This window comes from Lepus europaeus, chromosome 7 (assembly GCF_033115175.1).
Source record: "Lepus europaeus isolate LE1 chromosome 7, mLepTim1.pri, whole genome shotgun sequence".
In the NCBI taxonomy this organism is placed as follows: domain Eukaryota; kingdom Metazoa; phylum Chordata; class Mammalia; order Lagomorpha; family Leporidae; genus Lepus; species Lepus europaeus.
This window is the reverse complement of record NC_084833.1, coordinates 96,502,774-96,762,615: the sequence shown is the minus strand read 5'-3', so window position 1 is coordinate 96,762,615 and position 259,842 is coordinate 96,502,774. Positions and strand designations below refer to the sequence as shown.

General features: G+C 40.6%; 3 protein-coding genes and 1 pseudogene across 3 annotated transcripts; 1 reads left to right on the top strand and 3 right to left on the bottom strand.

Annotated features, from left to right (window-relative positions):
• Positions 1-16,349: 16,349 nt before the first annotated feature.
• ATM (ATM serine/threonine kinase) lies at positions 16,350-172,994 on the bottom strand. The gene is given in 64 exon segments (XM_062196965.1): positions 16,350-19,826; positions 19,920-20,056; positions 21,534-21,597; positions 27,206-27,320; positions 34,949-35,035; positions 36,662-36,827; positions 39,317-39,466; positions 44,196-44,312; positions 45,024-45,164; positions 46,581-46,663; positions 47,876-48,014; positions 50,916-51,074; positions 51,594-51,707; positions 53,334-53,541; positions 54,481-54,698; positions 55,396-55,509; positions 56,643-56,810; positions 57,244-57,478; positions 59,112-59,231; positions 60,763-60,796; positions 60,799-60,866; positions 63,196-63,344; positions 64,317-64,419; positions 64,516-64,604; positions 68,536-68,623; positions 71,810-71,965; positions 72,714-72,801; positions 77,124-77,301; positions 79,851-80,027; positions 80,849-80,990; positions 86,248-86,419; positions 88,325-88,420; positions 91,025-91,157; positions 92,276-92,440; positions 93,185-93,359; positions 97,412-97,611; positions 98,401-98,527; positions 99,591-99,706; positions 104,220-104,466; positions 106,617-106,786; positions 108,469-108,642; positions 112,200-112,320; positions 118,922-119,052; positions 119,174-119,249; positions 120,051-120,206; positions 120,300-120,382; positions 122,415-122,614; positions 125,565-125,736; positions 128,611-128,700; positions 129,626-129,751; positions 130,522-130,647; positions 135,594-135,816; positions 137,925-138,020; positions 139,077-139,271; positions 140,106-140,477; positions 142,579-142,748; positions 151,732-151,895; positions 153,397-153,635; positions 155,944-156,109; positions 162,943-163,107; positions 164,262-164,407; positions 166,064-166,176; positions 166,277-166,378; positions 172,819-172,994. Coding segments are annotated over 63 exon segments (9,168 nt in total). The 5' UTR covers positions 166,349-166,378; positions 172,819-172,994; the 3' UTR covers positions 16,350-19,642.
• LOC133764880 (pyruvate kinase PKM-like) lies at positions 22,300-25,219 on the bottom strand (annotated as a pseudogene).
• Positions 172,995-173,315: 321 nt separating the features above from the next.
• Positions 173,316-241,415, top strand: LOC133763391 (protein NPAT). The gene is made up of 21 exons (XM_062196963.1): positions 173,316-173,475; positions 189,598-189,716; positions 194,278-194,338; positions 195,699-195,771; positions 198,836-198,876; positions 199,714-199,938; positions 201,048-201,129; positions 201,988-202,075; positions 203,114-203,205; positions 203,286-203,373; positions 208,119-208,215; positions 209,694-209,858; positions 212,188-213,834; positions 215,844-215,959; positions 216,034-216,142; positions 221,777-221,837; positions 221,956-223,093; positions 225,330-229,473; positions 235,067-235,134; positions 237,711-237,792; positions 241,207-241,415. The coding sequence occupies exons 1-18, from the start codon at positions 173,439-173,441 to the stop codon at positions 225,405-225,407; spliced, it is 4,317 nt and encodes a 1,438-aa protein (XP_062052947.1). The 5' UTR covers positions 173,316-173,438; the 3' UTR covers positions 225,408-229,473; positions 235,067-235,134; positions 237,711-237,792; positions 241,207-241,415.
• Positions 236,094-259,000, bottom strand: ACAT1 (acetyl-CoA acetyltransferase 1). The gene is made up of 12 exons (XM_062196964.1): positions 258,834-259,000; positions 248,729-248,776; positions 246,702-246,819; positions 246,297-246,392; positions 245,978-246,078; positions 242,619-242,762; positions 241,839-241,989; positions 240,830-240,925; positions 239,909-240,022; positions 238,452-238,516; positions 237,293-237,450; positions 236,094-236,375 (listed from the first exon to the last, which is right to left on the bottom strand). The coding sequence occupies exons 1-12, from the start codon at positions 258,903-258,905 to the stop codon at positions 236,255-236,257; spliced, it is 1,284 nt and encodes a 427-aa protein (XP_062052948.1). The 5' UTR covers positions 258,906-259,000; the 3' UTR covers positions 236,094-236,254.
• Positions 259,001-259,842: the final 842 nt, after the last annotated feature.

Genomic DNA, 259,842 nt, shown 5'->3' with positions numbered 1-259,842 from the left:
TCCTTTCATTTCTCCACTATGCTTTTATACTTTCTCCCTCTTGATTCTGTGCCTACTCACTCGTCCTAATTGTCTTTACCTTTCTTAATTCATCTGTCACTCTTACTACCTATTTTATGTAACACCTGTATCTTTGTTCTTTTATGATTTTTATCTTCCTTGTTTACATGCTTTCATCATTGTTGTTCATTCCTTTTTTAAAATTTTCTCTGTACCCTTCCCCTAATCTTGGTTCTTTGTAGGACCCACACTTTGCCCTCACTATTCTGCATGCAATCCAACTCACTGGATTCTTACTCTTTCAGGTCATCACACTGACTTAGTTACCTGTTGCTATGTAATAAACTATCAAAAGGCTTAACAGTTCAAAAGAAACATTTTTTAAAAGATTTATTTATTTGGGGGCTGGCGCCGTGGCATAACAGGTAAAGCCGCCTGGGCATCCCATATGAGGCCTAGTTTGAGTCCCAGCTGCTCTACTTCCAATCCAGCTCTTTGCTATGGCCTGGGAAAGCAATGGAAGATGGTCCAAGTGCTTGCTCCCCTGCACCCGTGTGGGAGACCTGGAAGAAGCTCCTGGCTTTGGATCAGCCCAGCTCCAGCCCTTGTGGCCATCTGGGGAGTGAACCAGCGGATGGAAGAACTCTCTCTCTCTCTTTCTGCGACTTTGCCTTTCAAATACACAAATTGGAGGACAGAATTGGAGAGAGACAATAACTTCCATCTTCTCATTCACTTCGCGGTTGCCACAATGAACATTTATTACCTCGCAGTCTGAGGATCAGGAATCTGGGGGTGGTTTAGCTGGGTGCCTCTGGCTCAGGGTCTCTAATGAGTTTGCAGTAAAGATTTTGGCCAGGGTTACAGTCATATGAAGGCGTGACTGGAGTGGAGACTGCTTCCAAGATGGCTCAGAAAGAGGGAGGCTGTCAGGAACCCTAAGTTCCTTGCCTCAGGGACCTCTTTGTGGGATGGCTTAAGTGTCCTCAACATGGCTGAGAGAGAGGCTGTCAAAACTCTACGTGTGGCCATAACATGCAGAAAAGGGACAGCATAGCAATATCTCCTTTTATCAGGAAAGCAAAAGCCTTCTTACAAGCTTTAGCCTGGGGCTGGCACTGTGGTGTAGTGGGTAAAGCCGCCACCTGCGGTGCCGACATCCCATATGGGTGCCAGTTTGAGAACCGGCTACTCCTAGAAGATGGCCCAAGTCCTTGGGCCCCTGCACCCACGTGGGAGACCCAGAAGAAGCTCCTTGCTCCTGGCTTCAGATCGGCACAGCTCCGGCTGTTGCTGCCATCTGGGGAGTGAACCAGTGGAAGGAAGACCTCTCTCTCTTTCTCTGTCTCTGTGTGTGTGTAACTCTTTCAAGGAAAATAAATAAATCTTTTTATAAAAAATTTAACCCATCACCAGAGCACTCTTGAATAAAACTAGATCACAGGGGTCCCTTAGGTTAGAAAAGCTAGGGAAGCAAAAATCAGTTTTTAAGCTTCCACTGTGGGAGGAACAAAGGATTGGAGAAGACCATTTGGTCAAAAGTCTACCATACTCTCCAGTCTGAATTACTTTGTTTCTGAAGCATCCTGTAATTTTACCCATTATTACAGTTTCTTTTTTTTTTTAAGATTTATTTGAAAGGCAGAGTTAAAGAAGAGATTAATCTTCCATTGGTTTCTTGAGTCACTCTTCAAATGACCAAAACAGCCAGGGCTGGGCTAAGGTGAAGTCCCAGGTCTCCCACGTGGATGGCAGGGATCTAAGTACTTGGGCCATCTTCTGCTTTCCCAGGTGCATTAACAAAGAGCTGGATTGGAAGTGGAGCAGCCAGGACACGAAATTTAACCCACAACACCACAATGCTGGCCCCCATTATCACATTCTCCATATTGTATCTTTGAAAAACTTGTCAGTAATTCTAATAGACCAATTATACCCTAAGAATTTTGGAAAAAATTGTTAAAAGGTCTAATGATTTAAGGCTAATAAGTCATATTTATTGATATGTTACATATAAAATACACCAATTTTGAGCATTCAGCTCAATTTTTTTGTTAAATAATTTTTTTATTTAAGTTATATAAGTTTCATGTATTTCATATATGTATATTTAGGTACAAAATGGGGCTTCCCCTCCCTCATGCCCACATTCCAACCCTTCCCCCGCCCTTAGTTTCCCATTCTTAATTTTTACAATGATCTATTATCAGTTTATTTAGTGGTCATATAGTTAAACCTACTCTATGTAAAGGAGTTCATCAAATAGTATGAAGAGAAAGGAAACAAAATTAAACAAGATTGTTCTTCAATGGAAGAGACAAGGGCTATAAACAATCATCCATTCTCCAAATGTCTGTTTCTCTCTACTACATTACATTTCAGGTATTCTACTAGTTGCGTTGGATCAGGGAAAACATAAGATATTTGTCTTTTTGGGATTGGCTTATTTCACTAAGTATAATGGTCTCCAGTTGTGACCATCTTGTTGCAAAGGACAGAATTTCACCTTTTTTTTTTTTTTTACAGCTGAATAGTACTCCATAGTGTATATATACCATAATTTCCTTATCTAGTCAATAGTTGATAATAAGCTGGGTTGATATCACATCTTGGCTATTGTGAATTGTGCTGCAGTGAACATGAGGAGATAGAGGTAACTCTTTTATATACTGATTTCTTTTGGTTTGGGTAAATTCCCAGGAGTGGGATGGCTGGATCATACGGTGGGTCTATATTCAGATTTCTGAGGTGTTTCCATGCTGCCTTCCACAATGGTTGCACCAGTTTACATTCCCACTGATCCCAATGGATCAGATTACCTGTTGTTGATTTCTGTGTATGAGCCATTCTAACTGGAGTGAGATGAAATCTCATTGTGGTTTTGATTTTGATTTCCCTGATGGCTAATGATCCTGAGCATTTTCCCAAGTGTCTGTTGGCCATTTGAATTTCCTCTCTTGAAAAATGCCTGTTTTAAGTATTTTGCTCATTTCTTTACTGGATTGTTTGTTTTGTTGTTGAATTTCTTAAGCTCTTTATAGATTCTGGATGTTAACCTGTTATCAGTTGCATAGTTTACAAATATTTTCTCCCGTTCTGTCAGTTGCCTCTTCACTTTGCTGAGTGTTTCTTTTGCAGTGCATAAGCTTCTCAGCTTGATGTAATCCCATTTGTCAATTTTGGCTTTGATTGTCTGTACTTCTGGGGTCTTTTCAAAGAACTCTTCGACTATATTAATGTCTTGTATAGTTTTCCCCATGTTCGCTAATAATTTGATGGTATTGGATCATAGATTTAGGTCCTTGATCCATTTTGAGTGGATTTTTGTGTGGAGTATAAGGTAGGGGTCTAATTTCATACTTCTGCATGTGGAGATCCAGTTTTTCCAGCACCATTTGTTAAAGAGACTATCTCTGTTCCACAGATTGATTTTAGCTCCTTTATCAAATATAAGTTGGCTGACGATGTATGGATTGATGTCTGGAGTTTCTATTCTGTTCCATTGGTCTATAAGTCTGTTTTTGTGCAGTACCAATCTGTTTTGATTATAACTGCCCTGTTGTATGTCTTGAAATCTGGTATTGTGATGCTTCCAGCTGTTTTTGTTGTATAATATTGCTTTAGCTATTTGGGGTCTCTTATACTTCGATATGAATTTCAGCATAGTTTTCTCTAGATCTGCAAAGAATGTCATTGGTATTTTGATTGGGATCACATTGAATTTGTAAATTGCTTTTGGTAGTATGGACATTTTGATGATGTTGATTCTTCAAATCCATGAACGTGGAAGATTTTTCCATTTTTTAATGTCTTCTATTTCTTTCTTTAGTGTTTTGTAATTTTCATCGTAGAGATCTTCCTTGGTTAAATTTATACCAAGGTATTTGATTCTTTTTGGAGCTATTATGAATGGTACTGATCTTAAGTTCTTTCTCAGCTGTGACATTGTCTGTGTATACAAAGGGTAATGATTTTTCTGTGTTGATTTTATATCCTGTCACTTTACCAAACTTTTTATGAGTTTCAGTAGTCTCTGTTCAATGTTTTGACCATAATCACAAAACATTTTCATGACTTACCAAATTGTGCACCTTTGCAGTTTATTTATTCATGTCACTTAATTTGCTGGCATGCTTTGCCCTTTGTGCAATTTCATCTACATAGAATCATACAACATGTAGTGTCTCTCTACAAGGATACATTTGCATTCTATTTCCACAAAAAACTACAATTTGCCAGTTTCTTAAAAACCAGGAGAAAATTTAAAAATGTTTTCATTAACATATAATACTTGTAATTTTGGAGGTTCAGTGTAGTATTTCAATAAGTATATATAACATAAACAGATCAAATCAGGCAATAGCATTTCTATTTCTTGATTATGTTTGGAGAATATTAGCATCTCATCCAGTTATTTATACAGTAAATAATTGAGTATTATGAACTACAGTCACTTCACTGTGCTGTGGAACACTAGTACTTACTACTTCTATGTATAAGTGGTTTGGTACTAATGTTTTTAATTTATCATTTGGAAGGAGGAATGACAGGGAGGGAGAGAGAGATCTTTTATGGTTCACTCCCCAGAAATCACTGGAACAAATTACTCCCTCCCATGATACCCCCCACCAATGGCTCCCGGGCCAGATGAAAGTTACTTGAGCCATCCTCTGCTGCCTACCCAGGTGCATTAGCAGGAAGCTGGATTGGAATTGAAGCAGCTGACTCAAGCCAGCACTCAGATATGGGATCTGGGCATTGCAAGCGGAGGCTTTACCCACTGTAACACAATGCTGGTCCCTTGGTACTTACCCTGTCTATCCCTCCTTTCCTTCACTCTTTTCTCAGCTTCTACTAATCACTATCATTGGATCCACTTGAACTTCTACATATGAGAACATGGTATTTGTTTTACTGTGTCTGCCTTATTTCACTTCACATAATGATCTCCAGTTCCATTTTATTCCAGTTCTCAGGATCTCTTTTTTATGGCTGAAACAAAATTCCATTGTTCATATGTGTTTGTGTATGTGTGTAAATATTTTTTTTTTTTTTTGGACAGGCAGAGTGGACAGTGAGAGAGAGAGACAGAGAGAAAGGTCTTCTTTTTTCTGTTGGTTCACCCCCCAATGGCCGCTTGCGGCCAGCACGCTGTGGCCAGCGCACTGCGCAGATCCGAAGCCAGGAGCCAGGTGCTTCTCCTGGTCTCCCATGCGGGTGCAGGGCCCAAGCACTTGGGCCATCCTCCACTGCCTTCCCAGGCTACACCAGAGAGCTGGCCTGGAAGAGGAGCAACCAGGACAGAATCCAGCACCCTGACCGGGACTAGAACCTGGGGTGCTGGCGCCACAGGTGGAGAATTAGCCTATTGAGCCGCGGCGCTGGCCGTATGTGTGTAAATATTCATACATACATATATACACAAACATGTTTTCTTTAGCCAGTCATCTGCTGATGGACATTGCTTTCTAAAAAAAAAATTTAATTTTGATTGATTTTATTTGAAAGACAGAGACAGACATTTTTCACCTGCAATAGCTAAGGCTAAGCCAGGAGAGAGAAACTCAATCCAGGTCTCAGACGGGTGGCAGGGACCCAAGTATTTGTGCCATCATCTGCTGCCTCACAGGGTGTGCCTTAGCAGGAAGCTGGACTAGAAGCAGTGTGGCAGGACAGGAACTAGGCCCTCTGATACACTTTGTGTCACTTTGCGTCTGCTAACACCATTCTTTCCCACTAGACTGCTGATGACTCACTGTGCTTTTGATTTGTGATTTCCTTGATGGCTAATGATACTCAGAATATTTTCATTTGAGCATTTGTATTTTAAGAAATATCTATTCAATTCATTTACCTATTTCTTAATGGGATTGTTGTTGTTTCTTTTTCAGATTTTTTTCAATTTTGTTAAAATTTGTATATCCAAAAGGTGGAGAGACAGATCTTCCACTCCATCCACTCATTCACCCCAAGTGTCTGCAACAGCTGGGTCTGGGTCAGGCCAATACCAGGAGCCAGAAACTCCATCCAGGTTTCCCACATAGCTGGCAGGGGGTCAGAGCACTTGGGACCATCATCCTCTGCCTTCCCAGGCACACTGGCAGGAAATTGGATCATAAACAGAGCAGGCAGGGCTCAAACCAGTGCTCTGATACGGGATGCCAGCATCACAGCAGTGGCTTAACACTTCACCAGAACACTGTCCTGTTTGTTCAGTTTTTTGAGTTCCTTATATATTCTGGATATTAATTTTTGTCAGGTGATTAACTTGTAAATATTTCTCCTATTCTATCAGTTGTCTTTCACTGTTTTCTTTACTGCATGGAAGCTTCCTAGTTCAACCTAATCCCATTTGTCTACTTCTTTTGTCCCTTGTGTTTTGAAGTCTTATCCTAAGTATTGTTGCCTATGCAAATATCCTTTTTTTAAAAATAGTTATTTGAAAGTCAGAGTTATACAGAGAGGCAGAGAGAGAGAGAGAGAGAGAGAGATTGAGATTGATTGATCCAGATCTTCCATCTACTAGTTCACTCCCCAATTGGCTGCAACAGCCAGAGCTGCGCCAACCTGAAGCTGGGAGCCAGGAGCTTTTTCCAGGTCTCCCATGTGGGTACAGGGACCCAAAGACTTAAGCCATCTTCTTTTTTTTTGACAGAGTGGACAGTGAGAGAGAGACAGAGAGAAAGGTCTTCCTTTTGCCGTTGGTTCACCCTCCAATGGCCGCCGCGGTAGGTGCACTGCGGCCGGCGCACCGCTCTGATCTGAAGGCAGGAGCCAGGTGCTTCTCCTGGTCTCCCATGGGGTGCAGGGCCCAAGCACTTGGGCCATCCTCCACTGCACTTCCTGGCCACAGCAGAGAGCTGGTCTGGAAGAGGGGCAACCGGGACAGGATCGGTGCCCTGACCGGGACTAGAACCCGGTGTGCCGGCGCCGCAAGGCGGAGGATTAGCCTAGTGAGCCGCGGCGCCGGCTTAAGCCATCTTCTACTGCTTTCCCAGGCCATAGCAGAGAGCTGGATCAGAAGTAGAACAGCTGGGACTCGAACCGGCACCCATATGGGATGCCAGCATTGCAGGCAATGGCTTTACCCGCTACACCACAACACCAGCCCCAAATGTCTTTGTTTTTTAAAGATTTATTTATTTATTTGAAAGAGTTACACACAGGGAGAGGGAGATAGAGAAGGAGAGGTAGGTCTTCCATCTGCTGGTTCACTCCCCAGTTGGCCGCAGTGGCTGGAGCTGTACCGATCCGAAGCCAGGAACCAAGAGCCTCTTCCGGGTCTCACACCTGGGTTCAGGGGCCCAAGGACTTGGGCCATAGAAGAATGCTGGATTAGAAGTGGAGCAGCCAGGACTCGAACCGGTGCCCATATGGGATGCTGGCACTGTAGGCGGTGGCTTTAACTGCTGCGCCACAGAGCTGGCCACAAGCAAATGTCTTAAAGCTTCACTATGCTGTCTTCCGGTACTTTAATTGCTTCAGGTATTACATCTAGGGCTTTGAGTCATTATCAATTGAGTCTTCTTTATGGTGAGAAGTAGGGGTCAAGATTCAGTCATTGGTATATGGCTATATTGTATTCCCAGCTTCATGAAGAGATTGCCCTTCTCCAGGATATCTTTTTGGTGCCTTTGTCAAGAATCAGTTGGCTGTAGGTATGTGGGTTCACTTCTGGGATCTCTCTTCTGTTCCATTGGTCTGTGTGTTTATTCTAGTAAGACACTGTTTTGTTTATTTAGACCTGTAATGTGTCTGGTAATTAGATATTGTTATGCCTCCAATTTTATTTTTGTTGAAGGTTGCTTTGGCTATTTGGGCTCTTTTCTGCTTCCATGTGAATTTTTTTTTTAAGATTTATTTTATTTATTGAAAGAGTTATAGAGAGAAGTAGAGGCAGAGAGAGAGAGAGAGAGAGAGAGGTCTTCGATCAGCTGGTTCACTCCCCAAATAGCCATAATGGCCTGAGCTGAGCCAATCTGAAGTCAAGAGCCAAGAGCCTTTTCTGGGTCTCCCATATGAGTGCAGGGGCCCCAAAACTTGGGCCTTTCTCCGCTGTTTTCCCAAGTGCATTAGCAGAGAGCTGGATTGGAAGTGCAACAGCTGGGACTTGAACCAGTGCCCATATGGGATGCCAGCACTACAAGCTGGGGCTTTAACCACCTATGCCACAGTGCCAGCCCCTCCATGTGAATTTTAGGGCTGATCTTTTTAGTTCTGTGAAGAATGTCAGTAGTATTTTAATGGAGACTGCATGGAATCTGTAAATCACATTGGATAGTATTGTTATGGGAACAGGTATCTTAATTGTCATTTAAGTTCTTGTCCCCACAGAGATAAGAATTCAAAGCAACAGTATAAGTAAGGTACCCAAGTGAGAGCAGAATTTATTTAAAGTGAGAGAGTGAATATACATCATGCACTGTGTGGACAACCCCACATACAGAAATACCGTCACCAGCGGGCCAGAGAGTTCCCTGGGAGAAGAGAATCTATGAGGAGGCCAGAGGGAAGGACCAAGAACCAGAAGCCAAAAAGCCAAAAAGGCTGCTCCCACGTGTTAACAGTTCCCTTTATGGGGAAGAGGGTGGTGTCCTAATTGAATATACCAACAGTGTGGTGTTTGCATGGGGTCACATGAGGCAATCTGGGAGTTTCATGGTGCCTCCATGTGGAGCTTATCTTACATGTGGTCGTAACAGTGTCTCTTCCTTCCTAGACCTGGATGAGACACTGTTGCATCATGGGAAAATAGGCATACTGGATTGACAGGTAAGGAGTAGAATTACAATGAAGTCCTAGAGGCAGATATCTTGAGAAAAATCTTCCAGATCACATATTCTACCTAATCTCCCTGCCTATTCCTCCCATATCATTTGGGCATCTTATTAATCCATGAACATGGGAGATCTTTCCATTTTTTTTTTCTTCAATTTCCTTCATTAGTGTTTTGTAATTTTCATAGTGGTCTCTCATAATTTTGTTTAAATTTATCCCAAAATATTTTATTTTTAGTAGCTATTATGAATAAGATTATTCTGATTTTTTGTTTTTTTTTTTATTAAAAATGCTCATTTTTGTGTATTGCTTTTGTGTCCTTCAACTTTGCTATATTTGTTCATCAGTTCTAATAGTCTTTTGTTGGACTCTTTAGGTTTTTCTGAAGATGGTGCTATGAATATAACACAAATTGCCTACCCAAAATTTATGCAGATGTTTAATTCAAGTGTCTTAATGTTAATGACTATGGATTAAGAGTAGAGACTTGATCCAGTTATGGCAGCTAGGAGGCAGGGCAAGTGGGAGGTCTTTGGATCACTGGAGAGGTATGTCCTTGGAGGGTGGTTCTAATGAAAGGATTGATTTTTATTTGAGTTTCAGTTCCGCTTAGGTTCTCTGCTTCCTAGCTTAACTTGTGATTGTGCTTCCACACTCACCATGACCAGCTCTCCACAAATATCAGACTATGGAGCCACCCAATCCCGAACTATAATCTCTAAACTGTAAGCTGATAGAGTGTTTCCCAAAGGAAAGTTTCAAGTATTTTAGTTAAAGTAACAAAAACCAGAATAATAAAGAAGATTGGCACCAGGAGTGGTGCTGATACTATTAACCGTTTCTGAAGATGTGGGGGAGTCTCTGGAGTTAGTTTACTGGGAAACTTTGGAGGAGGAAATTCGAGAAAGCCTATCGTGTTTTAAGCTGAGTGTAACAGGCAATTCTGATAAGAGCTCAGAAGACCAGGCTACTGGTAGAAATGTGAAAAAGGCTATGCTGATGAGGATTCAGATGGAAATGAGGATCTGATTGGGAAGCAGAACTAAAAATAGTCATCTGGGTTGTTTGGTAGAGATTTCAGGTGTTCAGGCTGTGGCATGCATGTTGATGGATAGTCTTGGTGTGCTTTATACTGGAGAGTTGGGAGCAGAGGGGAACACAGCACAAAGATTTAGAAAACTTGCAGCTTGGTCAGAGGAAGAGTAAAAAGAAAACCATGTGTTTAGGACAGGAAAACACCATAAATTGCTCACTAGAGAGTAAGTTTAGGTAATGGGAAGCAATGCATCCATGGTAAAAAGAAAAGTCATTTCGGAGATCTTGAAGGCACAGAGGTATAGAAGTACAAATTTGTTTCAAAGATTTCCCAGAGTGGAGTCCCATCAGGAAGGAGCCCCAGGGCACCTTGCTTGCCCTGCTAGCTCGTCTGTGGAGCAATGTATAGTGGAGCTGTGACAGTGGAGCTGATCATGGATAAGGTAGCTAGCTGAACTCCAGGTCACAAATTCCAAGTCTCCTGCCCCATGTAATTCTATCCTACTTGTCAATCAGCCCTCCCCCACCTTTCCAGGGATGCTTTGTTTCATCAAGGATCTGGGGAAAAGCTGCCACCTAAGTGTGTGTATTAAGCCCTGCCACGGTGGATTTATGGCGGTACCACAAAGCTCCCAGGAGACTACACTACCTCATAAAAAAGGTGCTGGAGATGCTTGTCCCTGTTTCATTGGAGACCAAGACTAAAGGAGGTGCTGAGCTGCTTTCCTTCTCTTTGCTTCCCCCCCTCCACACCTTTTCTCCCTCTCCACTCAACTATGCCTGCCCACACATGTGTTGTTATCTTGCCTTTTAAAAGACTTTAGTAGTTTGTGCACCATGTATGTGCCTGTACTTAGAATGCTTCTGTAAGTAGAAGGCCGGGACCTGGAATAATAACACCCCCCACACACACTTCAGAACTGCAGAGGAAACCCCAAAATAGTAGTGGTGCCAGTGATGTGAGACCCTTGCCAAGAAAAGCCACAAGCAAGTGTGGCAGGTCAGCTGGGGATGGCCACAGACCTTAGTGTGCAGCCAGCCACAGTGGCCAAGAACACGGCCATGGAGGTATGAAGGCTTCCTCGATTTCACAGGATGTTTTGGACAAACTGGGGGCAAAGACAGAGATAAGTTCCAGGGCAGAGCCAGTACAAGCAACTTCTACCAGGGCAATGCTTAATGGAGCTGTAGAGATGAAGTGTGGGCTGCGACCCACAAAGCTGTAAGGACGGGTTGCCTAAGCTGTTGGGAGCTCAGGCCCCAACATGGTGTCCAGGATATCTGACATACAACTTTAAGACTGACTTTTTGTCCTGTGGGTTTTGGTTGTGTTGGTCCCACTAATCCTTTCTATTTCCTTGTCTTGCCCATTTAGAATACAAATGTATACTACCTTTGCTTCATCATTGTTATCTTGGAAGTAAGTAATTTGTCTTTGATTACAGAGGTTCACAGCTAAGGCGGCATGCTTTGAGCCTCAGATGAGACTATAGATCTTTAATGTTGAACTGAGTTAAGACTTTGGGAAATGGAGTTGATTGGTTGTTATACAGGTGGACATGAATTTTAGGGAGCCAGGGGTAGACTGTTATGGGTGAAAGGAAAGGCCACCATGTAACACAACAAACACTGGAGTAAGGGAAAAGGCTTATTGTTGGGTGGGGGAAACCTGCAGGCTGCCTCCCCCTGCATGAGAGAACAGCAGCCTGTACTGGGAGAACAGGACCTGTATAGCTATGCAGAGGTAAGGAGGTGGGAGCAGCAAATCCTGTTAGGGTGGGGGTGGAGCTGATGCATGTGATTGGGCCATTTGGTCACCTGACTTCTAGTAAGCCAAGCTGGGCTTAGGAAGATGGCACCATTTCATTAACAATGGGCACACTAGGACTTGTCCTCACAAAACCCATGCAGATGTTTTAACATTAATGTCATAATGGTAATGGCTGGATTAAGGGTGGAAATTTGATTAGTTATGTGGTTAGGAGGCAGGGCGAGCGGGAGATCTTTGGGTTATTGAGGGTATGTCCTCAGAGGGCGGATCTAGGGAGAGGGCTGATTATTACTTGAGTTCAGGTCTGGCCTGGGTTCTCTGCTCTTTGGTTCACCGTGTGATCATGTCTATGCACCCACCAGGATCAGCCTTTCACAGAAGCTGGACTAATGGGCTAGGCAGAGTTAGCGAAGCAAAGAGCTGAGGGGTTTCTCAGGCTGTGCCTTAGTCCTGTCTTAGTAAAATTAACACCACTTCCTCAGATGCCAGTGTAGCACACCCACTTTCCCATGATGCATGCGTTGCCTCCATCATGAAGAAAATGCCATGATGTGCACATATATGCCGAGTTCCTCATGGAGAAGCCAGAAATCCTTCCCAGAGATGACGAGGCATACTAAGCCTCACCCAAACACCACCACCCCATTTGTTTATTCAATAAGGGCACCACCCCCTACCTTATAAAGGCGGTGACTGAACTGAGGTGAGGTGTTTATCCTCATGAGGCTACCTGCAGTCATGGTTGAAGGTGTGCTCTTTAATCTTTTAAAATAAACACTGTTCTCATACTTGCACTTTTGAATTGATCTCTTAACTTGGAATAAGTCCAGTTGGGAACACTACCCTATAACCCATAACAAACAGGGCTGCCTGATCCTGAACTGTAGTCTTCCAAGGATAAGCTGAAATAAACCTTTTCTTTCCCAAAGAAGTTCTCTCATTTTAAAAGCAATGAAGGCTGGCGCCGCGGCTCAATAGGCTAATCCTCCACCTGCGGCGCCGGCACCCTGGGTTCTAGTCCCAGTTGGGGCGCCGGATTCTGTCCCGGTTGCTCCTCTTCCTGTCCAGCTCTCTGCTGTGGCCTGGGAGTGCAGTGGAGGATGGCCCAAGTGTTTGGGCCCTGTACCCCATGGGAGACCAGGAGAAACACCTGGCTCTTGGCTTCGGATCAGCGCGGTACGCTGGCCGCGGCGGCCATTGGGGGGTGAACCAACGGTAAAGGAAGACCTTTCTCTCTCTCTCTCACTGTCCACTCTGTCAAAAAAAAAAAAAAAATTTACCTGGCTACCAGAGGCCCCGGTAAGTTGCTTACGTATGTTATCTTTTGTGCCTTTTTGTTCTACAGCTGGTTATGTATAAATACCACCACCGAGACATTGGAATAAACGAGTCTTGATCAGCCTTGTTTTCTTGGCTCCATTCTCTGCGATCGCTTGTCTCTCTTTTAGGTCCCTCTCCCTCTGTTAGGTTCCATTCGACTGGTGTGGCTGGCCCGCACACTCTAGCTAAAACTAATGGTACTATATCGAACCCCAGTATTGTTCTAGATTTTAGAGGAAATGCTTTATCTTTTCAATATGATAGTGGTATGGGTTTGTCATTAAAAAAAACCTTCATGATGTTGAGGTATATTCCTTCTAGTGTGTTGAGGGTCCATGTGGATACTGATTGTTATTTTCTGTGTCTACTCAGGTGATCACTATTTTTATTCAGTTTGTTGATGAATCACATTTACTGATGTGCATATGCTGTACCATACTGGGGATGAATCCTATTTGATCATAGTGAATTCTATTTTTTGATCTGTTGTTGGGTTTGACTAATATTTTGAATTATTTTGCATCTATATTCATCAGGCATATTGATCTACAATTTTTGTTTTGTAATTAAAGTAATATCAAAACTGGAAATTTTTGTTAGGATTGATTGATTCCATACATACATACATGCCAATTCAGGGACAACTGCTGTCTTAACATTGAGTCTTTCACTTGATAAATGTAGTACATATTTGTAAATGTAGGCTTTTCTCAACAGTGCTTTAGGCAAAGGCAGAGAGGTCTTCCACCTGCTGGTTCACTCCCCAGATGGCTGCAACGCCCGGAGCTGAGCCGATCCAAAGCCAGGAGCCAGGAGCTTCTTACAAGTCTCCCACGTGGGTGCATGGGCTGAAGGACTTGGGCTATCTTCTACTGCTTTCCCAGGCCATAGCAGAGAGCTGGTTCAGAAGCGGAGCAGCTGGGACTCTAACTGGCATCCTTATGGGATGCCAGCATGGCAGGCGGTGGCTTTACCCGCTAAGCCATAGAGCTGGCCCCTATAATTTTCAGAGTACTGGTAATGCAGCTACTTTACAAGAATTGTGCCCCAGGGCTGGTGCTGTGGTATAACAGGTAAAACTGCCACCTGCAGTGCCAGCATCCCATATGGGCACCAGTTCGAGTCCCAGCTGCTCCACTTCCAATACAGCTCTCTGCTTTGTCCTGGGGAAGCAGTAGATGGCCCAAGTCCTTAGGCCCCTGCACCCGCATGACTCCTGGCTCCTGGTTTGTGATCGTGCAGCTCTGGCCATTGCAGCCATCTGGGGAATGAACCAGCAGATGGAAGACCTCTCTGTGTCTTCTCCCTCTGTGTAACTGTTTCAGATAAGTAAGTAAATCTTTAAAAATTATGCCCAACTATTTCACATTTTTGTTTTTAAACTTGTCTCCAATTGCTCATTGCTAGTATACAGAAATAATGTTGATGCTGTGTATTTTGCCTTTTACCACTGGACCTTAAAGGATTTTAAAAAAAATCTCTATTAGGAGCTTAAGTGATCATATCATCTACAACTGAAGATAAAATTTTTTTTTCCCCAAAAGGTATGTCATTTATTACTTTCTCTTTGTCTCACTTCAAAACTGAAAACTCTGTAAAGTGTGGAATAGAAGTGGTGGGAGTGGCATCTTTGTTGTCTCTGATCTTAGGGGAAAAAACAATTAGTCTTTCATCAGTAAGTATGACATGAGCTGTAAGGTTTTCAAAGATGTACTTTGAGTTGAAGCTATTCCTTTTACTCCTGGTTTGATAAATGTTATCATGAATGAATGTTGAATTGCATCATAATTTTTTTTAAAGGTATACTTATTTATTTGAAAGGCAGAGAGAACAAAGGGAGGGAGAGCTTTCCATCCATTGGTTCACTCCCCAAATGGCTGGGGCTGCGCCAATCTCAAGTCAGTAGCCAGGAGCTTCTTCTGGGTCTTGCAGGTGGGTACAAGGGTCCAAACACTTGGGCCATCTTCCACTGCTTCTCCAGGCACATTAGCAGGGAGCTGTATTGGAAGTGGAGCCGTCTGGAATTGAACTGGTACCCATATGGGATGCTTTACCACAAAACCACAGTGCTATCCTCCTCTGTCATAATCTTTCTTAGCATCTACTGACATGATTATATGGCTTGACTCTGTTAGCTTATTTAAATTGATTTTCAAATAACAAGTCAACCTTGCATTCTTGGAAAACCATTTGGTCATAATGTATTTTTATATTGATGAAACTGATTTACCAATATTTCCTAAGGATTTTTGCTTTTTTATTCATGAAGTACATAACGATCTTACACTATCAAAACAGCAAATTTTAGTTTACATGATAATTGAAAAATAAAGCAAAATCACCCTTGTTTGGGAATTATGGTTTCCGATTCATATACCACGAAAGTACATACTTATACATACTGCTGCACATAAAACTATGTATGCTGTGCTTTACTAAGTTTTTTCTTTTTTTTAACTATTTAATGAATATAAATTTCCAAAGTACAGCTTATGGATTACAATGGCTCTTTCCCCCCCCATAACCTCCCTCCCACCCACAACCCTCCCCTCTCCCCTTCCATTCACATCAAGATTCATTTTCAATTATCTTTATATACAGAATATCAATTTAGTATAAATTAAGTAAAGATTTCAACAGTTTGCACCCACACAGAAACACAAAGTGTAAAATACTGTTTGAGTACTAGTTATAGCATTAAATCACAATGTACAGCACATTAAGGACAGAGATCCTACATGAGGAGTAAGTGCACAGTGACTCCTGTTGTTGACTTAGTAAGTTGACACTCTTGTTTATGGCGTCAGTAATCACCCTAGGCTCTTGTCATGAGTTGCCAAGGCTATGGAAGCCTTTTGAGTTCGCCGACTCTGATCATATTTAGACAAGGTCATAGTCAAAGTGGAAGTTCTCTCCTCCCTTCAGAGAAAGGTACCTCCTTCTTTGATGACCTGTTCTTTCCACTACTAAGTTTTTTCAAGAGATAATTCCTATTATATGTGATCTTTACCTTACTAAGTTCTGAATCCAATTTTTGTGAAAATTTTGACTTTATAAATATAAAATTCACTTTTTCAGAAACTAGACCAAACAGCTTGAAACTATGAAAGGGGTTGCATTTAGTTATTTTAAAAATGTTAAACTGATGGAAAGTAAACATCCCATTTAGGAACCAGAATCTCTGTAACTATTATATTCTTCTAGACCTTAGAAATGTGAACTGTAACACTTTTGAAGCCCCCAAAAATAATAGTCATCTGCCTTTGAGGCAAGTAGGAAAAACAACTAGAATATTGAGACTGTGAAGCAGCAAACCTACTGGCCCTAAGTAGTGGGCTCCCAGTTCACACTGCATTATCTTTAAAAAAAAAAAATTATATAAATATATATATATACACACACATATATATATACACACACACACACATATATATTTGAAAGAGTTACACAGAGGAGAGGCAGAGTGAGAGGTCTTCTATCCACTGGTTCACTCCCCAACTGGCCGCAATGGCCAGAGCTGTGCTGATCAGAAGCTAAGAGCCAGGAGCTTCTTCCGGGTCTCCCACGTGGGTGCCGGGGCCCAAGGACGTGGGCCATCTTCTACTGCTTTTCCAGGCTACAGCAGAGAGCTGGATCAGAAATGGAGCAGCTGAGACTTGCAGTGCCAGCAGCCCATGTGGGTGCCAGTTCAAGCGGCGACTTTACCTGCTATGCCACGGCGCCAGCCCCACACTGCATTATCTTACCCAGAAAGTGAACTCTACACAGGCAGACCATGCCTGACCACTCACTGTTGTCTCCTTGGGAATGAGCCTCATGCCTGGCCCAAGGAACACTCAATAAAACAGGTGAGTCCTACCACACTTTTAGAATTTTTATTCATAAAAGTTCTTAACAGATTAACAGTGTAGTAATAACATACATTCAATGATGATAAATTGACAATTTCATTAAGGTATAGTCAAAACACTTGAAATAGTATGTATCTCCGTATTTTGAAAAGACTAGCCCCTTGTATTCTTTACAAAGTCCAAGACTTTTCCTCTTTGCTTTAGGCCATAAACATGTGTAAGTGCATACACTATTAAATCCATGGTCATGATAGTATGTACTTATGTACCTATATATAAGTACTTTCAGGAGCTCTGACAAGCACAGAGCAAGGTAGGAGGGCTGTCAGTCAAGTAATATGTAACTTATTAGCTTTTCTAGAAGCTTCTCTGACTTTCCACTGACCTTGTGTGAAATCTGTATTCTTTTCACCTGAATTTTTTTAAGTCCATATACTTTTTATGTCCATATTTTACTTGCAATTTACTCTGTTCTGATCACATATTTCCTTATTTCTACAGACTTCACTTCCTCCAGGTATAAATTGGGTAACATCACTAAAGTTAATCACTTTTGTTGTAAGGAATAGAGATGTTTCATTTATGTCAGGTGTTCAGTTTACAAATTACTCCTCACTTGTTCTCAGTAATATTGCTTTCTCAGTTACTTCTTTTATAATCTGAAATTCATTTATGATATCTGCAATTTTGGTGAATTTTTCAAATCCACTGAAAAGAATATCAGTGTGCTGGAAGACTCCTTTCCTATTCTATTTAAGACTGAAGAGAAAATGAATGACATCCAAAGCTCTTTGAATGCATTAACCAGCAAGAACTTACCACCTAGGTGATAATTTCTTATTTCATCCATGAAGGTTTCAAGGTTTGTTAAATACATTCTAAACTTATTACATTCCCTTGATTCTCTACAGTAATAAAACTACCAATTAATACAAGCTATTCATTTAGGCGGCTTAAGAAGGTAAGTGAAGTTTGTCATTTGAATGCAAAGTAATTTTTAGAATGATTCTTTAGAAACCAAACCAAGATAATCATAGTCCAGAAAGTTGTGGAGATTGGATACAAGTGTTTGCCACTGACAGTTAAAAATAAAAAAAAAGCCAACTCTTCATAAGAAATGTGTTTATATAACAAAGAACAAGTTCATCCATTACAGTTACCTAAGGGTGAAGGATAGATTTATACTAAGTTCATGGAAAATGGACTTAAAAGTTTATTTTGATAAACAACTTTTTTTTTTTGGAATACTCTACGCCAAGATAATAGTATGGAAGATAGGAAAGCGTTCCACTTCTAGCTATGTATCAGAATAGACCCCTTATTGTTCCCTACCAAAAAAACACAGAAATGTTAAAGTATAAGAAACATTCTCTTAAATACAAAGTTAGGGGTACTTTGAGTCTAAAATGAAGCTAACTGAACACCAGAGAAGAAAATACCTAAGCTGATGCTGTTCCTGTCCTGGCACAATTTACCAATCTCAATGCCCTGCAAGTTTCAGCTTTAGCATCTATATGGAGAACACTGAACTTGCAAAGGCAGAGAGTGTAGACACTATATGCTCTTCCCTCACCATGAAGCTCAGAGACACACACAGGGTTCTACCTTTAGTGAAAAAGGTATCAAGAAAATATGCTGTCCACCAGGACAGGGATATAATGCGTGAAGTGCATCTGCTCTGGCACAAGACAGTCATCTCTCAGTACTCTACTCCTGACATCTAGAAACCAAAATGCTGAAGCCAAGAAATTAAAGTAAGATTGGTCTTCCATTACCAGTTTGTATCCTGGATGCTCCTCTTCCAATCCAGCTCTCCGTTTCCAGCCTGGGAAAGCAGTGGAAGATGGTCCAAGTGCTTAGGCTCCTGCAGCCATCTGGAAGTCTCAGAAGAGGCTTCTGGCTTCAGATCAGCCAGCTCTGGCGTTGCAGCCATTTGGGGGGTGAACCAATGCATGGAAGACCTTTTTCTCTGTCTCTCCCTCCCTCTGTCTGTAACTCTACCTCTCAAAAAAGATGTAAACAGACATCAAATTCATCTGGAAGGCATTGCTCTTCTTCCAGTTCACTCAAAATTCCATAAGAAAATTCCTACTGAATAACAAAAGTAGGTAAACAGCAGACATTTGAGTTAATGAAACTATACAATATCTGTGACATAAAAGGAATTGAAGTTTAAAAAAAACGATTATGAGAAAATTCATGATCTAGAAGATATAGAAAGTCATCACAGAAAGAACCTGCTGCCATAGAGGACCTTAAATAGGTTATGTTCAGTCCAATATACATTCAAAAATATTGACACTGTGTCTTTGAAAGCTGTAAATCCAGCATTTAGTAACACTGGGTGATCTTCCTAACTATTGAAAATCTGTTTCACAGACCCGTTTTCAAATTGTTTTTAATGTAGTTTTACTATGGTACAGTTACAAATATAAAGTCCTTTTTTATACTGGCAATTAAGTTTTTATACATAATATCTGGAGAACAAGTTTCAAAATGGACCTCACAGTTACAGCATATACACTTGTTCTAATTTATACTAAAGGAGAAACTGTCACTCTCACTTCCATTGCTTTCAAACTAATGCAAATGTCAATGATTCGACTGTAAAGGATACAAATACATACTTGAGAAGAAACAAGTGTTTAGCTTACCAGTAAAGCATGAAGGCAGAACAATAGTATCTGCCATATAGCAGTAGAGAGATTACTTGGGACAAGCTAACCATCTTTGGATGGTCTTTGAATCAAGGATTAAAATAAACACTGCAAAAATGTTCATTTAAAAATACGTATCCTTATGCAAATTCTGTGGGCAGACTAAAAATAAAGTCCAAATATGACTTCTACAAGTTGAATGCCAGGATAATTCATAATCTGAAGGTCAGTCACACCCAAGCTTTCCAACCTGGGAAAAGCCGGCTGAGATTTTTGGGGTCCATGGCCTGCTGGATAAGCAAATTCACCTGTCCACTCACACTGAGCACAGTGCCTTCCTCCACTCCTTTCAGTTTCTCCTGAAGTCTCATCAAGACACGTTCAGCCACTTTGTTCAAACTTTGGTCAATGTCACTAATGAGAAAAACAAAGGTTTCAATGAGGGGAAACAGTTTAAAGGACCTTGAAAATAAAATGTAAACAACTTCCTTCCTAAATACTGCTCACCTCAGATTTCGTTTGCATTCTTGGTCATCTGTATTGGGAGTGGACTGGAACTCAGTTTCATCTTCGGGCCTCTGTTGTAAATACAAAGCTTTCAAAGGATTCATGGTCCAGTCAAAGAGTGGATCATACAGCAGGACCTAAACACAACATAGATAATTAAAAAGTGCATTTTAATCATTTATTTAGAAATAGCACCAGTGTCATGGTAATTGATGGGAGAGGCATAGCTGCTTATTATACACACTTTATGTTTCTCTGTGGAGGAAGCCACAACATTAACTTTAATATTCCAGGCTTCTCATCCCATCCTGAATTCATTCCCTAAGGTGGGGAGTGACATCCCTTGATCCATGTTTCCTGACTGAGTGAAATCCATCTATTGACAGGAGGTAAGCACCATCTACTCTTGACCAGGGTAGTCAAGGGTAAGGGCATTTGTAGGCTCCAATTCTCCATTTACTGTGCTATGCCAAGAAATAGAGGAGGTGTTAGCACTTGGAGAAGAGCACTAGCAATAATCAGGCCTCACCCCTAAGTCATGTTCTCCAATAAAACTTGTTTCAGCAATAACAAACTCAACTCTCTGACCTCTACCTTACTCCTATGGCTCTTTTAATTAGTCCCAAATTTGTGTAGAGAAAAAAGGAGTATAATTTACCAGAATCTCCACACCAAAATCTGAGGCCATCGTTGGGATCTTGAGATATATGTGCAGAGTACAATTGGGATTCCAAAAAAATTGACATGGATAGAGCAAGTGACTTTAGGTCAAATTATAGAAAATGAGGTTATGAGGGAATTTTGATTTTGGATGTTCAGAACAACTAACTGCTCTGGTGTTTAAGAGCAAAAGAATTTTGTTTACTAGTTAGGCTTAAGGTGAGCTGTCCCATAGTTAAGACAGCAGAGAGACAGTGAGGGAGCATTAGGACTAAGCCAGCATGGCCCTCACTTGTAAGCCTTGTTCCTCTAATAATGTTGCTGACACTCTGATCTCCATCTGAACCTACGCAGGGAAAGAGAAGATAAAGACTAATTTCTGATGAAAACCATTCTGAAAATATCATGAGATTTTTAGGGTGTTAAAGTATAGATTTATGTATTAAAGACTAGAAAATACTTACCATGCTGTAACATTCAAGAAATTTGAGGGAAATGGAGGAATTCTCAAACTAATTACTTTAAAAAAAAAATTTGAAAGGGTATACTCTCATCCACTGGTTTACACCTAAAATGTCTACAAAAGCCTGTGCTGGGACAGGCTGAAGATGTGCGCTGGGAACTTAATGTGGGTCTTCCTTTTGGGTGGCCGAAACTCAGCTAACTGGGCCATCATATGCTGCCTTCCAGGGTACACCTCAGCAGAAAGCTAGAATTGGGAGGTGAGCTGGAATTTGAACCTGTTATACTACAAAAGAAGTGGCATCTTAACCGCAAGGCCAAACATGCACCCTTAAAACCAGTATTTTTTCGTGTGTGAAAATGCTTAGTGTGCACCTTATCCCTCTGCTGCAGAGCACCATTCCACATTAAAATGAAGCTGTGCTCTTCACATCAGTGAGTTCCTAGCAAGAAAGTCTGGATAACAAAATCCAAAAATTGCTTATACTTTACCTCCACAATGGTTAACAGAGTTTCCTGAGAATTTCTCATTACTTCCATTGTTTTCTCACAGCATCTGCAGAGTAAAACACAATATAAATATTGATTTTGTTACACACCAATATTATTAATTTAAATATTTAATAATATTAGAATTTAATATTTTGACACTCAAGTGTGGTATGCTGAGACTATTCATAATAATTCCCAAATATGTATCTCAAAAGGCAGAACACTAGGCAGGATGGACTCTCTTCTGAAATGAACACACACACGTAAATATTTCATAAGCCTAGCATTTATAATGATACTACTATGAAACATCTGTTCTTAATTCATACAGGCAAGCTGTAGAGCAACAGGTCTGGAAACAGCTTATGGGGAAAAATGGAAGGTGGAAGTGATGTTTGTTGGCAGACAACTGAGTGGAGCGGGGAACATGTGCAAGCACACATCAGAGTTAGACCAGATTCTAAGTCTGCTTCAAATGGACCCACTGCCCAATCCTAAGGTGCAGTGTCTTACGACCCCAGATGGAGTCAGGAGTTCTCTGGGTATCTGTATTTTATAGGAACTGAACACAGAGCACCTAGGAGTGTGCTCTGACCTCTGGATATAAGCTCTGGGGCTTTGGGCAATGCATTCCTGCTCTGTCCCGGCTTCCATGGGAACACAGCATGGGCAGCAGGCTATTGGTAGAACTACTTGTGCCTTCTTTCGGAACAGCTACGTTTCATGGGGGCTGATGTCATATTTTCTAGTGTCTTGGCATACCTACCTACACTACAGTCCTAAGGGGGCACTGCAAGCACTGCTGCCCTAATGAATGGTTTTGAGAAGGGAATGGGATGCTGGCCATCACGATACAGGCACCACACGCACTGGTGATAGTGAAGCTGGAGCCATGCTGTCACCCAGTCAGCATCACCACAACTCTTCTTGAAGATGCCTTGGGCCTTGCCAACACTCATAGCCAAGTTCACCCAAAGGTTCACATCCTCATCCCAGGTCTCCAGGATGGAGTCCTTACCTACAACAGCAAAGATGTCTTAATAAAGATAGGCCTGCAATGCTGTTTGGTGATTCGGTGACACAGCAATGATGGGGGGAGGCTCAAGGGTGGTAACTGGCCATATGGTGAGCAGACCTGTCAGACTTGGCCAGTATGGCTGCCCAACTGTAGCACATGAGGTAGGCCTCCAAAGCACCCATGGCAGTGGCTTCTGTGGGGTTGCTGATAATGGATGCTAGGTGATAGAACTCCTTAAGTAACTGCAAATGGTAGAATGCAACTGTTACATTCCAGGTAACCAGGTACAGCATGCAGAAAACCTCCACGGGCTGGTAGTCACTTCTGTCTCTCCAGGCAGCATGATGCAGTCCACTCCATCCAGGACCACGCTGGCCACAATCAAGCCCTCAGTACAGTGGGCCTTCTCAATCATGCTTTCCAGCATTTGTATAGCAGACAACAGGCTTCCCAGCCTGGGTATACTGCCAATTCTTCATCAACATCTCAAAACCAAGTTTACCACAGGCCAACCTGATACCATCAGTGGCCTCCAGAATTTCTTCAATCTTCAGAATTTCCTTATTATTGCCAATTTTGCAGATTATCTTTTTCCTTCCTTTCTCTCCAGGACCTTCCTAACTTCATGGATATCAGCTGCCTTGTAGATGAAACAGGCAAACACTGCATCTACATAGTGCTGTACCCCAAAGCTCAGATCCTGAATGTCCCTCTCTGATATGGTGTGCAGGTCCCCAACAGCCCTGGGAAGGTTCAGACCCCTCTTGCTGCCTAGGAAGCCACCGTTCTCCACCTCCATCACCAAGAAGTCAGCATCTTTCTGTTTCATCTTCAAAGACATCCAAGTCCTTTATCAACACAGATCCTGTTGCCCACTTCTACCACCTTGTAGATGTTCTTGTAGTCCAGCCACAGGATGTTTTTGGCACATTTCTCCATTTCCCAGAGTGATCTTGAGAGTGTCTCTCGTCTTCAACTCCACCTCCGCAGGGCTCCTGCACTAGATGAGCCCATATGGATCTCAGGTCCCTTCATGTCCACAGCAACAGCAACAGGTTGATTATAGAGAATGGGGTTAGAAGCAAAGCTGCCTGGGTGCACATTCTTGTGGTACTCCCGAGTTCTAGCAGAGAAGTTCATATGAGCTACATTCATTCCAGACTTAATCACCTCCAGAGACCGGAAGGCAGGGCCAATAGCTCAGATGATGCCAGTGTTCTAGGGCATGACAGGCAGCGAGTCAATGTGCTGGCAGCACACGTGCACCAGCAAGATGTTAATCACAGTCGTACGCAGCTGCTGGGTCCAAATGAATGCAGTGCTGGCTTCATTGTAGGGCTTATGAGGTCCTTGGCTCCAGCTGGACCACTGAGCAGGTGGATCTTGGGCTTGGCCATGCCATTCTGTGCAGGATGCAGTATAGCAGTCTCAAGGTGACCTGCAGCTGATTCCTCTGCCAATACTCTTTGTTTTTGGTTACTGTAGTAATTATTAGCTTACTTTGATGGGGAATCTGCCTCAATAGAAGTTGAGTATATAGACCTATGCTGGGAAAGCTACAAGGAGCTGAAGTTACTTTTTAGCAGGAAGTTATACTAGAACATAAGTTCCTTTTAAACAAAAATGTAGTGTCTATCCCCAACAATGAGCACCTAATAGTTCTCATCAACAAAGAGCTAAAATATCAGTAGTAATCAAATGCAATCAAAACAAAAGTGATCATACAGAAATCAGCAAACAAATGCTGGTAAGGATGTGGGGGAAAAGATACCCTAAGTCCACTGTTGGTGAGAATGTAAACTGGTAGAGCCACTGTGGAATACAGCATGGAGATACCTCAGAAATCTGAATATAGACCTACCATGTGACCCAGCCACCCCACTCCTGGGAATTTACCCAAGGGAAATGAAATTAACATATCAAAGAGTTAGCTATACCTCCATGTTTATTGCAGTGAAGATACAGAATCAATGCAAACGTCTGTCAACTGAAGACTGGATAAAGAAATTATGGGATATGTACACCATGGAATACTACACAGCAGTAAAAAAAATGAAATCCTGTTGTTTGCAACAAAAGGGATGAAACTGGAAAACACCATACTTAGTGAAATAAGTCAATCTCAAAAGAACAAATACCTTATGTTCTCCCTGATCTATGGTAACTAACAGAGTACATAAAAGGCATTCTACTGAAGTAAAATAGGCACTTCGAGATGCAGCGACTTTGAACAGCCCTTGTCTCAACTGCTGAGGAAGGTTTTTTCTTCATACTATTTGTTGAACTCTATAGAGTTAATCGTATATGTATAAAATTAATTTAAAATAGGTCTTAGTAAAAAATAAGAATGGGGGTGCAATATTGTGGTGTAGTAGGTAAAAACCACTGCTTGCAGTGCTGGAAACCCATATGGGTGCCAGTTCTAGTCCTGGCTGCTTCACTTCTGATCCAGCTCTTTGCTATGGCCTGAGAAAGCAGTAGAAGATGGCCCAAGCCCTTGAGCCCCTGCACCCACATGGGAGACCCAGAAAGAACTCCTGGCTTCGGATTGGCCCAGCTCTGGTTGTTGCGCCCACTTGGGTGATAAATCAGTGGATCGAAGACCTCTTTCTGTCTCTGCCTCTCTGTACCTCTGCCTTTCAAATAATAAATCTTAAAAAAAAATAAAAATGGGGGGGGGGGGCGGCGCTGTGGCGCAGCAGGTTAACACCCTGGCCTGAAGTGCCAGCATCCCATATGGGCGGCAGTTCAAGACCCAGCCGTTCCACTTCTCATCCAGCTCTCTGCTGTGGCCGGGGAAAGCAGTAGAATATGACCCAAGTCCTTGGGGCCCTGCACCTGTGTGGGAGACCCAGAAGAAGCTACTGACTCCTGGCTTTGGATCAGCGCAGCTCTGGCTGTTGTGGCCATCAGGGAAGTGAACCAGAGGATGGAGGACCTCTCTCTCTCTCTCTCTCTCTGCCTCTCCTTATCTCTGTGTGTAACTTTTTCAAATAAATAAAATAAATCTTAAAAAAAAAAATGGGAATAGGCGAGGGAGAAGAAAGAAGGGTGGGAGTACAGGTGGAAGGGTAGGTATGGTAGGAAAATCACTATGTTCCTAAAGTTGTATTTATGAAACGCATGAAGTTTTTATACCTTCAAATAAAAAGTTTCTGGGGAAACAAAGAAACAAAAAAACCACAATAAGCTATCTAATCTTACTCCAGTTGGAATGGCTCGTATATTAAAAAAAGTAACAAATGCTAGTAAGCATGTGGAGTAATGAGATACCTTATACACTGTTGGTGGAAATGCAAATTCGTATAGCTGTTATGGAGAACAGAAAGGAAGTTCTTCAGAAAATAATATTTTTTAAAAAGATTTACTTATTTATTTAAAAGGCAGAGTTACAGAGAGGAGATAGAGGACAACAGATTTACCATGTGACCTAGCTATTCTACTTCTGGACATATATATATCAAAGAAGAATAAAATCAACATATGAAAAAGATACCTGCATTTCCATGTTCACTGCAGCTGCATACATATTAGCTAAGATATGGAATCAACCTAGGTTTCCACTAATAGATAAATGATAAAGACATATAAAAACAATGGAATACTATCTGGTGATAAAAAGCAATGAAATCTTGACATATGCAGCAAAGTGGATGGAACTAATGGTCATTATGTTAAGTGAAATAAGTCAGACACAGAAAGACAAATACCACATGATCTTTTCACATATGCAAGTTTTAAAAAGTGGCTCTCAACTGAGAATAGTGATTACTAAAGTATGGGAAATATTAGTAAAGAGGACATAGAAGGAGGTTGTCTAAATAGGCACCAAAATTCATTTAGAAGCAATGAGATCTAGTGTTTTAAAGCATAGTGGGGAGCCCACAGCTAAGGAAGTAGATAATGCAACTGCCTCCCTTGATCAGTTTATGCTGTATAAATGTTTTAAAATAGTTTGCTATACCCCATTAAAATTTAAGTATTATATATTCATCAAAAAGTCTTAAAAAATTTGGACTGGAAAAGAGAGTAGCCAGCACGAGGTGTTAAAGGTAAAGGTGGGCCACTGCCAGAGCCAGAGCAGGTTGAAATAACAGTATGAATGTCATATTAGGTTAAGTCCATTATGGCTGGAAGGATGTCGTATCTATTATTGCTTTTCTTTTTTCAAAGATTTATTTTTATTGATTTGAAAGGCAGAGTTAAGGGAGGGGGGCAGTGAGGAGGGGAAAGAGAGGGAGAGAAGGAGAATATATTCCATCCACTGGTTCACTCCCCAAATGGTCCCAACAGCCATGTCAAAACCAGGAGTCAGAAGCTTCATCCAAGTGTCCAACGTGGATGAAGGGCCCAAACACTTGAGCCATCTTCTGCTGCTGCTTTTCCCAGGTGCATTAGCATGGAGCTGGACCAGAAGTGGAGCAGCTGGGACCTGCACTAGTGCCCATTTGAATTGCCAGCATTGGAGGCAGTGGCTTAACCCACTATGCCACAATACCAGCTCCTCAATCATTCACGTTAACCAGGGTCTTTTCTTTAGTACTGGTAAAGCATGGACATGTAATTCTAGTATTGAGATCTATCTGTACAAATCTATAATCCAAATAATTTTGACCCCAGAAATTTTCTTCCCTCCCTTACGTTTATCACTTACCTTCTGAAAACACCTTCAACACCAGTAATGCCCATGCCATCCACAATATCTCTGGTGAGTCTAAAGGGAACTGTTTCAGGAGTAGGAAGTATTTTACCCTGTTCAAACGCAACCCCTAAAGTAAAAAACATAAGGACATTAGGAAGTTTGACAACTAATTTACCTTCTTCCCAATGACATGTGGATTTTGCAAAGGCAACAAATAATTCAACCCTGAAATTGTTAGTGCCATAATAACTCATTTTTAAAAAGAACCCTTTAGTTTATATTTTACTAATTAATTATATCACGAAATTATTACCTCTGGATTTGAGGTAGATTTCACAGACACTGCTGGATAGGAGAAATGCAGGCAGAACGAAGAGTGGTACACTTTAAAATGCAGCAGATTCATTCTGACAAGATGTTGACTAGAAGCTCTAGATATGCTTCCCCCAGAACAGAGGAGGATCAGACATGAAGAACAAACAGCTATTAAATGGCTAGAATACTCGGGAGAGTGCTGGAATACAGTGTGTGTAATTCTGGGGAGAGAGACCATAGATGGTCTGGCAAACGGGCAAGGGGGAACAACATCAACAGCCCCATCACCCCAGCCCAAATCAATCTGAACCTAGGCTAGCCTTCCTCAAGTGGGGAAAGCTAAAGGAAAAGGCCCTCGAAAGCCCACATTGGCACCAGACACCTGAAACGTCTGCTGCTGGGGAATGCTCCAGACCCCACAGGATCCAGGCCCAGTTGAGGAATTCTTGGGAGGGTGTGCCACTGCATTGCTCCAGAGGGGAAACTTGTATCATGTAGTACCCTCTTCCACCCAGGAGGCTGCAGCATGGCGCCCTTCTGAAAACAATCCCAACCTGCTGTGACTCCACCGCTATCCGTGGGCAATCACCCTCCCAAGCCACTGGAGCAGCTCCCTGCCCGCAGTCCCGAGACAGGAATGCTCTCTGCTGTGGAGGTGCCCTGCCCCCACTGTCAAACAAACCATACTACCTTACTCCCATGGAGGTACTCCATCCCCATTAAGTAAGTCTCCACAATGGAATATTTTGGTCATGAAAAAGAATGAAATCCTGTCTTTTTTAACAAAAAAGATGGAACTGGAGGCCAGTATGCATGTTGAAATAAGACAAATATCGTTTGTTTTTTCTGATTTGTAGTAGTTAATATACAGAGTGCAAACAAGATTTTATATATTTGAGTGAAACTGACATCTTGGGATTTCATTATTATTTACAACCCTTGTATATACTCCTGTAAAACAGTAGTCTTTCTACTTTTTACCTGCTGAACTCTTTAGTGCAGGATTAAGCCTGTGATTATAAAGTAAATTAAAAATATACTACTGCAAACATTAAAAGAAAAAAATAAAGGAAGGAGGGAAGGACTGATGTTCTTAGAATTGTTACCTATGAGTTACACTAAATGTTTACATTAATAAAAATAAATGAAAAATAGTTACAAGCCTCACTAATAGATTAGATCAAGGAAAAATAAAAAGAGGTCATGAACTGAAAGGCAGGTCTTTTGGAATAACTTGGTCAGATAAAAAAATGAAGAAAGCCTTTTAGACTTATCAGACACTAATTATGTGAAAAAAAATTGAATTATGAGGGTTCTAGGAGGTGACAAGAATAGAAGAAGTAACAGCTGAAAATCAATCTTGGGAAAGACATGACACCCATGTCCAGGAAGGTTTCCAAACAGATGTGCTTAATAAAGGTCCTTTTTAGGTATATTATAGTAAAACTGTAAAAAGTTCAAGACAAAGAATTCTATAATAAAACAGCAAAAGAATAGCACCAAGTCATGTATAAAGGAAGCTCCATTAGATGAAAACCAGACTTCTTAGCAGAAATCATAAAGGCTAAAACATCTTAATGACAAACTCAAAGTTCACTGCCAGCCAAGAATATTCTACCCAACAGATGCTAGCTATCAAGGGGCCAGCACTATGGCGAAACAGGTAAAGCCGCTGCCTGAAATGCCAGCATCCCACATGGGCACCGGTTTGAGTACCAGTTGCTCTACTTCCGATCCAGCTCTCTACATGGCCTGGGAAAGCAGTAGAAGATGGCCCAAGTCCTTGAGCACCTGCTCCCACGTGGGAGACCCGGAAGCAGCTCCAGCCTCCTGGCTTTGGACTGGCTCAGCTCTGGCCATTGCAGCCATTTGGAGAGTTAACCATCGGATGGAAGACCTCTCTCTCTCTCTCCGCTTCTTTCTAACTCTGCCTTTCAAATAAATAAATTTAATGACAACAAAAAAAGCTATCAACAATGACCTCAAATGTAAATGGATTAAACTTCCTAAGCATGTAAGAAATTCAGACACACACAGACTGAAGTGATGAAAAAGGATATTCAACACAAATAGAAACCCAAAGTAAGCAGATAAAATGCACTTTAAGTCAAAAATAGTTTTTAAAGAGAGAGAGAGAGACAAACGTCACTAGATAATGATTTAGGGAGCAATTCAACAAAAAGACGTATAACTGTAAATATATATGCATCTATCATGGAACCATTCATTTTTATAGAGGAAATATTAAATCTAGAACAAGGAAAAGGCTTCACTACAACAATAGCGGTAGGCTTCAACCACTTTTACATGGACAGATCAAGCAGACAAAAAAAAATCAATAGGGCCTGGCATTGTGGCACACTGGGTTAAGTCACTACCTGTGATGCTGGGATCCTATATTGGAGCTCTGATCAGTCTTTTTTTAAAACATTTATTTACTTGAAAGGTAGAGTTACAGAGAGGCAGAGGCAGAGGCAAAGGCAGAGGCAGAGAGAGAGAGAGAGAGAATATCTTCCATCTGCTGTTTCACTCCACAAATGGCTGCAATGGCTGGAGCTGTGCTGATCCAAAGTCAGGATCCAGGAGCTACTTCTGGGTCTCCCATGTGGGTACAGGGGCCCAAAGCTTTGGGCCATCTTCAACTGTTTTCCTAGGCCATAGCAGAGAGCTGGATTGAAAGTGGAACAGCCGGGACTCAAACCAGGGCCCATACAGGATGCTGGCACTGCAGGCTGAGGCCTTACCCACTACGCCACTGTGCTGGCCCCTCTGATCAGTCTTGGCTCCAGTCTAACTCCCTGCTAGTGTACTTGGGCAAGCAGCCGAAGACGGCCCAAAAACTTGGACAGCTGTCACACACGTGGCAGACTTGGATGGAATTCCAGGCTCCTAGCATCGACCCAGCCCAGCTCTGACTATTGCAGCCATTTGGGGAGTGAAACAGCATATGGAAGATCTCTCTTTTTCTCTGTCTCTTCCTGTCACTCTGCCTTTCAAATAAATAAAACAACTTTTAAAAAAGAAACCAACAAAGAAACACCGATGTTAAATATATCATATAGAAATGGTCCTAAAAGAGATTAAAGAACACTTTGTCCAATAGCTACAGAATATGTGCTCTTTTCATCAGCACATGGAACTTTCTTCATGGCAAACCCTATGTTAGGTAACAAACCAGGTCTCAAAAATAATAATAAAAATTGAAATTGAATGATGTATCTTCTCTGACTACAATAAAATAAATCATGCTATTGAATGTACAATGGATCAAGGATATCAATGAGGAAAAAAATTCTTCAAACAAATGAAAATACAAATATAATATACTCAAACTAAATTTAGAATATGTGATTAACAGAAGCTGGGAAGGGTGGGGGGAGACAGGTATAGACAAGGAGGTTAGATAAGAGGTACCAAAACCCAGTTGGATAGAAGGAATAAATCCTAGTGTTCTATAGCATAGTAGAGTGACTGCAGTTTACCATAAGCTATTAAGTATTTTATGAAGAACCAGGAGAGAGGAGCTAAAACACTTCAAATATAAAGATATGACAAGGCAATGTTAAATACTCTGATTTAGGCAGAACACACAGTGTACACGTACAGAAGCATCATACTGTGACCACATAAACCTATAAGCATCACATAAAACCTCTAATAATGTCTTAATTACAAAGAAAAAAATAGGGGTGGGTGCTGAGGTACAGTAGGTTAAGCCATGGCTTGGGATGCCCACAACCCATATCACAGTGTTGGTTGAAGTATAGGATACTCCACTTCTGTTTCAGCTTGCTGCTAGAGCATCTGGGAAGGTTGTGGATGATGGCCCAAGTACTTGGGTCCCTGCCACCCACAAGGGAGATCAAGATGGAATTCTGGCTCCTGGCTTTAACCTGGTCCAGCCACAGCTGTTGCAGGAACCTGGAGAGTGAACTACCTGATGGATCTCACTCTATCTCATCCCCTCTGTTATTGTATGTTAAAAATATATAAATAAAACTTTCTTAAAAATAAAAATTTACCTCCTCCTTTGATGGCCCATTCTTTCCACTGGGATCTCACTCACAGAGATCTTTCATTTAGGTCTTTTATTTATTTATTTTTTTTACCAGAGTGTCTTGGCTTTCCATGCCTAAATTACTCTCTTGGGCTCTTCAGCCAGATCTGAATGCCTTAAGGGCTAATTCTGAGGCCAGAGTGCTGTTTAGAGCACCTGCTATTCTATGAGTCTGCTGTGTATCCCACTTCCCATGTTGGATAGTTCTCTCCTTCTTAATTCTATCAGATAGTATTAGCAGACACTAGTCTTGTTTATGTGATCTCTTTGACTCTTAGACCTATCATTATGATCAATTGTGAACTGAAATTGATCACTTGGACTAGTGAGATGGCATTGGTACATGCCACCTTGATGGGATTGTATTGGAATCCCCTGGCACCTTTCTCTGAAGGGAGGAGAGAACTTCCACTTTGACTATGACCTCGTTTAAATAAGACTGGAGTTGGCGAACTCAAAATGCTTCCATAGCCTTGGCAGTTCATGACAAGAGCCTCGGGTGATTACTGACTCCATAAACGAGAGTGTCAATTTGCTAAGTCAACAACAGGAGTCACTGTGCACTTACTCCTCATGTAGGATCTCTGTCCTTAATGTGTTGTACAATGTGAATGAACGCTATAACTAGTACTGAAACAGCATTTTATACTTTGTGTTTCGGTGTGGGTGCAAACTGTTGAAATCTTTATTTAATTTATACTAAATTGATATTCTGTATATAAAGATAATTGAAAATGAATCTTGATGCGAATGGAATGGGAGAGGGAGCGGGAGATGTGAGGGGCACGAGTGGGAGGGACACACAACAAGGTTGATTACTGTCACCAACACCTCAGATCTTGTTCTCCACCAGATCTGCCATTTTAAACTGCAATTTTTTTTTTATTTTTTTTATTTTTATTTTTTATTTTTGACAGGCAGAGTGGACAGTGAGAGAGAGAGACAGAGAGAAAGGTCTTCCTTTTTGCCGCTGGTTCACCCTCCAATGGCCGCCGCGGTAGCGCGCTGCGGCCGGCGCACCGCGCTGCTCCGATGGCAGGAGCCAGGTGCTTCTCCTGGTCTCCCATGGGGTGCAGAGCCCAAGGACTTGAGCCATCCTCCACTGCACTCCCTGGCCACAGCAGAGAGCTGGCCTGGAAGAGGGGCAACCGGGACAGGATTGGTGCCCCGACCGGGACTAGAACCCGGTGTGCCGGCGCCGCAAGGCGGAGGATTAGCCTGTTGAGCCACGGCGCCGGCTTAAACTGCAATTTTAAACTCCAGAGATGTTGATGACTGTGAGAAAAATCACAGGATGACACTATTGGTTCTCTACTATAACAGGATTGTCATCACAGGACAATCCCAAATTGCTTGGCATGTCTTTTTCCCTTTCTAGTAAGGGTGATCTCATGTCCCTGGTACCAGTTTGGGAATTTCATTGTTCTTTTAGGGCCAATTGCCATGTCTCCAATTCTTATTAAATTAGTATGCTTTCTATTTCTCAGCAAAAAGAAGGAAGAAAATGTTAACTTCCTTTCAATTCTTTCCTCTCTAGCTTCAGGCTTCTTTTTAGCACTCACGTTGTCTGCCTTTCTCAGCAGAAAAACTAAGCAGGCCACACTCTAAAGTCAATGCTACCAGACCCTCATATACTTTATAATTTCCCTTGCTATTTCAATTATCCTTTGTTTCTCGCCTGTGTCTTCATTATCTAACACATTCATGCTTCTCTCAGCAAAAAAGCAAGAACCTTCCCTTCTAAACTTCTTGCAGAAAAATTCCACATTCTTACTCTATACTGTATACCAGTAAGTTGTTTACCTCTTATCTTTTTACAATCTGGCTTCCTCCCTTCTTTCCCAGTCCAATGTCCTAGTCCTATAAGATTGATTAACTGTTAAATTCAAAGGCCTGGGGCCAGCCCCATGGTGCAGTAGGTTAATCCTCTGTCTGTGGTGCCAGCATCCCATATGGGTTCGAGTCCCGGCTGCTCCTCTTCTAATCCAGCTCTCTGCTGTGGCCCGGGAAGGCAGTGGAGGATGGCCCAAGTGCTTGGGTCCCTGCACCCGCACGGGAGACCAGGAAGAAGCTTCAGACTCCTGGCTTCAGATCAGAACAGCTCCAGCCGTTGCAGCCATTTGGGGAGTGAACCAATAGAAGGAAGTCCTTTCTCTCTGTCTCTTTCACAATCTGTAACTCTACTTCTCAAATAAATAAATAAAATCTTTAAAAAAAAAAATTCAAAGGCCTATTTTCAGCATTCTAGTGGACCTTCAACTTTCTCTATTAGATAGTATTGAACATGATGTCCTTCACCAAATATTATCATCCCTTGGCTTCCAAAATATCCCTGCTTCCTAGTTTCCATGATTTGTATTATCCCTCATGTTTTTGTGTGACTTGGTATTTTCAGTGCTAACATTCCTTATGATTCAATCTTTAGTCTTCTTTATAAAAGATGTCTAAATAAGATCAGAATCTCCTCCAGAAATCTAGCTGTTAAAGATACTGAAACAGTGTCATTATACTCAAATTCTTTTCTTTCTCATATATCAAACTGTCTAATCCACCTTTAAGTCTTATTAATATTTCAAAATAATGTTCCAAACTCATTACTCATTTTATACAAAACTCCTTTAGTCTATTCCTTAGCTAGAAGTTTTAGCTATCCTCTTTCCCCACTTAGTATCACCAGTGCAGTTTACTACAAAAACAATGCCCCTAAAATCCAATCTCCAATCCAATCTCTACATTAGGCCACATCTACATAATTTCTTATCTGAACTATTATAATAACCCCTAACTTACTTTCCTGCTGCCAGTACTTCTCAAACTGCTACTAAAACTATCTTTCCAAAACATAATGATGTCCTCCTTAAATAATCTTCATTTACTATTCATTTCACAAGTTAAAGTTTGAAGTCTTCAGCCTGACTTTTAAAATACTAATATCATTATATTTCCCAAATTAATCAACTACATGCAAACTTCACTCCAGCCACATATAATGCCTTACCATTCCTACCACATCCTACAACTTAGTTATTCTATCTTTTAAATCTGCTATCTTCAGTCTGGATTATCCTTCATTCTTTTCCTGAAGACCTAATTCAAACGTCACCTCTTCTGGTACATTCCATCCACTTCAGACAGTCAGCTGTTCCTTCTAGCACTACTGTGTTACAGTTCTTTAAAAAAGACCTCTGTGTGTGTGTGTGTGTGTAAGAGAGAAAGAGAGCGAGACAGAGACAGAAACAATGAACATACACATATAAACACACACAGGTTTGATGTGTCTGCCTCATGTGTGTCATGCTTGTAATATCTTGGTAGGCAAACAATATTCCTTGATTAACAAATATTTATTAATAGAATAAAGGTATATATCTTTTATTACTTACCTAAATCTATATGTACAAGTTCTGCTGACTGCTCATTTATCAAGATATTCTGTATATGTCTATCACCAAGACCAAGTATGTACCCAACTGAAAAAAAAAATACCTGAAATCATAAATTTCATCTAGTCTAACACACACTTAGCCATAATTTAAATTTTATTACTGACTTTATATAATTTTTGAATAGTTTTGGTTTTTTAGTTTACTCAAAGGAAATTATGTATATAACTGAACATTTGGAGTTTAACTCAAATCCTGCTATTTAAATTCATGATGTATTTTAAAAATCATAGATGGATTGCTAACATTTTCTCTTTATTAACACGCACACATTTAAAAATATTAGCATTTTGAAATTTAGTGTGATTGAAGTTGAGACCTGAACTAAAACAATATATTACATGCATTCAGATTTTAGTTTCTTCAGTAAAACCTTCTGCTTAATGACTTCTATTCAACTCAAATTAATTATTAATTTGTAATATATGTATACCTCCAGGAAAAACTGCATTTCGGCTTTTTAGACAAATATTGACATGATAATTTGCTTTTTAACACAAGGAGAGACCTTATAGAGTTACAGAAAAAATATTTAGGTAGTCAGGATACCTGGGGGTCTGGCTTCTTATGTCATCAACTAGAACTACTTGCTTGTTTATAAACTAAACTGGCTGAATCACAATAGTAATTTCTCAGTGTGGAAGAGAGTTTCATAATTACTTGGAAACTTTTACAAAACATACATGCCCTCCCTCTCTGAGACATGATATGTAAGAGGTGGAGGGCATGGTCTTTAGTTAAAAATCAATAAATTGGATGATCTCTGATGTTCCTTCATATTAGTTCTCAAAACTGTAAGTTTGCTAATTGCTCTGTCTAGCTTTCCAATTTCTTGGAAATTACAAATCCAAGTCAAAATATATGCTGTGCACTCAGTATTTACATATAGATATCAAGTTTCTATTCTGAAAGCAAATGCTATAAAACAGAATCACTCATTGAATTATAGAGGTTCTGTATAAAGGAATAATAACTAGGGGCTGGTGCTGTAGTGTAGTGGGTAAAGCTACTGCCTGCAGTGCCAGCATCCTATATGGGCTCTGTTCAAGTCCCAGATGCTCTACTTCCAAACCACTCTCTGCTATGGCCTGGGAAAGCACTAGAAGATGGCGCAAATCCTTGGGCCCCTGCATCTGCTTGGGAGACCTGGAGGAAGCTCCTGGCTCCTGGCTTTGGATCTGTGCAGCTCCGGCCATTGTGGCCAATTGGGGAGTGAATCAGCAGATGAAAGACCTCTCTCTCTCTGCCTCTCCTTCTCTCTCTATGTAACTCTGCCTTTCAAATAAATAAATATTTAAAAAATAATAAGAACTAAAGGAAATAAATCAAATAGAATTATCAGAGAATTTATCTTCCAAAGAAAGACTCAGAAAGTAATGCATTTAAGGAAGAGAAAATAATCTATATTGACTATAAAACAAGGAAGAAGAAAAACCAGTCTTATTTCCCTACCTTGGAGTACAAGTCTCTTTAGCAGAAGCTATAGAAAACTATGGTTAGAGTTAGGAATCAGGATAAAACACCACCACCACAATGACCTCATGATTTAGGATAGTTTGGTTCACCACCACCACCACCACCACCACCACCACCACCACCCCTCCCTGAAACTCAGAATGTAAGAAAGCACTGAATGAGATATACAAAGATTACCAATAGAAGAAGTGGCCACACTGCGAGTATAAGCCAATCGTTTCTCAAACCAAACAGCTGGATCCAAGAATTTTTCCATGCAGAAGTAACGGAAAACTGGTTGAAAATGTTGGCAGATATTCATGAAGGTTTTGTATTTCTCTTCAAAAGACTTCTTTTGTATTTCCTTTAAATAGAGCACATAAAAAATTATTTTCTTAATACTGTGTTCAACTAATTCATGTCCACTATATTTCTACATGAAGAAATGATTGCTACAGAGGCAATGAAGAGATGAACAGACTATTTTACCCATAAAAAACTCATTACAAATGATAATCTGTTTAGGATTTTTGTATTACTCTTAAGGGAGGGAGTCACAGCAACAGTGACTATTATTTGTTTTAATTAAATTCTGTGAATGTGACTTAGGTGGAAGGAAACAGCAAAATGCCAAATATAGCTCCAGAGAATCCCATGTGGCATCCTAGCACTAGGGGTGCAAAAAGAAACAGAACTGAGGAGGTACTGATGGAAGGCAAAGCAGCTGACACAGATCTCTGTTCTCCAAAATCTTCTAATACTTTCCCGAGGCTACATTTGGCTATTTCAGTGAACTCCACTGCCACATACACACTGATGACCTCTACACCTGTCTCTGACCCAGATACCACTGTCAAGTTCCAGTTTAGGTGCTTCTTCAACAGCCTACTCAAAATCTTCCCCGAGATCATTTCCAAAGACAAACAAATATTTCTTTTATCTTTGACAAACCTCAGCTACTTGCTCCTTCTTCAATTTAGTAAAGAGCCTCACCATTCACCACCCAGACAACTGGGAAGCACTGACTTCTCCTTTTCCTCCATCTCACTTCTAATCAAACCCTACACAGCTGCCTCCTTAATATTTCTGGCATTTATTCATAAGTCTCCATTCCTTCTATTATTAGTCTTAGTCATATTTCATTTTATCTCATGTCTCTAGTCTTCTTTCTAAAAAATATAACCCCCAGTGCTGTCAGTTAGGCTTCTAAAATCCAAGTCCGTTTTACCATTACTCTTAAAGGTCGTCTATTGCCTATAACATAAAGCCCAAATTACTTAGCATGTCATAAGCAACCTTCTATTTTTTGACTGAAAACTACTACTCTAACCCCATCTATCCACCCTTCCTCAAAGGCCATACTTTGTTCCTTTTGCTTTTTTGCTCCTTCTGCCTGCAAAAGCAATTCATTTACAAAGTTAGCTGAAACACCTTCCTTCTATGAATCTAAATTTCTCTACTACTATTCACAGCAGGCAGAACTAACCAATTCCTCCTCCATGCCTACAATATATCCTTTGTATCCCATACAGACCTCTATCACACTGCCTACAGGACTTAGCATATATTTTTCAAAAAAATCCAACAGAGACTGGCGCCGCGGCTCACTAGGCTAATCCTCCGCCTGTGGCGCCGGCACACCGGGTTCTAGTCCTGGTTGGGGTGCCGGACTCTGTCCCGTTGCTCCTCTTCCAGTCCAGCTCTCTGCTGTGGCCCAGGAAGACAGTGGAGGATGGCCCAAGTGCTTGGGCCCTGCACCCGCATGGGAGACCAGGAGGAAGCACCTGGCTCCTGGCTTTGGATTGGTGCAGCGCCGGCCGCAGCGGCCATTTGGGTGGTGAACCAATGGAAAAGGAAGACCTTTCTCTCTGCCTGTCAAAAAAAAAAAAAAAAAAAAAAAAAAGCAACAGAAACCACAATAAAATGAAAAGTAAGTGGATTTGGAAGCTGTAAAGACAAGTTTTAAATCCTTGTTCCACTGCTTATTAGCTCACTGAGTAGGGGCAACTTAAATTCTTTGAACTTCTTTTAATTTTACAATAAAGGCAGAAGAACGAGGGGAAGTCTCAGCATAATGCCTGGTATATAGGAGGCATTTGATATATGTTGCTGATGTGGCTAATGAACTTTAGATCAGATGGTCAGAATAATAGGGCAAATGTCTTGGAAGTCTCTAGATCAGTTAAATACAAAAAGGTTGTAATTTTTGTTTTAGCTAGTGTTTTTGTTTGTTGTTATTAAAATGAGCTTACTCCAAAGTGAACACAAATCAACAAATATGGAATAATATTTAAATTTCTCATCTGACAAGGATTGACAATTTACATAGTTTTTTTTTTTTTTTTTGGACAGGCAGAGTGGATAGTGAGAGAGAGAGAGAGAGAGAGGAAGGTCTTCCTTTTTGCCGTTGGTTCACCCTCCAATGGCCGCTGTGGCCGGCGCATCGCGCTGATCCGAAGCCAGGAGCCAGGTGTTTCTCCTGGTCTCCCATGCGGGTGCAGGGCACAAGCACTTGGGCCATCCTCCACTGCACTCCCGGGCCATAGCAGAGAGCTGGACTGGAAGAGGGGCAACTGGGATAGAATCCGGCGCCCCGACCGCGACTAGAACCCGGGGTGCCAGCACCGCAAGGCGGAGGATTAGCCTGTTAAGCCACAGCGCTGGCCGATTTACAGTTTTAAAACCTTTCTTTTTCACTCACACTTTCATTCTGGAAAGTTTACTTTGTTTTACTTAGTATCTTTAAGAATTATCTCACGAAACTGATACTTTCTTTATAATATTTGCTAGCTATGACCTTTATTGAGCTATTAAATAATCCTGCATTAATTTTTAATTCTGAGTGCCACTCACCATCATTTTCTTTTGGCATTGAAAGGAACTGAAATCTGTTGGCCTGTATCTTTTATGAGCACCACCTTCACTGTCAATAAGAAATTCACCAATAGGGACAGTTCCTGTGCACCATTCAAGAACACCACTTCGCTGAGACAGAGGAACCACCTGAAGGTAAAGATTAAATAACTTAATTTAATGGAAAGCCATTAAAGAGCATCTAATGATTATTCCTCTATCAGAGTCAGGATGAAGTATTTTTTCAAGTTCTATTAGTAATTTTCTGTCCATGACAAAGTTTCTTGGAGGAAAGCAACTAAAAATAGACTTCAGCTCTTAGAATGTGGTTTTTTTTAACCCTGCTCCTTAGACTTCAAGGGGTTTGACCACAATTCTCTGGAAGGTCACGCTTGTTAATAATACTCATTATCTCAGTGATTTACCCATACTTTGATCTTTCAGCACAGAAGTTTAACTGTTTTCCTTATACTTTCAGTGTCAATTAAATTTGAGGAATTTCACTTTAGGAAAAACTACCCATGCATGTGGTCTCAATTTTGATTTAAGTTAATGACATTATGTATATTCTTACCTTATAGTTTTATTATTTTCACCAACAGAAAATATATTCATAAACAGAAAATGACTAATTTTATTAAAATTATGACATACTATTAACATAGAGTGTAGAAAATCATATTACCAAATGCCATTTTACCCATTAAACACCTTCATCAAATCTAAGATTTTCTCATGTTTTCTTGGATAGAAATGAAACTCCCTTTGTACCCTTTGCTGATTCCATGCTCCTCCCCATCATCCAGGTAGTTCTAACCGGTTTATCAGGTTCATGGATATTAGGCATATTTTATTTTCAAAGCTACATAAACATAAAACAGTTGTAAGCTTTAAGTAGGGTTATTGTACTATATGTATAATTCTACATTTTGCTTTTTTCGTAATACTGTTTTATATTAAGCTGACAGTACATTTAAGTCATTCCTTTTAATAACTTTATTGTGTAAACACTCAATTATCCAATTTGTTGTTTATATCTTAACATTTACAGTGTCTCCAGATTACTCTGATACACTCTCAAATTTCTCTGATACACTCTGAAATTTCTCCATAACACTGTTAAAGTGTAAACAGTCTATTGCTAACATACTTCAGTTTCTCAGGGTATATACCTAGCAGTGAAATAGCTAAATCATGAGGGACTTAAATCTTCAACTTAGCTAACCATATGTTACCAAGTAACTTTGTAAAGTGATTGTAGCAATTTGCATACATACTGGTAGCTATTCCATAGCTTTCTCAACATTTTATATTTTTTCAATGAGGTGCATTGTTTCATCTCAAGGTGGTTTTGATTTGTATTTTCTAGGTTATCAGTAGAATATTATTTGATAGATTTACTGGTCATTCAAATATTTTCTTCTTATATATTGCCTGGTTGTGTTTGTGCTCCTTATTCTTTTTCCTATTTGTTTGACTATTTACTGCTGGTATCTAAGAGTTCTTTATATATTCTTAATATAAACTCCCTATTGTTATTATTTGTTTTTTTGACAGGCAGAGTTAGACAGTGACAGAGAGAAAGGTCTTCCTTCCGTTGGTTCACCCCCAAAATGGTGCCACGGCCGGCGCGCTGTGCTGATCTGAAGCCAGGTGCTTCCTCCTGGTCTCCCATGAGGGTGCAGGGCCCAAGCACTTGGGCCATCCTCCCTTGCCTTCCTGCGCCACAGCAGAGAGCTGCACTGGAAGAGGAGCAACCGGGACAGAATCCGGCACCCCAAGCCGGCGCCGTGGCTCAACAGGCTAATCCTCCGCCTTGCGGCGCCGGCACACCGGGTTCTAGTCCCGGTTGGGGCACCGATCCTGTCCCGGTTGCCCCTCTTCCAGGCCAGCTCTCTGCTGTGGCCAGGGAGTGCAGTGGAGGATGGCCCAAGTGTCTGGGCTCTGCACCCCATGGGAGACCAGGATAAGCACCTGGCTCCTGCCATCGGATCAGCGCGGTGCGCCGGCCGCAGCGCGCTACCGCGGCGGCCATTAGAGGGTGAACCAACGGCAAAAAGGAAGACCTTTCTCTCTGTCTCTCTCTCTCTCACTGTCCACTCTGCCTGTCAAAAAAAAAAAAAAAAAAAAAAAAAGAATCCAGCACCCCAACCAGGACTAGAACCCGGTGTGCCGGCGCTGCAGGCGGAGGATTAACCAAGTGAGCCAAGGCGCTGGCTACTCCCTGTTGTTATTAATACCAACCTTATTAACATTTTATTTTCTTAGTTGGTCATTTACCTTTACTGTATCTAGTCTATACATTTTTAAAATTTATTTTGATTTTATTTGAAAGGTAGACAGAGACACATATATACATACACATATAAACAAATGGAGAGAAACAGGCATCATCTGTTGGTTCACTCCCAAAATGCCTGCCAACAGACAGGATCTGGAATTCAATCCAGGTTTCTCAGGTGGGTGGCCAAGTTAATCGAGCTATCATCTGCTAGCCAAAATATGCAATAGCAGAAGCTGAACTGGAAGCACAGTAAGCAGGACTGAAACCAGGTACTTTTATATGGGATTTAGGAGTCTGAGCAGTGACTAACTGTTGTACCACTTATCCCTACACAGTTTTTTATTTTAACATATTCATGTTGAACTGTTTTATGTTTTAAGGATGTCTTTGATTTATGAACATGTATTTGTTGACAGTCAACTGATATTTTTGAATGTCTTCCTATTTAAGACATGGTATCTCCCTCATTTTAGTTTTGTATTTATTATTTTTTGTTTATTTCTCTTTTTTATTTGTCAATTTTGCTTTCATTTTTTTAAAAGATTTATTTATTTATTTGAAAGGCAGAGATGCGGAGAGAGTCAGTCATCTCCCATCTGCTGGTTCACTCCCCAGATGGCCGCAATGGCTGGAGCTGTTCTGATCTGAAGCCAGGTGCTTCTTCCTGGTCTTCTACACGGGTGCAGGGGCCCAAGGACTTGGGCCATCTTCTACTGCTTTCCCAGGCCACAGCAGAGAGCTGGATGGGAAGTGGAGCAGCCGGGACTCAAACCAGCACCCATATGGGACACCGGCACTGCAGGCGGCAGCGTTACTTGCTACGCTGCACTGCTGGCCCCAGTATACTTTATTTTTGTAATATTTTCATGTGCAATCCACTATGTTTCTAGTTACTACTAATTTGAGGCAGTTTATTCATACTATATAGTTTTCATCATTTAAAGGGACTTTTTTCCATTCCATTGTTTATATTAGTCTGAATTGTTAGGATAGCTCTATGTTTAAAGTAAACCTGCTAGGGAAAATAATCACTTGTTACATGTATTATTTTGAGAGTATAGGAAAGAAGCGAGATTAGAGTCTCTGAAAGACTGCTTCTCTACTAAATAATGAGTTGTATTCAAACCTTTCCTTAATTTTGATAGCAAAAATTAGGACTTATTGTTATTTCTGAAAATATACATAAGCTAAATGGATTATCAATACAAGCCAAAAATGATTGGCTAAAACAATTACGTAACTTGAGAATTAATTTCTCAGGCAAATTGCTGGAGTAAACAGAAATGAGTATGCCTTACTGAGGCTAATGAGGCAACGCCTACCAAATTATAGGTAAATATAATCTCTAACCAACTATCCCACAGATTCATTTCATGTATGTATGCAATTTCTACATTCAAGGCTAGTCAGATTACAACACTGAGTACACTGGCAAAAGATGAGAAACATTCCAAAAAACCATAAGATTGTGTATAAAAAACGATGTACATATACACAGTCCAGCTGCTAAAAAAATCAAAGACTTCTATAACGCACTGTTGAGTGGGAAAAAAAAGATGGGAAAATAGTCAACTCTAAGAAGAACACTTAACTGTAGTTAACAATAATAAATATCTTTTAAAAAGAAAATCAAACATAAAGAAAAAAAATACTGAATTATGTAAATCAGAGGTTAGCAACTGATATGGCTGTTGGACCAGACTAAGCATCAGCATGATTTTATAGAGCCTGTGAAAAAAGAATGGTTAAAGCGTCATAAACTTTTGTTTTTAAGATTTATTTATTTATTTATTTATTTGAAAGGCAGAGTTTAGAGAGAGAAGGAGAGAAAAAGAAAGAGGGAGACCTTCCACTCCCCAAATAGCTGCCACAGCCAGGGCTATGCCAGGCCAAATCCAGGAGCCAAGTGTGCTTCCTCCCAGTTTCCCAAGTGGGTGCAGGGGCCCAAGGACTCCGACCATCCTCTGCTGCTTGCCCAGGTGCATTAGCAGGGAGATGGATTGGAAGTGGAGCAGCCAGGACTCAAACCAACCCCCATATGGGATGCCGGCACTGGAGGCTGTGGCTTAATCCACTGCGTGACAGCGCTGGCCCCTAAAGCATTGTAAAAGAAAAACCAGAGTATGTGACAGAGATCTATGTGGCCCACAAAGCCTAAAATGTTTACAGTTTGGCCTTTCACAGAAACATTTACTGACTCCTGGTCCTAATAATGGTTTCTTTTATAGTTTCTTGGTGAAGCCAACCAAAGTACAAAATAGGGAGAGATGTCTGGCCTAGTGGTTAAGACATCACTTTGGGTGCCTGCATCACATATCAGAATGCCTGGGTTCAAGTCCTGACTTGGACCACAACTCAGTTTCCTGCCTGTGCATATCCTGGGAGACAGCATGTGATGACTCCAGTAGTTGGTCCCTGCCACCCGTATGGGAGAGTTGGATTGGGTTTCTGGCTCTTAGCTTGGACCTGTCCTATCCCTAGCTGTTGTGGGCATTAGGGGAATGGAACAGAAGATGGGGTTTCTCTATATTTCTCTGTCACTCTGTCTCTCAAATGAATAAAATAAGTAAATTTTAAACCGTACTAAGTAGTTACCTTATATGTGCAGATAGTCAGCTTCCTCTTCCTAGTTTCAGTGTTTCTTTGCAGTAACATATTACACAACTGGAAAACCTGCTGCATGACAGCATCTTGTCTCAGGTCATCACGTCCCTTCAGGATAATGAAAGGTAAATAACTAAACACAGTCCATTTTATTATAAAGACATACAAAATGATCTGAGAATGGCAAAAGGCACTTAGATATCAAACTGGTTTTTAACCCCTTCGTGTCTGTACATGCTATTTTTTAACCTGGATCAATATGACTATCCAATAAATACAATAATGATAGTCTTATACACACACACACAGGAAAAGAATTCTGGTTTGAGAAAATGATGCATTTCTATTTTACAAGTTTTCCTCACTTATAATTATTCAGAATAAAGACAAAGACCCACATGAAGCAGGAAAGAAATTTAAATTAGAGTTTATCATTGACATCATTAGCTCTCTAAGGACTACACCAGAGGGGCTGGTGCTATGGTGCAGTGGGTTAACGCCCTGGCCTAAAGTATCAGCATCTCATATGGGCACCGGTTCTAGTCCCAGCTGCTCCTCTTCCAATTCAGCTCTCTGCTATGGCCTGGGAAAGCAGTAGAAGGTGGCCCAAGTCCTTGGGCCCCTGCACCCATGTGGGAGACCCAGAAGAAACTCCTGGCTCCTAGCTTCGGATCAGCGCAGCTCCAGCCATTGCGGCCAATTAGGGAGTGAACCATTGGATGGAAGACCTTTCTCTGTTTTCTCTCTGTGTAACTCTGACTTTCAAATAAATAAATCTTTAAAAAAAAAAAAAAGGACTACAGGGAAGGGAAATCTCACCTTAACAAGCTGTCTCCTTTCCCTGCCATCAGAGCCTACACAATCTATTATTTTTGGTAAGTTTATACCTCCTGCTAAACGAAATTCTGCTTTAAATGACTGTATAGTCACCAAATTTTCATATTCTCCTGTGGGATCCACCTAAAAAAGTATAATTAGGATATTAATTCAGATATATTATTTGCATTTAAATAAAAATAAATTATGAATCACAATTTTCATTCTATACTAAAAGATAAAAAACAATGTGCTATTGGTTGAGAACTGGAGCTATAACTCTTCTCTTTAATGAAAGAGATTATCTGACATTGGAAAGGCTTTAAAAATGACACATAAATAATACAATTAACCTTCCTAAATATCTCAATGAAACCAGGGTATATCAAGTTAGAATGCTGCTGCTGAAAAACTACTTAAAAACCAGAATTCATGTACTGTCACACAAGTTCTCTCAGAAATGAAACTCTCAAAACGATAACGAGGTAAATATTTAAAAAGGTGGAGAGAAGTTTTCTAAGTTGTAAGTGCTAAGTCTGGCATTAACAGAAAACATTCAGCTAAAATAGCTGATGTATCTTAGTTAATTTTTAAGATGCAGTTACATTTCAAAGTGAATAACTACAGATGTTAAGCAATGAACTACAAACTTGAAGGAGAGACTTACAGTGTATTCAATATGATGATTTTCTAAACCATAACCTTTATTACTGACACTTTGGCCTGAAAGGTACTTCAGGCAATAAAAGATTATGACAAAACTAAAATTTACCATTTCTATCTAGTCAGTGCAATACTATAATACATATTATGCTGCTTATTCAATACTGTTGTAATACATACAGTCAGTACATTCTGCATTCAGAATTGTAAAAAGCCAAAACAAAACAATTGGGAATTTTTTTGATGGGTCAAGAATTAATCTTGGTGGCGGCACTGTGGCACAGTGGGTAAAGCCGCTGCCTGTAGTGCCGGCATCCCATATGGGTGCCGGTTCGAGTCCCAGCTGCTCCACTTCCAATCAGCTCTCTGCTATGGCCTGGGAAAGCAGTAGAAAATGACCCAAGTCCTTCGGCTCCTGTGCCCATGTGGGAGACCCAGAGGAAGCTCCTGGCTCTTGGCTTTGGATTGGCGTAGCTCTGGCTGTTACAGCCAGTTGGGGAGTGAACCAGTGGATGGAAGACCTCTCTCTCTCTCTCTGCCTCTCCTTCTCTGTGTAACTTTGACTTTCAAATAAATAAATAAATCTTAAAAAAAAAAAAAGAATCTGGCATAAGCATATATAAATTTTTCTTTATCTGATCAGTGAAAATTTTTAACAGTCTATTGATCTTGATCAGAAAGAGGTATAATACTAAGTGCAAAGGAAAACAAAGTGAAAGAAACCTTTGAGTAATTTAAAGCTTGGGTAAAAGGAATCTAACAGAAAAACTCTAGGTTGCAATACATGAAACTTCCAATATTTAACCAATTTTGACTGAATAAAAAAATCTTACCAAATGGTTCAATCACTTAAAATGTTATTTAATTTAAAAACCAAAACAGTTCATGGTAAATTACCTTAATTTCCATAGTAGGGACAACAACAGCTTCTAAATTCTTAAGCTTAGTAATTGGCTGGTCTGCAGGAATGATGATGCCTTCTGTATTTAAAAGTAAAGACATTTAGTGACACCTGCGAACTGGGAAGACATGCAGATTAGGCTGCAACGCATCTCAGGGTAAAAGCTTGGCAACAGATGACATGGCTTGGGGCTGGCATTGTGGCACAAGCAGTTGAGCCACCACCTGCAACAGTAGCCTATGTCAGGCTAAGTCACCAGGAAAGGCAGCCAATATGGCCCAAATGCTTGGGTCCCTGCCACCCAGGTCAGAGACCAGAATAGAGTTTCTGATTCCTGAATTCAAGATCTGATAGCTACAGAAATTTGGGGAGTGAATCAGAAGATATAAGCTCTCACATGTGCATATACTTTTTCTTTCTCTTGCTCCCTCTCCTTCTGACACTCTTCCTTTCAAATAAATAAATATATCTTAAAACAAAAAAAGACATGGCTTTAAAATGGACCTGCAGGTTTTATGGAACTAATAATCAGACCAGAATCCATTGGAAGGACCATCTTGAAATAATTACAACAGGTTTTATAGCACACAGATACATACCCTTATCTCATTACTGTGAGTAGTAAGTACAAAAAAGACATGACAATATTCTTTGTTAGTTAGAAACAATATTTGAAGTCTCAATCTTATTCTAAAGTAATAGAAATTTAAACTTGAAGACATGATTCTAACTAGAAAAAATATGATTATTAAAGTATGGGGAACACATTTAGAGATGAGTCACAAAATCAAGTATTACAGAAGCTTTTAATTATTTGAACTACACACAGCAAGAGGAGTGACTGAATAAAGACATTCTAGAACATGTGGAGGAGATGAAATGCTTAAGAACTTTCAACCTGTTCGTCCTAAGGGTATAGTGAGTAACCACTAGCATTTAAAAGTAACCTTTAAATCAAGGAAACAATCAGTTGTTCAGTTATTTTAATATTCTTGCCTTTCTATGTAATTCCCTGTAACAGTATTTACTCCAAAGCTTATTAACAAAAATCAAGTAATTAATTTAGTGTAGTCACCTATTCCCAGTTCTAACCAAAGATATCAAGTGAATAGTGACTGTGGGATGTTTAAACTATTAGATAAAAAATTACATTGTTGGATCATGTGTGAACTGAAACCATTAGGACTTTTATATGTATAATCGCAGCAATATTTGCGATTTTAAGGAACTTACATATTCTTACAGAGAATTGCACAGCAAGAGAATGATACTCATTCTTTCAAACACATACTTCTCTGGGTCTTCCACTGAGTGGCATCCAAGTTTGCTAACAAAATATAAGCATCACAAAGTGCTTCAACACTCCGGACCATCTGAGGCCTCTTGCTTCTGATGGTACTTATTATATTGTTTGCAGCCTCCATCCTATCCTATTAATGAGAAACAAAAAACATTATGCAGGAAATAATCAGCACAGTTTCTCAGAGTCATAAACATAAAAGAAAAAGAGAATTTGGCCGGTGCCGCGGCTCACTAAACTAATCCTCCACCTTGCGGCGCCGGCACACCGGGTTCTAGTCCCGGTCGGGGCACCGATCCTGTCCCGGTTACCCCTCTTCCAGGCCAGCTCTCTGCTGTGGCCAGGGAGTGCAGTGGAGGATGGCCCAAGTCCTTGGGCCCTGCACCCGCATGGGAGACCAGGAGAAGCACCTGGCTCCTGCCATCAGATCAGCGCGGTGCGCTGGCCGCAGCGCGCCTACCGCGGTGGCCATTGGAGGGTGAAACAACGGCAAAAGGAAGACCTTTCTCTCTGTCTCTCTCTCACTGTCCACTCTGCCTGTCAAAAAAAAAAAGAAAAGAAAAAAGCAAAAAAAAAAAGAAGAGAATTTAATATAGATCAAGATGATAAAAATATTTTAATTCTTCAGATACAAAATAGCCACCTATGTAGGAGAAATACTCAAAGGTATGATAAACTCAAGTGACAATGACTGGGGATGGCACTATGGTATAGCGGGTAAAGCTGCAGTGCCAGGATCCCATATGGGAGCCGGTTCAAGTCCTGGCTGCTTCACTTCTGATCCAGCTCTCTGCTATGGCCTGGAAAAACAGCAGAAGATGGTCCAAGCGTTTGGGCCCCTGCAACCGCGTGGAAGACCCAGAAGAAGCTCCTGGCTCCTAGTTTTGGGTTGGCACAGCTCCGGCCTTTGTGGCCATCTGGGGAATGAACCAACAGATGGAAAATCTCTCTTTCTGCCTCTCTATAACTCTGCCTTTCAAATAAATCAATCTTTTTTCTTTAAAGATTTCTTATTTCCAAGTCAGAGTTACACAGAGAGAGGAGAGGCAGAGAGAGAGACAGAGACAGAGAGAGAGAGAGAGAGAGAGAGAGAGAGAGAGAGAGGTCTTCCATCTGATGGTTCACTCCCCAGTTGGCCACAACAGCTAGAGCTGCACCAATCTGAAGCTAGGAGCCAGGACCTCCTCTGGGTCTCCCACGTGGGTGTAGGGGCCCAATGACTTGGGCCATCTTCCACTGTTCTCCCAGGTCATAGCAGAGAGCTGAATAAGAAGTGGAACAGGGGGCCAGCGCCACGGCTCAATAGGATAATCGTCCGCCTGTGGCACCGGCACACCAGGTTCTAGTCCCGGTTGGGGCGCCGGATTCTGTCCCAGTTGCCCCTCTTCCAGGTCAGCTCTCTGCTATGGTCAGGGAGTGCAGTGGAGGATGGCCCAAGTCCTTGGGCCCTGCACCCCATGGGAGACCAGGAGAAGCACCTGGCTCCTGCCTTCGGATCAGCGCAGTGCGCTGGCCGCAGCGAGCCGGCTGCAGCGGCCATTGGAGGGTGAACCAACGGAAAAGGAAGACCTTTCTCTCTGTCTCTCTCTTTCACTGTACACTCTGTCAAAAAAAAAGAAAAAAGAAGTGGAACAGGGGGCCAGCACTGTGGTACAGCAGGTTAATGCCCTGGCCAGAAGCCCCGGCATCCCATATGGGCACCGGTTCGAGACCTGGCTGCTCCACTTCCAAACCAGCTCTCTGCTATGGCCTGGGAAGGCAGCGGAAGATGGCCCAGGACCATGGGCCCCTGCACCCATGTGGGAGACCTGGAGGAAGCTCCTGGCTTTGAAACGGCACAGTTCCAGCTGTTGCGGCCAACCGGGGAGTGAATCATCAGATGGAGGACCTCTCTCTCTCTCTCCGTGACTCTGATTTTCAAATAAATAAAAAATATTAAAAAAAAAAAAAAAAAAGAAGTGGAACAGCCAGGTCTTGAACCAGTGCCCATAGGGGATGCTGGTGTTTCAGGCTAGGATGTTAACCTGCTGCGCCACAGCGCCAGCCCCTCAAATAAATCAATCTTTAAAAAAAAAAACAGTCAATAACTGGGGCTGGCGCTGTGGCACAGGAGCCGGTATCCCATATGGGCACCGGTTCTAGTCTCAGCTGCTCCTCTTCTTATCCAGCTCCCTGCTATGGCCTGGGAAAGCAGTGGAAAATAGCCTAAGCACTTGGGCCCCTGCACCCACTTGGGAGACCCAGAGAAGCTCCTGATTCTTGGATCCTGGCTTTGGATCAGCTCAGCTCCTACCATTGTGGCAATTTGGGGAGTGAACCAGTGGACAGAAGACCTTTCTGTCTCTCCCTCTCACTGTCTATAATTCTACCTCTCAAATAAATAAATAAATAAAAATCTTTAAAAAAAATCAATGACTTAGGTACCTTTCAAAAATCTATTTTCCCACTGCCTACTGCCAAGAGAAAACTAAGTACGACTCTACTGGCATCTTGTATGCTTTGAAAAATATTTAGGAATTTTTAACCAACTTTAGGAGGCTCCAAATTGGATATTAGTTTAGGTATCCTTCAAAGGCCCATGTGTTAAAGATGTCGTCTCTATAGTCTTACGTTAATCACACCCAATTATGGTATTTAGACATGTGGCCTTTAGGAAGTGATCAGATTGGATTAGGTTGTTAGGGTGGAGACCCCATCCCATGGTGACCATATAAAAAGAGGCAGAAACAGACAAAAGTGCTCCCTCTTGCTACATGATGCCCCCTCAGAACTGCCAGCAAAAACACCATGCCATACAGGGCCACCAGATTTTGGACAATGAAGCTCCTGTTAACCTTTTCAATTATAAAGTTAGCTTATTTTGGTTATTTTGTTATAGCAACAAAAAGCTGACTAATCAAAGTGGCATCATAAAACAGAGGATTAGGTACTGCCAGCAACAACATTTTAAAATCCTCAAGACTTAAAAAAGGAAAACCTAAAGAATAAGTATCACAATTCATAAAGATTAATGTATGTTTAATCCAGATACCTCATCAAGCTGAGAGCTTTGTTTAGGTGCATTTTTAGTTATTCTACTCCTCCTTGCTGCTTCTGGTTTGGTCAAAAATTCATCTTTGTTTGCATTTGCTAAAGCCAATATAATAAATAAAGTATGATGGGGGTGATCCATTGAAACTCTAGAGATGAGCTGTCAGGAAATTAGGAACTATTAGTTTTATGTACATCAACAATAGAAAAATTCACATTCTGCATTTTGCACATTAAAATGTGTTATTGTCTAGATACTACAGTGAGTTAAGTGTGTATCTGTGTATACGTGTATGTATATTTGTGTTGTGTGAGAGAGCCAGAGAGGTACACAAAGATTGAGAGAAACTGAATAGCGTACATATGAGAGGAGGTAAAATACAGAATTTCATATTTCCCAGAGAGGAAGAGTTGTGTGCACGTATATGTGTGTGTGTGTGTGTGCGTATACATAACAGTATAACACAATATATATTTATATATTTATATATATTATTATATTATAATACATTATATTATATAGTATATAATATAATATATTATTATATTATTATATATTATATTATAATATAATATATTATATATTTATATATTTAACACAATATAATATATAACAATATAACACAATATATATAAATAACAATATAGTCACTATGATTTAGTTTTCAGGTTTACTTACATTACTGAGGACTTCATGAAATCCCACTCCTCCCATCATTTTGGTTCCCATTCTAGCAGCCAGTTGGTACATTAGAGGCAGAAATTTGTATGATAGAATCTTCATTCCAGGTCCCTTTTGTTTATAAAAGGGTATAACATTAATAAACAATACATTTCAAATATTTTCACAACTAAACAAATAAACTATCCTAAGTTATTGATCCTCTACTAGCAAAACCAACTGGTTATCAACAAAACTTCACTATGAATTTCCTTGTTACTTCTTCTGAAAGGCTTTATCATAAGTATTCTAGATAGGTTCGAAGGTAAGTCAAGGGCCTGCACTGTGGTGTAGCGGCTAAAGCCACTGCCTGCAGTGCAGGAATCCCATATGGGTGCCAGTTTGAGACCTGGCTGCTCCACTTCCAATCCAGCTCTCTGCTATGGCCTGGGAAAGCAGTAGAAGCTGGCCCAGTTTCTTGGGCCCCTGCACCCGCTTGGGAGACCTGGAAGAATGTCCAGGCTCCTAGCCTCAGATCGGCGCAGCTCCTGCATTGCAGCCAATTGAGGAGTGAACCAATGGCTGGAAGACCTCTTTCGCTCTGCCTCTCCTTCTCTCTGTGTGTCAACTCTTTCAAATAAACAAATAAATCTTAAAAAAAAAAAAAAAAGAAAGAAATAGAAAGTTCGGCAAACTTTAAAAAAAGAAAAAGAAAAGAAGAAGGTAAGCTGAAGTATTTCTTTCTAATTTAAATTGTATTCAGAACTGGAGGGCCTGTGCTATGGCATAGCGGGTAAAGCCACCGCCTGCAGTGCCGGAATCCCATATGGGCGCCAGTTTGAGTCCCGGCTGTTCCACTTCCAAACCAGCTCTCTGCTGTAGCCTGGGAAAGCAGAAGATGGCCCAAGTCCTTGTGCCCGTGCACCCACATGGGAGCCCCAGAGGAATCTCCTGGCTTTGGATTGGTGCAGCTCCAGCCAAAGCGGCCATCTGGGGAGTGGGCCAGTGGATGGAAGACCTATCTCTTTCTCTCCCTCTCCTCTTTGAATTTGAAATAAATAAAAAAAAAAAAAAAAAAAAAAAAGAACTGGAGTATCTGGTACTGCTTATATTCCATTGAATCTAAGGAGCATGATTATAGACATGAGTACTACCGTAACACGGAATCCTGAGAAATCAGTGTACAATTAAATCCTTATACACCCTGGCCTATAGCATTTAATATACACTATGGCAGAGATAGGGCCTGTGTATTATGAGTCTTATTATTCCTTTCATCCAGGGGCATTATTTTACTTTTAACCTTCAAATTCACTGACAAAATCTACCTTGTCAATATAAACTTTACCATTAGGTGTTACCATTAAAATCAAAGATTTTTAAATAAAAAATTCTGAAATATTGACATCTTGATTTTTCTTTAAAATATGTTTCCATTTATAAAAATAATTAACTCTAGTAGTCCCAGACAAGCAGGAACCCACTAGTGACTGATTACATTATCTTTAACTTCTTTCCAAACCCCTGCATTTAGTGCCCTCCTCTGGGCACTACTCTCCAGTGGTAACTGCAAAGATATAGGAAAAGACCTATATTTTTTCATCTCCACAGAAACCTGCATCATTTAGAATTTAAGTGCTTCTGTAAAGAGACCCAATCTAATGCTCAAGATACAAAAGGATTTACAAAGTCCCTGAATCAAAGGGCTTATGTCAGTTTTTAAAGCGCAAGTTAGAATGTTGGGTTGAATAGACTTGCCTTCATCATGCCATTGACTTCAGGAACTCCAGAATTTTCAAGCCAGAGAGAACAAAGTCGAAAAACCCACATATCATGTTCTTCTCCACTTAATAAGCAGTTGATGTAATTTTCAACTGCTTTACATAGGAAGCGTTTGCGATCCTCTTTCAGTGCACGAAGTGCACATTCATCCAACTCCAGCTCTCGCTGAACCTTTACTGTGTATCTTGCATTAAAAGTAAAATACAAAAGCCATTAAATTTTACATTACTACAAAATCATATATGATATATACATAAGTGGGAAATCAAGGGTCCTTACAGGAGAAAAAGCAAAATTCTAAGAATTATAAAGTAAACAAACTTACTTTTGCTTTCATTGTGCAATTTATAAGCTTTCCTAAGCAAAGGAGTGCAGAGTGAACTCTATTCAAGCTATTTAGTTAACTTATCCTCTACTTATGCTAAATACATAGACCGAAGACCAGCTTAAATAAAGGGATTTAATTACATCAAAATGGTATTTTTTTCTGTATTTCTTAATGTTTTCACTGAAAGAGACAGTCATACACACAAAGACACACACACATACACAAAGACAGACACAAAGAGAGATCTTCCATCTGCTGGATCACTCTCCAAATGCCTGCAACATCAGGGCTGGGCCAGGCTAAAGCCAGAAGTCAGTATCTTCTAATGCGGATGATAGGGACTCAAGTACTCGAGTCGTCATCTGCTGCCTCTTGTATGTATCAGCAGGCAACTAGATTAGAGTTGGCACTTAAACCAGACACTCTGCTATGGGATGTGAGCATCCCAAGTAGTGGCATAACCCACTGCACCACAATTCCTGCCCTAAGTCTTCTGTTTTTAATTTCCTATCTATCTCCTTTTCAGCTGATACCAACTAACAAATTAAAAATCAAAACAAAAAAGCTAACACCTAAACACTACATGAGTTTAGAACCAGACTATGAACACCTCCTCAAAGAATACATGTCAGCATCTTACATGCTCATTTGAGATAACCACTGTGAGGCCAAGACAATCTATATGTATGCTGAAAATTACAAATCAGATAAAAAAAAATCACATCACATTTTTCACATAGATTCATTCAGTTAACTTGTGAACATAAACTTAATCACCTGTTGACATCTACTTACCTGTTAGTCTGAATCTTATGTTCCCTCAGAAGGCCCACTTCCTCTTTGGCCCTTTTTAGGAGGGCTTGCTTGTTTTCAAATTCTGATGATTTCATGTAGTTTTCAATTCTCTGGTACTGAGTATCTGAGAACCGTGCTAATGAGAGAAATGCCTTCATTTTCCCATTTCTGAGCTCATCATTATTTTCTCCATCACAACTTCCAGCAACTTCTACTGCCTTTAAGAACACACAATCCATTTAATTTACAAATACTAAACACATCTGAAGAATTACTCAAAGTAATCTCATCCTAAAGTTTATATATGTAAAAGCTACATTACATGAAATCTATTATTTTCTTAGCCTTTCAAAACAACTTTGACAGTGAAGAAATAACCAAGACAGTATTTACAAAACGCAAATTGTGCAAAAACAAAGAGCATCATAAAATTTAAAGTTAATTACATCATTCTTTTCAAGTTATACTTATTTAAGTTAGGTAACTATTTCCAAAATCAGCTAACTTAAGGAATAAGAAGGAGAAACAGGAAAGTCAAAGGGGGCTGAAGTACTGAAGTCCTAGCCTTTACTTGTGTGTGGTTGTACTACAAATGAATAGTAAGGGCCAGCTTGCATGTTCCTTAATCAGCTATTTTTGTAGGTGACTACATGGAGAAACCATCAGAAACAACTTACGAAAGAGCAGCTAGTGGTGGGAAGACTGAGGAAGGGGAAGCCATACTTGGGATTACTTTCAACATATGTTCCTTTGGTAAAATTCTGCTTAATTCTTGCCCTAAATATTATACAGAGTTCTAATAGTGATAACATATGGGAAAAACTCATGTCTTTATTTGCTTTTAAAATATATTTGGACCTGATGCAAAAAAAATCAAGTGTATTCATTAACTTAAGGGTTACTCTAAAAGCTTACCTTTTCTAGATAGGTCTGCATGATGACTGTAGGATTTTCTAAGCAAGTTTCTGCTAACCAGTTACCACAAACTCTCAGACATTCTGTGTGTATAAGCTTTAGCCTGGAATCATTCTGTTGAAGAAATTCAAAGTCTTAAAATATAATTCATTATCATGAATGTAAAAAAAAAATGTCCTCCACGTAGGGAAAACAGACTATGAAAGTTTCTAGGGGCTAGCGCTGTGGTACAGTGGGTAGAGAGACACTGTCTACAATGCAGGCATTGCATATGGGCAAGTGTTCACATGTCCCGGACGCTCCACTTCCAATCCAGCTCCCTGCTAACGGCTTGCGAAAAGCAGCAGAAGATGGCTCAAATGGTCGGGCCCCTGTTACCCACATGGAAGACCAGGAAGAAGCTCCTGGCTTTGGCCTGGCCCAGCCCTGGCCCGAGCCGCTATCTGGGGAGAGAACCAGCAAATGGAAAAATCACTCTATTTCTCCCTGTCTCTCTCTGCAACTCTGAATTTCAAATAAATAAATCTTTTAAAAGAAGTTTCTGAACTCTTTACAAATATTAATTTGTATAATATTATTTATTTGAAAGGCAGAGGTAGAGAGAGACCAACAGAGATATCTGGTTCTCTCTCCAGATGGCTGCAATGACCACGGCTGGGCCTAAAGGTAAGAAAGTTCTTCCAGGTCTCCAATGTGGGATGCCAGTAATATAGGCAGTGGCTTATCCCACTATAACACAATGACAACCTCAGAAATACTGATTTTCAAGAATCCTTTCTGCATCTTGCTCATTAATTAGTAATTTCAAAGCTTAAATTGTTATTAAAAATATCTGAAAGCACAGCAATGCTTTTTTCTTTTTTTGAAGATTTATTTATTTATTTTAAAGTCAGAGTTACAGAGAAGCAAGAGGCAGAGAAAGAGAGACAAAGAGAGGTCTTTCATCCACTGGTTCACTCCCCAGATAGCCATAATGGCTGGAACTGCACCAATGCCAAGCAAGGAGCCAGGAGCTTCTTTCAGGCCCTCCATAAAGGTGCAGGGGCCCAAGGTGCAGGGGCCATCTTCTCCTTTCCCAGGCTATAACAGAAAGCTGGATCAGAAATGGAGCAACTGGGACTCGAACTGGCACTCAAATGGTATGCCGGCACTGCAGGTGGCAACTTTAGCAGCTACACCAAAGCACTGGCCCCAGCAATACAATAACAATAGTAAAACATTAATTCAGATAATAAAAATAAATAAACCTCTCTACAGCTGGTGTCCAACTTCTTGATCATTTGCTTGAGAATACTCAGGGCAAGACTTTGTTCTTTTTTTGCCCAGAACACTTGTGCTTCCTCCAGCTGCCATTCAGAGACTTCATGACTCACTGAATTATACTGTTTAATTTGAAATACTGCCCTTTCAGGGAGCTGAAATGAAAATGACATTTGGAAATAAATATTTCCTTTATTATTATTGTAACTAATAACAACAATGAAAGCAGTAATACCACTCACTGTGGACTTGACTGTTTGCCAGGGTCTGTCTCAAGTACCTGCCTGCCTGCCTCCCACCCCCACCCCCACATCTGTCTGTCTTGTCTATGCATATTTATATACATGCGTCAGTCTTAAGTTAGCCATCTTCTCATTGTTTAGCTATGATACTGAAGTTGACAGAAGACACTACCTTGTCCAAGGCTTAAACTGATGTCTAATTCCAAAATGGGAAATCTTAAGCTTCTCTATACGATTTTAATAAGAATCGTTATTTCTCAATGACAATTCCTTTTCACTAATGCTTTCTGTTTTCTGATAAAAAGAAAGGTCGAAGAGGTAAGTTGATGTTTTAAATCCTATTTACCTGAGTGTTCTTGAAAGTCCGGGCCAGTATAGAGAATTCTGTAAGGTGCTTGGTGAGAATGTCCTTAAAACACTCTCGTTGGGAGCTATTCATTTCTTTTTCCATCAGGATCTCAAGAATGACTGTGCGTAGAGCCATGATAGGCTCCTGAAAATTAAAATCACTGTCCTTGAGAAGCTGGGAGTGTTTCTGCCATTTAACGTACACTTCAGAGAACTGTTTATCCATGACTGATCTGAAAGCCAAATCAATGAGTTCACATAAGCAGAAAAACTAAGAAAAAAAATTGTGAGATTTCTGAAACTTATGTTACAATATAAAGAAACTTTTAGATAACAAGACTGAAGCTTATAAAGAAAGAATCCTAAATACGAACCAAGGTTTTAAAAGCTATAAGAATGTTATATGGTAAGACTTCTAAGAGGTCAACAGAGAGGCTATAGATAATGAACATTTTAGGAAGAATTTCTAAAAACTATTCTTTGACATCACAAAAGAGAGTCCTTATAAACAAGTACCTTTCTGAAATGAAAGTACACTTATCAGACCTATCATAAATCATGCCTGTACTTTAACTGTCCAGTGTTCCTTGTGGTAAAGGTCACGTCAGCAAGGAAATGAGGTAAACCCATTCATTACCTAAGGACAGTGACTACTGCCAACTGCCAAAGAAATCATAATGCCGGAAGGAAAACTATCTGGCAAATAGTCCATCTACCAATATTACTAACTAAAGGAACAGAAAATGCATACTGTATAGTTTTACATGAATTACTGGTTTATATGAATAATGTCCTTGGATAACTAGGCTAAGCAATACTGTCTAATCCTTCAGGCCTATGGTGTTGAGACAAATTAAAAAGATTAATCAGGGGGATTAAGAAGATGATGAGGTGGTGAGGATATTAAAGCTCTTTCAGCTGCCTCATATAAAAGAAAATATTAAGACAAACCCATAAAAACTGAAACTTTTTCTCCCAAAATTCCCCTAGAGCAGCAGATCTCGAACTTCTAAGTTGCAGGAACCCTTTTTATATGCTTATAAATTACCAAGAACTACAAAGAACTTTCAAACTTTGGGTAACAGCTACTGATATTTACCGTATCAAAAAGTAAAACTGAGGGGCTGGTGTTGTGGCAATCAGGTTAAGCCATTGCCTGCAACATCAGCATCCACTATGTGCACAAGTTCAAGTCCCAGCTGCTCTACTTCTGATTCAGCTCCCTGCTAATGCACCTGTGAAAGCAGTGGAGGACGGCCCTAGTCCTTGGAACCCCTCATCCACTTGGCTTCAGATTGGTCCAGCTCTGGCTGTTGGCAGTCATTTGAGGAATGAACCAGTGGATGGAAAATCTCCCTCTGTCTCTCTAACTCTGCCTTTCAAACAAATAAAATAAATCTCTAAATCTCTTAAAAAAAAAAAAAAAAAAGGTGATGGGGCGGTGCTATGGCCTGAAGTGCCAGCATCCCATATGGGCACCAGTTCTAGTCCTTGCTGCTCCACTTCCGATCCAGCTCTCTGTTATGGCCTGGGAAAACAGCAGAAGATGGTCTAAGTCCTTGGGCCCCTGCATCCACATGGGAGACCCAAAAGAAGCTCCTGGCTCCTGGCTTTGGATGGGTGCAGCTCCGGCCATTGCTGCCATATGGGGAGTGAGCCATCGGATGGAAGACCTCTCTCTGTCTCTACCTCTCTCTGCAACTCTTTCAAATAAATAAAAAATAAATCTAAAAAAAAAAAAAAGGTGAAACAGAAAAATCTAAAATAATTAATTCAAAAATGCTAAGTTTATATCTATTGTAAGTCACTACTGATAACAGAAAAGCTGCACTTTAGGAGGAATATGAAGTCATATGAATCACATACCTTGAGAAAAGCTCCCCAATGTTTTCTAGTTCTCCAATGGCCTGCAATCTGCTAAGTGTGGGGTAGAGTGAATACACAGACTCAAGGCTGCCTTTACACAATTCTTCCACTTCTTTTACTCTAGTGGCAAAATCAAAAAAGACACTCTGAAAAGTACGAAGAGGTTTTAGGGAGACAAAAGTTCATATTTGTTCTTAAAGAGTTCTCATCATTGGTTCTCCTGTTGATTTAGCAATAACAATATTCACAAGCAACAGTGAACACAAAAATAGCAGTGGAAACAAACTAAGTCTTGGAATCATACAGACCTAGATCTAAATCCTGGCTCTGCCACTTATGGCTATGTAACTTTAGGTATATTACTGGATTTCTCTAAGAATAAATTCTTTTACTTCCTGAGTTATTTGAAAGGTTAAAGAATACATATGGAGGGGCTAAAGTTATGGTGTTTGAGTAAAGCTGCCGCTTGCAAAGCCAGAATCCCATACTGGTGCTGGTTCGAGTCCTGGCAGCTACATTTCCAATCTAATTCCCTGCTAATGGTCTGAGAAAAGCAGAAGAAGTTGCAAGTGCTTGGGACCCTGTTACCCTTGTGGGAGACCTGGAAGTAGCTCCTGGCTCCTGGCTTTGGCCTGGCCCCAGCACTGGCTGTTGCAGTCCTCTGGGAAATGACCCAGCAGCTGGAAGATCTCTCTCTCTCTGTTTCCCTCTATCTAATCCTGACTTAATTAAATAAATATATTTTTTTTAAATTTGAAAATAAATAAATCTTTCTTTTTTTTATTTGTAAGTCAGAGTTACAGAGAGGTAGAGGTAGAGGTAGAGGTAGAGAGAGAAAGGTCTTCCATCCGATAGTTCACTCCCCAGATGGCTGCAACTGGCTAGACACCAATCTGAAGCCAGGAGCCAGGAGCTTCTTCCAGGTCCCCCACGTGGGTACAGGGGCCCGAGGCCTGAGCCAACTTCCACTGCATTCCCAGGCCATAGCAGAGAGCTGGATCGGAAGTGAAGCAGTCAAGATTCGAACCAGCGCCCATATGGGATGCTGGCACTACAGGCGCTGGTTTCACCTGCTACGCCACAGCACCAGCCCTAATAAATCTTAAAAAAAAAAAAAAAAACCACTTATGGAAAGAGCCTTACAAAGCAGCCAGCAGGTAACAAGCACTTACATAGCAGCAAAAGTGATTTATATAATAAACACAGGCCACCACTGTCAAAGAACATGTCACATTTACTTAACCCATTATAGTTAAGGAGTTCCTCATACATCATCTCATTTGTGCTTCAAAAGCAAGCCTCTAAGTAGGTAACCATTAATCACCATTTTACAAATTAATGCTAAGAGGGGTAAAACACTACTTCTAGAGGGGTAAGATTAAAATCATGTAGATACTAGTACACAAAGAGAACAGAGGAGTGAGCCTTGTCAAGATGTTCTTGATGTTCAGTGAGAAAAAGTAACTTGAGATGACAAGAAGAATGTTTTGGAGGGAAAGAAAGATAATGAAAAACACCTAACTATAGCCACCAATACTTTACCCATGCATCAAAGCATATCCTAACCTTGAGCCAATCATTCCTCAAGTTTTGAGAGATAAGCCATGACATTAAATTTTAAAATATAGAAATACAGTAATTCTTTTAATACCTGGCATATTTTAGACTTTCAAAAAATGTAGAGATTCTCTGTCTCTCAGAGATTGCAGAGCATTGTACAATGATTCATGGTAACTGGTTCCTTCTATTCCTTTGCTGTGAAATAATTTTTAAAAATTAATAATATATTTAGAAGCAGAAGATATGCACATGCAAAAAACTTCACAAGAGTACAAAATCTTAACAGTAAGATTAATCTTTTAAAATTTACTTCTAGATATTTTGGTAACAAATACAAGCAATTTTATGAGTTATTTAAATTCTTCAAGCAGAAAAGAAGGAAATTTCTCAGATATTTTGCCTGGCTCATTTATTTTATTCAATGCACACCATTATGTCCTGGCACTAGTAATCAGATTCTAGATGTAGGGGATCTATTTGTGGAAAGGTGAGATCAGATCCTTAACTCTCCTGGGGCTTATGTTCTGGTTTGGAGAAGATGCACACTAAGTTAGGGAAAAGAGAAATAAGGAGAATTAAAATAAGGCACAGAATGACTGGGTGACTACTTAAGGATAGGTAGTCAAGAAAAGCTTCTCTGAAGATAGGACACTATTAAACTGGAGTCTAAAGAAGCCATATACATGGTAACTGGAGAAAAAGCAAAAGATCCATCTATTGCCTTTAGGTAGGAACAGCTTGGTCTGATCAAAGGACAGAGAATATCTGAGTGGCTGAAACATAGCAGCAAAGGGAGAAATAGCATGCATCAATTTACAGAGGCAAGCAGGAACCTGCTCCTATAGTAAAATGTTTTAAAAATATGAGAGTGGGGAGGATGTTTGGCCTAGTTTAAGCCACTTGAGATATCATATCCCACATCACAGTACCTGGGTTCATGTGCAGGCCCCATTTCTTTTGAAATTTTTGTTTTCAATTTATTTTGATCGAGAGAGTGAGATCTTCCATTTGCTGGTTCACTCACCAAATATTAGGAAGAGCCAAGGCTTGGCCAGAACAAAGCCAGGAGCCTGGAACTCCATTTGCGTCTCCCACATGAGTGGCAGGAACAAAGGTATTTCAGAGTCATCTGCTACCCAGGATGTGCATTAACAGGAAGCTGGACTGGAAGCAGAATGGCTGGGACTGAATCAGGCATTCCAATATGGGATGTGGGCAAATCAAGCAGTGATCAACTGCTACACTGAACACCTGCCCCTCTGGTCCCATTTCTGATTCAAGCTTCCTGCTACTGCACACTGTAGGGGGCAGGAGGTGATGGCTTGAGTACTGAGGGTGCTGCCACTCAAGTGGAAGACCCAGACTGAGGTCCAGGGTCCTGGCTTTGATCCAGTTCTGCTGCAGGCATTTGGGAAGTAAATCAGTGGATGGAAGATCTGTTTGTCTCTCACTCTTTCTGCCTTTCAAATACATTTAAATTGCAGGCATATCTCCAATTTTAAAGCAGTCTCACAGTTGTCTGGACCAGACTCAAAAATTTTGAGTCAAGCAATAGATGAAGATGTGTCTCTCTCTCCCTGTCCCTCCCTCTGTCAGTCTGCCTTTCAAGGAAATAAATAAAATTAAATATATATAAAGGAAGTTAAAACATACAATAAAGTATGGTTTAATTTTTTAGTGTTTCTATCATTAAAAGACTTTACACAAATATGAAATCCTTTACTTGATTAGATATCTGGGTTTTCATTCAGAAAATATGGTGACCTTACATATAGATTTCTAGGTAACTGATTTGCCAATTTTTTTTTTTAATTAAAAAAATACTTCCTGCCGGCGCCGAGGCTCACTAGGCTAATCCTCCGCCTTGCGGCGCCGGCACACTGGGTTCTAGTCCCGGTCGGGGCACCGATCCTGTCCCGGTTGCCCCTCTTCCAGGCCAGCTCTCTGCTGTGGCCAGGGAGTGCAGTGGAGGATGGCCCAAGTCCTTGGGCCCTGCACCCCATGGGAGACCAGGATAGGCACCTGGCTCCTGCCATCGGATCAGCGCGGTGCGCTGGCCGCAGCGCGCCAACCGCGGCGGCCATTGGAGGGTGAACCAACGGCCAAGGAAGACCTTTCTCTCTGTCTCTCTCTCTCTCACTGTCCACTCTGCCTGTCAAAAAAAAAAAAATACTTCCTAAGCAAAAATTACCAGTCCTCTGTATACCATTCAGACACTAAAAGTGCTATCTGAGCAAAATGTTTCCAGCAGGGAAGGAGAAGAGAAATGCCTTCACTTGTCTTTGTATTTCTCAATCCCACAAACACTGAAAGGATTCTCTTTCTATTTTCAAAGTATTTTGGGGGAGGAGTTGTCCAAATTGAAGAAAGAGTAAAATTCAAGCACTGATGTATTAGCTGCTTAATGCTACCCTATTTATGAACTTAGTCATGTAGCTTCTTAGCATCCACAAATTACTAAAAAAATCTAACTGTTACATGTATAGAAACAGATAAAAACAGGAAAGGGGCCGTTTGGTCATACTTGACAGAAGTACAATGGTCCCACTGCATATTCCTCCATGCTGCTTGGTAATGAAGTTCCTGTAGTTCAGTACAACACTCCACATTTTCATGATCTAAACCTTTTAAATACACCGAAAGAATATGGCACAGTCCCAAGTTCTGCAAGGCCTAAATAGGAATTGTTTGGGGGAAAAAAAAGTAATTTAAGGAATCACCAGAAAAGTAGAGAAGCAAAAAATAGCCATCATAAAAAATAACATAAAAAATGACTTTAGCTCACAATGTAATTAAAAATTCCAGAATATTGGGTGTCGTTGTGCAGCAAGTTAAGTTGCCACCACTTGGGGTGCTTGTATCCTATATTAGAGTGCCTGGGAGCAAGTTCTGCCCCTGCTTTTGATCTATCTTCCTGCTAATACAAGTAGGAGGCAGCATATCATGACCCAAGTACTTGGGTTTCTGCTACCTACATGTGAGAACGAGATGTGGTTTTTGGCTCCTGGTTTTGGCCTACCCAAACCCCAGTTATTACTGACATTTCAGGAGCAAACTGGCTGATGGAAGATCTCTCTTTCTGTCTCTTCCTGTCTCTCAAGAAACAAAAAGACAAAGAAAATTCTAAATACACATTTCCCAAAAAAACAAAACAAAACAAAAAACCCAGAACTCAAAGGATTCTACTATTTAGTGGGAAAATAGCTAAAGAGCAAGTAACAGAAATGATAGATTCTGGGACCTATAATAAACACTATGCAGAATAGCATATATCAGATTCTCCACATGAAGTACCAAGGAAGAGGATCTTCCAAAACTTCAAGTAAAACATGCATTAATTCCATTTTTCATAAACTTTTTGAAGCTTCCCTATATACTACCTGGTATACTGTATATGAGAATATTCCAGAAAGGTCTTCACTTGTTAGACAACAAGATTATGATCAACAAATCTACACCACCTTTTAGGTTAATGATGTATCTGACTTTCCTGTGTATCTATGTTTTTAGTTAATGCCTGAAAAACAGTTAAGTTCCAGTTGTATCTCAAGGGTTTATCTAGATGTGTAAATATCCCACTAACACAGTGAAATAATTTCAGACCTATACTAGTGATGGCTTTACCAAAGCAGAAAAACAATGTACCTGAATTATTCCTGCCTGGCGGGTTGATGGGCATATTGCTGTCTCAAGATCATACGTTACCAGGGCTTTATCCCACACTGCTTCATGTTCATATGTTCTCAGTCTGTCAGAAGAGATAAAAATAATTCTGGGTTCCATATGCATGTAACTCTTTCATAAACAGAATTATTAAGCCACTGTCTAGAAAAATGCAGTTTACCTGGTGAGTGGTTGTAACATTTTCCCTCCACCACAGCCATAAAGACTATCTGGCTCCCCTATACTTCTGTAGATTTCTAAGAGAAGGTCCTGAAAATAATAGAAACAAAATTTGCAGGAGGAAAAACTTTAAGAAATTTAGCAAATTTTAACATATAACTCCCAACTCTAAATGTTGCTACACAAAAGTAAAATAATAACAACACTGAAATATATATTAAAGAAGTGATAAGCAACACAGCAGACTGGTTGCAGACAGCAGAATAATGATTATGGTTTACCTGAGAACTGCTCACAATTTCATGAATTACATTAGAAATAAATGCCAACCTACCATGCTTGTATCACATGAAAAATAATCCCAAAGGCAAAATAAATCTCAACAGCTAAAACTTCAAGGGGAAAATAGAGTTCTTCCATAAAATTTGACTCCTGAAAACTTAATTTTGTAAAATTAAAGGTCATGAATTTTTCTTTCAAAGAAAACAAAATTCGAGGATGTTTTGTAGCCCAGTGGTTTAACCATTACAGAAACTGTGTTAAGTCTTGCTGCTCTACTTTGAATCCAGTTCCCTGCAAATGTGCCTGAGAAAGCAGCAGTAATGTGGGAGACTGGGATGGAGTTTCAGGCTCCTGGCTTCAGCCTGGCCCTGACATGGCTGTTGCAGCCATTTGGGAATGAACCAGTGGATAAAACATATCTCTCTGGCTCTCTCTCTATCTAATAACTCTGCCTTTCAGATAAATAAGTATTTGAAAAAAAATTTAAAGGTAACAAGAGACAAAGGCATTACATTTCAAAATTATCCATATGATATGGACAAAGAAGTTTCTATTACTCATACCTTCATTGAAGAATTTACAAAGGAAAGAGTGATACAGGGTGGGGAATCGCTTAAATGTCAAAAGCCCGTCGGATACTTGTAACATCATTTGCGGACCATATCAAACAATCATCTTAAACGTTAGCCTATGGGGCTGGTGCTGTGGTACAGTGGGTTAACGCACTGGCCTGAAGCACCAGCATCCCATAAGGGTGCCAGTTTGAGACCCAGCTGCTCCACTTCCAATCCAACTCTCTGCTATGGCCTGGAAAAGCAGAGGTGGCCCAAGTCCTTGGGCCCCTGCACCCATGTGGGAGACCCAAAAGAAGCTTCTGGCTCCTGGCTTCAGATTAGCACACCTCCAGCTGTTGTGTCCAACTGGGGAGTGAATCAATGGATAGAAGACCTCTCTCTCTTTCTCTCTGCCTCTCCTCTCTCTGTGTAACTCTGACTTTCAAATAAATACATAAATCTTAAAAAAACAAACAAACAAAAAAATGTTAGCCTAACACAGATTTCTTAAATTTCTAGTCTCACTTGTGGTTGCCTTGCTGGGCTAAACCAGATGATTTTGTGGGCTTTATATGGCCTGTGGGTTGGACACTCCCCACCATTATAAACAATCTCAATGAAATGAAAATAGAAAAAGAACTCTGTAGCATAGAAAAATCAATCAAGCAATTCAACTGCCTTTCTGGGAAATATTTTCTAGGTAAAAATTCACTGATATTGGCATAACTCTGTAATTTTAATTCAACTATTTCTATTAATTGGCATGAAAGCAAGCCCTCTGAGTCTGAATGTTTGGTATCTAAGTCAAGCACAGTGTTTAGTACACAAAAGATATTGAAAAAACTCAGCAAAGGAGAGTAAGACTAGAAAGAAGCTAAAAGAGTAAGTAGAAAAATCAGGACAGTGGGTAAAAAAGGTACACAGAACATATTTCAAGGAGGGCATGGTTGATGGGTGTTAAGTATTAATAAAACCTTAAAGAAAAATGAATGAAAGGTGAGCATCTGACTTAGCAACCTTAACTTTATAGGAGACACTAACCAAGTGCTATTTCAGTGGAATGAATGGAAGGAGAGGAAACAGAGACAGAATACACAGAACTGCTTCACAAAGTGACTGTGAAGGGAAGCGAGGGAAAGGTTAAGACCTAAAAGAGGGTAGAGAAGAAAGAACTTAACTTTGTGTAGAAGGAGAATGTTTTAACAGGAGAGGTTTGAAACATTTAGAACACAGTTCAGAAAGAGCATAGGAAATTGAAAACAAGTTTCTGAGAAAACAGAAAAAAAAAAAAAAAAAGAACAGGAAGAAGGACTAGCAAAGTATGAAAATGTTCCTTCCTTTAACAAGAGGGAAGGTTAGGTCAGGAGCACATGCAGAGATCTCAGCGTTTGATGGTGGAATGGGTAAGATTTTCAATGCCTCTTATTTTTTCCCAGAAGTAGGAAGCCAGATGAAAGGAAAACAGAGATCAGAGATTTAAGTAAAGGAGATGCTGAAACTGTCATTGTGGAACAGTGAGCTGACCAAAGAAATTCAGTAAGAATTACCAGACAATACTGTGAGCTAACCTGAGGGTAAACAGAAAGAAACTTATGTAAAAAGCAATCTTCTGCGACATACCATAAACAAGAAGCAAATATGGCAGAAAAACACATGGTACAAACTTATCCTATGTGATAAGCGGTTTTATTTTCATCTTTCACATAAAAAACTCGAGGTTGTAAAAGTTAAGTAGTTTGTGTCAGACTATAAGCTAAGTAGAAGACTGAGCATTAGAACTTGAGTTTGCCTTCTGTAAAAGGAGAGGTAGCCTTCCTCCTAGGCTGCTGAAGATTTCAGGGCAAACCACAGGAAGTGCCCCCTCAAATAGGACATGGCGATAACTGGGCCTCCTGTAGATCCCGCTGGAGCACTGCTCCATGGCACTAGGAACCCTGGCAGGTGGTTAAAGTAATAAAGATGTGCATCGCATGTGAAATCGTCAGTGGGTTTCCCTGCAGCACCTCTGTGTTGCCTGACATAGGGACACAGGCCCAAAATGGAGGCACTGGCCTGGGGTTCCTCCAACTCTGATATACGTAGCATGAATACCCCTCACCCTAGTGTGTGTGGGGGGAGCAGAAAACAAAGCCAGACCTGTCCTAAAGTTTCAGAATGCAAGGGGGTTGTTTGTCTATATCCGCTTGTTGTCAGCAAGCTTCAAAATGCAGTCTTACGGGTTGCTGCTGTGGCACGAGGGGTTAAAGCCCCGGTCTACAGCAGTGGCATCTCATATAGATGTCAGTTCAAGTCCCGGCTGCTCCACTTCTGATCCAGCTCCCTGCTAATGCACCTGAGAAAGCAGCAGAAGACAGCCCAAGTGCTTGGGCCCCGTACCCATGTGGGAGACCTGGAAGAGACTCCTGGCTTTGGATCAGCCCAGCTCCGGCTGTTGTGGCCATTTGACAAGTGAACCAGTGGATGGAAGACTATTTCTCTAACTCTTTCAAATAAATAAAATAAATCTTAAAAACAACAAAATGGGCCGGCGCCGTGGCTTAACAGGCTAATCCTCCGCCTTGCGGCGCCGGCACACCGGGTTCTAGTCCCAGTTGGGGTGCCGGATTATTTCCCAGTTGCTCCTCTTCCAGGCCAGCTCTCTGCTGTGGCCCGGAAAGGCAGTGGAGGATGGCCCAAGTCCTTGGGCCCTGCACCCGCATGGGAGACCAGGAGAAGCGCCTGGCTCCTGGCTTCGGATCAGCGAGATGCGCCGGCGGCAGCGGCCATTGGAGGGTGAACCAACGGCAAAAAGGAAGACCTTTCTCTCTGTCTCTCTCTCTATCCACTCTGTCAAAAAAAAAAAAAAAAAAAAAAAAAAAAATGCAGTCCTTATTCCTAGGTGATTACTATGCAGCTATGAAACACAAGAAAGTGTAAATCTTTACTTTTTAGCTTTTCAAAGAATCTCTGAAAAAAAATCACTTTAAACCAATGCCTACAAAAGCAAGTCTACCAGAACAAATACGACAACTTTTAGTACAAAACAAAAAAGACCTTGAGTTTATTCACAAATCTAAGCTTAAAACCATGAATTTACAGATATGATGCTCCCTCCAATATACTTATATTTAACTTCAGTTAATATTAACATAATAGTAATCCAAAGTATAGGTATTGTCATATATAACAGAGAAGCTAATATTTACCTGTAAACTGATTCCAGTTTCTTCTCTACTTTTTTCACTCAAACTAGAAATAGCTGTATTTTGGCTTCCTTCTTCAAATGTAAGACTTCTGTTTGTCATAAGAGCACAACTTTTATTCAGAACATATTTTTTGGAAGCTTATGAATATGTATGCAATAGACTTTTACAGAAAACTAATGAAGGTTGCAGTTAAAATAGAATGAATAATTTATACTTTAAAACAGAATACCGCATATCTACGGTGGAGATGAAATTTGTGGATGTTAAATTTGTGACTAAAAATTACATTTTAATAACAATCTCCCATATAGGTGAAAGCTACATAACAAAAATGCTTATTTATAGAACAGGCCTGTTTAAAAAACAGAACACATGCCCCCAACTCTAACACAGTTCCTAAATATATTGTCAGTGGTTTTATCTGAAGTCCAAACTAATTAACAATCTGACACAACAAATAAGACTACAATAAGACACCATTTAGTATCTGATAAATTGACAAAATCTATGAAATCTGATAATATTAACTATTGAGAAGGAAGTAGAGCAGGATCCACTTACACCTGAGATTAACAAAAACAGTAAGTCAAAGTCAGGATCAGAACTCAGATTAGCTACTCCAAGGGTTTAGTTTCAAACCATGCTTTTATATATACGGTCCTCAGTTCTTCAAGTAACTTCAATCCTGAAAGCTAGAGTGTCTATAATAATAAAAGTCCAATTTATAAACAAACACTATCGTAAGTAGTAGTACTCTATTATTTACTACGAGTTTATTCCAGTTTCTTTACTTTTTTCATGCAAACTATAAATAGTTACACTTTGGCTCTCTTCTTCCAATGTAAGATTTCCTATTGATCTACTTCCTTAGCAACTACATTTCTGATAAATACACACACTGGCTTAATTATTTAAAAAAATTTTGCATTACATATGAGGTTGAAAATTTGCATAGCCTCAGACTCAGTAATTCTACACATTATTTTTTAAAAATATCTTATTTTATTTAAGAGGTAGAGTTACAGACAGTGAGAGGCAGAGACAGAGAGAAAGGTCTTCCATCCACTGGTTTATTCCCAAAATGGCTGCAACGGCCAGAGCTGAGCCAAACCGAAGCCAGGAGCTTTTTCCAGGTTTCCCATATGGGTGCAGAGGCCCAAGTGTTTGGGCCATCTTCTACTGCCTTCCCAGATCATAGCAGAGAGCTGGATCAGAAGAGCAACAGCCAGGACTAGATCCGGCGCCCATATGTGATGCCTGTGGAGGATTAACCTACTGTGCCACAGAGCTGGCCCCTACATGTCATTAAGAGAAAGGATAATTACAGTATCTTCTACCAATGGCACAGTACATGGCAGCAACATATTAAAGAAACAATAGATGTTTAAGGTTGCAAACCAATACTTGTTCTTTAACCCTGTCTGGCAAACTTTGGAATTGTTTAAAAAAAAAATTACAGGTAATAACACTGAAAACCCATACTTTCTCAGGAATACGTTAATCAATAAAACAAAACTATACATGCATTCTGGAATACCTACCATGAGGACTTTTCTATTAAAGAATCTGAATACGAATTTTAAGAGAGTGGTTCATTTGCTTGACCTAATTGACGGTGTTGGTAAACTGTTGATCTTTATTTTGCCTACAGATAAACTCTGATTACTTTAAAGGCTAAGCTCACCTTTCTGAGCTACTGAAAAAAATTATCATTCCCTACACCTATATATTTCATCTGTTTGCCATCAGTTGGGATAAAAATATTTTCTTCTTTTTTACTGTCTTGGCTGTTTTCTGTTTTTCAACATTATCAAGAACTTTAGTTATTGTATTCACATGAGGGAATCAAGTTAAAGCACCTAGAAACACAGGTAGATAACAAAGAAATTAAACTTAGGTAGTCACAGAAAATAAATTAGTCATATAATATTCATAGTCAACCAGTAAACTGGATCTTGATTAGTTGAGGAATTAGTGGTAAACCTAATCTGACTGAAAGTAAAGAATCAATGTGGACCAGCATGTATTCCAGCTGCTGCTCTTCCAAGCAGCTCTCTGCTTATGGCCTGGGAAAGCAGTAGAAGATGGCTCAAGTGCTTGGGCCCCTGCATCCATGTGGGAAACCAAGAAGACGCTCCTGGCTCCTGGTTTGGGATTGGCTCAGCTCCGGCAGTTGTGGTCATTTGGGGAAAGAACCAGTGGAAGGAAGACCTTTCTGTCTCTCTCTTACTCTTTCAGCAACTCTACCTTTCAAATAAATAAATAAAATCTTTTAAAAAAATCATTAGAAAAATATTTAATAGTAGTTAAGGGAAATCCAGAGAAAAACAAGTATGGTCTTTGTCTTCCAGAAGCTTGTTATCTATATAATTTTTATAACACATAAATTAAAAACATTCGGCCGGCGCCGCGGCTCACTAGGCTAATCCTCTGCCTTGCGGCGCCGGCACACCGGGTTCTAGTCCCGGTCGGGGCACCGGTCCTGTCCCGGATGCTCCTCTTCCAGGCCAGCTCTCTGCTGTGGCCAGGGAGTGCAGTGGAGGATGGCCCAAGTACTTGGGCCCTGCACCCCATGGGAGACCAGGAGAAGCACCTGGCTCCTGCCATCGGATCAGCGCGGTGCGCCAGCCGCAGCGCACCAACCGCGGCAGCCATTGGAGGGTGAACCAACGGCAAAAGGAAGACCTTTCTCTCTGTCTCTCTCTCACTGTCCACTCTGCCTGTCAAAAAAAAAAAAAAAAAAATTAAAAACATTCTTATTGATTTTAGAGGACAAATACTTCTTTTAAGAATGTATTATTTCTGGGGCCGGTGCCATGGCTCACTTGGTTAATCCTCTGCCTGTGGCACCGGCATCCCATATGGGCGCTGGGTTCTAGTCCCGGTTGCTCCTCTTCCAGTCCAGCTCTCTGCTGTGGCCCAGGAGGGCAGTGGAGGATGGCCCAAGTGCTTGGGCCCCTGCACCCGCATGGGAGACCAGGAAGAGGCACCTGGTTCCTGGCTTCGGATTGGTGTAGCGCCAGCTGTAGTAGCCATTTGGGGAGTGAACCAATGGAGAGAGGATCTTTCTGTCTCTCTCTGTCTACAACTCTACCTGTCAAATAAATAAATTTAAAAAAAAATTTTTTTAAATGTATTATTTCACTTTAAAACAGAATCTTTCTTTCTAAAATGTCTTTTCAATGGGAGACCCAGACAAAAGCAATCTTTATTATATACCTTTACTGACAATGTCAACACCAGTTTAAAAACTGGAAACGCAAAATTCTATTACCTTTTCTCTTGATCATCCAGGCTTTTCTTATCTGCATAGATTTCCGCATACAGTAGTGCTGTAAAGTGAGCAGCACAAGACTGCGCTACCTTGGCAACCTCTAGATAATTAAAATCCAGCCAGAAAGCATCATCAAAAACTGTTCCTATAGAGGGTCTGAAGAGAAATTAAACATAATGTCACTCCATTTTTTTAACCTCAATATAAAAAAAATTACATCAACATTATGAGAGTACTTCAAAAGGTTTGTGATAAATGGAATTAAAAGATTGGTTTAATTTGGTGCAAAAGATTTTTGAAATCCAAGCATATGCAGAGTCTTCAAAAAGATCATGGGAAATACATGTTATAAAAAACTATGCAAGGATCTTGCTTGCAAATGGGTGCTGGTTTGTGTCCCAGCTGTTCTGTCTCTATCTGGCTCCCTGCTAATGACTTGGAGAAAGCAGCAGAACATGGCCCCAGTGTTTGGGCCCCTAACCATCCATATGAGAGACCTAGATGAAGCTCCTGGGTTGTGAACTGGCCAACGATCTATGTCTCTCTCTAATTTTCAAAATTAATGAATTTTTTTAAAAGAAGGGTAACACAACTAAGAGTAACTTCAAAAATCACTTGCTCCTTTCCCAACATTTTATAGATAAAATAAACTAAATCACTGAAAGGTACATTATTTAATAAAGATAACACTGTTACTGGGACAAGAACTAAGAGTTCCTAACACTGATTTTAACCAAAGAACCACCCTAAATATGGATTATTCAAAGGAGACATAAGCATAACACAAATTAAATGTAACACTTTACAGCAGCTTCACCTAAAATAATCACGTTAAAATTCAGCAAGCAATAACAAGTTATAATTCTAAATCCCCAAGCTCTAAAAGCAACATTTATTACAATACCTCTTTTGTCTTCTCATATAGTCTACAACAGCAAGCATTGTTCTTTGGGATTTTTTATCCACACAACATCGGAAAAAATGCTCTGAATCTGACAAGCAAACAAAGATATCTCCTCTCAGTCCAAGCAGACTTGCTTAAGCTTGTCTTCCTTTTCATTAATATATTAGTCTCATTCTAAACTACAAAGTTCTGTACAAAGTACTCAGCATGAAATTGGTTCTTAATAAATATGAATAGACAAATGAAATTTAATGGCATGTCTTGTCCTTCAAAAATAATTACACTTGTTAAACCTGAGAATTACAATGTAATTCATATTTTATTTCTGAGACAGACTAATTCACTGATCTAACATATTGTAGGATCTTTTATATGCTACTGGTCAGTACACAACCAGAAATGACACACTGCTTCTGATCACACAGAATTTACTACTACTAAGAGTGCAATAGGAGACTTAAATGAAAACTGTGGTAAGGTGATGACAGGTAAAGTCTAGATGGCTGTTGAGTCATATGGAAGGGACCCAATCTGGACAAGAAAAGGAATACCTTGGGGCCGGCGCTACGGTGTAGTGGGTAAAGCCGCTGCCTGCAGTGCCGGCATCCCATATGAGCACCAGTTCAAGTCCTGGCTGCTCCACTTCCAATCCAGCTCTCTGTGATGGCCTGGGAAGCAGTGGAAGATGGCCCAAGTCCTTGGGCCCCTGCACCCATGTGGGAGACCTGGAAGAAGCTCCTGGCTCCTGGCTTCGAATCAGCACAGCTCCAGCCACTGCGGCCAATTGGGGAGTGAACCAGCAGATGGAAGACTCCCCCCCCCCCTTCTTCTCTCTGTGTGTAACTCTCTCAAATAAATAAACCTTCAAAAAAAAAAAAAAAAAAGGAATACCTTAAAAAATAGTAATAATAAGAATAGTACAAAGGACAGCGACTCAGTCAGAGATGGATGCAAACAAGAAAGAACCTGGAGAAATTAATGAAAGATTTTTTTTTTTTTGACAGGCAGAGTTAGAGAGAGAGAGACAGACAGTGAGAAAGGTCTTCTTTTCCGTTGGTTCACTCCCCAAATGGCCACTACGGCCAACGCACTGCACCTATCTGAAGCCAGGAGCCAGGTGCCTCCTCCTGGTCTCCCATGCAGGTGCAGGGCCCAAGCACTTGGGCCATCTTCCACTGCCCTCCCGGGCCACAGCAGAGAGCTACTGGACTGGAACAAGAGCAACCGGGACAGAATCCAGCGCCCCAACCAGGACTAGAACCCGGAGTACTGGCGGCGCAGGCAGAGAATTAGCCAAGTGAGCCATGGCGCCAGCCTTAATGAAAGATTTTCAACCATGCTGAATTAGGAGCTGAACATGAATGCTGGGGATAGAAAGAAATAGGCAGACTAAAAGGGCGCTGGTTTGAGACCCAGCTGCTCTACTTCCAATAGCTCTCTGCTATGGCCTGGGAAAGCAGTAGAAGATGGTCCAACTCCTTGGGCCCCTGCACCCGTGTGGAGACCAGGAAAAGGATCCTGGCTTCTGGCTTTGGATCAGCATAGCTCCAGCCATTGCAGCCAATTGGAAGGTGAACCATCAGATGGAAGACCTCTATCTCTCTCTGCCACTCCTTCTTTGTGTAACTCTTTCAAATAAATAAATAAATAAATCTTTAAAAAAACAAATAAATCTTTAAAAAAACAAAACAAAACAAAAAAAAAAACAGAATTAGAGGGGCTGGCTTTGTGACATAGCAGGTTAAGCCACTACCTGTGATGCCCGAATCTCAAACGAGAGGACCACTTTAAGTCCCAGCTACTCTGCTTCTTCTAATCAAGCTCCCTGCTAATGTGTCTCTGAAAGCAATGAAAAGTGTTCTGAGTGTCTGGGCCCCTGCCACCTATGTGTAAACCCAGATGGAGTTCCTGGCTCCTGGCTTTGGCTTGGCCCACCTTGGCTTTTACAGCCACTTGAGGAATGAACCAGCAAACAGAAAATCTATTTCTTATACTCTCTACCTCTTGCTATGTAACTGCCTTTCAAATAAAGAAATTAAAAAAAAAAAAAAAGACTTAGATTTGGTATTTTATTTTATTTATTTATTTTTATTTTTTGACAGGCAGAGTGGACAGTGAGAAAGAGACAGACAGAGAGAAAGGTCTTCCTTTACCGTTGGTTCACCCTCCAATGGCCGCTGCGGCCAGCACACTGCGGCCACGCATCGCGCTGATCCGAAGCCAGGAGCCAGGTGCTTCTCCTGGTCTCCCATGCCGGTGCAGGGCCCAAGGACTTGGGCCATCCTCCACTGCACTCCAAGGCCACAGAAGAGAGCTGGCCTGGAAGAGGGGCAACCGGGACAGAATCTGGCACCCTGACCGGGACTAGAACCTGGTGTGCCGGCGCCGCAGGCGGAGGATTAACATATTGAGCCGTGGCGCCAGTCAAGAATTGGTATTAAAATGACAGAAGGAACTGAATGCCAATCATTGAAGAGCTACACACTAAAACAAATAGGATGAGAGCAAGAGACAAAGACAAGGTTAAGTTTACCTTTGGACAGCTGAGTTTGAGATGCACTTTGGACATTCAAGTGAAGGCAGTAAATCATATTGACAACAGAAATACATATACCTCTGAAATTTTATAACTTTCTCTCTCAAAGTAATAAAATATTAGCACTCTACACACATATAAAACTGGATGATCTGGGCTAGAAAGTGGCAAAGTGGGTTAAGCAGCCACCGGCAATGTCAGCATCCCACATGGGCAACAGTTTCAAGACCAGGCTGCTCAACTTCCAACCCAATTTCACTGGTAATAAGCATGGGAAAGCAGGGGCAGATGGCCCAGGTACTGGGGCCCTGCAATCACGTGGGTGACCAAGAAGTTCCTGGTTCCTGCCTCCAGCCTGGCCCAACTTTGGCTACTGTGGCCATGTGGGAGGTAAGTTAGTGGATGGAAGATCTCTCCTTCTCTCTCTATAACACTGTCTTTCAAATAAACAAATCTTTTTAAAAACATTTAGGTTTGGGGCCAGCACTGTGGCATATTGCCACATAAAAGCCACCGCCTGCAGTGATGGCATCCAATATGGGTGCCAGTTCGAATCCCAGTTGCTTCACTTCCCATCCAGCTCCCTGTTAATGGCTTGGCAAAGCAGAGGAAGATGGCTCAATTCTATAGGTCTCTGCAACCATGTGGGAGACCCAGAAAAATCTCCTGGCTCCCGACTTCAGATTGGCTCAGCTCCTGCCATTGCGGCCTTTTGGGGAATGAACCAGTGGATAGAAGATGTCTCTGCTTCTGCCTCTCTGTAACTCTGCCTTTCAAATAAATAAATCTTTAAAAAAATGTAGGTTTTGAAAACTAGTAAGAGTCCTTAATTATACATATATATATTATGTGCATGAAAGCTGTGCTGGAATTTGTCTATTAAGTTCTAAGCATAGCAAATGCCCATTACAAGTAAGTACCACAGAATAAAAATAAGTTATAACAGTAAAAAGAAAAAGCACAATTCAAATCTTTTAATTGGAAGAATAAATGCCAAAGTTAACTGTACTTATTCTCAGACTGTAGGAATATGGATAGTTTTAAAAAAATTTATGCAAGTTTTCTGTATTTTCCACAATAAATACACACATCTTACAATAAAGGTTGCATTTAAAACAAGTTTGTTGGAGGCTGGCACTGTGGCATAGCAGGTAAAGCTGCCACCTGCAACATCACAATCTATATGGGCACTAGTTTGAGTTCCAGCTGCTACACTTTCAATCCAGCTCCCTGCTAATGCACCTGGGAGAGAAGTAGATAATGGTCCAAGTGCTTGGGCCCCTGTACCCACAACAGAGACCAGGAAGAAGCTCCTAGCTTTGGCCTGGTCCAGCCCCAATCATTGCAGCCATTTGCGGAACTGACCCAGATATGGAAGTTCTATCTCTCTCTCTCTCTTACCCCCACCCCCCCACCCATAACTCTGCCTTTCAAACAAATAAATTAAAAAAAAAAAAAAAAAAAATCAGGGCTCTGAAAACATGAAAATCCCACCATATCTCAATCATGGTATCCAAAATATTTGATGGCAATTATTTGGGTAATTTTTCCATGGCTAAAATGTGGAATCTATCTTGTCCACCACTCATATCGACAATGACAAGTACAGTGCTGATACATACTAAATGTTCAATGCTGACCCATTATTTTAATAATTTACTGATGAAGCATTAAAAGTCCAATTATTACCTTAGGTGCTTTATATACAATATTTCATTAAAACTTGTTATAATGTTTATCTCCATTCTACAGATGAGGCAACATAAACTCACAGGTTACAGAACTAAGCTTGTCTTTGATGGGATTTAAACTTAAATCTCACCCTTCTACAGTAGTGAAAAGTTAAAAGTAATGGCAGAAACTTATCAGAATACCTGAATCCAAATTTGCAGGTGTTGTGGATCGGCTGGTTTGTGAGTTGTGTCTAAAACAGCTGGTGAAAAATCCCTGAATATGTGCAGAAAGCAGATTTCTCCATGACTCATTTGTATCTTGGAGTAAAATATCATGAATCAAGTAAGGAAGCACAGTCTGACAAAAGTCAGTTTTTACCTAGAATATACAAAATATATAAACTCAACAACTGGAGTAAAAATAGCACATTTAATTTAAAAAATTCCATTTCCTATTACTGATATAATACTCACTAGCTTAATTCTGTGCCCCAATGCCCTCCCCAATTACATAGTTTAACACTGTATGAAAAACAGATTTAAGGGGGCCAGCACTGTGGCACAGAAAGGTAAGCCTCCACCTGCAGTGCTGGCATCCCATATAGGTGCAGGTTTAAGTCCTGGATGCTCCATATCCAGCTGCCTGCTGGTGTGTTTGGAAAGAGTGGAGGACAGTGAAAGTGCTTGGGCCTCTGCACCCATGTGGGAGTTCCAGAGGAAGCTCTTGGCTCCCAGCTTTGGCCTGGACCAACCCTGGCTGCTGAGGCCATTTGGGGAGTACACCAGAGGAGAGAGGAGATCTCTCTTTCCTCAATCCTTCTCTTTCTGTATCTATAGCTTTCAAACAAATAAATAAACCTTTAAAGAAAAAAAACACATTTAAGACAATAAAATCTATCATAAGTTTAAGAATAAACAAAATCTTTCAAGCATTTTTGATAATCAGCAAACAGCTACAAAAATTGTGTAAAAAGGCTTCTTTTTGCTTTTAATTTTTATTTATTTGACAAGTAGAGAAATATAGAGAAAGAGAGAGAGAAAAAAACAAAGAGAACTCTCAATTGTCGGCTCAATCTCTAAATGACCACACTGGCTGGAGCCAGGCCAAGGCAAAAGTCAGGAGCTCCGAACTTAATCTAAGTCTCCCATGTTGGTGGCAGGAACCCAAATACTTGAGTCATCATCAATGCCTCCCAATATCTGCATTAGTGGGATGCTGAAATAAGGAGCTGGAGCTGGGAATCAGATCCATGTACTCCTAGCCAGCACAGTTCGCCAGGCCAAATACCTACTACCAAACTTTACTTTTTAATAAACCTCAATTTCTGAGTACAGAATTTGGATAATTATTTGTGGTATGCTTCAAACAATAGAATTATATGTATATTCAATATGTAATATATAATATTATACCTTCAATATACCTATAAGTAGGTATATTAAAATAGTCCTCAATCTTATTTTTGCATTCACCACACTCCACATTTGTTAAATGGATGAATCATCATACTCCATATTGATGACATCTATCATACTCCATACCAACATGACATTATAGCTTATTACTAGCATACTTTTTCCTCTTTAAATAAAGACAAATCGAAAAGCCAGTTTAGGATCTAGAGAATTCACACTAGTAGGAACTGGAACATATTTATATTATATTTAGAACATTTTATTTACCTTCTAAGTCTTGGCTTTGTTCCCTGAGGAACAGGTTGTGTATATTTTTGAGGTACCACCTGGTAAACTAGTGTTAAGTGCAGTGTAGCATTGGGGAGAATGTGGTAATATATTCACTGTCACTACTTTTTCTGTAGACAACAAAGACTGTTTTCAATATGTGTGCTATACCAAAATACTTCTCAAAATTTGTAACTGGCAGATGTTTCACCTAGGCAGATACTGTGTTTTCACAGTGCTATAAATTAACTTTGAAAATCTTAGAGTACCATATTGTGCTGCTTTGGACAACACATTTGATGAAAGTATAAATTTTTAAATTTGGTACCTCCCTTTATTCTTTATTCAAAGAGATTGTATTGTAACTTCAGAATTTAAAAAGCTATGCTAAATAGCTATCCTACACCTTCTTCTCACTCAAGAAAGCTTATGAGGTGAGGGTATGGTTGCCGAGCAGTTGAGATAAAAGTTAAAATGTTCATATCTCATAACAGAAAGCCTAGGTACAATACCCATCTCTGGCTCCTGAACTTCAGCTTCCTACCAATGTCGAAGTGGGGAGGCAGCAATGATGGTTCAAGTAGTTGAGGGTTCCTGCCAGCCACATGAAGACTAAGTCACAAGCCTTTGGGGGTTGAAGCAGCGAGTAACAACTCTATCTACAAAATACATAATTTTTTTTCTATAAAAAAGCCAACAATAGGGGCTGGCACTGTGGTGTAGTGGGTAAAGCTGCCGCCTGTAGTGCCAGCACCCCATACGCTGGTTTGAGTCCCGGCTGCTCCACTTCTGATCCAGCTCTCTGCTATGGCCTGAGAAAGCTGTAGAAATGGCCCAAGTACTTGGGCCCATGCACCAGCTACCTCGCTTTAATTCTGCCTTTCAAATAAATAAATCTTTTAAAAAATATTTTAAAAGCCAACAATATAAAGGAGATATTAGCAAAAATAAGTTGGTGATTTTATCAGAAATAAATAAAATTAGAGCAGGCTTTTGGTTAACCCAACCAAAATAACCAGTATCTATTATCCAACGCGTTGTTACCACAAACTGAAAATCTACCGCACAAAGTTGCAACTAAACAAAGGTGCCAATTGTGCTGGATTTATGACAGCTGAAAGTGGGTGATAATGCATTAAGATGATGTGCCACACACAGCACCCTTTTTAGATGGATAGGTCACAAACACATACATAGAAGCCCTATGGGATGAGGAAATCAAATCAAATGAATTAATCTTCTTACTTCACACATTGGTTTTAATAATTGTAGAATTTCACTTTTTATGCCCCCACTGTCCAATAGAGCACACGTTAGTGTCTTTATCCAAATGTCATGATTTTCACTTTGAGGAATCCATAGGCTTGTATCATCCAAGCTTTCTAAAGGGCTTTCTTTGTCTGGTCTGGGAACTTCTAAAAACTACAAAAAAGGGATCAGAAAATACAATTAAGAGACTTGGGATATCATTTTACTTTTCCTGTGTAAATCAAATAAACAGACACAAAGAAATCTGTTTCCAAATACAATTAAAAACAGTGAAACTGAAATGTGGAGGCAATAGTTACCTTACAAAATTAAAATATATTTGTGTTTATATGACCAGTACAGTAAAATAATCAATTACTGGTCTAGGCAGCAGGAAACTTGGTTTCTACTCTCATATCTGTCACTGACTAGTAGTGTGTTACACAAATCACAATCCCTAATTCATGAAAACAAAATACTAAAGAGGAATGCTTATTATACTAAGTGATGACGGGCAAGGCTTATTAAACATACTTCACAAAGCATTTTCAGTGGAACCTTGATAGGATATCCACATGGAGAAAGAAAGAAATCAGTAGGACATCTAGTTCTTTAGGGCACTGTGATTCAGGAATATACTATGAAGATAAACAATGGCTTGTTGATGACAATACCTATAAACTATACATTGGGTCAACAGCTTTCTTGGAATCAAAGCAAGGGTTTTCTATTGCTAAGAAAAAAAATCTCATCTTTAATAACGTCCCCTCTCCCGAAATCAACCATCACTTCTCCAACTTACCTATCTCAGCTTTTACATACTGCCATAATAAAAGAGTAATAAATTCCCTGGATTCATTAAGAGCAGTTTAAACTATTTCTAGGAAAGGTAAAATGTTAGTAAAATTAAGCAATTTGATATTCATAACTCACATCAAATAGAATAATCCTATATATATATTGGTTATTCAAAACACACTTATTATTTAACAGACCTTTTTTCTCGATGTCCTGAAAGGTTGTAAATAGATCAGCATGGGGTCAGTTGACATCTTATAAACCTCCCAGAAACTATGTCCAGTTTTTGTGGCTAAAATATTTTTCAAACAGGTAGCAGCAGCTGATCGAACTCTGACACTGAAAAACACATGCAATTCAAATGCCTATAAGACTATTAGTTATTAATTTTGACATTTAAGCAACCTCTGCTGAAACATTTTAAAACTAAAAGTGGAAATTAGTTTTACCACTGTAAGATTCTATAACATCGGCTGGCGCCGTGGCTTAACAGGCTAATCTTCCGCCTTGCGGCACCGGCACACCGGATTCTAGTCCCGGTTGGGGCGCCGGATTCTATCCTGGTTGCCCCTCTTCCAGGCCAGCTCTCTGCTATGGCCCGGGAAGGCGGTGGAGGATGGCCCAAGTGCTTGGGCCCTGCACCCGCATGGGAGACCAGGAGAAGCGCCTGGCTCCTGGCTTCGGATCAGCACAATTTGCCAGCCGCAGCGGCCATTGGAGGGTGAACCAACGGCACAAAGGAAGACCTTTCTTTTTTTTTTTTTTTTGACAGGCAGAGTGGACAGTGAGAGAGAGACAGAGAGAAAGGTCTTCCTTTTGCCGTTGGTTCACCCTCCAATGGCCGCCGCGGTAGGCGCGCTGCGCCTGGCGCACTGCGCTGATCCGATGGCAGGAGCCAGGTGCTTCTCCTGGTCTCCCATGCGGGTGCAGGGCCCAAGAACTTGGGCCGTCCTCCATTGCACTCCCTGGCCACAGCAGAGAGCTGGCCTGGAAGAGGGGCAACCGGGACAGGATCGGTGCCCCGACCGGGACTAGAACCCGGTGTGCCAGCACCGCAAGGCGGAGGATTAGCCTGTTAAGCCACGGCGCCGGCCAGGAAGACCTTCCTCTCTGTCTCTCTCTCTCTCTCACTATCCACTCTGTCTGCCAAAAAAAAAAAAAGATTCTATAACATCAAAGTGATAATTTGATTAAATTATCAAAGGATCTTTAAGATTCTTTCAGTAAAACCAAGCTACTAATACAACAATTCCCTTCATTTACTAGAATAAAGTTTACATTTTGACTGTTATACATTCAAAGAATTTATAAAAAGAATTATGTGAAAATAACACAGCCTAATAAACATGAGTTGTAAGAACATCAGAATCTTTAATCACTTAAGAGTATTTTGATAATATTTTCTCTGGGTACTACAAATAATTTGGGATGAGGCAGAATGGCAGTGATTAGGTAAGGCATCTAAAACAGCTAATAAAAATTAAGGTCCTTCTCTCTCTTAAGATTTATTTGTTTGTTTGAAAGGCAGAGTTACAGAGAGGCATGGGGGGGAGAGAGGTAGGGGGGGACGGGGAGAGGGGAGAGGATATAGGAGAGAGGAGAAAAGATAGAGAGGGGAGAAACGGGAGAGAGGGGAGGTGGGGGTGGTGTGTGTCTTCCATCCACTGGTTCACTCTCCAGATGGCCACAAGAGCCAGAGCTTGCTGATCGGAAGCCAGGAGCTTCTTCCGGGTCTCCCATGTGGGTGCAGGGGCCCATGGACTTGGGCCATCTTCTACTGCTTTCCCAGTCCAGAGCAGAGAGCTGCATCAGAAGTGGAGCAGCTGGGACCTGGGACTTGAACCAGCACTCATCTGGGCTGCTGGCACTGCTGGCAGCAGCTTTACCTGCTATGTCACAGAACTGGCCCTTATAAAAAATTAGTAAGAGAAAGGTTTCAACAGAAGCATAATGGAAATGACAGCTGATCAAAAATGTCAAACATACACACTAAACCTGAATTCATCCTTCAATCCTCTAAATCCAATTCATCAGCAAGTCCTGTTGGCTCTGTGTTAAAAACACATACTGGGGGCCCGCATTCTGGTATAGTGAGCAAAGTTGCTGCCTGCAGCATCAGCATCATACATTAGAGTGCCGGCTGGAATCCTGGCTATTTCACTTCCTATCTAGCTCCCTGCTAATGTACCTGGGAGAGCAGCAGAAGATGGCCCAACTGCTGGTGCTCCTGCCACCCAGGTGGGGAGACCCAAATGGAACTCTGCACTCTTGGCTTCAGCCTGAACCAGCACCAGGTATTGGGTCCATTTGGGGAGTGAACCTGTGGACAGAAGCTGTCACTTTTTCTGTCACTCATCCCATCAAATAAATCAGTCTTTAAAAAAAAAAAAATAAAGACATATACTGGTTCCCTCAAATGTGTCGTCTCCATGAATACCAACTTAATTCAAGTCACCATCAGTGCATAATTTCTATTCTGGACTACCACAATAGTTTCATAATCAATCCTCCTGCTTCCACTTTTGCTTCTTCACAATGCTTTTGCCATAAAGGCCTGAGCGAACTGGCTAAGTTGTATCATGACAGTACTAAAATCCCATGGCTTTATTGTGTTTCAATTAAAAATCCAAATTCTCAGAATTATACCCTCCCTATTTCTTTTTAATATTTATTTGAAAGAGTTACAGAGAGAAGAAGAGAGAGAGAGATCTTCCATTTGCTGGTTCACTGTCAACTGGATTCAACAACCAGAACTGGGCCAGTCCAAAGACAGGAGCCAGGAGATTCTTCCGGGTCTCCCACATGACGTAGAGGCCCAAAACCTTGCGCCATCCTCCAATGCTTTCCTGGGTACATTAGCAGGGAGCTGGATCAGAAGTGGAGCAGCTGAGACTTGAACTGGCAACCATATGAAGGTTCTTAGACCCTTCCTTTCTAATTTTATCTCCTACCACCTTCCTTCACACCAGGCTTATTTTGGTTTCTCAAACACACACCAAGCTTATTTCCACTCTAGCTATTAACCATCTAAAACTCTTTACCCCTAACCATCTCACAGCTGATTCCTGATCACTCAGTTAAGATAAAACTTTCTCAAAGAAGCCCTCCCTGACCACCTATTCTGAGAATCATTTGGCCAGCCTTTTTCTTTGTACATTTAAGCCTCTTAAGTAACTAATGATCTTTTTTCCTTTTAAACAAAGAAAAATTAAGTTTAAGTCACAGTAAGAATCTTCATGTACCTTTTTGTAAAAAAAATAATTTCAAATTACTATGTGACATAATATTTGACAGTTGTTTATTTTCTGTGAAAAATGTCTCTTAAAAAACTGCCAAATATACTTGAAATACATTATCAAAATGAGTTAGATTGAGAGTAAGCCTTTGGCTTAGTGGTTAAGATACTCATGGTGCCTTATCAGTGGAGCTGGCCTCTATCACCAGCTACAATTCCTAACTCCAGCTTCCTGCTACTGTAGATCATGAGAAGCAGTGGTTATGTCTCAATTAACTGAGCCACCTCACCCACAGACTGTATTCTCAGATCAGGTTTCAGCCTCAGCCTTTTGCATTTGGAGAGTTAAGTAGCAAATAGGAGTTCTCTCTGTCTGTCTGTCTCTTAAATAAATTACAACTTTGGGACCAGCAGCATAGCATAGTAGGTTACGCCTCTGCCTGTGGCACCAGAATCCCATATGGGCATCAGTTCTTGTCCGGGCTATTCCTCTTCCAATCCAGCTCTCCCTAATGGCCTGGGAAAACAGCAGAAGATGGCCCAAATGCTTGGGTCCCTGCACCTACATGGGAGACCCAGAAGAAGCTCCTGGCTCCTGCCTTCAGATCGACCCAGCTCTGGACATTGAGGCCATTTAGGGAGTGAATGAGTGGATGGAAGACCTTTGTCTCTTCTGCTCTCTGTCTGTAACTCTACCTCTCAAATATATATAAATAAATATTTAAGGTGTTTTTTTTTTTTTTTTTTTTTTTTTTTTTTTTTTTTTTTTAACAGGCAGAGTGGATAGTGAGAGAGACAGAGAGAAAGGTCTTCCTTTTTGCCGTTGGTTCACCCTCCAATGGCCACTGCGGCCTACGCATCTCGCTGATCCGAAGCCAGGAGCCAGGTGCTTCTGCTGGTCTCCCACGCGGGTGCAGGGCCCAAGCACTTGGGCCATCCTCCACTGCCTTCCCGGGCCATAGCAGAGAGCTGGCCTGGAAGAGGGGCAACCGGGATATAATCTGGTGCCCCAACCGGGACTAGAACCCGGTGTGCCGGTGCCGCAAGGCGGAGGATTAGCCTGTTAAGCCACAGTGCCGGCCATAAATAAATATTTAAAAATTACAACTTTTATAGAAGTGATAAAGCAAAGATAGTAAAATGTTAACAGTACAATTTCTATGCTGAGAACAATGGTGTTTACTGTCAAATTATTGCAGCTTTGCTGTATGTTTGAAAATTTTCAGAATAAAAGTTAGGAAAAGAAATCATACCAGCCTTTTAAAGAAATAAAAACAAAACCAAAGGAGAAAAACATAAACCAGGTAAATCTATTAGGAAATCATGGCAGGTAGATGCTAATGTCATTTATTCTATTCTCCAAGAAAAGAAGAAGAGGGAGATAGGGGCAGAGAAAGTAAAAACTAATTTAGCATAGAAAGATGCCTGGTTGTAGAAAAAAACCTTTGAACTTTCTCCCTAAAAATGGCTGTATTGGGATACTTAAATATATCAATAAATCACCCAACCCATCGATGAGAGAGAGAGAGAGCAAGCAAAAGTAATCTCACAACTAAAGCTGAAATTTCAATATCAGTCACAATTTTGTTTTGCACAGAACATGAAAATGCACTATAAAACAGTCTGATTGGTTTAACATTTTGGGGACTAAAATAACTCTCAGCTAAGAGGAGGGTGGGACCTTTGATTTTGACAAGTACCTAAAATATTCCTTTTTTTAAAAAAAAAAATTCATTTATTGTATTTGAAAGTTACATGGAGAAAAGAAGAGAGAGAGAGAGAGTGAGTGTGAGTGAGTGTGAGTCTTATAGCCACTGGTTTACTCCCCAAATGGCCTCGGGGCTGGGCCAGACTGAAGCCTGGAGCCAGGACCTTCATATGGGTCTCCCACGTGGGTGCAGGACCCCAATACTTGGGCCATCTTCAGCTGCTTTCCCTGGTGTGTTAGCAGTGAGCTGAATAGGAAGTGGAGCAGCTGGGAGCTGAACCAGTGTCCATAGGGGATATTGGCGCCACAGGTAGTTTAACTCATCGCACCACAGCACCGGCCCCTAAAATATTCTTCTTATATTCCATCTCAATTTTCTGTGTAGAACCATCTGGTATTTTCTTATTTACTGTTTATCTGGCTAGTCTAATCTCACTACAATTTAATAGGGATCTTGTCTGGTGCATGGCAGAACTGGTGATTTTGTGAGCTAATAAAAAAACAAGCATTTTTATTGAAATGCTTGATTTAAAAACAAGTATACAAATTTTAAAAAGTTTTAGTTGTAAGAAATATAAATTTACATGAACTATTATTCTCTTTGAAGGGCAGATAAAGTGTGATCAGACATTCAAGTGTCAATAAATACTCACCAGTCTTCTACCAGTGTATTATTCAGGTAGGTCAGTATTATTAAGGTCCAACAAAGTTCTTTATCTTCAAATAATTCAAAGGCCTTAGTATAAGATGTATCTTTATTATGCTGTATAGCAATGGTGGAGAAATCTATAGGGCCCAGTTCTCCTAAGCAGCTTCCAACAGCTTCTGCATACATAAATTCCATTTCAGTAGAGAAACAGCTAAGAGATTATACACAAAAAAGCAAATGTCTGATTTCAAAAACATAATGCTGTTTGTCAGGCTTCAAGTGTGTTTTCAAAAATTTTGAGGTTAACAAAGCTGAAAAATACTTTATAAACCATCTATCAAGGCAATATTTTCCTCTACAGAATCATATCTAGGAGACAGATTAGCAAGCAACAGAATTTAGATATAAAAAAAAAAGAATTTAGATATTAAGGATGAAAGCCTAAATATGGCCACTATGAGAATTACAATCTTAAAATTGAAATTTGAGGTATTACCACATAAAGCTGATAAACGCATTATTCAGTAAAAATGTATGAACACATATATACTGTTTTTCCACATGTTCTCTCTCTACTCAGATGAAAATACACCATTCTCAGGATTCCAGAGAACCCCTTGTACTCTTTTCTACCCACAGTGGAATATATTAAAAAATGTCCACAAATTCTTTAGTAGTCTTCCTTTATAAGATGAATTCTAATTCTATCCCCCTGAATGAGGGCTGTACTTAGAGACTCACTTTTAATGAACAGATGTGTGTAAATCTTTCACCTCCTTAATTATTCTCAGGTACTTATTTCTTTTAGATGCAATTCTAAATGGAGTTGCTTTCCTAATTTCATTTTTAATTTTTCTTTGCTAATAAATAAAAACACAACTAATTTTTATGTGGTGATCTAGTACCCCATAACTTTGTGGAATTTATTAGTTCCATAGTACCTTTCTATAGGTTATTCAGGATTTTCTACAGAGAACCATGTCATCTATGAGCAGAGACAGTTTTACTCCCTTTCCAATTTGGATGCTTTTAATTTCTTTTCCTTATTTAATTGCCCTGGTTAGATTATCTAGTAAAATATGAACAGCAGTGATGAAAGTGAGCCACCTTGTCTTACTCCTGATCTTATGAGGCAGGCTTTCAGTCTTTCAACATTGGATATGAAGTTAGCTGTATCGACAACTATGATTTTATACTACACAGAAAAGTCACTTCAGCCTCCTAGAAGTGGTGCTACTACTGACAAAGGGGTAATTTCCTTGGTCAAAGGAAACTTGCAGGGCTCTGGTGGGTTTCCATTAACTGGTGTGGGTAGTAGATGCACAGTTATGTTTTGCTTGTGCGCATTCTTCTTGCCATATACTTTACAGCTATATACTTTTTTATATATACAGCTCCAAAAAATCTACAAAAAAAAGTAACAAGATAGTAGGCTCCTACTGTGAAGTAAAGGAGGTCTCTGTTGAAAAAAACAAAAGCAAAAACAGAATCTGTAAGGCATAAGTTATAACTGCCACTGCCATTTTTCTTATTTGAAACAATGCTATCACAACAGCTTCAAGTTGATTTTGTGATTTTTCCATCCTGCAACTACCAAATCTAAATGCCTACATTAGACATGATGTTGTCTATTTATCTTACATTAGGTTTCATCTCAATGACAAAACTACTTGAATGCTTTAATATGTGAGTTTAATTTAACCCTCCAAGTCTTCATTTTAAATATTGCATTGAAAAGACATCAAATTTCACCTAAATTTACTTATATATATCAAAAGCCAATTTATTTGTATCTTAATTCACCAAAAATATATTTCTGACCTTTCTAAATATATACAAAATATTCTCAAGTTGCTACTTACGCACATGTAAAAGTCACTAACTATTCATTTTATAGAAATAGTTAAAGAAAGAAAACATGAAAGAGAGCTAATTACAGTTGTTTCAGTTAGAAAAGAATGTTAATGTTAGCATCTTATATTTCCACAACATCCCAAATGGCAAACTTTTGCTTACTTAGAAGATATAAAGACGACTACACAAACACAGAAAATTCACATGCATTAAGACAAATAGTTTACCTAAAACTTCTCTTTCACCAGTGTGGTTTACAGCCGTCTTGGATAAATGCAACAAGGTGATAACCAGCTTCACCATAATGCCATCTTTTGGGTTATCTAGTAGTAATTTTGAAAAAATTAAGATTATCATAGAGACAAACTCTTTTGATTATAGTACACAAACACAATAACTTAGATGACTATAACATTTTTAAGAAGTTTAAAAGAGGTTTTAGGTTATTAGTAGTCCGAAAAATACTCTGAATGAACCTCAATTTCCTTATGAAACATAACAATATGGAGATGTTTGCAACACTGGGCAGAAAAAAATGTCATCAATAAACTGGACAGAGAAATCATGAAACTCAGCAAAATCAGAAATGCAAGAATCATTCAACACTAAATTTAGAAAGGACCTTATGAGTTTTTTAATATCTAACATTCAGAGACTAGACCAGCATGATCAAATAGAACTTTGCAATGATGAGAATGTCTATAATGCCTGATGTCCAATGACAGTCAATAGCCACATACATTACTGAGAATTTGACATGTGGTAGTACAACAACAACAAAACCCTCAAATTTAAATTTATTGAAATATAAATACCCAAATATGGCTAATGGCTATATGAGGGTATTCAAAAACTTTGCGGAAAATGCAATGAAAAAATATAATTGGGGTAAGCGTGTTGTATAGTATTTAAGATAATGTTTGGGATGCCTGTAACCCATTTCTAAGTGTCTGAGTTTGTGTCCTGTCTCCACTTTCCATTTCAGCTTCCTATTAACGTGCACTATGGAAGCAGCAGATAATTGCTCAGCTAGTTGGGTTCCTGCCACCCATGTGAGTTCTGAGCTCTTGGCTTCAGCCTAGTCAATCCCAGCTGCTGCAGACATCTGAGGAGTGAACCAGCCGATGGAATATCTGTTTCTGTTTTTAACAAACAAATATACAGGAGCTGGCATTGTGGACTAATGGGTTAAACCATCACCTGCAAGGCCAGCATTCCAAATGGGCATAGACTCAAGTCTTGGCTACTCCACTTTCCAATCCAACTCCTGGCAACAAAGCTGGGAAAATAGCAGCAGATGTCCCAAGCCCTTGATGCCCAGCATCCATGTGGGAGACCAAGATGACATTCTACCTGTTTCTTCCTCTCCTTTGTAACTGATTTTTTTTTTTTTTTTTTTTTTTGATAGGCAGAATGGACAGTGAAAGAGAGAGACAGAGAGAAAGGCCTTCCTTTTTGCCGCTGGTTCACTCTCCAATGGCCGCTGCGGCCTACGCATCTCGCTGATCCGAAGCCAGGAGCCAGGTGCTTCTCCTGGTCTCCCATGCGGGTGCAGGGCCCAAGCACTTGGGCCATCCTCCACTGCCTTCCCAGGCCACAGCAGAGAGCTGGCCTGGAAGAGGGGCAACCGGGACAGAATCCGGCGCCCCAACCGGGACTAGAACCTGGTGTGCCGAAGCCGCAAGGTGGAGGATTAGCCCGTTAAGCCACGGCGCCGGCCAACTCTGACTTTCAACTAAATAAATCTTTAAAAAAAATAGTAATAAAAATTTTCAACTGTTTATTTTCTGAAATCTATACATACAAGGAGTCTTCAATAAGTTCATGGGAAGATGCACATAATGAAGAATGGTCTCATGGATTTAAAAAAAAATGTTTTTCACCAAGATAAACTCATCTTTTAATAATTCCATTTTCCACAAACTTGTTGAGGAACCCATGTAATGCAGAAGACAGGTCTGGTCAATAAAATTTTCAAACATACAAGAATAAGAGACAGTGCTGGGTTGGATGTTGTAGCTCAATGGATTTAGCCACTGCTTGGGATGTCCACATCCAATACCAGACTGCCCATCTGAGTCTGGCTACTCCATGCTTCTGATCTAGCTTCCTGCTAATATGCTTGGGATTTAACAGATGATGGCCCAAATACTTGGGTTCCTGCCACCTATATGGGAAACACAGATGGAATTCCTGGCTCTTGGCTTTGGCCTGGTCCAATCCTGGCTGTTGCAGGCATCTGGGGAGTGAACCAGCAGAAGAAAGAGAGCAAGAGCTCTTAATCTTACTCTCTGTTATTCTGCTTTTCAAATAAATACATCAAAATAAAGGAGAGACAGTGGTGTTTATATTTTATATATCTGAGAACAAATAAACTAGAAACTCTAAACTTAGTCAAAACTCATTTTTAAAAGTATTAAGGAAAATGAAACTAAGTGGTACAGGAAGATAAATATTAAAATAAAAGGGAAAGGGTTTGCTCCAAGTGCAATAGTGTAATAATAGAAACTCAAATTTAGTCAATACAATATAAATGCTTTCATAAATATTAAGAAATAAATATAAATACATGCATAAATATACATACACTTACACACATACATTAGACAGATGATACAGACATTACCTTGTATGCTTGACTTGAAGGACTTAATTTTTTTTTTTTAAGCAGTAGGGAGTTGTTACAACTTTTAAAGCAGAGGAATAACATGAACATATTTGAATTTAGAGAAATCATTCTAGCAGAGGATGGATAAAAAGAAAATAGTTCAAACTCAGGAAACCAGGCAGGAACATTTTATGGTTAGATGAGAGTCTAACCTAAATGATGAGTATCTGAACTAAAAATAGAGCATCTGAGCAAAGATTTATAAAAGATTCTTTCAAAATGAAACAGGAAGAAATAACCATGTATTTCAAATTAGTACCCTGAGAGGCTCTCATAAGATCCATCATCTGATCTTTATGCTGTGCCAGCTGTCTCTGAAGATCCTTCAGTCCTTCAAGCCTTGTCAATGGAAGTGCATCATAAACACTTACTGACAGAAAATGATTAATCTCCTAAAAGTAAAAAATAGTTTTAAATTTTGACTTGCTTTTACAGTTATTGGTTAAGGCTGTGAAATAAAGCTTAATAAAAGAAAAAAAATTCTAAATAACTTTTACAGACACTGATTCATATCACTATTACTAACAAAGTAGAAATAAATTATTTCCCCGCATCAGAATCTATGAAGTTTTAGTCCTTTAAATTCTAGAAAGACTCTCATGATAAAACAGATTTCTAGATTACTACAGCATATTCTGTTGAAAATAGAATTGGAAAAGCTTAAATTTCAACTTATTTTCATCTTAATGTATTTAAATGTTTTCAGACTGATATAATCAAATACACACTGTATTTTTAAAACCATAGTAAGATTTTTAGGGAAAGATACACCTGAAATTAATTTTGAAGCTTAAAAAGATTAAAATGAGACTGAAACTTGAAATACCCTTTAAAAAGTTAGATATCAGGGCAGACATTTGGCCTGGTGGTTATGTTTGCAGTCCATATCAGACTTCCTGGGTTCAAGTCTGAACTGTGCTTCTAATTCCAGCTTCCTGTTAATGTACACATGAGGAGGCAGCAAGTAATGACTCAAGTGTTTGGGCTTCTACCACACACTTGGCCTAGCAAAATACCAAGTGCTGTGGGCATTTGGGGACTGAACAAGTAGAAGGGAACATACACATTTTGTCTCTCAAGTAAGTAAAAATAAATTTTAAAAAAGAAGAAATTTTGGAAAAAAAAAATCACAGAAAATAACAAATATAATCTTGAAAGCAAATACTATATTGAACCTCAAAGGATCAGATGGTAATGCTTAGACATTAATTTACGATATGACTATAAGCATTAAAATAAAAATATTTTATATCACATCCCTTGAAAAATTAAATCGAGCTCTTTACCAGAAACCTTTTGATATTTACACTTCTATTAAACAGCAAGGAGATACATAAACACTTATTATTTTTAAACAGGGTAGACTTCATGTTAGGCTTTTCTTTACCACAATTACACAAAAAGTTTCTAAAAAAAGGGTTTTTTTTTGCTGCTGTAGCACTAGAGAGTTATAAAAAGCACTACTGTCTATGCTAATACAGAAAACATTGGTGATGGAATATTTTATTACCTCCAAGAGTGAAAAAGATCCTCTACAGTACTTGATTTTTTGCTGAGTAATACGTAGATCCTTAAAAACAACATGGTCAGGAAAAGGGTCTAGAAGTTTAATCGTGATATAAAGGTTTTCATTATCCTTGTTATCTATTACTAGGTATTTCAACAAGTCCAATACCTAAACGTAATCCAAAAAGAAAACATTAAAAGGGGGGAAATTAATTGTATTTTAAAGACAACCAAAATCTCTTATAATAAGTGATAAGCTAACTTAGTTCTGATAAAATGCTGCGATTACCAATACTTCTCAGACACATAGCTTTCAGTTTCAACAAGTATGTAAGGAGTTACAATAAAGTGAGCACTGAGGCCCATTATTAATTAAACATTTTTATGTGAGTGATATTGATGATATATCATTATAATGGTATGAAATGCTATCCCTAGAGATCATTACTTTTATACTTCAGCCTAAGAAATAAAAAAAACTACCAGGTTATTAGATCAAAATTAACAAGTACTATGCAATTAAGTGATTATAAATAACAATTTATTAGATGCTTATCCAAATATTTTACAAAAATGTTTTCCATCAAAATTAATAATTATATTAAGTAACATTTAAAACATTCATGGCATGGAAAGGTAGCAGAGGACAGCTCAAATCCTTGGGCCCATGCACCTGTCTGGAAGACCCAGAAGCAGCTCCTGGCTCCTGGCTTCAGATCGTCCCTGCTCTGGCCACTGTGGCCATATGGGAGTGAACCAGCAGATGAAAGACTTCCTCTCTCTCTCTCTGCCTCTGCTACTCTGCCTTTCAATAAATAAATCTTTTTTAAAAATAATAAATATTCAGCTCCTTCTAATAGTACTTTCTTTATGAATACAACTCAAATACACTGAGATTGATTTGAAAAATTACCTGTTCCTGAACCTCCACTTGATCATGCACAAGGGGTATCAGTGTACCAACAATAACATGAAGATGGTTTTCTAAAGCATCCTTACAGTGAGTCACTGCTGTCTGGCAAACCCGACTTAATAGGTCACAACAAAGGGAGAAGCTACGTAATGACACATCCATGAAACGAGAAGGCCTATGTTGGAAAAAAACAGTAGGTTGATAGGAAAATGGACATCAATCTATTCAAAAGTCATTGTTTCTCAACATATCTAATTCTGATATGGTCTGATACAAAGTCATTTTTATATCTAATGCTGTAAGCCAAAAAGAGAAGAGACATAAGCAAAATGCAGAATAAGCTCCTCTAAGCTCCCATACTGACAAAAATACTAAAAATCAAGTAAAAGCATCAGAACCAACCCTGTTGAAACCCTCTAAGACAATTAAAGATTTAGAGCAATCAAGAAAATGTTTCATTAAGAAAAAGGCAAACATAGGACAGCTTTGTGATAATTTTACTTATCATTGTGGCTCAGCAGTAATAAAAAAAAAGCACCTTACAACAATCCTAGTGTGGGACACTGGTTCATGAAGTGGTTCTTGTGGGAGCAAAGCAGAACTTATTTGCAAACTAACCTGTCTGAGAACTACTTGCAGGACTGATGCAAAGTGCTTGGCTGTTTTGCTTAATAGACTTCACCCAGGCCTGTGGGCAATGTTTGAAATTTTTTAACACTGAACAAGAGGAGCTGAAGCTGTGGTGTGTTGGAAAACACTGGAATCCCATATGGGCACCAGTCCTGGGAGACCAAGAAGCCACTCCTGGCTTGGGACTGGCACGGCTCCAGCCATTGCAGTCATCTGGGGAATGAACCAGCAGATGGAAGACCTCCCTTTCTCTTTCTCTTTCTGCCTCTGCCTCTCTGTAACTCTGCCTTTCAAATAAATAAATCTTTAAAGAAAATTGCTAAGATATGATACCACTCAAATTAACTACAGATTTGATGCAATCCCCATCAAAATTTCAGAAGACTATTTGCAGAAATGGGAAAGTTGATCTTCAAATTCATATAAAATTGCAGAAGGCCCCAAATAGCTAAAACAATCTTGAAAAAGAAGGCCAAGGGGCTGGCGCCATGGCTCACTTGGTTCATCCTCTGCCTGCAGCACCGGCATCCCATATGGGTGCCGGGTTCTAGTCCCAGTTGCTACTCAACAAGCGGTGCTTGGAGGCAGCACTGCGATAAGCTATGGGACACATGCACCCCAAACTGTCTCCTATAACAGTACAGTTTGGGTCCTGGTTACTCTGCTTCCAATTCATCTCCCTGGCAAACAGCAGATGATGGCTCAAATACTGGAGTATCTGCAATCCATGTAGGATACCTGGATGGAGCACCCAGCTTCAGCCTGACCCAAGCCCAAGCCCAAGCCCAAGCCTAAGCCCCAGTAGCTGCAACCACTTGGAGTGAACCAGTGGATACAAGATCTCTGTCTCTCCCTCTGCCACTCTTTCAAATAAATAAATATAAAACAAATATGTAGTGTTTGGACAACTACATTGCCACATATGAAAAAATGAAACTGGACTGCTATACTTCACTCCATATAAAACTAAAGCAGCGGGCATTGGGTACACCAGTAAAGATGTTAAATGGAATGCCTGTGTCCCCTTCATTAATTAAGTGCCTCCGTTTCAGTCCCACCTCTGCTTCTGATTTCAGCTTCCTGCTAATGTGCACATTTGGAGATAGAAAGTAATGGCTTAAGAGTTTGAGTTCCTGCTACCTATGTGGGAGATTCAGATGGAGTTCTGAGTTCTTGGCTTTGGCCTGGCCTGGCTCTGGAATCTACAGGTACTGGGGAATGAACCAGTGGATGAAAATCTCTCTTTGTCTCTTTATCCCTTTCAAATAAGTAAAGAAAAGAAAAGGAAAAAAAAAAAAAGAAAAAATACTAACTCAAAATGGATCGATGATTTAAATACCAGAGTTCCTCAAAAAAATTCATGGAAAATGACTATCATGAAAAATCTATGCACGGACTTCAAAATGATTTTTGCAAGTTAAATAAAGTTATCTTCCTCATTCCATTTTTCCATGATTTTCTGAAGTATCTTCATATGAGAGCTGAAACCTTAGAATAAAACCTAGGGTTAAATCTTTATGGCCAGGGGCTGCCACCGTGGCACAATGGGTAAAGCCGCTGCCTGTAGTGCCAGCATTCCATATGGGCACCAGTTCAAGTGGAGCAGTGGGCTGCTCCACTTTCGATCCAGCTTTCTGCTGTGGCCTGGTAAAGCAGTACAAGATGGTCCAAGTCCTTGGACCCCTGCAACCACCTGGAAGACCCATAAGAAGCTCCTGGCTTCGGAATGGTGCAGCCCCGGCTGTTGCATTCAATTGGGGAGTGAACCAGAGGATGGGAGACTTTCTCTCTCTCTCTCTCTCTCTCTCTCTAACTATGACTTTCAAATAAATAAATAAATCTTTAAAAAAAAAAAAAAAAAACTATGACCATGGATTTGACAATGGATTCTCACATATGACACAAAAGAATGAACAAAAGAAAAAAAGAGATTAACTGGACTTTATCAAAAGTAAAAATCTAGAGACATCACATGCCATTACAGGGAAGTGCAAAAAAGACAATTTACAGATTGGAAGAAAACACTTGCAAATCAATTATAATTATCTGGAATATATAAGGAACTCCTCAGGCTCAACAAAAGACAACCAAGTTTTTTAAGTGTATAATGAACTTGAATATTTGTTTGTCCAGAGATACACAAATGGTCAATAAGCACATGAAAAACTGTTTAACTTTACCAGCCACTAGAGAAATACACAATCATAACTGATGAGATACTGTTTCACATTAACCAGGATGACTAAATAAACAGAAACTAACAAGCTTAGGTGACAATGTGAAGATATTCAAAGCCTTGAGCATTATAAGTGAAATGTAAAATTGTTCAGCTACTCTGGAAAAGTTTGGCAGTTCCTCAAACGGTTAAATAGAAAATTACCATATGAACTCTCAATGCCACCATTGGGTATATAAACAAAAGAATTGAAAACAGAGATACCTATACACCAATGGGCATGGCATCACTATTTAAAATAACCAAAAAGTAGAAACAACTCAAGTGTTCACCAACTGATGAATGGAGAAGCCAGATAAACGAATATTTTTCCTACATAAAAATAAATGAACTTTTTTTTCATTTTCAATTATCTTTATATACAGAAGATCAGCTTAGTATATACTAAGTAAAGATTTCAACAGTTTGCACCCACACAGAAACAAAGTATAAAGTACTGTTTGAGTACTAGTTATACTGTTAATTCACATAGTACAACACATTAAGGACAGAGATCCTACATCGGGAGCAAGTGTACAGTGACTCCTGTTGTTGATGTAACAACTGACACTCTTGTTTATGGCGTCAGTAATCACCTGAGGCTCTTGTCATGAGTTGCCAAGGCTAAGGAAGCCTCTTGAGTTCGCCAACTCTGATTTTATTTAGACAAGGCCACAGTCAAAGTGGAAGTTCTCTCATTCCTTCAGAGAAAGGTTCCTCCTTCCTTGATGGCCCGTTCTTTCTGCTGGGATCTCACTCAGAGATCTTTCAAATAAATGAACTTTTGACACATACCATGACATGCCAGACACAAAAGGACAAACATTACACTATACTAATCATATTAAATATATAGAATGCATAAATTCTAGACAGAAAGTAGATTAGAGGTTATCAAAGGCTAGAAGGAAATGGAATGCAGAGTTATTGCTTAATAAGTAGAGAGGTTCTAATTAGGTAAAAAAAATTTGTAAATAGTGATAGTTGCACAACACTGTAGACATAACGCATGTCACTAAATTGGACATTTAATGGTAAAAATAACAAGTTTTATGTTAAATATTTTACAATAAAAAAATAGAAATCTCAACTCAATGGAAAATATCAGGTATTCAAAACTGAACTTACAGCCACAATTCTACAATAACTTAAGAATGTAACTAGAATATTTATTTTAGAATGTTGATAATCCTCAAGATGTCTAGAAATGGAGAAGCAGATGTACAATTTTCAAAAACTAATAGGCAGACATAGTATACATCTTAAAACACAAAATGCAGAAAATACTATGGCATCTATTTCTTAGAAGCTATAAAATAAATCTTCAATTCAAGAAAAAGACAAACTCTTTATAAGCTGTTCCCAATGTATCTCTCACTTACCGTTTGTTAATATAATGAATCAAAGTATAAATAACATCTCGAAGAACAAAGGCCCATGCTCCTCCCAAGCCACTTTTTATATCTTTCAGTAATAAACTAACAAAGAGATGATATATTTTAAGAATTCTGTGCCTTCTATAAACATTATTTGTCTCTGCTGCTTGCTCACATATAGCCAGAAGAATTTTCTGATAAGAATCCTAGAAAATAAACATAAATTTGGTACAAACTTATCTAATCATATACTTAGCTATAATAAATATATATTTAAAATCACCAAATAGAACTTAGATTTGGGTTTCACACCAAATGAAAACTATCACATTAACAAAATTAGTTTCTTCACCTTAAAGCTATTACAAATTTACTTAGCTTTCAGAGACTAAACTTCAATTAAGTAGCATATTGTTATAAAAAATAGAACCATCCTCTGAACTAATACATGAATATAGTGTCACAGAACTTGTAAGTAACATACTTCAGTTAATACAGACAAGTAAAATACAAAAATAAAAACCTGTAAACTGGGGCACGTGTTTGGTACAGTGGCTAAGATATCATGTGGGATGCCCACATCCTGCATCATAGTGCTTGGGTTTGAGTCCTAGTTCTGTTTGCAATTCTGAAGTCCTGCTAATGTGCACCCTGAGAGGCAGTAGATGATGGATCAAGTAATTGGGTCTTTGACACCCATATGGGAGATCCAGATTGATTTTTCTGCTGCCGGCTTCAACTGGCCCACTCCTACCTATTCTACACCCTTGGAGAGTAAAAAAGTACCCCCTGGGATGGGAGATCTCTGTCTGTCTCCAACTCTGCCGTTCAGATAAGCAAAATTAATTAATTTTTAAAAATACTTGTAAATGAGTGTTTCTCAATTATTCAGATAAATTTACCGTTTATTTTCTCTCTTTAAAATGTAATTACACAGAATTTCTAGATGAGAAAGAAGAAATTCATTAATTATAATATTAAAAATGTATACTTACAGGGCTTTTAGAGAGAATTTCTAAAATGCTCTTAAGTTTGGTTTTATGACAGTTGCTGATATAGGCAAATGTTGCTTTAATCACATGTGATGGAAAATGAGGTGGATTCGGAGCAGGATCCAAATCCCTAAAAGATTGGAACAAATGCAGTCATCATTTTCAGAAGAAAACTACCAGGAAAAAAAAAACAGGTATGATAGACCAGTGAACTTCCAAAATGAAAATTTACATAACCTCTAAATTTTTAAAATTACTGTTTCTACTAAAAAACTATACCTTTAGCAAATTAACAAATGAAGTTACAGTCCATAAACATCAACAAAATATCTAAGTGACTTAAACAACCTTAGATGATCTGCTTAAATAATCTTTTATAAAGTAATGACAGCTCCATAAATTAGCCTTACAGTATTACTTCAGTTCAGGTGTGAATTAAAGCTCTAGCAATAATATTTTAAGATACAGCAATCAAACACTATTTAGATAAAATGAAATTATATATTTCAAAGTATCCTGTTTGGTATTATTTTATATGCCTATCACCATGGCACATATAAAAAAAGGAATAAATAGTATTTCTAAGTAGCTTAAATTCAAGTTGGGAAAATAACATTCACATTCATAAACTCATTCAAAGGTACTTTAAAGTGGAATTAAAAGGCAAGTTTATTTTGGTGCATAAAATTCATGTACCATTTTTAATATGCTTTTCCATGGATTCTTTTAAGACACCTGTATAACCAAGGGTAGCAGACATTCAGATTGAACTGCATAGCTGAGAAGCATGATTCTGACAGCTGACAAGTATGACAAAGAAAATTTAGAAAGGTAATTTAGAAAGGTAAGTCATAGATAAAAAGAGAAAACAAGATTAACATGCAAGGAGGAAAAAAGTTTGGAGACAACAAACAACAAAATGCTCAAATACTATAGAAAAATTGAAAAGACAAAGGTCATTGGATTTGTTAACAAAGTGGTCATCCAGAAAGAGCTGTTTCTATTGGGAGGCTACATACAGTAAAAGCAGTTAGGTAACTGCTTCAATTCATAGGTGGTGATTTTTGAAGAAACAAACTTTTAAAACAAAATACAATTCTAAAAATTGAAATAGACAACTTAAGCTATTGATCAATCACTTCCTTAGGAATTCCTCGACTTGCGGCTATTCTCTAATATTAAAATGTGCATACCCTGAAAAATCAGAGAGGTCAGTGCTTTGGCTGGTATCAGAATTTGCTGGTTCATGTAATGTCATTAATAACTCTACCACAATCTCTGGTAAATTGCTAATAAACAGATGATCAATCTGAAAGGAAACAAAATTAAAATATATTTAATATTTTTACATCTGTAACCTTTAATACAGCTCAAAAGACATGTTTTTGCCTTATCTACAAAATTATTTAGTGACTATAAAACAAAACACATAACCAGAAAGACTAAGATCTGCAAGATACATAGCTAACCGCACCTTTTTCTTATATGCAGCCAACCTGCATACCATGAGGAAAGTAGAAACCATATTATATAATGCTCTCTTAATCCAATTCTTACATTTTATTTATTTTTTAAGATTTATTTATTTGAGGGATGGTTGTTATGGCATTTCCTATGTGTGCAGGTTTGTGTCTTGGCTGCTCCACTTCCAAACCAGCTCTCTAATGGCCTGGGAAAAGCAGCAGCAGATGGCACAAGTGTTAGGGCCCTTACTACTCATGTGGGTGAGCTGGATGAAGCTCCTGGCTTTGCCTGGCCCATCCCTGGCTGTTGTGGCCATCTGGGGAGTAAAGCAGCAGATGGAAGCTCTCTCTGTAACTCTGACATTCAAATAAAGATTTTGAAAAATAATAATAAAAGAAGATTTACTTCTTTGGAAGGCAGAGTGACAGGGGAAGGTGGCAGAGAGAAAGATCTTCTGGGTCTCACACAGATTAACCCACTCTATAAGAACAGCAGCCCATAGTCTTAATTTTAAAGAAACATTTTAACTGAAGCTTTGGTCCTAGCACTAAATGCTTCAACCTAGTAATTCCCCTGCCCACAAAGGCCCTAGTGACCTAAACCATTTCTCAATTTACAATTTTCTCTTGATTTATTTGAGAACTCCATCATTTGTAGAACTTAAGAATTCTCGGGGCTGGTGCAGTGGCGCAGTGGGTTAAACCCATATGGGTACCATTTGGAGTCCCAGCTGCTCCACTTCCAATCCAACTCCCTGCAAATGCACCTGGGAAAGCAGTGAGGATGGCCCCAGTCCTTGGGTCCCTGCACCCACATGGCACACTGGGATGAAGCTTCTAGCTCTTGGCTTCAGATCAACTCAGTTCTGGCTGCTGTGGCCAATTGAGGAGAGAACCAGAAGACGGAAGACCTCTGTCTTCATCTCTCTCAGTAAATCTTTCAAGAAATTAAAAAAAAAAAAAAAAAAAAAAAAACGTAAAAAATTCTCAGTAACGGGCAATACCGCTATTTGCTCACTGCATGGCTTCTACCCAACTTCTACTCTGGTGAGATCCCAAATTCTGAGGCTAACTGCTACTTACATCCCCTTTCATCTAGAGTCAACTAAAACCTTCCCTCAGGGAGCATAATTTCATCACTCTGCTTCCCACTACTGGCAATTTATATCCTCACAAAGGGCATACATTCTCTAAAAAAATTAATTTGCTATGCTATATGTCAAATAAATGTGAACTGTGAAGTTGATAGTTATTAATTATCTAAATAAGGAATTACAGTGTTCTAAAGTAAAAATCTATTTATTAGATGTGCAAAGAGATTGAGAAACACTCTAATAGCAAAACATATTTTAGAGCAAGACAAGAAAGAAACCTAACAAAGATTCTAACTTTTCCCTCAAGTTTTCATATCAGTTGTCCATGTTATCTCCAAAGTTTCAACTCTTCTAAAATCCAGCTTTTCCATACTATGTGGAATAAGCAATGGAAAACTAGGGAAATCTCTAATATCAGAAGAATAATTTTAAGATTTATTTTTTATTTATTTTAAAGGCAGAGTTATAGAGACAGAAGGAGAGACAAAGACAGACGGAGAAAGAGAGAAAGATCTTCCATCTACTGGTTTACTCTTCAAATGGCAACAACAGCAGGAGTTGGGCCAGGCTGAAGACAGGAGCTTCTTCTGAGGCCTTCCACATGGTTGCAGGGGTCCAAACACTTGGGCTATCCTCTGCTGCTTTCTCAGATGCATTGGCAGGGAGCTGGATCAGAAATGGAGCAGCCGGGTCTCGAACTGGTGTTACTGTTGGATGGCAGCATCACTGGCAGAGGCTTAACTTGCTATGCCATAATGGTGGCCTGCAGAGGAACAGTTATTGAGTTCTTCTGTGCATAAAATAGCTGACTTCGGCCAGCGCCGTGGCTCAACAGGCTAATCCTCCACCTAGCGGCGCTGGCACACCGGGTTCTAGTCCCGGTCGGGGCGCCGGATTCTGTCCCGGTTGCCCCTCTTCCAGGCCAGCTCTCTACTATGGCCCGGGAGTGCAATGGAGGACGGCCCAAGTGCTTGGGCCCTGCACCCCATGTGAGACCAGAAGAAGCACCTGGCTCCTGCCTTCGGATCAGCACGGTGTGCCAGCCGCGGCAGCCATTGAAGGGTGAACCAACAGCAAAGGAAGACCTTTCTCTCTGTGTCTCACTCACTGTCCACTCTGCCTGTCAAAAATTAAAAAATAAAATAAAAAAAAATAGCTGACTTCAATAGTTTTATAGGATTCTCTAATAAGCTAGATCTGTAATGTCTACCAACAGCATGTAAGAATTGCTCAGATTTTAGGTTCAGCCAAAAATCTTATGATTTGTAAATATTTTAGGCATTCAACGACTCAAAAATTTTAGATGATTCCAAAACTATTAATATTTATACTAACTTTCATAGACACACAAAAGGAATCTTATGAGTCTAATTCACAGAAAGTACATGTAGAAAAAGTTATATCTACAACTTAACGCTAAGTGAAAATGAGCAAGAACTTCTGTCTTTAACCAGTAAGCTAAGAAATAATTATTTAGGTTTTGCCTTGAGACCAGTGTCTCAATCAGGATCAAATGTGATCAGTTTTCCCTCCTAAACCCATTCTGACTCTTGGTTAGTTGTCTTTTACTTATATTCAAAAGAAATAAATTTGGAGTAAAAAAAGGTAATTCTTTACTTAAGATATTTTACATATACATTTTTTAAAAGATTTATTTGAAAGGCAGGCCACACACACACAGAGGCCTTCTGTCTGTTGGTTCATTCCACAGATGGCTCCAACAGCTGGGGCTGAGGCCAGCCCACGCCAAAACAGGACCCAAGAATATTGTCTTGGTCTCCCACATGGGTGATAGGGGCCCAAGTACTTAAGCCATCATTTGGTGCCTTCCTGGGCACTTTAATAGGAAGCTGGGTTAACAGCAAAGTAGCCAGGATTTGAACTGCCATTCTAATATGGGATACAGGTATTACAGGCAGCAGCTTAATCCACTGTGCCACAAATGAATTCTTCTGCACATAAAATGAGAGGATTCTGTAATAGGTCAGATCTGTAGTATAGAGCAATAGCCCAAATATATGTATTTTAACCCAAGTTGCTTCAAATAATTTTATTTACCATAAAACAAAGCTAGCTTTGTGAGTTCCTTCTTTATTAGACCCCTCCCTTTAACAAATCTTTAGTGAGTTGCTTGAGATGCCCACATTCTGTATCAGAGTTACCTGGGTTAGAGTCCTGGCTCCACTCCCAATTCCAGCTTCCTGTTAATGTACAGCACCCTGGTGGGCAGTGGATGATATAGTTGGGTCCTTGCCACCCACGTGAGAAACCTGGAATAAGTTCTAGGTTCCAGGCTTCAGTCTAGCAGTCCTACCTACTAGGGGGTATTTAGGAAGTGAACCAGTAGATGGAAGATCTGACTTTCTCTCCAACAAACAAAAAAACTTAAATACTTAATGAACACCCAATATATAATAGGTGGGTGGAATACATCAGCTCCTGGATCTCCCTACCACCAAACGACATAAGTCCTACCTTCACTGTACTTATAGAAGAGAAGAATAATATTAAAAATGAATAGAATTTAAAAGTGGATTACGCGGCCAGCATTGTGGTACAATGGATTAAGGCATCACCCGAAACGTCAGCATCCCTTATCAGCATACCAATTCAAGTCCTGGCTGCTCTGTTTACAATCCGGCTCCCTGCAAATGATGCCTGAGAAAGCAGCATAAAATGATACAAGTACTTGGGCTCCTGACACCCATGTGGGACTCAATGGAAATGCCCAAGTCCTGGCTGTTGTGGCTATTTGGGGATTGAAACCGTAGATGGAAGATCTGTTTCTCTGCCTTTCAAAATAAATCTTTATGTTAGAAGGTATAAAGTGTCATTAAAAAAAAAAAAATGCATGCAAGGCCTGGAAATTTGGTATGGTACTTTTCCTGGAAAAGCAGAAAACTTTTGAAGAGGGAGTGAAGAAGGTTTTCTATATACACTATTCAGTGTTACTTGAACTTAACATCCAGTTTGCAGTCATGTATTATTGGTAATTAAAATAAAAACGAAAAGGCAGAAATAAAATTATTTCAAAAAAAATTTTTTTTCTGTTTCTTTGAGTATTTTTGAGAAAATATTTCCATTGACATAAGTGCCAATCAAAGGTAGAGAACACCACTCAACAACAAAAAAATCATGGATTGCTATGTTATTAACTACCACAAACTAAATGTAATTTCAAAAATGATTACTAAATAGGCTTAAAATTTAAAGTTTACAAATCAGACCATTTAGGGGATAAAAAGTAGGTAACATTCATCCTTACCTGTTTTCCTAATAAGTTCTCACTTTTAAGCATATCATAAACTTTGGAAGCAATCTCTCTTTGCTGTGCCATCCCACTGTCTTTTGCATCCTCATAGGCAAAATAAGGAAGAATATTTACAAGAATCTTTGGAAAGCAGTCTACTAGAAGACTTTTCCAATCTTCTTGAATCTGATTAGCAATGGCTTTCACCTCATCAAAATGACTTCTAATCACCAGATGTGGAATCAATATTTTATAACAAGATCTAAAAATAAAAATTTTAAAATTTGGCAAGTAAAATTTTTCAAAGTAAAATTTTAAAATACAGTTCTTAGAATAATAAAATGTTTTCATATAGTCAACACTGGAGCATCACTATATTGAGATTAGTAAATATTCTTATTTTATGTTTATAGGAATAAAATTAAATTGGAAATAGTAATGTAACACATAGTTTATACTATACCATCTTTTATTAAAGATTAATTTATTTGAAAGAGAGTTACAGAGAAAGGTAGGGCGAGACAGAGAAAAAGAGAGAGAGAGAGAGAGAGAAAATGAGAGAGTGAGAGTGAGAAAGGGAGAGAGAGACAGAGTTCTTCATTCTCCTGGTTCATTCCCCAAATGACCATTACAGCCAGAGCTGAGCTGATCCAAAGCCAGGAGCCAGGAGCTTCCTCCAGGTCTCCATGTGGGTTCAGGGACCCAAGGACTTGGGCCATCTTCTACTGCTTTCCCAGGCCATAGCAGAGAGCTGGATCAGAAGTGGAGCACCTGGGACTTGAACCTGCACCCATACAGGATGTTGGCACTGCAGGCTGGAGCATTAAGCCACTGCGCCACAATGTCAGCCTCACTATACCATCTTAATTCTGTGATCAAAATGTGTGGTGAGGGGTCAGCGCTGTGGTGTAGTGGGGAAAGCCGCCATCTGCAGTGCTGCAATCCCATATGGGCACCCATTGGAGACCCAACTGTTCCACTGCTGATCCAGCTCTCTGCTACAGCCTGGGAAAGCAGTGGAAGATGTCCCAAGTCCGTGTGTCCCTACACCCTCATGAGAGACCCGGAAGAAGCTCCTGGCTCTGGATTAGCCCAGCTCTGGCCATTTCAGCCATTTTGGGAATGAACCAAGAAATGGAGACACCCCCCCCCTTTGTAAATCTGTCAAATAAATAAATAAATCTTTTTAAAAAAAGAAAAAAAGTGTGGTGAGAGGGGTTGGAAATTTGGCCTGATGGTTAAGCTATTAGCTGGGATGCCTACATCTCGTATCAGAGAGCTTGAGTTCCAGACCTGGACCTGCTCCCAATTCTAGTTTATGGCTAATTCACACCCTGGGATGCGGCAGGTGATAGCTCAAGCAGTTGTGTCTCTGCCACGACTTGGAAGACCTGGATTGAGTTCCTGGCTCCCAGGTTGGTCCTAGCCAGGAGTTACAGAGGGCATCTGAGCTGGATGAGAAGCAGAGCAGCCAGAACTCAAAACAGCGCCCATATAAGATATTGGCTTCACTGCCAGCAGCTTAACCTGCGATTCGACGATTCTGGTCCCTAAACATTACTGTTTAGTTGTTTCAAACCACTCATTTAAAAAAAAAAATTCCTCTACATAGTTAGTAAAATGAATACTTTTCCTTTAAACTTCTAAATCTAACAGAAATGACTAAATATCCTTATAGTCCAGTAACACACAAACAAAAAAAACAAGACAAATAATCAGCCACTAGTAATTTATCTTTGATTTTTTTCAAAGAGGAAATTATCAAATATTGAAGCTAAAAGGGACACTAAAGATCTCATATAACTCCCTCACTTTATAGAGTAAAAGTACAAGATGCTGTGAGTGATTACATGTCTTGCCCAAATCCCACGGCTGGTTATTGACACAGCTAAGATTAAATCTTAAAGCCAGGGGCCGGCACTGTGGTGCAGTGGGTTAACACCCTGGCCTGAAGCGCCGGCATGCCATATGGGCACCAGTTCTAGTCCTGGCTGTTCCAGTTCCGGTCCAGCTCTCTGCTATGGCCTGGGAAAACAGCAGAAGATAGCCTAAGTCCTTGTGCCCCTGCACCCACATGGGAGATCCAAAAGAAGCTCCTGGCTCCTGGCTTTGGATCGGTGCAGCTCCAGCCACTGCGGCCAGTTGGGGAGTGAACTATCAGATGGAAGACCTCTGTGTGTGTGTGTGTGTGTGTAATTCTGACTTTCAAATAAAAATAAACAAATCTTTAAAAAAATGTTAAGGCTAATGACTACTTTCAATACATTCTCATTAAATCAAGCTGTCCTGCTCCTGACCACCATGCAGCCTTTCACTTGTGTGTAGGAAGATGGTACAGGGGAGGGGAACTGCCAAACATTATAACCTAATTTTAAATTAAACATATTTTACATATGTCATTTATATACATACCTATAAAAATCCTCAACATTTTTGTAGTTTAATAAAATATAAGGAAAGGAAGATAATCTGTATTCAGTATTTTGACAATTAAGCCATTCTAAAACCAAATAATCTAAATGAGAAGCCATGAAGTCTTCTAAATTTCTATATCCAAAAGCTTCAGAAACTTTCTCCAAAACCTGCAAAAACCAAAAGTTGATACCTTTAAAAACAGAAGTCTTTATTAACAGCATTTAGCTTGAGTTTTTTTGTTTTGTTTTGTTTTTTGTTTTGATTTTTAGCCATTTTATTCAAGAGGGATTTCAATGAAGAAAATTTTAAGATGAATCCTAATAAGGTAGGACATTGTATTAGAATTCTACAGTCAGTTTGAATTCTAGTTCTGCATTATTTATTGGTATGTGACCTTAGACAAATTATTTACTTCATTTTTAAATTATAAAATAAGAGTGACATTTTGAAGAAAATTAAATGAGACTGTGTATAACATGCTTTGTAATATGCCAAATATGGCAAGTAGTCAGTTAATTACTTTTACTGCATCTATATAAAATGCAGTATTTAGTTTGAGTTAAACATGCATTTAACTTTTCTATACCTTGATTTTCTTATCAGTGAGATAGGAATAAAAAAAAAAAAGAAAAACTGTATTGAATATAATTGGTGTAATATAATGGGACATAGCAAACCCTTAACAAATGTTAAATGGAAAAAAAAAAACACTAAAATATCTAAGTTTCCAGCATTTGATTATATCTCAAAGGAAGGTTTAAGGTAAAATTATTCTCCTCAAAGTGAAATATAAACATTATATAACACTTATAATAATTAGCTAGTATAATTGTATATTTCTAAAAAACACCCTATATTAATACCAAAAAATAAAATGTTAACTTATCTAAAACTGTTCACCTATAGGTTGGCCACTGACCTACTATAAAGCTCCATGAAAACCATACTGTATCAGCCTACTAATTCACCACATAAAAATCAGCAACAGAAAAGCCTGGAACTTCCCAAACTTCCAATGCTGAGGTGCTAGAACAACATTCCTTAACATTGTAATAATATATGTGTAAAGCTTGAATCCCAATTGTCCTCCCCTAATACAATCATCACCACCCTAAGATTTGAATTCTAGCCCTGCTAGATGCCAGTGTGCTGCAAGAGTCTACAGGGCAAAAAAAAAAAAAAAAAAAAAAAAGAAGAAGAAGAAAAGGCCGGCGCTGTGGCTTAACAAGCTAATCCTCCGCCTTGCAGCGCTGGCACACCGGGTTCTAGTCCCGGTTAGGGCGCCGGATTCTATCCCGGTTGCCCCTCTTCCAGGCCAGCTCTCTGCTAATACCCGGGAAGGCAGTGGAGGATGGCCCAAGTGCTTGGGTCCTGCACCCGCATGGGAGACCGGGAGAAGCACCTGGCTCCTGGCTTCGGATCAGCACGATGCGCCGGCCATAGCGGCCATTGGAGAGTGAACCAACGGCAAAAAGGAAGACCTTTCTCTCTCTCTCACTGTCCACTCTGCCTGTCAAAAAAAAAAAAGAGTCTACAGGGCAAAATTCCTGATACTACTCTTGTCTCTGTGTATTTCCTCTCAATCAATGCTATTCCAGAGATTAGTCTGTGTGACTAAAGCTCATTTATCTTTGTTAGTTTAATGAATGGAATGTCAGAAGTAACACTATATACAAATAAATAGACTATTCAAAAAGTTACTATAATTGCTTTCCAATATTTCCAACCTAAAAAATAGTTTCCAACTCTTAAATAGGCGTCATTTTGAAAACTAAGGTGTAAGCCCTCTGTTAAAAAGTTAACCAAGGAGGATTATTATTATAATAATAATAAAGTCATTCACATTTACCTTTTTCACAAGGTGAGGTTCTAATCCATTCTCCTTTACAGATTTGCAAAGTGCAAACAAAGCCTGTTTTTCACAGACAGGGCTACAGTATAAAACCACAGCTATCATCATCAATAAAACAGATTTTCTATTATAAGTCTCATCCAAAATTTCAGGGTTCTCAGCACTGTGGGACTTCAAAGAATGAATAACTTTAAAAACAATGACATAATGCAGTATTTAAACATTACAAATGAGTTACTGAAACTAAAGTAACAGAACTAATGAAAACATCTAAGCAGTTTTACATCCTACATCCTACAATGATCACACTAAAACTAGAGATTTTTAGAAAATAGAAGTTTTCAAGATTGAGAAAGATTGTTTTTCCTAAGATCCTATGGAAAGAATTGTCAAAGGAAAAACATGCCAGTGAGAGATAAATTTCCTTGAAGAAAAAGAGGAAGACTGTATATAAAGTCATACTAAAAATGAACCATAATGAAGGAGATGGGAGAGGGAATGGGAAGTGGGATGGGAGCGAGGGGGAGTGGTATGAGGGAAAGAACCACTATATTCCTAAAGTTGTATCTCTGTAAAAATGCATTCATTAAATAAAAATTTTAAAATGAAAAAAAAAAAGTAGTAACAAAAAGATGGTGAGAGATTAAAAGGTCCTCTTCAACTTTCATCTGTAATTCTTAAAATGACTTTTTTAATCACTATTTAACACATATCTCTTTATACTTTAAAAGGTAGTATCAGCACAGCAGACTCATAGAATGGCAGATGCCCTAAACAGCTCTCTGGTTTCAGAGTCAGCCCTGAAGGCATTCAGATCCGGCTAAAAAGCCCATGAGAGTTTCTCAGGCATGGAAAGCCAAGACATTGTGGCAAAAAAAAAAAAAAAAAAAAAAAAAAAAAAAACAAACAAACAAACCTACATGAAAGATCTCTATGTGTGAGATCCCAGCGGAAAGAAAGGGACATCAAAGAAGGAGGTACCTTTCTCTAAAGGGAGGAGAGAACTTCCACTTTGATTATGGCCTTGCCTAAATAAGGTCAGAGTTTGTGAACTCAAGAGGCTTCCATACCCTTGGCAGCTCATGACAAGAGCCTTGGGTGATCACTGACATCATAAATAAGAGTGTCAATTGTTAAATCAACAACAGGAGTCACTGTATACTTGCTCCCCATGTAGGATCTCTGTCCTTAATGTGTTGTACTATGCAAATTAACGCTAATTTCTACTACTCAAACAGTACTTTATACGTTGTTTCTGTGTGGGTGCAAACTGTTGAAATCTTAGTATATACCAAGTTGATTTTCTGTATATAAAGATAATTGAAAATGAATCTTGACAAAGAATGGGATGGGAGAGGGAGTGGGAGATGGGATGGTTGCAGGTGGGAGGGAGGTTATGGGGGGAAAAGCCGCTATAGTCCAAAAGTTGTACTTTTAAAATTTAAATTTATTACATAAAAGTTAAAAAAAAATGTAGTATTAGATGTATAACCAAAAGGAAAAAAAATTACATGATATGCTTCCAGTTTAATAATCAATTCTAAAATTTCAATAGTCACATACATTATTTTAAAAAGCTATATTTGAGGGTCCAGTGCTGTGGCACAGCAGGTTAAAGCCCTGGCCTGAAGCACTGGCATCCCATATGGGCAACGGTTCTAGTCCCGACTACTCCTCTTCCGATTCAGCTCTCTGCTATGGCCTGGGAGAGCAGCAGAAGATGGCCCAAGTCCTTGGGTCCCTGAACCCATGTGGGAGACCCGGAAGAAGCTCCTGGTTTTGGATCAGTGCAGCTCCAGCTGTTGCAGCCATCTGGAGAGCGAACCAGCGGATGGAAGATCTCTGTCTCTACCTCTCTAACTCTTTCAAATAAATAAAATAAATCTTAAAAAAGAATAATAAATAACAGCTATATTTGATAGAAGTTTCTCTTCACATTTTGAAAATGTGCTACACAGGGATCCTAGTTCTGACTTTTGGTATAAAAAAAGTCCTAATTCCTTCACTGAACAGCAATCACTGAAATCTTTGCAAACATCTATGAGCTTTCTAACTTTCCACTAAGTTTCTTCACATTCCTTGGAAAATGAAGACCTACATACTCTCTAAATCTTAGTTAAAAACCTATTTTTACTCAGAACCTAACATATTTCAGCTGCCCTTTAATAAGTACAGCAGGGGTCAGTGCTGTGGCATAGCAGTAAAGCTGCTGCCTGCAATGCCAGCATCCCATATGGGTGCCAGTTCGAGTCCCAGCTGCTCTACTTCCAATCCAGCTCTCTACTATGACCTGGGAAAGCAGTAGAAAATGGCCCAAGTCCTTGGGCCCCTGCATAGGAGACCCAGAAGAAGCTCTTGGCTCCTGGCTTTGGATCAGCACAGCTCTGGCCATTGCAGCCAACTGGGGAGTGAACCAGCAGATGGAAGAACTCTCTCTCTCTCTCTCTCTCTCTCTCTGCCTCTCCTTCTCTCTCTCTGTAGCTCCGACTTTCAAATAAATCTTTAAAAAAAAAGTATAGCAGCCAGCGCTGCGGCTCACTAGGCTAATCCTCGGCCTGCGGCGCTGGCACACCGGGTTCTAGTCCTGGTTGGGGCACCAGATTCTGTCCTGGTTGCTCCTCCTACAGTCCAGCTCTCTGCTGTGGCCCAGGAAGGCAGTGGAGGATGGCCCAAGTGCTTGGGTGCCTGCACCCGCATGGGGAGACCAGGAGGAAGCACCTGGCTCCTGGCTTCGGATCAGTGTAGCGCGCTGGCTGCAGTGGCCACTGGGGGGTGAACCAACGGTAAAGGAGGACCTTTCTCTCTGTCTCTCTTTCTCTCATTGTCCACTCTGCCTGTCCAAAAAAAAAACAAACCAAAACAAACAAACAAAAAAAAAGTATAGCAGATCTAAGTTCTTTTATTAGCACTGCTCATTAAAACATTATTTCCATTAATGAAACAATGAAACCTAGATAGAATTTACTTCTTCTGTATCACAGTGTTTATTAATAGTAGGATCTCTGACGTAAACTCAGTGGGTCTTTTTCTAAATGAGTTATCAGATAGTATTTTCCTTTTTTGCAACTGGGCTGATATTAAAATAATATACATTATCTCTTTTAAATTCTACACTATTTATATTTATCTTTCAAAACCCTTGAAATACTGTTAAATTCTACACTATTTATATTTATCTTTCAAATCCATTGAAATACTTTTCTAAATTCACATTCTTTCATCCAAATGCCCTTTGCATTTTCTCAGTATCATACATTTGATAGTCATTTAACCATCTCACATTCTTTTTAGAAACTAATGAGGGCATAGGTATGAATAAATTTGAACACTAAGACAATTTTTACCACTTTAGGAAAAATATTATTCTACAGAGAAATGTGAAAAACACAAGGTTTAAAAAAAATCAAGATAATTTGATCTTGTATCTTTTCCTGAATTCATTTTTATCACCATGTTTTAGCCATATATTATGCAAAGTATTTTAACAAAAAAGGAAGTTATTTGTAGACCCATAAAAACAGTAACATTTTTTCCCTAAAAAAAAAATTTAAGTTTAACCAAAAAAATATGCTATTACAATGTAACTTCATTCAGTTCACATGGCTGTTGTAGATAATTATATTGTAAACCACTGGATACAAATTATCATGTGCCACACTTGATAAAATAATATTTAAGATATTCACAGATAGCATAAAACAAGAACAAATATGTATTACTAAAATTACCACTTCTCTCATTCCTTCCTGAGTTTTCAAGCATGCATTCTCAAAAGCTGTCTGTTGAAGCTTCAAAGGAAGTGCTTTCCACAGTCTGGGACAATCTCCTTGTTTCATATCTTGGAATAATCTTTTGGGAGAAAAAAAGCAAACAGTGAAATTTGTCTATTTTAAACACTATATTCCAAACAATTTTATAGAAGAAAAGTAAATGACTCCATGAGACATACTAACATGCTAGCTCTTTATAATCCATTTTTTCCTAGAACTGAAGGTTTCAAAAGATCTTCTAACTACTACCCAAATTGAAATGGCACTGAACTCAAACTAGCCATAAGAGAGAAATGGTGCTCTGTTAAAACACCAATTACAAGAGTTCATACTACACTGTCAACTTTGTCTAACACAAGTATGTGACAAGGTCAAGAATTCATGGGAAAACATGAGTGGGGAACTTTTTGAAATCCATGCACAGCCTTTTCATAATATGTATTTTTCATGAATTTTTTTAACTATCCTCATTTCATTACCCTGAAAGTGATCAGCTTAATGCTTTGTTGTTTCATTAGCAGTTTATTCAATGGAAGAAAAGGTGCTCAGCATCTTTTGCATAATATTTACTTATTTAAGGACAGCTATTTAATTCTGTATGTTATATATTCTTAGTAATGAAAATCTTAACAATTTTTTGTTCATGATTCTTTTTTTCTATAAACTTCTATGAAAAGACCATAACAACAGATATTTGATAAATGAAAAGTACAAAATTAACAACTTCTAATTTCTTAGTCATGTCTTTCATGGAACAAGCAGTGAGTCAAGTGAAGACACCTCCACTTCATGGAGTGCCTGTTTGATTCCCTGCTAGCTTCCTGCCAATGAAGACCCAGGGAGTCAACAGTGATGCCTGAAGGAATTTGGGTTCCTGCCACAGATACAGGAGACATGGACTAAGCTCCTATGTTGTGGCTCTGCCCTGGTCCAGCCTCAACCAATGCAGGTCTTTTGGGAATGAACCACCAGATGGGAGTTTCTGTCTGGTTGCTCCTCTCAACCCTCTCTGCCTTAAGAAAATTTTCTCTAAAAATTTTTTAAAATATATTATTCTTGAATTTATACTTTTTGAATCTTAGCATTTTTTTCAATCCCACTATACTACTTTATTATATTCAATTTACTGTCTTATATAACCCAAAACCTTTAACTTCAGCATATATTTTATCTGTGAAATTTAATAAGCATAGTCACTAGCAAACCTCCTAACACACTATAGTCTTACTGAACAGTCCTAAACCTGAGGAATTAAGACACAAAATCTGATTTGTGGAAATACTACTGTCAGAACATTGAAATTCTGGACAGGGGCCGGTGCTGTGGTGCAGTGGGTTAACGCCCTGACCTGAAGCGTCGGCATCCCATACGGGTGCCAGTTCGAGTCCTGGCTGCTCCACTTCCAATCCAGATCTCTTCTATGGCCCGGGATAGCAGAAGATGGCCCAAGTCCTTGGGCACTCTGCACCCGTGTGGGAGACCCAGAAAAAACTCCTGGCTCCTGGCTTAGGAGTGGTGCAGCTCCGGCCGTTGTGGCCAATTAGGGAGTGAACCATTGGATGGAAAACCCCCCTCCCCCTGTGTAACTCCGACTTTCAAATAAATAAATTTTTTAAAAAAAAGAAATTTTGGACACATTATTTCTAGCATTTATATTTATGAACATTTATAATGATGTGAGTGTTGGGATTTCTTTACTGATCATTTCTTTAATGGTTTAATAGGAGTCACCTACATTTTAATACTAAAGTTACTCATATGTTTTCTGCTTTCATTTTTAAAAAAATATTTATTTATTTGAAAGGCAGTTTTGAGATTGGGAAGGGGAGAGACAGAGAAAAGGACAGAAGGATAATGATCTTCCATTTGCTGGTTCTTCCCCTAAATGGCCCCAACGACCAGGTCTGTGCTAAGCAAAAGCCAGGAGCTTCATCTGGGTCTCCCATGTGGGTGGCAGGGGATCAAGCACTTGGGATATCTTTTGCTGCTTTCCTAGGTCATTAGCAGGGAGCTGGGTGGGAAGTAGAGCAGCAAGGACACAAACTGGCACACATATATATCATTTGCCTGCCAACTACCTCCAATTACGTTCAGCTGTGTGGAATTACTTCCCTTTTGAATCAAAAAAAGAGAGAGAGATTTACCACACCTAACCTGGGAGTGTCATCTTTGACACACCCTCAACCCTGAGGAACCAAACCCAGCTCTCAGTCCACACTTATCTCAAGCCTCTAAGGCTCCACCGAAAGCAGACAGTCCACTTAATATAGAGCCATAGCGTAACAAGAAAAAACACCACAGTGAAGAAACCAAATATCTCCAACATGCCATACAACAAACGCAAAAACCGAGGTAACAAGAACAAGGAAGACACTATGACGCCCCCAAATGAAAAAGACACCCCAATTCAAGATTATGAAGATGATGAGATAGAAGAAATGCAAGAAGCAGATCTCAAAAAATTGATAAGAACATTAAGAAGTTCTCAAAAACAAATTCCTGAACTACAGAAATCCTTAGTGGACAAGATAGAAAATCTCTCTCGTGAAAATGAAATATTAAGGAGGAATCAAAATGAAATGAAACAACTAGTAGAACATGAAACTGTGATAGTGACAAAAAACCACAATGAAATGAAGAACTCAATAGATCGAATGACAAACACATTAGAGAGCCTTAAAAACAGAATGGGCAAAGCAAAAGAGAGAATATCAGACTTAGAAGACAGAGAACAGGAAAGGAAACAGGCAAACCAAAGAAAAGAAGAAGAAATTAGAAATCTAAAAAATATTGTCGGGAATCTACAGGATACTATTAAAAAACCTAATATTCGGGTCCTAGGAGTTCCTGAAGGCATGGAGAGGAAGAAAGGATTAGAAGGCATTTTCAGTGAGATACTAGCAGAAAATTTCCCAGGTTTGGAGAAGGACAGAGGCATCTTAGTACAGGAAGCTTATAGAACCCCTAATAAACATGACCAAAAGAGATCCTCACCACGACACGTTGTAATCAAACTCACCACAGTGAAACATAAAGAAAAGATTCTAAAAGGTGCAAGAGAGAAACGTCAGATTACTCTCAGAGGATCTCCAATTAGACTCACAGCAGACTTCTCATCAGAAACCCTACAAGCTAGAAGGGAATGGCGAGACATATAGCCCAGGTACTAAGAGAGAAAAACTGCCAGCCCAGAATACTATATCCTGCAAAGCTCTCATTTGTGAATGAAGACGAAATTAAGACTTTTCATAGCAAACAGAAACTGAAAGAATTTGTTGCCACTCATCCTGCCCTGCAAAAGATGCTTAAAGATGTGTTACACACAGAAACACAGAAACATGGTCATCAATATGAAAGAAGGTAAAGGAAGGAAACCTCACAGCAAAAGATCACAGGAAGCTCAATTTCTCTTTGCCATAGAATTAAACTCTGATGCTCTGTTAAAGCAATGTGTTAAAGTAATCTAAAAACAAAAAGCAATTCAAATCAATTGGCAATCTACAAAAAGAGTTAAAGATTTTAAAAGCTATTATTAAAATTCCTATACTGGTCTATTATGCTATGTTATATGTGTGTACATATTGTATGTCCACATAGGAAATTTTATTAAGAGTTTTATTTTAAATGGCTTATAGATAAGATTGTCCATAAATTTAAGCTGCTAAAATCAATCAAAGATACATTTTAATTTGTGTGACCTGAATCTGTGTATCATATGTTTTAAACTTGTTGGTAGAAAGAAACTAAAAACATTTTATATGGTTGTGCTTAAGTTTACTGGTTAAACAAACTACACCATGTTAGATATTTAAGAGGTGTTTTCAAATACATGATTCTTAAAATTTATAGAAGGCATTGGACCTTCTGGTAAATGTTTTCTTAAGTTGTTATCTAATGGTTGAAACAGTTTGCTAAGTATTCATGTAATATTGCTATTGTCAGCAAGCGATCTAGGACTTGCTCCCTCATTTCTCTATTCTAAGCCCAACTTGTTCTTTCATTTCTCTATTCTCTTCAAGGTAGGAAACTAATTCTATTATGAAGGAATCTGTAGGATGCACAATTTAATCTTTAGACCTTATAAAAGAGATGACTAACATTTTTCTGTAATAGCATAGCCAAAATAAGAACTTAAATAATAATCTCATAGCTAGATTCACTTCGCCATCAGCGAAGTATACAGTAAGTAGAAAAAACCTCCCTTTCAGACCAAAGGGAAAGACAGTTTTAAAGTGAGAATATAATTTTCCTCATGGGCATTGTCTACCTTAGAAAAACTACCACAAAACATGCCTGTGACTATAGACTTGTAGTTCAGGCCACCGAAGATTAGAGATGGGACACGGGCACTCCCTTGACTTGCATCCTCTGGTCTGCTTTAACACAAACCAGGAGGAAAAGAAAGCTAGGCATCAGAAGCAATGGGTGGCAGGCCTATTAATGGCTGATCTGTACAGTGATCTGCCCTCAAGGAGACCCAACAGGCCAGTCCACTGCAGTGGCTTTCAATGTGGTAAGCCTGGGCTTCAGCAGAAGTCAGCTTGTGAAGAGCCCTGGCAGCTCTGCCAAGAGTTGGATCACTGGAAATGGACCTGCCCTGGAGTTGAAGGATGCCCAGGTCAGAGCCACAGATCTTATTGGCTCTAAGCTGAAAAGCCCTTCACTCAGCCCAACTTCCAATGTGACCACTGCAGCTGAGGGTATGGTCAAGTAGGGTCAGCAACATTGCAGGCAGAACTGTAAATTTCTTGTTAGAGATGCCACCTGCCTTTACCTGGCCAGCTCTCCTCCCAGGCCAGCCAAGTAATGAAAGTCAACAGAGTGCCTTCCCCTAGGAGGTTTACACCTCCCTTAGGATATACCCCATGTGAAGAGATAGATAGGTCTGGGCCTCTTAACTTACAAGGCCTAAAGCACAACAGATTATTATCAAGCCCCTTCTATCAGGTTCTATTTGCCTCTCAATCAGAAAACTTAATTGTAGCTTAGACAGCACCTTTCTTAGCACATCTAATAATGACTCTGTCCTTTGTTCTAGACCCTGTCTAGCACACTTGGGCCTCATTGCTTTGTAATCATAACCTCTACTCTACCACCAATGGCTCTACTCCCAACCTGTGTGTACTGATGGTCCTCTTCCCCACTTAACGCTGTATAATTGTTCAAACCTGGTAAATGCCACTCTTAGGATCATTGGTTACTATCCTCACTCTGTCTTTTATGACCTTGTCTAAATATGATCAGAGTCGGCAAACTTGGAAGGCTTCCATAGCCTTGGCAACTCATGACGACAGCCTAGGGTGGTTACTGGCGCCATAAACTAGAATGTCAAATTGTTGGGTCAACAACAAGAGCCACTGTGCACTTGCTCCTCATGTGGGATCTCTGTCCTTAATGTACTGTACATTTTGATTTAATGCTATAACTAGTACTCAAAAACAGTATGTTTAACTTTGTGTTTCTATGTGGGTGCAAACTGTTGAAATCTTTATACTAAATTGATCTTCTGTATATAAAGAGAATTGAAAATGAATCTTGATGTGAATGGAAGGGGAGAGGAAGTGGGAGAGGGGAGGGTTGTGGGTGGGAGGGAAGTTATGGGAGGGGGAAGCCATTGTAATCCATAAGCTGTACACTGGAAATTTATATTCATTAAATAAAAGTTAAAAAAAATAAAATAAAATAAAAAAATAAAAAATAAAATAAAAACATTGGGACCGGTGCTGTGGTAGAGTGAACTAAGCCTCTGCCTGTGGCGCCAGCATCCTATATGGGTGCTGGTTCATATCCCAGCTGCTGCAGTAGAAGATGGTCCAAGTGCTTCAGCCCCTGTACCCTCATGGGAGACCTGGAAGAAGCTCCTGGCTCCTAGCTTCAGATCGGCGCAGCTCTGGCTATTGTGGCCATCTGGGGAGTGAACCAGTGGAAGGAAGACCTTTCTCTTTCTTTCCCTCTGTCTCTAACTCTACCTATCAAATAAATAATAAACCTTAAAAAAACAGTTAATGTGTTGCAGGTTTATAACCTAGTCGAACAGGGAGAGGTAAATGTGCTAAAATAGAGTATTTCAAATATGCTACAGAGTAAAGAAAGGAAGGGAAATGCTTTATTTACCTGGAATGCAAGGTTGACAAATACAAGATCGGCTGTAACTTAAAGTTTTAAAATCAATTTAATTTTAAAAAGTATACTGCTGATTTAATTACCTGATAAACATGTAACCCATAAGAAATTAATATCTGCTTATTTAAGTACTCTAACATAAAACAGATTCCCTTGACAGAATAACTAGTGCCTAACTGCATTCTCACTCTAATAAACTTAATGCAATTAGCACAATAGAAAATGTGTTAATTCACATGAAAATCATGGTCCTATCTAGCATTCTACATCTCCTGTAAGTAGTGTCAGATATGCCTCATTCAAGTCAATTATTTTGTAACAACAAGTAAGTTATTTCACCTAAGCCAAAAATTTTTATCTATATATTCAAGAAAATAATAGTACCTAAGTGATAGAATTGTCAGAATTAACAGAAGACATAAATGCCAGGTACACAGTACAAACACATACTCAATAAGTGCCATTTTTAATATTTCATCTAGAGATCTTAGACTGGAGTAAATACTACATTGCTATTTACATCATTACAAACACTTCACTAATACTGGATCTGTTACCTATTGATTGACTCTGCAGCCAACATGCGAACTTGGTGATGATCATCAGCAAGGAACTGTGGAAACACTTCATTTACAGGAAAATCTTTACCCATTACATTAAGAATAGCCCATTTTGAATAAGGATCAGCCTATGAGGAAAGAATAATTCGAAGTTAATATAAAATATCAAGAGAAAAATCAATCATTACCAAACAGAAATTAAGGCTGCTTTAAAAATCTTAGAGATCTTTCTCACACAGAATAACTTACCTCAAGCAAAGTTTTCAGGCACTGTACTAGTGCCACTCTTACAGAGAATGTGCATTTCCTCTCCCTTGTTAGATGCCTGAAATCAATTAAGTGTTTCAAGTTTAAATAATCATTCAAATAAAAACACAGAAAAATCACTGGATTTAAGGCTAATATATAGGGTGCTTTAAAAATTTCTTTCTCTGCTAAATTTAATCCTCATTATGTGAAACAGGCCAAGGCACTCATCCTCCCAAAAACTCATGTTAAAAGAAATTAGTTTGAAAAAGAATTCCTTGTAATGTGTATTATGTTTTTCATACAAGTATGCCTATATTTCAGGCTATCATACTTTACCTGTGTTACAATAAACTGCTTTAAAAGGACTTTAAAAAAGTTTATTTATTGTATCAAGATTTCAAAATCACATTCCACACCAGTTTATAAGTCTTTATTAATTAAATATTATGAAAGCTCTAAATTGCCTAAATGTAGTCCCCTTTAACTATCATGATATTATCTCAGATTGCGACATTAATCGTGAATGAACCAGATAACAACAAAGCCAACTTATTCTCTGGAAATATGAACAATCCAACTGATTTGGTCTTGTTACACTTTCTTTATTCAACACACATGCTAAACTTTTAAATGATTCAAAATTTTAAGGTAAACGTATTATATAGTTTAGCAAGCCAAGCCTTAAGCAAAAGCCTTAAGCAAAAGACACTGCTGTTTTTCAAACAATTGAAACAAATTACATTCTGATAATATTAAAAGATGTTCAGTTATACTAGGAAGATCAGAGGAAATCACTAATGCAGAAATACAAAGTATACGTTTGTATCCAGAGGTAGTAAAAGAAAAACAAACATTCCACAAAATAGCCTGTACCTACCAAAACGCTCCAATCACAGTAAGGAATTGTCCTTGAGCATCTCTTGTGTTCTCAGCATCCAAATTGCCTTGACCTAGGTTTGTCACTACAGGAAGGACATGGTTTAAAACTGTTTTACAAACATCTTGGTCACGACGATACAGAGAACACACATTGCTGTGGTGAAAAAAGTTTAATTTATAAGCTTAGCAGAACTTATCAGTTAGCTGAGAAATTTAAAGGGAACATAACATGGCTTTAATTTCTTACGATAGTGGTTTCAGAAGTTCAACAACATCTTCCATTGGCAAGGGATACTCTCCTCTGGGAAGCTCCTTTAAAAGCACTAAATACTAAGATAGCAGGGAGGGAAAAAAAATCAGCTTTTTTCACTGGTCATTCACATATTAGTGTATACATATACATATATATATACACACACATATATATTCCTTATACATACACACACAAACACATCCATGTAAATTTTCAAAAGGGCATATGGTTAAAAAAAAAAAGCCTTTGAGGTCAAACAGAGCTAAATGTAAAGCCTACTACCAACAGCATTAATTTATATAGTTAAAAAATCATCTGGGACCTTTGTACTCTCACCTGTAAAACAGGGATATACAGTGACCTGGCCTGATAACTGTTGAAGATTATAGAAAATAAATGTAAATCTGGCTGCCATGTGGAAATTCAATAAATTATTATTATTATCATGACAGAAGTATTCAATGAGAATCTGAAACTATATTATATCTTCATCCTCCCAAAATAATGATTGGATTTTAAGAATTCAATGGTTAAAATCTATCCTGTTAATCTGTTTTGGAAACGCGAGAAAACTACAGGCAGGAAGGAAAAGTCAAAGGCCCTGACTTACCTTCCTAATGACAACTTTCTGAAGCTTAACATGGAACTATTGGATACTACGCGCTGTTTAGCAACTGCCATACATAATGGAAGATACAGCTAGGTGGTGTTTCTGAGAGATACCAAACGTTTTTCTAGTTATACTAGGAGATCATATGAGATTTTTACCCCTAGTATCCATATGCAGAATAGTATATTGCTTATTTTATCTCTGATATTAAGAAAATAAAATGAAGCTTTCAAATATTTGATGTGAAAGTCACATTTTACTGAGTGCTTTGAAGTGACTTTAAACACCATTTCAAGAAAAGCATAAAACAGTTTCCCTTTGGCCAGGACTAGAGATTTGACTAGACTAACTGGCAGGGCCAAAACCAAGGGCTTAAACAGAGCACAAATTTGTTTGCTGTGGTTGGGGGGTCACATGTATATTTGCCCATGCTGGGAATGTGTTAAGGCAATCTATCAGGGACACAACCAGCATGTTACTCTGAATTAGTGACTCACCAAATGTCTGCCAATTTTCTGGAAATGGAAACATGCCCTGGGACCCACTCAGCTTCTCACTGGCCTAGGGACTCTTATCACCTTATACACAGGGGCTGAAGTTAAGGAGACAGCCGACATGGTCAGAGATTAGTTACATACAAAGCAACTGAGTATTAAAGTAAATGTTTTAAGATTAAGTGGAAAGCTACGTTTTTGACTGTCACAAAATGGAGCTACATATACAAAAAGAGAAAACCAAACAAACCCTATGGTAATGAACTAGAAATGAAGCTATCTTTCACTTGTATCAAGACAAAGGCAAGATGCAGACTTCAAACACAATTATGCATTACTTTTTATATTCTACATCTGTTTCTTGACCTAGTCTAATAACATAATTTGATAATTACACATAAAGGGAATAATCTAACCAAATTTCATCCAAGTTTCAATATTTCAGCAAGCACATAAATTTTTTTCACAATACATAAAAAGGAAAAGTATATTTTATAACTAGTCCCAGATTCAATTCTTAAGGAGGCAGTATCAAGTCTTCAAAGGCAATTGTGGCAGGCACTGCGGCTCAATAGGCTAATCCTCTGCCTTGCAGCGCTGGCACACCGGGTTCTAGTCCCGGTCGGGGTGCTGGATTCTGTCCCGGTTGCCCCTCTTCCAGGCCAGCTCTCTGCTGTGGCCAGGGAGTGCAGTGGAGGATGGCCCAAGTGCTTGGGCCCTGCACCCCATGGGAGACCAGGAGAAACACCTGGCTCCTGCCTTTGGATCAGCGTGGTACACCTGCCGCAGCATGCCGGCTGCGGCGGCCATTGGAGGGTGAACCAACAGCAAAAGAAAGACCTTTCTCTCTGTCTCTCTCTCTCACTATCCACTTTGCCTGTCAAAACAAACAAACAAACAAACAAACAAAAACAAAGGCAATTGTGATTCTCACATGTTAGACTATCGCATTTAATCAGTACAGTGGGACAGAATCAAACAGTTTCTTCATTTCACTTAACTCACCATGTGTAGGTGGACAGATTTAGTAGGGTCTAATATGCTAGAATCAACTAGCATCAACAATTTTCTCCGAATATCAGCCGCTCTAAATGACACAGTACTGGTTTGAGAAGTAGTTACACACATACACAAGAACTTGACCATGTCTAAAAGAAGGAGATCATGCTTTGACAGATATTCTTCAGCTAATGGATTAGAGGCACCTAAAAATGAAAAGCACTTATTAACACTGAGAGGTAGAAAAGCCATAGATATTATTTTTTTTTTAGGGGCTAGCACTGTGGCATAGCAGGTAAAGCCACTGCCGGTTCGAGTCCTAGCTGCTCCACTTCCAATCTAGCTCTCTGCAATGGCCTGGGAAAGCAGTAGAAGATGGCCCAAGTCCTTGGGCCCCTGCACTCGCATGGGAAACCTGGAAGAACTTCTGGCCATTGTGGCTATTTGGGGAGTGAACCAGTGGATCAGAAGTGGAGCAGCCGGAACTCGAACCAGCGCCCATATGGAATGCTGGCGCTTCAGTCCAGGGCATTAACCTACTGCGACACAGCTCCGTCCCGCCATATGTATTAACTGGAATATCCTCCCCTTCTCCTACCCCAAAAAGTGTACAGAAAACAAAACTACAATGAATTTAATTATACAACAAAAGCTTCAAATTTCTTGATGAAAAGGATCTATTATTAAATAATCAACAACAGGAAAAAAGATATTTAGATTAATTCCACCATAGTAATGCTTATTACAAGGAAACAGAAAAGAACTCTTTGAGTTCCAATAGTCTTTTTTTTTTGCCAGGCAGAATTAGGGAGAGAGAGACAGACAGACAGGTCTTCCTTCCATTGCTTTACTCCCCCAATGGCCGCCTCAGCCGGCGCCGTGCCAATCAGAAGCCAGGAGCTGGGTACTTCCTCCTGGTCTCCCATGCGGGTGCAGGGACCCAAGCACTTGGGCCATCCTCCACTGCCCTCCCGGGCCACAGCAGAGAGCTGGACTGGAAGAGGAGCAACCAGTACTAGAACCTGGGGTGCTGGTGCCACAAGCAGAGGATTAGTCTAGAGAGCCACGGCGCCAGCCCCCAAATTTCTGACAATAAAAAATGCTCGAAAAAAAATGGTCAAGAAAATTACAATATTTAATATTAGAACAGTATAGTTGGGGCCAGCACTGTGGCTCAGCGGGTTAACCTCCTGGCCTGAAACGTCAGCATCCTATATGGGTGCCGGTTTGAGATCTGGCTGCTCCACTTCCAATCCAGCTCTCTTCTATGGCCTGGAAAGTTGTAGAAAATGGCTCAAGTCCTTGGGCCCCTGCACCCGCATAGGAAACCCAGAAGAAGATTCTGCCTCCTGGCTTCGGATCAGTGCAGCTCCAGCCATTGCAGCCAATCGGGGAGTGAATCATCGGAAGGAAGACCTCTCTCCCTCTCTATCTGCCTCTCCTCTCTCTGTGTAACGATAACTTTCAAATAAATAAATAAATCTTTAAAAAAATAGTATAGTCATTAAAAAGTTGTGCTCTTAACAGGTAAAACCACTGCCTGCAATGCTGGCATCCAAGCTGCTCCACTAATGATCCAGCTCCCTGCTAATGGCTTAGAAAAAGCAGCAGTAGGCCGGCGCCGTGGCTCAATATGCCAATCCTCCACCTGCGGCACCGGCACACCGGGTTCTAGTCCCGGTCGGGGCGCCGGATTCTATCCCGGTTGCCCCTCTTCCAGGCCAGCTCTCTGCTGTGGCCAGGGAGTGCAGTGGAGGATGGCCCAAGTCCTTGGGCCCTGCACCCGCGTGGGAGACCAGGAGAGGCATCTGGCTTCTGGCTTCAAATGAGCGCAATGCGCAGGCTGCAGCGCGCCAGCCGCAGCGGCCATTGGAGGGTGAACCAACGGCAAAAGGAAAACCTTTCTCTCTGTCTCTCTCTCTCACTGTCCACTCTGCCTGTCAAAAAATAAAAAAAAGAAGAAAGAAAAAGCAGCAGTTACTTGGGGAAAATGCTTATTTTAATGTTAAGCTAACATTAAAAGTAACAAGTTATAACAGGGATATGGGAGCAGGCACTTGGCCAAGCGTATTTGTCAGGCACTTGGCCAAGCGTACTTGCATTCAATTCCCAGCTCTGGCTCCCAACTCCAGCTTCTTGCCAGTGCATACACTAGGAGGAAGCAATGATACGGTTCAAGTGACTGGGTCTCTGCTACCAATTTGCAGGCATATGCAGATCAGAATTCCATCTCTCATCGGCAAGATCCTGTTCCCCTAAATCTATCATATGGCTCTATTTCCTTTTGTGAGTTTTATTTATTTATTTGAGAGGCATATAGATTGCGAACATGTTCCCATCTGCAGGCTCATTTCTCAAATGCCCACGTATTGCTCCCAGATGAGTGACAGGAATCCAACTACTTGAACCATCATCTGCCGGCTCCCAAGATACGTGTTATCAGGGAGGTGGAAAGTATAGTAGAGCTAGGACTTCAAGTCAAGCACTCTAACATAGGAAGCTGGAATGCCAAGCAGAAGATTAACCACCACAACAAATGCTCTTTTCAGAGGGGTGAAATTCAGCAGTAATATCTTATAATTCTGAATTCCTCTGGGAAGAATATAATAGAAAGCTAATAAATTTAGTTTAAAAAAAATAAATAAATCCAAGAAATTTAAGGTGAACAGGAAGGGAACAATCATTACAAATTATGCTAAGGAAAAATGAAATGAGCATAAAATTGAAATTAATGAGACTTTTTTTTTTTTTTTGACAGGCAGAGTGGACAGTGAGAGAGAGAGAGACAGAGAGAAAGGTCTTCCTTTTGCCGTTGGTTCACCCTCCAATGGCCGCCGCGGCCGGCGCGCTGCGGCCGGCGCACCGCGCTGATCCGATGGCAGGAGCCAGGTGCTTCTCCTGGTCTCCCATGGGGTGCAGGGCCCAAGGACTTGGGCCATCCTCCACTGCACTCCCTGGCCACAGCAGAGAGCTGGCCTGGAAGAAGGGCAACCGGGACAGGATCGGTGCCCCGACCGGGACTAGAATCCGGTGTGCCGGCGCTGCAAGGCGGAGGATTAGCCTAGTGAGCCGCGGCGCCGGCCTAATGAGACTTTCTATAATGTTCAAGTAATATAAAGAGGTAAAAGACATCCCGAACAGAAAATATGTATTTACCAATAGTATTTTGGCTCTCTGCAAATTCATTTGCATCACTCTCACTATTAGCAGAGTGATCATTAAAGAGATTCATGGATGACTGATCCTCCACCTCCATTAGATTTTCAGTAGTATCATCTTCCATTGATTCTATTTCTCCACAGTCAAATGGCTTTTTTATTAAGGTTGCCTTCAAAGAAGAGAAACAAGGATGTTCAAGCTGGCTCCTTTCAGGAAAAAATAGTTAAAACTCACCCAGAGAATTCAATATTTATGTATCCATGAATGCAACAGTATTATTTTTACTCAACATCCACTTGGAAAATGGATATAAAAACTGTAATACAGCAGTATTCCTAATTTGCAAACTTTATAAATGATTCTTTGTATTAAAAAGTTATGTACTGGGGCTGGTGCTGTGGCGTAGCAGGTAAAGGCACTGTCTGCAGTGCCAGTATCACATATGGGTGCCAGTCTGAGTCTCGGTTGCTCCTCTTCTGATCCAGCTCTCTGCTAATGGTCTGGGAAAGCAGCAGAGGATGCCCCAAGTGCTTGGGCCCCTGCACACAGGTGGTAGACCTAGATGAAGCTCCAGGCTCCTGGTTTCAGCCTGGCACACCTCCAGCCACTGTAGCAATTTGGGGAGTAAGCCAGTGGATGGAAGGTATCTCTCTGCCTCTCCCTCTCTCTAGCTGTAACTCTGCCTCTCAAATAAATAAACCTTAAATATGTGTGTGTGTGTGTGTGTATACCCCAAGTTAATAAGGATGTGTGGAGAAACTAGTTTAACTATTTTGAGGGATAATGATACTATCCATTAAAAATAAGATTCATATTTTCAACAAATTTACTGCTAGAATTTATTCTGTATCATTCATTTGCACAAATACAAGTAGACAAAATAAAGAGTTCAACAACCTTTACTTTAGAACTCTTTGAAACAAAAAGCAATAAATATTTTAAAATGAGATTTAAATATATATACACATAAAATTCATAAAAGGTAGGACACCATACATTGCTTAAAAAGGCACAGAAGTGCAGACACAGCATATGATAAAATAAAACACCCTTTCATAATAAAAACTCTAAGCTAATTGGGTATAGAAGGAACATTCCTCAACACAATCGAGGTATTTAATGAAAAACCCATAACCAGCATCTTATTGAATGGGGAAAAGTTGGAAGCATTTCCACTGAGATCTGGTACCAGAAAGGGATGCCCACTCTCACCATTGCTATTCAACATAGTTCTGGAAGTTTTAGATGGAGCCATTAGGCAAGAAAAAGAAATTAAAGGGATACAAAATGGGAAGGAGAAAATCAAACTATCCCTCTTTGCAGATGATATGATTCTTTATTTAGGGGATCCAAAGAACTCTACTAGAGACTACTGGAACTCATAGAAGAGTTTGGCAAAGTAGCAGGATATAAAATCAATGCACAAAAATCAACAGCCTTTAAAGAACTTCTAAGATCAATCCCATTCACAACAGCTACAAAAACAATCAAATACCTTGGAATAAACTTAACCATGGATGTCATAAATAAGAGTGTCTCGGCAAACTTAGAAGGCTTCCATAGCCTTGGCAACTCATGACGACAGCCTAGGGTGGTTACTGGCGCCATAAACTAGAATGTCAATTTGTTGGGTCAACAACAAGAGCCACTGTGCACTTGCTCCTCATGTGGGATCTCTGTCCTTAATGTACTGTACATTTTGATTTAATGCTATAACTAGTACTCAAACAGTATGTTTCACTTTGTGTTTCTATGTGGGTGCAAACTGTTGAAATCTTTATACTAAATTGATCTTCTGTATATAAAGAGAATTGAAAATGAATATTGATGTGAATGGAAGGGGAGAGGGAGTGGGAGAGGGGAGGGTTGTGGGTGGGAGGGAAGTTATGGGAGGGGGAAGCCATTGTAATCCATAAGCTGTACACCGAAAATTTATATTCATTAAATAAAAGTTAAAAAAAAAAAGATTAGAAAAAGTAAAAAAAAAAAAAAATAAGAGTGTCAACTGTTAAATCAACAATGGGAGTCACTGTACACTTGCTCCCCATGTAGGATCTCTGTCCTTAATGTGTTGTACTATGCAAATTAACGGTAAAACTACTACTCAAACAGTACTTTATACTTTGTTTCTGTGTGGGTGCAAACTGTTGAAATCTTAGTATATACCAAGTGGATCTTCTGTATATAAAGATAATTGAAAATGAATCCTGATGAAGAATGGGATGGGAGAGGTGGGAGATGGGATAGTTGCAGGTGGGAGGGAGGTTATGGGGGGAAAAGCCGCTATAATCCAAAAGTTGTACTTTGGAAATTTATATTTATTAAATAAAAGTTGAAAAAAAAGGCATAGAAGTATGTAGCTTATAAAATAAGTACAGTTATAGGGAAAACCATCAATACTTGCATTAAAATAAAAATAACCAATTTACAGAGTATTACCTCACTCAGAATTAATGTGTATTATATGTGCCAGGCACTAGGCACATATAATAAATATGACTGGGTCTCTGCTACTAATTTGCAGGCATTTGCAGATGAGAATTCCATCTCTCATCTGCGAGATCCTGTTCCCCAAAATCTATTATATGGCTTTATTTCCTTTGGTAAGTTTTATTTATTTATTTATACAACAGAATGTAGGCAGCATTAAGCTGATTTTCATGGGATAAAAAAAAAAAATCAATACCACAGTAAGAATATGTTGCTTGTCTGGTAATGTTTTTCTTTTCTTTTTTTTTTTTAAGAAAAATAATTATTCTGAATTTTGGCCATTGTTACACAGAAAGAGGTATGAGCCCAGAAGATTAGTTTCCAGTTTTAGAATCTATTATTTATTGAGAAACAAAAAGCCAGGTACTGCATTAGGTACCAACATTAAGGACGTATCAAATATATTTTCTCCAAACCCAATGTTTTTATTTAATATTCTCATTAATACAAAAATAAGATGATATATATTTTGAGATCCAACCTTTTTAAGACATTTTAACAAGAAAAAATACACATCTTAGAATCATGAAATTAAAACAGGAACCATACTTACTAGACTTTTACAAATATCTGCAATGTCATTCATTAGCTTTGATGTTAACAATCGTAGGAAAAAGCCAGATGTAATCTTATTTGGATTCTGCTATAATTAAGACAATGAATCAAGCAATAAAGAAATTTTAAAATTACTCTTGGCAGACAGTATTTGTTCTACTTCAAATAAAATGTACTAAAAAATGTACATAAAAATTTACTATTAAGGCCAAACTACAAATTATTTCAGAAATAGTAACTTCTTTTCTTATAGAAATAATAACTATAATACATAACTTTGAATATGAATGTGCTTAAAAAATTTAAAATATCAGCTAATTATACGAAACATAAGCAGTAATTGCAGATTACAGTTTCTTCCATTTCTATCTTTTCTCACTTAAAGCAAATGGCAGAAATCAAAATGCAAAACCAGAAATATATGCTGAAAATACTGATATATGGTCAAGTACTTTTCAAGATATTTCCAGTTATTATTAACTTTTAGAGATCTTTCCAATTATTATTTACATTCTGCAGGGCTGAGCTAAAGCCATAAACCTGCTCCTAGTCAAAACAAAGATCACCAGGAATAGTAGTCTTTCTACTATAAACACTATCTAAAATGATGTGGGCAAAATCAAGTAAAGTTTGTGCTAGAGTTATCTTTGTAATACACACTAGTCCTGGTATAGGAATATGCATATCACATAGTTTATAGAACAAATTTTCATTAAACAAATGAAAATACTTCAGCAATAAAAGAATCATCTATGTCATTGCCATATGAAAGTGGGTAGAAAATCTCAGAAACTTTCAATGATGAAATTAGTTTTCACAAGAAACTCAGACTACCTATTACTTTATTCCTCTGTATATTATCTTTACAGTTCAATGTATCTCTAAGTCAGTTTATGAACTTAAGAATGAAGCAAAAAAAAAAAAAAAAAAAAAAAAACAACCAAAACAGCAAAACCAATCAGTAATGTATTCCCCTAAATGAGCTACATTACCAAGTAAGCAGAGTATCTTACCTTGGTACAGTTACATAAGCAACTTGTACATAGATGCATCATATTTCTCAGGGGACCAATTCTAGATTCCTCATATGTCTTATTTTTAAACAGAGTTATGCTTTCTCCTGCACACTGCATTAAAGACTATTAAGAACAGAAGGAGGGAAAATTAAAATTCTAATTAAAATTATAGTTTACTATTGCTTCCATAGACAATTGCATTTACAAAGCAGACATGGTCATAAAGTAAAATAAAAAAGCATGAACATTATACTTTATTTTCTGCAAGTCATTCCATTATCAGAAGTACCAAGGGGCCTACATCATAGTACAGCGGGTAACCAGTTGCCTGCAACACCAGTATCCCATATGAGCACAGCTTTGAGTCCCAGATATTTGAGGGGTGAACCAGCAGACAGAGATCTCTTGCTCTCCCTCTGTAATTCTTTCAAATAAATAAATAAATAAATATTTTTTTTAAAAAAGTACCAAGAGAGGAGGACATACAGTATGATTTCTTCTCAAACAGCATACATAAATAAAAGAGAAAGGGTTAACCAAACGGGCTGAATATCCCTTATCCAAAATGATTAGAAGTACTTCAGATTTCTTTCAGATTTTAGAATATTTGCATATAATTGAAGACTAAACATGAAATTAATTTATTTCATACACACCTTATACCCTCAGCCTGAAGGTGATCCTATGTAACGATGTGTTATGCATCTCCATTTTAACTATAACACATCAAATGAGGTGAGATATGAAATTTCTACTTGTAGAATCATGTCAGACTCCAAGTTTCAGATCAGGGAACATGTCAGATCTCAGATTAGGAATGTTCAACTTAAGTAACATTTTGTTTTCCAAACAAATTTAACTATTTTTTCAGAAATCAGCAACAATTCTCCTACCTTGGCTTTCTGGAACAATTCTGATTTACATGCTTCCTCTTCAGCTATTATACCCATAGAAGAATAGCAGCCGAGAACTCCCACCAAAAGACTTGAACACCGGACGAGTGTTTCTAAATTTGTAATCTGAAACCACAAATAGAAAAATATCATTTTATTAGTTTGGGGTACTGTAAAATTATCTTTTGTTAAGACCAAATTTTATATACATATTAAGAAGCAAAAGGTCAGTTAAGTGAATTAAAGATGGCATATTATGAACATTTTATTATTATTATTATTTTATTTTAGACAGGCAGAGTGGACAGTGAGAGAGAGACAGAGAGAAAGGTCTTCCTTTTGCCGTTGGTTCACCCTCCAATGGCCGCCGCGGTAGCGCGCTGCGGCCGGCACACCGCGCTGATCCGATGGCAGGAGCCAGGTGCTTCTCCTGGTCTCCCATGGGGTGCCAGGGCCCAAGGACTTGGGCCATCCTCCACTGCACTCCCTGGCCACAGCAGAGAGCTGGCCTGGAAGAGGGGCAACCGGGACAGGATCGGTGCCCCGACCGGGACCAGAACCCGGTGTGCCGGCGCCGCAAGGCGGAGGATTAGCCTAGTGAGCCGCGGCGCCGGCCGAACATCTTGAGAAAACACCTAGTAGGTTACTGTAGTGTTCTAATAACAAAGATTCTCAATAAAAATGGCTTAAGTGTCTCCTACTGACCAAGTAAGACACAACCTTTTATATGTTCTCTACACGCAGATCTTTTTTTTGTTTAATATTTATTTGAAAAGCAGAAATACAGAGAAGCAGAGGCGGGGGAGGGGTAGGAGAGAGAGGTCTTCCATTGCTGGTTCACTTCCCAGAAGAAGCCAGAGCTTCTTCCAGGTCTCCAACGCAGGTGCAGGGGCCCAGGGACCTGGGCCACCTTCTACTGTTTTCTCAGGCCATAGCACAGAGCTGGATCAGAGGAGCAGCAGTTGGGACTGGATCGGATGTTAGGCAGCTGGAACTCGAACCTGCACTCATATTAGATGCCGGCACTGCAGTCGGCAGCTTTACCCACTATGCCACAGCACCAGCCCTTACACGCAGATCTTTAAAGGAACAGTGCACAATACACACAGGTTCTTAAATATTTGAGGTAGTAGTAAAAGAAAAGATAAATATCCTGACCAGCTGGCATTGTGGCGCAGCAGGTTAAGCCATGGCCTACAGTGCCAGCATTCCACATATATGGATGCCAGTTCGAGTGTCAGCTGCTCCACTTTCAATTCAGCTCCACAGTAACACCAAGGAAGTCAGTGGATGATTGCCTGAGCATTTTGGCCACTGCCACCTGTATTGGAGACCCAGGCAGAATTCTTGGCTTCTGCCTGGCCCAGTAGTGGGTGTTGTGGCCATTTGCGGGGGCGAACTAGCGGGTGGAAGATCTCTGGCTGTCCCTCTCTCAGTAACACTGCCATTCAAATAAAATAAACAAATCTTTGAAAAGAAAAAAATCCTTACAGACAAATAAATGTTTCTCAGTCTTGAGATATAAGAAATTAGATGCATATAAAGAGACTTCAAAGGGGCTGGCACTGTGGCGTAGTAGGCTAAGCTTCCACCCAAAGCGTTTGCATCCCATGTGGGCACCGGTTCATGTACTGGCTGCTCCTCTTCTATTCCAGCTCTCTGCTTATAGCCTGGGAAAACAGTGGAAGATAGCCCAAGTCCTTGGGCTCCTGTACCTGCGATGCAGACAGAAGAAGAAGCTCCTGGCTCCTGGCTTCAGTTCACCCTAGCTCTGGCCACTGTGGCCATCTGGAAATGAACTGGTGGATGGAAGACTTTTCTCTCTGTCTCTCCTTCTCTCTGCAACTGTAGCTTTCAAAGAAATAAATAAAATCTTTTTAAAAAAGACATTAAAATAACTTTCTTAAAAGACTATTCGTTTATTCGTTTGAAAGGCACAGTGACAATATAGGAAAAGAGACAGAAATCTTACATCCACTAGTTCACTCTCTCCAAAAATGCCCACAAACAGCCAGGGCTGGACCACGCCACAGCTGTGAGCCTGGAAATCCTTTCAGGTTTCCCAAGTGGGTGACAATACATTGGCCATCATGTGCTAACTCCCAGGTGCATTATCAGCAAGCTGGATGAGAAGCAGACATGGGACTCAATCCTAAGTATCTTGATATGGAATGTGAATATCTCAAGTAGTGGCTTAACCTGCTGCACCACAACACCCACCCGTAAAATGGCATTTTGAGCTTCTGAAGGAAAAGTACCTTGATTTATGCAGCTTTTTGGACTCCAGAGACAAGCACAAAATATTTTTCTAGTAGATACTATTTAGACAATTTTATAGAATATGTAAGGTTGCAAAGATTACACAGTAAAATAAGATTTTCAGATTTTTCTATTCCTATATTGCACAAAACAGTATTTTAGTGGAAAAGGTAGAAAACAATAAATTACTTTACAATGGAATTAGATGCAATTTGATGCAGAAGGATGTCAGTAATCAAAGGTAAGTAAGAGATAAAACAGAAACACACTGGCCCCTCTAGGGTCTTTTGGGTCATTTACCCTGGATATTGAACTCACTCCTTTCTGTAGCTTCTGGGCTATTTTATTCAAGTATTTTATCACTTATCTATGTAAAAAGGCATTGTGGAAGACAAAGAATAAAAAACAATATGTATGGGGGCTGGCACTGTGGCTTGGTGGATAAAGCACCCACCTGCAGTGCCGGCATCCCATACAGGTGCCAGTTCATTGTCCTGGCTGCTCCACTTCTGATTCTGCTATGGCCTGGGAAAGCAGACAATGGCCCAAGTCCTTGGGCCCCTGCACCCGTGTGGGAGACCTGGAAGAAGCTGTTGGCTCCTGGTTTCAGAAGGGCTCAGCTCCGGCCATTACGGACATTTGGCGAGTGAACTACAGGTTGAAGACCTCTCTCTCTTTCTCTGCCCCTCTGTAACTCTTTCAAATAAATAAATCTCTTTTAAAAAATATGTGTGTGTATATGTGTGTGTGTGTGTGTGTGTGTATAGGGGCCAGCGCTGTGGCACAGCAGATTAATGCCCTGGCCTGAAGCGCCAGCATCCCACATGGGCAACGGTTAAAGACCAAGCTGCTCTACTTCCAATTCAGCTCTCTGCTATGGCCTGGGAAAGCAGTAGAAGATGGCCCAAGTCCTTGGGCCCCTGCACCCACGGGCGAGACCAGGAAGAAGCTCCCGGCTCCTGGCTTTGGATTGGCGCAGCTCCGGCCGTTGCAGCCAACTGGGAGTGAACCATCGGATGGAAGACCTCTCTCTCTCTCTCTCTGCCTATCCTCTCTCTGTGTAACTCTGACTTTCAAATAAATAAATAAGTCTTTAAAATAAAGTGTGTGTGTGTGCATATATATATATATATATAGAGAGAGAGAGAGAGAGAGAGAGAACATACATAAATATCATGGTATAATGAAGATCCTATGGGCCATTAAAAATTTAAAATATTAAATTTAAAAGTATTGTGAAAATTTAAAGATAAAAATCTATTGATTGACAGTGTCTAAGAAAGGCTCAGCAACAACTTTAATATGTGGATGGGGGCTGGTGCTGTGGCACAGCGGGTAAAGCTGCCGCCTACAGCACCACATGGGCGCTGGTTTGAGTCCTGGCTGCTCCACTTCTGATCCAGCACTCTGCTACGGCCAAAGTCCTTGGGCCCCTGCACCCGTATGGGAGACCTGGAAGAAGTTCCTGGTTTCAGATTGGCACAGCTCTGGTCATTGCAGTCATCTGGGGAGTGAACCAGTGGATGTAAGATTTCTCTCTCTCTGCATCTACCTTTCTGTAACTCTGCCTTTCAAATAAATAAATAAATCTTAAAAAAAAAAAAAAAAAACTGCACTACAATTCCCACATCATGCAGCATTCTTTAAAAAATAAATACATTTTTAAAAGTAGATGATTTGAATACACAGAAATGGCCAGAACAATAGTTCATGAGGAAATATCAGTTTAGTCAAGAGGACAATACACATGAAGCAAATTTGTGGTTTTATATCAGGACAAAGAAAAACATAACAAGAAATATATTATCACTCATTCCTCTTAAAATGCCACCAAAATATATCAGATCTGTTTAAATTTTGTACTTTTCTGTTGTTTTAACATCTCCTGCCTTTGTATTGAGATGTTTATTTCATATTAAAAGTCAAACTGTGACTACTCTAACTAATATACCCAAACAATCTTATTCATGTCTACCACAATTCCTGGCAGAAAACAAGTATTCAAATTATTATTCTTTAATTACCTCTTTTTCAAGCTAACTTTCCCTAATCATTGCAATGTATTGTCATTTTTTTTTCCCCCACAGGCAGAGTGGACAGTGAGAGAGAGAGAGAGACAGGGAGAAAGGTCTTCCTTTTTGCCGTTGGTTCACCCTCCAATGGCCACTGCGGCCGGCGCATCTCGCTGATCCAAAGCCAGGAGCCAGGTGCTTCTCCTGGTCTCCCATGTGGGTGCAGGGCCCAAGGACTTGGGCCATCCTCCACTGCCTTCCCAGGCCATAGCAGAGAGCTGGCCTGGAAGAGGGGCAACCGGGACAGAATCCGGCGCCCCAACCGGTACTAGAACCCGGTGTGCCGGCGCCGCAAGGCGGAGGATTAGTCTGTTGAGCCATGGCGCCAGCCCGTCATTTTGATTTTAAAACCAATTACTTAAGGAAAGTGTTTGGTTTAGGGGTTAAGACATTACTTGTACTGGGGTCCCTGAGATCTATTCCAAACTCCATCTCCAACTTCAGCTTCCTGCTAATGTGCAACTTGGAACACAGTAGGTGATGAGTGAAGAAGTACTTGGGTTCCTGCCACCCACATGGAAGATTTGCACAGAGTCCAGGACTCCTGGTTTCAGCCTGTTTGTTACAAACATTTAGGGGTGGGAGATCTCTCTAAGTCTTGTCTCTCTTTCAAATGAATAAAATGATTAAAAAAAGAAGAAGAAAGGAAAAGCCCTTTCCCACCACCATTTCTCTTTTCCAACAGTCTGCTAAGTTAGAGTAAACATAAGTTTCAGTTCTTTTTTCTAAAAAAAATCTCACCTCAGATGAATAATTATTTAGAAGTTGTTCTGATAATCCCAGAAGATAGCGGTTCAGTGATTGCTTGAGATTCTGGTGAACAGAAAATCCAATACTGGATTGAAGCTTTTCTGTCGCACATTCTTTTACAACAGTTAAAAAATCCATCTTGTCAAAAGTTGTCTGAAGAAACAGTTCTTCTATTTCGGAGAATGAAGGCTCTTCTTTAACTTTTTGGTGTTCACTTTAAGAAAGTATGATCTTTAATTTATAATCTAATATTTAAGTTCCATAAATTAGCAAAATATTACAAAGGAAAACATTAACACAGTATCTACATTATTCAGGTACTGCTTATACAATGGATTATTCCTCATTTAAATCATTCTCTTCCTTGGGCTTTGATACCTACTTGGATCAAATTACATTACACAGCAGGAAATTTTGCCACAAGACAAACAAAAGAAATACAAGTAGGGCTGATGCTGGCATCAGCTGGCATCTCCTATTAGTGTGTGTGTTCAAGTCCTAGAAACTTGCTTCTGATCCAGCATCTTGCTAAAATGCCTAGGAAGCCACAGGAGGATGGCCCAAGTACTTGGAGCCCTAAAACCCATGTTGGAGAACAGAACAGAGTTCCTGGCTCCTGGCTTACACCTGGTTGTTGCAGTGATTTAGAGTGAATGTGCGAATGGAAGATATCTTTTTGTCTCTACCTCTCTCTGTCATTCTGCCTTTCAAATAAATAACCTTTAAAAAGAACAAAGAAAAAAAGAGAAATACAAGTGAAAATTTCAAAGGCAAATTCAGAAAATACTAAAAGGTAAGTAACACCATATATAAACACTGACAATACTGCCTAGAAATATATCTTTTTTCACCTTTGATTTCTCCAAATGCTAGGATTTTTTTCATCTTACATCTTCTTGTGGAAATCTGCATGCTAGTGATTATTTTCAGTCACAAATTAGGGATACATATTCTTCTCTTAATTAAATCAAGTAAAACCTAGCTTTTTAGATTTTTGGCTTCAATTATTACTATTATTGAAAAAAAAAAAAAAAAAAAGAGAAAAGGGAAAGAAAGAGAGCATGTGACAGAACTCCTATCAGAGGGCTCATTTCCCAAATGGCCACAACAGCAGGAAACAAGCTAGCTGGCAGAAGCTGTGAGGTGAGAACTCAATCCAGTCTCCTACATAGGTTACAAGAACCCAATTACTTGACCCATCTCCACTACCTACCAGGATCTGCATTAGCAGGAAGCTGGAGTCAGGGGCCAGAACCAGGCATGGAACTCAGGTACTTGGTTACAGGATGCAGGCATATTTATTTAGAGGTAGATTTTTTTTTTTTTTTTTGACAGGCAGAGTGGATAGTGAGAGAGAGAGAGAGGAAGGTCTTCCTTTTTGCCGTTGGTTCACCCTCCAATGGCCGTTGCGGACAGCGCATCTCGCTGATTCAAAGCCAGGAGCCAGGTGCTTCTCCTGGTCTCCCTTGCGGGTGCAGGGCCCAAGCACTTGGGCCATCCTCCACTGCACTCCCAGGCCATAGCAGAGAGCTGGCCTGGAAGAGGGGCAACCGGGATAGAGTCCGGCACCCCAACTGGGACTAGAACCCGGTGTGCCAGCGCTGCAAGGCGGAGGATTAGCCTGTTAAGCCATGGCGCTGGCCATGTGTCACATCTTTAAGAATTGATTTCACAGAATTTTTGTTTTTTAACTTACCTTAACTACTCAATTTTTCCATTGTCACTTGTTATACTATTATATATCTCACATTATTTAGATTAAAATCTAGTAACCTTGATCTAAAATTATAGAACACATATTACAATCACTGATTTAAAACAATCTTCTCTCCAAGGACACTTGTGATTTTTTTTGTTACTAATTTAGCTAATAATTAAGATACAGCTAGTACCCTAGTAAAATTATTATCTTTGTAATTAAAGATATGTATTAAAGGGGCCAGCGCTGTGGCATAGTGGGTCAAACTGCCAACTGCAGTGCCGGAATCCCCTATGGGTGCCGGTCTAAGTCCCAGCTGCTCCTCTTCCTAGCCAGTTCTCTGCTATGGCCTGGGAAAGCAGTAGAAGATGGCCCAAGTCCTTGGACCCCTGTACCCGCATGGGAGACCCAGAGAAGACCTTGGCTCCTGGCTTCGGATCAGCACAGCTCCAGCTGTTGCGGCCAACTGGGGAGTGAACCAGCAGACAGAAGACCTCTCTCTCTCTCTCTCTCTCTGCCTCTCCTTCTCTCTGTGTAACTATGACGTTCAAATAAATAAATAAATCTTTTTTAAAAAAAAGATATGTTATTAAAATAAAATAGAACTAGATTTGACAACATACCATTCTTGTCCACTTTGGAAAAACTTCATTGCAGCTTTAGAGTTTTTCATAGTGAGACTCACCAGAATTTTTTCCAGTATACAATGAGGAAAATTACTATAAAAAAAAGAAAGAAAAAGGTTCACATAAGGGACAAAAAACCATTTAAAATATCCTCTAAACATTAACATTTATGCCTCGCTATGAATCTTGACCTTTAAACGTGGATTTTAAATTGAAATTGTTTTCATCTGTACTAAATTCCTTAATATATGAATGGAGAATGTAAAAGGACATACATCATGTTACCCTCATTTCCAACACTTCTTGTAAGCAGAATCAAGTCTGCATTTTTAGATACGATAGTGAAAAAGAAGCAAAACTATCAGCATTCAGAGGTATACTCTCATCACTCACTTCCAATTACCATCTGTGGAAAGGTCAAATGGATAAGTTGCTCTGCTCCTCTATCCAAGTGCTATTTTGTTTTTCTCTTGTTTCCTTATCTCCTTAGTTCAACACATTTCACCCATATGACACTCTCATTATGAATAAGGATCCAGGATCCACCTGAGTCACATATATAGATCCATTTACACAGGATTACAAAGGACATATAAATGCTCAAAAATTATATGCATATTCCTCACGTACATCCCCCATATTCTCACAGTAAGACAATTTATTTCAGAAATGATCCAAGCACAAAGACATAGAGCACTATAAAAGCAAAGGGAATATTTATTATTAGGGCTAACTCTGGAAAACCCTGCATTATCACTACAAAATACAGCCGTCTAATAACAAATTTGTATAAAGCAACAGAGGGCAGAAGTGTGGCGGTAGCAGGTAAAGCTGCCACTTGTAATGCTGGGTGCCTGTTGTATGTCCCAGCTGCTCCACTTCCAATCCAGCTCCCTGCTAATGGCCTGGGAAAAGCAAAGGACAGCTCTAGTGTTTGCGCTCCAGCCACAAGGTGGAAAGCCAGATGAAGCTCCTAGTGTTCTTGTCTTTGGCCCATCCCAACCCTAGCTGTTGCATCTGTCTGGGGATTGAACCAATGAATGGAATCTCTCCCCTCTCTAAGTCTTTTAAATAAACAAATCTCTAAAGACAAAGAATAACCAAAACAAAACAACTAGCAGAATACTAATATTAATGAAATGATATTACCTGTGAAGAATAGGGGGCAATTCTATACTGTCTTCTAAGTCATCTTCTAATTGATAAAATAAGAGCCATTTCATTATCAATTCCTTTAAAGAAAAACTTCTGTTTACTTCACATATATTTAACTCTATTCCTGTTTTTACCGTTTCAGGAACAATGCAGCTAGACATTGCCAAAGCCAAACAGCATACAGTAGAACTGTACAAAAACAAAGGACAATTGTTAAAAATAAGCTTTTGGGGTCATATATTTGGTACAGCAGTTAAGATGCCACTTGGCATACCTCATCTCCTATCAGAGTGCCTACATGCAAGTTCCAGCTCTGCTTCTGATTTCAGCTTCCTGTTAATGTGCACCCTAGGAAGTAACAGGTTCAAGTAGTAGGGCCCGTTACCCACCTGGGAGACCCAGATGGAGTTCCTGGATCTTGGCTTGTCTGGAAGAGCCCTGCTATTGTGGGCATTTGGGGAATGAACCAACAGCTGTAAGATCTTTGTCTGCCTTTGAAGTAAGTATAAATAAATATATGTGTGTATACATATGTATACATACATATACATATATCTATATATATATATTTTTAAAGGTAAGCTCTTTGAGAGTAAGACACCTTCTCTAATCAATTATCACTATGTCTTCAGTACTCAGGAAGGTGCCAGGCATATTGCAGGCACATATACTAAGTTAAACTGTATAGACTAAATGAACAGAAAAACTATAAAAAAAAGTCTGAATGTATTTACATATCTCTTATAGTAGTTGGTAGCATTACAAAAAAGCTTATGAATATTGAACTGCAAATTACAGATAAGTTTAAACTTGTTATAATTCTTTAAAGAAATTATTTTTAATCGGCCTTCAGTAATCCCTTGACATTTTAACTAGATTTAACATTTATGTACTTAATAACTTTTCCTAAACAGCAAAAGCATTAAAGTAGAATTTGATGTTATCTGTAACTGAATTAACAAACCATGAAAATGATCAGAGTATGTTTATCCATAATATCTATACAATGCATATTCAACTTACCATGAAGGTCTGCAGGCTGACCCAGTAAATAACTTCCAGAATTCTCTGTCAACCTCAACTAAACTACCTTGAATTATGGCTCCCAATAGGCCAAAATTTTCGGCTTGGACTTGTTCAGAACTTATACCACGGAAGGCAATGGTCCAAATTTTAATCCAGAGTTTCAATAAATCTGATTTCTGTGAGCTTTCTAAGTCTGATTTCTTGCCTTGACACAATGCAACTTCCGTAAGACATCGTAACACATATGGTGTGCGTTCCCCACGTCGCCGTTGAGGAAGAAGCTGGTAGAGTATCATTAGTAATGAAGACAGATCATGATTAGGTAAACTTGCAGGGTATTTTGATATTAATTGGGTTGTAATTTGTAGCCTAAAAGGAAAAAAGAGGATAATTAGAAAGTTATTCTACCCTATTAACAAGCTAACATAAAATAGAGACAAGCTACCCCTGGAACAAACTAATTAAAGAAGCAACAGCATTATATTCCATATTATTATTCTCATAATAAATTGGCTGTTAATATTTATAAGGTCCTACATTCTAAAATGACAGGAAGACCACCAACTTTTTGGCTAGTTGGGTAAGTTATTATATTTCTCTTAAAGTTTCCTTTTTCTTGATATTAATTATTCAATAAATATCTGCTGTGAATTCTCTAGAATGTATACAGCTTAAGTGTAAGAACTTTATGTTATTTAGCTCTATATCTCTAATAACTGGCACACAACAAGTGTTCCATAAGTAACTGCTCATTTAATGGACAAATTATAAAATCTAAAACAGGTATTCTCAATCATAACATGAGCTTGACCAGTAAGTACCTACATAAATATAGTTTTCTCCCACCACTAAATTATATTTAAGCATTCCATTAACATGGCAAATATTAGAGCCGGTGCTGTGGCATAACAGGTAAAGCTGCTGCCCGCAGTGCCGGCATCTCATATGGATGCCGGTTCGAGTCCCGGCTGCTCCACTTCCGATCCAGCTCTCTGCTGTGGCCTGGGAAAGCAGCGGAGGATGCCCCAAGTTCTTGGGCCCCTGCACCCACATGGGAGACCTGGAAGAAGCTCCTGATTCCTGCCTTCGGATCGGCACAGCTCTGGCCGTTGAAGCCAAGTGGAGAGTTAAGCAGTGGATGGAAGAACTCTCTGCCTCTCATTCTCTACATAATTCTTTCAAATAAAAATCTTTTAAAAAAATATGGTAAATATCGAGATTTTTTTTAATTTCAAAGGCAGAGTTAGAGAGAAAGAGAGAGGGAGAAACAGAGAAAGATCTTCTATCTGCTGGTTCATTCCCCAAATGGCTACAACAGCCGGAGCTGGGCTGATCCAAAGCCAGGAGCCAAGAGCTTCATCTGGGTCTCCCATGTGGGTACAGGGGCCCAAGGATTTGGGTCAGCTTGCACTGTTTTCCTAGGCACATTAACAGGAAGCTGCATCAGAAGTGGAGCAGCTGGGTCTAGAACCAGCACCCATATTAGATGCTGGTTGAACAGGCAGCAGTTTTACCCGCTATGCCACATGGCTGGCCCCACCCCAAATATCAAGATTATTGATCAGAAGTTTGACTACAATCCACACTTTTTTCAATTGTCTTTAGCCAAGAAGTTAACCCTTATGAGTTTCAGTTTTCTTTTTAGTACAGCAAACAGGCTGAAATGAAGAAATTCAAAAGATCTGTAAGAGATATATCATTCTGTGATTCCACAGATTTACACAACAAATCCACGTAAATATTTAGGAATGTTAGATAGAAGTAAACAAAACAGGAATTAAGGGAAGTAATCTTTTATCATGACATATGGTCAAAATTGCTCTCTGATTTTTTTAAAATGTGTTTATTTAAAAGGCAGAGTGACAGGGAAAAAAAAGAGAGAGAGATCTTCCTTCTTGCTGTTGGTTCACTTCCCAAATGACTGCAATGGCCAAAGCTGGGCTAGGCTGAAGCCAGGAACCTGGAACTGCATTCAAATCTACCAAATGGATGGCAAGGGCCCCATTCCTTGGGCCATCTTTAACTGCTTCCCCAGGAGCATTATAGTAAGAAACTGAACAGGAAGTATAACAGCTGGGACTCTAATCAATGCTGACACGGCATGCCAGAGTCACAAGTGGTAGCTTATCTCCTGTGCCAAAATGCTGGCCCTGGTTCTGGGATTTCTAAAGTTTACCTTTAATTTCTTCCTAATGTAATTCTATCGCAAGGGGCTATGCATGCTAAAATCTCTTAGTGTCAAAACATATACAACTTAGTGCCATGAGAAGAACACTCAGTACCCCTTTTTCCTTGCTATGGCTATATGCATAGGAACCATGAAGCCTGGCAATCACATTTTTCTTTTAGTAATAACTGGTTTAGGATTAGATAAATTACTTAGTTTTAGCCAATAAGATGAAAGGATTCTACTGGAGGTTTTCTAAGAAAAAACAAATGAGACTAACAAGACACTGAATAGCATTTTTACCAAGGCACAAGATCAAAATCATTCTGTGACTTCTGAAGATGATCCTTTATTACTTCCCAGCCTAGTTCTATTTTTCTCCTTTTGCAAGGTGTACTGTATTCACTAGATTCACTTTGTGTAGTAGTGTAAGACTGAGAAATTTCCAAAGTTCTGTTATCTTCATTAAACACCTGTAAAATAAACATAAACTTACTTTTTTGTTGCTTCACTTTTTTTTTTTTTTGACAGGCAGAGTGGACAGTGAGAGAGAGAGACAGAGAGAAAGCTCTTCCTTTTGCCGTTGGTTCACCCTCCAATGGCCGCCACGCTGCTGCCGGTGCACTGCGCTGATCCGAAGCCAGGAGCCAGGTGACTCTCCTGGTCTCCCACAGGGTGCAGGGCCCAAGCACTTGGGCCATCCTCCACTGCACTCCCGGGCCACAGCAGAGAGCTGGCCTGGAAGAGGGGCAACCGGGACAGAATCCGGCGCCCCGACCAGGACTAGAACCTGGTGTGCCGGCGCCGCAAGGCGGAGGATTAGCCTATTGAGCCACGGCGCCAGCCTTATTGCTTCACTTTCTAATAATTCCTCAAAAAAGCATTTCTGCTCAAATGAAGATACAGGAAATTCAGAAACAAATTATAGAAACACATAGAAATATAGTACAGTAAGAAACATTTTGAATGACAATATTGGCACCCTTAGAAAGCAGGTATTGGAGGATCCCAGATAGCTGAAGATGGAAAAGATGAACTGATTTTGACCACGGGAAGCTACCAGAAGAACAGGGGAGGAACCACATTCCAAGGGGACAGTTAGAAGTTTTCAGTGGAAAGTCCACAGAAAGGACAGACACTCCATGGAGCAGCGAAAACTGTACAAAAACACAGCAGCTAGCAGACATCGCTCAAGACTCCCATGATCAGTGGGGATACCACCTTATCAAAGCAAAGTGTGAGAAACTTGCAGTAGCTCATGCCACTGATGATCTTGTGTGAAGGAGAACCCCACAGAAACTGAGTCTGGCCTGAAGAGCTGGCAAGGGATAGCGTGCCCACCTAATCCCAAAAATGCACACTGGTTTCCTCCACTCCTCCCATCAAGGTGTCCAGTGAATGGCATGAAGCAAGCACCACCTTCCCACAACAAGGCCAGTCAAGGCTGCTATGGCTCACACACCACTGGTGGATTTTGTCTGAAAGAGAAATCCACGATCCCCAGTGACTCTGAGTCTGTCCTTGAGTGTTGGCAAGGGCAGGACGCATACTTAGTTCCCTGAAAGGAGGCCAAGTTGCTACCCTCCCCTCACCTGACTGACCACTGTTGAACAGGTGGCTGATACTGTGCATAGGGCAGCTCTCACATTGGATAGAAGAGCTCACAAGGCAGGGAGTGGATCCCCTGAACCTGGGACTCTGCATCCTTTAACTGTGAGAATCTTCTGACTGCACAACAGGCAAGAAAATTGAGAAGGGCATGAGGCATGCCTGGGTCTAGGGCAACCCAGGCACTAGACCCAACTCTAAAGGCGTGAAGCTCCCTGAGTACTGGGGACCGTCATTTACATGGCTTAAAGATCACACTATGGAGCATGGAGTTCCTTTATGTGGTTTGCGCACCTCATTGGGTATAGTGTACAGGTACAGTGGACTCATCCTTGGTAGCAGGCTCACCTTGGCACAGAGGGGCTGTGGATGTGAAGACACCAGCCCGATCAATCATACCCCCCTCCCTGCTGATGACTATGGCCAACACTGGTATCACTCTGGACTCTTGTCCCACCCTCGAGTTCTGGCCGAAGCTCTCTGACCCAAGCAGCACAAACTTCTGTTTATATACAGAAGGAGCAGGCATTCCACTAAGCCATAAAGGCATATTTCAAATAACAAAGCCTTCAGTAAAATTATCAACAATTGTTTCCCCAGATGCATAAAAACAAATACAAGGCAGACAATATGACTCCCCAAAAGGAACACAATAATACTTCAATATTAGACTGTGAACACAAGTAGATTGATGAAATGCCTGAAAAGGAATTTAAAAGAATGATCTTAAGTTTACTCAAAAGAACAAAGATGCAAACACCTAAGTTAAAGAAATCCTTACATTACATGGACGAGAAATTCTGTGAAGAGATAGATATTAAAGAAAAATCAAACTGAAAAGTTAGAAATGAAGAATTCAGTATGTCAACAACTACAGTGGAAAGCCTTAAGAACAGACTCAGAAGCCAGAAGAAAGAATATCCAAACTAAAAGACAAATCTTTAGAAGTATCTCAGATTAGAAAAACCAAAAACAATGCTCAGTATCTATAGGATACCATCAAGCAACCAAAAACACGTCTTAGAGGAGTTCCTGAAGGTATGAAAAACAGAATGGCTAAAAAACTTATACAGTGAAATAAGAGCAGAAAAATTCCCTAATTTGGAGAAAAATATGGATGTCCAAGTACAGGAAGGTGCACAGAACCCTTAATAGACATGATCATAAATGATCTTAAACATGACACATTATAGCTAAACTTTCAAAAATATAACAAAAGTTCCTAAAAGGTGCAGGAGAAAAAGCCAGACTATCTTTAAAGGAACTGCAATTAGATTGATAGATTTCTCATGTGAAATCCTATAAGCTAGGAGATAATGGAGAGACATGCTCCAAGTCCTAAAAGAAAAACAATTGGGGCTAGCAATGTGGCTTAGCAGGTAAAGCCATTGCCTACAACACCTGCATTCCAAGGGTCCTGGGTCAAATCTTGGTTGGTACACTCTAGCTCCCTGCTAATGCACCTGGGAAAGTGGAGGAAGATGGCCCCAAGTACTTGGGTCTCTGCAGCATACTGGGAGAACTAGAGGAAACTCCTGGCTCCTGCCTGGCCCAGCCCTGGTGGTTGTGGCCATCCGGGGAGTAAGCCAGTGGATCGAAGATTTCTCTCTGTCTCTCCCTGTCTAACTCTACCTCTCAAATAAAAAAAAACATTTAAAACAGATAAAAATGTATTTTAAATGAAGAAAAGAAGAATCAGATTTCTAGACACAATTTACCAAAACTGAGGCACAAAGACACAGAAAACCTCATAGACCAATGACCATGACAGAGATTGAAAGAGTAAAAAATACTCTACCAACAAAGAAAAGCACAAGACCAAACAACTTAACCAAACTACCAAACTTCTTAAGAACTAACTCCAGTTCTTCTTAAACTATTCTAAACCATTGGAAGGGAGGGAATCCTCCCAAACCTCTTCTAGGAGGCATCACTTTAATTCCAAAACTAGAAAGTTATGAAAGAGAACTATAGATCCGTATCACTGAGGAACATGGATCCAAAATCCTCAACAAAATACTAGTTAATCAAACCCAGCAAGAAATCAAAAAGATCATCTACCTGTACCAAGTTGGATTTATCCCTGGGATGCAGGGTAGTTCAACACATGGAAATCAATAAATGGGATACATCACATTAACAAATTGGAGAATGAAAACCATGATTATCTCAAAGCATTTGATACAATACAACATCCTTTCATGATAAAAACCATAAGGACACTGGGTATGTTTCTTCTATACCCAGTTCCCCTCATTATGTTCTTAAAACTATATATATAGGCCGGCGCCACGGCTCACTTAGCTAATCCTCCACCTGCGGCACCGGCACCCCGAGTTCCAGTCCCGGTTGGGGCGCTGGATTCTGTCCCGGTTGCTCCTCTTCCAGTCCAGCTCTCTGTTGTGGCCCGGGAGAGCAGTGGAGGATGGCCCAGGTCCTTGGGCCCTGCACCCGCATGGGAGACCAGAAGGAAGCACCTGGCTCCTGGCTTCGGATCGGAGCAGCGCGCCAGCCACAAAGCACCAGCCATAGTGGCCACTTGAGAGGTGAACCAAGGGAAAAAGGAAGACCTTTCTGTCTCTAACTCTGCCTGTCAAAAAAATAAATAAATAAATAAAAACTATATATATGAAATCTGCTCCTGTTGTATATATAGATAAGTTTTAAGAAGAAAAGCAGATACTATCAAATAAAATATTAATCTTATTTCTTGGAAAGATACTAAAAGCACCAGGAAATCTGATAGTATAGCAAAAACCTGTATTTTCAAAACAACTGTCTTTAACTTATTATAAAATTAGATAGACTGAAATTACTTCCTAGGATTTAACCAAATTTCTAAGGAATATGCTTTACTTGAGAAACATTAGGCCATCAATTAACGAAGAGCAAAAGGTAATATATCCATCCAGATAAATGAGTATTATTCAGTTAAAAAAGACTGAAGTACTTACTGATTCATGGTACAACATGGATGACCTTGAAAACATTATGCTAAGTGAAAGAAGCCAGACAGTAAAGAACAAATATTGTATGAATTCCCTTAAATGAAATGCCCAAAATAGGCAAATATATAGAGACTGAAAGTAGACTAGAAGCTAGTTGGCAGGAGCTGGAAGAAGCAAGGAATTGGGACTCAGTTCTAAAATACGTGAAGTTTCTTTTCAAAGTGATAGGAGTATCCTTGAATGAGATAGTGGTGACTGTCATACAACATAGTAAAAATAATAAAAGTCAGTGAATTATACACTTTAAAATTGTAAATTTTGAGGAGCGGCAAGATGGCGGAATAGGAAGGAGCACATTGATAGTTCAGCAAGACACACAGGTTAATAAAAGTGGAGACACTGCAGGGTCAAGGAAGATTAGGGGAAGAAACAGCAGTGGAAATTCTTCCGGAACTAGTGATTCACAGTGGACCTGCGTGGAGAGCGTGGGAGCCCAAGTTCGGGACACCAGCGGCAGACTAAACCCACCAGCGCTGGAACGCGAGGTGAGCCTAACCTCAATAGCCTGAGACACCAGCGGGCAAGCAGAAAGAGGAGACTAGGGGGAACGAGGCTTGAAACTCCGTGGGGAAAAGTTCACCAGGCTAACTAGAAGAGAGAGAAGGAAAAAAAAAAAAAGTAACCGATACGGACACGAGTTTCTCTCCACTCACCCCTCAAAGGCGAGCAAGACAAAGAGCAGGCGCCATTTTGGACATACGTCATAAGCAGGGCGACCTCAGGTCTGCACCAGCCCTGAGCCTAGCAGAAAAACCTGACTCTGGGGGGAGGGGTGAAATAACAGGAGATTAGGATCTAACTTGGCAATCCAGTGGGAGACTGCAGGAGAATTGGAGCCCACAACGAGGGCAGCAGAGATTCCCTGTGTGGTCCTTGGGAAAGAGCTTCCGATCTCTGGCTCCTGTGGGTATATCATTTACCTGCTAACTACCTCCAATTACATTCAGCTGTGCGGAATTAATTCCCTTTTGAAGCAAAAAAAAAAGAAAGAGATTTACCACGCCTAACCTGGGAGTGTCATCTTTGACACACCCTTAACCCTGAGGAACCAAACCCAGCTCTCAGTCCACACTTATCTCAAGCCTCTAAGGCTCCACCGAAAGCAGACAGTCCACTTAATATAGAGCCATAGTGTAACAAGAAAAAACACCACAGTGAAGAAACCAAATATCTCCAACATGCCACACAACAAACGCAAAAACCGAGGTAACAAGAACAAGGAAGACACTATGACGCCCCCAAATGAAAAAGACACCCCAATTCAAGATTATGAAGATGATGAGATAGAAGAAATGCAAGATACGGATTTCAAAAAATTGATAAGAACATTAAGAAGTTCTCAAAAACAAATTCTTGAACTACAGAAATCCTTAATGGACAAGATAGAAAATCTCTCTCATGAAAATGAAATATTAAGGAGGAATCAAAATGAAATGAAACAACTAGTAGAACATGAAACTGTGATAGTGACAAAAAACCACACTGAAATGAAGAACTCAATAGATCAAATGACAAACACATTAGAGAGCCTTAAAAACAGAATGGGCAAAGCAGAAGAGAGAATATCAGACTTAGAAGACAGAGAACAGGAAAGGAAACAGGCAAACCAAAGAAAAGAAGAAGAAATTAGAAATCTAAAAAATATTGTCGGGAATCTACAGGATACTATTAAAAAACCTAATATTCGGGTCCTAGGAGTTCCTGAAGGCATGGAGAGGAAGAAAGGATTAGAAGGCATTTTCAGTGAGATACTAGCAGAAAATTTCCCAGGTTTGGAGAAGGACAGAGGCATCTTAGTACAGGAAGCTTATAGAACCCCTAATAAACATGACCAAAAGAGATCCTCACCACGACACATCGTAATCAAACTCACCACAGTGAAACATAAAGAAAAGATTCTAAAAGGTGCAAGAGAGAAACGTCAGATTACTCTCAGAGGATCTCCAATTAGACTCACAGCAGACTTCTCATCAGAAACCCTACAAGCTAGAAGGGAATGGCGAGATATAGCCCAGGTACTAAGAGAGAAAAACTGCCAGCCCAGAATATTATATCCTGCAAAGCTCTCATTTCTGAATGAAGGTGAAATTAAGACTTTTCATAGCAAACAGAAACTGAAAGAATTTGTTGCCACTCATCCTGCCCTGCAAAAGATGCTTAAAGATGTGTTACACACAGAAATACAGAAACATGGTCACCAATATGAAAGAAGGTAAAGGAAGGAAACCTCACAGCAAAAAATCACAGAAAGCAAAATTTCTCTTTGTCATAGAATTAAACTCTGATGCTCTGTTAAAGCAATGTGTTAAAGTAATCTAAAAACAAAAAGCAATTCAAATCAATTGGCAATCTACAAAAAGAGTTAAAGATTTTAAAAGCTATTATTAGAATTGCTATATTGGTCTATTATGCTATGTTATATGTGTGTACATATTGTATGTCCACATAGGAAATTTTATTAAGAGTTTTATTTTAAATGGCTTATAGATAAGATTGTCCATAAATTTAAGCTGCTAAAATCAATCAAAGATACATTTTAATTCGTGTGACCTGAATCTGTGTATCATATGTTTTAAACTTGTTGGTAGAAAGAAACTAAAAACATTTTAGATGGTTGTGCTTAAGTTTACTGGCTAAACAAACTACACCATGTTAGATATTTAAGAGGTGTTTTCAAATACATGATTCTTAAAATTTATAGAAGGCATTGGACCTTCTGGTAAATGTTTTCTTAAGTTGTAATCTAATGGTTGAAACGGTTTGCTAAGTATTCATGTAACATTGCTATTGTCAGCAAGCGATCTAGGACTTGCTCCCTCATTTCTCTATTCTAAGCCCAACTTATTCTTTCATTTCTCTATTCTCTTCAAGGTAGGAAACTAATTCTATTATGAAGGAATCTGTAGGACGCACAATTTAATCTTTAGACCTTATAAAAGAGATGGCTAACATTTTTCGGTAATAGCATAGCCAAAATAAGAACTTAAATAATAATCTCATAGCTAGATTCACTTCGCCATCAGCGAAGTATACAGTAAGTAGAAAAAACCTCCCTTTCAGACCAAAGGGAAAGAAAGTTTTAAAGTGAGAATATAATTTTCCTCATGGGCATTGTCTACCTTAGAAAAACTTCTACAGAACATGCCTGTGACTATAGACTTGTAGCTCAGGCCACTGAAGATTAGAGATGGGATACAGGCACTCCCTTGACTTGCATCCTCTGGCCTGCTTTAACACAAACCAGGAGGAAAAGAAAGCTAGGCATCAGAAGCAATGGGTGGCAGGCCTATTAATGGCTGATCTGTACAGTGATCTGCCCTCAAGGAGACCCAACAGGCCAGTCCACTGCAGTGGCTTTCAATGTGGTAAGCATGGGATTCAGCAGAAGTCAGCTTGTGAAGAGCCCTGGCAGCTCTGCCAAGAGTTGGATCACTGGAAATGGACCTGCCCTGGAGTCGAAGGATGCCCAGGTCAGAGCCACAGATCTTATTGGCTCTAAGCTGAAAAGCCCTTCACTCAGCCCAACTTCCAAAGTGACCACTGCAGCTGAGGGTATGGTCAAGTAGGGTCAGCAACATTGCAGGCAGAACTGTAAATTTCTTGTTAGAGATGCCACCTGCCTTTACCTGGCCAGCTCTCCTCCCAGGCCAGCCAAGTAACGTAAGTCAACAGAGTGCCTTCCCCTAGGAGGTTCACACCTCCCTTAGGATATACCCCATGTGAAGAGATAGATAGGTCTGGGCCTCTGAACTTACAAGGCCTAAAGCCCACCAGATTATTATCAAGCCCCTTCTGTCAGGTTCTATTTGCCTCTCAATCAGAAAACTTAATTGTAGCTTAGACAGCACCTTTCTTAGCTCCTCTAATAATGACTCTGTCCTTTGTTCTAGACCCTGTCTAGTGCACTTGGGCCTCATTCCTTTGTAATTATAACCTCTACTCTACCACCAATGGCTCTACTCCCAACCTGTGTGTACTGATGGTCCTCTTCCCCACTTAATGCTGTATAACTGTTCAAACCTGGTAAATGCCACTCTTAGGATCATTGGTTACTATCCTCACTCTGTCTTTTATGACCTTGTCTAAATATGATCAGAGTCGGCAAACGTGGAAGGCTTCCATAGCCTAGGCAACTCATGACGACAGCCTAGGGTGGTTACTGGCGCCATAAACTAGAGTGTCAATTTGTTGGGTCAACAACAAGAGCCACTGTGCACTTGCTCCTCATGTGGGATCTCTGTCCTTAATGTGCTGTACATTTTGATTTAATGCTATAACTAGTACTCAAACAGTATGTTTCACTTTGTGTTTCAAGTGGGTGCAAACTGTTGAAATCTTTATACTAAATTGATCTTCTGTATATAAAGAGAATTGAAAATGAATCTTGATGTGAATGGAAGGGGAGAGGGAGCGGGAGAGGGGAGGGTTGTGGGTGGGAGGGAAGTTATGGGAGGGGGAAGTCATTGTAATCCATAAGCTGTACACTGGAAATTTATATTCATTAAATAAAAGTTAAAAAAAAAAAATTGTAAATTTTATGTTAGGTACATTCTATCTCAAATTAAAAAAATTTAAAAAAGGAACATTAGGGCTAGGGTCATCATATTTCCCATAGATGATCTTCTAAGAATGAAAAAGTCCATTAGTTTTCATTAACTCCATAGCTGCAAAAGCTTTATCTTCTAAGTTAAGAGGGTAATTCCAAATATTTAGGGTATTTTGAAAAGAATAGGTACATGAACACAGTCATTTCATAGACGTTTTATAAGAATATAGACTTTAAAAAGCCAATTAAAAAGAAATTAATATGAAATTTCATAATATGACAACATCTGCTTACCTGGTGACAAATATCAGCCATCAATTCAATCAAATTTTCCTTGACAGCAATGTTTCGAGATCCTGAACTATATTTTCCTCTACTCCCTATATAACTTATTTCATTCACTATCAAATCATATAAGTTATATAGGATACTTTGCCATTTTGCTGATTTGTAAGCACCTAAAATTGAAAAAAGTTACAAAGTAATTTATATTACATATCCATTTGCACTGTCAATTTTCTCAATTTGTTCAGCTATTAAGGTACATCATCATCATTAAAAGATAACTGGGCCAACGATTCAGTACTAATTAGTCTCTTCTGACTATAACCTTGACAAACTCTACTTCATAACAGTGCCTATTTCACATCCAAATAACTGTATTTGTTATAAATTTACTTCATATTCTAACAAAAACTCCACCTATGTTCTCTGTTTCATATAAGAATCAAATTCTCCAGGTTTTGTTTAGGAGAAACATATTAGCAGTTCCTATAACAAGTGGACAAATGACACATTATACAGAGTTCTCACCAACTCAGACATCTTTACCAAGACACACTCCAGGCAACTTATGTCCCCCTTAGAATGGTGACTCTATAAAATCTGAAAAGATAATACTCCAACTGTAGTCTGCCCAGTAGGGCTTACAATACGGCTATTAGTTCCCACAAAAAACTTAGCATAAACTCTATTAATGTAGCCTGAAATTATATTTGCTTTTCTGTAGCTACATCATCCTGTCAATTTTCAACTCATCCTAAATATGCAGTTAACTAAAACCCTTAACATATATTTCCTAATAATCCTAATCTTCATGATGGCAAAAAACTAGGAAAAAGACAAAGAACTACAAAATACCACCATTCTTTGACTTATACTGGTTTCATGTACTACCTATAAATCTAAATGTGTTTACTAGAAAAGCCCACGAAACATACACCGCAATTTTAACAAAAAGCAGTTTCCTGCACTTCAGCTGCTATTAATCAATGGGGTATGTTGCTTTAATAAAGTCATTAAACTAGCCCTGAATTGGTCCAAAGCTAGACCAAGTCCAAAGCAATTGCAGACTGAGCTTGAGAACTGATTAAAGCTCCAGTTCTACATGATAACTTTCCTGTCCACTGAATAGATTACACCTTCCAGGCAGTATTCTCTTAACGAAAGACAAATGTAAAGGAATCAGCAGAGACCAATGATTCATTCCCAGTTTTCCCAACCAAGAGCTCTGGGGTAACCATGAAACCCAAAACAGCAATTTCCACTTTGCGTTTCACAAATGAACATATATGTTCCTTGGTAACTGAATAACCTGAGTAGCTGTTTTCAGTACAATGTATTTTCTAATAAAAGCAATATGCAGATAAATTGAATTCTGTTTTCTCTACATGTTTTTCACCCAACAGTCTGTGCCATACTTCTTATACCTAATTATTAATGCATCATCAGCTCTTAGAGCAAACAGCCATTATCTCTTCTATGTGTATACTGAACAAATGGAAAGGCATGATATAATTTGTTATTACTTCTTCAAATTCTAAAAACTGTATGAAAAACATTTTCGTGACCAATATAAAGGAGAGTTATCCAGAGGAAGGTCATATACTTCTACAGGAAAGTGATTTCATACTTAAGCCTTAAGAAACAAATTCAAAACAGTAAAAATTTCTTTTATACCTTTGTCTTCGGTTTTGGCTCCTTTCGGATGATGGATAGAAACTTGCAGTTGAAACAATTCAATAATTACTTCTTTTAAAGAATCATTAAGTCTATGTTGAGCCCAAATATAAAGCAAAGTAGGAAGAATTTCATCTCCTAATTCACAAGCTCGAATTCGACAATTGACGGCTAAAGTCTTCAGAAAGATAATAAGGGCTGCTAAGATATGATTTAAACCTGCAGAACTCTTCTCTTGTCTGTGATGGAAAATATACAAACTCAACTTAGTGTAACAGGACAAAAAAACCTGCATAAATTAAAGAATAACAAAGTTGAATGTTGAAAGAAAAATTTTCAAATAGCCATAGACTCAAAACTTCTGAAGCAATAACTTTCAACAGCCTCGTCTGGACTGTTGAGGAACAGTTTTCTGTTTTTTCACTTTACTTCATTTTTTTTCCTCTTTTACTTTTTTCTTTCCTTTTCTTTTTCGACTAAACAGGAGAGGGATGAGGGGATGAGGAAGAGGCGTGGGAGGAATTACTGTGTTGCAAATGTTGTATTTATGAGATACACACAAATAAATAAAAAAAACCTATTCAGAAAGAAAAATAGCAGCAGCACTACAAAAAAATTAAGTTCTAATCTGTGCTGAGCCCACTTCTATTAGCTTTGCCTGCTATCTAAAAATACACAAAATTGATGTGTAATATCTACCATATGTTTCATATTATAAATCACGTAATGTCACAGAGATATACAACATTAATTTGTACTTAGAAGATACAGTCCTATTTTATCATTAATGCACTATATAATTTTTTAAGATTTATTTGAAAGGCAGAATTACAGAAAGAGAACAGGAGAGACAGAGAGATATCTTCCACCCACTGCCTCACTTCCCAAATAGCCACAACAGCCAGAGCTGGGCAGGTCCAAAGCCAGGAGCCAGCAGCTTCCTCCTGGTCTCCTAAATGCATCAGGAGCCCAAGTACTTGGGCCATCCTCTACTGCTTTCCCAGGCACATTAGCAGGGAGATGGATCAGAAGTGGAGCAGCTGGGAATTGAACTGGTGCCCAAACAGGATGCTGGCATTCCAGGCAGCAGCTTTACCCACTATGCCCCAATGCCAGCCTCAAAATATTATATTCTTAAAATAGAAAAAACATAACTTCTTAGAAGTTATTACACTCTAAGAACAAGACAGATCTCCCATTTAAAAACTGGGGTGAGGGATCGGCACAGTGGCACAGTAGGTTAATCCTCCACCTGTGGCACTGTCATCCTACATGGGCGCTGGTTCTGGTCCTGGCTGCTCCACTTCAAATTCAGCTCTCTGCTATGGCCTGGGAAAGCAGTAGAAGATGGCCCAAGTCCTTGGGTCTCTGCACCACGTGTAAGACCCAGAAGAAGCTCCTGGCTCCTGGCTTCAGACTGGTGCAGCTCCAGCCATTGCAGCTGTTTGGGGAGTGAACCAATGGAGGGAAGACCTTCCTTTCTGTCTCTCCCTCTCACTGTCTCTAACTCTCAAATAAAATAAATAAAATCTTTAAAAAAAAAAAAGTTGGGGTGAGGAGCTGGTGCTGTGGTATAGAGGGTTAAGCCACTGCCTGTGGTGCCAGTGTCCCATATGGGTGCCAGTTTGAGTCCCAGCTGCTCCACTTTTTTTTTTTTTTTTTTACTTGACAGAGTTATAGACAGAGAGAGACAGAGAGAAAAGATCTTCCTTCCGTTGGTTCACTCCCCAAATGGCTGCTACGGCCGACGCTGCGCCAATCCGAAGCCAGGAGCCAGGTGCTTCTTCCTGGTCTCCCATGCAGGTGCAGGAGCCCAAGCACTTGGGCCATCTTCAAAGCCTTCCCAGGCCACAGCAGAGAGCAGGACTGGAAGAGGAGCAACCAGGACTAGAACCTGGCGCCCATATGGAATGCTGGCACCGCAGGCGGAGGATTAACCAAGTGAGCCACGGCGCCAGCCCCCCTAGCTGCTCCACTTCTGATCCAGTTCCCTGTTGGTATACCTGGGAAGCTAGCAGATGATGACCCAGGTCCCTGGGCCCCTGCCACCCATGTAAGAGATCAGGTACAAGTTCTGCCTCTTGGCTTCAGTATGGTCTGGCCCCAGCCAATGTGGCCATTTGGGGAACGAACCAGAAGACAAAAGATTTTCTCTCTGCAACTCTGCCTTACAAAAAAATAAAAATTTGGTGGGCATTTGGCCTAGCCATTAAAGACACCAACATCCCACATCAGAGTGCCTGAGTTTGAGTCCTGGTTCTGCTCCCAATTCCAGACCCCACTATTGCACACCCTGGGAGGCAGAAGGTAATGGTTCAAGTAACTGGATTCCTGCCACTCACATAGGATACCTGGATTGAGTTCCAGGCTCCTGGCTTCCTCCTGGCCCAGCCATGACTCTCCATGGAGTGAGCCTGCAGACAGGAGATATGTCTCTTTCAAATAAATAAAAAAAATTTTAAAGGTAATGTTTTTAGTTACTGAACCTAAAACACAGTTTAGTAAGATCAAATGGGTTTTCAGTTTAAAATCCGAAGATTAGATTACCTTGCATATTGAATAGCCTTGGAAAAAAAATCCAAAAATTTGGAATTTAATCCATCAGTTTGCAAACAGCATCCTTTGGTCACAGCATGAATTATTCTTGCCACCAAAACTCTATTAATGTCCTGTGAAGGTTTCAGATACAGCCTGAGGTACACAGAGAATAATTCTTTAAAAAAAAAAAAAAAGCTATTATTATTTTTTTTAATAAGAAGCTCTAAGTATATTAAGTTCAATGTCACAATTCAACTTAAAAACCCCACAAATACAGGCAAAAGCATTTAAAATTGGATGGATCTATATTTAAAACAGAAAAAGGACTCTGCCAATATTTTAATTTTATATAAGAATGCTCTAAGACAGAAAACCTAGAGGCAACAGAGAATACCAGTTTAAGACACAGATCTCCGATAAGCTACTTCTTTAAGCCTATGTTCCTTCAATGAGGCTTAACACAGCACTTCAGAAACTGCATACTCCAGGTTTTATTTTTTAGAAGTAATGCTGTTTAATTCATAATATATGTAAAAAATGTCTATATCATTGAAGTGCCTGAAATTTTACTCAACTTATAATCTAACAAAGTAGCTGATAGTTTTAAGGATGTTCGCAGAAAATATGAGATTCTTGATCATAGAGAAAGGATCATTTCTCACTCCAATGACAGCAACCAGAGTACCTTCCTTTTGCATCAGTTTCCCAACACCAAAGGCAACATGAAGAAGGACATTTGAGAGTAGAGTGCAAATACTGGGCTGCAATACAGGCAAGAAATCACAACCTTTTTTATAATGAATGCTTTGCATACAAACCTGTTCTCTGAACTAAACCACCATCTCTATTTCCCTAGGCTTTTCACCATCCTTTAAAGAACTGTATGAAAAATGAAACAGCATTTTTGCTTGCACGATGTGTGCAAATGCAAGATATACTGAGAATTCTCTCTCAATAAAATCAAAAGCAAAGTTGCTAAAGTAGGCTGTTCATCCCAAGAGACAAAGTCCTCAGGGAAGAGTAACACCTATGAATATCTTCCATTTCAATTGTGTATGTCATATGAATCTGCATAAATGTTTAAACTCAGAGACATTAAAGAGTAATGACAATGTAAGTACCACAAACACTCCTCAGTGGAAAGCAAATTTTAAAATGATTCCTACTATACTATCTGATGTCAAGGAAAGCAATTATTTGGTGCTTCCCAAGATATCTTCACTGCATCAAATAGCTAGATCATGCTAAAAACCTGAGTTTATATACACAAATTTGGAGAAAAGAAAATGGAGTATCTTCATCATTTCCCTCTTTTTAGTTGATAGGAGGAGAAAGGTAAAATAAGAAAAGTCAACAATTCAACTAACTGCCTCTGATTAAAGCATAGGACTTTATGTTAGCTGGGGAAAACAATCCCAGTTTTCAGAATCCCACATAGACCCCTGGTAGGTGATAAAAAGACTGCCTTAAGACACTCAACAAAAGTCCCAAAAAGAATTTAGCTTCTTTAAAAAAACAGCAATGCATGCCTTTATGAATCCAGTAACAGCCAAAGAAAGGTCAAAAACAGATGGCAAAACAGTATGAAAAAGGAGTTTCTTAAGTCCCCAAAACACCAACATAATTAAATGTAGATTCCTTAGGACTTCATATATTGAGATAGTTATCTGTAAAATGGCAATTATTTCTTCCTCTTCAATCTTTAATCCTTTTATTTCTTTTTCTTAGCTAAATATGCTGATTAGAACTCTCTAATAAAACACAGAACAGAGAAGGCAAGAGCAGACATCCTTGCCTTGCTCCCAATTTGTATTGTGAAATGCTATGGATTTTTCGCTTTCAGTTTTTGATGTTGTGTTCTTTGTCTAATTTATTAAGGTAGAAACTTAGATTACTGGATTGAGACTTTTCTATAACTTTCCAATGCTGGTATTTAATACCCTATGAGCACACCTTTAGTCATATTCCATAAATTTTGAAAAGTTTTAACTTCCATTTTGACGTAGTTCAAAATATATTTTTATTTCCCTTGGTATTTCTCCTTTGAACCATGATTTAGAAGTTTGCTATCTATTTTTCACAAAGAACTATGAATGAAACAGTATGATAAAAAAAAAAAAAAAAGAGGAGAGAAATAAATTTAGAAAAGGCAGTCAGGGAATCGGAATTTAGTCTAGCACTTAAGACACTCACATCAGAGTCCCTGAGTAATGGAATTCCTAACATGCACAAAGGAGATTGAGTTCTAGATTGAGCTTTTGGTTCATGGCTTCTCCCTGGCTCATCCCCAGTGATTACAGACATTTGGGAAATGAACCAAGGATGACAACACTGTGTGTGTGTGTGTGTGTGTTTCTCACTCTTTTTCTCTCAAATGAATCAATGTTTAAAAAAAAAAAAAAAATAGTTGGGGCCAGCACTGGGAAAAAAGGATGACAACACTGTGTGTGTGTGTGTGTGTTTCTCACTTTTTCTCTCAAAATGAATCAATGTTTATAAAAAAAAAAAAGTTGGGGACGGCACTGGGAAATGAACCAAGGATGACAACACTGTGTGTGTGTGTTTCTCACTCTTTTTCTCTCAAATGAACCAACGTTTAAAAAAAAATAGTTGGGGCTGGTGCCGTGGTTCACTTGGTTAATTCTCCGCCTGAGGCGCAGGAATCCCATATGGCACCAGGTTCTACTCCCAGTTGCTCCTCTTCCACTCCAGCTCTCTGCAGTGGCCCAATAAGGCAGTTGGAGGATGGGCCCAAGTGCTTGGGTCCCTGCACCCGCATGGAGACCAGGAGGCAGCACCTGGCTCCTGGCTTCAGACTGGCGTAGCTCTGGCCGTAGTGGCCATTTGCAGGGTGAACCAATGGAAGGAAGACCTTTCTCTCTGTCTCTCTCACTGTCTAACTCTATCTGTCAAATAAAAAAATAATAGTTTAGAAACCAGTGGGTAAAAGAAACTATTAGTAACTGCTAGGGTAGCTGGAGCATAGAAGGGTGGAGAATGACTTTAGTTAAGTCAGAAATTAAAGTGTTTCAAAAACAGAGAAGCTTATTTAGACATAAAAAATTCTGAAACCCATGCATATGGAGGATCTTCAAAAACTTTATGGAGGCTGGCGCTGTGGCTTAACAGGCTAATCCTCCGCCTTGCGGCGCCGGCACACCAGGTTCTAGTCCCGGTCGGGGCGCCGGATTCTATCCCGGTTGCTCCTCTTCCAGGCCAGCTCTCTGCTATGGCCCGGGAAGGCAGTGGAGGATGGCCCAAGTCCTTGGGCCCTGCACCTGCATGGGAGACCAGGAGAAGCACCTGGCTCCTGGCTTTGGATCAGCACGAAACGCCGGCCGCAGCGGCCATTGGAAGGTGAACCAATGGCAAAAAGGAAGACCTTTCTCTCTGTCTCTCTCTACTGTCCACTCTGCCTGTCAAAAAAATAAAAATTAAAAAAAATTAAAAAAAAAACAATGTAATTTACAAACTAATACAATATATAAAATAAAACCTTTATGCTAATGGTTAAAAAAGCATGAATGAGAAATTTTTTAAAAGACTTAAATATCCTGGCACATACAACCTACCTAACTTGAGCCATGGACACACAGAAAACCTAAACAGACCAATAACCAAGACTGAACTCAAATCAGTAATAAAGATCCTCCCAACAAAGAAAAGCCCAGGACCTATGGCTTCACCGCTGAATTCTATCAAACATTTAAAGAACTAACTCCAATTCTTCTCAAGCTATTAAAAACAATCAAAAAGTAGGGAATCCTCCAAAATTCTTCCTTTGAAGCCATATCACCTTAATTCCTAAACCTAAAAATAATACAACAGAGAAAAAGAACTATAGACCAATCTCTCTTATGAACACAGATACAAAAATCCTCAACAAAATACTAGTCAGTCAAATCCAACAATACATCAGAAAGATCATCCACCCAGAACAAGTGGGATTTATTCCTGGTATGCAGGGATGGTTCAACATGCACAAATCAATCACTGTGATACATCATAGTAACAAACTAAAGAACAAAAACCATATGATTATCTCAATAGATGCAGAGAAAGCACTTGACAAAATACAACACCGCTTCACGATGAAAACTTTAAGCAAATTGGGAATAGAAGAAACATTTCTCAACACAACCAAGGCAATTTATGACAAACCCATGGCTAGAACCCTAATGAATGAGGGAAAGTTGGAAGCAATGCCACTGAGATCCAGAACCAGACGAGGGTGCCCACTCTCACCACTGCTTTTCAATACAGTCCTGGAAGGTCTAGCCAGAGCCATTAGACAAGAAAAAGAAGTCAAAGACATACAAATTGGGAAGGAGGTAGTCAAACTATTCTTCATATATGTACAAAGTTAAATGAAAATAGATCTCAATAAAGAATTAAAAGTGAGAATAAGAAAGGGAAGAGGAAGGGGGGGGGGGGGTGGGAGGGCAGGCACAGAGGGACAAATTACCAAGATCCTAAAGTTGTCATTGTGAAATGCATGAGGTTTTCAACTGCACAGCAATATAGTCCTACATAAATTCCTATGGACTTACTTCTAAGGGTGCAGCTTAACAACTATCCACAAGCCCCTAAACCCCTTAAGCTGGCTGATAAAAAATAGCAGCTTAAGTGTCATAAAGATCAAATGGATAGGAGTAAGTGGTAAAGTGACCACATATATAGGATCAAGTGTTAAAGTGATCATATAAATAGGACTGTTTAGAAATAATAATAGAATTAAAAAGGAGTGAAGGCTCCAATATTGGAAGCAGTCCATACAGCAGACTCACAGAATGAAAATCGCTTTAAGTAGCAGTCTCACCTCAAAATCAGCCCTAAAGGCATTCCAGTCTGGCTGGGAAGCCCAGGAGGAGCATTTCAGACATTGAAAGCCAATACACTATGGGAAAAAAAGGTCTTACATAAAGGACCCCAGTGGAAAGAAATGGCCACCAAAGAAGAATGTACTTTTCTCTGAAGGAAGAAGAGTCCATTTTGCTTATGGCCTTGTCAAGCCAGTGAATCCAAAAGGCTTCCATAACCAAAGCAGCTCATGTCAAAAGCCCTTAAGTGATCACTGATGTCATACTTAAGAATGTTATTGTTAAATAAACAAGAGACACTGTGCACTAACTTCCCATGCAGGACCTCTGTCCCCAGAGAGTTGTATCATGAGACTTAATAGTAAAACTTGCCCTCAAGAATCACTTCCATTTAGTTTATTAAATGGAGAATAAAACTATGTCTCTTAAGTTAAAGTTACGTCTAAGAGCTCAAAAGAGATGTACCATTCTTGGGTTCTTCTTCAAAAACAATTAAGTTTCTAAAAGGAAAGAAGGGGAAGGAAGGAAGTGAAAAGAGGAAAGGGAAAAAATAAAAGTGAAATCACCTTCAAGAAGCAATAACATAGAGCAGCCCTTGTCTCAGCTGTTTGGGAACAGGTCTCTAGTTTTTTTAATTCCATTCTTTTTCTTTTTCAGACTAAACAGGAGAGGGAGGAGGAAGAGGGGAGGGTAGATACAGTGGGAAGAATTACTATGTTCCTAATGTTATATTTATGAGATACATACAAACAAACAAACAAAAAAAGACCTAAATAAATGGAGACACATATGTTCATGGAAGACTTCATACTGCTCTGTATTTTCATCAAATATGTTTTTATTGAAGATTTTACTTATTGAACACAGTGCTCATTAGCAAAGCAAGTTTCAGAGAAGGAAGATAACTAAAAAAATAGTTTAAGAACAAGGCTGACTATAACAAGTAACAACAGTTCATTTAAAAATAAAATGTTTCAGAGAAAATGCTAGAGGACAAAATCATAGTAAGGATACTGTGCAAAGGAATGCCACTATTTCAGTTACATTCAGGGTTACAATAGACAATCTAAAAATAACAAAATCATCAATATTACTACAACATTCTAGTGAGAGATCTGGCCAAGTATCCCAGGTATCACTAGCCTACTTTCAAAAGGTTGCCATTTAGGGCCAGCATTGTGGCATAGCAGGTAAAGTTTCTGCCTGCAATGCCTGCATTTCATGTTAGCACTGGTTTGAATACTGGTTTCTCCACTTCCGATCCAGCTCCCTGCTAATGGCCTGGGAAAAGCAGTGGAAGATGGCCCAAGTACCTGTTCCCCGCCACCCACATGGGAGAGTCAGATAAACCTCCAGACTTCCGCCTGGCACAGTCTTGTGTGTGGCAGCCATCTAGAGAGTGAACCAGCAGATAGAAGACTTCTCTAGATCTCTGTCTGTTCTTCTAACTATGCCTTTCAAATAAGATAAAATAAAAATCTTTAAAAAGAGTCACCTGGGTAATGCCAAATCCCACTTGCACTCATTAAGCTCTCTCAGAATTACTGAAACTTTGGAAGTAACAAACTGAAATATCTTGGTATCTGTTAACTTCTTTCCTCAATACCTGTTTTCTCAATGTCTCACTTACAAATTGGAACTACCACCAGCCCCCAAACATTCACTCTACATGTCTACAAAAGTCAGTGGGTCCCGTACATTCTCTAATATATTTGATTTTTATTACCTTAACAGTTACCTAATAATCGCTTAACTTAATCGATGTATTTGTATCTTTCCTTTAATAGTTAAAATACATATCACATCCTTTTCAACCTGAAACTCTTTCACTTTCACGACACTTTTCTTGATTTTCTCCTTTTCACTTTAATCATGGTTGAGTATAGATGTCACTAACCTATGTAACCACCACATCTGAACGCACTTGCATCAAACAGCATTGTAATTTTTGGGGTTTTTTTCCCCTCTGCAACAAAACTGTCAATTTCTTCAAGACAAGGATAACAACTTTTAACTTTGTAATACCAGTAACAAGGCAAGTACCTAATATTTTAGTAATTAAATAGTTCAGGAGGTACACAATAAAAATTAGAGGACAGATTCTATAATCCTAATTTTACAAATTGACTGCTTTTTAGGTGAATTTCACTTCACAAGGAAAAATTCAAACACAACCTTCAAAACTTACCTAGCCACTGCTGCTGTGGTATTTCACACCAGTATTTTCTCACTGAAAGAATGTCTTTCAGTAATATATTGCTACAATCAGCTCCATAAATGCCACCATTAGATGAATCTTTCACTGTTTCCATGATATAATTCAAAAGTTCTTGACATTTTAACCTGGGTGCTCCTATTTAAAAATAAACAAATTAATTAAAACACATAATCTTGACAAAAATAAATACACTTTGAATGGCAGCTATTTAAAAAATGTCTTATGAGAAATTACTATTAACTAACTTCTTTCTCACAGAGCATGGATTAGCAAACTGGACAATAAGCAAAATTCACCCATTTGACTGTTTTCATAAAAAAATTTATTGGAATAAGTCACATTCATTTACTTATTGTCTGTGGCTACTTTTTCAATGAAACAGCAAAGGCGAATCTCAGCTGATCCATTTCCAATCTAGCTCCTAGTTAATCAGCATGGGAAGGCAATGCATTATGGTCTGAGCGCCTGGGTCCCTGACACCCATGTGGGAAACCATAATGGAACTCCTGGCTTTTGCGTGGCTCAGAACTGGCTGTTGCACCCATTTGGGGTGTGAACTAGCAAAGAAATCTCTCTGCTTCTCTTTCAAGTAAATAAATAAATAAATACTTGGAGGAATAAAACCAGCAGAGTAACTGAGGGTATACGGCCCATAAAGTAAAAAACATTCACTATATAGCACCTTTACAGAAAGTATACCAATCCTGTAGGAAATATAGCAAAAACAATCATTCTTCTATCTTTAGTAATTCATAATTTCCTTTTGTTTGTTTTTAAAGATTTATTTATTTGAAAGTCAGAGAAAGGGAGAGACAGACAAAATTACTTCCATCAGTTGGTTCACTCCCAAGATGGCCCCAACAGCCATTTTTCCCAAGCCATTAGCAGGGAGCTGGAATACAGCTCAGTGGCTTCATCGACTACACCATAGTGCAAGTCCCAGTAATTCCTAATTTCTAAAATAAGACCTGAAATGATCCAAAGCATCTTGGCACTATATGAAGGATGAATTTAATAAAACATAAGATTACAAGGAGGATATTTAGCTTGAAAAGCAAAATTATTTCAAGGTCTTATAATGGTATTTATGGCACACAAACATATGGCTGTGAAGCAGCTCATGGGACATAGCTTTCCTTTTTCTGCCTTTCAAATAAAACAATTTTAATTAATTATAAGAAACAGAAATTAGAGTTAGCAGTCTTGTCTCACCATTTTTATCATAATCAGATCACTCATGTAACAGTAACTAATTAGGCCATTTGTGTATGATACATAATTTCACTTACTTTTATTTGCACATTTGATGAAGTACTTGACCAAACTACTGATTTCTTGCATCTTTTTTTGCCTGGATGCTTGTGTTGAGGCTGATACATTTGGTTTTGCTGTTTTCAGACATTCTGTTTCTTTCTGAATATATTTCTGTAAAAATCTTCAAATAAAATGAAATTTCAGAAAATGCTTAAATTATTAAAATAGTTTCAAAACATTCTTCATGCCATCACAAAGGGCATCTTTAAGCCATATACTTGAATTCAATATATCAGTTAGAGGCAACGATTAAATCTTTTTGAAGACCTAACTCTGTAATACCAATATAAAGTCTACAAAGGTCCTAATCTGTATCCTCCATGATTTTGTACTGCTTTACTGTCTGCTTTCTCATTTTATCATTAGAAGCTACAATGCTAGTAAGGATTCTCAATTCTCTCTTCAAGTTTTTTGTTATTTTGTTAATGATATTTCTAGCATTTAAATGAAGCCCAACTAGAATATATTCATAACCTGACAGAAGTAGCAGGTGCCTATCTGACCTACCCAATAGTTTATACAAAATATGAGTATTCATCTTCAGGTAATAAATGACTTTGTGGTATTTAAAATAAACTAAGTAATCAGAGGAAAAGCACGTCTATTTTTCATGTCAAATGTATTCAAATCTGTAATTATTCAACTATCAAATCAGAACTTTAAAAAGATCGTGTTCTAAACAAAGACAGGTAAAACTCCCATTTCTTTGTGACTGCAAATGTTTATATTTAACTAGTATTTCTAGTATTCTACATTAACTAGATAACTGATTTTCTTTCTTAAAGCTTACAACTTGTTTCTAGTCATAAATGGACTTCATGGTTAAAAACTATATCTTGATTTTAAAAATACATCATTGCTGTTTGCCAATCCTATTGAGCAATCAATTTTGTCATTTTGTTGACATAACTGTTTTTCAACTGCATTCATATGGAAGTATTCTAAACTTTTTTACATGTTTTATTATAATTTAACATATGGCAGTTATGATCTTAGCAATATTTAAAGATGTCAAAGTAGTAATTAGATTATAACTTTTTTTTCTATTTTTTTTTTTTTTTATGCCCCTGCTGCTAGGTCAGGAGCAACACGCCCTAACCAAGTGGTTCTCCAACCTCAGTGTGCATCAGTTACCCAGAGGCCTTGTTTTTTTTTTTTTTTTTTTGACGGGCAGAGTGGATAGTGAGAGAGAGAGACAGAGAGGAAGGTCTTCCTTTTTGCTGTTGGTTCACCCTCCAATGGCCGCTGCAGCCAGCGCATCGCGCTGATCCGAAGCCAGGAGCCAGGTGCTTCTCCTGGTCTCCCTTGCAGGTGCAGGGCCCAAGCACTTGGGCCATCCTCCACTGCCTTCCCGGGCCATAGCAGAGAGCTGGCCTGGAAGAGGGGCAACCGGGATAGAGTCTGGCGCCCCAACCGGGACTAGAACCCAGTGTGCCGGCGCCGCAAGGTGGAGGATTAGCCTGTTAAGCCACGGCGCCGACCAACATTTTTTCTAATTTGAAATAGCCTTTTGAACTTAATTGACATGAAGTGAATTCTCTATCTTGAGATATTTCAAACACATTTTATTAATCAAATGATTTAAAATTTTAAACATTCTATACAAATATCCTTTAAAAATTATGCTTTGGGTGATTAAGTGCCAATTTCATATACAAAACACAAAATGACATACAGGGTGCAGAGATAAACAGAAATACACAAAAACAGTAATATCACAACTGAAATAAAAATGAAAGAGCAAATAAGGACAGTAAAAAAAATTAGGATAAAATACCTAAAAACAGCATCCCAATTTAAATATTTTCCTTGTTTCGAATCTGAATGCCGATCTAACTGTTGAACTGTTTCTGGATCCCGAATCAAGCGTTTAAATTTCTCAACTTCTTTCTAAAAATGAAAAAATTAATAAAATAATGGGATAACAGTCACACACTTGTTTCAAGTAAAGATTAAATTTAAAGTAAAGATTAAATAGGTAATTTATCACCCTTCGTTCTGTAGCTCTATCATGTTCGAGATGACGGCAGCAAATAAGCAGATCATTAAGTGCTAGACTCATGGCTCAGAGTTTCAGAACACACATTACTATCTGTAAAATACATACATATAAAAATTATTTTACATTTTGGTACTAATATATAGTCATACCTAATAGTACAATAACAGGTACATTGTGATTAAGGGCATAATAACTTTTCTTAACATTTCCATATTTAATATGAAGTTTAGAATATATCAGAGCAATGTTTCAACACAAAAAGGATTGTTTTTGGGCACAAGGATAAAAACGCAAGTAATTTGCTTTACTACGCTGAGACCTAAGAAACGTGACACTTGAATTCAGACAGAGACGAACAGAAAAGAGCCAGAAAAAAAATAAGGCAAAGACCACTTGATAGTTTAATGTTTACAATGAACGATTTAAAAGGACGTTTGTAGGGCCGGTGCTGTGGCACAACAGGTTAAAGCTCCAGTCTGCAGCTCCTGGCTCCTGGCTTTGGACCAGCTCAGCTCCGGCTGTTGCAGCCATTTGGGGAGTAAACTAGCAGATGGAAGACCTCTGCCTCTACCTCTCTGTAACTCTTTCAAATACTTTTTTTTTTTTTTTTTTTTTGACAGGCAGAGTGGATAGTGAGAGAGAGAGAGACAGAGAGGAAGGTCTTCCTTTTTTTTGCCGTTGGTTCACCATCCAATGGCCGCTGCGGCCGGCGCATCGCGCTGATCCGAAGCTTGGAGCCAGGTGCTTCTCCTGGTCTCCCATGCGGGTGCAGGGCCCAAGCACTTGGGCCATCCTCCACTGCCTTCCCGGGCCATAGCAGAGAGCTGGCCTGGAAGAGGGGCAACCGGTATAGAATCCGGCGCTCCAACCGGGACTAGAACCCAGTGTGCCGGCGCCGCAAGGCGGAGGATTAGCCTGTTGAGCCACGGCGCCGACCCCAAATAAATTTTCTTTTAACAAAAAGGATCTTTGCATGAAGGCATTATGACATAGCAGGTAAAGCCATCACCAGGATGACAGAATCCCATACGGGTGCCAGTTTGGGTCCTGACTGCTCCACTTCTGATCCAGCTCCTTGATAACGGTCTGGGAAAAGCCGAAGATGGCCCAAGTACTTGGGCCCCTGCCAACCAATGGGAGACCAGGAAGATACACCTGGCTTCAGCCTTGCCCAGCCCCAGCCGTTGTGTCCAACTTGGGAGTGAACCAGCATATTGAAGACATCTACCTCTCCCTCTCTAATTCTTTGAAATAAATAATCTTAAAAAAAAATCTTTGACTTGTCATTTTGCTCTGCCAAAATGATATGTAGGAAATTATCAGAGTTATTAAGCATTGCCCAGCACTTACATCTCAACTAGCATTATGGTTCTCAAATTAGGATGAAAATTATATTCCTGGTTTAAAAGGAAATTATTTCCTATCGTGATGTCCCTTGTAAATATCAAAGATCAACTTTATGATACCATACCTTGACTACATTGCAGTAGCTCTCCTTCTTTTAGGTTTTTTAATATAATCAAATACTCTTTTGATATAATTTTTAAAAATTTTTCCCAACAGCATTCTGCTTTACTGCTTTTGATCTAACCCTTTATACAAAGCAGCTTCATTTTGTTATATGTATGTACATTATATATACACACATACAAACATCTCAAAAATGCCAAGGTAGGGGACATGCATATTGAACAACTGTTACATCGGTACTTGGGATGGCAGCATCCCATATCAGAGTACCAGGCTGGAGTCTCAGCTGCTCTGCTTCTGATCCAGCTTCCTACTAATGCACATGCACCATGGGAGACAACAGGCAATCATCTCTGTCATCTACATGGAAGACCCAGATTCAGTTCCAGGCCTCCTCCTGGCTGTTGCAGGCACCTGGAGAATGAACCAGCTGATGTAGGTTCTCTGTCTCCTTATCTGACTTCCAAGTAAAATCTTTAAAAAATTAAAAGTTGGGGGGCCCAGTGCTGTAGCATAGCAGGTAAAGCCACCACCTACAGTGCCAGCATCCCATATGGGCGCTGGATCGAGTCCTGGCTGCGCTACTTCCAATCCAGCTCTCTGCTATGGCCTGGCAAAGCAGTAGAATATGGCCCAAGTCCTTGGGCCCCTGCACCCACATGGGAGACCCAGAGAAAGCTCCTGGCTTTCAGTTCAGTGCAGCTCCGGCTGTTGTGGCCAATTGGGGAGCGAACCAGTGGATGGAAGACCTCTCTCTCTGCCTCTCCTTCTGTGTGTAACTCTTTCAAAATAAATAAATAAATCTTTAAAAAAAAAAAGTTGGGGAAAGTCCTTCTCCCATTTATACATCTAAATCTACTCAATCTTTCAAGATCAAGTATGTTTATCTGCCCCTACATAATCTTATGCAATCTCAAAACTGGGAGAAACTGAGACTATGCTCCATTTCCAAAGGTAGGAATCCCTCCTACAAAATTACCCTACTTAAAATACTCAGTGCGTTGCAAAGTTCCCCCAAAAGACTGCCCAACTGATTGGTAGACAGTTGTAATTCTCTTCTCCATTTGTACTCATCGGTTCTTCTGAACTGTTACCACTTTTCCAACTTCCACTTCATTCTACTGCAGATAACAGGTTTTTATGTACATGACAGTCTTCTTCACTTGTCTGTATCACTCTTGAGGACGAGGACCCGTTTTTTATTTTTCCATTCCTTTAAGTTTTATTTAGGAATTTTCCTATTTCTGAAGTTAAAGCTCCTTTGACTGAGTCAATATGGAAAATGAAACTGGTGTTCTAACCAATGAAAATAACAACAATATCCAAAGAACCTTAGGGGTAGGCAACTTAATTTCCAAATACACAAAGATGCAATGTAGGAAAAAAAAAAAATGCACATTTACTGAACAGGTGATACTTTCACTAACAGGAAGCCCTAAATCTGCCTTTATTATTTCAAGCTATGGCTTTTCCAAATTTACTCTTCTCCCTAGTTTCTTTTTTTTTTTTTTTTTTTTTTTTTTTTGATAGGCAGAGTGGACAGTGAGAGACAGACAGAGAAAGGTCTTCCTTTTTCCGTTGGTTCACCCCCCAGTGGCCGCTGCGGCTGGCGCGCTGCAGTGGGCACACCACACTGATCAGAAGCCAGGAGCCAAGTGCCTCTCGTGGTCTCCCATGTGGGTGCAGGGCCCAAGGACAGGAAGAGGAGCCACCAGGACAGAATCTGGTGTGCCGGCGCCGCAGGCAGAGGATTAGCCTATAGAGCCACGGCGCCCGCCCATTCTCCCTAGTTTCTTAAATATTAATTATTTTAAAGGAAACAAAATAGTTCAGTACTATCAAAATAAACAGAAGATAGGGCCGGTGCCAGGTACTAGTCCCAGTTACTCCTCTTCCAGTCCAGCTCTCTACTGTGGCCTGGGCATGCAGTGGAGGACGGCCCAAGTGCTTGGCCCCCTGCACCCGCATAGGCGACCAGGAAGAGGCGCCTGGCTCCTGGCTTCGAATCGGCGCAGCACCGGCCGGAGTGACCATTAGAGGAGTGAACCAACAGAAGGAAGACCTTTCTCTCTGTTTCTCTCTCTCTCTCTCTCACTATCTATAACTCTGCCTCTCTTTGTCTCTCTCTGTCTCTCTCTCTCTCTCACTGTCTAACTCTGCCTGGCCAAAAACAATAAAAAATGAAAAATAAATAAATAAATAAATAAACAGAAGATATTCCTTCATTGATACAAACAATATAGTACCTTGAACACAGTAGTGCATAGTAAATATCAGGGACAGCTAGACAAATCAATGAAACATATAAATCCTGTTTTCATGAAATTCTACCTAGAGGTAGAAAATAAACTGATAAATCAATGCATAATTCCAAAATGTGATATATACTGTTAAAAACTAAATTCTTAAAACTGAAGGATACTAGGGGCCGGTGCTTTGGGGCAGTAGGTTAAAACCCTGGCCTGAAGCACTGGCATCCCATATGGGCGTCAGTTCTAATCCCAGCTGCTCCTTTTCGGAACCAGCTCTCTGCTACGGCCTGGGATACCAGTATTAGATGGCCCAGGTCCTTGGGCCCCTGCACCCACGTGGGAGACCCAGAAGAGGCTCCTGGCTTCAGATGGGCGCTTCTGGCCGTTGTGGCCATCTGGGGAGTGAAATAGCAGATAGAAGACCTCTCTCTCTTTCTGCCTCTCCTCTCTCTGCGTAACTCTTTCAGATTAAAAAAAAACTGAAAAATACTCTGAAATAAAAGGGTTTTTGGAGCAATTACAGACACTAGCCAGAAAAAAGGAGTGGTCTAGAAGCTCCTGTAACCACCAGCAGAGAGCTATTTGAAAGGTTTTTTGCTGGATCTAAAAAACCCAAATATTTTATACTCAAAGTTTGGGAAACAGAAAGTATAAACTATTTATAATAAGCCTATATAGAGAAGAGTGGCAGTCCAACTAAAAGGCAGGAAGGTAGACTCTAAGAAGTATTTAGTTATTCCTAATCAGTTGGGATTGCGTTGATGGCCTTGGAGTTAAAATTTCAACACACAGGCCGGTGCCCTGGCTTAACAGGCTAATCCTCCGCCTTGCGGCGCCGGCACACCGGGTTCTAGTCCCGGTCGGGGCACTGATCCTGTCCCGGTTGCCCCTCTTCCAGGCCAGCTCTCTGCTGTGGCCGGGGAGTGCAGTGGAGGATGGCCCAAGTGCTTGGGCCCTGCACCCCATGGGAGACCAGGAGAAGCACCTGGCTCCTGCCATCGGATCAGCGCGGTGCGCTGGCCGCAGCGCGCCTACCGCGGCGGCCATTGGAGGGTGAGCCAACGGCAAAAAGGAAGACCTTTCTCTCTGTCTCCCTCTACTGTCCACTCTGCCTGTCAAAAAAAATTTTTTTTTCAACATACATTCAGCACCTCAAGCAGGTTTTTTGTTTTGTTTTGTTTTGATTGGCCAAAACGGCTAGCTGACTAACTTCTCTCTCCTTTCCACGCTCTAGCCGTGTAATCAAATTTAGGACATCTTAGAATACTTGCTCTCATCTTTGCCTTAAAGAAAACAATACTTAATAATAGAAAGAAAACAATACTTAATAATAGAAAAAATCAGTAGAGAGGACCATTTTAGATAAATTATAAGGAAACATCTCAAAGGAAGGTATAAAAAGACAGTCAAGATCTGAATAAACCAGTGCCAATCATATAAAGAGCCAAAGAACTGACATTTCAGGGAAGTAATCTTGCACGACCTCAGGGTACTAGGATGGAAAAGAGCATGTTAGGTTGGAGGAGGTACAGAGGAGCCAGCTAGAGTAAAAGTATCACCAGATAAAGACGAACCCCACTTACACATTAATCCAGACTACCTACGATTCATTCATATTCCACAGAAACAATTCAAATTTCCTAAGTAACAGGCTCTGCACCGGCGCATTCAATATTCGTTTTTATTACCCAGCTTAATCCCTTTGCAGAACCTTGACAACCATGCCAATTCCATCCTCCTAGAAATAACTTTGCCCTTGGCATACAATACTTGGTTCTGTAGTCAATGTGTATTAATCCAGCCAGAGCAAGTTAGCTCATGTGTCCAAACCTTAATGATAAAACAATACTAGCATCTACCCCAAAAACTTGTAGTAAGCATGCAGGTGCATGTTTAGCAAAGCACCTGGAACACAGCCAATCGCCATGTTAACAGTTATCAGAATGAATTCCCTTCCTTTATGATTGCTCAAGTCTCTTTTGATATTTCTTCCCTTCCCACTTCAAGCAGCATCCTTATCTCCTTGGTTTCATTCATTCCTGTGACCTAAACATACCGAAAACTCCCCGAACCTCTTTCTTTCAATACTAGATCTCACTCCTGATCTTCAAGAACCTTCTACCATGTGCCTTTTACAGGTAAGTTTCTTTCTGTTTGGAAAGTTCCTACTATCCCCTAAGGCAGTTTAGATACTGCAAGGGCTCCCGGCAAACTGAACTGTTTCTCCCAGGCCGAGTTTCCACAGAACCTGTAACTGCTCTTCTAGAACATTATCCACCTTGCAGTGTAGTTAATTATCTGCACCTGGGAAAACAGCGCTGCAGGGCTCACCACAGGGAAGGATTACCTCACGTAATTTTCCAAGGAAGATGTCAAACAGCTGACAGAACTCGAACTCGATACTGAGATTCCAGAACCTACATTCTTAACCACGAGACTACAGTTAAAATCTCACTAAATGCTCGCTAACTCAAAGTACCAATTATGACACGAGGTTAAAAAAAAAAAAAAAAGGTAACTACTCCAATCGCCTAGTTGAATCTGAACCCTAAGGGGACGGGAGAAGGAGACGCGGAGAAAGAACTCAATTCAGAGGACTTAAAAGGAAGTTCAAGGATAACGCCGCAGGGGGCTCGGAGGGAGTGCGGTGAGTGGCCGCTGCAGCAGCGAGGACTACGAGGGAGAGAGCGCTCACTGGCCGCTCTGAAAGAGCGCGTGGGATTAGGAGTCGGGGGAAAAGGACAGACTGGGTCCAATCCGACTCAGTTTTGTAAATACACAAATCATTGCGTGGCTCCGCACCCCTACCGCTAGACTCTGATGGCCCAGGCAGTGCCGGCGGCGGCTTGCAGCACGGATCCCCCAGCTCCTCTCGCCACCTCCGGCTGCCACAGCTTCCACACTCCGTTATCCCCGCAGCTTTCCCCGCTTCCGGTTCAAACGCCGCGTGAACTCGCTGCGTCCTCTCGGGAGAAAGCGCTAACAGGCCACAGAGCACACTCTGCTCATGCGCACAAGGATCACGCGCTCTCCGTCGCCCAGCACTGCGCACCCCCAAAATATTCTGCTCGTCTGCGGAAACGCGCCTGCGCGCTGCCCACCAATGGCTAGCGACTCTGTGTCCGTCGCCCGCCCTCTGGCTGCGGCTCCGGCGCTCGCACCCCGCCCCTTCACGCTCTCCGGCCCCACCCCTCCAACTCTGAGGGCGGAAGTGACGACAGTTCCAAGGAGAACGGAGGCGGGTTTCATTTCGGCGCCTTTCTTTCTCTGGCGGAAGCCATTGGCTGGCGTGGAGCGAAAGAGGCGGGACAAATTGCCGCGGGTTCAGTGCCGCCACTGGAACCGGGAGATGCGGCGCAGGAGCTGTCGCTGTGTTTCTCTGTACCTGCGTCTCGTCTCTTATTGTGGTTCCTTCTGCGGCTTCGATCATGTTGTTACCCTCGGACGTTGCCCGGCTAGTATTGGGTAAGCGCGGACGCTGGCGGGAGGGTTACCGGGCCAGGCAGAGAAGGAGGGAAGGCGCTTCGGAGCTCAAGCCTTTCCCTTGGTGGGGCAGCCTTGGGGTTTTGCTTCCCCGCTTGCAAGTTCGGACTGGCCGTGATTTTCCGTCGCTCGCTGGCCCTGGTCGTTGTGTGTGGATGCTCTCCTGCTCGGGCTGTTTGTCTAGGGGAGAGCCGGAGAGAAGCTCGGAGGGCAACACCTGGGGCCCGGATGCGGAGGGAAAGTCAGGCCTGCACACTTCACTGGGACCCCTGAAAGAGAGTTGTCTACGTGACGGGGCGGACTTCGTCGTCTTCAACCTTGCGCGTACTTTCCCTTGTCAGAGCTGAGACCAAAATAGGACAAATACGGACTTCCCGGCCACCCAGCTTTGTAGAAAGACCTTCGTGACGTCTTTCTCCTAACCCTTAGAACTCCGGATTTGGGACGAGTGGGGGTGGTCCTCCTCCTCCATCCTCCCGGCAGGACGTCGTCCCGTGTAGAGGGTTGAAATGCCAATTGCCAATTTGAAAGCAGCTGCAATTCCTATCGCTTTGATGAGCGAACAGTTACGGAAGGGAAGTGCCTTCCAGTTGAACGTTTTCTCGCCCTAGTTAGCTTTTCCTCCATTTGTGCCACTTGTCTGTCAGGGTGTATTGTCTGTGTGGGAGACGGTTTTTTTGTTATTGTTTGTCCCTTCAAAGAATAAAGAGGATTGTACTGCTGGCAACGAGAGCCACTTAAGCTCAAAAACGGGGCCAATGATTTACATACCTGACATCTCTAAAAGTTAATGGTATACATCTGTGATCATCGTCCCGTACTGTCCACAACCAGTACTACCATTATTTTATTGTTTGGAAACCTCATTTGTCTTCTGCCTTTTAAAAGTACTCCACCCTGTGGCCTAAAAATGGTGTTTGTGTAGGGCTCTTGATAAGAATATTTTGCAGGAAACATTAGGCGGAAATGGTTCCACCATCCACTTTTGGGAAAACGAATGATTGAAGTTTGATATTTTGTTAACGTTTGGTTAATCTTTGCTCACGTTATCAGAATTGAATATCAACACAACCTGCATCTATATCTGACTTTTATTAAAAGCTGGCTATCTTGTAACTGTTAAATTTTTTAGGCTTGTATGTAACTTGTAAAGAAGTAGGCTTTCACAGTATAGGTTCACATGCTTTATTATTTCCTCCATGCATGTCATTTAAGAAGTTTGAGTGTTAGCCATTTGGTAATCCAGTTGAGTTTCAGTAATCATAGTCAAACGTTTCTCACTCTCAGCACTATTGACCTTTTGGGCTGGATAATTCTTTTCATGGTGAGTTGTCGTGTGCTCAAACATTGTGGGGTATTTAGCAGCATTCCTGGCCTCCGTGCCCTAGAGACCAGTAAGATGTCCCCCTGCCCACTTGAGAGGAGAGTGTCTGTATAAATAATGTGTCCAATGGAAGGCAGATCACCCCCAGTTAAGAAAGACTTAAGAGAGCAGTATGATTTTTTTTTTTTTTAGTTGTGATAATACTCATCCACCTTGTGGGTATTCTTTCTCCAGAAACCAGCTGCTCTGTTTGACTTCCTACTTTTAATGGATAAGAATTCCAGAATCATTGTTTTCTTATCCTAAAATTTTTTGTTGTTCTATTTTCACTGCCAAGGATTCTACCAATTTGTCTTCCATGATTTCTCTTACAGACTTTTGTTATGGCTTCCCATAACAATTTTATTACTTGCTTATTACCCTATCATCACTCCCTCCCCATCTTCAGTCCCTCTCCTTTTGTTGGCCTCTTCAAAATGTATTTTCAGAAAAATTTGGGTGCCTAATAAGTTCCAAATACTGAGCCAGTGACTAAGCAGAAAGGAGTTTTTTTTTTTTTTTTTTTTTTTTTTTTTTTTTTTTTTTTTAGTGTTCAGATCAATTAGATTGGGGGTTTTTTTTTGGTTTGTTTTTTTTACTGTTAAATACATACCACTAAGACACTTTCCTGGACCCCAACTTCACATTCCAAGACTTTCACACTTTCACAAGTCACACTGAATCAAATTACTGTGAATTTTATTTAATTGCTCTACTTGTCTACCTACTTTCCACTATGCAGCACACCGCACTCCCATTGAAGCAACCCTTGCTGCTCAGCTGCAGCTACAATCTGGCCTTATTGGAATTTTAAAAAATATTGTACAGGACAAAATACTTAGAAGTAGTATTTTGTCTCTGACCCACTAGTTTAGTATTCATCATTATGTCAAAGTACTCCAGAATTGATCTTGCCTGCCTCTCCTGCTTGATTTATCATCTTAATATTTGCCTTCTGCTCCAGGCATAACAGACTACTTGAGATTTCTCCAAATATTTTTATGTGGTCTCCTTCTTGTCATCCTAGCACACTTATATTCAAGATTCAGATTAAACATGATCTGAAACCTCTTCCATCAAGTGTAGCTAGTACTTTTCCTTAACTGCCTTTTGTGGCTATTTAGTTTTTAGCTGGTTTTTTTTTTTTTTTTTTTTTGTAAAATATACATAACCAAATTTACCACTTTTGCCATTTTTAAACAGTTTTGTGGCATTAAGTACACTCACATTATTCTACAACCATCACCACTATCTACCTTTAGGATTTTCCATCTTCCCAAACTGAAACTAACATCTTGTACTATTCAGTATTCTTGGATTAATAGAAAAGCTTCAAGAGTTGTATCTAAAAGGTTTATGTGCAGAGGGGGACAATTTTTATGGGCGAAGGAGCCAGGATTTTCTCCTTTTTTCTAAATAGGTTTGCCACTCTCTGAGTCAGAAAAAAACCGCAATCTGAGTGTTTGACATGGATGGATTTAATGAAGTAATTGGTTATACTGGTGATGGAAAAGCTAGGAAGCCAAACAGGCAGCTCAGAGGTTGGCATCAGCTGGAACCTGCCACAGAAGGATGAGAAGAGATGCAGTAGTGGGAACAACTGTGTAGAAGATGAGCAGACTTGTGTGATGAGGGAGCGTAGTCCTGTGGAGCATCTATCAAGGCAGAGTGGGTTTGGGAAGGGAAAAAACTGTGGCCTCTTCCTCTTGCCTTCCAACCTCCCACTAGTACTTCCTTCTCATTTACAGCAAGAAGCCTGCTGACATGGGAGGCTGGGAAACATGACCTTTATGGATTCAGACTTCCTATCGTACAGTAGATAGGAGGCCAAGGGTGAAGAATGAGTTTGAGCACGAATAAGACCAGGACTGGCACTTCTATATCACTAAGTAGATATTTCATAAACGTTTACAAAAGTGCAACTGTGATCATGACAGTCCCTTCAATAGTATGTGTACGCATTGCTGACATTTACTAAAGCTTTTCATAGTGCTTAACTAATCTGCCTTTGCTGTTACGTCTCCAGCTGTTGCTCGGTACACCTTGTGCTACATCCAGGTAGGTATGTTCCCAAGTGTGTTCTGCATATGTGGTTTCCATCCCCATCTTTGGGATTTCCAACCACTTTATTAGGACTCTCCTCCTCCTCCTTGAAACATTGTGTAATTTCTGCCAGCTCTAGTAGTAATTTTTCTTGCACCTATCTTTGCTTAAAGTCAGTCACTCTTATCACTTGGTTTGCATTGCACTCATTTGTTTATCTTAGGACTCCTAGAAGATCATGATTTCTTTATAGACAGAGAGCTTGTCTCTGTTACTTGTGGATCAAGTAATATGAAGCACTGTAAGTTAATTCTTTCTGAGAGTTACTTTTTTTATTTTTAGTTACATTTTTTAAGGACATTAAACCACTCATTTCTAGGAAATTAGTAGAATTTATAAAATTTTTTTTCTATCACTTGCTTCAGGCTGCTCTCTTTTTTACTTTCTACAAATAGGATGAAAGGAATTCAGATTCCTGGCATAGCAATTCCTAACATTTTTTTTAAGATTTTATTTATTTATTTGACAGTAGAATTACAGACAATGAGAGAGAGAGACAGAGAGAAAGGTCTTCCTTCCGTTGGTTCACTCCCCCAAATGGCCGTAATAGCCGGAGCTGTGCTGATCTGAAGCCAGGAGCCAGGTGCTTCTTCCTGGTTTCCCATGCGGGTGCAGGAGCCCAAGCACTTGGGCCATCTTCTACTGCTTTCCCAGGCTACAACAGAGGGCTGGATTGGAAAAGGAGTAACCGGGACAGAATCCGGCGCCCATGTGGGATGCTGGCACTGCAGGCAGAGGATTAACCTAGTGTGCCACGGCACTGGCCCCAACAATTCCTAACATTTAAATACCTGCAATAATAGTTGTTTCAATTGTTTGCCCCTTCATCTATTTTGTTACACATTACTACCTCCAATTTAAAGCACTTTAAAGACAGTATTAAGTAGGAGAAACTTCAGTCATGCTTTCTTAATCTATTCTAGGGGTGGTAAACCTATTTCTGCCAAGGGATATTTATGACATCATTTGTGGGCCATACAAAATCATTAAAAATGAACCTGATGTAGATCTATTAAATTTCGAGTCCCATATGCAGTTGGCATTAGTAGGGCCAGACCAAATGATTTTATAGGCCTCATATGGCCCACCAGCCATATGTCTCCAACCCCCAATCTATTCAGACACTTTGGTCAGTAAGTTTACACAAAAGATGTAGTCCTTTTGTCCTTCCATTTTTAAGATTAAAAGAAGAGAAATGATAACTAGGATTAAAGAATAATCATTTGTATTATGAAACAGCAGATGATTGCTGTCTAGTTTGTATTTTCATTTTAACATTTGAGATTTAGAATAATTTTTGTATCTAGAGTGAGCCTTGTGGTACAATGGTCTGAGCTGCCTCTTGAGACACTCATGTGCCATATTTGAGTGCTGGCTACTCCACATCCGAGAGAACTCTATGCATATGTGCTTGGGAAGCAGCAGGAGATGACTTAAATATTTGATTCCCTGCCACACATGTGGGAGACTCTCATAGAGTTCCTGGCTCCTGGGTTTGGCCTGGCCTAACCCCAACTATTGCAGCCTTTTGGGGAATGAACCAGCAGATGGAAGAAAACTGCTTGTGCTTGCTCTCACTCTTCCTTTATGTGTGTGTGTGTGTGTACATGTGTGTATCTCCCTCTCTGTCACCCTGCCTTTCAAATAAACAGTAAGTCTTCCTGAAAAAAAAAAAAAAAAAACAGAATAGTTGGTACATAAAATTTTCACTATCGATTGATTGAGAATAAGGTGCTTAATGATGATAAGCGTTTTGTATAGATAGCTTGTTAATCATAGCTGTAATCATCAATTATATAAAACCAGTCTGTTTACTGCATTATTTTGGAACTTCTAGGACAAAAGAAAAGCAGTGTGCATCAAATGTAATCTAAAATGAGAACTCAAGGGGCAGGTGTTTGGCACAGTGGTTAAGCTGCCCCTTGAGACACCTGGGTCCCTTATTGAAAGGATTAGTTGAAATCCTTGCTCTGCTTCAGGTTCCAGATGAAATCATAGTGCAGTGGGTTAAACCAACACCTGTGGACACCAGCATACCATGTAAGCACCAGTTCAAGTGCTGGCTGCTTGACTTCAGAGCCAGCAGCCTGCTACATTTGAGACAGCAGGAAGATGGCCCCAGTGCTTGGGCCCCTGCCATCCATGCGGAAGGCCAGGATGGAATTCTAGGCTTGGGCCTGGCCCAGTCCTGACCATTGTGGCCATTTGTTGAGTGAATCAGAGTATGGAAGAGCTCTCTGTAACTCTGCCTTTCAAAATAACGGCTTAAAAACATTTTTTAGGCCGGCGCCATGGCTTAACAGGCTAATCCTCCGCCTTGCGGTGCCAGCACGCCAGGTTCTAGTCCCGGTTGGGGCGCCGGATTCTATCCCGGTTGCCCCTCTTCCAGGCCAGCTCTCTGCTATGGCCTGGGAAGGCAGTGGAGGATGGCCAAAGTCCTTGGGCCCTGCACCCGCATGGGAGACCAGGAGAAGCACCTGGCTCCTGGCTTCAGATCAGCGCGATGTGCCGGTCGTAGCGGCCATTGGAGGGTGAACCAACGGCAAAAAGGAAGACCTTTCTCTCTGTGTCTGTCTGTCTGTCTCTCTCGTTATCCACTCTGCCTGTCAAAAAAAAAAAAAACTTTTTAAAGAGATGAAATGAAAGCATGAGATTGCCCGAAGTTTGATGTATTTTTGACAATGGCAGATAGTATATCTCAGATATTACTTTCCAGATGCATTTGAACTTGAACACTTGTTGTAGAAACAATGTAGCCTTTTAACAGAGCCTTTTCTTAAGTGTGTGAAATATAAAGGTAGAGTATCTGAAGAAGTGCCATGAGTTATCTGATCTGTGATGATTAAGATTTTCTTACACAAAAGACCATTTTCTTTCTGAAAAACTGTATCACTACATTCTGTCTAGAACATTATTTCTCAGCCTTTTATCTCAAACCCTTAAAGAATCTTCAGACAAATTTTGCCTGATTATCCCTCCACATAAAATGTTAATATCCTGATTATCTGTTTAAATATTGTATGTGTTTCTGTGATTTATGCATGAGGGGTATGAGATTTTCCTTCATTCCTCCCTCTCCCAAAACGAATTTTCACTCTTTTTTGAGAATGCGTGGTCTAGGCCAGGGAAAGCAAATCTACTTTGAGGAATTAGATTTCATAGTACCACCTGTTGGAATTCCTAGATGACTGGACACATTTTGGATGATTGGTACATTTAGAATTCTCAACCATAAAAAAAAAAAAGTTATTTGATCCTGAATCATACGAAGAAAAAGCTCCAGTTGCCTGAATTCCAGGATAATTCTAGTGGTTTGTACATGTTTTAAATTTCTGTGTCCACAAATACTGTTTGCAGCTGACTCACTCATTCCGAATAATGCTTGTATGACTGCAAGAAAGCCAACCATGATAAAAAATGCCTTCTTTTCAATTGGCCATAGTTTTCACAAACAAAGAAAAAGGAAAATAACCTATTCTTAATCTGATTTCATAGCTATGGAGTAATCTTTAATCCTGTGAATATTGAAATAGTTGTATCTGAAATGTTTCCTAAGGTTTCCAAATGTTTTCTCATACTGCAAAACCATAGTGTCTTTGCATTTTGGTTTATGTATTTGTTTCTCCTTCAACATCCGTTAGCAAGAGACTGGAAAACTGATTAAACAGCTACAAGTAGAAAGTGGTCAGTTGATTTTCAAATCAGTTAAGGCATTGTCTAAAGTAAGATTACTGTTTCCTTACCATTTTCTGTTTAAAGTCCACGTGAGTAGGCTATCTCATTAGTTTATTGATTTGCAGGACTTAGTTAAAAATGCAGAGTAGAGGCCGGCGCCATGGCTTAACAGGCTAATCCTCCACCTTGCGGCGCCGGCACACCGGGTTCTAGTCCCGGTCGGGGCGCCGGATTCTATCCCGGTTGCCCCTCTTCCAGGCCAGCTCTCTGCTATGGCCCGGGAAGGCAGTGGAGGATGGCCCAAGTCCTTGGGCCCTGCACCCGCATGGGAGACTGGGAGAAGCACCTGGCTCCTGGCTTCGGATCAGCGAGATGCGCCAGCCGCAGCGGCCATTGGAGGGTGAACCAACGGCAAAGGAAGACCTTTCTCTCTGTCTCTCTCTCTCGCTATCCACTCTGCCTGTCAAAAAAAAAAAAAAAATACAGCGTAGAATATAATTTTATAATTTTAAAGTTGGAAGAGATCTTGGAAATAATTAGTGGGTAACCAATCTTTACTGGCTGTTATACCAGCATGGAGATGGTAAGTGTACTACAAAGACAACTGAAATGGAATACTTAGTGTGGTACATGGAGGATTCAAAGACGAGTTCTCTGAGAAAGTGATTGTAATACTAGAACCTGAAGAATGAGTTGAAGTTAGCTAAGCTTAGAAAAAAAATGAGGTGTCCAAACCAAAGGAATAGAATAGTGCTCTTGAAATCAAAGCATTTGTAGAACTGAAAGACCAGTTTGGATTACTGAGGCAATTAAGTTTATGGAAAGAAAAGGATTATTTAGCTCACAACATGAGAAGTTCAAGTAAAAAGATCAGATGGCCCTGTTGGTGTGGCATCTGATGAAGGCAGCAGATGGCAATGAGGGAGTCCTTGAAGAGGAAGGATTGCACAGTGAGCCAGGAAGCAGAGATAGAAATTGGGCCCAAATGTGGGTTTTAATAACAAGCCTCTCGTTAAAAACTAACTTCTGAGATGGCAACCCCAATGATCTAAGGACCTCCTATTAAGTTTTGCCTCAAAGCTTGCAACACCCTGGGACCTAGTGTTTCCTTTAATACGTGGTCCTTGGGGGACATTTCCCATCCAAGCTAATATCCAAAAGATAGCAGCATGCTGGGAGAGATGCAATAGCAAGATATAAGACTGAAGAGGAAACTGAAGGGTAATGCAAGTACAGCCTCATATAACATAATAAGAATTTAGAATTATATTTTGGCCGGTGCCGTGGCTCACTTGGCTAATCCTCCGCCTGCGGCGCCAGTACCCTGAGTTCTAGTCCCGGTTGGGGCTCCGGATTCTGTCCTGGTCACTCCTCTTCCAGTCCAGCTCTCTGCTGTGGCCTGGGCATGCAGTGGAGAATGGCCCAAGTGCTTGGGCCCTGCATCCAAGCATAGGAGACCAGGAAGAAGCACCTGGCTCCTGGCTTTGGATCAGCACAGCGTGCTGGCCATAGCAGCCATTTGAGGGGTGAACCAGCGGAAGACCTTTCTCTCTCTCTCTGTCTATGTGTGTATGTATATATATAGAGAGAGAGAGAGAGATAAAATTCACATACTCAAATGTTATGAGTTTTCTATGTAATTTGGTTTCTGGACCTTTATCAGGTAAATCATTCGCAAATAATTTCTTTGATTTTTTTTTTTTATTTTTTTATTTTTTTATTTTTTTTTCCCAACAACAGTTGAAAAATTTACTTTTTCTAGTGAATTTTCCTGGGACTTTCTCCCTTTTTTTTTTTTTGTTTGTTTGTTTGTTTGTTTTCTTTTAGTTATTTGAAAGGCAAAGTTACAGAGAAACACACAGAGACTTTTCCATCCATCGATTCATTCTCCAAATGGCCACAATAGTCAGTGCTGGGCCAGACTGAAGCCAGAAACTTCTTCCAGGTCTCCCACATGGGTGCAGGGGCCCAAACCCTTAGACCATCCTCCATGCTTTACGTGGCACATCAGCAGGAGCTGGTTTGGAAGTGGAGTAGCCAGGACTTGTACTGGTGCCCATGTAGGATGCCAGTGTTGTAGGTGGCGATTTAACCCACTACACCACAATGCCAGACCCGGCACCGCTTTCCATTTTCAAGATTGTTTGACTATTCTGGGTCCCTTAAACTTGATTGTGTATTTTAGAATGAGCTTGTCAATTTGTTTTTAAAAGATCGTGAAGTTTTAATAAGTTTAGATTAATTTGGGGAGGGGGCTATTGACTTTCTGACAATATTGTCTTCCAATTAGTGAACATGATGTATCTTTAGATAACATTATTGAAAGTAATTAGCTTTTAGTATACAAGCCTCATCCAAAGAATCTTTATGATGGTTCAGTTTATAATTTTTCAACTTAATGATGGTTCAAAAGTAATATGCCTTCAAAGAAACCATACTTTGCATTTTGAATTTTGATCTTTTTCCAGACTAGCAATACAGTGTGATAACCTGTTAGGATGTTGGGCAGTGGCAGTATGTCACAGCTCTCAGTTCACCATGTGGCAGCCACCTGCTTACATTCGAATATGTTAACAATATAGCTTCTTCTCACTGGCTTCATGTCCAGTTGTGGGGAGAAGAGGAGAGATATGTGGACAGGGTCATGCTTGACCTCTCCATTTGTTCCCCTATACATTTTTCTTCCTGCTTGGAGCTTTAAACACAGTTCACAATGTTCCCCCACCTGCCACAATCCACATCTCCGTGTACTCAGTTTCTCACCTTGTTCACTGGGGGGTGGTGCCAACTCCCTGTTAGACGTCTCTGCCGTGCCTTCGCTGCCCTTCCACTGCACATGGGCCATGTCTCCACTGCCCCTCTGCCACTTCCCTTCCTCTCTTACTCCCTCAGCGTGGACCTGCCCAGTCTCTATTGGACTCCTAGGCTTCTCTGTACATTTGTATTCCCTCTCCTTATGAACTATCTATTTTGCCCTGTGTGACTCAGAAACTCCTGTTGCTATACTGCCATCTTTCCATTATTCCACATTTTTCTTTATCCATTCATCTGATGATAGATACGTTGGTTGGTTCCAAACTTTGGTTATTGTAAACAGTGCTACTTTGAACATGGTGGTGCAGGTATCTCTTTGATACATTATCTTCATGTCTTTTTTGTATATACCCAACAGCGGGATTGTTAGATCATATGGCAAGTCTATTTCTAGCTTTTAAAGAAATCTGCACACTGTTTTCCACAGAAGTTTTTTGAAGTATCTTTGTATTTATAAACTTCCTATATTTCTTGATGTTACTGATTTCTAATTGTATTCCTTTCTGTCCAAGTACTTGTGTGATTTTATTTTTTTTATTTTTTTATTTTTTTGGACAGGCAGAGTTAGACAGTGAGAGAGAGACGGAGAGAGAAAGGTCTTCCTTTTTCTGTTGGTTCACCCCTCAAGTGGCCCCTACGGCCGGCGTGTTGCGGCCAGCGCGCTACACCGATCCGAAGCTAGGAGCCAGGTGCTTCCTCCTGGTCCTCCATGAGGATGCAGGGCCCAAGCACTTGGGCCATCCTCCACTGCACTCCCGGGCCACAGCAGAGAGCTGGCCTGGAAGAGGAGCAACCGGGACAGAATCCAGTGCCCCAACCGGGACTAGAACCCAGGGTGCCGGCGCCCCAGGTGGAGGATTAGCCTAGTGAGCCGCGGCGCCGGCCTTAATCTTTTTTTTGACAGGCAGAGTGGATAGTGAGAGAGACGGAGAGAAAGGTCTTCCTTTTGCCGTTGGTTCACCCTCCAATGGCCGCCGCGGCTGGTGTGCTGCAGCCGGCGCACCGCGCTGATCCGATGGCAGGAGCCAGGTACTTCTCCTGGTCTCCCATGGGGTGCAGGACCCAAGCACTTGGGCCATCCTTCACTGCACTCCCTGGCCACAGCAGAGAGCTGGCCTGGAAGAGGGGCAACCGGGACAGAATCCGGTGCCCCGACCGGGACTAGAACCCGGTGTGCCGGTGCCACAAGGTGGAGGATTAGCCTAGTGAGCCGCGACACCGGCTTATCTTTTAAAATTCGTTTAGATTTGCTTCATCTCCTAAATATATGGTCTGTCATGGAGAGTGTTCCATGTGCACTTGAGAAAAATGTGTAATCTGCTATTGAAGGGAATTTTCTATGAATATCTTTTAGGTCTAGCTGATTTAAGTATTGTTCAAGATTTCTGTTTCCTTGTGGCTCTTCTGCCAAGTTCTGTGCATTCTTAATCAAAAGTGGGGTGCTGAAAACTCCAACTCCTATTGTTGAATTGCTTTTTCCTTACTTCTGTCAGATTTTGCTTCATGTTTTTGGAATTCTGTTGGTTACTATCTGAAAGGCATCTTTTTCTATATTTTTTCCTTCAACCTATTTGTATTTCAGTAAAGTATATCTTGCCCACAGCATATAGTTGCTTATATTGGTGCCCTTGATGGTTTTCTATGAGTCTGTGAAAAAAAAATTTTTTTTTAATTTATTTGACAGGTAGAGTTACAGACAGTGAGGGAGAGACAAAGGTCTTCCTTCCGTTGGTTCACTCCCCAAATGGCCACCACTGCTGGCGCTGTGCCAATTCGAAGCCAGGAGCCAGGTGCCTCTTCCTGGTCTCCCATGTGGGTGCAGGGGCCAGAGAGCTGGCCTGGAAGAGGAGCAACTGGGACTAGAACCTGGTGCCCGAAAATGTTATTTTTCATCATTCTTGTTTCCATTTCTCATACAAGATAACCAATTGACACATGTTTAAATTTACTGATTGCTTCTTTTATATCAGAAAATCTGCTGTGGGACTCCCTCTAGTGAATTTTTCATTTCAGTTATTATACTTTTCAACCCTACGATTTTCTTTGGTTCTTACTGTATGTGTTTGTTTGTTCATATTTTTTTTAATCTGTGACATTGTTCTCATAATTACCCAGGCATTGTTTTCTTTAGTTTTCTAAACTTATTTAAAATAGCTCATTTATTTATTTAAACTCTGCATCCAGTGTCTACACTTCCTTTAGGTGTTTCTCTATTGACCCATTTTTTTGTTCTTTTCTCAGTGTTAAGCCATACTTGTCTCTGTATATCTCTTTTTTTTTTTCATGAGGAATTGAATATTTTAAGTACTATAAAGCATCTACTTTTGTAATTATATTCTTCTTCCCCACATGTGTGTTGGTTTTTTTTTTGGGGGGGGGGGTGTTGAATAGTTGGGCCAATGAATATATCATTTTGTTTCACTGATACTTTGTGTTTTGCTTTAAATTTTATTTCTTCTGTAATTTTAATTATTTCTTCAGTTTTTGAGTTTGTTGTTTTTCTAGGTCCTTGGGATACATTCATAGCTCCTATATTTTATGCCTTTCCAATTTCTTGATGAAGCCACTAATTGCTATAAACATCCCTCATAACGCTGCTTTTGCTATAGCCCATAAGTTTTTATATGTTGTATTGTCATCTTCATTTGTTTGTAGGAATTGAGAAGCAGAAGCGGGGGGTGGGGGGTGGAGGTGGTCTTCCATCCACTAGTTCATTCCCCAGATGGCTGCAATGGCCAGAGCTGTGCTGATCTGAATCCAGAAGCCAGGAGTTTCCTCTGGGTCCCCCACACAGGTGCAGGGGCCCAAGGATTTGGGCCATCCTCTACTGCTTTCCTAGGCCATAGTAGACAGTGGGATCCAAAATGGAACAGCTGGAATTTGAACCAGTGCCCATATGAGATGCCAGCACTGCAGGCAGCAGCTTCACTCACTATGCCAGTGCTGGCCCCAGAAATTTTTTTACTTACTCTGTGATCCACCATTCATTCAGGACATGTTTTTCAGTCTCCATGTGTTTGCATATTTCCTAGAGATTTTTAAATTGTTAATTTCTAGCTTCATTCCATTGTGGTCAGATAAGATACATGATATAATTTGAATTTTTTTTTAATTTGCTGAGACTTGCTCTATGGCCTAGTGTGTGGTCTATCCTAGAGAAAGTTCAATGCATTGATAAAAAGAATGTGTACTTTTAAACTGTGGAGTGAAATGTACTGTAGGTATCAGTTATATCATGTGGCACATAGTGTTGATTAGCTCTGTTTCTTTGTTGATTATCTGTGTAGTTGATGTGTCCATTGATGAAAATGCAGTGTTGAAGTTCCACATTACTATGGTGTTGGAATCTTTGTCTCCCTTTAAATCTATTTTAGCATTTGTTTTAAATAGGTGCCTGGCATTGAGTGCATATACATTTATTATAGTCACATCTTCCTGTTGAATTGATCTCTTGATCATTACATAATGCCCTTCATCTCTTTTTAACTGTTTTTGTGTTCAAGTCTATGTTGTCTGATATTAGGCTGGCTACACCTGCCCATTTTTGCTTTCTGTTAGCATGGTAAATCTTTTTCCATACTTTCACTCTCAGTCTGTATGTATCTTTGTTGGTGAGGTATGTTTCTTGTAGGCAAAAAAGAAATGGGTCTTGTTTTTTAATCCATTTAGCTAGTTTGTATCTTTTTATTGCAGAGCTGAGGCCATTTACAGTCAAGGTTACTATTGATAAATAACAACTTGTCCCTGCCATTTTTTCCATAAATATTTCTATTGTTTACTTTGGATTTCTTTTGTACTTGTAATGGGAGATTTTTCTGCCTTCACCTTCTTTATTAGTGCTGACAAATTCAATTTCTGTTTGTTATGGAAGGTCTTTATTTCACTTTGATTCATAAATGAAAGCTTTGCAAGGTACAGTATTCTGGGTTGACAGTTTTTTGGTTTTTTGTTTTGTTTTGTTTTGTTTAATTTGAGAGGTAGAGTTACAGACAGACAGAGAGAGAGAGAGAGAGAGAGAGAGAAAGGTCTTCCTTCTGTTGGTTCACTCCCCAAATGGCTGCAACAGCTGGAGCCATGCTAATCCAAATCCAGGAGCCAGGTGCTTTCTCTTGGTCTCCCGTGCGGGTGCAGGGGCCCAAGCACTTGGGCCATCCTCCACTGCCCTCCCGGGCAACAGCAGAGAGCCGGACCGGAAGAGGAGCAACCAGGACTAGAACCCGGCGCCCATATGGGATGCCAGTGCCGCAGGTGGAGGATTAACCTAGTGCACCACGGCGCCGGCCCCTGTCAATGTAATTGGAGATCTTCTGAAAGCAATCTGAGGTTTCTCTTGTGCACATTTCAGTATAATTTCTTTGTTTTACTGTTGAAAGTTTAGCTACAATGTGTTGTGTTGAAAATCTTTTCTGATCATGTCTGTTAGGAGTTCTACATGCTTCTTCCTGTCCCTAAATGTCCCTTTCTCCAAATTGGGAAACTTTTCTGTTATTTCACTAAATAGACCTTTTTTTTTTTTTTTTTTTTTTGACAGGCAGAGTGGACAGTGAGAGAGACAGAGAGAAAGGTCTTCCTTTGCCGTTGGTTCACCCTCCAATGGCTGCTGCGGCCGGCGCACTGCGGCTGGCACACCGCGCTGATCCGATGGCAGGAGCCAGGTGCTTATCCTGGTCTCCCATGGGGTGCAGGGCCCAAGTACTTGGGCCATCCTCTACTGCACTCCCTGGCCACAGCAGAGAGCTGGCCTGGATGAGGGGCGACCAGGACTAGAACCCGTTGTGCCGGCGCCGCTAGGCGGAGGATTAGCCTATTGAGCTGTGGCGCCGGCCCTAAATAGACCTTCTAATCCATTCTCTCTTTGCATACCTTTTGGGACTCCTAAGACCTTTGTATTGGGTCATTTGATAGTATCCCATGTATCTCCAGCACTATTTTTTAGTTTTCTGATTTCTCTTTTTTTTTTTTTTTTTTTCCTGACTGAAAAATTTCCAGAGATTTGTCTTCTAGCTCGAATGTTCTTCTGGTTCATTGAGTCTGTTGTTAAGGCTTTCCACTATATTTTTTATTTTTATTTGACATTTAATTCTTCATTTATAGTATTACATTTTTGTTTCTCTTCCAAATTTCAGTTTCCTGTGAAAATTTTTTATTCATGTCATGTATAGATTTCTTTAATTCGTGAATTTGCTTCGCATTGCTTCTGAGTCATCCTATGGTTAATCTTCTCAATTCCGTTTCAGGCATTACATCAGTCTCTTCATCTTCCCATTCTAATATTGAAGAGTTCTTGTGTTTCTTTGGGGGAGTCATGTTGCATTCCTTGTTCTTGTTTCTTGTGTTTATTGATTTATTTTTAGGTATTTGTTGAAACACTTGTTGGCTTTCTCCACTTGTGGGTTTTATCTTTGAACAGTGCCTCTGTGGCTTAGTGGAGTATCTGCTCCTTCAGTGAAGACTCAGAGGCATGTACTCGCTCTCAGAAGCTGGCATGTCCTCCTGCCCCTGGCTGCGGGAATCATGTGCTGTGTGTGTGCTTGCTGCTGTGTGTCGGCTCACTCCATGGCATCCCTCTTATTTCTGTAGATTTCCACTGCAGACTTTGCTCCAACTCTCTCTTGGGCATAAACGTCCTCTATTTTTCCTCTGCTGTCTTCCCATGGTCAAATTCAGCACATCTTTTCTCTATTCAGACATCTTGGAATCATCCCCCCTTCTGATTCTTCTTGCACAGTAGGTGTTCTGTTTACTTTTTTTTCATAAATCATTAGGCACATAAATGAAGGTGCAAATAAATAACAGTATTGTGAGAATGTATTTTATTGGTAATCCAACAAGTGACTTAGTATTAAGATTTTAGAGTAGAGGGACATTCTTTATTTCTTCAGTGGTTTTCTTATAAGCACTTCTGTGAAATAATTGCACTTTTTCAGACACCTTAATTTATAGTTGAGCAAAAATTGTTTCCAGTGAGAGGCTACCTGTTTTATGTATTCTGTAGCACAACCACGTTTCTGGGCAAGCGTACGGAATACTAGAATGTCATACCTGAGGCTCCACTTGAGATACTGATATTTGCTCTAGTATTTTCTATAGCAGTTTTATGAAAATTGCAGAATTCCTTGAAAGTACCTAAATTTTTATTTTCCATTTAGGTTACTTGCAACAAGAAAATCTCACTTCTACCTGCCAGACTTTTATTTTAGAAAGTTCAAATTTAAAAGAATATGCAGAACACTGTACAGATGAAGGTTTTATCCCAGCCTGCTTACTGGTGAGTTATCTGTGACTTAAGGAAAATATTTTATCACTGACCAACACTAGAGACTATAAACAAAATTTTAAAACCAGCTCCTCAGCAACATCAGAAATGATAGAAAATCAGTACTTTGTATTCATGCATGACTGATGCGATCCAAAGAAGGCCAGCTGTTCTTGCACATTTATGCCATAGCTATTAAGTGAATTACAACTTATAACACCCTAATTTCTGATTAATTTCACTGCTGCTTGTCTTGGAACTTAATTTTTTTTCTGCATGGCCTCTATCTGCCTTCTTTCTTAAGACAGATATTTTGGTATCTTGCTGTCACCTCTTTTGTAAATATTACTATACCAGGAAACAATGATTTGTTCTATTTTATAATGGATACATTCCATGATATACATTGTACATTTGTTCACATAATGTTATTTTATTTTATATTTTTTGTTTGACAGGTAGAGTTAGACAGTGAGAGAAACAGAGAGAGAAGTCTTCCCTCTGGTGATTCACCCCCAAAATGGCCACCATGGCTGGCTCTGCGCCGATCTGAAGCCAGGAGCCAGGCACCTCCTCCTGGTCTCCCACACGGGTGCGGTGGCCCAAGTGCCCAGGCCATCCTCCACTGCCCTCCCGGGCCACAGTAGAGAGCTGGACTGGAAGAGGGGCTACCAGGACTAGAACCCGGCGTCCATATGGGATGCCAGCACCGTGGGGAGGATTAACCAAGTGAGCCAGAGTGCTGGCCCATAATGTCATTTTTTTTTAAACATGGCTTCTTTAAGAAGCATTTTGGGTGTCACAGACAACATAATTGTGTAAAAAATTTAAGAGAATCTATAAACAAGTGTTTTGCAAGGTCATAGCATATAAATGTACAAAACTCTTGTACTCCTCTTTACCTACAATTAATTAGAATTGAAATTTTTAAAAAATTCAGTTATGGGAACAGCATTGTGGCACAGCTGGGTGAGCTGCCATCTGTACTGCCAGTATCCCATATGAGCTCCAATTTGAGTCCCAGCTGCTCCACTTTTAATCCAGCTCTCTACTAATACATCTGCTAAGTTAAGTAACTCTTTAAAAAATGTATTCATCGGGATTGGCGCTGTGGCATAGTGGCCAGCTGCAGTGCTGGCATTCCATATTGGCGCCAGTTCAAGTCTCGGTTGCTCCACTTCTGATCTAGGTCTCTGCTATGGCCTGGGAAAGCAGTAGAAGATGACCCAAGTCCTTGCACGTCGGAGACCCAGAAGAAGCTCCTGGCTCTTGGCTTCAAATCAGAGCAGCTACAGCCCTTGTAGCCAATTAGGGAGTGAACCAGCAGATGGAAGACCACTATCTGTCTCCCTCTTCTCTCTCTGTGTAACTGACTTTCAAATAAATAAATAAATCTTTAAAAAATAAATGTGTTTATAATCATAGATGAGGGAGACATAATTTCTCAATGCAATATGGTGTTGTGGTTTGGATTTTGAAACAAAGGGACAGTTGAGAGAGAGAATGCTTTTCCATCAACTGATTGACTCCCCAAATTTCCACAACATACGGAGCTGGGCCAGGTCAAAATCAGGAACCAGCAGCTTCATACAGGTCTCCCAAATGGGTGGCAAACCCAGGTGCTCAGGCCATCCTCTGCTGCCTTTCCAGGTGCATTAACAGGAAGCTGGATCAGAAGTAGAGAAGACAGGCCTCAAAATGGCACTCTAATATGGGATGTGGGTATCCCAAGCAGTGGCTTAACCTACTGCATAACAACACCCACTCTCAATTTTATTTCTTTGTGTTGATAAAAGTACTGCGGTTATTTAAAATGTTAATGTTATAGGATGCCAAATAATGTGGAAATACTCTGAACTGTCTTTGGAGTTCGTTACAGAATCTACAATTATCTAAAAATAAAAATTTAAAGAAACAGTCTTCCAGGGTAGATAAGGGTAGATTCTTGGGCCTCATGTTTTAGATAAGGAATCTGACATTCAGAAAGATTAAATTGCATGCATCAAGTTTTTACAGGTAAGCAGCACTAAGAACACTTTGCTGTGTTCCTTCTGTTACTGTCTATTAGTAAAAGTGTACTAATTAGCAGTGTCCCAAAATAATAGTGGAAAAGAAGCAAATTAGGGAAAAGATGAAATGGTAAGAATATTTTAAGACTATGACTAGAAGTTGGGCATTCATAATCCTAAAGACTGAAATGCTCTGAAATTTGACACTTTTTGAACACTATCTTGTCACTCAAAAAGTTGCAGGTTTTGGAGCTTTATTAGATTAAGGACACTAGACTAGTAAAGTCTGTGCTAAGATACCAAAATTTTTCTTTAAAACTTCGAAACCTGAAACACTCTAGTCCTAAGCATTTCAGATTAAGGTACTTGTCCTGTATTTATTCCTGCTTACACCTTGTGAATCCAAAAGAAAGGGATTTCTCTCCTCTCTCAGGTGGTGGGAATCTCAGGTGTACATCTAAACTTGTATAGCTGTGGGGAAGATGAAGGAGTTATATGCAGAAAAGAACCTAGTTTTTCAGTCATTCAGCAATTAATTATTAAACACCATAAATAAAGCAAAGTAGTTCCAAGATGATATTAGGCAGATCTCCTACCATCTAAGTCTTTAATTAAAAAAAAAAAAAAAAATTGGAGAACTGCTATGAAAATTCAGGAAGAGAAAGAGAACTAATTGTCTCCTATGGGACATTGTCCTTAGTATGTTACATGTATTCTTTTTTAACATTCAAACATAAGAATCTGTGAATTAAGAGTTAGGGGCAGGTGCATGGTGGTACAGTAGTTAAAATACCACTTGAGGCCGGTGCTGTGGCTCATTTGGCTAATCTTCCAGCTGTGGCACCAGCATCTCGGGTTCTAGTCCCGGTGGGGAGCCGGATTCTGTCCCGGTTGCTCCTCTTCCATTCAAGCTCTCTGCTGTGACCCGGAAAGGCAGTGGAGGATGGCCCAAGTGCTTGGGCCCTGCACCTGCATGGGAGACTGGGAGGAAGTACGGCTCCTGGCTTTGGATCAGCGCAGCGCGCCAGCCATAGTGACCATTTGGGGGGTGAACCTTTCTCTCCGTTTCTCTCTCTATCACTGTCTAACTCTGTCTGTAAAAAAAAAAAAAAAAAAACAAAACCACTTGAGAACCCCCATCCTGTATCAGTGTCTGAGTTTGAGTCTGGGCTTTCAATTCCACCTTCTGCTAATGGACACCCTGGGAGACAGCAGGGCTCAAGAGCTTGGACCCAGATTGAGTGCATTTGTGGAGTGAACCAGTCAATGAAAGATACTTCTTTCTTTCCCTCTGCCTTTCAGATAAAATGAAAATAAAAATTGTAATGAATTTATATGTCCATTTTATACATGTAATAGTAAGCTGTAGAGAGTTGAGGTGATTTGTCTTGCATGTGGCAAATGTTGAATTTGAAACTAGAATTTTCTCCAAAATTATTGTTCTTGCCTATTTTATGACTTCGGACTTGAGGTAATAAACAATAAAATCCTACTCTTGAGTTATAGTTATGGGAATAGAACAACAGAGATGTGCTGATGAGAAGATTTAAATGAGAAGAAATAATCTGATCTTTTGTAAGGAAGTCTCTTTCACACTTCAGGGGTTTTTTTGTTTGTTTGTTATCGAAATTCAAATTGCTTTCAGGATAGCCAGGGCAGGAGCCAGTGCTGTGGCATAGCAGGGAAAGCTGCCATCTGCAATACCTGCATCCCTATGGGCACTGTTTCAAGTGCTTGTGCCTCTGCACTCATGTGGGAGACCTGGAAGAAGCTCCTGGCTCCTGGCTTTGGTCTGGCTCAGCCCTGGCCACTGTGGCCATTTGGGGAGTGAACCAGCAGGTGGAAGATCAATCTGTCTCTCACATTCTGCCTTTCGAATAAATAAATCTCAAAGGGGGGTGGCAGATTAGAGCTGTGTCCTTACTGTTTTTAAATAATAGTGTCTGAATCTGTACCTGCCAGCTAAAAATTGCCTTTGTGCCCATGGACTATCATAGCTAAAGAAACATAGTCATAATGTCCTATTCTAACAGGTAAGATTCTTTACCCTTAGTAGATTTGAGCAATCCCTGACTTCAGTGTGTATTTTCGTTAAGATTTACTTATTAGAGAATCAATGTTAAAGACAGAAAGAGGGAGAGACAGATAAAGAAGTCTTCCATCTGCTGGTTCACTCCCAGCTGACAGCAGTAACCAGAGCTGGGCTGATGCGAAGCTAGGACTCAGGAGCTTCATCTGGGTCTCCACTTGGGTGCAGGGGCCCAAGCACTGGGGCCATCCTGAACTTCCTTTCCAGGCCATTAGCAAAATCTGGATGGGAAGAGGAGCAGCCTTGACACAAACTGTACTTGTGCCCATATGGGATGCCAGCACCACATGCAGAGTCCTAGACTACTACACCACAGTGCCTGTCCTGGACTATTTCATTTTACCCTTGTATCAGAGGTGGTTGTGCAACCCACATCTTTTATGAACTTCAGAGTGGTGGAATGTTTCATGGTAAGAAATCATTGGTAGTAGTACATGATTTTGATGCTGTTTCATCCTTTTTTTTTTTTTTTCAGTCTTTATTCGGAAAAAACTTGACAACAATTTTGAATGAATATGTAGCTATGAAAGCAAAAGGTAAGAAAGAAGTCAGGTTAAGGAATTGTTTGTTCCTTTTCTTTATAGCATTATATTCTTGTAATGTTTTGTAAAACCCTTAGGTAAACTAGTCTCAGTTTGATTAGATTAATTTTCCTGGAAGAGTAGTTCATTTCTGTTTAGAGTGATATATAAAATGCAAAAAATCTGTGTTAGTAAGCATAGCTAAAAAATTGTCTTTTAAAAAGACTAAAATAAAACTTTTAACTAATTTATCTATATTAATGAATAGGAATTACTATATCTTAGGAAGTTTGAAACTAACATTTTACCTTTTATGTAGTTGAAGTCTAGACACAGAAAGCCAGTCATAAGAACCTAGCTTCTAGTTCCAGAACATAAAGCAATAATTGCCCAAATTGATAATGTTTTAAGGGCAAAATTCTGATTGTTTATCTTCTCTAATATTATTTTCAAAGCTTATAACATTAACTGAAGAATTAGCATGAAATGTAGCATAAAAGAAGCTTAACATTTATTCAGTACTGTCTCTGTGTAAACATTGTGTTGGGTGTTTTCATGTTTTTATCTCCCTTATTCTTTAAAATAGCCTCATAGGAGGTATAGTTTAGATACATTTTTAAATAATAGGAAACTGGGGATTACATTTCTGCACTAAAAAGAAATTTGCGTGACCTTTATGAAAGTTATTATAAAGGAAATTATCATAATTACTTCCAAATGTCACATGATACCAGGTAGAACAAAGATTAAAAAAAAAAAAAAAGTTTGCCCTTTTATAAAGGAAAAGAAAATAAAAATTATTTGCCTAAAAACCTTCAGGGGGCTGGGCATTCGGTGCAGTGGTTAGAATGATGCTTGGCACGCTTATGTCCCATTGTAGATTGCCTGATTTGAAACCTGGCTTCACTCCTGAATCTAGCTTCCTGCTGATGGGCACTCGGGAAGCAACAGGTCATGGCACAGGTGGTTAGGTCCCTGCCACTCATGTGGGAGATGTGCGTTGAATCCCTAGCTCCTGATTTTTCCCTTGCCCAACCCAGGGTGTTGCAGGCATTTGGAAAGTGGACAACCACATGGGAACTCCCTCTCTCTCTTCCTTGCCCTCTCCTCCCTCCTTCCTACCCTTCCTTTCAAATAAATTAATTTTTTTAACGTGTCACAGTTTTTGCAGATGTCCATTTCTACTCATATTGGATATCCAATGACTTGAGAAAAAGAAAGTAATGTTATTTCTTTGCAGACCATTTTGCCAAATGGGTTTATTTCTCAATTCCAACATACCAGCCACTGAAAGACAAGTTTTTTCAGTAATTTACTGTGCATTGTTCAAATTGAAATATGAATTTTCTTCAACTTTTTCCTTTTTATGATTTAGAAACATCAAATGATGTCCCAGCTATAATGTCATCTCTGTGGAAGAAGTTAGACCATACACTTTCTCAAATCAGGTAACAAGCTAATTAGAATGTGTATAAATGATTTTGGTATACATACTTTCAGATAATCTTGAGACCTGTGCAGTGTACTTATAGAACATTTATCTAATTTTAAAATTATTTAGATGTTATTGACATTTCTTTGGAATAGTTGGAAATAAACTGTATACTTTTAGTAAAATGTTTACAAATTAATAAATTGAGATGTATAGAAGTTGAATGACACTTCCAAATTTCCATAGCAATTTAAAGGCAGATCGAGGGCTACAATAGCTCTCCTAATCCCAGTTCTCTTAGGTATCTGTCTCTTTGGTGCATATTCAGAGAATTGATATGTTGAATCTATGGCCCATTGGTTCTTCACTTGTAGACACAAGCTTGAAAAAAATTCTTCTAGCATCTTTTATATTTGGAATTTTCTCACAGTAATAGATATTCAAATTCTGTCTAAATTATAGCCTTGGAATGCCAATACTGACCCTGCTACTATTAATTTGTAACATCCCCTATTTGATTTTTGTGTCTATTGTAAAAACCACAGTGTCTTAGCCCTTTTCTCAGAGCTACAAGTAACTGCCTCACCTAACTGCAGGAGGGCCTTTATTTTATTCTGCTTAAACTACTTAAAAAAAAAAAAAAGTAGGGGTGGGTGTGTTCTAAATGCTTTCTGCATAACTGAACCACATCTTATTTGGTAGTCTTGTCTTTATATTTCCCTTTCCTAACTCTTGCCTTTTCTGCCCTTAAAAAATCTTCAGCGACATTGATAGTGTAGTGAATACTCAAAAAATCTATATAAGCTTATTGAGATTTTATTGACAAAATATTACATAGTAAAGATTCATAGCCAAGTTTTCTCTTAGGTTGCTTTCTGTGTTGTTAAAAGTGTGTTGGGGTGGGTGTTTACTATAACATTTTTAAGTCGCTGCTTGGGGTGCTTACATAAAATTTTGGAGTTCCTAGTTTTTAAATCCCAGCTGCTCGGTGTCTGATCCAGCTTCCTGCTAATGGCATCCATGTTGGAGACTGGGATGGAGTTCTTGGCTCCTGCTGTCAGCCTAGCCCAGCCCTGGCTGTTGTATTCATACGTGGAGGATCTCTGTTGGCTTTGTCAATCTGCCTTTTAAATCAAATGAAAATTAAAATTTTTAAGTAAATGGAAGTACATTAATCAATTGCATAAGTTTTGTAGGCAGACTTTTTGACACATTCACTGAAATAGTAGCATTGTGTCTGTGACAAACAGATGCATGAATGGGTAAATGCAAATTCATAGTAAAGGGATTTGCGTATACTATAAATTTTCATGTACATTTTGCTCCTTCCTTAGACTAGAATAAAATAAATCCATGGTCATAAATTTGATAAAAGCAAGGTTCCTTTGACATCAGCTTTGGGATTCTGAAATACATATGTCTGGATTCATATGTGAAATCAGAATTTCTCTGGGAAGGCATCTTTGTAATTATAAGAGCCAATTTAAAATGTTACACTTTGTGGGGCCGGTGCCGTGGTACACTAGGTTAATCCTCCGCCTGCAGCATAGGTATCCCATATGGGCGCCGGGTTCTAGTCTGGGTTGCTCCTCTTCCAGGCCAGCTCTCTGCTGTGGCCTGGAATAGCAGTGGAGGATGGCCCAAGTGCTTGGGTCCCTGCACCCAAGTGCGACACCCAGAAGAAGCTCCTGGCTTCGGATCAGCGCAGCTGCAGCTATTTGGGGAGTGAACCAATGAAAGGAAGACCTCTCTGTCTGTTTCTCTCACTGTCTGTAAACTCTACCTGTCAAATAAATAAATAAATAATCTAGAAAAAAAAGTTACACTTTGTTGTTTACTTGCATGTGTAAATTTCAAATCAAAAAATTTTTTTAAGATTTATTTATTTGAAAGACGGTTACAGTGCCTTAAACTTATGAGTAAGGAAAGACAGTTACAGAGAGAGGTATTGACAGAGAGGTCTTCTATCCGCTAGTTTACTCCCTAGATGGCTACAACAACTGGAGCTGAACAATCTGAAGCTAGGAGTCAGGACTTTCTTCCGGGTCTCCCACAGGGGTACAGGGGCTCAAAGACTTGGGCCATCCTCCGCTGCTTTCCCAGCCACGTTCGCAGGGAACTGGATCAGAAGTGGAACAGCTGGGACTTGAACCAGCACCCATATGGGATGCCAGCACTGCGGGCAGAGGCTTTAACCCACTGCACCACAGCCTGGCCCCCCCTGAAATTGTATTCTTTCTTAATTTAAATTTTTTTTTAATTTTTTTTTTAATTTTTTGACAGGCAGAGTAGATAGTGAGAGAGAGAGAGACAGAGAGAAAGGTCTTCCTTTTTGCCGTTGGTTCACCCTCCAATGGCCGCTGCGGCCGGCGCATCGCACTGATCCAAAGCCAGGAGCCAGGTGCTTCTCCTGGTCTCCCATGTGGGTGCAGGGCCCAAGGACTTGGGCCATTCTCCACTGCCTTCCCGTGCCACAGCAGAGAGCTGGCCTGGAAGAGGGGCAACCGGGATAGAATCCGGCGCCCCAACAACCAGAACTAGAACCCGGTGTGCCGGTGCCACAAGGCGGAAGATTAGCCTGTTAAACCACGGTGCCAGCTCCGTATTCTTAATTTAATGATAAGGCATTCTAATATATATTGCATTAGGTATGAGCTTAATTACTGTGGCCCAGGAGTGCAGTGGAGGATGGCCCAGGTCCTTGGGCCCTGCACCCAAGCATGGGAGACCAGGAGGAAGCACCTGGCTCCTGGCTTCGGATTGGCACAGCATGCTGGCTGTAGCAGGCATTTGGGGGGTGAACCAATGGAAGGAAGACCTTTCTCTCTGTCTCTTCTATCTCACTAACTCTCCTGTCAAAAAAAAAAAAAATGTATAAATGTGTATGAATGTGTTTACATAACAGTGCCTTTCTCATTAAGGTTGGTAGGGTTGTTTACCCAAAAAAACTGTTTCTCTTTTGTGTTTGAGATAGATCTGTTGCCTTTTAGCTCATAATTTATTTCAAGTCTGAGTATATAAACAGTGAGTCTCAGCAACAAAATTTTTTTTAATGAATAACTGCTTTATTTTGTTTGCAGGAGCATGCAAAGTTCTCCAGGGCTTGCTGCTAGTCAGAGAGGTTGGTATTCAACTTTACACTATAAACAATGTTTATAATTTCTTCAGACTCAGATTGATGAACATTTTCATTAATTCATGTATGCCATCTATATATTTAAACCGGTATTGTTCAGTATTGTATATATTTAAACTAGTGTTATAGTAGAGAATGTTTTCATATATCATAAAAATGCATATTTTAAATATTCTTTACATGTCCTTATTAGCTGTCATGTAGTATCATCTTAAAATTCTCATGCCAGTAGTTTTATTTCATGGGAGAGTTATTAGTAAGAATTATTACAGAACGTATGTAGTTTTGGATTTAGAGCCTGAGTGTATTTATTTTAATTGGTTTCTTAAAAAATCATTACATAGGCCGGCGCTGCGGCTCAGTAGGCTAATCCTCCGCCTTGCGGCGCCGGCACACCGGGTTCTAGTCCCGGTCGGGGCACCGATCCTGTCCTGGTTGCCCCTCTTCCAGGCCAGCTCTCTGCTGTGGCCAGGGAATGCAGTGGAGGATGGCCCAAGTCCTTGGGCCCGGCACCCCATGGGAGACCAGGAGAAGCACCTGGCTCCTGCCGTCGCATCAGAGCGGTGCGCCGGCCGCAGCGCGCCTACCGCGGCGGCCATTGGAGGGTGAACCATCAGCAAAAAGGAAGACCTTTCTCTCTGTCTCTCTCTCTCTCACTGTCCACTCTGCCTGTCAAAAAAATAAAAATAAAAAAATCATTACATAAATCCAGTTGATTTTTTTTTTTTAGTTTGTAGCTCCATTGTTATATTTAGATCATGTCATAAAATTCTGAAAACTATTTTTAACACTGAATTAATGTTAAACACCCCTGTGTTTCAGCCCGAACAAGAAATGGAATTGCAGAAATCAAACGACAGAGAAGGCTTGCATCTCAAGCAGCTCCTGTCACTTCAGAGTTGCTGACTTTGCCTTATCTTCCAGGACAATTGATCACATCTCCTTTGGCACCTACACAGGTTGTTCGACCAACTGGCCCAATTTCAGCTCCACTGAAGTCAAATTTTGTAGTGGTCAACCATTCACAGTCACAAGATAATGTAACTGGTAAATTTAAATTTCATTCTCTTAATCTTTGTTGTTAATCAGATTATATAAGTGAGATAATATACTAAAGTCCTATAGTCATATACAAAATTATGGCCACCAAAAACAAATAGAATTGGGAAAAGCTATAAGTGTTAGAGTTGCCATAAAATAAGCATATAAAATCTGAATTTTAATCTAAAATTTGTTCTCTTTCTACTTGCACTGATGTCCAACTTTATACTCTTCTAATTCTTGAATTTTGGCATTAATCTAAAAGATGCTGCTGTATTTTATTTTAAATGGAATACACCTTATATTTTACCACTTAATTTATCCCAGTTCTGAAATGAGGAATGTTTTTCCTTAATATTGCAACTGAATCTTGAGATTGAAATTAACTTAGAAATGATGTGATACATCTTGCTGTTGTATACATAAAATTACCAGATGCATGATAGTAATGGGCAAAAAACTAGTGAATGATGAAGCTGAAATTAGCTCCGTTCCAAGCTAGTCTTGTTTTTATTGATCTCCCTTGTTGCCATCTTTCCTCCAAATGCTTTTCTACACCCAGAACACCTGGCTGTTAATTTCTTACACCTTTTCTATTCTGATGTGTTATTCTTTGTTGAGACTATACTATAATTTGTGTTTTGTTGTGAAATATTAAAGCATAGGTACTTTAATGTCTAACACAATGCCTTTTACATATTAAGTACTTGGTAAATGTTAACTAAATTGTAATACAAAATAATAATCAGCATTTAATGATCTTTATCCCAGTTAAGAAAACCTTATTCAGGGGCTGGTGCTGTGACACAGCAGGTTAAACTGCTGCCTGCGGCACTGGCATCCCATATAAGCTCCAGTTCCTGTCCCTGCTACTCTACTTCTGATCCAGCTCCCTGCTAATAGACCTGGGAAAGCAGCTGAATATGGCTCAAGTACTTGGGCCCTTGCACCAACATGGGAGACCTGGATGAAGCTTCTTGCTCCTGGCTTTGGCCTGGCCCAGCCCTGGCCATTGCAACCATTTGGGAGTAAACCAGCAGATTGAAAAGTCTCTAATTTAAAAAAAAGAGCTATTCAGTTTCCTCAACTTATTGTTTTATTTTCTTGAAATGTAGCTGGAGAGACTTTAAATATGGGTCCTGGACCTCAGGAAAGGAAAACTCATGCCAGTTTAATGTCTCCTGGTAGACGTAAAAGGTAAATGATTTTTAAAATGCGCAAGTTGCAGATGACCATTAAAAAAGAAATAATAGACATTTACATTGTTAATAAAGTACTGATACTGAAGTAAGTTTTGAGGATTGTCTACTGTTATATCCATTCCTAAACACATCTTTTTGTACATTTATTCTTCAAGAAATTATGTTGCATGCTTCTATCATTGATATAACACTGTTTCATGGGAATTATGGGGGTTTTTTGTAATGATATATAAAATAATGATGTATGTGCTAACAATTGATGTTATCACAGATCTTTTACAGAATGTAATTAAATTTTTTAAAAAAAATAACACATAATACCAGCATGGTTTATGCCCCCAAACACTTAAAGTACTAATTCAATTGGTAGGGTCTTTCCAGGTATGTTCTTGGAAAAAAGTTCTGTTCATTTATACTTAATCTTCGTACCTTTGTTGGAAGGATGTTTAAGAGAAGAGAGAGAATAGTTTTTAAAATGTGTCCTCTCTTTTGCAGTGGGGGGAGGATGTCTCTGAACTGACAACCTGTAGATATTTTGATTGAGTTTTTAAAGCCTACATATACTTTATTTCTTGCCATTCTTCTCTAAAATCTAATAATGCAGTTAGTCTGAAACCATTATAAAATGTATAAGGTGGCAGCACTTGCTTGGTTTTGACTATATAGCTAGTAAATGGTAAAACTAGACCTCATATTTATTCTCAAAGTGTCATATTGCTTTTTTTCTACTCTGTTCCTATCGCCAATAGAGAAAATAATCTTTTCTACCATGATTATAAATTTTATATATAGCTAATGTAGAATCTGTTCAAGACATGGTAGTTGCAAAGCAAACTTCTTAAATTTCTTTCAGTGACTCTCAAAGAAAAAGTATCAACTTTTCTGGGCCTCATTCAACAATACGGAATTTGCAGGATCCTAATGCATTTGCAGTAGAAAAAGTAAGTGACCCTCTAAAACTTTACAACTTAAAATATTGCTGAATTTAAAAATAGTATCATAAAGGGTGAACATTGTGTCACAATGGTTTAAGCCACCTTTTAGAACAACCACAACCCACAACTGAATGCTAGTTCAAGTCCTGGCTCTTCTGCTTCTGATCCAGCATCCTACTAATGCACCTGGAGGCAGCAGATGGTGACTGCTATTCTTGGGTCCCTTCCATTCATTTGAGACCTGCATGGGGCTCCTGGCCCCTGGCTTTGGCCAAGTTTAACCCCAGCTGTTGGATGTATTTTGGGAGTGACCCAGTGGATGGAAGATATAGATCTCTGTTTACTCCTTTATTTCTGTCACTTTGCCTTTCAAATAAATCAGTAAATCTTTTTTAAAAAAATTAAAATATTAAAATTGGATACATCTTGTGTATATGTATATAAAATATACATATAAACTAGTATGTATGTATAAAAACATACCTATAAATACATGTATAAAATACAGTATTTCCTTAAGACTGAGCATTGCAATAGCCTTGGGATACAGAATAAGAATATGTAACTGTGGGAGATAATCTGTTCAGAATAGATAATGTGACAAATATACCAGATAAGAAACTTTTGATATTTCTAGGAAACTATAAACGTTTTGTTCTTGCTGGATCATGTTGTAATAGGGCATTTTTCTGGAACTGATTATGTCAAGAGGGAGCATGTAAAATTCATTTTAAAAAATGGAATTTCAAAAATAAATTTAATTTGGTTTTTTAAAAAGTTTTTCAAAACCACACATTTTCATAATAAAATTTTTCCATAAACTTCTTAAACACCTCCACCTGGGAAGATAAAGAGCATGACTATAAGCAGTGAAGAAAGAATTGGTGAAAGATAAAAATTGCTAAGTTTAGGTTTTGATATGGAGAAAGCCGCCACAGCTTCAGAGTTTTTACATGAGTTTGTCAAAATTATCCAGATTCTTTTGATTTCAAATTAAAATAAAACTTTCCTATTCTTTTGCTAATAATTGACTTTGTTTTCCAGCAAATGGTTATTGAAAATGCACGAGAAAAAATATTAAACAACAAATCTCTTCAAGAAAAGTTAGCAGAAAACATTAATAAATTTTTGACGAGGTAAGCAGTATATCTAAGATACCAATTTAAAGGTGCCTAATTGTGTAACTCTGCTAAAAATTTCCCTTTCTGTTTTACAGTGATAATAGTATTGCTCAAGTACCTAAGCAAGCAGATAGCAACCCTACTGAGCCAGAAACTTCAATTGATGAACTCTTGGGACTTCCGGTATGGGTAGATATATATATATGTGACTGTGTGTGTGTGATACATATTTCCCTAGTTAAAACTGGTGATATGTTGATTTCCCTCCAAAACCAAAGAGTTAATGTATGAAATGCTTTAAAACAATTAAGATACAGCTTTCCATCTTTACCTGAAAATGTGTTAGAAATTGACTTTGAAAATGGAAGCCATAGAGGCCAGTGCTGTGGCACAGCAGTTTAAAGACCCAGCCTGAAGCACAAGCATCCCATATTGGCGCCAGTTCGAGTCCCAGCTGCTCCACTTCCAGTCCAACTCTCTGCTATGGCCTGGTAAAGCAGTAGAAGATGGCCCAAGTCCTTGGGCCCCTGTATCCATGTGGGAAACCTGGAAGAAGCTCCTGGCTTCGGATCAGCTCAGCTCTGACCATTGTGATCATTTGGGGAATGAACCAGCCTAATGGAAGATCTCAATCTTGATCCCTCTCCTCTCCCTCCCTCCCCCCTCTCTTCTCCCCTCTCTTCTCCCCTCCCCTCTCTTCTCCCCTCTCCTCTCCTCTCCCCTCTCCCCTCTCCTCTCTCCTCTCTCTCTCTCTCCTTTCTCTCTCCTTTCTCTCTCCTCTCTCTGTTCTCTCCTCTTTCCCCTCTCTCTCTGACTCTACCTCTGTAACTCTGCCTTTCAAATAAATATTTTTGAAAAAATATCTATGTATTGCATTATCAAAGTGGTAAAAGTAATAAGCTATTTCTGTGGCCGGCGCCACAGCTCACTAGGCTAATCCACCACAAGCGCCGGCACCCCGGGTTGTAGTCCTGGTTGGGGCGCCGGATTCTGTCCCAGTTGCCCCTCTTCCAGTCCAGCTCTCTGCTGTGGCCTAGGAAGGCAGTGGAGGATGGCCCAAGTGCTTGGGCCCTGCACCCACATGGGAGACCAGGAGGAAGCACCTGGCTCCTGGCTTTGGATCAGTGGCAGCCATTTGAGGGGTGAACCAACGGAAAAGGAAGACCTTTCTCTCTGTCTCTCTCTCACTGTCTAACTCTGCCTGTCAAAAAACAAAATAAAATAAAGTAATGAGCTATTTCTAAACCATCTAATAGCTAAGCAGTTTTGCCCTGTATCTAAAATCTCTTACTCATACAATAGTCCATTCTGGATTTCCAAGTATTTAATGTTTAACAGCTCATTAGTGAGAAGATTGATGATTGTAATAATCAACAATATATATGAGGTAGCTTCAAAAAGTTGTGGCGGGGGTATACATTTAATCTAGTGACTAAAACACCAGTTAAGCTGCCTGTGTCCCACATCAGAGTGCATGGTCTGAATACCCAGCTCCAGCTCCTAAATCCATTATCCTTCTAATACAAACCCAGGAGGCAGGTGTGATGGCTAAAATGATGAAGCTTCTGGGACCCAGGTAGGAGACACAGACTGAGTTCCCAACTCCCAGCTTCAGCCTAGCTCATGCTGGCTGTTGCAGACATTTGGGAAGTCTCTTTGTCTCTCGGGAAATTCACATTATCCTTTAATTCAAATTCTTCATGAACTTTTTGAAGTCCTTTCCTACAGTGTTTAAATTATATCTCTTCTACACTGCTACAAACTATATAGTATGATAAAGATAAGTCCAACTCATATTTAACAAAATAGACACTAAAAAACACTGAATGAATAATTATGCAAGATATTCCTTCGAAGATAGGGGCTGCAGTCACTGTTGCTGTTCAGTCTTGAATACAAAAAGTGACTATAACAGCACAGCAATTAAATCTCCACTTTGTTTTTTTTTTTTTTTTTTTTTAAGATTATTTATTTATTTCAGAGGTAGAGTTACAGTGAGAGGGAGAGACAGAGGGAAAGGTCTTCCATCCGCTGGTTCACTCCCCAAATGGCCGCAACTAGCAGGAGTTGCGCCGAACGGGAGCCAGGAGCTAGGAGCTTCTTCTGGGTTTCCCACTCAGGTGCAGGGGCCCAAGGACTTGAGCCATCTTCCTTTGCTTTCCCAGGCCATAGCAGAGAGGTGGATGGGAAGAAGAGCAGCCAAGACTGGAACCTGCGCACACATGGGATGCTGGCACCGCAGGTGCAGGATTAGCCTATGGCGCCACAGCACCGGCCCCTAAATCTCCACACTTTTTTTTTTAATTTCTTTTATTTATTTTTTTATTTTTGACAGAGCGGACAGTGAGAGACAAAGGTCTTCTTTTACTGTTGGTTCACCCTCCAATGGCCGCCACGGCTGGCGCGCTGCTGCCAGCGCACCGCGCTGATCCGAAGCCAGGAGCCAGGTGCTTCCCCCTCGTCTCCCATGCGGGTGCAGGGCCAAAGCACTTGGGCCATCCTCCACTGAACTCCGGGGCCACAGCAGAGAGCTGGACAGGAAGAAGGGCAGAATCCGGCGACCCGACCAGGGCAGAATCCGGCGACCCGACCAGAACTAGAAACCTGTGTGCTGGGGCCGCAGGCGGAGGATTAGCCTATTGAGCCGCGGCACCCGCCTAAATCTCCACTTTTAACATGAGCATCCCATATCAGAATCCACTCTGCTTCTGATTCTGATCCAGCTTATTGCCAATGGACCAAGGAAGGCAGTGGAGGATGGCTCACGTGCTTGGGCTCTTTGCCACCCATGGAGGAGATCAAGCTGCAATTCTGACTCCTGGCTTTGCCCTGGCTCTTGCAGCTATTTGGGGAGTGAGGTAGTAGATAGATCAATTGCTCTCTGTTGATCTCTCCTTCCCTCTCCACTGCCACATGTGTCGGTGTGGGTGTATGTACCTGTATATACCCCTCTTAGTTGTTCTGCCTTTCAAATAAATCTTTAAAAACAAAGAATGAGCCAGCCAAGGTAAAGGAAGAATTTTACACTGTATAACATTTTTCCATGTACAGTTTTCCTTTTTTGAAGAGTAACTGAGGTTGTGGCTATAGCACATCCATGTACTTGTAATTCTGAAAATGTAAACATTTTTTATTGACATGCCCATGTGAATTCATTATAATAGGTTTTCTTTGAATTCTAAGTAAAACCATTCAATATTTTTTCCATACGCCAGTACTTTATTAAAAAAATTTCCTATATAAACATTTAACTAGTACATTCCCTTTATCTAAATTTTTATATAGTCTACAACTCCGTGATTTTGTCTTCACAACTGCATCAGTTGCTGACCATAATCAGAGCAATCTGTTTGATATTATGAAGAATTATGTGAAAGTGAAGACAGGGCCCTCTGTTGGTTGTTGATAACATTGTCTATGTGGGAAAGTTAAAAAATCAGATTTAAGTAATAGTTTGTAAAACAGTACAATGAATGTTTTCAAAAGCACAAACTCCCAAGGCCAAAGAACAAAAGGGAGCAAAATGGGAAAGCAATTCTTAGAAGTTGAAAAGGAGAAATAGTACCTGACTTAGAGACCCCAATTCTATACCAATAAAGGCAAAGCTCAGAAAAAATAAAATTCTAGGGGCCGGCGCTGTGGCGCAGTGGGTTAACACCCTGGCCTGAAGCGCTGGCATCCCTTGTGGTCACCTGTTCTAGTCCAATCTGCTCCACATCCAATCCAGCTCTCTGCTATGGTCTGGAAAAGCAGTAGAGGGTGGCCCAAGTCCCTAGGCCCCTGCACCCACTCAGGAAACCCAGAAGAAGCTCCTTGGCTCCTGGGTCTGGATTGGTGCAGCTCCAGCCACTGCGGCCATTTGGGGAGTGAACCATCAGATGGAGGACCTCTCTCTCTCTCTCCCTGCCTCTCCTCTCTCTGTGTAACTCTTTCAAATAAATAAATCTTTAAAAAATATATATGTAAAGGGGTGAGGAAGCAGCAAGAAGCAAACTTGTGTTCTCTCCGTTACATGCTACCCACCCCACAAATACTATTGCTAGGCATAAATTCTGCCAGCAATGAATATGACTTGATTGAAAGTAAAGAACTAAAAATATATGTGGTTCTAGAAGGTAATTCTGTAGCTTGGATTTTGTCCCTCCTACGCCAATTGGCATAGAGCTTACGTAAGGCAGCTTTTGGCATGCCACTTTTGAATATGAGTAGATAAAAAGAATTATGTAGCGCTTTAAGAAAGCATTTAATATGAAGAGATCAAAGCAGACAAGAAAAAAGGATTGAGATAAATTTATACAGAAGGATAAAGCAATCTACTACAAAATATTACAGTAGGACTTTGTTTTTATTTAGATATGTATGGATAGTTTATATATTCATTTGAATTTTGAGGAATATGTTCATCAAAGTGATTAGTTAAGTGTCATTTAAAAAAACGTTCACCTTCTATTTTCTAGTCTTACTGCAATAGTTGTTTTTTTATTTGACAGGCAGAGTTAGACAGAGAGAGACAGAAAGGTCTTCCTTCCGTTGGTTCACTCCCCAAATGGCCGCTACGGCTGGTGCTGTGCCGATCCAAAGCCAGGAGCCAGGTGCTTCCTCCTGGTCTCCCATGTGGGTACAAAGCTCATGAGCCGTCCTCCACTGTTCTCCCGCCCACAGCAGAGAGCTAGACTGGAAGAGGAGCAACCGGGACTAGAACCCGGCGTCCATATGGGATGCCGGTGCTGCAGGCAGAGGATTAACCAAGTGAGCCATGGCACCAGCCCCTCTGCAATAGATTTAAAGTATATACTTACAATCAGTTTTCTTGAAAGGGAATGTTTTTGCATACAAAGTCAAATATATTAAATGTCTGCTAATTATTTTGCTTTTACTAAACCATATTAATTCAGTTAGGATCTTGCCTTTACCTCACTCTTTTGCAGAGCGAAATTCACATGTCTGAAGAAGTTATACAGGATATATTGGAACAGACAGAATCAGACCCAGCATTTCAGGCCCTCTTTGATCTCTTTGACTATGGTAAGTGTATCATTTCTTTCACAGCAGTTAGACAAAAAAATTTCTCTAGTTTCTTTGGTTAACTTAACACAAGCAACACTCCACAGCACGTCTTGAAAAAGTTCTTAACTTTGTTAAAATAAATATTGTATGAACAGGTGAAAGAGATAGTGTCTTGCTTCACTTTGTTTTTACTTAAACTTTAGCCATTAAAATGGGCAGGCTTTATTTCTTTGTTTTTGTGAGCATTGTGGCCAGTCAGCAGACTGTTGAGGTCCACTACTATTATTAATAAACAAAATAGAAAATACAAAAGGAGTATGAAAAATTGGCCATTTTCTTCAGTCTCATAATCTAGTGCAGTAGTTCTCAAATTACAGCCCCAAAAATCAGCACTATCAACTTTATCTGAGAACTTGGGGCCTCCAGGAAATTCTAATACAGTTAAATAACCACAGGACTGGTGTAAAAATGTTTGTACTGGGGCCATCGCTGTGGCACAGTGGGTTAACGCCCTGGCCTTCAGTGCCGGCATCCCATGTGGGCACCAGTTCTAGCCCCGGCTGCTCTACTTCAAATCCAGCTTTCTGCTATGGCCTGGGAAAGCAGTAGAAAATGGCCCAAGTCTTTGGGCCCCTGCACCCACATGGGACACCCAGAAGAAGCTCCTGGCTTCAGATCGGTGCAGTTCCGACCATTGCAGCCAATTAGGGAGTGAACCAATGGATGGAAAACCTCTCTCTCTCTCTCTCTCTCTCTCTCTCTCTCTCTGCCTTTCCTCTCTCTGTGTAACTCTTGAATTTCAAATATTTATTCTAAAAAAAATTTTTTGTACTTATAAATGATACGTAAAACAGCATGTTAAGGGGCTGACACTATGGCACAGTGGGTTAAAGCCCTGAACAGCAGCACCGGCATCCCTTATGGACAATGGTTCAAGTTCCAGCTGCTCCACTCCTGATCCAGCTCTCTACTAATGCATCTGGGAAAGCATTGGAGGATGGCCCAAGTCCATGAGCCTATACCCCCACATGGGAGACCCAGATGAAGCTCCTGGCTTCGGGTTGGCCCAGCTTTGGCCGTTGGTGCCATCTGGGGAATGAACCAGCTGATAGAAGACCTCTTTCTCTCTGTCTCTGCCTGTCTCTGTAACTCTCTTTCAAGTAAATAAAATAAATTTTAAAAAGTATGATAAAGTCCTTGGGTCCTGCACCCCATGGGAGACCAGGAGAAGCACCTGGCTCCTGCCATTGGAACAGCGCGGTGCGCTGGCCGCAGCGCGCTACCGTGGCGGCCATTGGAGGGTGAACCAACGGCAAAAGGAAGACCTTTCTCTCTGTCTCTCTCTCTCTCACTGTCCACTCTGCCTGTTAAAAAAAAAAAAAAAAAAAGTATGATAAAATATCTAAAAAGCCAAAATTAAAACCAAAATTTAACATTTGCTTGACCCCTTATTTTATATTGGTCACTAATTACTTCCATGTATCTTTTTTTAACAGGTAAGACAAAGAATAATAAGAATATATCACAAAGCGTTTCTAGTCAGCATATGGAAACCAGTCAACATATGGAAACCAATCAACATATGGAAACCAGTCCTAGTATAATTTTAGAAGATGAAACTAATGTAACACCTAAAGGTACTTTTAAAACAGAAGATTCTGGTAAGAGTTTGATTTTATCAATCCAAATCTATACTTTCGTCTTAAAATTCAAAAGGAGGAAATACTTGAAAGTTTGTCAATTTATCACAAGGGTCTTTATTTCTAGTTTTTTCTCCATTAAAAAAAAAATTATTCCTGGGGCCGGTGCTGTGGTGTAGCAGGTAAAGCTGCCACTTGAAGTGTGGGCATCCCATATGGGCGCCAGTTCAAGACCTGGCTGCTCCACTTCCGATCCAACTCTCTGCTATGGCCTGGGAAAGCAGTAGGAAATGGCCCAAGTCCCTGGGTCCCTGCACCCACTTGGGAGACCCAGAAGAAGTTCCTTGCTCCTGGCTTTGGATCGGCATAGCTCCGGCCATTGCAGCCATTTTGGGAGTGAACCAATGGATGGAAGACCTCTCTCTCTCTCTCTCTCTCTCTCTCTCTCTTTCTCTCTCTTTCTGCCTTTCCTTCTTTCTCTATGTAACTCTGACGTTCAAATAAATAAATGAATCCTTAAAAAAAAGTATTCCCAAGAGTTTAGTAGTTTGAAAGGTGAACTTTTAGTGCTCATTGATTTATCTTGCAGTAAGTTCTGGGAAAGAGAATTTTTTTTGTTGTTGAGGATAAGATTTTTTAAAATTTTTTAATTGACATGGTAATTGCACATTTTATGATGTACATTGTGCCATTTTAATACCTATAAACAAAGGATAGTGACATGTCATGCTAGACACATCCTCTTTCAATGCCTCCCTACTCCTTACCCTTCCCAGGCTCTGTATTCAAATGCTAGTCTCTTTTACTTTAAGATCCACATTTTAGCTTCCATGTGTAAGGGAGAACGTGCAGTATCTGTCTTTCTGTGCCTGATTATGTCACTTAATGTGATATTCTTCAGTTCTCTCTATTGCATAACAAATAACAGAGCCTCATTCTTTTTTGACTAAATAATATTCCCTTCTGTACAATGACCATATTTTCTTTATCCATTCTGCTGTCATTGGACACTTAAGTTAATTCTGTGTCTTAGGTATGGTGAATGCTTTTATAGTAAATATGAGAGATTCTGAAACATTTCAGTTCATTTGGATATGTACTCATTAGTAGAATTACTGGATCATAAAGTAATTGTATTTCTAGTCTTTAAAAAAATTTTTGTTTAGGCAAAAGGACAGAGAGAGGGAGAAAGAGATAGACCATCTTGGATGTGCTATTCACTCCTCAAATGGCTGCGATGGCTGGGAGTATCACAGGCCAAAGCCAGGATCCTGGAGCTCTATCTGGGTCTCCATTTGGGTCTCCCCTATGGGTGGCAAGAGCCCAAGCCCTATTGCCATCCTCTGCTCTTTTCATAGGCCCATTAGCAGGGAGATCAAAAGTGCAGCAACCAGAACTTGAACTGGTCTCTAGTATGCCAACATTGCAGGTGGCAGCTTACCCCACTGTGCTACAACATCAGCCCCTATTTCTAGCTTTTTTATGGAAGCTCCTTACTGTTTTTCTAAAAATTGCTGTACTATAGATTGATACCACTAATGTGTGAGAGTTACACTGTCTCCAAATACTCATCAGCATTTATTTTTTGTCTTTGATGATAGCCGTTCTACCTGGGATGAGATGGTATTTCATTTTGGCTTTGATTTGCATTTCGCTGATGAATAGTAATGCTGAGCATTTTTTCATATACTTGTTTATTTCTACAACCTCTTTTGAAAATTATCCATTGAGTTGATTCACTGAATTTATAATCGGATTATTTTTTGGCTGTTGGATTGAGTTCCTTATAGATTGTGGAGGTTAATCCCTTGTTGGATGAATGGTTTGCAAATAATTTATTCCATTCTATGGGCTGTCTCTTGAGTCTGATTGTTTTGCTCTGCAGAAAGTTTTTGGTTTGTGTAATCCCATTTATAAGTTTTTGCTTTTGTTGCCTGTGTTTTTGAAATTATATCCAACAAAAAGGCTTTGCCTCTGTGTTTTCCTCTAGTAGCTTCACATTTAGGGATATTTGAAGCCAGTTGTGTTTTTGTTTGTTTGTTTTCTGGATTTTTTTTAAGCCTACTGGTAAATATTACATGACCTTAAGCAGGTATACTTTTTCCTTTACCATGTCAGATATTTTCTAAAAAATTGATAAAAATAATTTGTCATTTATTTTAAAAGATATGAGTAATTTGAAAGATGCATGTAAACACTTCAATGCTCAGAAAATGAGATATGAGGTATATCATATTTTTACCTGCCGATATGTAAAAGATTAGTTACTTCCTTGGCAAAATAGGCTTTATAATAAATTGCCTCAGAAGCTGAACTTACCACATTTTTCCACCCTCCTGCTATTTTGCAGATGGTCAGTCTGGTCAACCCTCATTTTGTTCATCCTATCAAAATGAAGATGCATTAAATGCTTTGAAAAATGGCAGCAACCATGATGGGCTTAGGCAGGAAGCCCAGGAAAATTTTTCCCACATAGTTCCTAGCATCCAGAAGAAGGCCTTTAAAGCAGCTGTACCTACTGAAGAGAAGTGTAACCTTGACATTACTTTTGAGTCTGTGCCTAATTTGAGTGACTTTGACCAAAGAGGAGATTCTGTTGCTGAGTGTGATGTACTCTACCCCACTCAGATGTCTGCTGAAACTGAAATGGCTATGGAGGTTGAAAAGAATTCTTTGTCTCCAAATGTACAAGGTGAATCTCACTTACAGCCTGAAGTACCAATAACTTCATTTGTTCCACTTGGTGGTGAAGCTAACAATGAAAATCTACTCTCTGGGAAAAATTCTCAACTTTTATCTGAAAATACTTCATTAACTGGAAAGTCATCCAAGAAAAGTCAGTTTTGTGAAAGTCCTAATAATTCAGTGGGACTTAAAACTAACTTCCATGGTTCTAAGTCACCAAAGTCTAGTGAAATTCATGAGAGTAAAATTGAAATTAGTAATGTGTTACCAGTTGTGTCACAGCAATTATCAGATTGCCAAGGTAATTCTTCACCACAAAGTAAAATACTACCTTTATCTGTTGAAAGTTCAAGTTTAAATGTACAACAAGTAGAAATTAGTTTTGGAGAGTCCATCTCTTCTAATAAACAACCATCTAATGATTCAACATCTATTGAATTAAACCATACAGAAAATGAAACTGAGCCATCCAAGTCTGAGAGAGTTACTTTGGATTCACAAGACCCTTCATCTACTGTAAAAGAAGTTGGAGATGCCATCTTTGTCTCTTTAGATGGAAGTGATAACTGTAGGGAAGTTGCATTGATGCCTCCAGAAGGTAATTCTACAGAAAATAGTCACTCTCCTCCTTCAGAATCTGTGTGTTCTGCAGTGGGAGATGCTCACCCTGAGTCCCAAAATACTGCTCATAAGCCTTCTAGTGACAACTCAGCAGAGATAGATGCAGCAAATATTGTCTCTCTCAAAATTATCATTAGTGATGATCCATTTGTTTCCTCAGATACAGAACTTAATAGTGCTGTTTCTAGTATCAGTGGAGAAAATTTGCCAACTATAATTTTGTCATCTCCTGCTAAATCTCCCACCAAAAACCCAGAGTTAGTTAAATGCCTGTCTTCAGAAGAAACTGTAGGTGCTATTGTATCTGCTGAAGTAGGGGATTCAGCCTCCATGGAACAGAACCTTTTAGCACTCAAACTTGAAGACTCTGTTGTAAACAACACTCAGAATGAAGATAGCATTGCTTTTTCAGCCAATGTCACACCATGTGTTTCCAAGGATGGAGGATACATACAGTTGATGCCAGCCACAAGCACAACTTTTGGCAATTCGAATAACATTCTGATAGCTACCTGTGTTACTGATCCAACTGCAGCCTTGGGAACAACTGTAAGTCAGTCTAATGTTGTAGTACTGCCTGGAAATTCTGCACCTATGGCTGCACAGCCTCCACCGCCTCAGTTGCAGACACCACCAAGGTCAAACAATGTATTTGCTGTCAACCAAACTGTGTCACCAAACTTTTCACAAGGTAACAATAAGAATGTGTTAAAGTTTATGTCTCTGGATTGGGATCTGATTTCTCTTGTAGGTAATAAATCAGATGGTATGAGAAAATAGTCTGAAATTTGTAATTATGCCTCTTGTTTACACTAGGTGAGTAATTCAGTCAGAACTTTTTTTTTTTTAAGAATTGTAAGCCAGGAACATAAGTGGTTTAATTTTTTCTTTTCACAATTAAGGTCTCAATCTTCGAGAAAGAAAGATTAATTCATCACATAGCTGTTTTTTTTTTTTTATCTCCTATAATATTGAATTTTAGTAGGTATGCACCTGGTATGGTTGTAGCTTTCAAGAGAGTTGTCATCTATTTGGAACAAAATCCAAGAACAATTTGAATAATATCTGTTTAGTTTCCCTTGTTCATAGGGTGTCTTGTAGCATTTATTACATGCTGTTTTTTATTAATGATTGGCATGCCTGTCAAATTAGTCATTCTAGATCGTATGTTTATCAGAGATAGGACTTACAGTATATTCATCTATATTTCTGTATGTATTGGTTCTTGAGCTTCCCTCCCACCCCCCCCTTTTTTTTTACATCACAGACATACAATAAAATTTTATTAAATGTCATCATCTGTAAGTATTAAAGCTGATGGGCCTGTTTCAAATATTGCTTCAAATAAGAGGTCAGAATTGGTATAGAAACTGGGCTTGAGATAAAGCTTATAGAAATAAGGTAGGATTTTGAGTTAAAGGAAGGAAGTCTTTATAGCCAAGCGAAGTAGTGCAAGCATGAATAAGTATTATAAGACTATAGTAGGTATGTCTAAAAGTGAAATCAACCTAAGAGTAGTTAGTGTATTAGGAAAATACTCTCATTACAGGGCATGGATAAATTGTGATAGTAACAGATTATATGGTTGTTGACTTTTTTTTTTTTTTATTTGACAGAGTTAGACAGTGAGAGAGATAGAGAGAAAGGTCTTCCCTCCATTGGTTCACCCCTCACTGCTACAGTGAAGCCAAGAGCCAGGTGCCTCCTCCTGGTCTCCTATGCAGGTGCAGGGGCCCGAGCACTTGGGCCATCCTCCACTGCCCTCCCAGGCCACAGCAGAGAGCTGGACTGGAAGAAGAGCAACCGGGACTACAACCCGGCACCCATATGGGATGCCGGCGCTGCAGGCAGAGGATTAACCTAGTGAGCCCCTACACTGTTGACTTTTAATGACTATGTAAGCATTGTAATTCCCCCAACACATGCACCCACACACCGTGGTTTTGTCTGAATACTCATTTACCTTTTACCTGGGCTCTTTTTTTTCTTTTTTTCTTTTTTCTTTTGAAAAGCATAGTCGGATAGAAAGAGACAAAGCAGACAGAGGTTGTCCTTCCACTGGTTCTTTCCCCAAATTGTCACCACACACAGGGCTGGGTCAGGCTGGAGCTAGGAGCCTTAAACTCCATCCGGGTCTCCCACATGGGTACAGGGGCCCAAGCATTTGGGTCATCTTCTGCTGCCTTCCCAGGTACATTAGCAGGAAGCCGGGTCAAAAGCAGAGCAGCCGGGACTCAAACCACCAACCATATGGGATGCTGGCATCTCAGGCAGCAGCTTAAACTGCTAAGCCACAGTGCAAGCCCCCACCTGGATCATTTTTAACCAGTGTCATTGATATATAATAGGCTAGGTGTATGAGCACAGTCTTGGGCTATAAACATTCAGTTGAGGTTCTAATTTCCTAGTGTAAGGTTCAGACTTGAAACGTTCACTGATTTTCTAATTAGTTTCACTATTTTTTCTATAAGAGTCAGCAATACAATTGGATGACTTCCTTGCTTATGATTGTTGTGAAAATGTTATCAGACCATCTTTCTATTCAGTTGACCTACTTGTTGGCCTTGCTGTTGTTCCTTAATTAATTTTCTAAAATAATAGATTGTAAGGAAAGATTATTACTTTATTTCAAAGTAACAATTACTTTGTTTTGTGCCAGAATTAAGAGAAATTTTTACTTTAATGAGAATTATTTTTCAGGTTCTGCCATCATAATTGCTTCTCCAGTGCAGCCTGTGCTCCAAGGAATGGTGGGAATGATCCCTGTATCTGTGGTGGGACAGAGTGGAAATACCTTTTCTGCTCCTCCTCGGCAGGTGAGGTTTATGAACGAAAGAGGTACAGTGAAACTTTTCAAACATCGTATAATTAATGCCTCCTTCTCTTCCAGGTCCTTCATATGCCTTTGGCAGCACCTGTGTGCAATAGAAGTATCCCTCAATTCCCTGCTCCTGCAAAATCTCAAAAGGCTCACGGACCAAGAAACAAGCCTTGCATAGGTAACACTTTAAGTTTGTTCATGTCAACCTTATGTTTGTCTATTAGTTTGTAGCAGTGCTTGACTCTCTTCTTCTTGAACACCAATAACATCCTTAACAAGTAGTCATCCTAAATTTGTTTAAAGTCTCATAGCACTAGATATCAGAAGGCAGCCAACCTTGATATAGGACATCTTTGATTCTGATAAGTTTCCTTTTATAAGTTTTAGCTTTGTTCCAGTGTTCCTTAATTTATTCTTTGGAGATACCTAAAATAATAATAATCTTAATTTTCTGATAGCTTTAAAAATGTTTACTGAATGTCTTACATATTTATATTAGATTTTAGAGGCAGTGTTTGCTGAATGTTAATATGTATATGAATTACTACCTGGGAATCTTGTTAAATGCAATTGCTGAACAGTAGGACTCCCATAGGGCCTGAGATTCCTTGTTTCTACTAAGCTTTCACTGAATGCCTGTGCTGCTGCTGCTGCTACGCCACACTTTTGAGTGACAGCCTTTGAAGTTTCCAATTTATTTTCCTTCATTCCCGATTTGTTCAGTGGCTCACCCATCTTAGTATTTATCCATGTCTAAAACCTAGGAGTTTTCTTTTTCTTTTTTTTAATTTATTTGACAGGTAGAGTTGTAGACAGAGAGAGAGAGAGAGAGAAAGGTCTTCCTTCCATTGGTTCACTCCCCAAATGGCCGCTATGGTTGGCGCTGCGCCAATCCAAAGCCAGGAGCCAGGTGCTTCTTCCTGGTTTCCCATGCGGGTGCAGGGGCCCAAGCACTTGGGGCATTCTCCACTGCCACCTAGGAGTTATTCTTAACACAAATTTCTCTGTAGTAGAAAAATTCATCATTTTTCATCTAATTTATATCTAACAGTCTATCCTGATTTGCCTTCTTTTTTTTTTTTTTTTTTTTTTTTGACAGGCAGAGTGGAGAGAGAGAGACAGAGAGAAAGGTCTTCCTTTTTGCCGTTGGTTCACCCTCCAATGGCCGCTGCGGCCGGCGCATCGCGCTGATCCAAAGCCAGGAGCTTCTTCCTGGTCTCCCATGCGGGTGCAGGGCCCAAGGACTTGGGCCATCCTCCACTGCCTTCCCGGGCCATAGCAGAGAGCTGGCCTGGAAGAGGGGCAACCGGGATAGAATCCAGCGCCCCAACGGGGACTAGAACCCGGTGTGCCGGCGCCGCAAGGCAGAGGATTAGCCTGTTAAGCCACGGCACCGGCCCTAAAAAATACTTTTTTAAAAATTTGTTTATTTATTTGAAAGAGTTACAGAGAGAAAGGGGAGAGACAGAGATCCTTCATCTGCTTTTTCACTCCCCAGATAGCCACATTTGACCGAGGCTGGGCCAGGCTAAAGCCAGGAACCAGGAACTTGTTCTTGGTCCCTTTTTTTTTTTTTTAAGATTTATTCATTTATTTGGAAGGGAGAGTTACAGAGAAGCAGAGGCAGAGAGGTAGAGAGAGGTCTTCAATCCACTGGTTTATTTCCCAAATGGCTGCAATGGCCAGAGCTGGGCCAATCCAAAGCCAGGAGCCAAGAGCTTCTTTCAGGTCTCCCATGTGAGTGCAAGGGCCAAGGACTTGAGCCATCCTCCACTGCTTTCCCAAGCACATCAGCAGGGAGCTAGATCAGAAGTGGAGCAGCCGGGTCTCAAACCGGCACCCATATGGGATGCCGCACAGCAGGCCAGGGTGTTAACCTGCTGCGCCAGAGCGCTGGCCCAGATTCTTTAATTTCTAAAATGACATGTATGCTGTTTAACTCAGCTTGAACTACAGCTATCCTGTCATTAGTTTTTATGTAGAACCCAACTTAAATTTATAACTTTTTTGTATTAGATTATTTTTTATTTTGGTAAAATATATATACCATAAAATTTTTGACATATGACCAATTTGGGGCCAGTGCTATGACACACTCTCTCTCTCTCCCTCTCTCACTCTGTAATTCTGACTTTCAAATACATAAATAAATCTTTCAAAAAAAAAGAATCATTCTTTTTTAGTCTCAGAAATATATAATGGCAATAATTGTTTAGCACAGCAGTTAAGACACCTGCATCTTATATTGGCATACCAGAGTTTGGTGCTCAGTTCCAGCTTCTCAGACCAGCTTCCTGCTAATGCAGGCCATAGGGGGTAGCAGTGAGGACTGAAGTACTTGGGTCCCTGGCACCCACAGTGGAGGCCTAGATTAAATTTACAACTTGCAGCTTCAGTTTTGCCAAGTGTATTACAAGCATTTGGGCAGAGAACCAGCTGATAGGAACTTGCTAACTGTGTTGCTGTCTGATTTTTCTCTCTGCCTCTCAAATGAATAATTGTTTTATAAAAATATATAAAGAAATAATGGTAATCATGGGAAACTCAGTGTTCATCACTCCAATTCGGTATGTATCTTTTCCACTTCCAAAAGCGTTCTTCCGTTTTCTATTCTTAAGGAATAACTCATTCTTTCTAAGGTTAATGCAGACTACTTGTGTTCTAGGTTGTATCTTTTAACATTCATTTTTTCTCTTTGTTTCTTCCCTATGTGTCTGAAACTTGCCAAACTTTTACTCCTGACCCTTCTTAATCTCACGTTCCTTCATTTGTATTATTCTCTTTTCTTATTTAACATGAGAGGTCACTAGTGACTTTCTAATACTGCCTTTTGCATTGAACTTTGCCATTCTTTTTTTTTTTTTTTTTTTTTTTTTTGGACAGGCAGAGTGGACAGTAGAGGGAGACAGAGAGAAAGGTCTTCCTTTTTGCCATTGGTTCACTCTCCAATGGCCACCACGGTAGGCGCACTGCGGCCGGCGCACCGTGCTGTTCCAATGGCAGAAGCCAGGTGCTTATCCTGGTCTCCCATGGGGTGCCGGGCCCAAGCACTTGGGCCATCCTCCACTGCACTCCCTGGCCACAGCAGAGAGCTGGCCTGGAAGAGGGGCAACCAGGACAGGATCGGTGCCTCGACCGGAACTAGAACCCGGTGTGCCGGCGCCACAAGGTGGAGGATTAGCTTACTGAGCTGCGGCACCGGCTGAACTTTGCCATTCTTATTTTCCTGTAATTTTTTTTTTTTTTTTAAAGATTTGTTTTATTTATTTGCAAGAGCTACAGAAAGAGACACAGAGAGAGATAGGGGTCTTCCACCCGCTGGTTCACTCCCCAAATGACCACAACGGCCAGAGCTGAGCTGAACTGATCTGAAGCCAAGAGCTTCTTCCAGGTCACCCACACGGGAGCAGGCACCCAAGGACTTGAGCCATCTTCTACTGCTTTCCCAGGCCATAGCAGAAAGCTGGATCGGAAGTGGAGCAGCCAGGACTCAAACCAGCACCCAGATGCGATGCCAGTGATGCAAACCGGGGCTTTAACCCACTGTGCCACAGTGCCAGCCCCTCTTCTAATTATTAATTCAACTGATAGTTTCTGAAACCATCACTAAATTATTCTGTCATTCTCTTGCTGATCTTACATATAACTCAAGTCCTTCAAATTCTACATATCCTATCTTTTTTTCCTTAAGATTCATTTATTTGAAAGAGTTAAAAAGGGAAAGGGAGAGAGGGAGAGAAAGTACACTCTCTCATCTGCTGGTTTACTCCCCAAATGGCTGCAATGACTAGGGCTGAGTCAGGGAAAAGCCATGAGCCTGGAACTCCATCCAGGTCTCACATGTTCGTGGCAAGGGCCCAAGTACTGGAGCCAACTTCTACTTTCCCAGGCACTTAAGCAAAGAGCTGGATTGAAGTGCAGCAGCTGGAATTCCAATCAGCATTTACATGGGATGCCAGCATCACAGATAGCAGCTTAACATGCTGACACATTGCTAGCCCCCTCTGCCAACTTTATCAGTGTCACCACTGATTGCTTCGTTACCCTTCATACCATGTAAATGCGCATTGTCTCAAAGACCTTCATCATCTCTCATCAGTTCTTCCAGTTTTCTCTCCTGTTTATTCCATCTTCTACATTATTGCCAAGCTGATATTCCTAAAGCATAAACCTATGTAGGCAACTTTCCTATTTACAACACTTAAAAATTATCTCTAAAATCTTCTGCATAGTGCACTAGGTCCCTTATCTTATTTTTGCTTTCCTTTCCAACCTTCATATCTTGCTCCTTTCTCACATAAGCTCTGAAGGCCATGAAAATTAAAATGTAGCTGTTTAAGTTAGAGCATTGAGACCTGTGTTGTGGCACAGCAGTTTGGGCCACCGTCTGCAACACCAGCTTCCCATATGAACTCCAGATCAAGCCCCAGCTGTTCTGCTTCCTGTTAATATGCTTGAAAGGCAGTACATGATGGTCGAAGTACTTGGGCCCTTGCCACCCACATGGGCACCCATATGGGGCTTGTGGCTCCTAGCCTCGACCTTGCCCAGCCCTGGCCGTTGTGTCCATTTGAGGAGAGGATCTTTCTCTTTGTCTCTGCTTCTCTGTTTCTCCCTCTCTAACTGTGCCTTTCAAATAAATGAATAGATCTTAAAAAAAAATCACAGCATGCTCTGTAAGTGACATAGGCTGACATAGATGACAGTTACATTGGGAAAACTTTAAAGGACTTTGATTGTTATATTCTTTAATAACTATCTGGATCCAAGTAGTACAATAAGTATATTGTAATTTCTAGATCCAGAAACTGGATTTATAATATTTGCCTGAAGTTGAAGTTATTTGCTCTTGCATACATTAAAAAGCTGCTTTTTCATAGATATTTTTTAAAAATTTATTTGGTCCAATGTTAAAATATTTGAAAGAGAGTTGGAGCTCACATCTGCGTGTTTACTTCCCGAATGCCCACAACCTACAGGTCGGGCAAAGCTTAAGCCTGGAGGCTAGAATTCAATCCAAGTTTTTCATCTGGGTGGAAGGAACCCAACTACTTCAGCCATCACCTGCCACTATATCCCCAGGTGCACATTGACCAAAAGATGTAATCAGAAGCAGAGCCAGGGCTCAAGCCCAGGCACTGCAGTAAGGGGTGCAGCAATCCCAAGGAGCTTTCATCTACTTCAAAGGTTGAGCAAAGTGAGAAGGAGAAATCTTCCATCACCTGGTTTACTCTCCAAATTGCCGAAACAACAAGGGCTGGACCAGGAAGAAGCTAGGAGCCCAGTATTTCAGCTGGGTCTCCCTTGTAGCAGGGACTCAAGCAGCTTAACCATCATCTGCCTCCCAGGGTGCATTAGCAGGAAGTTGAATCAGAAGCATAATAGCCAGAACTGCAACTAGCACTCCAATATGGAATACAGGTATCCCAAGCAGCAGCTTAACCCGCTGTATCACGTCTGCCCCAGAGCTGCCCTTTTTTTTTTTTTTTTTTTTTTTGGGGGGGGGGGGGTTGGGAAGTGGAAAGGGAGCTGCAGAGAGAGAAAGGGGAAGACACAGAGTTCCACATGCTGGACCACTCCCCAAATAGCCACAACAACCAGGGTTAAGTCAAGCGAAGCCAGGAGCCTGGAACAACATCCAGGTCTGCCACATGGGTGACAGGGCCCCAGGTAAAAAAAAAAGTAACTTAACTTTATTTAAAATTTTTTTTCTCATGATATGTGATTGCTATGTGTTCCATCCTTTTTCAGAAGAGTATATTCTTAGTTTCAGGAATATTTTCTTTCCTAATTAAATCATTTATAATTTCAGGAAAACAGGTAAATAATTTAGTGGATTCTTCAAGTCATTCAGTTGGATGTCATACACAAAGGTAAGTCCAAAGTTGTTTCTATCATAGATTATTTGAATGCTCAGATTAAAAACACTAAGGATTTCTTTTTGTTGTTAGAAAAATCTGTGGGTTTTGTTTTGTTTTGGTTATTTTGTAGAACTGAAGCATCAGACAAGAATACAACCACAGATCTTGGGAAAAAATTGGAAGAAATTACAGTTCCTTTCTCCGTAGAGAGTATAGTTCCAACTAGCAAACCATTTGAAAGCCACAGACGTGTGCTGTGTTTTGATACCACTTCTTCTCCTGCGGCAAACACCCAGGTGACACACCCTAAGATGGTGTCCCAAATCAAAGAAAGGAATGAAATTTCCTTTCCTAATCTTGACTCGCCCATTGTGTCCTCCACCTTAAAACCTCCTTGTAATAATGCTGTCAGAAAAGAGAGAGAGAAACCGCCTATGCCTAAGATCTTATCTAAATCAGAAACCTCTGTTAGCCGACATACCAATGTAAAAGAAGCTCAATCAGAAAAGAAAGGCTCGCCAACAGAAGTTCTACTGGAATCCTTCCATAAAACAACAGCTAACAAGGAAAATGAATTACGCGGTGATGTGGAAAGGCAGAAAAATCCGGAAACCTCAAAGCTATCTATTGGACAACAAAATGGGGGTTTACGGAATGAGAAAACTATGGCTTCACTGCAAGAACTGACCAAAAAGCAAGGCACATCCTCAAATGGTAAAAATGTCATTTCCGTAGGTACAGCTGTGAAGGATCTCAAACAAGAACAAATGAAGTCTGCCAGTTCTTTGGTTACCACAGAAATGTTACAGGATGTTCAGTGGCATAGCCCAGTAAATAGGTTCACTGATGGCGATTTACCTGTAGCCCGGACACCTGGTGCAGGGACAGGGGAAAAACATAAAGATGAACCTACAGATGGTATCAAAGCCCCTTCTAATAGACGTTTTGGTGAAGACAGTAGCACAGCCAAAGTAATGATCCCTCCAGTCACCGCGGACTTGCCTGCCTGCAGCCCTGCCAGTGAAACAGGCAGTGAAAACAGTGTAAACATGGCTGCCCATACGTTAATGATTCTCTCCAGAGCAGCCATCTCAAGGACTACTTCCACAACTCCTCTGAAAGATAACACCCAGCAATTTAGAGCATCTTCAAGGAGCACCACAAAAAAGCGGAAAATTGAGGAATTAGATGAGCGTGAGCGGAACTCACGTACTTCTAGTAAAAATATTGCAAATTCATCAGTACCAATGAAAAAGAAGAAAATTAAGGTAACTTTGAAAGTTTTCTTTCAAAACTACTTACTTATACTATGTAAAGAATTTGGCATCTTTTGCCACAGCCACCTGCCCACATACTGCGGTCAAGACAGCTTTGAATTACAGTTGACAAAAGATGTTGGGGCCGGCGCGATGGCTCAACAGGCTAATCCTCCGCCTTGCAGCACCGGCACACCAGGTTCTAATCCCTGTCGGGGCGCCGGATTCTGTCCCGGCTGCCCCTCTTCCAGGCCAGCTCTCTGCTGTGGCCCGGGAGTGCAGTGGAGGATGGCCCAAGTGCTTGGGCCCTGCACCCACATGGGAGACCAGGAGAAGCACCTGGCTCCTGCCTTTGGATCAGCGCGGTGCACTGGCCGCAGCGGCCATTGGAGGGTGAACCAACAGTAAAGGAAGACCTTTCTCTCTGTCTCTCTCTCTCACTGTCCACTGTGCCTGTCCAAAAAAAAAAAAAAAAGATGTTGGATAGCAGTGTTTCTCAGTTTTTTTTTGTTTTGTTTTTTGTTTTGTTTTGTTTTTTATTTGAGGGGTAGGAGCCAGTCTTCCATCCGCTGGTTCACTCCCCAAATGGCCGCAATAGCCAGAGCTTCATCCTGATCTCCCACGTGGATGCAGATGCCTTCTTGTCCTTGGACCATCTTCTGCTGCTTTCCCAGGTGTATTTGTAGGGAACTGGATCAGAAGTAGAGCTGGGCCGGCGCCATGGCTCACTTGGTTAATCTTCCGCCTGCGGCACCAGCATCCCCTGTGGGCTCCAGGTTCTAGTCCCAGCTGCTCCTCTTCCAGTCCAGCTCTCTGCTGTGGCCCAGGAGGGCAATGGAGGATGGCCCAAGTGCTTGGGCCCTTGCCCCTGCATGGGAGACCAGGAAGAAGCACTTGGTCCCTGGCTTCAGGTCAGCGTAGTTCTGGCTGTAGCAGCCATTTGGGGAGTGAACCAACAGAAGGAAGACCTTTCTCTCTGTCTCTCTCTCACTCACTATCTATAACTCTGTCAAATAAAAAAAAATTAATTTAAAAAAAGCCACCAGGACTCGAACTGGCACCCATATAGGATGCCAGCATTGCAGGTGGCAGCTTAACCTGTTATGCCACCATGTCGGCTCCCGTTTCTCAGTTCTTAAACTTAGAAGTTATCTAGGTGAAACACAGCATTTTCAGAACAATTAAGTCATTTATTTATACACATCTTAGAGAAAAGTAGTTTTATTTTTGTCATGGTAGAACCCAAATTTTTTTCTGTGAATGACATAAAACTATGAAATATTGGAAAACCACTGCTGTGTAGACTTACCAAGTAAAGCACTGCTTGCTCCTTTTAGATGATGAGTTGATTTTTTTTGAAAGATTTATTTACTTATTTGAAAGGCAGAGTTTCAGAGAGGCAGAGAGAGAGAGAGAGAGAGAGGTCTTTGATCCACTGGTTCAGTCCCCAGATGGCCACATCAGCCAGAGTTGTGCCAGTCTGAAGCCAGGAACCAGGAGCTTCTTCGGGGCTCCCACATGGGTGCAGGGTCCAAGGTCTTGGGCCATCTTCTACTGCTTTCTCAGCCAGTAGCAGAAAGCTGGTTTGAAAGTGGAGCAGCTGGGAATCGAACCACTGCCCATATGGGATGCTGGCAGTGCAGGCGGCAGCTTTACCCACTACGCCACAACCCCGGTTTCAAGTTGATTATTTTGTTTCTAGCGTGACTTGCTATCTCTTCCTTAGCCCTTAAAAGTGTTAACATATGGATGCACTGGGAAATTTAGATTTACCTCTTTTTTCTTTAACAGATAGTTGTCCTATTATAGGAGGGCTACAGAGGGTGATAGCATTGATAAATTAAACCATTTATTTTAAGCTTGTTTAGCTGTTCAGTAAGTGGATTAAACAGAAAAAATTTAAAATATCATAGAGGAAGTATAGTATAAGGGGCAGCATTCTTGGCTTTGCTCCCTGCAAGCCTGAATTTAAGTCCTGCATCTGCTGCTTATTTGCTCTGTGACCTTGGCTTTTAGCCTCTTTGATCACAGCCTCATTACTGACATGTTGTTATCATACATTTTCCATGGTGGTTGTGAGGACTGAATGTAGTACCTAGAAGTACCTGGTGTATATTAAGTGTTCAGTATTTGATTCATGTCTATTACTCTTAATATGTTTTGTTCGTAAAGCTTTTTAATGTTAATGGTTCAACAGTAATTATCAACTCATAGAAAGCTTGTTCTGTCTTCTTCTCTTTTTTGACAGAAAAAGAAGCTACCCAGTTCATTTCCAGCTGGAATGGATGTGGACAAGTTTTTATTATCATTGCATTATGATGAGTAAACACTCTGAACATTTAAAAATAGTAGCTATTTAAAACTCATATCCCTTAAACTATGAGTGTAGGGAATGGGATATTGACAGAAATCTGAAGCATAACCTGCACTTTTATTGTACTGAAATTTCACTTTATATCTAAATCATGCTGTTTCTGAAGCAGCTCCCTAATTTGTAAATAGAGTTGGTATATTTTTATTTTGGGGAAGAAAAACAAATTTGCAGAAATGTAAGTAAAGCCAATCTGCAAAACTGTATAGCTTTGACAATTGTATATTGTAAATATTGTGTAAATATTATTGAAATTGAAGTTAAATCAACCTAATGTTCTTATACTTTTTTTGACCTTATGGTTCTTAATTCAAAGGCGTATTCATATGGAATAGTTTCTCAATTTTGGAGGAAAATGATGCTTATCCTTATAAATTACTTTCAGTAATTGTTCAATAAGACATTTAAATACATAGCCGCTAAGTAGAAAAACTGATAACCGCCTCAACTGATAGTAAAGTATCTAATCAGAAATAAACAGTTTTGATGGGTTTTTTTCTAGAGTGGATACCGCCCCTTCTTATAATCACAGTAAATAGTATATTCCTGGGATTTTACACTGTTAGCTGTTTCTTCTGCTCGTTCAGTTCTCTTTGTTTTAAAGAGAGAATTTTGTAAACCATTTATTGAGTGTTCTGATATTTTGTTTGTAACTTTTAAGATCTACAGAACATTTAAGTGGTAAGTGGTTAGACTGTTGAGCCATAAAAAAAGTTTCATAATATACTGGTTGAGGTATCTTGGTATGTATATATTTTTCCCCCAATTACTGGGGATTTAAAGAATTGCACTAATTCATAGCACTCTTTATGTAGTAGTGACCAATGCACATTTTATTTAAATCTTGATTTCTGTGTTAAACCTGTGTGGAGGGTTATCTTCGGGTGTCTTTCTAGTAAGTCATATGTCCATCGTAAGATGTAAAAAGAGAAATCAAAGTTTTATATTTTATTTAGTTTCTTCTAAAGTGGGGTATGCTAGATTACTATTTCTTTACTGCAAGTCCCTTAAAGTGTTAAAATTACTCTCAAAAGAGTCCTTAAGGGGAGTGAGAGAGGTGCCTTCTCTGTAATTAGACTCACACACATCCTTCAAGTTAAAGAATTGGTTTAGACTTTTAAATGAAAACAAAGTATTATTAGTACCTGACCACTTGTGCCTAGATATTCAGGTATGTTCTCCTAAGTGCTTTTTATTTAATTAAATGCAACCTAATAGGGTTTTCTCCCACAAGTGTATATTTTGTTAAACACTTTCCTTGATCATTTTTTGTACTAGGCCTTGAAAAAAATGAATCCATTCTGTTCTAACACAACATTCTCAATGCAGAAATCTTGTCTTCTTAATTGCTGAAACTTATTGCAGAAATTTGTCTTGTAAGAAATTTTTTATGATATGGCAATCGTCTGTTCCTACGGAACTAAATATCAGTTTGTTTATTTAACTCAATTTGATATATTCCAGTTAGGTTTGAATAAATATTTTCATTAACTTCAAAAGTTTGAATTACTTTATATTGGCAAAGAAATTTGGATTGAATTGCTTTGCTAGCAGTGAATTCTTACTGGTTTTTCAGGAATTCATATAATGCTAAAATTACATATTATCTCAATTTTATTTATATGTGCTAAGTAATAGAGAACTTACACAAATAAAACAGGTTCACTTTGTTCACAAACTTAGGAGCCACTACTTGTCGTCTAAAAACAACTTACTCTTGGAACTTTAATATCCCAGAGCAAAACCTTAATCCCCATTTTACCTTAAAGAGCAAATGTCTTGAATTCAATTGTACTGTTGTATCTGGTAGCCTGTGTTAATAATTAGTTGCCAAGTTACTGCATTTCAGAGTTCAAGTGTGCCACAAACAACAAGTGGCTTTTTATAACTACATGTAAGGTAAGGATCCTGCTTATTGAAGTCAGTGTATGCCAAATCTGAGAAGTCTTGGAATGAAAGTACTTGATTATTTTTGCTAGTGGGAACGTTATAATACCCTACAGTGTGTTGAAATTGGGCATGACATGAGAAAGGCATCCATCAGTATTCAGGCAAAGGCTGGATATCATGATTGTTAGGGAGACCAAGATCAGTGCTTTATCTAGGGATAATTTCAAAGTCATATTACTATGTAGTGTTTTTTTAAGATTCTAAATACATTTTGCAAAATTCTTCCAGAAGATTTATGAAACAACATTTTTTTTTTTTTTTTTTGACAGGCACAGTGGACAGTGAGAGAGAGAGACAGAGAGAAAGGTCTTCCTTTGCCGTTGGTTCACCCTCCAATGGCCGCTGCGGCCAGCGCATCTCGCTGATCCGAAGCCAGGAGCCAGGTGCTTCTCCTGGTCTCCCATGTGGGTGCAGGGCCCAAGCACTTGGGCCATCCTCCACTGCACTCCCGGGCCATAGTAGAGAGCTGGCCTGGAAGAGGGGCAGCCGGGACAGAATCCGGCGCCCCAACCGGGACTAGAACCCGGTGTGCGGGCGCCGCAAGGCGGAGGATTAGCCTGTTAAGCCACAGCGCCGGCCTGAAACAACATTTCTATCATCAAATTGTTATTGCTTCTGTAGCAAATGTTTATTCTTTGCCAGAAATATATATTCAACTACTTCATCACTTGATTCTACGCTTTGATTTCTTAATTTGTCAAAATTAGAAGTTAGCTCTTAACCCATATATAATTTGTTTGGGTACCAGTTTGAAGAAAGGAATGAAGTACCCTTCTCGTATATTTATTTATTTTTACTTATTTGAAAGGCAGAGTAAGGGAGAAAGATCTTGATTAGCTGGTTCAGTCCCTAACTGCCTGCAACTTCTAGGATTGGTCCAGAAAGCAAGAACTCCATCCAGGTCTCTCATGTGGGTGACATCACCTGCTACCACCAAGGGTTTTCAGCAGCAGTAAGCTGCATTGGAAGTGGAGCTGGAATCCAACCCAGGCTTGGGTTGTGGGCATCTCACAGCTCCTTAACTGTTCTGTCACACACTCATCCGAATAATTTTGTTGCCAAAAAAATAAAATAAAAATCAAGCTGCATTACAAGCTCATGGATGGGGAAAAGTCATGGAAAATGCATATTATGAAAAATGTATATGTAGATTTCAAAATGTTTTTGTACCAAAAATGTCATTTAATTCAATTTTCCATGAACTTTTTAGAAGTACCATTGCTTACTTCAGAGTAGGGTTGCTGAGTCACAGTGTCTAAATTTGCTCAGAGGTTTTCATTTTCCAGAGTGCGTGGTATCAATTTATACCATACTCAACACAGTGTAAGGAAAGCTCCAGTTTTGTTCTGTTTTGTTTTGATTTTTTGACAGGCAGAGTTAGAGAGAGAGAGAGAGACAGAGAAAGGTCTTCCTTTTCCCGTTGGTTTACCTCCCAAGTGGTTACTGCAGCTGGCGCGCTGCACCGATCCAAAGCCAGAAGCCAGGCACTTCCTCCTGGTCTCCCATGCGGTGCAGGGCCCAAGGACCTGGGCCATCCTCCACCGCACTCCCAGGCCACAGCAGAAAGATGGACTGGAAGAGGAGCAACCGGGATTAGAACCCGGGGTGCCGGCGCCGCAGGCAGAGAATTAGCCTAGTGAGCCACAGTGCCGGCCAAGCTCCAGTTATTGTACGTTATTGCCAACATGTGGTGTTTTCATTTTAGTAGTTTGTGTTGGGTGTTTGATTTTTTTTTTTTTTTTCCTGAACACCTTTTCAAATACTTATTGACTGGGTATCTTTTGTGGACTGTCCATGTTTTCTGCCCATTTTTATATTGGCTTTTCTGCCTTTTCTTTGATTTGTAGGTGTTCTTTCTGTATGTAGATAAAAGTCCTTTTCTAGTTAGATACAATATGTTGGATGTTTTAACACATTTTTGTTTCAAAGGTGCTTTGTTCTTCAGCCTATTATATTTTGATCATCTTGAATTGGTTTTCCACACGGAGATCCAGTGCATCCATCACCACTGACGAAAGATTCCAGCTGTACTGCACCAAAACTTCATCATAAGCTGCTAGATTATGTATCTGTAGGTTTGTTTCTGGACTCTAATCTGTTTCATTTGCTTGGGTTTTGTTTGTTTTTTTCCATTTTATTTTAAAAGCAGATAGGGCCAGCACTGTGGTGCAGTGGGTTAAGCCATGGCTGGCAGCACGGGCATCCAATATGGGCACCAGTCCTGGCTCATCCAGCTCACTGTTAATGTGCCCGAGAAAGCCTCAGAAGATGGCCCAAGTTTGTAGGCTCCTGCACCCTCATGGGAGACCTAGAAGAAGCTCCTGGCTGTTGCAGCCATTTGGGGATTGAACCAGTAGATGGAAGATGATCTTTCTCTCTCTCTTTAACTCTACCTTTCAAAAAAAAATCATATATAAAGTATCTTCTATCCACTGCAGTAGCCATGGTTGGGCCAGGCCAAAGCCAAGAACCCGAAACTCAATCTGGGTCTGTCACCTGCAAGGCAGGGACCCAAATGGTTGAGCTATCATCTACAGCCTCCCAGGATGTACATTACCAGGAAGCTAGATCCAAAGTTGAGTAACAGACTCCAGGCATGTAGATGTGGGATCTGGGAATCTGAAGCAGCAAATTAACTCCACCAAACAGTTGAGCTGCCTTTTTTTCTTAAGTGTGCTGATAACACACATGAGTTATTTTTTAATTCCTACATTTTCTGTAATGAGTGACTTCTGTTAGTGCTAGTGGATATTCAAGTGCATATTATCTGTTAATTGTTTGCCAATTTTACTGCTGCTTACTGTACTGCTACTAACACGGGAAGTATAAATAATGATCAATGTAGGTTTCATTGTCTTGTTCCTCATAAATGTAGGAATGATAAGTATAATGTTGTGCTTCCTCCTGGTCTCCCATGCGAGTGCCGCATCCTCCACTGCCCTCCCGGGCCACAGCAGAGAGCTGGACTGGAAGAGGAGCAACCGGGACAGAATCCGACGCCCCAACCGGGACTAGAACCCAGGGTGCCAACGCCGCAGGCGGAGGATTAGCCAAGTGGGCTGCAGCGCCAGCCTCTTTTTTTTTTTTAAATATTTATTTATTTGAAAGTGTTACACAAAGAGAGGAGAGGCAGAGAGAGAGGTCTTCCATCCGATGGTGCTCTCGCCAGATGGCCGCAACGGCTGGATCTGCGCCGATCCGAAGCCAGGAGCTTCTTCCTGGGCTCCAACGTGGGTGCAGGGGCCCAAGGACTTGGGCCGTCTTCTACTGCTATCCTGGGCCATAGCAGAGAGCTGGACAGGAAGTGGAGCAGCCGGGTCTCGAACCGGCGCCCATATGGGATGCTGGCGCTTCAGGCCAGGGCATTAACCTACTGTACCACAGCACCAGCCCCTTGTGAACTTCTTGAGGTTTGCTTTTAATGAAATTGGTTTCAAACTTTTTTTTTTTTTTTTTTTTTTTTTAAGATTTATTTATTGGGGCCAATGCTGTGGCTCAGCAGGTAAAGCTGCCGCCTGTAGTGCTGGCATGCCATTCAAGTCCCAGCTGTTCCACTTCCAGTCAAGCTCTCTGCTATAGCCTGTGAAAGCGGTAGAAGATGGCCCAAGACCTCAGGCCCCTGCATCCATGTGGGAGATCCAGAAAAGACTCATGGCTTCAGATAGACACAGCTCTAGCCTTTGCAGCCATCTGGGGCATGAACTAGCGAATGGAAGACCTCTCTCTCTCTCTCTCTCTGCCTCTGCCTCTCTGTAACTTTGCCTTTCAAGTAAATAAACAAATCTTTTTAAAAAATATTTTTTGAAACAGAGTGTCTTCCATCCATTGATTCACTCCCTAAATGGCCACTATGGCCAGAGATGGGCCATAAGCCAGGATCCAAAGCCAGGAGCCAGGAACTTCGGGGTCTCCCACGTGGGTGCAGGAGCCCAAGGTCCTGGGACAAATTCTACTGCTTTGCCAGCCCATAGCAGAGATTGTAAGTGGAGAAGCCAGAACTTGACCTGGCATCCATATGGAAAGCTGGCACTGGAGGCAGTGGCTTAACCCACTATGCCACATCACCAGCCCCACTTTTACCAACTTTTGTAAAGAATTTGAAACCTTTTCTTTCCAGTTCATCTGAATATTGGGGATAATGAATTGTACCTGTCTTAAGGTTGAAGTTTAAATAAAACAGTATATATAGGTCTATACCTGGAAAACAATAAGCACTATTTCTTTATTTTTTAGATTTTTATTTATTTGACAGAGTTATAGAGAGAATGAAAGTTAGAAGTCTTCCATCCACTAGTTCACTCCCCAAATAGCTGCAATGGCCAGAGTTGGGCCAGTCCAAAGCCAGGAGCTTCTTCTGGGTCTCCCACGTGGGTGCAGGAGCCCTGCCCAACCACTTGGGCCATCTTCTACTTTTCCAAGACATAGCAGAGCGCTGGATTCAAAGAGGAGCAGCTGGGAATGGAACCAGCCCCAATAAGCACTTTTTTTTTTTTTTTTTTTTTTTTTTTTTTTTTTTTTTACAGGCAGAGTGGATAGTGAGAGAGAGACAGAGAGAAAGGTCTTCCTTTACTGTTGGTTCACCCTTCAATGGCCGCTGCGGCCAGCGCATCTCGCTGATCCGAAGCCAGGAGCCAGGTGCTTCTCCTGGTCTCCCATGTGGGTGCAGGGCCCAAAGACTTGGGCCATCCTCCACTGCACTCCCGGGCCATAGCAGAGAGCTGGCCTGGAAGAGGGGCAACTGGGATAGAATCCAGCGCCCCAACCAGGACTAGAACCCGGTGTGCCGGTGCTGCAAGGCGGAGGATTAGCCTGTTAAGCCACGGCATCGGCCACCAATAAGCACTTTTAAGAACTAGTTGCTGTTGTTTTTCCTGCCACAGTTTATTTAGAATGGGAAATAACTGTTCCTTGAGACTAAATCAGCAAACCTTCTGTGCCTGGAGCCTTTTGCTTAAGCAGTTTTCCAATTTTTTTTTTTTTTTTTTTTTTTGACAGGCAGAGTGGACAGTGAGAGAGAGAGAGACAGAGAAAGGTCTTCTTTTGCTGTTGGTTCACCCTCCAATGGCCGCCGCGGTAGGCGCGCTGCGGCCGGCGCACCGCGCTGATCCGAAGCCAGGAGCCAGGTGCTTCTCCTGGTCTCCCATGGGGTGCAGGGCCCAAGGACTTGGGCCATCCTCCACTGCACTCCCTGGCCACAGCAGAGAGCTGGCCTGGAAGAGGGGCAACCGGGACAGGATCGGTGTCCCGACCGGGACTAGAACCCGGTGTGCCAGTGCCGCAAGGTGGAGGATTAGCCTAGTGAGCCACGGTGCCGGCCAATTTTTTTTTTCACCTAGATTGATTATATCTAGTCAGAGTATGAGCTTTTTTCTGAGTCAAATTTCATGTTTTTCCTCTCCAATTTCTGCTTGTATTCTAAGTTAGATGTCACTAATTTTTTTCTTACAAAAACACAGATTTAGCAGTTGCATTCTTTTTTTTTTTTTTTAAGATTTATTTATTTGAAAGTCAGTGTTAGGGGTGGGGAAGAGAAGAGGTCTTCCATCCACTGCTTTGCTCCCCAAATGGCTGCAGAGGACAGCAGTGGCCAGCCCCAAGCAGGATGCTGGCCCCTGCATTCCTTTCTGATTTACTAATTTCTACTTAATTCTGAGCCTTTGTTTTTCTCAGGGTCCTTTTTGCATGTACATTTAACCTTTAAAATTGAATATAGAGTTATCTCATTTTGTTCTCCTTAAGCTATATAAGTAGTTAATTTCTGATTTCAAGTTTGAACATCAAAATCTAGGAGATGGAGAAAGTGTTTTGATTTTTTTTTTTTTTTAAATATTAAACGCACAGTAAGAGGGAGGGATAGACAGAGATCATCCATCTGCTAATTCACTCCCCTAAATGGCCACAGAGCCAGGGCTGGGCCAGACTGGAGCCAGGAGCTTCTTGGTCTCCCAAGTGGGTGCAGGGGTCCAAAGATTTGGGCCATTTTTTGCTGCTTTGCCAGGCGCAGTAGCAGTGCGCTGAGACTCAAACCTGCACCCATTTGGGATGGTGGCAGCAGTTTAACCCTTTGCACCACAATGCTGGCAGCTGATTTTTACCTTAAACATAATTTTTTAGAATGAGTGTATCATTTTCTTGTTTTTGCTTAAAAATTTGGTTTTATTATGATCACAGTAGATAAAAATTTTGATGTTGGATGGGTACTTTCAGTCTCACACTTTTTCATAAATGTTTAATTTCTCACTATGATTATCTTGGCCATAATTTTTGCTTTGATACTGTGCAATGTGTGACCACCATAATTTCATTTAAAATATTAGAGAGGCAGGGAGAAAGAGTGCATATCAACCTGCTGGTTCTACTCTCCAGATGTCCATAACAGCCAGGTGAGGCTGGGGCCAAAGCTGGTAGCCAGGAATGCTAGGAATGCCCCATCCCTCGTGCGGGTGGCAGGAACCCAGTTACTGCGTTCCAGGATCCACGTTGGCAGGATTATGGAGTCAGGAGCCAGGAATGAAACCCAGGTACTCCACAGTGGGTCATTGGCATCTTAAGTCATCTTTCCCTGGGCTGGTGTAAACCTTTGTTATTTTTGGAGTTCCTACACTTACTAAGTATCTTACCACTTTATTCCAGTGAGAATGGTTAGTCAGTTGTCTTCTGGCATTTATGTTTCCTACTATATTTTATTATTGCTTCATATACTGCTTGTGTGTTGCTTCCTCTACATTTTTTTCTGGGATAGTCAGCACTTTTCAGATGTTTACCACATCGCTGCCCTTTGGTTGCCTCGTTAACTCTGCTTATCTTCAGTAAAAAAAAAAATTTTTTTTGCAATTTTTTTTTTTTTTGACAGAGTGGATAGAGAAAGAGAGACAGAGAGGAAGGTCTTCTTTGCCGTTGGTTCACCCTCCAATGGCCGCTGCGGCCGGCGCATCTGGCTGATCCGAAGCCAGGAGCCAGGTGCTTCTCCTGGTCTCCCATGCGGGTGCAGGGCCCAAGCACTCGGGCCATAGCAGAGAGCTGGCCTGGAAGAGGGGCAACTGGGATAGAACCCGGTGTGCCGGTGCCGCAAGCCGGAGGATTAGCCTGTTAAGCCACGGCGCCGGCCTCAGTAAAAATATTCTAATGAGTACCCTCTTCTCCTATTTTATCCAACTCCTGGTTCAGTTATGTTAGGGTGGATACTTAAGGGAAAGTGATTAAAGCCTAGTGAAACCTGGGCTCTGAAGACTGACTAGGATTTGAACGCTAGGTCGGCTACTTGCCAGCTGTTGGACTTTGGTATTTACTTTGTCATTCCATGCCTCGTTTCCTAATCTATGAAGTAGACGTAACTGTCCCTACCACTGACTTTTTGGGAGATTCAATGAGTTAGTACAAATTAAGGTTTGAGGATAGTACTTAGCACCTGAATCTCAAGTTAGTTGTGATTACTCTATAGATGTTTTTGAAAGTATTTTTCCCCTGAGTTGTAAGAATAGTTTTTTCCCATATATTCGTTGTCTTTTGTTCTTTAAAGGTAAGGGTTCACAAGAATTACTTGGCAAGATAGCTGTGCACAATGGCCTTTACCGCACCGTTTCTCCAATGAATTTTCCCTTTTCACAGTTGCAATTGAGGCTAATATAAATAGCACCTGCTACAATGTTGTTGTTTTTTTCCAGATGAAAATGTAATTCAAGATATTGGTGCTCAGATCCGTCCTGCCTATGAACAGACATTGTGGCCAGCTGTAAGTAGTAATCTCTTGCTCTTTTTGGAAAAAAAAAAAATTTTTATTTGAAAGGTAGAGCTACAGAGAGAAGGAGAGTGAGATCCATCCACTGGTTCATTCGCCAAATGGCTGTAACAGCCAGAGCTGGGCAGATGCAAAGCCAAGAGCTTCTTCCGGGTGTCCCTCATGATGCAGGAGCCCAAGTACTTGAGCCATCTTCTACTGCCTTCCCAGGCTATAAGTAGAGAGCTGGATCAGAAGAGGAGCAGTAGGGATCAGAACTACTGCCCATATTGGATGCCAACACTACAGATAAATGCTTAGCCTGCTACACAACAGTACCAGCCCCCTCTCTTCACCTTTTTTTAAAATCCATTGAGTTCATCAGTTTATATCTTTTTTTCATTCTTATACTGCTATAGTAATTTGAAGCCCAGAGCCTAGATTTTCCTCCAAATATTAATGCAAGGTTCTAAGTAACTGCCCCCATTCTACACCTGGGCACTTGTGGTTCTCTTGTTTGTTACTGTTGCACACACTGTGTCTGTGGCTTCCTCACTAATAACGAGATACTCTGTATAGTCTTCCCAGAATAGCCAGTTCTCACTTTTAAGCACCTACTGTGAGGCAGGTGCTTGGCCTGACAGTTTTATCACCTTTGTCCCACGTTGGAGGCCTGAGTCCTATTTCCAGCCCTGGTTCTCAATCCAGATTCCTGCAAGTGCACATTCTGGAAGGCAGCAAGTGATGGCTCAGTTAGGTCCCTGCCACCCAGCCCTGGCTACTGTTGGTAAATATATTAGAGGGTGAGCCTTCTGAAGGTTAATTACCTATAAATATTCAAAGAAAATATAAATATATATAAATATATATAAATTTGTGTCTCAAATGGACGCTTCTAGCTACTTACGTTAGTCACTAATACCACCAATGGTATCTCAGACAATGTAGATTCATAAGGTAAATATGTCACACTCTTAAAGATTGCAAAAGAAAAGGTTTATTTAATTCAAAAGGTTTGGGGATTTGATTAAAAAAATAGTACAAAATGAAATCGCTTATTTTAAGTACACGCTGAGTCAGGAAAGGCACGCTGGTGAGCTTTCTAGTCACACAGTGCGTCCTTAACACAGGTGGTCTACAGCTTCTGAATCAGCATAGCAGAAGCACCTCCTCCTCCATTGCAAATGCTGGCAAGTCCATACTCTCCTTGCTTCAATGCATGAGCCAAATGAACGATGATCCTGGCTCCAGACATCCTAGGATTAAGAAAGCATTTTGATTATTTAGTGGAGTACAGAGTTTATCGCAAACCAGAAAATGTTCTATTCCACACTTTCTACAAACCATTTATAGCTGAATTAAACTTGGGAGACCTGTCTCAGAAATGTCAGTTCTTTTGAAGCCCATGTGGAATTGAGTTCCTAGCTTCAGCACAGGCCTACCTGTGGCAGCCACTGGGAAAAGCATTTTCTAACTACCTTTCACATAAATTAAAAAATTTAAAACTCTGAGCATAGTCTTTAGTCCTTTAAGATTTTCATTTGAAAGAGAGAGATGTCTTCTATCCACTGGTTCACTCCCCAGATGGCCACAATAGCTAGAGCTTAGCAAATCTGAAGCCAGGAGCTTCCTCTGGGTCTCCCACATGGGTGCCAAGGCTTTAACTCCCTGCACCACAACATCGGCCCCTAGACTTTAGTCTTAAGGGATCTTATATTTGGCATGGAAAAAAGGTTTTAAACAATAATGTGACAGGTCTTTGAGGTTAGTGTTGCTTATTGTATACCACAAATGGTGTCTGCGTTATAAAGAATGGGTAGGAAGGAAAACTGTTAAACCAAAAGCAGCAGGAATTATCATGAAGCAGGTTACACAGCTGCTTGAGACATCTGCATTCCATAGTGGAGTTCTGGCCCCTCTTACCATCCAACTCTCTGCCATGTTCTTAGGCAAGGAGTGGCAGACAAGCCCATTACTTGGGCTCCTGCTACCTATATGGGAGACCCAAAGGGAATTTCTGGCACAGCCTAAGTTGGGCATTTGGGGAGTAAACAGAAGACCTTTGTCACTCTGTGTTTTAAATAAATAAAAGTTTTGTTTTTTTTTTTTTTTTAAAGTTTAAATGGGAACCCAATAGGAACTATTCATCTAGGTATATTTGTATGTTACCTACCCTATTGGATGCCCCAGAGAAACAGCTCCTCCATTGATGTTCACTTTCTGGGGATCAATCTCCAGCATTTTAATGTTTGCTAATACGACCAGACTAAAGGCTTCATTTACTTCCCACATTGCAATATCTTCTTTTTTCAGTCCCGCATCTTTAAGGACCTAAGTTTATAGAAAACAAATGATACTGCCTTAACAATCACAATTATTTTGATTGTTTTCTTAAAATTCTCTAATTCTAGTTTTTGTTTCTATAACTATGGAGTTTTTAATAGGAAGGATCCACTTTCACATTTTTAATTCCTCATGTTATAATCAATGAATTGTGTTTACATTAGTTTATGTCTCATTTTGAGCTGATAGAACAGACATCTGAGTATACTATATATTCCTAAGGTCTATCTTTTTGATTATATGTTTAGTTCTCGATTCCTGTTAAATGAAAAGGGTTTGTTCATCTCTGTGAGGATGCTTCAGAAAACGTGTGGAAAATAGAATTAAAAGGTAAGCTTATCTTGGAGTCAAAAAATTTGAAATCCATGCATAGCTTTTTTCATATGTATTTTCCATGAGAGATCCTTCTATACATTGATTTATGACACCAAAACAAATGCCTTAATTCAATTTTCACGAACAGAAACTATTACTACTGTGGACTTAGTGATAACCACAGATGTAAATACTCGTGACTTTAAACTCTTATACAATCTGTTTTATTTTGGTCATTCTCTGGGCTAATTATCCTTAAGCTAATACCTTTACACAGTCTTTCCCAGAATCGAATACATAGGTTTTCTGTCTGATTCCACTGCTTACTCTGTAAGACCTCCTGTCAGCAGATCCCATTCAAGAGGGATGCCACTGCTTCTCATTACCAGCATTCCCTTTTCTATTTAATTTTTTTTAATGCCACCCCATCCTTTGCCTTTTTAGAATATAGTAATTCAGTTATAAAATTCTTACCTTTTTTCAATGTCTATGGAAAATGTGGTTTGGGGTTATACTTTATATTTTTGTCATTCTGTTTTCACAAGAAGTAGAAAGATTAAGATCAAACTGTGTGCTTTGGCAGATAAGTAATATTTAAAATATAAACCTGCAGTATAAACCTGGTATAAGCAAAGAAGGCAGCTCACTGAAACACAGTCCCTCACTGTTCTCACCTTTGGTACAGCATATGCAGGTGCAATTGGAAAGTCAATAGGGTCTACAGCAGCATCAGCAAATGCTATTTAAAAAAACAAAAGTTGGTAAATGTCTCTTTATAAGCACCCAAATTTGTATCTGCTATACATAATATACAAAAGACAAGCCATTTACTGTAGACTTCCTAATCCCCATAATACATGTAAAGATAGCTGTTCCTTTTCTAAATTTCTAAACTTTATACTAATCAGCTAAGAGTTTAAAGGGAATCTGCCTGAAGGGGACATGGGCACTGTCTACAGATATTTTTGTCACAACAGGTAGGAAGGATGCCAGTGGAAGTTAGTGAATACAGGCCAAGGATATTGCTAAATATACCACAGCACACAGAAGAGCCTCCATAACAAAGAACTACTTAGTGCAAAATGTCAATAGTGCTGAGGTTAAGAAAAAAAAAAAAAAAACATGAACTGGAGTATAGTGGTGCAGCAGCTTAATCTTTTGCCTGCATCATCAACATCCCTTGAGAGCATAGGTTTTTTGGCTTTTTTGTTTTTTGACAGGCAGAGTGGACAGTGAGAGAGACAGAGAGAAAGGTCTTCCTTTTGCCGTTGGTTCACCCTCCAATGGCCGCCGCGGTAGGCGCGCTGCGGCCGGCGCACCGCACTGATCCGATGGCAGGAGCCAGGTGCTTCTCCTGGTCTCCCATGGGGTGCAGGGCCCAAGGACTTGGGCCATCCTCCACTGCACTCCCGGGCCACAGCAGAGAGCTGGCCTGGAAGAGGGGCAACCGGGACAGGATCGGTGCCCCGACCGGGACTAGAACCTGGTGTGCCAGTGCCGCAAGGTGGAGGATTAGCCTAGTGAGCCGCAGCGCCGGCCGAGAGCATAGGTTTGAGAGCAGAATCCAGCTCCCTGCTAATGTGCCTGAGAAAAACAAAAGATGACTCAAGCACTTGGGCTCCTGGCTTCAACCTGGCCCAGCTGCAGCTGTTGTAGCCATTTTGGGGAGTGAATCAGCAGATGGAGGATCTCTTCTGTGTTTCAAAAAAAATAAACCTTAGAAGATGTAAAGAAAAAGCTGTTTCTATTTTTATAGAAGTCCATCTGCTTTAACTCTTTATGAAGAGGGCCAAGTCAAGGAGACTGATACCCTGCCCAAAGCCACATAGTTAATGAAACAGGAAATCTAGATTTCCTGTTTCTAGACTCCCAATTCATTTTTTTTCTCCTTTCTGCCTAAGACAAAATACAAACCTTAGTCTCACATAAGAGGACAAGTTTTTTAAAGACTTGCTCTAATATAAAAAAGTATAATATTAAAGGAGTTTCTATCTCAATTGACATACTTATCAGTTAAATTCTCTCCTAATAGATAGAAATAGCTAACTACAGCATTATGTGTTAGCAATAAACAAAATTTCAGAAAGGACTATAGAAGTTTGGTCGTAAACAAGGTCAGCACATTTTCTACCTGCTATTCTTGCCAGCGGTTTAGCATTGAGCCTCTTGGCTGCGTCTGCAGTCATCAGAACCACAGCTGCTGCTCCATCGTTCAGTGTGCTGGCATTGGCGGCTGTGACAGTGCCTGCAGACAACAGATGGGGTCAAGACACTCCTCAACCCTGGATTCATTTGGTTCAGTATAAAAAATGCTACGGGAGTACTGCCTATGCTAGTAAATGTGTGAAGACAGTTGAACCTCCACACAGTATAAAGTTTTCTCTAAGCTAGCTCAGGAAGACATGTATGGGGGAACTGGATAAGTGCTAGTCTGTAACCCATCAAAGCAAGGATCAGTTCATATTTTCTCCCTAGAGGCTAACTCTGTTTATCTAAAACGTTCACTATATCGGATTCTTGACAGAATCAGCTAGAGTTAAATGGCAAAGAATACTAAAAACTACTGAACTGTTAATAGTTTCGTGATGCAGAATTTGTCAATGTAGACTCCATAAGACTTACAGAAATTATTAAAATACTCTTGTAAAATGAAGTTTTAGGTAATGTTTTAAAAAGAAAAAACAAAGACAATTCACTCAGGAAGGGGGAAAAACTAATTTCAGGTTAATATCACACTGTACATGGCCAACTGTGAAGAGATCTGAGTGACTCAGTGAGGAGCCATGACATGCCAGGCACAGAGGATACATCCCTGAATACTGTCCTTGGGTAACGTAACGTGTACACTTGACTTTAGTCACAAACTTTCAAGATGAACTGCATGTGAAAAGCAATTTAAAACTTACACAAGGGATAAACTTTGAAACAATTCAATTTTACTGGAGTCTGAAAAATTGAAATCACTTTCTAGAATCACTTTTTAAACCCTTAAACCATTTTCAGAATAAATCTGGTATACTGTTTTTCTTTTGCTTTATTTTTATCCACTAACCATTTTCTTTTTGGAAAACAGTCTTCAGCTTTGGAACTTTGCTAAAATCAACACGTTTATATTCTTCATCTTCGTTCACCACTACATCTGGTTTACCTGAAAAAAAATTTTAAGACAAGTAGTCATTCATCAAGAAACTGTTGATCAAGGTGTGCTGGGGTCTGTGCCTCCCTTTATGGGCCTGCATGCCTAAAACCCACGTTAATGCTAATCTGCAATTTATTATCCCTGATCTCCATTATGTTCAGTATCTTAAAGAGGAGCTTATTGAAATGTTCAGGGCTAATGGTGTGGTGTAGTGGGTAAAGCTGCAGCCTGCAGTGTCAACATACCATATGGGCGCCGGTTCGAGTCCCGGCTGCTCCACTTCAATTCAGATCTCTGCTATGGCCTGGTAAAGCAGTAGAAGATGGCCCAAGTCCTTGGGCCCCTGCACCCACGTGAGAGACCCAGAGGAAGCTCCTGACTTCAGATCGCCGCAGCTCTGGCCATTGCAGGAGTGAACCAGCGGATGGAAGACCTCTCTCTGCCTCTCCTCTCTCTGTATAACTCTTTCAAATAAATAAATAAATCTTAAATATATTTATCTCTGCATTGGCACTCTTCCCTTTATTAACAAGTGTCAACTGAAATGAACAAAGATTATGTGCTAATTTAAATCTTAACTTCAACATTTAAAACCTGGTAAAAAAAAAAATTCTAGGGGATAGTTAAGATATACCACTTGGGATCACAGCAGTCCATGTCAGAGTGCCAGGATTTGAGTCCTGGTTTGGCTTCTGATTCAAGTTTACTGCTAATGTGAACCTTGGGAGACAGGGAACTGTTCAGATAGCTGGGTCTCTGTTACCCATGTGGCTGGTAGACATGGATTGAGTTCCCAGCTGCCACTTCAACCTGGGCCAGCCCCAGTCGTTGCAGTTATTTAAGGATTCAACCAGTGGATAGAAGATATACGTGTCTCTTTCAAGCAATAACAAAACTCAAAATATATTCTGGAACACAGTACCTTTTACAGTAATTGTGACAGGAATAACTTCATTTGCAAACTTCCCAGCTTCCCATGCTGCTCTACTTCTGGTGTAAGAGTTAATAGCATAAGTATCCTGTGCATCTCGTGCAATATTTAGCTTCTTTGCAGTATTCTCAGCACAATTGCCCTGATAAAAGTTGGAATTTCACAAAATGACATTTGTATAACAAAATATCAATTTGCACAACTTATAAAATAGTCATTAGCAACTTTGGGCCAATTCAAGTATTTGAAGAAATGCTATTTTAGAAGTAAAAAAATGGGCCAGCACCGCAGCTCACTAGGCTAATCCTCAGCCTGCGGTGCCGGCACCCCAGGTTCTAGTCCCAGTCAGGGCGCCGGATTCTGTCTCAGCTGCTCCTCTTCCAGTCCAGCTCTCTGCTGTGGCCTGGGAAAGCAGTGGAGGATGGCCCAAGTGCTTGGGCCCTGCACCTGTATGGGAGACCAGGAGGAAGCACCTGGCTTCGGATCGGCGCAGCGCGCCAGCCGTAGCAGCCATCTGGGGGTGAACCAAAGGAATGAAGACCTTTCTCTCTTTCTAACTCTTCCTGTCAAAAAAAGAATAGAAGTAAAAAAATGCACTGTTCAAGCATTGGGCAATTTTTCTAACAGCTAAGCCATGCTGATGCCATGAGCATGGAAAAATATCTCTTGAAAAAAATGACTAAAATCAACATTTGTAGAGCCTTCAAATGCTAAAATACATTAAAAAAAATATTGTTTATGAGATGGTTCTCCATTACAGACAACACATACCATGTGAATTTTATTGTAGACGTCAGTTAGCCCATCTTTTACGATCAAATCCTCCAGCTTCACCCCACCATATGGTGTTGCTCCTCTGTTCATTACATAGGGGACGTTGGACATGCTTTCCATTCCACCTGCCACCATCACGTCCTGCTCAGCAACACAGAACAGCCAGCATCAGTTCACCCTTTACTCAGCTACCAGTGAAGTGAGTATTCAACATGGATTTTTTAAACACTTTCTACACAGTCAGTACAGGAAGGATCCTCTTTGCCACTTGACCCTGTTGGAAAACAAATGGTCTAAATGTGTGAAGAGAATTAAGATCAGAGGCAGCCATTAACCAGAGTTTCAGGAATCTTTCGTGTAAGATCATCTTCTGAAACTCTTATCTCCTTACTCTTCATTTCGCTCACACTGGTAAAAATGTAATGTCTTAAAAGGAGTAATCTTGTTCATGGAAATGATCCTTCCAACTTGTGATTTTCATCAAAATCAGCCACCTGATTTTACCAGCTGACCTCTGACGTAGCCTTTCTTGCCCCAAGTCGTCATATTCACCTGAGTGCTGCATGCCTGGGAGCACTGGTCTACACCTCAGGTCACACAGAACTCATCAGGCTTCTCTGAGAAGCTCCTGACTAGTTCCCTGCTAAAGCACACCCTGGGAGGCGGTGGTGATCACTAAGTAACTGGGTTGTGCTACCAGCATGGGAGACCTGGATTGTGGCGGCTTGTGCTCTATTCTCTCCCTTTCTTGAACCAGCAAATGGGAACTCATCATCTTTGTCTTCCCACCTCCCATCTCATCTCACTGCCTCTCAGGGGAAAAAAAAACCTCCCTGCCTGTCATTCAAAAAGCTTTAAAATATTAATCTCATAATCTTCACCCACTGGCTTGACAACCGTTCAGTAACACTCAATGCTCAGGAGAATACAGGCAAACAGGCTTACACAACTTTTGGAAAGTTAAAGTATTACAGGTTTTACAGAAAGCATGTCAAAATACGAAAATTTTTAAATCCTGACTCGGCAGTTCTTTTGGGAACTTTTCCAATAGAAGCTTGCACATGAAGAGATTTCTTTTTAAATATTTTGTTCATCATTATCTCCAATGACTGTCATAAAGACATTCAGTTGACAAGTTAGAACTAGGCGTTGAATTTAGTCTGGCCCCAGATTCGTAAGCACTAAGGTAGTACAGTATCAACAGAATTAAGTACACAAAGATTTTATAAATACATATACAAGCATTTAAAATAATGAACTGGAGATAACCTAGATGTCCACTCAATAAGGAAAGACAAAAAAAGGTACGGTAGTTCAGTAGTATACTATCATGGGCAGACACAGATCTCAACATGAACCCAGCTCCTGGCTTAAGCCTTGCCAAGTTGCACCACTGTAGGTATTTGGGTTGTAAACCTATGGATGGGAACTTGCTCTATGTCTGTCTCTCCCTGCCTCTCAAATAAAGTCAATGAAAAATGGAATTAAAAGTATAACTTGATTGTGGCAAAAAACTGAAATCCATGCATAGGCTATTCAGAATATGCACTTCCCACATATTATCAAAATATCACCAAAATAACTTTTGCACCCAAAAATAATATTTTTAAAAATTTTGTATTTATTTGAAAGACAGAGTCCCTATCAGCAATAACTCCCCAAACACTTGTAACAGCCATGGTTGGACTGGGGCCAGAGCCAGGAATGCAATACAACTCCTCGAGGAGGGCAGCAGGAATGCAACCACCAGTGGGAAGGAGGAGCCACGAGCCAGAGCAGAGACTCAAACCCAGGCACTCAGCGCGGGACATGGGCCTCCCAACTGCTAGGCCAAAGGTCCATTTCCAAAACTCATCCTTTTCATTTCACTCTTCCACAGATGTTTAAAGTACTCTTGTACTGCCTTTATACCCAAGTGTCTGGTACAGTAGCTCAGATTTCCATCCTTTTTCTTTGGCTTCCCTTATCGTTAAAAACAGGGGCTGGCACTGTGGTATAGTGGGCAGCTCCGCCTGAGGCGCTGGCATCCCATATGGATGCCAGTTCAAGTCCCAGCTGCTCCTCTTCTAATCCAGCTCTCTGCTATGGCCTGGAAAAGCAGTAGAAGATGGCCCAAATCCTTGGGCCCCTGCAGCCATGTGGAAGACCTAAAAGAAGCTCCTGGCTCCTGGCTTCAGATTGGTCTAATGCTGGCCATTTGGGAAATAACTAGTAGATGGAAAACCTTTCTCTGTCTCTCCCTCTCTGTAGATCTACCTCTTAAATAAATAAATAAATAAAATCTTTAAAAAGAATAAGGCAGGAGTACAAAGTAAAGGTACACATAATTGTGGCTCTTATGTATGTGAGACATAATTTGCAAACCATTCACAACTGATTTTCCCCTGGTAGGCTAGAATGTACTAGAAAGGGATAAAGATCTCTGTTTTCACATTTCACCCCTGTACGTTTGTATTTGCCTATGACTCAGTCACACCTGCTATGCAAAAATCAAAGCCTTGCATCTGGGAAGATCTTAGTTCTCTGAGGCTAGGTCTAGTCTGCTGACATGACAGTCTGTTTGCAGAGCAGCCTATCTCTTGCTTGATCTGTTAAAGACAAGGTCTAGATCAATCAGCAAGGCCAATGGAAAGCCTGCACAGCAACTCAATCTGAGCACTGCAGGAACTACAGATTAGTCATTAATCCAGAGCCCAATCAGTGCTTTGATTCCCAGATCAGCACCTTGTTCTCCTTATTAATGGAAACCCTTCTTGCTGTGGGTAAAATGTAATTTATGATTTTTTTTTTAAATCACAGTTTTCAGTAAAAGGCTAGCCCAAGGGGCTGGTGCTGTGGCAGAGTGAGTTAAGCCAGTTCAAGTCCTGGCTGCTCCACTTCTGCTCCAGCTCTCTGCTAATGTACCTGGGAAAGCAGCACAAGGTGACCTATTGCTTGGGCCTCTGCACCTATATGGGAGACCCATATGAAGCTTCAGGCTCCTGGCTTCGGCCTGGCATAGCCCCAGGTGTGGTGGCCATTTTGGGAAGTGAACCAGCAGATGGAAGATCTCTGCCTTTGTCTCCTGTCTGTCTCTGTCTGTCTCTCTCTCTGTAACTGCCTTTCAAATAAATACTCTTTTTTTAAAAAAAAGTCATCCCAAGTTGACTAAGATGACTATAATACCTTGATTAAAAACTTTTTAACCCAAGACACACTGGCCATCATTTTGACCTATACTTCAAGTGCAATTAGCAAACCGAGAGAAGAGACAACATAGCAACTTCATTTATGCCCATTTCTGAAGCATTAGTGTACTAGGTCTTTAGCATTGGCTACTATGTTAATTAGAAAGTAGGAAAGAAGCCAGTTCTTACCTGATGTCCACACATAAGGTTTTGAGAGGCCATCATGATGGCTTTCATTCCTGAAGCACACACTTTGTTCACGGTGGTGCATGGAGTAGAAATAGGTAGGCCTAAAACCAATATAGGTCATATTTTTGACAGAGACACTTTTCAAACACAACTGAATAATTAAAATTAACAGCATAGAGCACATTACTAGAAACTACATTTCTTCTGCCAACATGTCTCTAAATGTATGATTCATTTAATACTTTATTTGAACAGAAATAACCTTCATTTGGCCATTTCAGACATCTTAAATACAAAAGCGGAAGTGTACTCCTGGTACCTGCGCCCAGGGCTGCTTGCCTTGTGGGGGCCTGTCCTTCACCTCCTTGCAGAACGTTGCCCATGTAGGCTTCTTTCACTTCTTCCTTTGGAATCCCTTTTAAAAAAAAACACCAAAAAAGCACTGCAGGCTGGGTTCATTTTAATAATGAGTGATTTCCTAGTAACAGCTAGGAATGGGCTTCTTACTCTTAGCAGTGTTTAATTTCCTCACTCTGTACAAAGACTTCTTTATAAGGGAATTTGGAAATGCAGGCATAAGCCATTTCTATAAGTTACATACATATATAAAAATATAAATAATATATATTGTATACAAAATATATTAAAATATATAAATATATAAAAGACACAAAGTAAACATCTGGTCCACTAAATCGACACAAAAAGCAAAGCAGCTACCCACCTGCCTTTTCAATGGCTCCCTGGATTGCAATGGAACCAAGTTTGGTGGCTGGCAGTGAGGACAGGCTGCCTAGAAAGGATCCAATGGGGGTTCTTGTGGCACTTACTATGACCACCTCCTAGCAAGACAAAGGTTGGTAAAAATTACTGCAGCTTCTGTACCCAAAGCATCTTTTATTAAATAGACATAATTCACATATTATCTAAGAAACAGACTACTTTTAGAATGAGTAATGTTATCAGAGATTAAAATACTCTCAGTAGGTAAACATCTGTGAAAGGGATCAATGTAAAAGTAACCAATTCAATGATTTAAGATGTAATAGATGGGGCCAGTGCTGTGGCATAGCCAGTAAAGCCACCACCTGCAATGCCGGCAGCCCATAATGGGTGCTGGTTCTAGTCCAGGCTGCTCTACTTCAATCCACCTCCCTGCCATGGCCTGGGAAAGCAGTGGAAGATGGCTCAAGTCCTTGGGCCCCTGCACCCACGTGGGAGACCCGGAAGAAGCTCCTGGCTTTGGATCGACACAGTTCCAGCTGCTGGGGCCATCTGGGGAGTGAACCAGCAGATGGAAGACAACTGACTCACTTTGTCTGTCTGTCTGTCTCTCTCTGCCTTTCAAATGAATAAATAAAATCTAAAAAAATGTAATAGAGGGGCTGGCACTGTGGCATAGTAGGTTAAGCATCTGCCTGCGGCACCAGCATCCCTTATGGGTGCCACTTTGAGTCCCGGCTGTCCCACTTCTGAACCAGCTCTCTGCTGTGGCCTGGGAAAGCAGCAGAAATCCTTGGGCCCCTGCACCCACGTGGAAGACCCAGAAGCAGCTCCTGGCCCCTGGCTTCAGAAAAGCCCAGCTTCGGCCACTGCCACCATTTGGGGAGTGAACAAGCAGATGGAATACTTCTCAGTCTCTCAGGTAAAAATGAACAAATCTTTTTTTTTTTAAAAAAAAAAAAAAAAGACGTACTAGACAAACCTACTGGAAGACAGTCCTAGCTTCCTTCCCGTTCCCCATAGGAATCAGGCCAGAAGCTTCCATTTCAATTCTATGGCTCCCCCAAAGTTGAAGAAATAGTCACTTTATCCTTTTCAGCTAAATACACAACCCTAGCCAAAAGAATCCCTTACTGAAAGGAACGGTGGGCTTGGAATCCAGCCCTGTATGGAGGAAGGGGCCGTATATCTTAATCAGGGCAAAGCCACACCATAATTTCTTAATGATATGAAGATTAAGAGAAAGAACTGCGACACAGCAGGTAAAGCTGCTGCCACTGCAGTGCTGGCATCTCAATATGGGCGCCGGTTCGAGTCTCAGCTGCTCCACTTCCCATCCAGTTGTCTGCTATGGCCTGGGAAAGCACTAGAAGATGACCCCAAGTCCTTGAGCCCCTGCACCCACGTGGAAGACCAGGAAGAAGCTCCTGGCTTCAGATCAGCTCAGCTCTGGCCATTTGCAGTCATTTGAGGAGTGAACCAGCAGAGGAAGACCTCTCTCTCTCCACCTCTGCCTCTCTGTAATGCTACCTTTCAAATAAAATAAATAAATCTTGAAAAAAGGAAGACAAAGAAGTTCTCTGAAACACTATAAAAGCCTACTGTAACAATTCCCTCCCTTATTCTTGTTTTCTACAATCTCCTGGTAAGCTCACGGATAAATAAGAAAACTGTACTCAAGATGTTGACACAAAGTCACTGTGACCAAGTGACTTTTGAGAGCCTTGTATAACAAAGTGTGGCGCCAGACAGCACCGTGCCTCACGCAACACGAGGGGCCCTGTGAGTGAGGCCTCAGACACAGCACAGGGCTCTGGCAGGAGACTGTGGGAAAGCAGCAAGAACTAAGCCAGGACTCATAGAAAGGTGCTGCTGGTAAGCCAGGAGGAACTTAACATCTGATGAGTCAGCTATTCCTTGATCATCATGTAATCCAGTGCTGACCTCCACATATGCATTTTCATGAACTACACTCACATTTCCTTTATATGCTTGAACATTTAATGCACAACTTAAATTTATACTTACATTCAACGTGGGTTTTGATACATAAGTTCGCTCCACGTATCTCATTTCCTGTAATACAAATATTTTTAATGTCATGACATAAAAAAACATTGCATATAAATAGGATCTACATTTCCAGGCAAATTCCTATTTCTTAAGAAAGGAAAGAGTAAAATTCTTGCCCATACTACTTCTCAATTCTTTTTTAAATGATTTTTATTTTTAATGGACACATAACAATTGTACTTATTTATGGGATATAGTGTGATATCTTAACGCATGTATGCAATATGTAATGATCCAACCAGACTGTGTTCCTAGGAACATAGGCCAACAGGAAGAAATTCTGAAAAATGCAGGCCACAGTCCAGCGACCCAACAGATCTGAAACTGAACTGTTTACAGGACCAAGAACAAAGAAGAAAACTTGACTCTCTGAGGTCAGAAAGCAGAACAAATATTCCAGTAGGACAGCTTACATTTAGAACCAACTGTTGCCGACAGCTACAACGGGGAGTCACGCCTCATAAGCACAGCGACAGATCAACAGGCCCACCGACATCCAGACATTAACAGACCGAGAACTTAGCTTCTCCCAGATCACACACACTTTGTCTTGACCCAGTGCAAAGAACTAAAACTTCCCACTGATACTACAGAACAGACGAACACAAAGTAGGCTTGACAAGTAGGGGTCATAGACAGAGACGGGCCTATTAACCCCAAATATTTCCCCTCTCTCCCTCCCATATACACACTAATTGGAGTAAAGTGTGTGGATGAAAACACAGACATGCAAATGGCAACTCAGAGGGTGTGCTCCTGGGCAGGGCAAGGCCAGAATGTCACTCTGTGATCCTTTCATGCTATGTCATGTGGTGGGTTAAGTCACTTGTAGGTGGAAACAACTCTGCTTTAAGAAATCACCTTTCAGCCCTCATTTTAAAATGTCATCATTACAAACATTCGGTGCACCCTCTCTTCTTAAGACGCCTCCATGAGGCAAAGCTGACTGACACAGGGCAACGTGATCCTTCACTTGCTTAACAGACACACTGACAGCACTTAGCCCTTAGCCGGCGGTAACCGCGGATTTGAGATTTGTCAATTATGGTCCTTATACTCAAGTGGCATTACAATCTTCTGGGGGAGAAATGTTAAAGTTATCCGGACATAATCCTAAAACGCAATCTGGTAAGAACCACAAGAGTGACATCATACATAAGCCAACCCTTGGGTCTGGAGGAGAAACACCCCATGGTGTGGCATCAACTTCCAATCTGGGGCTCTGCTGAAACACTTCAGCTCCGAGTTCCACACACATTGTTTAAATTTCACGTTAACACAATATTTGTTACTCGTTGCCATCAGATGCTGAAGGGAAACTTGTTTGCCATCTTCTGTCTGTATTTCACTTCTTCAAGCTATGTCAGGTATGAGAAGGGTGTTTCTACTCCCCTGAGCTGCACCTGGGCGCTCAGCTAACAGCAGCATCACCAGCCCATCCAGCACACACAGCTGTGCTCAAGAAAGCAAGTCCCAAACACTGCACGGATACACTCAGGAGCAGCTGGGTGAACGAACACACGTGTCCCTTTGACACAGAATTTTGATCTGGGGCTTATGCAACCTATCTGTGATCTGCCGTCCTGGCCAGAGCGGATGGGACTGAACCAAGCTAGCACCCTGAGAAGCCGCGTCAGCTCCATAATGGTGGGGACCGGAGCTGTAAAGTCACAAGGGACTGCAGCCAGTCACCACCATAGCCAGCTAAGGCCACGTAAAAGCGGAGGTTAGAGCAAGGAGCAGTGCCGAAAGCAACCAGAGAAGCCAAGCAATGGAGCATTTGTCTACTCGGAAAAACCACAGTCCACTCTAAGAGACACAGAGTTCCTTACTTAGATTTGGTTTGAGTTCCGGCAGGGCCAGCAACCTTTTATTTCCTATCTTTGGATGGAAAAAAAACCCTTTCGAGGCTGGTCTTTGGCTCAGTAACTAAGATGCCACTATTGTGGTACAACGGGTGAAGCCACCAGCTACAATGCCGGCATCCCATTTCCAAGCAGGTTCCACTCCCAGCTGCTCCACTCGCAATCCAGCTCCCAGCTAATGTGGTGATGAAGCCAGCAGAAGATGGCCCAAGTGCTTGGGCTCCCGCCACCCACATGGGAGACTCGGATAAAGTTCTTGGCACCTGGCTTCAGACTGGCCCAGACCTGCCTGCTATAAGCATTTGGGGAGTAAACCAGCACATGGAAGATTTCTCTTTTTGTCTTTCTCTTGCTCTCTGTCACTCTGCCTTTCAGATACATAAATAAATCTTAAAAACAAAAAGGACGAAATGAGGTACAAGCATAAACTACTAGGGAAAACCTCCCTTTGATTGGCTTCCATTATTGTGTGTTCCTGCCTACCTCACTGTTTTATTTTTCTCAGTCCATTTTCTATGTCATCTTTCCCCTCCCGACCTCTAAGTGCTGAAATATCCCAGGGCCTTCTTCCTGGTCCCTCTCAACAGTTCAGCCTGTCTCCTCCAGGCCTTCTGGTCCCATGGCTTTAAACAGCATTTAAGTGTTCATTCCCAAATTTCTCTCTCCAGGTCCCACCTCTCCACTAGTCCCTAGTCTCCTAGACCTAATCTGGTAGCTTCAAGTCAATGTCCAAGTCATAGCTCAATTTTCCCACTTCTTCCCAGTATCGTCCACCTCAGCTGCTCAAGCCAAAACCACTCTTGCAACTTCCCTCTAGCTCAACTCCTAAAGCAGATGCTCTCAACACTGTATGCAAAATATCCCTGAATTCTCCTCTCTGCCTCATCTCCCCCAAATCGCCTAGATCATGCCACAGTCTCTTGCTCCTACTCATAGCCCTTACCCAATTTCCTGCTTCCCCTGGCCTTGTTATAGTCCATCCCATTTTAAATAGTAAATCACTTGGAGCCAGTACTGTGGCATAGCGGGTAAAGCCACTGCCTGCAGTGCCAGCATCCCATATGGGCACCAGTTCGAGTCCTGGCTGCTCCACTTCCAATACACCTCCCTGCCATGGCCTGGGAAAGCAGTGGAAAATGACTCAAATCCTTGGGCCCCTGCCCCCACACGGGAGACCCAGAAGAAGCTCCTGGCTCCAGATTAGCACTGCTCCAGCCATTGCAGCCAGTTGGGGAGTGAACCAGAGGATGGAAGACTTCCCTCCCTCCAACTCTTTCAAATAAATAAATAAATAAATATTTAAAATAAATAAATAAACGGTAAATCATTGCAAACTCTTCCCTCTCCTGCTTCAGATCCCTTGGTGGTTTCCCATTCTCTGGGAAATCCTTACTTACTACACCATGCAAAGCCCTGCATGACCTAGGCACCAATTTCTTTCCAAATCCACTTTTGCTCAGAGTCACCTACATGCCTTCCTCTTTGTTCTAAATCCTGTCCTACCCCAGGCTCTTCATAGGGGCCTCTGCCAGTAATACTTTTTCCATAGCTCTCCCTGGCCCCTGGCAGGTTCATTTTTATTCTTCACATCTTGGCCCACATGACACATCCCCCACCCCTTGATCTTCACTAACCACTCACTCTATTTAATCTTGGCCTCAACCATTTGTTCTCTTTGGTTTACACATTTTTTTTTTTCTCCTTCAAAGCACCTCTCACTTTGTAAGCACATGGGTCTCATCTCTGCTTTCCTCCCTGCCCCCAACACACTGGCAGTTTCTCAAGAGCAGGGCTGTGTCTCATTCTCTGCTACATCCCTATCACATGGGTGAGCCACTGCTTAGTGTTCACGGAACTTCAGAGGAATGAATGACAGCTTTAGAGCAGTGTGGTCAGAACACTGAACGGGTTCGGCGCTGTGACGTAGCGGGTAAAGCCACCACCTACAGTGCCAGCATCCCATATCGGTGCTGGTTCAAGTCCTGGCTGCTACATTTCTGATCCAGCTCTCTGCTGTGGCCTGGGAAAGCAGCAGAAGATGGCTCAAGTCCTTGGGGCCCTGCACCTGCATGGGAGACCCAGAAGAAGCTCCTGGTTCCTGGCTTCGGATCAGCACAGCTCCAGCCGTTGCAGCCATCTGGGGAGCAAACCAGCAGATGGAAGACCTCTCTCTCTCCATCTCCTTCTCTCTCTGTGTAACTGTGACTTTCAAATAAATAATCTTTAAAAAAAAACCAACACTGAACCCAGTGAGTAATAAAATGTGCTAAGTGAACACAACCAGTTAAGTTCTATCTATGTACAGAATCATCCTGAAAGAGCTCAGCTGCACTGCCAACTCTGGAGGCCGAGACCAACCACCTGGGGCACAGCACACTGTGCACACCTAATGACTTCCACATACACACCTGTGGCCTGAATGTCTGCTCTACTAGACTCTTCATTCCAAGAAAGTGTTTATTTTCCATCCTGTAATGGCAGTTTTTGCAAAAAAAATAGGTGAACAAAGCTGAACACTTACAAACAACTCTGCAAAACAAAATTTCAGCTAAAGAAAATACATCATGAAACCAACAAAATGGGATAGAAAGCTAGAGAAAAACTGAGAGCTACTCTACACGGATGGTCAAACAAGCCTTTCTGGGAGAGTCAGAGAGAAATGAATATCAAAGAGTTAGCCTTGGGGTGGCTGGCACTGTGGTGTAGTGGGTAAAGCCACTGCTGGCAGTGCTGGCATCCCATATAGGTGCCAGTTCCAGTCCCAGCTGCTCCACTTCCGGTCCAGCTCTCCTCTGTGGCCCGGGAAAGCAGTAGAAGATGGCCCAAGTGCTTGGGCCCCTGCACCCGCGTCTGGGCTCCTGGCTTCGGATCAGCTCAGCTCCGGCCGTTGCAGGCAATTGGGGAGTGAACCAATGGATGGAAGACCTCCCTCTCTCTCAAATAAATAAATAAATCTTTTAAAAAAAGTTTCCACATAGCCAAGAAAATAAGCAACAGAGTAAAAATACAAACTATGGAGCAAGAATATTAGCAAACTATAAATCTGATAAGGAGTCAATGTTTTAAAAAAAAAAATTATTAGCCTTGGGAAGATCTAGGAAAAAGACATTCATGACCTAGGGGAGAATTAGGACAAAGGCTATGAATCAGGCCTTGGTACACAGTAGGGACAGGAAGGGTGGTGTATGGAGGAAAATGAACTCAGGAAGACCTGAGGCTGCAGGGCTGAGAGACCAAACCCGGCCCGGAGGAGTCTGGAACCTGGCCTGTGTGCAAGCGCAGCCACTGAGGGCTCTTCTAGGACACGATGACCACACTGCCACGGTACAGGGAACTGACTGTAACAGGTAGGAGGAGAAAAGGAGCGAGACCAGACAAAAGCTAATGTGGCCAGTGCTAGGAAGGTGGCAATAGGGGTGGACAAAAACACAGGGACTTGGGCTGTAGTTAGAGAAGGAACCAACCAGTGGCAATGGCTCTCGTTTTACAGATGTGGGAACAAAAGCACAGCAGGCCAGGTAGCCTGTGCAAAGTCACACAGCCAAGGAAAGGCACAGCTGGGACTTCAAATCCAGGCAGTCTGACCCCAGAGCCTCTCAGCTTCTGGCTTCTACACTATCATCATCTGTGTTATTAAAAATCATAGCATTGAGGAACTTGAGGACTGCTGTTTCCAAAGCACTACATGTTCAGTCATTACTGGCTTACGGAATCCCTCACTGACCAAGCCTGTCAGCAGGGACATTCAGCTCTTACTATTCCTCTCTAGGACTAGGCCAGGAAGCACCCAAAAAGCCACAGGTAACATCTGCAAAGTTCAAACAGCCATTATCAAGAAGCATTTTGGGAAGAGTGATTAAACCACATTTAAACTTTTCAACTTCTTAGGATAGAGAAACACAAAATACCTTGTGTTTGTTCATATTGTTTGTATAAGGAACACAAAATCTCCTCACACAAAAGCAACACATGGCAAATCTGTACTTCTTCATGCCTTTATAAAAGTCTCCAAGCAGGGCCAGGCTGTGGTGCAGCAGGTTAAACCACCATTTTGGATGCCCGCATTCCCATATCAGAGAGCCCAAGTTCAAATCCAAGCCTTGTTCTCCACGCCAGCTTCCTGTTAATGCACACCCTGGGAAGCAGCAAGTGATGACCCAAGTATTTGAGTCCCTGCCACCTACACTGAGTTCCAGGCTCCTGGTTTTGACCTGGCCCAGCACTGGCTGTTGCTGGCATGTGGGGAGCGAACCTGTTAACAATAAAAATAAAATAAAAATTAAAAATAAAAAATTTGGAACCTGGTATTGTGATGTAGAGGGTTAAGCTGCTGCCTGCAATGCCAGCATACCATATGAGATCCAGTTTGAGTCCTGGCTGCACCACTTCTGATCCAGTTCCCTGCTGGTCTGCCTTGGAAAGCAGTGGAGGATGGCCCGAGTGCTTGGGCTTCAGTCACCCACATGGGAAACTGGGATGGAGTTCCAGGCTCTTGGCTTCAGCCTGGCCCAGTTCTAGCCACTGCAGCCATTTGGGGAGTAACCAGTGATGAAAAGTCTCTCAATCCCTCCCTCTCTGTAACTCTGCCATTCAAATAAATAAATTTCTAAAAAATATTTTTTAAGTCTCCAATTACTAGCTAGCTATGTTAATTTTAATCAACATGTTTCATTTTACATATTGTTCACTTTATGTATGTTATTTATAAATATAATTGCTTTGTTAAAACCTTACTTTAGGCCGGCGCAGTGGCTCAATAGGCTAATCCTCCGCCTTGCGGCGCCGGCACCCGGGTTCTAGTCCCAGTTGGGGCGCCGGATTCTGTCCCGGTTGCCCCTCTTCCAGGCCAGCTCTCTGCTATGGCCCAGGAGTGCAGTGGAGGATGGCCCAAGTGCTTGGGCCCTGCACCCCATGGGAGACCAGGAGAAGCACCTGGCTCCTGGCTTCGGATCAGCGAGATGCACCGGCCACAGTGTGCCAGCCGCGGCGGCCATTGGAGGGTGAACCAACGGCAAAGGAAGACCTTTCTCTCTGTCTCTCTCTCTCTCTCTCTCACTGTCCACTCTGCCTGTCAAAAAAAAAAAACAAAACAAACAAAAAAAAAAAACCCTTACTTTACCACTCTGACTTGTCAAATTTTAACACTGTTGACAAGTTGTTGAGATTGGTAACAACCTCTGTTATGAGTTGGTTTGCATCTGCAAAGAAAAGTAGTGTGACACCCTAGGAGCTCAGTTAACCTGATTTGGAAATGTGGTCCTTACAGAGATATCCAAGTTAAAATGAGGTCCCCAGGGTGGGCCCCTAATCCAGTACAACTAGTGAGTGTCAGTATACAATGGGAAAATTTGTCCAGAGATAAACATACACACAGGGAGAACACCACATGCAAACAGAGGAGTGAAGAAGCCACAACCACCAGGAGCCAAGAGGCCAGGAAGGATTCCCCTACTGATGAGAGGCTCACACTATCACTTCCCGTTTCTGCCTTCCAGAATTGTGACACAATGCCGTCCCATTGTTTGCCATGCAGCACTAGGACACTGATCCGCCCTCCTTGAAAACCTCACCTCCCTTAGCACTCTGAAGATGCAACACCCTCTGGTTTCCTGCTAGGTCATTGCCCTGTCTTTCCACTCACCTTCACAGGGTCCTGCTTGCTCTTCCTGGGCCTGGGATGCTTTGCCCCCCCAACAGCCCCATGCTAAACCCACTTCCCTTTCCCCCAACACATTCACACTAGGGGAGCTCATGGACTATGGTTTCCCCTCCATCTACAGCCAAGTGTGCCAGGCCCTTCCACCTAACCCAATGAGCCCAAATACAAGCCCAAAACTCTCACCACTTTCTTTCTACTCCCAAATCTGTTCATCAGTAAAAACCTGGCCTAGCCATCTTCATGCCAAAGGCAGGGCCCCCAAATTCTACTTCACCTCTTGTCTCTCAGCCCCTCCAAGCCATTCATTCAGTTCAACAGGTCCTACCACCTCACCAGCCTGAGTCTATCCATTCCTCTCGATGTTTATGATCACATCACATCACTATCCCCACCCCCACTCGCTTCATCACACCAACGTTCTGACTTCCTTGGACCTGTGTGAAAAGAAAAGTCTACGGAAGAAAGTTGAAAATTTACAGAATGGAAGGAAAACAAAACAGTGAGTGTGTTCACTGAGATTCAACCAGGAAAATGGAATATACAAATGACACAACAGCTGAGAGCCTGGAGGGCAGTTAGGAAACCATCAAGGTCAAGGGATAGAGTTTTGGGTTGGGGTAACTGCAGAGGATCAAAGATGTTACCCTGGCTTCTCCCTTCTCCAGCCAGTGGCTGAACCAGGACAGAAGCTGGCATTGCCGTCCCTGAAACACAACCTGCAATGGTCAACCCACAGCAACACACACGAGATCTGGGAAGGGAGAGAAATCCATCTGGGAGCAAACAGGTCCAGGAATGGCAAATTACAAGAGTAGTGTTTTGTTTTGTTTTTGTTTTTGTTTTTTTTAGAAGTCTGAGTATTAAAATAAGTTGGATAAAACACAGGAGTTTCAGGGAGGGAGTGGTCAACACTGTCAAACACAGTATAAAGGTCAAGAAGAGAAAAAAAACAGAAAACTAAAATCACTGGTATCTTTTAGCGAATGGCACAAAAATTTAACTGCAGAGGGTCAAAGGGAAACAGACATAGAATAAATGATAGGAAATGAGTAGAGACTAGCCCTTTGACCAGATAGCAAGGTGATTAGAGCTAGAAAAGCAAAGAATTTCAATAATAAAGTCCACAAAAGTCTGTTGACTATAGGGGAGCCTTGTGTTTATTTGAAGGCAAAGGTGAAAGAGCCAACAAAATGGGTGAAAGCTCAAATCCCATGCCACGAAGTGGCACAGAAAACCGAAAATCCCAGATTTCCATGATTCAGTAAACGACCATTTAACTCAAGTAACACCCAGTGCACGTGAGCACTAGAGTTCAACAGAATGTCACACAGGACGTGCTACCCAGCCTCCAGCTGTTATTTTTAAATCAGGAACATTTGTGTTCGACTGTCAACTGGAAAGCAAGAAGGTTGTGCATCTAGAGCACCTGGCTCACCCAATTCATGAGGGCAACACCGGCTGAAACCCAGCTGAATCTCATTACATTTCTGAGCTTTCCTAAGTCATTCCTTAGAACCAATAGGCTGATTAAGAACAGAACTCTCTTGGAAACCCAGGCCCTTTAACTTTTCATTGATCCCAGCCACGCAGGACTCACATTAGTCTTCCTTCTCCTGGGCCTGGGCCCCTTCCCAACCCTCCCCCCCTAAGTATTAACTGCTATTATTGTCACAGTCTCTTACCTAAGGCAGCTCCTCCTCAGCGCCTACTACCAGCAGCCTACCGGTTGTGCTAGTCTACACCCAGTTTTCTCCCCACTCAAATTCTTTCTGACCTGTGGTTATGACAAACACACAACGATCAACAGTCCACAGCCATGGGGCAGATCCAAAGTCTTAAAACAGAACTGGATTTCACAGCCTATGACCCCAACCCTCGGAGGGGGGGAGGGTGGAAATCAAGCCTCCCCAGCCGCACCTGCCCTGCAAGTTCTTAACCTATTTCTGAAGCGTTGCCAGACACTAAACCTGGAGAGCAGGCCTGCATTTCCACAAATGGAAAATAAATCCTTTCTTTCAAGGCTCTGCCACGCCTGTGTTCTCCGAATACAAGAAGCAGAGGAGCCATGGGCTGTGAACACTCCAGCTACGCCTACAGCTGGTATACTTCGTGTCCTGTATTACCCGAGTCGCCATTTATTTTTCCCTAAGTTTTTAAACGCTGCAAGACAGCAACACTTTTTATGGTCAGAGAGGGCCTTGTCCATTGTGCCGGGTGGGGTTGGGAAGAAACACTGGACAACAACGCTCACAAACACGTTTCACCGAACATCTCCAAGCTGTTTTCGGGGCCTACAGAGAGCAGGCCCTCTCCCTCCAGCCCCGGGCCCTCAGGCTCCGTCTACCCTGCAGGGCCGCTGAGGCCAGGACGAGCAGTCCCCGCACAGACACGCGCACGGCCCGCATAGGGCGAGGCCCTCCCGGCGGGTCTCGGGGCGGGGGCTGCCGTCCAAGCCTGCACCCGAGCGCGCGGACCCTCCCGAAGCAGAAACCGGGCTCGGCGCCCCGAGGCCCAGCGAGGGGCGAGGCCCGCTCACCTGCACCAGCCTCCGCAGCAGGGGGCCGCGCCCGCGAGCGCCGCCACGCAGAAGGGCCGCCAGCACAGCCATGACCACAGGGCGCTGAGCCGCAGCTTCAAGGGCAAAGACCCGCGCGCGAGTACAGCCACTTCCCCGGTCCGCAGGACCCCGCGATGCGGCGCAGGCTCCGCCCCCGCGCCCGTCTCCTCCGCGGCCGGCCGCGATTGGCCGGCAGCCGAGGGCGGGGTGGGGCCTGGCGCCGGCAGCTGCGCCTGCCACAACCGACCAGGAGCGCACTGGACGGCTCGCGGCCGCGGCACCGAAGTCACCAGGCACCTGAGCCGCTGCTGGTTCCCGTTTCCACTCGGAAGCCTGTGGCTTGGGTGTAACCCGAGCCTTTCTATTCACTGAGCCTGCTTCTCACATTTAACACCCCCCTAGTACAAAGATAGCGCAGGAAAACGTTTTAAAGCAATCCGGTCAGCTTTTAATTTATGAGGAAAACTTTGCAACTGTCTTTCGGAAAAAAGATGAAAACTAGAAAACATTTTAAAACGTTATCTATGTATTTTGTTGGAAAGGCAGAGAATTAAAGATAGACCATCAGAGAGCTTGCATCCGCTGGTTCACTTTCCAGATGCCTGCCTGCAACAGCCAGGACTGGGCCTGGCCAAAGCCAGGATGCCCTGAATTCAGTCTGGGATTCTCATCTGGGTGACAGGGACCCAGGTAGTTGGCCCATCACCTGCTGCCTCCCTGGGTGCACATTAGCAGGAAGCTGGGATCGGGAGTGGAGCCCGGACTGAGAACCCAGGCACTCCCACACGGAATGCAGGCATCCCAGGCAGAGAAACCTCTGCACCAAAGGCTCACCCCTAGAAAGCTTAGTAACACCGCTACGGCACAAGTAAAGACTCTACTTCAAAAAGAGAACTTCGAGAAGTTCTTGGAAAATGGAATTAAAAGATAAGTTTAGGGGGCTGGCTTTGTGGCATTGTGGGCTAAATGTTCCTGTGATGCCAGCATC

Coding starts and splice junctions, on each gene's coding strand:
- ACAT1 (XM_062196964.1), bottom strand. CDS start 258,905: ATGGCTGTGCTGGCGGCCCTTCTGCGTGGCGGCGCTCGCGGGCGCGGC. Junction 246,820..248,728: donor TATCAAAACCCACGTTGAAT/GTAAGTATAAAT, acceptor TTGTCTTGCTAG/GAGGTGGTCATAGTAAGTGC. Junction 236,376..237,292: donor TCTCTGGGGCATCCAATAGG/GTAGGTAACATA, acceptor TCTTAATCCTAG/GATGTCTGGAGCCAGGATCA.
- LOC133763391 (XM_062196963.1), top strand. CDS start 173,439: ATGTTGTTACCCTCGGACGTTGCCCGGCTAGTATTGG. Junction 203,206..203,285: donor ATTAATAAATTTTTGACGAG/GTAAGCAGTATA, acceptor TCTGTTTTACAG/TGATAATAGTATTGCTCAAG. Junction 216,143..221,776: donor AAGAAACAAGCCTTGCATAG/GTAACACTTTAA, acceptor TTATAATTTCAG/GAAAACAGGTAAATAATTTA.